We start from the raw sequence: 220689 nt of genomic DNA, 5'->3' as shown, positions 1-220689 counted from the left end.
ATCAAAGCTCTAGCGCAACAAGGAGCTCCAACTCTTGTCGGGGTGGTAAGAAGGAACTGAGAGGGAGGCAATGGCCACTTCCCTTTTATACTCAGTTCCGTGAACAAGGATAGCTGGGGCACATGTGCTGCCTACGGGTACTGCTGGGCAAGATTCTAATGCATTGGTACACATAAAATTACAGTGGAATGTAAATGGTGTACAATCACTCGAAGGAGAAGTAAGATTTCTATACGAATTTGTAATACTTCTTGCTATCTATTTTGTGTTGGTGATTCACACAGCTGTCTATTAGTGCTAACGATTCCACATCCACACATTTTGAGACCAATATGATGATATCACGGGCAACATTTTAAGTTACTGGAAAAATGTGAAAAACTGACATTTTCTTCCATTGTAACAACTGACCACTGATAATGCAAACACAGCACTGAAAACAAAACAAAAATTCTAAAATAGGCCCAGTAATGCTTTCTTCACAAATTATACCCACTCTGAAATGAAGTTCCGGGTAGAAAATGAGGAACACTGTATTCTGTTGAAACTAGAATTTTAGGGAAACAGAATGTCATTGTCCACTTTGCCAGCACACCAGGGATTACACGCCTACTTTTGTCATAAACGAAATCCAATTGTCCTATTCATCATTACCAGTGGTTAGCACTTCGCTTTTGTATCTTGTCTGAAAGACAGCATCCCAGTACTGTCGAACGTCATATTGGTAGATTGAATCAGTAATTTGTCTTATACCTTGCTCTGTGTGTTCCTTTGAAACTTACCATGTGAGTACTAACCAGACCTACCTCTGTTTAGCTTGTGAGTTTCTGATGGGGACACAGCACAGTAACGTGAATGGAGATGCATATATTCTCTCTTCAGATAGAAGGTGGCTGCAATGTATGTGAATTTCCAGATAGCACAGTAATTCTCCCTCCCCCCCACCTTATAGGACTTCAACACTTTTTAGTTGGTGGCACTGAAGCTGAAGAATAGTATAACATTTATTACCTTAATAACTAACTTGACATGTATATTAATTTGAGGGCCTAAGAAAGTATAGGCCCAAATTTTCAAACATAAATCCCCCGAAGTTAGACACATGTATCTGTATTTCTTTTCATTAATGGGCCTTGTGCTCCTTAATCCCTAAGGTACATTTCAAAGTCTCTTCCTCTATCCAGGTCTCCTGAGACCCAGTCTGGTATCTTAATCTTGAGACCATGTTAGTCACTTAAATGGAAAGCATTAGTGTTCAGCATCTTTGAAAACGAGGCCACTTATTTAGTTGTCTAAGTATGGACTGACTTCAGACATTCAAGGTTGAAAAGTTGGCCTGAGGCAGCCATTACCTTTAGACACATGTATCTGACTAGTTCATTTGTCACAGAAAAAGGAATAGGCTTCTGAATTATTTAAAAATGGCTTACATCTTACTTGTTGCCTATATTTTATATTCTTGTAGTATTGTTGGTTTGACTCATTGTCCACTTTGCCAGCCAGTAAGATAAATATCTTACTTAAGAATAAATAAAAATAATATTTTAAAAAGAAAATGTAGAGGCAGAGTTGTGGGTCCCTGCTACTTTTTGCGTGTACATCAATGAGAGTAATAAAATCTCTGATTAGCAATGTGACAGAGAGAACATGCTTCCTCTATCATTTTCTCTGTGTAGTGAAGTGAAATCCTAAAACTTTCATTTTGTTAGTGAAAAATCATTGTGTAATCTCTGCTACCTCTAAGCCCAGAACAATCAAGTTTCATGACGCACCAGGTTCATTTCAGGCCTCATTTTCATTTTGTCAAAATCACAGTGACAATATTTACTGAACACATCTATTGCATGTGAATATTCAAGGGTATTGTCCATTTTCCTTATTATTTTCACCATATCTTCAGTAGACCAGGTATTCAAGTTGTACAACTTCAGGTCTGAACAAGAATCCTCTATCCTGGAAGTGGAAAAGATCTGATATAATAATCAAACATCAAATTAATCAACTGCAAAGTCTGCACAAAAGACTTAAAAAAAAAATGTCCTGAATTACCTCTTGATTTCCACCCCTAAGCAGACACTAATCTTTGTTTGCTCTCTGTCCCACAACTAGTTTTGGGCTTGATTTTGCACTTCTTTTCACTCTGTGTAGACATTTACACCTGTGCATTGTGAATGCAAACTGGGTGAGACTGGGACCTAATTAGAATGGTATCACTTTATATCTATTTTGCATAAGTGAAAATTTTTACAAAAGGTGCAAAGAAGTAGAAAATCAGGCCTTTGGAGTCCAATTCATCTTCCAGTGAAGTAAATGAGAGAAAGAACTTTAACTGAGCATTTACAAATCCCAGGCTTCAAAGTAAGAATGAGGAACAGTAGCAATCTAGTATTTCAACAAGTCATGTAGCATAATGAAAGAACAAAGAGACAAGGGGTTAGAAATTGTATTAATTTCATAAGAAAGAGGGACCATTCCTGGAGCTGAAGTCCTGGAGCCACAGGTTTTTTACTGTAGCTGGATCCCTCACTGGTGAGGAGGACTCTGTATTCTGGTTATTGGTAGACTGCACCCAGTAGAAGGCAATCTGAACATTTGTACTTCCTGGCTTCTGCTCTTAAAGGGTAAAACCCAAGTTTTAAAATGCTCATTTTAAAAAAAAGTGTTTCCAACTGTACATGATTTTGAAAGAAGGGATATTACATGGGGATTTACAGTAAGGTGGTTGACACTTTTTAGTGCTCTTTGACGTGTATTTTAAAACTGAAATACAGGTTTAGAGACCACGATTTTCTTTCCCAAGATTTCCAGTTCTTTGATGATATAGGGAGATAATAGATTACTGCTTATTGATTAGTAACTTTTGAAATCTCTCTCTATTTTAATGTAAACTTTTTTGCTGCCTTTTGCTGTAAGTAGACAAAATATAACATTTTCTGATTTTTATTTAAGGTCTTTTAAAATCAGCTGTCCACATTAAACACAACATTTCAAAGACAAGTTTAAAATAAGTATTGACAGATTAATTAGGCTGATTAAATAGCTATTTGTCAACATCCATATCTGTTGGATTCAAATGCATTTGGACTCTGCTTACTTCTTGCATCCTATTGTTGGCACTACTCAACTGCCTGTTTCGTTAAAGATCTAGGCTTGCTGCCTTGGAGACTTAGTTTTCAAGGTACAGTGCTCCATTTTTTTCCAGGATAAAAAATTAGGTTATTTCTGAAAGTTCTTTCAGTTTAAAATTAATTTTCAATTACTACATTATCATTACTTTGTTTCAGATATGTTTTCATTTACTTACATTTTGTATCGACTTTTCATTGAAGTCAGTGGGATTATTCATTGTCGTAAACTACTGTGATCCGGGGACCTCTTGGTGGCAACTGACAGAGGGGACAGAGGTATTGCAGGGATCTCCTGCGCCTTGTATCTACATACATGTTTGCCAAAGATTGTCATGTAAGATCTCTGCTGAAAACTTGTGTCACACCTGTCCCCACTGTGAAATGTATGGATGGATATTATATAAGTCGTGATGTACCTACACTAAAAATTATGTTCTTAATGTCTGTGACTTGGGGATTGTCACCAAAAGAGGAGATACAAATTTCTTTCAGGCAAGAGATGTTTATCTGTCTGGCTACATGTAAATTCAGTATTGTATGGCTCACAGTGGACGCCCATTTACAATCGGAGACAAATGCTACTGAAGGGACTGTGAAATCTTCCAAAAAGGGAATTTACAGGAAGAAACAAACCAGGAGGAGAGAGTCCTGTCTACAAGTGAAGGCAATGGATTTTTGGACTGTAAATAGAGGTACAGAGAGTTACAGTCTGCATCCTTTACTGAGGGTAACAAGCTGAGAGTGTGGCTTATGAAATGGAAAAGAGATTGCAGCCTGCATGGCTGAAAAAATGCTGATGAGAAAAACTAAGTTCTAGCGTGTGTGCGAACTTTTTAGCTAACCATTTGGTCCCATTTATTCTACTTGCTTCTTCTAAAGTCTCTGTTCTTTGTTAAATACGTTTCTTGTTTTTACTATAAAACACATCTGGGAATTGAGCAGAGGGTTGGTCCTGACATGAAACGAGTAAATTGGTGTGTTCTATTCCTTTGGGAGTAAAGGATCTGTGAATGACAAGCGGAACAGGGGCTGGGCATTCCAAGGGCATGCCTGGAGGACTTGGGAGTTGGAGTGTTTCTATCATTAATCTGGATAGAGAAAGTGGGGCCTGCAGAGTCCTGGAAGGCAGTGGTTGTATTGCCACAGGCTGGTGGAGTTGGCATACTGACGCACAGAAGAAGCAACCTCATGCTAAGGGCAGGTGGTAGCCAAGGCACCTCACAACCTGGGTACTCCCAAGGAGGAGCACACCTAGAATATGGGAAAAAGAAGAGGCCTGGTAGAATTTCATTCCCATCTAGTCTCAGATGGTGCCACGTCCCAGAAACAAAAACTTTTGAATGCTTCCATATGGCTTGTGAGGCAAAGGACAAAAGAAACCTAGCACTCCTAGTGTCTACAGATATCCAGCTCAAGACCCTGTTTTCTAGAGCAACTAATAGACCTCTGCTCATCATGGTGTTGAAATTCCCTAGGTTTGTCATCCACAGCAGGATTTCACATAGAAAATGCCCAAGATACATTAGAAATCAATCAACTACCACCCCATAGGTTTCACATATGCCATCTCTATACTAACATAAAATGAGGACTAGATCCTTTGATTTTAAAAGTTGAGATTGAGATGCTTAAAAAATAAAATGACTTCAGGAGCTAGTGCTTTAAGAAAAACACCAAATAGCAAACAATTTGCTTTGAAATTGCAACAGCTGAAAAAACTGATCTTCAGGCATGATCAGTCAAGAAAGTCCTCTGAGACAATGCAGCTTACAAAGCGTGAGACAGAGTGAATGAGATGTGACCATAAACCATTTTTAATCCAGAAAATTCAGCCCCTGGAATGGGGCAGCAGCTGCTACATGCCCAAGGCATACTGAGACCACTTGGAGGCATTCTTCCCAGAGATCTCACTGTGCTAGTGTGATAGCCCAGTTAGCCTCTGGAGGCAATATGGTGGCATAAGTGGTCAGGTAAAGAACCTGGCTCCAAGTCCTGAACCGTTCTTTAGCCTGCATAGCACAGAGGTAGCCATAATGCCTCTAGATCTGATCTGAAGGAATGAGCTCACAGTTCCATTCTACACCTTTGGAAAAGATGTGCCTTGTGCTCTCCACTAAGACAGGGAAGATCCACAATTATCCCTTCATTCTGCTTAAATGTGGTCCCTCTCTAGCACTGCTTCTCAAGCTATCTGATGTGGGGGACCGGCAATTTTTTTTCCAATGTGTGCGCACACCGGAAGCTGTTGGCTCGCGGACCGCCACCGGTCCGCGGACCACCACTTTGAGCAGCACTGCTCTATAGCACTAAACAATGCCAGCACCGTGAGCACCCCTAGCGAAGTGCATGCAGTCATATGCCTGCTTCATGACTGAGTGTGCTAGGGCAGGGAAAGGATTCCATCTCCCTCCTCTAGCATACTTGCACTGGGAAGCAATAATTTGTCTCAGATGATGAGCAATCTGATGAATATCAATGTCACCCTTGTAGTTTATTGATTAGCAAATTAACTACTCACTATTTTGAATGAGAGAAGGTGGGGGGGAAAGGGAAAACTTGCCACCTATACTGCACTGTCTGTCTGTGAAGAAGTGGGGTTTTTTACACACGAAAGCTTATGCCCAAATAAATCTGTTAGTCTTTAAGATGCCACCGGACTTCTCGTTGTTTCTGTGACAGACTGAAATTTATGGATGACTGGCAGGTCCTGAATGCTCCTGTTGGCTCAGTTTGGACTATCAGTGATTCACATCGCAGTTAGAATGCATCTTAGTCAATGTGGTTCTAAACTCTGCTTATTTCTGTAGCGTGAACATCGACGCAAAAAAGATAGCCGTTATATTCTCCCACCCGCTGTCTGCTCTTGCCACTGTGGTTCATTGAGACTTCACCAGGCACACAGGAATTGCACTTGTGAACACAAACCTCTTCCTCTGGCTAAAATGGTAGTGAAACGTATGTGATGAATTAGTGACACGAATATTTGTTATCAAACACTTGCTGGAGAGGCTTAAATGAAGAGAGCCTTTGCTCACAGCAACTGCATCCTGATGGTCATTATGAGGATTGGGTAGGTTAAGCAGTCGCTTTTCTAAATGGGGATGTGCAGGAAAGGCAAACAGGATTTTGAGGAGTTTCTTCATGTTATAGATCTATTGGACAGCAGTGGAGTTAATAGTCACAGCCATCTGAGTTAGTCCATTCTTAGAATGGAGAGTTGCTGGTAGCGGCGGCCAGTATGTCCCTAGCCCCTCGCTAAGGGTTTCCCAAACAAGAATACAAGGGCACGCAGGAACAAACAGTATGCTGAGAAACCCTAGGCCATTGAGGCAATGCTGTCTAGCCACAGGACTGGACCTATTGGAGTCTTCAGTAGGCTTTTTGCGGGTGGAATTGTCTGGGTGTCTCTTTGCTTTCCATTTTTGCCATCTCTATGTAAGGTAAAAAGGACTTGTATTGGGAATAAAAATAGAATAGGAGAAAAAGAGATACACAGCTTTTTGCAACAGGAAATTGACGTACTGCAAAGTTGTAAAATCTGCTGCTGCTTGGCGAAGGAACAACACCCTCTTTAGACTTTTAAAATCAGTGTTACATACACAACTCTCTCTATCCCACACATGTCAGCCAAATAATATCTAATTTGGTAGCACTTCTCCTCAGGGATGTCAGATCCTGTGCAAAAATTACACTCTATGAGCCAGATTCTGGATCCAAGAATGTGTCTTTATGTTTCTCCCTGGCATAGGATCAGCACCTCCAACCGCCCCCGACCTTAGGGAAACTGTGTGCCCAGGGGAAGCAGGAATAGCATAATACTTCTTCCTTTGCTCCCCAGAGTACAAGTGCTGTAACTCTGTTTGGCTTTCACTTGGGCCATAGGTGTGGGGAAAGTCCCACATCCTCCACCACCCACTAGGTACCAATGTACAGATCAGAAAGAATCTTCCCTGTAAAAAGCTAAATAGCACTTTAAGGTAAAGCTAAACAAGATTCTTCTGAAATCCCAAGGGTTCTGAGCCGAATATACGTTAATCTGATTCTAATTTTACATTAACAGTTAACAAATCATGGCCACAAAATCCTGGAGAAGTGAAAAAAGACAAAGTTTACATGTAAAGCGTATACTTTGAATGCTACTGCCACATAAATAATTACAGCCCATAAATCAAGCAGGATAATTCTCACCACCAGTGCCATCCTGTTAGCTTTATGGCCTTTTACCTGCTTTAGACAGAGCACCACAAGTGTTTATAAACTGGAAGTTGAGCACAAGGAGAGCGTTGTCTTCTGTACTTATAATTATTGTGTCAAGGACAGCAATCCTACAGTTAAAGTGGAGGTGGAATTTATAAAGCCCTATTTTCATCTCCTCTTAACGGTTTCACTTATTTTGGGGACTGAAATATCTTATACTTACACATCCCCATGTGATTTCTTCCAACCTATCCCCCTCCCCCCAAATAAAAGGTTTTAGAAAGTTTGATTATTTTTGAGAGATGCAAACTTGAGAGTGGTCAAAAATTGGATGGGAGATGCACAGTGAGAAAAAGAAGTCTTTAGAAGCACAAGTATTTTTTTGTATATCATGTTATGAGCCAAGGTCTGCTCTTAGACCAGTCTAAATCTGGGTATTTCTGTTCACTTCAGTGGAATTGCTGCAGACTGATGCCCAGGAGAACAGAATCTGTTCTAGCCATAATTCTAACTTCTGTGGAAACTTCCATTGTAGTTCTAACTACAGTTCTTCCTTGTCTCTCAGTCTTTCAAATTTTATTTTAAGAGATTTTTGTTGTAGTAGTTTTTATGGGTCTGATCTTTTAGATGTTACTTAGGTAAATAGGCTCATGCTTATTTCCTTTAAAATGACCCCGAACCCTTTGTACAGCTTAAAGTATCCAAATACATGCCCAACATTGGAAAACTCAGCAAGCAAAAGCAAGGGCAAGGATCACACTAAACTAATAAGATCTGCATTTTAATGTAATTTTAATTGAAGCTTCTTAAACATATTAAAAACTTTATTTACTTTACATACAACAATAGTTTAGTTATCTATTATAGACTTATAGAAAGAGACCTTCTAAAAACATTAAAATGTATTACTGACGCGCTGCTGTGTAGTGACACTCATTATTTTCTCTATTTTTCTTAGCAGGTTTGAAAACACTAAAGCAAGACTGTCTACCACAGGGCATTGGTAGCCAATATAGGATTGCTATCAACCTCTTCAACCGTTCTTCTTTCTGTGTATCAACTAAAATTAATATCAGCAATAATAAGTGAAGGATTATAATTATTACCAGCAACTTCCCCGCTCAATCATCAGACTCAGCAAGGAAGATATATATCGACAAAGAATAACTGGAAAGTGCAGAACATTTTGTTTCTCTTGGCAGCAATCTCTCACAGAGAGCAGACATAAATGTAGCCTTTCAGCCCATTATTCGCCGCGCCAGGCTTGCCTTTGGCAGACTGTCTCATCAGGTGTTCAACAATCACATCAGTGCAGTGAGATCTGTATAAATGGGGTGTCCAAAGCAATAGGAGAAGAGCCTACTAAGGACCCAGACTGAAATAAATGTCCCCTTCTCTTATGTGTTGTCGTAGTCCCAATCATAAAGGGCTGAAGAAAATGAACGTGTCAGTCACTCTCAATGCCTTTTATTTCAGATTAATGGGAGCGGACAGATTTATTTTTAATAGAAAATGAGAACAAATCTACATCCTATACTAGCTCTTAAACAATTTTCCTGTGAGATAAATCCAATAAAATATTACCAGATAGACTGTGAATGCAACAGGAAAAGAAAAATCCAAGGGATGGTATATGAGCCTTTCCAGTGAACTTTTCAGACCTTACACCCTGAATTCCTCCCTATATTAATTTGAAACCATCCTATGGTTTCATCCATTGTAATAAAGAGGTAGAAGTAGAAATAAATCAGCAGGGATTCAACATGGGAAAATACCATATATCCCAATATGTCAGCACTAGCTGTTTAGAGATGATTAGTGTCAAGTCCAATGTGCAGAGGGCAGCAAATTGGTATGACATGTCCACAATTACAAGAAGTGCTAGGAGAAAAATCCGTGAGTCTCTGAGAGTGGACGAGACATGTTCTGGAATGCCCACTGCAGGATCCCATCAAAGGAGCTCTGAAAGACAAAAAGGAGGCAACAAAAGGGTAGGGTGTATTTAGGGTGTCTCAGGAAAACAAAGGAATGGCTTCTTGAGGGCAATCAGAAAGTTTTCTCCAAGTGAGAAATTAGGAGAACTGATTGATTTGGCTATATGAGGCACTTGCGAGGGTCTGCCTTTGCTCTCTGTCCCCCACTTTAAGGGGCAACAATTTCAAACAAAGTATACAAAAATAAACTTATGAAACTTGTAAATGAACCTGTTCAGACCTGCTTCAACCTGTACCCTAGCTCTCCAGGAGCCGTAATCTATATCTTTTGACAGCAGGAGTTTCTGATGGCGCAGCAAGGCTTACAGGGAATACCCATTGACAAAGGATTGCCCATTCAGTACAGCCACCCCCAGCACTCTTGAAAATGTTTCAGTATTTCTGCACTTGGACCCAGCTGCCTTTAGGCCTGTATTGGGTGGGGAGCCTTTGCAAAGAGATGTGAGCAGAGTACTTGTGAATTCCAGGACCTGTAGGAACTGCTCTGTTCAGATTGTAGACTATTTTCTTGCATAAAATAAAATCGGAGAGATGAGAAGGTGAAATGGTTTGTTACCTCACCCAGGAGAGAGTCCAGCTCCTCTTTATTCAGGATCGGATCATTCCCAGCAGATTCTTCCACTGCCTGGAAACCAGAAGAACATGGCCAAAATGCTCAGTTTCACAACATGAAGGTGAAATGTTAAACATAATGGGTCTAAGTCTCTATTCCGTGGCAGGAATGGCCAGACTGTGGCTTTAGCTCTTTTACAGGTGAAGTGTGGCTTGCAGAGCCTCTTCGCTCATTTTCTGCCTACCAGACTGAGCGGGGGTCGGGGGAGGGAAGGGGAGCTCAGGGCTTCTGCCCTGTGGCAGGGTAGTAAGACGAGGAGTTTCTGTTATGCAGAGAGGGAGGGCTAAGGGCTTTAGGCCGGATCAGGGCCAGGCTTTGTAGCTTGTGGCTCTCAAACGTCTGAAGATTATTGTATGTGTGTTGGATGATCAGTAAACATGGCCATTCCTGGATTATGCTTTCATTACTTGGATTAGCATGGTGGTCCCTTCTGGTCCTGAATGACTCAGGTTCTTGGAGTGAATATTGTCAAGGCGACTAGCTGTGTCTTTTCTGCAAGCAACTGAAGTGGTTAGTAAGTGTGGCAGTATCTTTGAAGTGATATACTGCAATATGTCTGGTAAACTTCTGAAAAGGACTTTTAAAACTTTGATCTCCATTCTATACCCGGCTGTAGAGGGGATTCCCTTAACCACAGGCAGTTGGAACTGTGTACTAAGTTCACCGGAATGCTGAATGTTCTTACTCTTATGTTGTACTGGTTTCAGAGTAACAGCCGTGTTAGTCTGTATTTGCAAAAAGAAAAGGAGTACTTGAGGCAGCTCAGAGACTAACCAATTTATTTGAGCATAAGCTTTCGTGAGCTACAGCTCACTTCATCGGACGCATATTGTGGAAAATGTAGAAGATCTTTTTATCTACACATAAAGCATGAAAAAATACCTCCTCCCACCCCACGCTCCTGCTGGTAATAGCTTATCTAAAGTGATCACTCTCCTTACAATGTGTATGATAATCAAGTTGGGCCATTTCCAGCACAAATTCAGGTTTTCTCACCCCCCGCCCCCAACACACACACAAACACACTCTCCTGCATGTGTACGGTGCTTTAGAGAAGACATGGCTCAGCTAGGAAGGCTGGACTTGTGGTTAAACCACATGACTGTAAGTCATGTGATCTGGATTCTGTTCCCCCACTGATCCAGCTAAAGCACAACGTCTCTCAGCCTTCATTTCGTCATCTGTAAAAAAAAATCTGGAGCTTTCCTCCCTCACATGACTACTATATACTTATAGTGCTTTGAGAGTCTTCAGTGGAAGATGATACAGAAAGGCAAAGCATCTGCTGGAAGAGGTTGCTCCCACTGAAACGCACTTTCCTAAATAGCCCAAAAAAGACATCTAGGACTTCCGCACACACTACAAAAAAGTCTCTGACTGTACTGACCTTCACTGCTCTTACTGCAGGGCTATTGGAGTTCACTGTTCCCTCCAGGCCACTGGTTCCAGAGCTGCTAGAGCAGGACTTGCATAGCAAGGTTTCACTGGAACAAAAGATAAAGATTATGGATCCTAGTCAAACCATCACCCTGCAGATTGGAAAAATCAAGGACCGTCTTTGTATGTGTTGCTATTGCGGATCAGAAAACGTAAGTGTGGGAGAGAACTATGAAGGATTTAAAACAATATAGAGAATTTCAGTGCAATCTTTGACAGCAAGCCAGTTGCCTTCAGCTTCTAAAGACTGGCCCAACCCCATAGTGGAACATTGTGAGTGTGCATGGGGGTTAGAACATAGAACATGTGTGCAAAGTACCAGAGTACTGGGGAGCTACCAGAGATGTGAGAGGATCAAATGTATTTTTGATCTTAAGAAACTGGAGAATAGCAGTGTCCAGCAAACATAACATAAATAATAGACCAAGAACCTGTATCTGGATTAAATCAGGTACAAGCTGGGTGGGAGATGGTAATGCCTTTGCACTCGTGAGCCTCACCTGAGCCGCTCTGCTTGGGTAGGGAAGTGGCAGTGGGAGTGGAAGGCCTTGAAGCACTGGGCACAGTAGCTCATGTTTCCTCCTCCCCTGCAGACTCCACATTTCTCACCAACTGTCAGTTTCTGTGTAAAGAGAAGGCGGAGAATTTGGATTTTATTTTCAGCCCCACTGTGACCTTCTAAACCTTGGGGAGCATCCTGTAACCCACATATTCTTAATTTTTATGTAATTGTGATCTTACATATAACGCATGCCTTGTCAGGTATCAAGCTATGATATTCTGAAAATGATTTCTCTAGCTATATATGTATATCATTAATGCATATGAAGTTATGCCAATTGTGTTGTATGGGTGTCACTAAAACATGCTGTAAATTAGGGAATTAGCTCCCCAGAGGTAACAGCAAGGAAAGTAACCAACATCCGGGTGGGGTTTAAAAAAAATCCAACAACCATTGTCCAGCAATAGAACTACAATTCAATGACTCAGCTGCATGAGGCCACTCCAGGGGAACTGCTGAACTTTGCCGGGAGATTCAGCAGTGCCCCCAGACATGCCTGGACTTGTGGTTTCCAAGCACATAGACTGAGAGTATAAAACAGACAGAGTGGACACATACTGCCTTCTGCCCCCACCCATTCTGCAAGCAACTAAGATACTTCTTACAAGACTCTAAAAGAGGGGATTGGCCCAGCTTTTAAATCTGACATCTGTATATTAGAGACTGCAATATCCAGTGGGGTGATAAAAACTGTTCAATATAGTTGTTTCCCAGTCTAATAGGGTTGAGAGTTTAGTCGGCGTGGTTATATTTTATTTCCTTTGGTAACTGAGTCTGATTTTTTGTCTATCACTTATAATCACGTAAAATATTTTTTGTAAGCAATAAACTTCTTTAAGAGTTTATCTTTACCAGTGAGTTTGTTTCAAGTGTGTGGCAAATCTGCTCAGGTTTGACAAAGGCTGGTGTATGGACAATTTCCATTGTTGAAGTAGTGAATTCCTGACATAAAGTGCTGAGAGCAACCAGAACTGGAAACAGCATTTAATGTGGCATAACATGAATTTCTATAGTGGCATTATGGTATTTTCTGTCTTATTTTCTATCCTTTCCTGGTATTTCCTAGCACTCTGTTCACCTTTTTGACTGCTGTGCATTGAACTGAACTTTTTGGAGAATTATGAACAATGAATCTAAGATCTTTCTTGAGTAATAACAGCTAATTTAGAGCCCATCATTTGGTGTAGTTAGGTTTATTTTTTTCCACTCTACATTACTTTGCATTTATCAGTGTTGAATTTAATCTGCCATTTTGTTGCCCAGTCACCAGTTTTGTGAGATACATTTGTAACTTTTTTCAGGCAACTTTGGATTTATTTTACATAATTTTAAATCACCTGCAAACTTTGCCAGCTCACTGCTCACACCTTTTTCCAGCTCATTAATGAATATGTTGAACAGCACAGGTCCCAGGACAGTTCATAGGGGACCCCAGTGTTTACCTATCTCCATTTGTGAAAACTGATGATTTATTCCTATCCTTTAATCAGTTACTGACCGAAAAGAGGACCTTCTCTCTTATCCCATGGTCACTTAGCTTCCTTGAGAGCTCTTGGTGAGGGACCTGGCAAAAGGCTTTCTGAAAAGTCCCAGGTACACTGTGTTGAGTGGATCACCCTCCTCCATGTGTTCTTGACACCCTCAAAGAATTTGTTCCTTCTGAGGGAAGCGAACCATCCCAACAGAGTGGGCAAAAACTCCGAGCAAAAGCTTGCCCACCGTTTGTTGTGTAGGTACAAGCAGCAGAGGAAGGAGGCCGTAGGGGGTTCATATGTCACATTACCGTAGGGGGTTCATATGTCCCAACAGCACCTGGAACTTAATCCTCTCATTTTGCCCAATTTCTACCTAGGGCACAGGAGAAGAGCGGCGTACGGATAACGATACGGAAGTGGTTGGACGTGGCTGTCTGGTGAAGCAAAGCTCCTAGCTATACCTGTGTCTCGCATGGTGGCTCTTCTGTGCGCTGGTCCTGCTTCACTTTCCCAGCTGAGCAAGAGATGCACCTCCATGTCCCGCTGCTCAAAGTCAGATGATAAAGAAATAATTATGCAAATGCTTAAGAGGAACAAGAGAAATGAGAAAGCAAAGCCAACTTGCATTTACCACAATGGTACTTTGACGTATACGTGATGTTTTTCTGGAGACTCAACTCATTGGTCACAGTTGAGTAAAGCAACAATACTGGCTAGTGGCCAGTTCTGTGATCAGCAATTAATTACAATGAAGCTATGCTGATTTACATCTGCTAAGGACCTGGCCCAGCGTGTAGGCCCCAAGTGTATTCAAGGTCCTTGCCTCTGTAGGAAGAGGAAAGCCTTCTTATATTTAGGACAAGTTTTTGGTTTTTATTTTAAATCTGGTTAAGAAAATCAGGCAAAATAATGCAAAATTATTTCAGCATTTTTTTAGCCCAACACTGAGCACTTTGAAAATGCTGCATCTCCCCCCCCCCGGACCCCCACCCCCCAGACCAGAGGGACTTGATGGGGTGATAGAGCAGTAAATACTCGCTGTGGGGAGTGTGCCTAGGAATGCTTTTTATTACCTTGGAATTTCTGTCATTGGGGGCACGAGGCAGGCCAGGTGGAAAGCTTTGGGGCAGCCGTCACAGCAGATCAGCTCCCCACCATCCCTGCACACTGCACATTCATCATCGTTCTTCTGACCCAGGGAGGCAAATAGCGCACGATGTAACAGAAAACAAAAGCACAGAGATTCAAAGCCAACTTCTCCCTCAGTACAACAATGGTTATCTGTTCACTCGCTCATTGCAATCCAGTATACTGCAGGATAAACTGGACTTGGTCTGTTATAAAGGGTCATGTTCTAGCACAGGTGACCAATTGGTGAATCCTTGCTATAAGATGTCACAACAAAACATTAGTTTTGGAGCAAAACATTACACCTGGCAGGTGCTTCCTTGCTGTGGATCTGGCAAGGAATTAAAATAGTGAATGCTTCATCCTTAATTCCAAACTCCAGAATCCCACAAATTCAACAGACACTTGTCTCCATGGGTTATATACAACATATCTGACAGCCTGCAGGGAAGCTCTGAACGTCTGAAAACCTTTCCCCATTGAACACTTTCAGCATGCAGGTATAGTGCCCATACACAAACTCTTAGTTAAGCAGGGAGCTCTTGGGCTGGGCAGTGGATGGAAATGGTGGCTGTTTCACTTTGGAATCGTCTGGGGAATTCCAGTTTGCCAGGGGCAGGGGGCTTTTGGAGAGTAAATGTTTGGCCTAACCAAGCCTTTGTGTCTCCCCCTCTCTGCTAGCAAGACTACCAGACTGAGGAAACCGGACACTTCCAGGAGTCATGCACTAATTCTATGCAGCATCCTCAGGCTCAAAAGGAGACTCTCACTCTCACTGAGACAAGGTGGTGCCGCAAAGAGGCACACTGCTATCCACCACAAGAGAATCAATAAAAACGGGGTGTGGGCCCTGCACAACATTTGGAAAATTGTCCCTGGAGGAGAAGGGAATGACACTGGACAGAAACGCTTTGCCTGCTCCTGGCAGAGGGGAAGAGAAGCTCAGCTCCTCAGTAGAGTTTTTACCTGGTGGAGGGTTTGATCCACGGTGTGAACAGGGGTGACATGGAGGCTGCTCTGTGAGTTTATTTTCAGCTCCCCATTCTGTAGAGTGAGATGGACAGGAGTGAGGCAGAAAATGCTACTGTGATCAGACTGGCTGTATAGATATAGATGCATGTCCTGTCTCAGAAGGATGCTAAGTCTAGACTCTAGAGCATCCTGCAGTGGAGTCTGACTTGTGCCGACTGGCTGGAGTCGCTGTGGTGCTGAGGGAAGGACACTGCTCTGAGAGCGCTTTAGGCCGAGCTGGTTCAGAGAGTAGGGAAAGGTTAGAAACCCTCTCACATCTTTCACATACAGCACGAAGTCTGCCCGACCTGCCCGGGCCAAGTCAAGCACAAACTTGCTCGATAGTTTATGAAGAAAAAGAACAAGGCTGAGCTGAGCTGTATGGGTGGAACCAGTGCAGAGTGTGAAACACCTTACTGCAAAGGGGACTCAAACAGGACAAAGAGGTAAAAACAACTCGTATTTGCTGAAAGCATACATATTGGGGCCCTTGAAATCCCTTGGCTCGCACACCAGGCTTCAGGCTTCGGCTTTTGTTCTTTCCCCCAGGTTCCTCAAACTTGCTTGGTGCATAAAACTCGCCTCCAACTTTGACACATTTCTTGGAGCCCCCTGGAAGAGAGGACACTCTGGCTTATGTAAGTTGTGTGCTAGGAGCAGACACACACGCTGCTCAAAAAATGCTCGGGTTCAGGGGAAGGTTTCATTGTTAAAGTGGTAATGATGCTGGAGTTCAAGCAGATCAGGTGTAAAACAGCGTTACGTTTTAGAAATGTTTGAAAACCATCTTCTCTGTTTCACTCCCAAGGGTCCAGTACATGAGTCAGCACTTCCTCTGAAGCAGCTGATGACACCATGGGCCCCAGAAAATGTGACAGGCAGGAGTTCAGGTCCCTGTTTAGTTGCTAGTGATGAGATGGACTCTTACCAGGGAACTTAATCCTGAGCCCAAGGCTTGGCAAGTAAATGAAGGATCTGACCTACATGGGCTTTGTCAAGAATCATCCAGATTGGATGCTGAAGTTTCAAGGGCCAAATCCTAGGTTAGGGCAGAGAGCCAATAGCAGGTAGCCACGGACCCTGCCAGGTGTAGCCTGTTCGTGAGACTCATGGGGCAAAACACCACCTGTCCAGCTGGCTCAGCAAGGTGGAGTGCTGGCTCCTGCTGCCACTTGCTACTTCATATTGCTGCAAAAATAACTCTTGTGCACCATGGCAGGATGCTACCTACATGTCCACATCACAACTACAAATTACAGCTCCACCCTCCTTATGCAGGCAGGGGGTAGCCAGAAGGCTGTGTTTGTTTATATTCTGCCAGTGACTTTTAAAAAATTAAAGACCATCTATACTAGGAGGACGGGGTCTCGCAGTCCAGACTTACAGTACCACTATACTTTCCACCTGAACTGGACTCCCTTGGGGGGTTCCCCATCCCCCAATATCCCAGCTCCTCCCCGATGCTGACCCTATCCATGTCTCTGTTCTTCTTCTCACAGTCATCCACAATTTCCACCAGTGTATGCTACTTCCAGCGCCCTCTGGCTGGTCTGAGCTGCTAACCCCTCCCCCACACTGGCCCCACCATTCACTCTACTAGCCCCTCTGCAAGCCTCTATTGAAATCTTGCCCTACCTATAATTGCCTGGGTGGCTTCTAGCTTCACGAAGGAGGGTCCTGTCACTCTGATTAACCTGAACTAAATCTGTTCACTGGAACCAGGCAGTCCTCAGGAAAGGGAAAATCCTCGAATGGAGTTGGCCCATATTGTTGTCATGAGCACTGTTCTTTAACTCCCTAGATATTCAGCTGTGTATCTTATTATAGGCATGACCAGCCCCAAGTTCATGATTTTCTGGCCCCAGAACATTGGCATATCTACCTGACTCAAACACCTGTTTGATGAGAATTCCTTCTACAGCCCCGCAGCTCACTGGTAGTTCACTGGATGACACAGTGACAGCCCTCTGGACTGAGGCAGCCATACTCTGAATGCCTATAGTTTTAAAAACAGTCATCATCAATGAAACACAAAGCCTTTGTGCATATATTCTTCCAAGGAACAGGGGAGGGCTATTGTTTGAAGTATGTTAAAAACTGGCAAGGCATTAAATACAACCTGATGACCCCCAATCAGGGGATCCCCCAACCCCGATTGCATCTCCCTGCAAGGCCTGGCCCAATCTCTGCTAGATCACAAGCCCCTGGCTGGCCATTTGATGTGGTCTCATGCCTGTCTGGGCAGTAGAATGCAGACCTCTCTTCCCACCTGCTGCGATCAGCATCTGGGGAGGTGGGTTTAAATAGGGATTTGATTTCAAATGAAAGGAGATTGGTGGGCTCAATCTAGTCCCAGTAAATCATTGGTCATATCACAAAACCAGCACACATTACAGGGCATGAGTGAAAGTCTCTACACACCGGCCAAGCCCTGCTTTGAAGCAAGATATGCTCAAGGTGTGTTGACAGAGCTGTGTAGGAAAGGTCATGCAGTTCATGGGTTTGCTGGGTTTTTTTAATCCATTGCTACTAGTCCTTTAGTTTCACAAACACTAAGAATCCTCCATTTACCCACTAATCCTCCCCATCTCCTTATACAAGCATGCTACCACCTAACCCTTTGAGGTGCCTGTGTGGTGCTGCTCTTGTCACCTGGTTCTGGGAGCTGCTGCTTCTCTGAGACATTTTACTTAACCTAATGTTGTGTATGGGAAACGCCAACCCACTAGCACTCTCAGGGCCCATGGCACTGCGGGGTGATGGATTCTCTTCCCATTCTGAAAGAGGCCCAATGACACCCAGCTCAGGAGCAGTTTTAGCTTGTTCGTTGCTGGATTGTGCTAACAAAAAAGATTTTTCCAAACTGGGCTGCAGAAATGAGTGGAAACCTGACTGATGGGGTAAGACACATCACTCACCATTTCCCAGAGGGAAACGCTGGATCTCCACACCTTCTGGTTTCTTTACAGCTTTTGTCTTTGGCAGAGTCCCTGTGTGGTTATAATATGGGTTAGAGACAAAGATACACATTGGATATTATTAGAAAGAGCCCTTGATTCCTCTCCTGGTGAGACAATGGAAACCTTACAAGAAATTGGAACAGTAGGCAGGGATGGTGAATGCTCCAACGTGAGCAGCCAGATCTAGCTATTTAGGTACTTAGATTGCACCTGCTGGGGTGTAAGAGAAACTATATCAGCAGTAAGAACTCCTTATTGAAAATGGTTACATTCCTTCTTGCACATGCAGCACACCTCTTGGCACAATGGGCAGCTTTCAAAACTCATCCAAATTCCAAAGACCATGAATAAATGATTGCATCTCCCTGCGATGTATATTATGGATTTATATTAACTTTCAAGAGATTCGTAGATTCCAAGGCCAGAAGGGACCATGGTGATCATCCAATCTGATCCCCTGTATAGCACAGGCCAGAGACCTGCTCCCAAATAAATCCAAGAACTGAGGTTTTAGAAAAAGTCCAATGTGACTTTTCTTACATTTTCTCCAACTCTATTCTTTTTCCTCTTCTTCTGTCTATCGCATTTCTCTCCTTTCAGCTCTTTTCCTCTCCTCTCAGCTCTTTTCCTCCCCTCTATCTCCATTCTTAAAATTCTCAATCTTCATTCTTTTCTCCTCTCTTCTTCCTCTCCTTCCATCTCTTCTTCCAGTCACCCTGGTTCTCCATTCTTTCCATTTCCTTCTTCATTTCTACATTCTCCAACTCATCCTTCCCTACTCCTCCTGCCCCCCCCGGACAACTGGCATCTCCCTACAAGGCTCAGCCAAATTTCTGCCTGATCACAAGCACCTGGGACTTTGATCTGCTCCCTTGCCTGGCTGAGCAGTACAATGCACACCTCTCTTCCCCACTCCATTTAGATAGCTGTGGAGGGGATGGGGAGCTACCTGAGGCCTACAAGAAGCCAGGATAGCAGCTGTTGGACCCAAGTGGGAAGAGCTGCTTCAAAGTCCAAAACAGGACAGCTGCTCTTCATTGCCTCTAGCGCCTGGGGGAATTGTGAGCGTAAGAAGGGCCTAGTGAGCTATCTGCTTGATGGGTTTGGGAGGCTGTGCACCAGCATGGCTCAGGATCCAGCATGAGCTAGGCAGTGAAAGAGGCTCTGTACCAGGGTTCGAGTTGCATTTCAGCAAGGGCTGAGCTGGCTGGGGAGAGTCGCTTTCCTCTGGTGCTTTCCTCTTTGGCTGCTGTTTCTGCTGCACCAAGGTCTTCGGACTGGGGGGTAGTTTCCTCCCCCGGCGCTGTCTGCTGAGATCCACATCTGGAAAGAATGAAAGCAGAGAGATTGGCATCAGGGGTGGGGACACTCCAAACTGCCCAGTGCTTTGCTGGGGCTCTAGATTTCTTTAGGTCCCCAGTGATTTGGTCTGTACCCCTTGGTGCTGATTGTTACTGAGACAACCACTGCTTGCTTCTCCCCTCCCCTCCCACTTCATTCCTGGTCTGATGGCTGCCATTTTGCACCTCTCCTGGGGCTGGAGTTGGAGTATGAGAGGCTAAGCTCTTGGTTCCTAAAGAGGAGCAGGATGTGCTCTCTGAGGAAACCCCATGGAGCAGAGGCCTGCTAGGTAGGGAGTCATTCTCTTCACAGTCCATCTGAGCACCCTCCTACCTTTGGGAAAGCTGCTCTGAATATGCTGGAGCTTGGCGTATCTCTCCAGGTTGTAATCCTTGAAGAGGACCCTCCAGAAGTCCTGTATGGTGGATGAATCCTGGCTCAGTAGCCAGGTTAGCATGGCATGGAAGGCTTTGTGAGAACCCTCCTGCTCCTTCAAACTCAGTGTTTCCTTCAAGAAAAAAAAAGAGCAGTGTAATCAAATGTGCAGTTCTTAAGGGCATCCCTCATGTTCCCATGCCTCCCCTCCCCCTCCACCCAAGCTGTGCTGCACCCATGCTGTGTAGTGCAGGCTATGAGCAAAGAGGGAGCCATGGTTACAACACCTAGCTCCCCCTCCCCTGGTGGTGCCTGGGTGTGCATGAATGGATGCTTCATTCATCCATTAAAGGAAAGCAAAAAGATCACATTCAACGGGAAGCTGAGGTAGGCTGTGTTGGGTTATGGGGGGAGTGAGACCCTAGGATGGAGCTGACTGAGTGAGGCTGAAACCATGTTTGACAAATAGCATGAGATTTGAAATTGTAGTGCCTAGAGCTGATGACACAGTCACATTATCATTGTAGCATGGAGGTGGGGGGGGGGTGAGTCATGAAAACAGCAGAGGAAGGGCAGAAAGAAGCCAGGAGGCCATTGTAAATATAAAAGCAAAGGGCTTTAATTGAAGATCCCTTAAAAAGTACATTAAGTTGATTTACAAAGTTCCATTAACAACCTTCATATAAAATAGCCACCGCTTCCTAAAAATTGCTGTTAAGGGCAAAAGTGCATCTGACCTGCAATCTGACCAGCACTAAATTCTAATAACCGAGACTGAGCCTCTAGGACTGGAGGTCAGCTTTATAATTACTTGGCTCCACTCCTTTTGGTTTCATTCAATCAGCTCCCACTTCCTCCTCATGCTGTTCCCCCTTTTATTTGTGTGTATGTGTTCCCACCATGAAAACACTTTTCACCTTATCTGTTCCAGCCAAGAGGACATTGGTGCCCCCACCAAGAAACACCAAAAATCAAACAAATCAGAATGACAACAAACACACTGAGTATTTAACGTTCTGCTCCTTGCGGGGAGCTGCCATGCTGGCTTCCTTGCAGTATTACACTCCAGACAGAAGGGGGTGCTGTGTAAGAATAAAAATAGCAGTATTTAAAAGCCCCACCTAATGACTCAGATGGAGTCCAGCAGCCACCTGCAGGAATTGAGGCCTCTGCTGATTCAAGAGAAAACTCCTGAAAACACTGCCCCCAGGTAAGACACAGCAGTTTCCACCCTCTGGGGAGGGCAGCTGAAAAAGGAAGAGGTCAGCTCTGCAGCATGTATCCTGCAGTTGTTTCTCCTTCCCTATTTATCCTTGAGCATTATATATAACTCACCAGGCAGTTTTACTACAACTATATTTCAAATGTCTCTATCCACACTATCTGCACTAGCTTGTGCCAGTACGATCATCCTTGCTGATGAGACTCCCAGCTAGCTGCAGTGGGGGAGGGAATCAGAGCGTCAGATACAGACCAAGGAAATACACCTGGTCCCTCAATGGAATATTTCCAGTTTTTCCAATTCCTTTTCAAGAGTATAAATCTGGAGCTCCAGTCAAGCTTTTCAGAAGTGCCCAGTGGTTTGGGGTGCTCAGCTTGTCACCTGAGTTTCAGATGGTGGGTACTCAGCACTTTCTGAAACTTCTGCCCCTTTGAGGTGACTCTCATTGGGCACCCATAATCACTAGTTACTTGAAAATCTTGGTCTATATGCATGCACATGTATACGTACATGTGCACATACAGAGCAGTGCACAATCATTGCCCAGTCCCGAAGGAATGTAGTCATAACCCCAGTAATTCCCAAAGTGAGCTTAAAATATGACACTTTCCTCCCCCCACTGAGACACTGACAATCCCTTTTACAGTTCCTCACACCTCTGAGACCCCTTCTTCCAGATTTACAGGTATCCGCATTCAAACTGCTTCTAGGGTTATAATCCTCACTAGAGCAGGTCACTTAGCATGGCGTGCCCGTGTTCTTCTCACCTTGAACATCTCCTCTGTGACAACGTCATGATCAGCAAGTCCATGAAGCAATGGGAAAACGTCATCCACTGCCATAGAGATCTCCGTGCGGTATAGCTTCAGCAGCTGCCGCAGGTCCCCTTCTCCCAAGGGCCTGTCAGCGCTGGACATCCTGCAATGAATCCGTATTTCTGGGGATTTCAGCTGGAGCGGGAGGATCTCCCCTACAGATCAACACCGCTGGGAGAGACTTGGACTGCAGTAACTGAGGCACCCGTGCTGCCTATGCTCTTACATCATTCCCTATGAAGCCTGGTTCTGGGAAAGGCAGGCACTGAAACAGGGAGAAGAATGTGCATCTTACTTAGGACAGGACTTGCTGCGTCAAGATAATTGCCAAAACTTCCCTTTTAATAGAAACCTAGGTGTCTTGTCACCAATAGCCAGCTCAGCTGTCAATCACTGGCTATTGAGCTGAACCCAGGAATCCCATTAAGTTCAGTTATTGCACTCACATTTGTATACTCATGTTAACGTCACTTTGCATGAATTTCTTCTCCTAGCGCTCCTCTCTGACTGTTCCTCACCTGTCCCTGGGCCGAGACACCACCAGACTGGATGTGCTATGCCTGAAGTGCTGACTCTTTGCCCACGCTGTTCAATAAGGCTGGGTGGTAGGTATTCTCCTCTGTGTGCGTGTGTACACGAAGATACAGAAAGGGTGGTTGGTTGGTTGGTTGTACATCCACCAGCCACACTGAAATATGTTAGTTAGTAGCTAAGCTTGGTGTCTGTGAAATCCAGTCTTTTCCCTTTAGCATGCAACACTTCCTTGGGCTCTTTATATAGGTTAATCTGTGGAGGGAGGGGGAAAAATATTATTATTGAGGAACCAATTGGGTCCCAAAGATGAGCTTCTGAAGCTTGATTGGAGCTGGGAAGGCATCTCTAATTAAGCTCATTTACTCAGTTGGACTTTGAGAGTTTGTCATTATTTTTCCCCGCTCACTTCACTTAAACCCTGCAGATTATTTTAAATTGGTGAAAACAAAATTGCTTAGTTAATTTTAGCCAGATGTAAAACTACAGTAGGTGCATAGTCAGATCCGTAATGTTTGTATGAAATGGTGAATACGCATTTTGCAAACACTCTCTGGCATTTAGTGGCCACAGAAGATTCTCCAGGCCTTGTGTGCAGCTTGCTGTATGATTTACTATTTATGCCAAGTTTGTTTTTTTAACCAGTATAAAGTATGTAGGAATATTTTTGCTTATTCAGCCCTGGTCACATCTGATTTCAGAAGTGTTTAACGTCTGGCTGCTGCTTATACCAGTTGTGTGGTTGTATTATAAAACAAAGACAGCTGGATGACACACATGTCAGCTTTTGAATAATTCTATTGATTTGATGGCAGTAAACTGTTTGGCAGGACCTGAAATTCTGACCTGCTCATATTGACAGAATGACGAGGGTAGTTTCCTGCTCCTCTTAGGAACAGAACCTGCAAAACCTTAAATACATCCCTAACTTTCCAACCAATTTGAAATCAATACTCATGGGGGTAAAGTTATGCACATGTGTGATTGCAGGATCAGGACCTTAATTTTGAAATTATTAGTTGATACACTTCTGTTGTTTCCACCCAACCTTCAGTTTTTGTTTTGTCAGTGAACCCTTCTAATAACGGATGCTCAAAACGTCAAATGCATTTGTGTTTCAGCCCATGAGCATGTGTTTTGAGGCTTGCCTCTTCCACAATTGCTTGCTACACAAGCTGCACTCTAACTCTTTAGGTGAATATTCTTTCAACTTCTGTAATTAAAGTCCGTATCTTTTCTATGAGTAAAATGCTGAAAACTGCTGTCTCCTGCAGAGGGGAGCCCCACACCAGCTTGTGGTCGGGAGCCAGGCCAGCTTGGTATGGAGTGCAAAGAGACTACTAAGAATGTTGGCTGGGCTCCTCACCCATGGAGCAGCAGGGCATGGTTTGGCATTTAAAATATGACAAGCACCAGTTTGCATAGGGGTTCTGTACAATAAGCAATATATTCACAGTGAAAAATGAAACTTTTATATGCAACTGCTTCCTCAGGGATGCTGTATACTGTGGGAAACAAACTTTATACTCCACCACCTAGCAGGAAGGGATCCTTTATTTCAGAATAAACGGGAGATCCCCTTCACCATGGTAAAGGTGGGCTTTCCAAGAGCTCTTGAGTAGATCTGTTCCATGTGTTTGGGTAACTATTAATGATGAATGCCTGGTGAAACTTGGAAGCCACAGAATCATTCAGATTTCCAAATGGAGTATCTCTGCTTTTACACCATTCAATGATCAGTACTACTTTCTCTATGAAGTATAATCTCTTCCCATAGTGTTCATTAGGGGGGAGGGATAGGTCAGTGGTTTGAGCATTGGCCTGCTGAACCCAGGCTTGTGAGTTCAATCCTTAAGGGGGCCATTTAGGGACCTGGGGCAAAAATTGGGGATTGGTCCTGCTTTGAGCAAGGGGTTGGATTAGATGACCTCCTGAGGTCCCTTCCAACTCTGATATTCTATGATTAGTGTCAGCTAATTGCTAGCTGTAGATAATTTTGTTTCAATATTAACCTTGATGAAAGAAATTCAGAGATTGCCGTTTATGCAAGGTAAAAGTAACCCAACCCTCAATATATTGGTGTTACTCACAATACGTTTCTTTGTTCTTGTAACGAACTAAGAGTCACCTCAGAATTTATGTACTTTCCAGGGCATCTGTTTTTTTTCATCCAGAAACTCTCCTATGTAATTGTATCACTAGTGATTTGTCTCTTAACACTTGCTCCTGTTCTCAGTGAAGTCATTGGAGTCTTGCCATTGACTTCAGTGATGGTTGGATCAGGCCTGTATTGTACACAGCGTGTAGTGCTAGAAGATGATGGCAGAGAAATTCAGCTCTGAGTTGAAAATCTAAGCAACCCATGTTGGCTGAAATAAACTGACATCACATGTAGAGACACAATCTAGGAAGAAAAAGAAAACTGTTGCTTACTTAGGGCTACAGATTATCACAGGGTTGTACTGTAATTCACTGTAAAGCACTGTAATTCAGGGTTGAATATAGTCACTTGTTTATGACCTCTCTTGCCCCTTTAACAGTTGAAATGTGTTTACTTACCAACATTTTTTGTTCTTCTCCCATCCCCAGCTCTTCCTCACACTGCCTTTATACTGTAAGGCTGCTCACTATGTGTGTGCTGAGTTGTTGGCCTCTTCTGAGGAGTAAAAAATATTGTAGGATGCAATTCAGTAACCTAAATTTATAAAGTAAATTGCCTTTTCACAAAGTTTGTAGACCTAAAACATGACCCTTTAGTCTCCCCACCTCACACCTGCTCCACAATCCCTCTGAGCCCTGTCCTTGGTTAAGGTCTCAGAAGACTCCCACAAAGCTTCTGGGAGAAAGCTAGGCCCAGCTCCAGTTCTTTGGTGAAGGGTTTCAGGAAAAGGTTGTAAATGTTTATGGCAGCTCTGCTGATGAGTGCAATATGACAGTGGTGCAACTGCACCACTAGAGTTAAGGCTGCATCCTGACTTCTGTTTAAAGATTGCCCATTCAAAGTCCTCTAACATCAATGTTCAGTCAGATTCCTTTGCAAATCTGTGTTGCTCAGGAGAGTGCAGGGCTTAGGCTTCAGGCCCCAGATTTGGGGTCACTTGAGTTTCTAGGTGGTTTTTATTTGTGTGGAGCTAGAGATCAAACTATTGATATGGTGTGGGTCACAGTGGGCTCACTCTGGGCACATTTCCTCAGGTAATGCATAGTACACACTAAACCTTTGGAGACCTATGTTGAGAATGGTTCTAAGACAATGTGCATACTCAAAAAAAAAAAAAAAAAAGGGCAGCTAGAGGGTTTCCATTCCTGTTTTATATGCTTTAAAGCTTGACTCTTGTCAGTGCTCTAACAGCCAAATGGTTAACCAGATTGCTTCCAAATTTGGTGTGCCTCATGCAGACAGGGGGCAGCATTAGTGATCCAAAATTTGGGGCTATTTGCCCAAAGTATTCCGAGTTATAGGCCCCTACCAAAAATTAGTTCCCTTCTGCTGCCTTGTACTGTTAAACTGAGAGGTACAAATGACTATATCAGTGGTTCTCAGCCTATTTACCATTATGGGCCACATATGCAGCTCTCAAGCATTATGTGGGCCATATCCACACTATATATATTATACCTTTATGGCCTTGAGGATGTCATATGGGCTGCAAGCAGTCCATGGGTTGAGAACCATTGGATTAGATGAATCCCAGAGCTCACTGAGAATGTTGGTTATGAACTCGCCCTTCAATTAACAGAACTAAGGATAAGTTTCTCACAAGCCCCCACCTAAGACAAAAGGAGTTTTGCATAAAGTGGCTAAAAGATACTAGCATTTGTGAGTCTTGGGGGGCAGTTTTATTTTGAGGGGAATGTAATCAAAGTATTTGGGGAAGAAAAATTAGACACATGAATGCTTCCCCATAGGGGAGGAATATTAGGGGGTAGAACCGTAGCAGAATAAGGGGAGAGAGGAAGGAGTTACGGGGAGGGGAATCAATGGGAATGGATTGTAGGGAAAAGAACATAAGAACGGCTATACTGAGTCAGACCAAAAGTCCATCTAGCCCAGTATCCTGTCTTCTGACAGTGGCCAATGCCAGGTGCCCCAGAGGGAATGAACAGAACAGGTAATCATCAAGTGATCCATTCTCTGTTGCTCATTCCCAGCTTCTGACAGAGGCTAGGGACACCATCCCTGCCCATCCTGGCTAATAACTATTGATGGACCTATCATCGATGAATTCATCTAGTTCTTTTTTGACCCGTTATAATCTTGACCTTCAAAACATCCCCGGGCAAAGAGTTCCACAGCTTGACTGTGCATTGTGTGAAGAAATAATTCCTTTTGTTTGTTTTAAACCTGCTGCCAATTAATTTCATTTGGTGACCCCTAGTTCTTGTGTTATGAGAAGGCATAAATAACACTTCCTTATTCACTTTCTTCACACCAGTCACGATTTTATAGGCCTCAATCATATCCCCACTTAGTCGTCTCTTTTCCAAGCTGAAAAATCCCAGTTTTATTAATCTCTCCTCATACGGAAACCATTTCATACCCCTAATCTTTTTTGTTGCCCTTCTCTCCACCTTTTCCAAGTCCAATAAATCTTTTTAGAGATGGGGTGACCACATCTGCACACAACGTTACCATGGATTTATATAGAGGGAATATGATCTTTTCTGTCTTATCTATCCCTTTCCTAATGATTCCCAGCATTCTGTTCGTTTTTTTGACTGCTGCTGCACATTGAGTGAATGTTTTCAGAAAACTATTCACAATGACACCAAGATCTCTTGCGTGGTAACAGTTAATTTAGACCCCATCATTTATATGTATAGTTGGGACTATGTTTTCCAATGTGCATTACTTCGCATTTATCAGCATTAAATTTCATCTGCCATTTTGTTGCCCAGTCACCTAGTTTTGAGAGATCCTTTAGTAGTTCTTTGCAGTCTGCCTGGGACTTAACTATCTTGAAAAGAAAAGGACCCACAAGTACTCCTTTTCTTTTTGCGAATACAGACTAACACGGCTGCTACTCTTAACTATCTTGAGTAATTTTGTATTGTCTGCAAATTTTGCCACCTCACTGTTTACCCCTTTTTCCAGATTGTTGAATAGGACTGGGCCCAGTACAGACCCCTGGGGGACACCACTATTTACCTCTCTCCATTCTGAAAACTGACCATGTATTCCTACCCTTTGTTTCATATCTTTTAACCAGTTACCAATCCATGAGGGGACCTTCCCTCTTATTGCATGACAGCTTACTTTGTTGAAGAGCTGTTGGTGAGAGGCCTTGTCAAAGGCTTTCTGAAAATCCAGTGGATCCCCCTTGTCCACGTGCTTGTTGACCCCCTCAAAGAATTCTAATAGATTGGTGAGGCATGATTTTCCTTTACAAAAACCATGTTGACTCTTCCCCAACAAATTATGTTCATCTATGTGTCTGACAATTTTGATCTTTACTATAGTTTCAACCAGTTTGCCCAGCACAAAAGTTAGGTCTACTGGCCTGTAATTGCTGGGATCACCTCCGGAGCCCTTTTTAAAACTTGGTGTCACATTAGCTATCCTCCAGTCATTTGGTACAGAAGCTGATTTAAATGATAGGTTACAGACTTACAATTAGTAATCCTGCAATTTCACATGTGAGTTCCTTCAAAACTCTTGGGTGAATACCATCTGGTCCTGGTGATTTATTACTGTTTAGTTTATCAATTTGTTCCAAAACCTCCTCTAATGACACCTCAATCTGGGACAGTTCCTCAGATTTGTCACCTAAAAAGAATGGCTCAGGTTTGGGAATCTCCCTCACATCCTCAGCCATGAAGACCGATGCAAAGAATTCATTTACAGTAGTTTCTCTGCAAAGGCCTTATTGTCTTTGAGTACTCCTTTAGCATCTCAATTGTCTAGTGGCCCCACTGGTTGTTTAGCAAGCTTCCTGCTTGTGATGTACTTATTTTTTTTTTATATTTGGCTAGCTGTTCTTCAAATTGTTTTTTGGCCTTCCTAATTATATTTTTACTCTTCATTTGCCAGAGTTTATGCTCCTTTTATTTTCCTCACTAGAATTTAACTTCCACTTTTTAAAAGATGCTTTTTTGCCTCTCACTGCTTGTTTTATTTTGTTGTTTAGCCATGGAGGCACTTTTTTGGTTCTCTTACTATGTTTTTTAATTTGGGGTATACATTTAAGTTGAGCCTCTATTATGGTATCTTTAAAAAGTTTCCATGCAACTTACAGGGATTTCACTTCCGGTGCTGTACTTTTTACTTTCTGTTTAACTTCCTCATTTTTGTGTAGTTCCTCTTTCTGAACTTAAATGCTACAGCGTTAGGCTGCTGTGGTGTTTTCCCCGCCACAAGGCAGACAAACTTTTCTTGGTGGCCAGTCAAGATTAGATCGTCCTGGGCTTCAGCACAGTATGATTGGCAGGATGTTGAGGTCTGGCAACTCTGATCTTGGGCTGTGTCCTGGACTTAGGTTTCCAAAGAACTTCCTTTTGGACCCCAGTTTATATATAGTTAAAACCTGGGTCCTACTAAGCTGTACCTTAACCAATCATTTTAAACTGAAGTACTACAAAACCGTATTTTTCACCAATCCTAGACCATTATGAAACAATTCTTTAACCAATTAGACCCCACTAGTTGAATTTAATTTGTTTTTGTCAAAATTTAAGAATAGACAGTGATAACTATAGGTAAACAAATGGAAGTATTACAAATTAAAGAACATACAAAAGCAATCAATGGTATCTTTTCAACCAAAACTTCTGGTAAGTGGTTTTGCCAAACAGACTGTTATCTCGCAAAGTTCTTCTTACACATTTTAAGATTTGTCTGTTTGGTCACTATTGGTGCTTTTAGGGCAGAAATGCTTCTTACCAACCTAACATATTATTTTGGTGCAGTTTAGATGGGACATCATATGACTCCCTGCCTCTTAGCCCTCATGGCTGCTGCTGCTTACTGCAGAAAGCCCTTTGCCTGCAACAATCACTCTATATCTGACCTCTCAGTTCTCATATCAAAGGAAACCTGCAAAACCCCTTGAATAGAGCCTGAGAGCTTAAATTCATAACTTAACTGGACACTAAAAATCATGGACACAATAAAAAAACTGGGTTTATGGCTCATTACAACAATTTGTAACCCACTAACCCTCCTCTGTCCTATGACTGCGGAGGTGTTAACTGCACACTTCACGTTGAATAGTCTCTTTGTAACGTGTTAACTCCTTATCTGCTCCACCTTGTCTTTAGCTGTGACACTGAAGGCAAGTATACAGTTAAAAGGCTGCATTGGTGCAGCTGCACCACTGTAGCGCTTTAATGAAGACACAGTGGTTTTCAAACTTTTTTTCTGGCAATCCAATTGAAGAAAATTGTTGATGCCCGCGACCCAACAGAGCTGGGGATAAGGGGTGGGAGGGGCTCAGGGCTGGGGCAGAGGGTTGGGGTGCGGCTAGGGATGAGGGGGGCTCAGGGATGGGGGTAGGGGTGTGAGAGGGGGTCAGGGCTCTGGGGTGGGGCTTGTGATGAGGGGTTTGGGGGAGCTCCAGGCTGGGGCAGGGGATTGGGGCGCGGGCTTAACTCGGGCAGCTCCCGGTCAGCGGGGGTGCTAAGGCAGGCTTCCTGCCTGTCCTGGCACTGCAGATGACGCTACACCCCGGAAGTGGCCAGCAGCAGGTCCGGCTGCTAGGCAGAGGTGCGCAAGAGGCTCTCGCTTGCAGGCACACACACACCCCAGCTCCCATTGGCTGGGAACCGGCCAATGGGAGTGCCAGAGCCGGTGCTCGGGGTGGGGACAGTGTGCAGAGCCCTGTGGCCCCCCTGCCTAGGAGTTGGACCTGCTGCCGGCCGCTTCCGGGGTGCAGCACGGTGTCAGAACAGGTAGGGACTAGCCTGCCTTAGCTGGGCAGTCCCGCCGACGGGACTTTTAACGGCCCAGTCAGCAGTGCTGACCAGAGCCACTGCAACCCAGTGCCTTACATTCTGCAACCCAGTACTGGGTCACGCCCCACACTTTGAAAACCACTGCTCTAAACTGACAGGAGAGAGCTCTCCGGTCGGTGTAGTTAATCCATCTCCGCACCAACATAGTGCTGTCTACATGCGGGGGTTAAGTTAATATAACTATGTCACTCAGGGGTATGAAAATGTGGATTTTCACACCCATGAGCAATATATTTATACTGATATAGGTCTGTAGTGTAGACCAGACCTGAGTACCTTTGCCTGACCTGAAGAAGAGCTCTGTATAAGAGCAAAAGCTTGTCTCTTTCACCAACAGAAGCTGGTCCAATAAACAATATTACCTCACCCACCTTGTCCCTCTAATATCCTGGGACCAACATGGCTATAGCAGGCAAATGGTAACTAACTGACATATATAATAATTATTGTGATGTAAGTGGGTAATAAACCAATTAGCAGTGGGAATCCTCAAGAGAAATGGGGTTAAAAATACAGATAAGGAAAAGATGTCAAAACCATTAGAAATATGCGTAAGATAAAGTGGGTGTTAGCATAACAAAATAGGCATTGAGTGCTCAGAGATGCCATGATAACGAACACATACTGACTCTTGGGTATCTCCTCAAAGGATCGTGTAAATAATGCAAGCGCTGGACATCTGGCAGTATCTTTCTATTCTCTGTTCTATTTTTTTGCCTGGCTACCTAATAAAATTATGTAATGAAAGAGTAGTATGATGTCCCTGCTGTGTATTTTGGGATCCTCATTTTGATGACAAGTTCTCTACAGTAGCTGATCTTGGGGCTGACCCCTCGCAGACCACTATATTTTAAATCTGGGGAGATTAACAAATTAAGCTACAAACTACCAAGGAAACTGGAGGACTCTCTCTTGAGGTCTCCAAATTAAGACTGGATGCCTTTCTGGAAGATACACTTTAGTCAAGTTATTGGGCTCTGTACAAGGGTAACTGGGTGAAATTTAATGGCCTGTGATTTACAAGGGGTTAGATTAGATGATCTAATGGTCCCATCTAGCCTTAACCTCTACAAACTAGGAACATTATCAAAGCACTATACAACAGTGTTAAAAATCATATTCAAACTACGCTGGGTTTCTGTTTAATACATTTCAGTTTACATCACTTGCTGTATGTGTAGTGTGAAGTAGGTCTTACAGCAGGGACTGAAAATCATACTGTTCCAAGATCTAAGACTGGCCACATTTGTTGTTCAAGCAGTGCTGCTGCTGTTAGTGCCCAGTGACTGGTTTAAGGTCTAATATATATCTCAGGTCTTGAAGGCAAGAAGTTTAAATGTGGCATGCAAATCATTAAATTTAATTTGCTTTTAAACTTTGTTAATGACAAAGTAAAAACTATGTTTACTGAACTGAGTTTGGTTAATATTTTGGAATAAATCCTTAAGAAACCTCAGCAGTTATTTATGTGAAAGTTAACCAAGTAACCAATAAGAAACTAAGTATATTATTCAGAGAGGCAGACAGTTACATCCTTTGAGGGAGAAAGATAATGTAGATACATATACTTGAGCCTGAGAGGCAAGGCCATTCACAATACCTCCTTCACAATACCAGCAGTAGTTCTTTATTCCATATGAATCTGAAATGCAACATTAAAACTAATTTAAGTAGGTATTCCCTGGGACTGGGATTTCAAAGCAGTCGAAGGACAAAGATAATTAGTCCCAATTCTAAAAGGTACTGAGCATCCTCAATTCCCACTGAAATTAATGGGAGTTGTGACTGCTCAGCATCTGTACTTTAAATTAGCTTTATCAACAATTTGGTATTACTTCCCAGTAGTCAACTGGAGTCCTGTCGACACTATTGTCCCACCATTGTTATCACTAGTAGAGCTGCAATGGTGGGAGTTTTCCCCCCCAAAAGTCTAGTATAGACAGGGCCTTAGATGAAGAAACTTGTTGTGCTCCATAACCTCCAGATCTCTACGCCTTCATATCATTAGTTAATGACTTCTTTTTCCTTTGGAGTTCATAATCTTTTACAGTTTCTGCCAATCTCATTACTTCAATGCTCTTCCCTCCAAGGTGGACGTTTCTGAATGTTAGCGTATCTACATCAGCGACTTCCAAATGATCATGGTATTTCAAGATCTCCTACACGTTTTGTTGCTAACTTCTACTACAGTAGCCTCGGCTTGAGACGGACATGTACTAGCAGTTTTTAAACTTGTCAACTGTCTCATAGAACCCAGGCCTAACTTTCCTGATGCTTATACGTATATGTTGACACTCAAGAGGCATACTATCACCAGGTGATGTTGGTGAGCTGGCAGTCCACGTGGAATACAGACGCTTTCTTTTCCCTTTAGATGAAAAATCTGGAACACCTTCATCATCATCCTCTTCTACAACGTATGATTCATTTACACTTATACCTTCATCTGACTTCTCATCAGTTTTGTAAGTCTCTTCTTTGACTTCATTTGCTTCTTTTTTTTCTGCAATTTTTCTCAAGTGCTCCAGGCACTGGAGTTTTCTTCTTTCCATCATCTTAATTTCTTTCTTGTCCATGAAATCTTTATGGTACATTTTTCTTTCACTTCTTTGATCTTCAAGAAATTTCCACTCAACATCTGTCATTTTTATACCACTGCATTGTTCCATCTAATTTCTTATCACTGTGTCTGTACAAAATATGTCAAAGAGCTGTTCTGAACTCCTGTTGAATGTGTCTGCCTTTTCTGTAAATGACTGATTTTGTCTCTGCTTTCTAGTTTGATAGAGTTTTGTGAATTCTTCATACATTTTGAGAATATTAGTCTTTATATTTTTTGTTGCTATGGTGTGTAAGTTGCAAAACAGCCAGTGTTCCTGCAGAAGTTCAGCAAGCAATTGGGCTGCATCTTCTTTTGACTGTTGTGCTTGCCCAACTCTTTTGGGTTGCAACAGATACAACATGTTCTGAATGACATCCTTATTTGTAGGCAGAATTCCTTGGGAAAATTCTGATGACTCTACATAGTCAATGTTTCCTAGAGTTTTCTTTGCTTTAGATCCTGTATCCAACGGCTCCATCACTATTCCTTATTGTCTTGTAATTTTGACAACCTGAAAGTAAAATGAAACTCAAAGTTAGATTTTTGCAGCAAGAACAATCATCAGAACAGGCTGAGAAAAGGACAAAGTTTACATGAAAAAAGACATTCTAAGATATTATGGTATACACAGATACTGTTGGATAGCTACTCTCTTAGATCAGTCCATCTAGATGTCTGCACAAGGAAACTGTCCTGCTGGTCTAACTTCTTTATATAATGTTAATATTTATTATTTGGTTAGTTTTGTCACTTTTTTGACTGAATTTCTTAAATATTAGCTTTTCAATATTACAAATGCTCAATCCATTGTGCTTCAACTTTTGAAACACAAAGAACTGAGTGTGTCCACACTAGCCACTCTGAAACAGTCTGAGCTTTACCCTGCATCCACACTAGGGCTGCCTTAAACTGATGCATCTGTAGAGTGGATGGGCTGTCATCTCAAAGAAGATCCAACCTCCTCACCCCACCCTTTAAAATGCATCCTGGCCACATCATCCAACAACTGCCCCTAAAGTATCCAATCCCCCTGTAAACCTCAAAATACCCACAGGATCTGGTGCTGAACACTCTACAGCAGGGGTGGGGAAACTTTTTGGCCCGAGAGCCACATCAGGGTTGCAAAACTGTATGGAGGGCCGGGTAGGAAAGGCTGTGCCTCCCCAAACAGCCTGGCCCTCGCCCCCTCCCCAGGCACTGACTGCCCCCTTCAAAACTTCCAACTCATCGAAGCCCCCCTGCTCCTTGTCCTCTGACTGCCCCCTGGAACCCCCTACCCCTTATCCAACCCCCCCCGCCATGCTGCTCAGAGCGGCAGGACTAGCAGCTGCGCCGCCCAGCCGGAGCCAGCTGTGCTACCCACACAACAGCATGGGAGGGGGGACAGCAGGGGAGGGCTGGGGGCTAGCCTCCCTGGCCGGGAGCTCACGGGCTGGGCAGGACGGTCCCGTGGGCCAGATGTGGCCCGCAGGCCGTGGTTTGCCCACCTCTGCTCAACAGTGACACTGTGAAATCCTTTGCAAAAAATTATTCATCGTCATCAAAAGATGATGTTGCTCTGTTGGACCTGAACAGCTCTGACAAAGCAGAGCCCTAATAAGGCAATTTCTTTTGGCCCCGGGGGGGGGGGTATAGAGGTGTGGGGGACTGTTGTCAATGGAATCCAAGCATCTGCATTATTTGGTTCATCAGCTGCAAGTCATGATTTGGCACCTGTACTTGCAGCTGGTGAGCCACAGTTGGCTCAGTTTGGGACATCTGGTGGCCAGGACAAGTGGGGGCAGGGCATTTCAGGGATGACGGTTAATGGAGTGGTTCATGGGCAGAGGGGAACATTTAACAGGAGACTCTATACTCTGGAGGCCATTGCTAGGAGGGGGACCCCAGAGGGAAATGTGTCAGAAGTTCACAGCTGGATTATTAGCTTAGAATGTGTCTACGCAGGAACCATTAGTTGAACATGGAGCTTTTGGAGGGAGTGGGGGACCATTTCTGGGGAAGAGTACTCTGAGGAAGTCATGGTTTGAAAGGGGACTCTTAGTTGGCAACTAAGGAGGCTCACTGGCTGAAGGGCCTGTCAGCTCTAAGCTGTGTCAGTCAGTAATGCAAGGTTCATGCTGGATTGATCCCCAATTGATTGAAGTATTACCCCTAAAAATTTCAGGCAGAGCAAGCCCTAATTGTTACATAACACTGGTTGAAGCACTTCTGTACATGGACACAAGGTGCTTTTCACTTTATTAAGGGGGAACAATCTACGTTAACCCTGGTACATTTTTCTAAAGGTGACAAAGCCCATGTGTGGGGTAGGGTTACCAACTTTCTACTCTCACAAAACCAAACACCATTTTCACTGGGCTGGCTCAGGGGGTTGGAAGGGGGTGAGGGCTCCATCTGGGGGTGCAGGCTCTGAGGTGGGGCCAGAAATGAGGAGTTCGGGGTATAGGAGGGGGCTCTGGGCTGAGGCAGTAGGTTGGGACGTGGGAGGGGGTGAGGGCTCCAGCTGGGGGTGTGGACTCTGGGCTGGGGCCAGGGATGAGTAGTTTGGAGTGCAATCCGGGTTGGGGAGGGAGGGAGCCAAGCAGTTCGGAGTATGGGAGGGGGCTCCAGGCTGAGGTGTGGAAGGGCGTATGGGCTCTGGGCTGGTAGTGCAGGTTCCAGGGTGGGGCCAAAAATGAGGGGCTCCGGGCTGGGGTGCAGTAGGGAGCTCCAGGCTGGGACTGAGCGGTTCAGAGAGCGGGAGGGGCAGGGGGTTGAGGAGCTGGTGCTTGGGGCAGGGGCAGCACATGGAGCCCCCTGGCTGCCCCTACACCTAGGAGCCGGGAGGGGGGACAGGGGACATGCGGCTACTTTTGGGAGCTGCACGGAGCCACGGCAGGCAGGGACCCTGCCTTAGCCCTGCTGCACCGCTGATTAGACTTTTAACAGCTGGGTCAGCAGGGTCCCTTTTCAACCAGGCATTCCGGTTGAAAATCAGACACCTGGCAACCCTGGAGGGGGACGGAGAGAAAGGATCAGCTGCCCTGGCTTTGGTGGAGCCAGGAGTGTAAGTAGGACCCCCTTGCTTCACAAACATTGTTAGCAACTACTGCAATTTTAGTGCAAGTTTTGTGCCTTTTGATGTCCATAAAGCCCCAACTGCTCCCGGACTCTAGTGATGCCACAAGAATCTGCATTCATTACGCGCCAAGAACGGTTCTAGAGTGCAATGTGCAGAGAAAATCTGCCAGCATAACATGAAAGCACAAAACCCCGACATTCGGGGGGAAACAAACCCATTTGTTACTAACATCCAGCTCCTGATCTGTAAAGCCTGGGAACTGGCCCTACGGTAGATTAGGGGGGGAAGCACAACCCAGGGCCCCTGGAGGCAGGAGAGCGCCTCAGGCCGGTCCTATGCCCCTGCCATCCATGCCCCCCCAGCGCGGCCCTGACACCTCCCCTCCGCCCCCGCATTGGCTGCTCAGCACGGACCCCGGAGGACGCTGTGGGCTCGACGTGTTAAAGCCCCGCAGGTCGAGGCCCGAGCCGTGTGTCCTGACCCACCCCGGCTCAGCCCCTCGGCAGATCTCGCCGCCATCTTAGAGAGGGCTCTATGGAGTTTGCGCAGCTCCGGGGAGAGAGGGCGGAGAGCAGGATTACCTGCGCCATCTTGGAGAGAGGCAGCGCGGGAGCAACACCCACTTCCGGGAGTTCCGTCCTAGCCTGGCCTCTCTATGGCCTAAACCGGAACTGCTGCTCTTGCTACGTCTTCTCCTATCACGTCTGCCTGTCTTGTCTTTCCGCCCGGTCCGACTCTATGACCGGTGTGGACAGAGCTTCTGGTCCAACGTACGGGAGCGAGTAACCACGGCTACCTGCGGCAGCTTCTGTCCGCCCCTGCGATCGGCTCAGGCTGCCTTCGGCGGGCGGCGCAGGTAAGGGGGAGAGGACTTTGCCAAAAGAGCAACCCCTGCCCCTAAACAAGACGATGATTGGTCGGTGCCTGGGTATTAACTGTTGGTAACCAATGACCACTCCCTGAGGGCCAGTGAGTTGATTGGTCAGTGCCTGGGTATTAGTGCTAGTAACCAATGGCTGAAGGACAGGGAGCGGATTGGTTGGTGCCTTGGTATTAATAGTTGGTAACCATTGATTGCTGCCTGAGGGGCAGTGTGCTGATTGGCCAGTGCCTGAGTATTAGTGCTGGTAACCAATGGCTGCTCTCTGAAGCATTGGGTGAGTGGGTTCCAGTATGACCCACTGATGAACCAGTACTGAGCTGGTGTCTGAAGGAGAAGTTGGCTGGGTAGAGTTGGACTGAATTAACTGTCCCTAAGCTGGGACCAAGGACTTGCTGCTCCAGGTCTTAACAGTGGGCTCAGCTGGACATATGCAGCTCTCTCTCACTACACTGTGCTCAGACCCCATCTGAGGGCAGGATTTAACTACTGGTAGCCATATGGCTCATTGCAGCAGTAATAGTGGTGTTTGGTATCAGGGCTCTTTTTTCTGTTGCTGGTATTTCAAGGGCCTTCCTCATACTCTCAAGCCAGGCATTTGCTGACCATTGCAGCCTGGTCCAGCTGGATGAAACAGTAGAGCAGAGGTGGGCAAACTACGGCCCACGGGCTACATCCGGCCTGCGGGCCCGTCCTGCCCAGCCCCTGAACTCCTGGCCTGGGAGGCTGTCCCCCACCCCTGTAACCATGCTGCCATGCTGCGCAATGCTCTGGGCAGTGCAACTGCAGAGCCTGGCCTGACCTGGTGCTCTGTGCCGCCCGGCTGCCTGTCCTGGTGCAGCCGCGCCGCCAGCCACTGGTGCTCTAGGCAGCATGGTCAGGGAGCAGCAGGGGAGGGGGTTGGACAGAGGGCAGGGGAGTGGATATGGGTTGGGGCAGTCAGAGGGTGGGGAATGGAGGGGTTGAGTGGGGGCAGGGGTCCCGGGGGGGCAGTCAGGAAGGAGAGGAGGGGTTGGATGGGGTGGTGGGGGCAGTTAGGGACAAGGGGTCGTTAGGGACAAGGGGTCAGGGAGAAGGGGTGGATGGATGGGACAGGGGCCCCAAGGGGGCAGTCAGGAAGGAGGGGGGGTTGGATGGGGTGGCAGGGAGGCAATTAGGGGCGGAGGGTCTGGGGGCGGTCAGGGACTGAGAGCAGGGGGGGTTGGATGGGACAGGAGTCCCGGGGGGGGCCATTGGGGGTGAGAAGCTGGGGGGGGTCGGGCCCTGGCTGGTTGGGGAGGCACAGCCTCCCCTAACCGTCCCTCTATACAATTTCAGAAACCCAATGCGGCCTTCAGGCCAAAAAATTTGCCTGCCCCTGTAGTAGAGCCTCAGAATTATGAACTGACCAGTCAACCATACATCCCATTTGGAACCAAAAGTACACAATCAGGCAACAGGGGGAGAGGCGGAAGCAAATACAGTATAGTACTGTGTTAAATGTAAACTACTAAAAAAATAAAGGGAAAGTTGTGAAGAATTTGATTTGGCAAGGTAAGGAAACTGTTTCTGTGCTTGTTTCATTTAAATTAAGATGGTTAAAAGCAGCATTTTTTTCTGCATAGTAAAGTTTCAAAGCTGTGTTAAGTCGATGTTCAGTTGTAAACTTTTGAAAGAACTGTAATGTTTTGTTCAGAGTTACAAATATTTCAGCTTTATGAACAACCTTCAGTCCTGAGGTGTTCGTAATTCTGAGGTTCTACTGTATATCTGATGCAATAACTAGGAATGTTTACAGAAGGATGGGATGAGTTTGGAATTAATAAAGACAATTAAAATGACCACTTCTGAAGGTATAAAGTACAAGACACAGAAGCACTAATTACATGAGTCTAGCAGGTAAAACATTAAACAAACACTATCACTATCACCACTTGTTTGGTGGCTGTAGTTTTTTCTTTTCCTTTGTGTGTCTGTAAATGTTCTAGGTGTTTAATTCAAAAGGCCTTGGTCTACATTTCACAGAGAAATAAGAATCTTTTAAAACTACTTTACTTTAATTTGCTAAATCTTAGCTGGCACACTGTCTGCAGTCTAATTACAGATAGAACCATAAATGTTGATAAAGGAAGGTGAAAATGAGATAAAATGCAAAATCTGAGAAATGCCATAGAAGATTCTCTGTCACTATTGGAGACAAGACCGCTGCTGTCTTCATGCTTAGATAAGGGAAGCTTTAGTCTCTCTACTGTGGATATGGTTTAATCAATTAATGATAAAAGCCAGTAAAAGAGAAGCAACTACTGATTTAGCAAATAATTAAAACAGCTGTTCATTTTCTCCAAAGGAAGAATAAGATGCCACTCAGGGGTTTAAAATTGCCACTTTCAAAGTATTTTCTCTTTTAATATATTTAGTACGGCTCACTGTTCCTATTTAACGTGATCAGTCAGAGAATTCTCTTCTCATCAGGGCTGTCAAATGACTAAAAAAAAAAAATCACAGTTAATCGCAAGATTAAAAAAATAGTTACAATTAATCGCACTTTTAATTGCACTGTTAATAATAGAATACCAATTTAAGTTTATTATAAATATTTTGGATGTTTTTCTACATTTTCAAATATATTGATTTTAATTACAACACAGGATACAAAGTGTACAGTGACCTTTATACTATTATTTTTTATTATAAATATTTGCACTGTAAAAAAGATAAAAGAAATAGTATTAAGGCTTAAGAATCTGAAGCGCCTTCCAAAATCTGAGAAAGATGAGGTGTGGAATGTAATGTCAGAGGTCTTAAAAGAGCAACAGTAGAACCCGAATCACCAAAAAGGAAAATCAACCTTCTGTTGGTGGCTCAGATGATGAAAATGAAGGTGCGTAAATCCACACTGCTTTGGTTTGTTATCGAGCAGAACCTGTCATCAGCATGGAATCATGTCCTCTGGAACGGTGGTTGAAGCATGAAGGGGCATGGGCGGAGAGTATAATAGGCCAGGGGAGGCTCAGCCTCCTGTGGTGCTGCCGGGGCCATCGGACCCCCCGTTGCAGGGTTTTGGAGGGAAGTTTTTGATTTATTATGCCCCATGCAGGTTCCGGGGCAGCTGAGGAGGCGGTATGTGCTATTCAGCTTCCCAGGTTCATCAGTAATCTCCCTGAACTCCAGGGCATACTAATGTTTAACACATCTGGCACGTAAATACCTTGTAACCCCAGCTACAAAAGTGCCATGCGAACTGTTCTCATTTTCAGATGACATTGTAAATCAGAAGCAGGCAGCATTATCTCCCGTAAATGGATATAAACTTGTTTGTCTTAGCGATTGGCTGAACAAGAAATAGACTGACTGGACTTGTAGGCGCTAAAGTTTTCCAATGTTTTGTTTTTGAGTGCAGTTATGTTAAAACAAACAAACAAACAAAACCTACATTTGTAAGTTGCATTTTTACAATAAAGAGATTTCAGTATGGTACTTGTATCAGGTAAATTGAAAAATACTGTTTCTTTTGTTTATCTTTTTTACAGTGCAAATATCTGTAATAAAAATAATATAACGTGAGCACTTTGTAATTGAAAGCAGTATATTTGAAAATGTAGAAACATCCACAAATATTTGTAATACATTTAAATTGGTGTTGTATTATTGTTTAACAGTGCAATTAAAACTGTGAGCAGCCACTGCTCTCCAGCTGCCCAGCTCTGAAGACAGCGCTGCCACCACCAGCAGCACAGAAGTAAGGGTAGCAGTACCACAATTCTCCTACAATAACCTTGCGACTCCCCCCTCCCCAACTTCTTTTTGGGTCAGGACTAGGGTGACCAGCTGTCCGGTTTTCGACCGGAACACCCGGTCAAAAAGGGACCCTGGCGGCTCTGATCAGCACCGCCGACTAGGCTGTTAAAAGTCCTGTCAGCGATACTGCGACGCTAAGGCAGGCTAGTCCCTACCTGTCCTGGGGCACTGCTCTGCGCCCCGGAAGTGGCCAGCAGGCCCAGCTTCTAGGCAGGGGGGTCATGGGGCTCCGCGCGCTGCTCCTGCCCCAAGCACCAGCTCTGCGCTCCCATTGGAAACCGGGGACCAGCCAATGGGAGCTGCTGGGGCGGTGCCTGCGAACAAGAGCAGTGCGTGCCGTGGAGCCTCCTGCCCTTCCCCGCCTTGGCGCTGGACCTGCTGGACACTTCCGGGGTGCAGCATGGAGCCAGGACAGACAGGGACTAGCCTGCCTTATCCCTCTGCTCCGCTGACAGGGAGCCGCCCAAGGTAAGCTCCAGCCCCAGCCCTAACCCCCGCCCCCCCAACCTGGAGCCCCCTCCTGCACTCCAAACCCATCATCCCTGACCCCACCCCAGAGCTCGCACCTTGACCTCAGAGCCCATACCTCCTCCTGCACCTCAGAACCTGCACCCCCAGCCCAGAACCCTCAGTGAAGATTTTATATATTGTCTTAGATGACAAGTGAAAGTATTTGGTACTCTTAACTGTATCCTTAGTGAATATTCATATCCTCACTCATTTTGCTTTAATCACTTCCTGTCTTAATACTGCCATTCCTCTTTTTTATATCCAAGTACACCTCAGTATCCACATGATATTATGGTAGCCAGACTATTCTCCTATTTAAAAAAAACCCAGGATCACTCATTCTCTGATATCTCATTCAGATTTGGCCCTTGAAGTGTTTAACTGGTCTTGGGACAGATTCAGATTTTACAGAAAGGAAGCTTTCATGTTTTAAAGAAAAACTTCTGGTTCTTATGGTTATGAATAGAATTTGCCAAACGTGAAGCAAGTGTAACGGTTCTCAAAGTGATCTTGGAATCTGCAGAAAGCCTGAAACAAGGCTTTGAGAGGTGTGAACTGTTCCAGTCAACTCAGTGGCATTTTAACTCTTAAGACTGATTATGACCCTTTAACAGCCAGATATTAAAACAGTGTAGGTGTGCAATTGCATGCTTAATTTGCACAATTACTGCAATTGCATGTGTCAAGGTTCCTTCCCCACTCTGAACTCTAGGGTACAGATGTGGGGACCTGCATGAAAACCTCCTAAGCTTACTTTTACCAGCTTAGGATAAAACTTCCCCAAGGTACAAACTATTTTACCCTTTGCCCTTGGACTTTCGCTGCCACCACCAAACGTTTAACCGGTTACTGGGAAAGAGTTGTTTGGAAACATCTTTCCCCCCAAAATCCTCCCAACCCTTGCACCCCACTTCCTGGGGAAGGTTTGGTAAAAATCCTCACCAATTTGCATAGGTGACCATAGACCCAAACTCTTGGATCTTAAGAACAATGAAAAAGCATTCAGTTTCTGAAAAGAAGAATTTTAATAGAAGTAAAAAGAATCACCTCTGTAAAATCAGGATGGTAAATACGGTACAGGGTAATTAGATTCAAAACATAGAGAATCCCTCTAGGCAAAACCTTACGTTACAAAAAGACACTAAGACGGGAATAACCATTCCTTTCAGCACAGCGTATTTTCTCAGCCATTTAAAGAAACCATAATCTAACGCATATCTAGCTAGATTACTTACTAAGTTCTAAGACTCTATTCCTGTTCTGTCCCCGGCAAAAGCATCACCCAGAGAGATCGAGACCCTTTGTTTCTCCCTCCCCCCAGCTTTTGAAAGTATCTTGTCTCCTCATTGGTCATTGTGGTCAGGTGCCAGCGAGGTTATCCTAGCTTCTTAACCCTTTACCGGTGAAAGGGTTTTTTCCTCTGGCCAGGAGGGATTTTAAAGGTGTTTACCCTTCCCTTTATATTTATGACAGCATGCATCAAGAAATTGTAGACAAGTAAGTAGCCTGATAAATGAAGGACAGGTATACCAGGTACTTTTAGGGTCACTGCTGTCGTGTTTTCCTACTGAGTGATGCTGAATGAAACAGTAACTTTACTAACTAAAATCTGAGGTACATAAGACCCATATTCTACTCTGATCTTGGTACAAGCTTTCAGTTGTTATTGGTGGGAACTCTGCTGTAGACTGAGAGCAGTGTATGGCCCTTGATGTGCAGACTTGGCTTACAGACAATCCTTAAAAATATAGTTTAGCCTTCTGTATAGAATGAATAGACATCTTTATTTTGGTTAAACTCTGGTGCGTAGGTATTGCGCTGCCCCACACCACAGACAAGGCTGCTACAGAGTGAAGGATCAGTGGATCGCAGAGTTCAATAGAAGGTCTCAAAGAATTGTGGAAAAGAATCAGAACCACTTTAGAAAGGTGAGGATATTTTCACAGATGGTATAGGAGAGATGTAGAATGAGAAGGAAGAGAGAGGGTTCCTGATAAAAACCTCCCCAGTCCTTTCTACTAGAGCATTCCTGAAAATACACATCATGTGCCAAGTATAAACAAACCTCTGAACCCTTTTATTAAAACTTCACTGGAAAGGAGAGGCATAAATAATATGCAGAAATGTTACTGTAGAGATATGTTTACTAGGTTACTAGAGAGAGCATTTCAGCATCTCATCAAGAATTCTGTGATTACTATAAGTTTGCATAGAAACTACAAAATGTTTAGGGAAGAATGAGACAAACTATAGACACTTGTGTTTTATGTAGAAATCATAATATGATCAGGAGACTCGTGTGTGTATGTGTGTATGTGTTTGTCAAGCTTAAACTTTTACTGTTCATACTGATCTTGTATGTAGATTTTTGCAGAATGGAGGGGAATCAAGTGGAAAAAATGGTGCCAACAAAAGATGGGAGAAAAACCGCTGTGGATAAGAAGTGTGATGGGGAAGAAAATAAGTCAGTGGAAAGGTGAGTGAGTGGCTTCTCTATTTTTCCTGGGTTGTGGAGGGGGAGGGGAGAGTGGAGAGTGAGAGCATTTTTATAAAAAAGTAGAAGGTTGAAATTTTTCTGAGTTACTGGGAAATCTATGCTTAAAATTCATAAGAACAGTAACAGGTTTTAGGCCTAGATATTCGTGCAGGTCATGATTAAGACTCAGCTCAAAATGTCTGACTTAAGATCCAGTTGTGATCTCTTCTGACATGGTGATGGTCAGGGCTGGGATCTCTGTTTTTTTTGGAGGGGGGGTGGTCATTCTGCTCTAGTGCTATGATCTTATATGAGAGAGGAGGAGGGTAATGCTTGCTTCAAATGAAACTTGGTTAAAGCACTATTTTAGTGTAAAAAAGACATGTTCTCTCTGATGGAGCCGTAACGTTCATTGTTTGATCCTGCTGACAGCTGACTTTCTCCTCCTCTCCTATTCTAACTTTCTCTCTCTTTCTCTTTGCTTCCTTACCTACAGCAAGGTTTACATGGATTACAATGCAACCACCCCAATGGCACCAGAAGTGATCCAAACTGTAACAAAGGCCATGCATGAGGCCTGGGGCAATCCCAGCAGTTCTTACACAGCAGGTAAGAGCAGCTTTTGAAGGAAGGGAAAGAGGTGATCTCAGGAAGGAGAGGGGGAGTTGGGTTCACAGGCAGTCCTGATCATTATGAATAGAAGATTCCACTAGCTGGAAACCTCTTTGAGACTACTCGTGTGCAAATGTTTGCAGGATTAAAGCCTATTGTTGTAGAAAATTCATAGTTACAAAGCTGAGCATATGCAGACATGAATTTTAATGCTTTATACATTGTATCGTATGTAAGATTTATGTCTACATATGGCTAGTGGCACATGCTACACTAAAGCTTACAGCTAGGGATGTCTGGAAGACAAGAATTCCATTTTGTGAAAAATTTGAAAGTTTCGATATTTGCTTCCATTCAAGTGCAGAATGAAACCAAGACTGTTCTAAGTTTTTGTTGGTTTTTTTTTTTTGGGGGGGGGAATAGAGAAAGAGAGAATAGCCAGAATACTGAAAAGCAGGGATTTGACATTGGGTCTGCCACAACCCTGATGAGTGCCCTAAACACCAGGGTATTGGCTGTCTGGGGTGGGTTGGTCTCTCTCTCTTGCTTTCATCAGAAATTCCATCCTGGACCTGAGAAACCTTCCTGTCACAATTGATATGCTTCCACGACAGGTTTCAGTTTTGATAAATCAGCATTTTCTGACAAAAAAGTCTTTTGTTGAAAAGTTTCTGACCAACTCTAATTGGAGCCATGCCAAATGTAAATGTTCTGACATTTTTTAGTTATTTGCCAACAAAAACTTAGAATGTAAGCTTTTCAGGGTGGGAACTGCCTAGCACAACGGAGACCCTAGATGCTAATGCAATGCAAATAAATAATCATACTAATAATTAGTAATAAAGGCTGGACACTTTTTAAAAAGCTGGTGCAGTGTAATTTAACCCACTCCTGTAACTCAAAAATGGCAGAGCTGATTGAATTCAATCACTCTAAAGAGAATTTCACCTTGAACTGAGACCAAGCATGATGAGTTTCATACAAAAATTAAAGTTTTTGACAGTGTTCATGAATAGTAGAAAAAAGGGTCATAAAAAAAAAGCTCACCTCAAGAGTCCAGGATTTGCAAAAATGGGTGCCTAAAGATAGGCTCCTAAATCTATATTTGGTTATCTAAATAAACGTCCTGACTCTCAAAAAACAAAGAAAGAACAGTGCTTCCAGCAAGTCTCATTGGTGCTCAGCACTATTAAAAGTCAGGCCACTTATTTAGGTGCCTTAATATGGACTTCAGAGTCTAAACTTTAGGCATCCACTTTTGAAAATCTTGGCCCCTAGCTACAGAGTTCATGACCCAGTGAAATTAATAAAAATAAACTTCTAAATAAAAGAAAACTTTCTTATTCTTTCAGATTGGAAAATCAGAGAGTTACAACCTCTGCTTGGGTGTTCAGTGTAGGTGCTGTTAGGACACCCCCTAGTGAGAAATATAAAGTTCAGGAGGGCATTTAAATGTCAATTTAAAAAAACCAAACCAACGTTCAAAAAGAGTTCCAGGGAAACAAGTTCACCTACTGTGCTAGCTCGCTCTGACTCTGAAACATTCTAGACACCTCCTTTGTCTTTTCTCTCCCTGCTCCTGTCTGCTAACTGATTCTGTTTGAACTGTGATTTATTTTTAGTTTGTTTATATTTTCAGCTACTGAGCAACTGCACTGAACTTGCATGGAGGGGAAGAGCTTCCTCATAAGTCCCATGATTGATATATGGACAGTGCACATATGAAAGGAATATGTCTTTAGAAAGAAGTTAGAAAGAAGTACATGAAATTTCAGGAGACAATCCTTTTTTGCTGAGTGCAGCTTCTAACTGCAAATGATGGGGATTTCCTGTGTTTGTGATGTCATCTGTATGAAAGTGATTTTTGTTTGCTATCACTGTCACCCAAGGACACTCTCTTCTAAACACTCTATTACCTCTCCTTGACCTTTTAATCTTACAGAGAGAAAATCAAATAAATGTGGATAAGAATCCACCTCATACATTCAATCAAACATCTGTGGAAATACATTAAATCCCTTTTAAATGAACTTCTAGTACAAGAATAAACATCCAGTGTTGTGTCCTTTCTAACAGTTTTCTACTGTAAATATGTAATAAAAACAACTTGATCAACTGTGTACATGGATCCCACAGGTAGAAAGGCCAAGGAGATCATAAATGAAGCTCGGGAGAGCCTAGCCCAGATGGTGGGAGGAAGGCCCCAGGACATCATTTTCACCTCAGGGGGCACGGAGGTGAGCTCATGAATCCTAGCCTCAGCCTTTCTGAACAGGATGAGTGCTTATATTGTGGCGTTTGAGAGAACAGACAGTAATGGCTCCTCTACATGCGGTGATGCACTCTGCAGGGCCGGGGGGAGAGTGGCATACTTAAGTGCACTAAAGTGGTGCTCATTAGTTGATCCATGTAGAAATTGCTGGTGCACAATAATGGTTCCATGGTACACTTTAACATCGTACTGTTTCAAACAGCACTGCGTGCTTTTACAAAGACCGATTAATGCCAACTATGCATGTAAATATGATGGGGGTCTAAATTAGCTGTTACCACTCAAAAAAGAGATCTTGGAGTCATTGTAGATAGTTCTCTGAAAACATCCACTCAATGTGCAGTCAAAAAAGCAAACAGAATGTTGGGAATCATTAAGAAAGGGATAGATAATAAGACAGAAAATATCATATTGTCTCTAAATCCATGGTACTCCCACATCTTGAATACTGCGTGCAGATGTGGTGACCCCATCTCAAAAAAGATATATTGGAATTGGAAAAGGTTCAGAAAAGGGCAACAAAAATTATTAGGGGTATGGAACAGCTTCCGTAGGAGGAATAAGACTGGGACTTTTCAGCTTGGAAAAGAGACGACTAAGGGGGGATATGATAGAGGTCTATAAAATCATGACTGGTGTGGAGCAAGTAAATAAGGAAGAGTTATTTATGCCTTCTCATAACACAAGAACTAGGAGCCACCAAATGAAATTAAGGGGCAGCAGGTTTAAAACAAACAAAAGGAAGTATTTTTTCACATAATGCACAGTCAACCTGTGGAACTCCTTGCCAGAGGATGTTGTGAAGGCCAAGACTATAACAGGGTTCAAAAAAGAACAAGATATACTCATGGAGGATAGGTCTATCAATGGCAATTAGCCAGGATGGGCAGAGCTGGTGTCCCTAGCCTCTGTTTGCCAGAAGCTGGGAATGGGCGACGGATGATGGATCACTTGATCCTCTGGGGCACGTGGCAGTCAGAAGACAGGATACTGGACTAGATGGACCTTTGGTCTGACCCAGTATGGCCATTCTTACGTAATGCACAACACATTAATGCACTTGAGAAATCCCGCCCCTCAATAGAGTGCATTACCCCACTGCATAGACAAGCCCCAAAACAATAACAAACATAGACTCATAGAAGATTAGGGTTGGAAGAGACCTCAGGAGGTCATCTAGTCCAACCCCCTGCTCAAAGCAGGACCAACACCAACTAAATCATCCCAGCCAGGGCTTTGTCAAGCTGGGCCTTAAAAACCTCTAAGGATGGAGATTCCACCACCTCCCTAGGTAACCTGTTCCAGTGCTTCACCACCTTCCTAGTAAAATAGTTTTTCCTAATATCCAGCTTAGACCTCCCCCACTGCAACTTGAGACCATTGCTCCTTATTCTGTCATCTGCCACCACTGAGAACAGCCGAGCTCCATCCTCTTTGAAACCCCCCTTCAGGTAGTTGAAGGCTGCTATCAAATCCCCCCTCACTCTTCTCTTCTGCAGACTAAATATGCCCAGTTCTCTCAGCCTCTCCTCATAAGTCATGTGCCCCAGCCCCCTAATCATTTTCATTGCCGTCCGCTAGACTCTCTCCAATTTGTCCACATCCTTTCTGTAGTGGGGGGCCCAAAACTGGATGCAGTACTCCCCCTTTAGTCTGTTTTTTATTTGAAAGACACAACAATGCAGTCTTTTTCCTCCTCTGCGTGGTAAATTCCAATTCTCTTTGAAGATATAACCAGGAACCTGTTAGACCGACAGAAACTGTATACTGGCTTTATAGCATGACCTTTTCCCTTCTTTATAACTTGTAAATGGATGTGTTTTGAAATGAGATCCTGGAGTGAAAACTGTTACCCAGAGATGATGAGCACAAATGACCCCTCCTCTCACAATCTGAAGATGGCCTAACGCCCTTGGTTAAAGGACCTGTTAGAGGAGTTCATTTCCCATTGACATTTTCAGTCTGCCCTAATGATTATGTTTTCACCAAAAGTATTTTAAGCTCTGATTTGCATACAGTTAAGTGAGAAATTGAAAGTAAGGGATTCTGCGCCCTACCCACTGCCCTTGGTTATACCCTCCTCTGGCGGTTTCCCTCTTACCTCTCTGCAGGCAAATAATTTAGTTATCCACACGGCACTGAGGCATTTTAGAGAGAGTCAGATGCTGGGACAGGATGGGCCTGGTGAGGATCACAAAAGAGCAGCCGGGGCCACTCCTCATTTCATTACATCTAATGTGGAACATGACTCAGTCCGTTTGCCATTGGAACACCTTGTGAAAGAGCACATGGTAGGTGAGTACATGGGGATTGCAAGGGAGTGTCATTGATATATACTCCCCACCTACAGGTCCTCTGTTGAGCTGCTTTTCACAGCAACTTTTGTTTCAAAATAATATAAGTCTCAGTTCTTTCTTTGCACACTGGACTTTTCCCAGTGCATGAAATGAAAGGTTCCGAATGGGGTGCGGGCAAAAGCAATCTCAAGCAGAGTAGTTACTGGAGTTACTTTGTCAGATGATTATGATCAAGGTCCTGCAGGGAGCACAGAGTTTGAGGTGCTGATGGTAGCACCAAGGGAATTTTCTCTTCTTTTAAACTACAATGGAAAAGTCCAATGTTTTATGCTGTTTTCTTCAGCCCTCAGTGAAGGGAACATTGCACTCCCCCTCTCCCTCTGACCTGGCCAAATGTTGCTTTCCCTGGGCAGTAAATGTCGTATTTTAGTGGCAGCTCTGAAGGCTTTAGCTCAATAATCTAGGCCTCTTGCCCCCCTTTTCTGTTTGTCCTCTCTATCCTGCATTCACTGTGTATGGTCAGGAAGGTAAGCAGCCACCACATCTGCAAGGACATCCCTCATGTGGCCACTAACTGGTGTTACAGCATGTGTATTTCACCCATTGCTTAAAAGCTGGGAGCATAATCCTCACATCTAGTCAAATGTCTCCTTCCCCAAGATATGACAAGACCCTGAGTAGTTTCTGACATTCCACCCACCCTCCCTGTGCAATATGCAACCACTGTTTTATCACGCCAACCTCTAGACTATACTCTTTAAGTTCTTGTTGTCTATGCGGTATTAGTCTGTATGATGAATCTAATTGCTCGTGTCTTGACATGCAGAAGCCACCTTTGTCCCAGTGTCCAAGATGACTGGACAAGTGGAAGTTGATGATACCATTGCAGCAATCCGTCCAACCACATGCCTGGTTTCCATCATGCTGGCCAATAACGAGACTGGGGTAATCATGGTTAGTTGGTCCCTGGGTTTTATTTACCACGGGTTGGAGAGAAGGGGGATTAAATCTGTGCTACATACTCTGTTTAACATTTGTTATTTTGGCATCTTCTGTGCACTGAGGTGCTTTTCCTACCTGGTCTTTTGACCTGGTCTCTCTTTCCCTATCTCTCTTTTCTTTTCTCCCTCTTTGTCATCCCTTTCTCATATCCTTATCTTCTTCTTTGCTCCTTTGCTCCCCTCTGTCTGTCAGCCTAAAACAGTGGTTCCCAGATTGTGGTATCTGGAGCATTTTTTGGTGGCCTTCAAAGATTTGGCTGGTCACTTGCTACTGGCTTCTCCTCCTAGTTATTAGCTGCTAAATGTCATTAAAAATGGCTACACTTCAGGTTAGACAAACACCTGTCAGGGATGGTTTAGGTATACGTAATCCTGCCTCAGCCAGGGGATGGACTAGATGACATCTTGAGGATCCTTCCAGTCCTACATTTCTATGATTCTTTTATTACAAAAGTATTCAATGTCACTTTTCCATGCAAGCTCTTTCTTTATGGGGATGTTGTGTGATAGTGAATGGAGGGAAGGTGGCCTGCAGGATAGTGAATAGGAAGGGAGGCAGTCACCAATAGGAGGGGAGGTGTTCATGAAACATTCTAACAAGATGTGTTACACAGTCTGAAGAGTTTGAGACCCCAGTCACCTGTCACCTGTGACAGTGTTCTCTCCCGACAGCCCATCTCAGAGCTCAGCCAGCGGATTCAGATCCTGAATCAGAACAGAATGGCATCAGGGCTGCCCAGGATTTTGATGCACACAGACGCGGCCCAGATGATAGGGAAGGGGCGAGTGGATGGACAGGAGCTGGGAGTGGATTACCTCACCATTGTGGGACACAAGGTATGCCTCTATTCCCCTTGGATTTCTCTCTTCATGTCACACTGGAGCTCTCCATATATTTAAATCACCTTTCAATATGAGAACCTCCTCTTCTGAATTGCTGCATCCTCTGAGTAGAGGCTTTGTATTCTCTGCCTTAGGTCTGGCCAAAGAATGGCTGATGATGAAAAGCGGTTTTCTAATTTTTTACAAAAGGGAAAGGAAAAGCCAACTTTCTTAGTAGAAGTCTGGAGGACAAAAACCATGCCTGCAATGGCTACATCAGGGCTAAAACATGTTACCCCAACCAGTATTGTGGCAGGGGATTTGGGAATCCAAATGCTGTCCGCATGCTCTCTGCTTTTCTGACTCCAAACGAGGCATGTGGATGAATGTTCTTCTCTTGTCAAGGTAGTAACTCAGGATTTGGGTTGATCTACTTGTGTATGGCTCACATAGACAGAGCATCCTCATCTCCCTGTGGCACAGAGAGAGAGAGGAAATAAGGCAGTCCAGCCAGTTACTCTTTCTACTGTGGAGGATTTAGTGCATTAGACTTTTGTTCAAATATTAAAGCTTCTCACTAGATGGCACTCTGGAGACAGTCTTTACTGTACCCAGCTGTCTTTTGTACGTATATATATACAGTGTGTGCATACAGGTGGATACAGTGATGTGAGGACATGGACAATGGACAGCCAGTTATACACTACTTTACTTTTGTTAAACACTCTGCAACCCTATGGCAGACTTGTGTCTACATAACTAGCCTTGGAGCAAGATGGTACAAAAGTTGAGAAGGTTCCATGGTTCCTAGGCCATCAGTAAGATGAAAATGGAGGATAAGGCTTTTATTCTTGTTCCAGAGGTATCCTGTTTGCAAAAGAACCACAATGAAGGAGGAACTGGAGTTTGCAACAGTAGGGAGTTGACTAGGATTGTGCAGGGTTGTTGTGAGGACTAACTGGAGAGAGATAGTAAATTGCTTGGAATGGGAAAAGAATACAGTATAGGGGAAGTGCTGAGTATTATTCGCGGAGGGCAAATTATTATTATAAATTGTTGGGAAAGTGAAAGTGGGAAGGATCAGGATCAGAACAGGTAGAATCCAGCAACCCTCTCCAAGAGGTGCAAAGTGAAGTGGGGAGGGGGAATTAAGAAGTTTCCTTGAGCTCCCTTTCTTAGAGGTGGTATTTGTCATTGCAGTTCTATGCCCCACGGATTGGAGCACTGTACGTGCGAGGGCCTGGGGTCACCACTCCTCTGTATCCCATGCTGTTTGGAGGGGGACAGGAGCGGAATTTCCGTCCTGGGTAAGATGGATGGCCTGATGGGCAAGCAGATGTTTCATGGGTCAGTACGTTTAGAGGACTGGCTAAGTAAGCAGATTTCTTTGCTATTTAGTGAATGCGCCCTGTGAGAAGCTTTGGAGTACTCACTTCCATTGGTCTTTCTGGGGTGACAAGTTGTAAAATGCTTAGAGAAAAAATGAGTTAGTGTGTTAATTGCACTGAAGATGTCAAGTGTCATATAATACTAAACACAAAATTGTAAGCATTGAAGGCCACCAGGATTCCATCACTATACTCCACGACGCAGTTAGAGCCTCGCAGGAGCAATGGGGATAGAACCCAGAACCTCCTGATCCTGCACTTGAGCTGAGAAACTCTGTTACTTGTTAGTTGTGTGGGGCCTGACGCTCAGCTGAGCAATTCTAATCTCTTCCAGTAGAGGGCGAAATGTCAGGTACATGTAGCTACATCCTGCATGAAAGACAGGCTGCATCCACACTCAGGGCGGTATGTACCTACACAGAGCCATGAAAGGGAAGCTGATGGAGCCTTTCCCCACTGCCTCTCCCCTCCCAGAACCTTTTCCTGCTGCTAGAGCCTTTCACTGTGGAGAGGAAAGGTGCTGGTGGAGGGCTGCCGATGGCTTTCTCTGCCTAAACAAAAGTCTCAGAACACTTCCCCATTGCCTTTCCCGTTGTTGGAGCCTTTCACCGCAACAGGGAGGTAATGGGACACTACATGGCTAAAAATAACAATGTAGACATGGGAGGCACTGCTTGGGCATGTAGATAGCCTTGTAGGTATACACCCTAGGATTCAGGAGTGTGGGGCACTCTACTTGCCTAAGCTGTGCCTCAGCATCTACATTACAGTTTATACCTGTGCTAGCTGGACACATAGTGTCTGTACTCTATATGCCACCGCATCAGTAGATGTATCCTAAAAGTCCATATGGTTGGAAGTCTTTCCACATTGGAAAGAACAGTCTCATCAGTCAGCCAGTTTTAGGGTATAATTAGATTGAAAATCAAACACATTTCATTTTATTCCCAGCCTGTGTCTCCTGTGAGAACTGTCCAAAGGACAGTAAGGTTTCTTGTGGGTGTGGGAGAACTCTGCTGCTGGTGGATACACATTGGTGTCTGTTATGCTCTTGACTAAATGCATTCTGAATACAGTATTGTTGCCGGCACCCAGTGCCGAGAGGCTAAACAACAGCTGGAGTTGGTTTGCTACCTGGTGTGCTACACCCAATAATCACAACGGGGTGGAGAAGCAGAAAAGTTTATTTGCAGCTGCAAAAAGGTACAGGGAGAATAAAATCTCAGATCCTGCACACAGAGCAGGAAATTACACAGGCTTTTATACATCCTTTTTCCCAGCATACTTATCCAATAGCAAGCTGCCCTAAGTATCCATATAGCCAGCCAATCCAATTCCCAGCTAGTTCCCTTGTTCTCTGTATCATTTCTTAAACCATACATAAAGCTGCTTTATTCAGCATTGTTCTTCCATATCTGCCCTGTTTGGCCTTGCTTAGTTTCAGGCAGTCTCTGCAACATATTGTTGCAGATTCTCAGCATAACTGCTGCGAGTGCCTCCAGGCTGGGGGGCCAAGGACACTTGGGCCTAGTACGCAGAGCTGCTGCGAGTGCCTCCAGGTGGGAGGGGGGGGCCAAGGACACTTGGGCCTAGTGCGAGGGGGCTTCATCGACACTCGTGGTCTTCCGTCCCCTCGAGTTACCTAGTGGCCGTGCCCCAGTGTCCCCAACAACTCCCTCCTTTGAGAACACTCAACAACCTTGGCTCTGAGTTTTCTCACTTGGGCTACTTATTTCTTTACAATAGGACTTTGCATAAGCACTTTGTGATAGCCCTGAAGAGAATGACTTATTAACTTTTGCAAAAGGGCCCTAACACATGATACGGCACAGCATAATACCAGTAATACAAGCAATACAGGAAAGAGAAGTTTCAATAGCAGGCTAAATAAACCACCAAGCCAAAACGACAAACCCCAGCCTGAAAACAAGGTTTGCAACCAATCGCTCTCTGGGGCAGTATAGGCAACCTGTGCTCCAGCTCGGGCATGGGCCTCAGCCTGTACCACCTTTTCATAGATTTCATAACTGCTATCATTTACATATACACAACATCGGGGCCTGACGAGGGCACAAACCCCTCCTTGGGATGCCAAGAGATAGTCCAAATCCAGCCTGTTTTGGAGGGAAAACGTCCTGAGCTGCTGTACCTCTTTATTTAATGTTTTTACTGCTGATCCTAAATCACTAACCGAGTCCTCTAACTCTAAGACAACTTTCTCAAGTACCATTTGCAGCCTTACAGTATAGCGGCCTATGCATGCCATGGCTGGCCCGGTAAACAGTGGCACTATTCCCAGTACAGAGCACCCTACAAGCTTCTCGGTTGTGAGGGGATTCTTCATATTGCCCTCCAATGCTGTAGTCAGTCGCCGCAGGGTCTTTTCTCATGACTCAACAGAGGTGTCTCAGGCATTTCTAATCTTTCCTTTGGGCAGTGTGGCAGTTATTGTCAGATGAGGAACTCCATGAGCTATATAACAGCTACCTGTCCAGTTGGCTGGCAGCACCTTGTAAGCCTTTCGGCCACATACAAAATAGTGACCCTGCAGGGCCCAGTAAGGACTGTTTCTAAAGGGGATTCCTGGGATCTTTAAGGCTGCTTTGGCTGTTTTTTCAAACAGTTCATATGCCCCTAAGGGGGCATCCCATCCTCCTGATTGGGTACAAGTGGGGGCGTTTCTAATTGTGCCGTTCAAATTACACTCGCCATAGGGACCACTACAAACCCACCATTGGCTTGCTACATTGGAGATATTAACTGAACGGCAAGTTATATTTCCAAACCCTTCTTTTGTGGTAAGAGTATTTGTAAGAGTTTTCCTAAAAGGGGAGGAACCATTACACCCACACTGTTGGCCTCCCCGTTGGTCTTTATCCAATACCCATCAGTCCACTGTGTAATAACACAGGAGCTTTTTCCCACAGGACGCCCATAGTGATCAGATTGGTTTCGGGTAAAACATAATACTCCCTCAGTGAGTACTGCAACTGAATACTCCTGGTCCTGATAGGTGGCTTGCTGTAAAGAGGTCTTATTCCAGAACGGCGAGTCTGTTCTTTCCTGCTCTTTGGTGGCGGCTAATTCTGCTAGGGTCAGGGGCAGCATGTCAAGGGGCATTCCCGTTTTGGGGGACAGTGGAGTTGGAGCACATACCCAGCAATCAGTTTGGTTTGTTAAAGTAGCAACATGGTGCGCAAGCGAAACAAAGGAGTTATGCTCCCGATATGCACAGTTTGGAAATACCAATACAGAGAATAACAATGTTACCCAATTAATTATCACCAGAGTCTTTTTAACCCAGGGTCTCCAGTACCTGGGTGGGCCCATTTTAGCGTTAAGGTGCCCACTATTTGTGTCTTTTAAACAGTAGCTTTAGCCCGAGATCGTCACTAGATGAGGAATCAGCAGGTTGGACGGTCCACTGTTCTGCTGACGAGGGGGCGGGTACTGCCTTCAGACGAGAGTGATGGATCCAGTTCTTGTGTCCCTCGATCTTTGCCACTGTATGGGAGATCAGCAGGACGGTATAGGGTCCTTTCCACTTTTCCTGGAGAGGCTCGTCTTTCCAGGTACGAACAAGCACGGAGTCACCAGGCTGTAAGGAGTGGACGGGAGAGTCCAAGGGGAGAGGCTGGGAATCCTTGGTATACCTGTGAAGAGACAAAAGAACAGCAGACAGGGAACACATATACTGTGACAAAAAACATTACCCAGCTCCCATTCCCCTGACAGAACCGGGGTGCCATTCATAGGCCATGCCCTTCCAAACATGATTTCAAAGGGACTAAGCCCTAATCTACCCTTAGGGAGAACGCGGATACGGAGTAGGATGAGGGGCAAAGCATCAGGCCATCGCAGTGAGGCTTCTTGGCACACTTTTGAGAGATGCCGTTTAAGGGTCTGATTGGTACGCTCCACTACCCCACTGGCTTGTGGTCTCCAGGGCGTATGGAGTTTCCAGGGGATCTGTAAGGCATGTGAGATGCTTTAAATGATTTTTGACGTGAAATGTGTCCCGTTGTCAGATTCCATTCACAGGGGGAGTCCAAAGCGAGGAACGATCTCCTTAACAAACTTGAGGGCCACTGTTCTGGCAGTGCAATTACGGCATGGGAAAGCTTCTGGCCATCCGCTGAACCGATCCACTATGACAAGGAGATATTTGAACCCTTGGGTCCGGGGAAACTCAGTAAAGTCTATTTGCCACACTTGTCCGGGGCCTGGAGTGGGTTCTAGGGCAGCTGGTGGCATAGGATGTCCGGTCGGGGGTTATTCTTTGGCAGACTAAGCAGTCCGCTTGTACCTGGGCAGCCAGGGGTTGGAGTCCGGAAGTGATAAAGTATTTTCCCATTCCCATTAGCTGGATAAGTGCTTCCCTGCCAGCATGAGTGGTTTGATGTAGTTTCTGCAGCACTGGCTGGATCAGGCCCTTTGGTAAGAGGACCTTCCCTTCCGGGGAATGGAGCCATCCCTCCTTTTCCCGGAGACCGAGTTTGTTAGTTAGCTGTTTCTCCTCCCCAGAGTACTGAGGGGTTGGAAGCTCCCCTACTGATGGGATAAGGGCATGCATATGGGCTTTCTCAGTCTGAGGGGATGGCAGGGTGGCAGCATGCTTAGCCTCTCTATCTGCCCGGGCGCTACTTCTGGCCACATCTTGATCCTCCCTTTGATGGGCTTTACAGTGTACCACCGCCACTTCCGAGGGAAGTTGTACGGCTTCTAGGAGCCGGAGGATTTGGGGCCCATACTTGACTGGGGAGCCTTGGGCTGTCAGCATTCCCCTTTGCTTCCATAGGCCAGCATGAGCATGTAGCACACCAAAAGCATACTTTGAATCAGTAAAAATATTGACCCGCTTTCCTTTTGACAGTTCAAGTGCACGGGTCAGGGCTATTAGTTCGGCAAGCTGGGCAGAGGTTCCAGCAGGCAAACCTTCAGCTTCCACAGTGTCATGGAGGGTCACAACAGCATAACCCGCCCTCCTTTGCCCATCTATTACAGTACTGCTACCATCAGTGTACCACTCATAATCTGCATTTGGGAGGGGTACATCCTTTAAATCCGGACGCCTGGAGTACTGGGCATCTATGATCTCTAAACAGTCATGTTTTTGTTCCTCTGTTTCTGGCAAGAGAGTGGCTGGGTTAAGGGAGGGGCAAGGCTGTAAGGTGACTTCAGAGTTCTCTGACAGCTTAGCCTGGTACCGAGCAATCTGAGCCTGGGTGAGCCAAAGCCCTCCCTTTGCATCCAATAAGGCTCAGACCATATGGGGAGTATAGATTTGCATAACCCCTCCCAATGTTAGCTTCTCGGCTTCCTCAAGCACTAGGGCAGTAGCTGCGACCGCCCGTAAACATGCCGGCCAACCCTTTGCAACCTGATCCAGTTGCTTAGAAAAATAAGCCACGGGACGTCTCCATGCTCCTAACAGCTGTGTAAGCACTCCTAGGGCCACCCCCCTTCGTTCATGTACATACAACTGAAACGGCTTAGAGAGATCCGGCAAGCCCAGAGCCGGGGCTTCCATCAGTTTTCTTTTCAGGATTTTAAATGCCCTGTCAGCTTCTGGGGTCCAATAGAAGGGGTCATGATCTGCTCCTTTTACACAGTCGTACAGGGGTTTAGCCCACAGTCCAAACTCTGGGATCCAGATCCTGCAAAAGCCTGCCATACCCAGAAATGCCCTGAGCCGCTTATGATTACTTGGAGTAGGAACTTGACAGATAGCTTCCTTTCTTTCGCTTGAAAGCTGACGCTCCCCTTGCCGTATGTGAAACCCGAGGTATCGTACCTCTGGGAGGGCGATTTGAGCCTTACTCTGTGCTACCCGATATCTCCGGAGTCCAATAAAATTCAGGAGGCTCACGGTGGCTTTAAGGCAGGGGGTTTGGCCCACAGTGGCAATTCACAAATCATCTACATACTGCAGAAGGAGGGCCTCCTCATTATCCCACTCCTCTAGGTCCCTGGCCAGAGCCTGGCCAAAGAGGGTGGGGGAGTTTTTAAATCCCTGGGCCAACACTGTCCAGCAAAGTTGCTTTTTAACCCTTTTTCGGTCCTCCCACTCGAAGGAGAAGATTACCTGTGACGGGGTGGCAACTGGGATGGTAAAGAAAACATCTTTCAGATCGAGGACTGAAAAATGGGTATACTGTCCCCCTATAGAAGCCAATAAGGTATACGGGTTAGGGACAAGAGGGTGCAGAGTCTTAACCTGTTCATTGACTGCCCTTAGGTCCTGTGCCAGCTGATACGTGCCATTAGGCTTCTGTATGGGTAGAATGGGAGTGTTCCAGGCTGACTGACATTCCCAGAGAATACCATACATTAGGAATCGATCTATAGTTTCCTGTAAACCTTCTCTGGCTTCCCTCTTGATTGAATACTGTTTTACTTGCACTGGGCCTTTCCCTGGTATGAGCTGAATAGTAATGGGGGTCTGGTGGGTGGCCTTTCCAGGAATCCCTGATGCCCACACGAGGGGGTACACCTGGTCTTCCCACGGGCTCCATTCTGGGGCTTGCATGGCTGAGGGCTCAACTGCAAGGGTCATGATCCATGCATTCTCAGGGGGTAAGATAAGGGTTATTTCATCCTCAGTAAAATGCAGGGTGGCACCGAGGCGACAAAGCAGATCCCGTCCCAGCAGAGGTGTTGGACACTCAGGGAGGTATACCAGCTTGTGGGATATAGTCCTGTTTCCCAAAGCGCATTCCGCTGGGGCATACACTGGGCACTTGGTGTCCCTGCCTGTGGCTCCCGCCACAGTAAGGGAATCTGCTACTGGCAACTGAAGGGGTTGATTTACAGCAGTTCGTGCCGCTCCAGAGTCCACTAAAACATTTATTTCTGAGCTTCCCACCTGCATCTTTACTCGGGGTTCCGGGGGTAGGGTGGTCCGTCTCCCCTGACACCCCTATTCCTGCTCCATCACAGAGGCACCCCCCCTTTCTTTCCTCTTTGGGCACTCATTTTTCCAGTGTCCCTCTTGTCGACACAAGGCACACTGGTTGCGACCCAGTCGTCTCTCCTGCGGGCCCGGATGTTCGTGTCCACGGCCCCTTCCTCCCCGGCCACTTCTCTTAGTGCCGGCCTGTACCGCTGTTACCATCAGTCTCACTTGCTTTCTCTCCTTCTCGGTCTCTCTCAAACTATAAGCTCGGTTTGCAGTCTCTAAGATTTGTGCTGTGGTCATGCCCATTAAATCCTCTTTTTTTTTGTAACTTTCTCTTAATATCAGGGGCTGCTCTGCTTGTAAAAATTCCCTTAATAATTGACTCAGTTGCCTGATCATCGGGGTCTGCATTAGTGTTCTGTCAAATTGTGTCCCGAATACGCTGTACAAAGGCCCCTGGGCTTTCTTTTAAATCCTGCATTACTTCATATGGCTTTGCCCAATTATTATGTCGGACAGCCGAGTGACGGAGTCCATGCAAAAGCAACTCCTCATAGGAGGTAAGGCGGGTCATATCCCCATGATCATTTGGATCCCACCTGGGGTCTGCTCGGGGGACTTGTGCATCCGGGTCAGGGACATTAATACAATCCCGGTCGTACCGTCTCTGTGCCTCCTCCCTTGCCTTGGACACAACCTGTTGTCTTTCAACCTCAGACAATAGGGTTCGCAGGAGGATGTTACAATCATCCCAGTCCGGCTTGTGATTGCTGAGGCACCCCTCAAACACTGAAATAAACCGGCTTGGGTTCATGGAGAATTCCCCAGCCTGTGTTTTAAAAGCTGCTAAGTCTATTGGATTGAATGGTACATGGGTGTAAACTTGCATAGTGGTAGCCTGACGTCCGTCTGCCCCTGGGCAAGCCACAACAGTCTCGGTAAGCAAAGGATAGAGTCCCACCGAGGGGGCAATCTCTGTAACCCGAGGCATCCTACCCTTGTAAGGTAGGGGTGTGGGGGCCGAAGGGGACACCGGCTCTGCCGTTACAGTGGTGGTGGTGGTAGCAACATTAGCTGCTACCGAACCAGTCGGAGTCAAATTACAACTCTGCAGAATTACAGCTCTATTCTATTTCTTAAAGCCATAAACGCTTGTGCATACAAATATTCATTCCATTTACCCATTCACTGACAAAACAAAACTAATTGGAGGATTGTGTTGTAATTAATTGACCCTCCTGGTGGCCACCACTCCTGGTCCTCTAGTTGATATTGAGGCCAGTCAACTGTACAGAATCATTTTAATTGGCTCTTAGTCATCGGATCCGCACCAAATACCTTCCAGTTTGCTAGAATGCATTCTAGGGGCGTACACCGTGTCCTAACCCCCCAAGCTCTGTCCCTGTCCCATGCCTACAGGGTAACTCTGGGCGTCCCCAGGTTCCAACAGAGCATACAATCCGGATTTCAAAAGGTTCCTACCTTATCCAAGGGACCGGTTCTTCACCGTCGTCCACAACTGCTCCTCCCCTATGTCCAAGGGACCGGTTCTTCACCGTCGTCCACAACAACTTCTCCACTATATGAGTGCGTTGCACTGTTGTGCCCTCCGGGGTCGATCAAATCGCGTCTCCTCCGAGGCCCCAGTGAACTTACCAGTGCGCACTGGGCGTCGGTTCTCGCCTCAATCCTCGACCTCCAGGAGGGGTCCGGGCAAGGCTAAATTGCAGCCTCGTCGCCCACCCAGGGACGCCAAAAGCTGTTGCCGGCACCCAGTGCCAAGAGGCTAAACAACAGCTGGAGTTGGTTCGCTACCCGGTGTGCTACACCCAATAATCACAACGGGGTGGAGAAGCAGAAAAGTTTATTTGCAGCTGCAAAAAGGTACAGGGAGAATAAAAATCTCAAATCCTGCACACAGAGCAGGAAGTTACACAGGCTTTTATACATCCTTTTTCCCAGCATACTTCTCCAATAGCAAGCTGCCCTAAGTATCCATATAGCCAGCCAATCCAGTTCCCAGCTAGTGCCCTTGTGCTCTGTATCATTTCTTAAACCATACATAAAGCTGCTTTATTCAGCATTGTTCTTCCATATCTGCCCTGTTTGGCCTTGCTTAGTTTCAGGCAGTCTGACTCTGCAACATATTGTTGCAGATTCTCAGCATAACTGCTGCGAGTGCCTCCAGGCTGGGGGGCCAAGGACACTTGGGCCTAGTACGCAGAGCTGCTGCGAGTGCCTCCAGGTGGGAGGGGGGGCCAAGGACACTTGGGCCTAGTGCGAGGGGGCTTCATCAACACTCGTGGTCTTCCGTCCCCTCGAGTTACCTAGTGGCCATGCCCCAGTGTCCCCAACAGTATCACTGACTTTGTGGAAGCCACATGTCAAATTTCTTTGGAGTCACAAAGAGAAGACCATTTTGAAGTTCTCTTGGATTCCTAAAAGCCATCTGCAGACATCTCAGTGAGAGCTTCAAGCTAGTGACTGATTTTTGCAGCCAGAGGTAGAGTTTTCCATGTAGGAAAAGGAAACATTGATTCTCTTGACTAACTGAAAAATATCAGTTTCCGTTACCACAGCTGTGAACAAATAGGGAGTTAAGCACCAAACTGGCCATTTGTGCACGCAGTTGTTTATTGTGGTAATTACCCCACATGTTGCCGTGCAGTTATGCTCACGTTACTTGTGTATGCAAGTGGGGCTACTGCCTTTTAAAAATGGGGCTCTTGGCGCCCATTGATTTCCCGGGGAAAGTGGAAATAGATAATTTCTGTACAAATGTTTCTCTTTCAGGACAGAGAATACGCCAATGATCGCTGGCCTTGGCAAGGTGAGTTCAGAAGGAATAAAGGGAGAAAAAGGAAGCGTGTGAGTCAAACATTAATGCTGCCTGATGGACAAGTATGTAACTTATCTGCTGTACTGCAAGCTCTTTTAAAAAAAAACCTAACTAAAAAAGAAAAGTCAATTTGTAGCGAAACAAAACTGCAGTGTAAACCCTTGTTTTCTGTTATTAGCCAAAGGAAATTTTTCAAAGTGGGTCTGGGAGATTTAGCTGAACAACTTCCCATGCCAGTAAAGGGAGTCACCAAGCTAAAGCTGCACAATGCTTTGAGAATGTTGGGATAAGTGTGTATTTCACAGGAAGAGGGGAAAGTTGTGTGTGGTGGATATGAGTCTTAGAAAGCACTAGTCTTGACCTTGAAAAATGGCCTCTGTAATTCATGAAAGATCTGTAATAAAGCACAGCATGATCTGCTCTTTCTTCTACTTCCCCCTCCTTTCCCCTTCTGAGACCTATACAGTCCTGTTCCCCAGCGCTCATGTCAAGGTTTGGGGGAAGACTGCTACAAAATGTTTGCATTCACTTGTGGAGTAATAGCACATTTGAAAACTATATCACCCAGAAGAGATTTTTTATAAAGAGGCCAAAACTACATAGTGGTTTTCGGTGTACGGAGCTCTGATTAGGAAAAGTTAGAGCTAGGGGACTTCCCCGCCCCTTGTGGAACTCTATACCAAGTTTGTGAGAGGGGCTGGGGGGAAAGCTGAGAGCCCATGCACAGTTTGATATCCAGGAAGCATTCTTCAGAGGAGGTGAACAAACTACATAGTGCCTAGCACTGGTTTGGCAAGTCACCAGGAGCCTGAACGCTGCACCAAATTGTCCTATAAATGTGCCAAACTAGGGCCAGGACTTTGTAAGGAGCTTAGCTCCTGTTTAGGCATCAAAATAACGGAACAGATTTTCAAAGTGCTCAGTATGCCGAATGCAGAGCTGTTGTGAAATCTGGCCCCACACCACACAAACAAATGTGCTGGTACTTGGGTTCTGAAAGTACCCCTTGGAGGAGAAACGCTGTGAGGGTCCAGAGTATGTGGAGTTTGGGATTCATTTCACCAGACTAGGATTTGTGCCCCACTGATGGTACCAGCATCCCCCTCAAGGTGGCTTCCTTCTCTGGATTGGGGGCTAGGCACCTTAAGAACATAAGAACAGCCATACTGGGTCAGTCCAAAGGTCCGTCTAGCGCAGTATCCTGTCTTCTGACTGTGACCAATGCAAATTCCACCTTGGTGGAATTAGTTCGTGTATAAGCCTTTCCACACCCAAGTGTGCCTCCTTTCAGGTCAGAAAAGTTGGCTTATATACAGGTACATGAGGCAGAGGAAATGATTCCATTCTGACTGGTTGTTAGTACTTGTACACCCATATCCATAGTTCCTGGTAAAGGCAAACATATTCCTACCTTGACTTAGACTCAGAAGCTGAGAGTGGACAACAGGGGATGGATCACTCTATGATTCCTGTTCTGTTCATTCCCTCTGAAGCATCTGGCATTGGCCACTGTCGGAAGACAGGATACTGGGCTAGATGGACCATTGGTCTGACTCAGTATGGCTGTTTTTATGGTACATTTCCAGGGGATTACTGTTCTTCTCACATGATTGTCACCAGGTCTTGTGTTACAGTTGCTGAGAAATATAACATCTGATTTGTTTTCTTCTCCCCACTCAGGCCGCTGAGCTGGTGAACAAGAACTGTGAAGATTATGAGGCTCACATGAGGGAGGTTCGGGATTACCTGGAGGAGAGGCTAGAAGTGAGCATACCTGGTTCCTGTTACATTTATGCCCCTGCTGGAGTCTCTGATCTCTGGGCAGCCTGTATAGCAAGCTTCTTGGAGGAGGAGAAAAGAGCGTGTTTTTCAAGAGGACCAGCAATTTGGAAGGACTGTGACAAAAGCATCTGGCAGGGAGACACACAGCCCACACCATCAGTGGGCTCTGAAATGGTGGGAGGAAGCAATTGAGATATAGCAAGCTGAGCAGGGGAGTGCATATGTGATCATAGAGAAAGGGGGGAGGAGGAAATGGACTGAGAAGGATAGAGGGAAGAAGGGAGGGTGCTCACACACTATATGAGCCAGGTAAGTACCTAGATAATAGATAAAAAAGGGCGTGAAATGGGACTCCCCCCTTTCAGATTGTTCGGCTCCTCAGCCAACACTGGCCCTCCCCAGCTTTCTTGTAGAAGGAAGTCACAACCCTTTTCACTGGTTTTCTGTTTGTGGCCATGACTCCCTTCTAATTCGGTGGCGTGCGTCCTCCCTATTCAGAGATGCTGGATGCTGTTTTGCCCCTGGTGCCCCTAACTTGTAGCCCTTCTGCACTGGCCCTTAGGGCCCTCTGAAGAGGTGCAGGAATCATGGGGAAGCAGCGTTGGCCAGGTTACTTCCACAACATGCTACTCACCCACCCGGGAACTCTCCCTGCAGCAGGGCCTCTTTCAGTGGCAGTGGGAGTGTGGAGTCAGCAGAGCAGGGTCTTTAGCTTCGTTAGGGTGACTCCTGTGCTGGTTTATTTCCTGTGGGGACCTTGGATCCCCCTTGCACTGGGTGTGTAGCCAGAGCAAAGTTGCCATGGCACAGTGGTGAATTCCCCAGAAACAGTCTAGAGCTTGTGTCCCAGCCTGCCAGCTCAGTGTTCCAATCACCAATCAGCCTGGGCTGTGTACATGTGAAGTCCCAGGAGGTCTCCCCAAAGCCCTAGTGGTGGGTGGGGATGAAGGCTTATAGGGGCTCTAGGGCATGTTCCTCATGCAGTCTTCCTGTCCAGCTGCATCCTACCCAGGGCAGAGCAGTTTACATTCATGGAGCTGTTAATGTTTATTTTATTTTCCAGCTTTCGTTTGGAAAGCAGAGACTCCACCTTAACAGTCAATTTCCAGGCGCCAAGCGGCTCTGCAACACTTGTAACTTTTCTGTTTTGGGGCCAGGGCTGCAAGGTATCTCTCTTCTATCCTAGCCACGGTCATCCTTTACGTTTCTGTCTGGGGCCCTAATTCCCCTTCCTCTAGCCCGCTGCTTCTCCTCTTGTACTATCAGACTCTGAAGAAGACGTATTGCATGGCCACCTCAGCCATGGAGCAGGATGCCAGAAGGCCTGCACAAGCCAGAGAGCAGCGGCTCATTGATCTTGCGGGAGGATGCCAGGCACAGGGCTGAATCACCAGAGTCCCCTCATCTGTGGAGAAGCCTGTCAGGCCTGCCAGGGCCGTTGGCCATTATCTTTGAAAACTCATGGTGATCGGGCGAGGTCCCAGATGACTGGAAAAAGGCTAATGTAGTGCCCATCTTTAAAAAAGGGAAGAAGGAGGATTCAGGGAACTACAGGCTGTCAGCCTCACCTCAGTCCCTGGAAAAATCATGGAGCAGGTCCTCAAGGAATCAATTCTGAAGCACTCGGAGGAGAGGAAAGTGATCAGCAACAGTCAGCATGGATTCACCAAGGGCAAGTCATGCCTGACTAATCTAATTGCCTTCTATGACGAGATAACTGGCTCTGTGGATGAGGGGAAAGCAGTGGACATGTTATTCCTTGACTTTAGCAAAGCTTTTAATATGGTCTCCCACAGTATTCTTGCCAGCAAGTTAAAGAAGTATGGACTGGATGAATGGACTGTAAGGTGGATAGAAAGCTGGCTAGATCATTGGGCTCAACGGGTAGTGATCAATGGCTCCATGTCTAGTTGGCAGCCGATATCAAGCGGAGTGCCCCAAGGGTCGGTCCCAGGGCTGGTTTTGTTCAATATCTTCATTAATGATCTGGAGGATGGCGTGGACTGCACCCGCAGCAAGTTTGCAGATGACACTAAACTGGGAGGAGTGGCAGATACGCAGAGCAGTGCTACTCAAAGTGGTGGTCTGAGGACTGGTGCTGGTCCGTGGGCCATCAGCTGCTGGTCTGCGCGCACATTGGAAAAAAAAATTGCCAGTCCCCCACATCAGATAGCTTGAGAAGCACTGTGCTAGAGGGTGGGGATAGGATACAGAGGGACCTAGACAAATTAGAGGATTGGGCCAAAAGGAATCTGATGAGGTTCAACAAGGACAAGTGCAGAGTCCTGCACTTAGGACGGAAGAATCCCATGCACTGCTACAGACTAGGGACTGAATCGGTAGGCAGCTGTTCTGCAGAAAAGGACCTAGGGGTTACAGTGGATGAGAAGCTGGATATGAGTCAACAGTGTGCACTTGTTGCCAAGAAGGCTAATGGCATTTTGGGCTGTATATGTAGGAGCATTGCCAGCAGATCAAGGGACATGATCATTCCCCTCTGTTCGGCATTGGGGAGGCCTCATCTGGAGTACTGTGTCCAGTTTTGGGCCCCACACTACAAGAAGGATGTGGAAAAATTGGAAAGAGTCCAGCGGAGGGCAACAAAAATGATTAGGGGGCTGGAGCACATGACTTATGAGGAGAGGCTGAGGGAACTGGGATTATTTAGTCTGCAGAAGAGAAGAATGAGTGGGGATTTGATAGCTATTTTCAACTATCTGAAAGGGGGTTCCAAAGAGGATGGATCTAGACTGTTCTCAGTGGTACCAGATGATAGAACAAGGAGTAATGGTTTCAAGTTGCAGTGGGGGAGGTTTTGATTGGATGTTAGGAAAAACTTTTTCACTAGGAGGGTGGTGAAGCACTGGAATGGGTTACCTAGGGAGGTGGTGGAATCTCCTTCCTTAGAGGTCTCATCCAACCCTGATATTCTATTATTCTTACCCTGAGAGCAGAGAGGAAAATGACCCTGCCAAAACATTGCTCAGAGGTTGTGCTGAAAGGGTTGTTTGAAGTTTAGGTTGGTCATTTGCATATGGGAGGTTTAAAGAAGGGTCCCTGTGCTGTCATTCTGCTTGGTAAGTATCCTGTGCTGAGCGGGGCCTGTGCTTTGTCTCTTCTGCAGGGCGGATGGTGCTGTCCCACTGCAAGACTCTACTCGCCAGTGTTGGTGCTGCATGCCACTCTGAGAAGGGTGACCAGTAAGCAATACATGTTGTGATACTGAGTTGTTCTCCTGGGACGAAAGAGGTCAGGTTGAAGGGGACTGAGTTTGCACCTTTATGAAATAGTTTCTCATAAAAAATTGCTCCTTCAAACTGCTCCTTTGGGATCACACAGGAAGAGTAGTGCTTTCCACATGGTCCTGAGTAACCCCCAGGAGTAGGTTGAGGATGTACAGTAAACATAATCGAGTCACTGAGTAACAGGGATTAGTGTGACATTGGGTAGTTTCTCACTGAATAGACAGGGCAGTGAGGTGCTCAGGTGGTGACTCGCTCTCCTGCTGTTATGTGCCATGTCACCGATGGTATGCTCAGAGCAAGTGGAAAACAGGGAAGCTGACCTGAGGAGCTCAGCATATGCAGGGTCAGAATGAGAGCAGTCAGACTGGAAAGATAGGACACCTCATGACAAGCTGAGCCATGAGGCTAGAAGATTCCAGATTGTTCAGAGTCCAAAATCTGAGTAAGAAACCTTGGTGTTTTCATAGAATTATAGAGCTCGAGTACCCTGAGCGTCTTTATTTTTAGTGCTATAGACTGCCATGCGGAAGATGGGTTTGATCCCAGTTTGTGGCATGGGTCACTGGCTTACTCCTGCCTGGCTGAAATACTGCAGGCCAAAAGTACTGTGGAATCAGCATGTTTAGCTCCAGTAGGCAGAGGCAAGAGCAAGTATCTCATATCATTGTCTTGACACCTCCAGCTGACTAGATTGAACAGCACTGACCAACTCCTAGAAGAATCCAGTGCCTTCCAGCCAGAATGACGGGGAGAGTGTATAATCTGCTTGGAGGAGGGGGCTGCCACTGCTCAGATAATTAGACTTGTTTTTACTATCCTAGTGAATTTTACAGGGGAGGAATGTGTTTCCGTGATGTTTAAAGGGTTAGACCCTGCTTTCATTGTGTTGTTTTCCAGGCCCTCCTCTGTACTACTCAGCTGTGGGATTCCCTATGAAGTGGCTCAGAATGCCCTGCGGCTCAGTGTGGGGCGGGACACCACCAAGGATGATGTGGACATGATAGTGGAAGACCTGAAGCAGTCTGTGGCTCAGCTGGAAAAGAACAGAGTCACTGAGAGACAAGGGATCAGGAGGGGGAACTGAGAGGAGAGATCTTCTTGAAAGAAACAGATTCCTTGGGCGTGATTCTCCCCTGCCCTGTACCTGGTGTGTCATTTATTGGGTGTGACAAGCTGTCCAGTCAGAACAGTAATGTTTTACACCTGCCTTGCCTTGGTGTAAATGACTGCAGAAGGTGCAGGGCAACGGAGTGTCCAGTTTTGGGCCCCACACTACAAGAAGGATGTGGAAAAATTGGAAAGAGTCCAGCGGAGGGCAACAAAAATTATTAGGGGACTGGAGCACATGACTTATGAGGAGAGGCTGAGGGAACTGGGATTGTTTAGTCTGCAGAAGAGAAGAATGAGGGGGGATTTGATAGCTGCTTTTATCTACCTGAAATGGGGTTCCAAAGAGGATGGCTCTAGACTGTTCTCAGTGGTACCAGATGACAGAACCAGGAGTAATGGTCTCAAGTTGCAGTGGGGGAGGTTTAGGTTAGATGTTAGGAAAAACTTTTTCACTAGGAGGGTGGTGAAGCACTGGACTGTGTTACCTAGGGAGGTGGTGGAATCTCCTTCCTTAGAGGTTTTCAAGGTCAGGCTTGACAAAGCCCTGGCTGGGATGATTTAGTGGGGGATTGGTCCTGCTTTGAGCAGGGGGTTGAACTAGATGACCTCCTGAGGTCCCTTCCAACCCTGATATTCTATGAATGAAGCATTTACCGAGTGACTACAGATTAGATCTGAGCATCCTGATAACATTTATCCTCCTGTGCCAATAACATTACTGGTGTCCTGTTTTAATTACTATGATTTTATAACCTTGTGACAGCAATCATAGAAACTTTGTGAAACTGCACTATGTTAAAAAAACCACCCCCATTCCTAAGGCCACTCCTTGTTACTGTGGAGTTCTGTGTCAAATACTACAGGGTCATCGTTGCATTCTGGGTGCCTGATTTTGCTGCTATTGAAATCAGTGGCCAAACTTCCATTGACTTCATTTGATCAGGATTGGGGTCAGGAAGGAGCTGGTGATCTTTCCTCTGGGGGAGCTGTAAGGAAAGGTAGATGTAAATGCTAGTAAGTGCTCAGTGCCCCTTGCCATTTGAAGGCCTGAGCCTATAACTACAGTTGCTGGATTTTTTTTTCAGGTCACCTTTAAGAGCAGAATGTAGCTATAAATATCTGCTTATGTTTTTGTAAAAATGGCCTCTTGTGGTACCACAGTCTTGATTTCTGTACCTTGAACCATAGGTTTTATGAAATTTGAATTAATTTCACACTAGTGACATGTAATTAATCCAAAACATGGCTACTAAAAGTGCCATACCGCCTTTCACTGCTAGATGCCTGGTCTGAATCCGACCCTGGTTGCTATATGGCATGTCCTGCATACAATGTGATTACACAGTGTTGTCAGTTTGGCTTCTGTGTACATGTGTTCTTTCAGTGTACTGTCCCAGCTCTGCTCAGACAGCTGGTTTACTAGACCTCAGAAATACTACCCCGTGTTGTTAAGTGTTGAAGGCTGGAACATCATTGCTTTGGTAATGCTGTTTGGGCTGCCCAGTGTTTCTATCCTTGAAGCTTTAGTGCTATTAGTAGATAGTGCAACATGTTAATTTGTCAGACCTTGATGTTACTGTGACAGGTTTGGTCACAGAGACTCCCCTCGAGACTGTCACTTGATGAGCTGGGATACCAATGAGAACAACCCTCCTGCCAGAACAGGTGCCCCTCCACTCCTGTCTTGCTGAGTTAGACACTCCAGTCAGCTCCAGGACAGACCCAGAGGTTGGGCCACGCCTCTCTGAAGTTCACGGAAATTGAGATTCACTCAGTCCAGGGGCTCCTCAGTTAACAGGGACTTTTCCTGGGCCCAGTGTTCAGCCTTTCTGGGAGCCTGAACCCCAAATAGATCCGCTTTACTCTGTATAAAGCTTATACAGGGTAAATTCATAAATTGTCCACCGTCTATAACACTGATAGAGAAATACATGATGATCACAGGACAGGAGCTGGCTGTAGACACCCTCTCCTGCAGGGACCTGCCTTGATGGTCTTGACCATCCCTGCCCCCAACGGCCCATTTTCCACTGCTACAGAAGAATTAAAGAGACACTCTCCTATTTCCCCAGCAGCCCATGTGACTTCACCCTCCCCTCTGGGGCTTTCAGCACAAGATTCCTTCTCGCTGCTAACAAACCCTGGGACAGACTCTGCCGCATCAAAAAAATCATTTCCCAGAAGAAACAGTGCAAAATTGTGTGCTACTGCTGTGACAGTCAGTTCAACCTGCAAATCACCAGCTTCCATGTGTACCTTAGCTAAAGGTGCAAGGACTTTAATCTCCCACCAGTTCTAATTCTGCCATTTTTCCTGGTAATAAATCCTTCTCATGGATCAGGTCCCTCTTGACAACAGAAATTTCTGTACCAGTATCCCTCCAACCTTGGCATACTTTGCCATTAAGCTTAACAGCACGCATATGCTCACTGCTTGGTTGCGTAGAAGCAACCTTTACAAATCCTGTGTGGTAAGAGGCAGCAGCCTGGGATACCCCTGTGCTCTGAGAAGCAGCAGGTTCATGTGTTACCTGCTCAGTTCCCCCTCAGCCCAGGACATTTATTCCTCAGGTGCTCAGTGGAATTACAATGATAGCAACTTCTGGGCTCCTCTGCTTGTACAGGAGACTTGGGACGAGTAACAGGGGAATGAGGAGGTGAACACCCAGCCTCCTTTTTCCCAGGGGTAAAACGGTGATTCTGCTTTCCACCAACCCTGTACCCCTCTGCCAGTGGTTTATGTTTAATTGCAGCTTGTGATTGCTCATAAGAGTCTGCAAACCCAGCTAATTCACCCACTGCATCCACCTTTTTGTCCCACAAATACTCTTTTACATCATCACTGCACATATTCAGGAACTGCTCCTGAGGAACCAAATTGCACATTTCTTCAAAGCCTGTAATGCCTTTTCCCCTCACCTACTTGACTAACAAATCCTTCATTTCATTTACATAAAGTACATTATTTAATCCAGTTCCCCTCTTAAGGCTCCTTAATTTAACCCTGTAGGTTTCAGGTGTAATCTGAAACTGTTTCAAAACCAATTCTTTAACTATACCATAGTTTGAAGCATCAGCAGTAGGCATCTTATTGAATAAATCCAGAGCTCTTCCAGTCAATTTTGCAACCAAAGTAGTCATCTTTTGATCCTCGGGAATCGCATGGAGAGTGCACAGTCTCTCAAAGGTGATGACATTTTGGGCAGTATCACTGGATTCATCCTATGGTGGGAATAACCGTTCCCATTTGTGGACTTTTGGGGAAGTGGAGCCAGCTGCTGAAGGTTTTTGATTCTTCCACTCCATTACAGCAAGTTCATGCTTCTGGGTCTCAATTTGGGCCTGTATTTCTTTGTCTTTTAACTCCAGGAATTGCTGCCTCTCTCTTTTCTTTTCCTCCTGGGCAGCTTTCTGTGCTTCAATCTCAGCCTGTTTCTGGGCCTCAATTTCTTTGTCTTTTAAGTCCAGGGCTTGCTGGTGGGCAGCCTTTTGTCAGCCTCCAGCTGCCTGAGTTCCAGGGCTTGCTGGTGGGCAGACTTCTTTTTCCAGGAGAGAGATTTATGTTTCAATTTGGACCTGTTTCTGGGCCTCAAGTTCTTTGCCTTTTAACTCCGTGACTCTTTCATGAGCAGCTTTCTCCCTGGCAATTTTCACATCAATTTCCATTTGTCTTAATTCCATCTGCCTTTTGTGTTCATTTTCCTTCTCAGCAATCTGCAACCTCTGAAGTTCTAGCTTCTTCTGAGCTTCACTCTCACTCATTTTGCTTACTTTTCTGTCCTTATTTCCCTAACCCAAAATAAGCAAACAGAAAGTAACAAACCAGTAACTCCTTTGTCTGTTCTCCAGCCACCACACTTAAAACTCACTCAAAATCACTACCAGTGTCTCAAAGCAATCAGCTGTGCACATATCCTGTTTGACTACACCACTGTGATGGGTTCTGTCTCAGAGACCCCCTTGAGATTGCCCCCTGATGTGCTGAGACTATCTCTGAGCCCGTTTTCCCTGCCTGCCTGGGGCTTCAACAACCCTGTCTTGTTGAACCAGACAAGCTAGCCTGCTGCAACACAGACCCAAAGTTTGGTTAATGCCCTCAAATCTGAAGACTAAACAAAAGAGCTCAGCAAGTACTCCTGTCTCCAGCACCCAGACACCCAGCTCCCAATGGGATCCAAACTTCAAATAAATCTATTTTACTCTGTATAAAGCTTATACAGGGTAAACCCATAAATTTTCCACCCTCTATAACACTGATATAGAGATATGCACAGCTGTTTGCTCCTCCAGTAGTTTATTTGAGGTTTGGAGTTAGTATTGTGCGCTACCCTGTGCATGGAGGTCCTGGTGGGTGCAGAGGTCTATCGGAGGGGGACCCAATACTGCAGTGCCTGCCACCGCCTCCTCAGATGAGGGGGAGGAGGAGGGTTGTCTGGGGCCTCTTGCAGAGCTGGGCCCAGTTGCCCTGTGCCAGTGACCTCAGTGCCTGGACCAGGAACCGGAGTTGGAGGGGGACCTGAAGCAGGGAGAGAAGCCATCATGGGGTGGGTCAGCTGGCGGTAGCCTCTGGCACTCGTGGCTCAGATGGGGCTGATCGAGAAGTCCCAGACAGAGCACCCTGGGCTATTGAGTGGACCCTTGAGTGGGACCTTGCTCCTGTGCCTGCCAGTGTCCAGCCCCTTAGTCCATGTGGCTGTGGTCCAAATGGCAGCATTCTGAGAAGCACAACCCTGCCTCCGATCCTTTAGAATGAGAGGCAGAACGTGATGGCCATGGTGGTGCTGAGTGGATCTGCGCCAAGTCACGTCGATGAGGCGATAGAGAGTGGTGTCACGATGCTGGGGAGCGGTGCTGGGACCTGGACGGTACCGAGATCTGGAATGGGATCTGGATCTGGACCTGGGCCAAGATGATGAGCGGCATCAGGTCTGGGATCAGCTCCTCGATGGTGACTGGCACATGGAGTGGTGCCGAGACCGGTGCCGCGAGTATGAGCAGTGTCGCGATGGAGAGGGGTGCCAGGACTGCAAGCAGCATCAGGAGTGGGAACAGGGCCGAGAACGGAATCAGTGCCACAGCTCGACTGATGGTGCCGGCAGGTGGATGAGTTCTGGCTTGCCTCGGGATGGTGCCATATGTACAGGTGCCGGCACCTTGGTCTGAGGCTGAGTGGATGCCGATACTGTCAAGACAATAAGATCCCTTGCAGCCGCAGAGGTATCTGGGGTAGGAGGCAACTGGACCTCAACTAAGCTGCAAGTCAGGGAGTCGAGGGGGACCTGACTCGACGGCACTGCCCTTGGGGCCTGAGTCAGTGGTGCCAAAGCTGCAGGTTATGCTCCTAGTTTATATGGATGTATTAAATTAGAGGAATTTCAGAGGACCAGGCCCCAATGTGGGAGAGGATAGTTACAAAATTTAGTAGGGTCTAATTTATGATGACTTTCTTGTTCAACATAAAACACTGCTATTTGTTAGGACTCTGCAAAAAACTGTAAATGAGGAATATATGCATCGGAAAAAAATAAAATGTGAAGGCCATTTTTGAAGCCAAATGGTCAAGGGAGAAGGAGTAAAAAAACTAAAGAGACTGAAAAGACTCAGAGACACCAGAGAACCATCAACATGCATCCATGGTTGAGGAGGGGCAGACTGACAACCCTGAGGTGAAGGCTGGCAACCTTAAAACACAAAATAAAAATTTAAATCAAAACCAGACAGAATGACCCTCAGGTGTTTTGGGTCACCAAAAAATAACACCAAATTAAGAAGTAACCGGTCACAAACTGACACAGCAAAATCCATAGACTTCAACAAAAAAAAAAGACTATAAGAACAGAGTGCTTTGTCATGGGACTTTGGGTTCATCTTGACACTACTCCAGGAGCATCGGATTGTGACCAACAGAGCCCGGCTCCACTCTGTGACCAATCTGGCTGGCCACTAGATTGATCCAGACTCTGGACTGGTAACTATAAACATCAACTGGCAGGACTGTGTGCATAGACTGTGTGCATGGGGGGCGGGGGGTGACTAAAAAGCATATGCTAACTGCTGTATTCTCAATAAATGCGTGTTGCCTTCTCCCCTATAAAAAGATCTTGTGTGCTTTGTTTAAGCATAACATTTTTGGTGGAGAATTGCGAAAGGGGGCAGAATAATGCATTGTAATTGTTGAGAATACTGCTAAAAGGTATACCATACACTCAAAAGCGATTGATCATTCAGGTGTGCACACCCCCGGTCATAGAGATAAACAGTAAAGAGGGAACTATTTATGGTTAATCTTGGTTAATTGTTGGTATTCTGTGAACTGAGAATTTTAATGATTCAAAGGTTTAGCATTCCTCTCTCCACCCTGGACTGCTAGGGGAGAAATAATTGAAGGTGGATATACTCCCGATCATAGCAGGGCCAGGCAATAGGGGAAAACTATACAAATAAAATATATACAAACTGTCTAGGTATAAAGAAAAGGAGTACTTGTGGCACCTTAGAGACCAGCAAATTTATTTGAGCATAAGCATTCGTGAGCTACAGCTCACTTCATCAGATGTAGCTCACGAAAGCTTATGCTCAAATAAATTTGTTAGTCTCTAAGGTGCCACAAGTCCTCCTTCTATTTTTGCGGATACACGGCTGCTGCTCTGAAACAAACTGTAAAACTGGTGCTTTAAGATCTGAAGGTAAAAAGTGCTAGGTAAACGTTAGGTGTTGTTCGCATCATCTCCATTTTACAGATGGGGAATGGGAGGACAGATTTCAAAGGCACTTGGTGTAAAGATGCAGCGAGGAACCTAGTGCCTAGCTGCATCTTTAGGTACCTAAACACCTTTAAAAAATTGGCCATAAGTGACTTGCCCAAGGTCACACAAACCTATGGTGGAGCAGGAAATTGAGCCAGGTTCACTTGAGCCTTGGGTCTACACTACAGTTAGGTCGACATAAGACAGTGGTCAGCAACCCATGGATCATGATCAACTGGTCGATCCTGAAGCCTCTGCTAGTCAGTCGTGATCTCTGGGCCACTAAAAGTCCGGTGGTGTAGCGGGGCTCAGGCAGACTGCCCTGGCCCCACACTGCTCCCAGAAGCAGCTGGCTGCTAGCCTGTCTTCACAGCCCCTGGGGGGAGGAGGAGAGGGGGAGGCAGCTCCTCATGCTGCCCCCCCCCAGCACCATCCCCGCAGCTCCCACTGGTCGGTTCATGGCAGAGACCCGCTGCACCCTCTCCCACAGGGGCCGCAGAGACTTGCCAGCAGCAAGCCACTTCCGGGAGTGGCATGGGGCCAGGCCAGGCAGGCAGGCTGCCTGAGCCCCACTGTGTCGCTGACCTGGAGCCGCCTGTGTTAAGTGCCTCCTGGCTGGAGCCTACATCTCGCATCCCCTCCCACGCCCCAACCCCCTGCCCCATCCCGGAGCCTCTCCTGCACCCAAACTCCCTTCCAGAGCTTGCACCCCCTCACTCCTGCACTCCAACCCCTTGCCCCAGGCTCAAGCAATGCACACCCCACAGTTGAGAATGTGACAATTCCTGAAGGTTTTTGGAGCTCAAAACTACAAATGACACTAATAAAAAGTAAAGCTCAGTGTAAAATTGTGCTCTACTCTGGGGAGATCGATCTAAGATACGCAACTTCAGCTACAAGACTAGCGTAGCTGAAGTCGATGTATCTTAGATCAACTTAGAATCATAGACTTCGCATCCTTGTGCCACGGGATCGATGGTGGCCACTCCCTCGTCAACTCTGCTTCCGCCTCTCGCTGTGGTGGAGTTCCAGAGTCAATGGCAGAGTGATCGGGGATCGATTTTTCGCTTCTACATTAGTGTAGACCAGTGTTCAGTGGATTCTATGACATTAGGTGCAGTGTGACTATATGACCCCTGCACCAAAACTCCCTTCCAGAGCTTGCACCTCTCACACTTGTCCCCAACCCGCTACCCCAGACTCAGGCCGGAGCTCCCTCCCACACTCCAAACCCCTGCCCCAGCCCCATGAAAGTGAATGAGGCTGGGGGAGAGCAAGTGAAGGAGGGAGGGGGGGAATGGAGGCGGGGGCCTTGGGGAACGGTCAGGGCCTTGGGGAAGAAGCAGGGTTGATCTATCTTGGGTTGATCGTAAATTTAAAAAGTGATCTTGTGCATAAAAACATTAGAGACCATGACAGAGGGCATCTTACGTCGACCTAGTTATGTCAGTGTACATACTACAGCCTTGCTCCTGCCGATGTAAATGCCCCAGTACAGCGACATACTTTCACCTCCTTGAGAGCCATAGGGCTTACGTCCTGTTGTGTAGTTAGGGCAAAACAATGTCTATGTAGACACTGCATTACTGACATTGTCAGGGTTCCTTCCCCACTCCGAACTCTAGGGTACAGATGTGGGGACCTGCATGAAAAAGCTCCTAAGCTTATTTTTACCAGCTTAGGTTAAAACTTCCCCAAAGTACAAACTATTCTACCTTTTGCCCTTGGACTTTCGCTGCCACCACCAAACGTCTAACCGGGTTTATTTGATTAGGAAAGAGCCCGTTTGGAAATGTCTTTCCCCCCAAAATCCTCACCAAAACCTTGCACCCCTGCTTCCTGGGGAAGGTTTGATAAAAATCCTCACCAATTTGCATAGGTGACCACATACCTAAACCCTTGGATCTTAAGAACAATGAAAAAGCATTCAGTTTCTGAAAAGAAGAATTTTAATAGAAGAAAAAATAAAAAGAATCACCTCTGTAAAATCAGGATGGTAAATACCATACAGGGTAAGTAGATTCCAAACATAGAGAATCCCTCTAGGCAAAACCTTAAGTTAAAAAAGATACAAAGACAGGAATATCCATTCCATTCAGCACAGCGTATTTTCTCACCCATTTAAGCAAACATAATCTAACACATATCTAGCTAGATTACTTACTAAGTTATAAGACTCCGTTTCTGGTCTGTCCCCAGCAAAACCATAACCCAGACAGACCCAGAACCTTTGTTTCTCCCTGCCTCCAGCTTTGAAAGTATCTTGTCTCCTCATTGGTCATTGTGGTCAGGTGCCAGCGAGGTTATCCTAGCTTCTTAACCCTTTACCGGTGAAAGGGTTTTTTCCTCTGGCCAGGAGGGATTTTAAAGGTGTTTACCCTTCCCTTTAAATTTATGACAGACATCACCTCTTGGGTGCTGCCGTGTCTCTGTTCCAAGCTGGGCTGCCACCCAGTCTCCCAGCTACGGCTGTCGCTGGGGTTCCCCACTCCCTACAGAGAGCTCTGCTGCGCCGCACTCCCCCCCCGCCCCGCGTGTCCTGGCTCCCTACTCCTGGCAGGAAGCCCGACGCTTGGAGCCCAGTTCTCCCGCCCCCAGCTCTCGGTTCTCCCCACTGGACGCGAGAGACGGCTTCCGTGCCACCCACTCCCGGCTGGGAGCAGGAAGGCAAGAACCCCGGCGAAACAGCTGGGCTCCCAGCTGGGAGCTATGTGGAGTTGAGAGTTAAGTCTGAGGCTACTGCTCTAACCCTGAGTCCTCCTTTCCCTCTCATGTGCCTCCTTGCCCTATCTGCTATGTATTATTATTGTTGTTACCGAGAGCTAGAACAATGCTAACTGGTCAGATTCTATATGCAGTTTATCTGCTGACATCCAGTTTTGGGGGAGCACGTCCAGAGGCTGAGGCTGAGGCACCATCACCATACAAACAAATAACAGTACCTACTTCTTATACAGCACTGCTCATCACTAGTTCTTACAAAGCATTTTTACAGTGAATTGTGCAGGTAGCGAAACTGAGGCATACAATGGCAATGTAACATGTCCCATGTCATGCAGTAGGCCAGGATCAGAACAGAGCCCAGATCTGAGAGTCCTACCTAGGTGATCTATCCCCTAGGCAATGCTGGTCTGTTAAATATATAATAATAGTAAGATGTATTGACACAAGAGGGGATACAAGAGGGAATTTGTTAGCAGCTTTCCTGAAGCGGGGAGGGGAGGTTTCAAAGAGGATGGCACTAAACTGTTCAAAATAGTGGTAGATAACCGAACAAAGAGCAATAGTCTCAAGTTGCAGTGCGGGAGAGCTAGGTTGCATGTGTTCCAGGACATAAACATTCAGGATCTGAGTTAGTTAACGTGTTCACTCTCTAGTTACAGCAGAACAGAAAAGGCTAGTCTAGACGTGGCCTCAGAAGAGAAAGTCTCCAGTCTTTTAATTTTTTTTCTTATGCATATTTCTCAAGTGTCTGAAAAAAAAACCTCCCAATATCCTACATTCCTAAGGGATTTAAAGGGGACAGCTGGGATTTTATGTAAGGGGGGACAGAAATTGGGCCTTTTCAAGTCTCGAGTCACTGAAATAAATCCGGTGAGAGGACAGTCGTGCTTCTATAATGAGTGGATGAGGAGAAGGGGGGAAATCTGTCAAGTGAAATTTGGATTAAGTAAAGTTTGCTGGGAATATAATGGAAGTTTAGTACATGTATTGGTGATGATGTAAAACAAGTGGCAGGCAAAGGAAGAGAAAAGCAGCACTGCTAGCCCCAGGCATTCATAAATCAAGTCAGGCTCCAAAAAATAAGTCCCGTATTAACTCACGCGATTAAAAGGATGTGTTTGCCTTCAAGTCTTTAAACCTTAGATCCACAAGGGCAAGAAATTAACTTTTTTAAAAAATGGAAGCTGAGAGTTTCACATAATCACATCATTCCAGGAGTTGGGGCTTTAAGAAGAAAAAGCCCAAATATCCCGTGACGTGATAAAATCCACAAGAGTTGACAATGCTGGGAAATGGGGGACGAGAGACCAAAAACACAAATACAATTGCTTAATGTGCTAGAAGCAGGAGGGGTCGCTGATCTCTGGGCAGCCTGTATAGCAAGCTTCTTGGAGGAGGAGAAAAGAGCGTGTTTTTCAAGAGGACCAGCAATTTGGAAGGACTGTGACAAAAGCATCTGGCAGGGAGACACACAGCCCACACCATCAGTGGGCTCTGAAATGGTGGGAGGAAGCAATTGAGATATAGCAAGCTGAGCAGGGGAGTGCATATGTGATCATAGAGAAAGGGGGGGAGGAGGAAATGGACTGAGAAGGATAGAGGGAAAAAGGGTAGGTGCTCACACACTATATGAGCCAGGTAAGTACCTAGATAATAGATAAAAAAGGGCGTGAAATGGGACTCCCCCCTTTCAGATTGTTCGGCTCCTCAGCCAACACTGGCCCGCCCCAGCTTTCTTGTAGAAGGAAGTCACAACCCTTTTCACTGGTTTTCTGTTTGTGGCCATGACTCCCTTCTAATTCGGTGGCGTGCGTCCCCCCTATTCAGAGATGCTGGATGCTGTTTTGCCCCTGGTGCCCCTAACTTGTAGCCCTTCTGCATTGGCCCTTAGGGCCCTCTGAAGGGGGTGCAGGAATCATGGGGAAGCAGCGTTGGCCAGGTTACTTCCACAACATGCTACTCACCCACCCGGGAACTCTCCCTGCAGCAGGGCCTCTTTCAGTGGCAGTGGGAGTGTGGAGTCAGCAGAGCAGGGTCTTCAGCTTCGTTAGGGTGACTCCTGTGCTGGTTTATTTCCTGTGGGGACCTTGGATCCCCCTTGCACTGGGTGTGTAGCCAGAGCAAAGTTGCCATGGCACAGTGGTGAATTCCCCAGAAACAGTCTAGAGCTTGTGTCCCAGCCTGCCAGCTCAGTGTTCCAATCACCAATCAGCCTGGGCTGTGTACATGTGAAGTCCCAGGAGGTCTCCCCAAAGCCCTAGTGGTGGGTGGGGATGAAGGCTTATAGGGGCTCTAGGGCATGTTCCTCATGCAGTCTTCCTGTCCAGCTGCATCCTACCCAGGGCAGAGCAGTTTACATTCATGGAGCTGTTAATGTTTATTTTATTTTCCAGCTTTCGTTTGGAAAGCAGAGACTCCACCTTAACAGTCAATTTCCAGGCGCCAAGCGGCTCTGCAACACTTGTAACTTTTCTGTTTTGGGGCCAGGGCTGCAAGGTATCTCTCTTCTATCCTAGCCACGGTCATCCTTTACGTTTCTGTCTGGGGCCCTAATTCCCCTTCCTCTAGCCCGCTGCTTCTCCTCTTGTACTATCAGACTCTGAAGAAGATGTATTGCATGGCCACCTCAGCCATGGAGCAGGATGCCAGAAAGCCTGCACAAGCCAGAGAGCAGCGGCTCATTGATCTTGCGGGAGAATGCCAGGCACAGGGCTGAATCACCAGAGTCCCCTCATCTGTGGAGAAGCATATCAGGCCTGCCAGGGCCATTGGCCATTATCTTTGAAAACTCATGGTGATCGGGCGAGGTCCCAGATGACTGGAAAAAGGCTAATATAGTGCCCATCTTTAAAAAAGGGAAGAAGGAGGATTCAGGGAACTACAGGCTGTCAGCCTCACCTCAGTCCCTGGAAAAATCATGGAGCAGGTCCTCAAGGAATCAATTCTGAAGCACTCGGAGGAGAGGAAAGTGATCAGCAACAGTCAGCATGGATTCACCAAGGGCAAGTCATGCCTGACTAATCTAATTGCCTTCTGTGACAAGGTAACTGGCTCTGTGGATGAGGGGAAAGTGGTAGACGTGTTGTTCCTTGACTTTAGCAAAGCTTTTGACACGGTCTCCCACAGTATTCTTGCCAGCAAGTTAAAGAAGTATGGACTGGATGAATGGACTGTAAGGTGGATAGAAAGCTGGCTAGATCATTGGGCTCAATGGGTAGTGATCAATGGCTCCATGTCTAGTTGGCAGTGCGGAGTGCCCCAAGGGTCGGTCCCAGGGCTGGTTTTGTTCAAAATCTTCATTAATTATCTGAAGGATGGCGTGGACTGCACCCTCAGCAAATTTGCAGGTGACACTAAACTTGGAGGACAGCTAGATACGCTGGAGGGTATGGATATACAGTGGGGGAGGTTTAAGTTGTATATTAGGAAAAGCTTTTTCAGTAGGAGGGTCTTGAACTACTGGAATGGGTTATCTAAGAAGGTGGTGGAATCTCCTTCCTTAGAGGTTTTGAAGGTCAGGTTTGACAAAACCCTAGCTGGGATGATTTAGTTGATGATTGAGCCTGCTTTGAGCAGGGTTAGACTAGATGACCTCCTGAAGTCCCTTGCAAGCCTAATATTCTATGCTCATAATGGTCCCATCTGACCTTAACACCTGAGAATCAGTCAAAAAGCAGCATACTGGATGGTCAGGTGTTGTGCTTCCCTGTCCTCTTTCACAGTTGTCTATGTCCCAGTAGTCCGCTCAGTGGAGGACTTCTAGTAGTCAGGAGTGTCAAAAGGACTCCAGTAATAAAGAATCAGCACACTGATGACTACTACCGACCAGAGAGGGGACAGGAACACCTCAGGACATCAAGTGAGGCCATCGCGAGGATGGAGAATGGCAAGGTACCCCACAGCCTGCAGGGCGGGGATTGGTGTAAGAGCTCATCTTTGCTTTCCTTCGAAGGTTCCTAGAGGGGATCAACTTTGGCACACTACTGGAGCAATTAATATTGGTAAGGTGTCTTAAAAGAAACTGCTTAACTAGAGCTGGGCAAATTCTTCAAATATTTATTTGAATGACAGCACTAGACCTGATTTTGTTCTTGCTTATGTCTGTTTTACACTGGCACGGCTCCCTAAACTTCCGGTGTAAATGACAGCAGAATCTAACCCCATGAATTTCCTTCCATAGTATTTATATTTGTCTTTCCTGAACATTTTTGGAGGGAAGTTTCTTCTCAAGAACGTTTGCGGAAGAAGAGAGTTTCGCAAATACTTGTGCCAACACGTATTGGTGCAACTGCTTGAGCTGAAACTGAAAAGAAGCAGCTAAAGGATTGGAAAATACCCAGTCAGGTCACAGGAACAATAGCAAGTAACTCAGGACATGTGAGCGAATTAGAAATGGCAAATACCAGAAGTCTCAGGAATCTTTAAATTGAAACACATAATTGAACACATAATTTCAGATAATGAAACACATTTGTAAAAATCTAAGTCTGTTCATTTATAATTTGGGAACAGAAGAAGGGCAAAAGCATTAAAGAAATATTGTTTGTTGTTTTTCTCTGAGTAGTCCACTCAAGTGCTGAATCTCCCAGTAAGGAGCAGTGAGGAATCTCACCTGACTGGAATCTGAGTGGACATTCACAGGGCAATGCTGTGTAGATATGTATTATCCCTAACGTCGGAAGGGCTATATCTGCTTGATACCAGCTGACGTGAAGCCAAGATCTGTGGGGAGATTCACAATGCTGCTGTGCTAACTGGCACTACCAGTAAGTGGCCATGAAGCTGCTTTAATTGGTTGAGCCAAAAGGAAAGCAGTAGAAAGACCCCATGTTATTTTGGAAGATGTAGACACTGAAACCTGTTTCACATTTTCAGAGATTGAAGAGCCCTTCTTTCTCTGTGTCTTTCTAGTCTCGGACACCAGTGAATCATCCTCTGCCGCTGGGAGTAAGCCACACGCCTAGCCATGGTGAAAGAAGGAATTATCCACACACACCAGAACATAGCCAGTGAGTCCAGGATCTCATATTTCTTCTGAAACGCTCACCAACAGATGTGAATGTTAGAGCTTCCTGGCTGTTCTAGTCTTAAATGGCCTGGGGCAATCCTGTAGTATTTCACTGGTATATACTAGTGACTATCAGTGTTGACAGGAACTGTAAAATAGCAAATATTTATGCACTGTATGGGTTAGATTCTCAGCTGGTATCAACTAGCCTCTAGCCATTGACTTCAGTAAAAGTGAAAATTGACTTCCATGGAACTCTATCCTCTATGCCAGCTGAAGACTGCTCCAAAATATTTGTATTAAATTTGCAAATATTTTACAGCGAAATTGGAAATGGCTGTAAATGTTGTAATCATTTAAAATGTGTTCTCTAGGGCTAATAGAGTATTGACTTCCCTTGCTGATTAATACCATTACTCAGTCTGTATTCTTAATAATGCAAATCACTGTACTGCTAAAGCGAAATACCCCCTTAAAATTGTTCTCATTTACCCTCTATCCCCAAGCATAGAACTTGTAAAGGACAGGGTCTCAATCTGTTGTCTAAGTGCCTGCCCTACTCTTCCCATTGCCCTGAACCTCTTTTACACAAGTCTGTATTTTCTCTCCCTCCAGCCAGAAGGTCCTTCAACAAGCTGAAAACTAGCGAGCCCAGCAAACTACTCATAGGAGAGTCGAAGTTGTGCAAATCCCTGCAGAAGGCCAGGATCACAGCCTTGTTCGCACACTCCGTATGTTGCTGACTCATCTCCGCAGCTCCCTTTGGACTTTCTATTTCCGCTTGACCTCTCCTCTGCTTGTCAGAGATGCCTCTTCAGCTGAACTTCCCAGGTTTTTGATCAGTGCTGAAGGCAACAATCTCCATTCAGCTACAATTTGTTGTCTCTGGTGTCATCGCCAATCTTTCCTGAGTCAGATACTCCCTTTCTCCCAGCCCCAACACCTCTGCTGGCTGCAGGCTGGGGAGTGGTGTAGAAGCCAGTATGGTGGCTCTACACCACCAGAGGATTCTGCCTAAAGGAGGGTAGCTCCTTCAGCGGATGCGTACACTGGCTGTGGAATAGCACACTAACATCCCATTATATTTACCACTGCTGCAATCAGTGTTAGCAGCCAATAGAACAAACCACAGGGGACAGCGCTGGCGAGGTATTTACTCAGGTTCCTTGCCTCTCCCTCCGCATCCCCAAGGCCATTTGGATAGCTTCTAGAAATCAGAAAAATGAGTAAAGTTGTGGCATGTAGACCTTTGTTCTTTTGACAGTCATGTTTCACAAACACTTTTGTCATAAATATAAAGGGAAGGGTAAACCCCTTTAAAATCCCTCCTGGCCAGAGGTAAATGCCTCTCACCTGTAAAGGGTTAAGAAGCTAAAGGTAACCTCGCTGGCACCTGACCAAAATGACCAATGAGGAGACAAGATACTTTCAAAAGCTGGGAGGAGGGAGAGAAACAAAGGGTTTGTGTGTCTGTCTATATTCTGTCTTTGCCGGGGATAGACCAGGAATGGAGTCTTAGAACTTTTAGTAAGTAATCTAGCTAGGTACGTGTTAGATTATGATTTCTTTAAATGGCTGAGAAAAGAATTGTGCTGAATAGAATAACTATTTCTGTCTGTGTATCTTTTTTGTAACTTAAGGTTTTGCCTAGAGGGGTTCTCTATGTTTTGAATCTAATTAAGGTAAGGTATCTACCATCCTGATTTTACAGGGGGGATTTCTTTATTTCTATTTACTTCTATTTCTATTAAAAGTCTTTTTGTAAGAAAACTGAATGCTTTTTTTCATTGTTCTCAGATCCAAGGGTTTGGGTCTGTGGTCACCTATGCAAATTGGTGAGGCTTTTTATCCAACATTTCCCTGGAAAGGGGGGGGTGCAAGTGTTGGGAGGATTGTTTATTGTTCCTAAGATCCAAGGGTCTGTGTCTGTAGTCACCTAGGCAAATTGGTGAGGCTTTTTACCAAACCTTGTCCAGAAAGTGGGGTGCAAGGTTTTGGGAAGTATTTTGGGGGGAAAGACGTGTCCAAATAGCTCTTCCCCAGTAACCAGTATTTGTTTGGTGGTGGTAGCGGCCAATCCAAGGACAAAGGGTGGAATATTTTGTACCTTAGGGAAGTTTTGACCTAAGCTGGTAAAGATAAGCTTAGGAGGTTTTTCATGCAGGTCCCCACATCTGTACCCTAGAGTTCAGAGTGGGGGAGGAACCTTGACAACTTTAGTACCAAATTCAATTTTTTTTTCCAAAATGAGTTAAGAAAATGATCAAAACCATTACTGGCCATTTCCGTCCCCCCAAACCCTGGCTGTCACAGAGGGCTGACGTGCTGACCAGGACGTAGCTGCTGCCGAGGCTTGGTGTGAGAGTTTGGCATCTAACTCCCGCCCACCGTCACGAATATCTGTGCTCAAGCAGAATGTTAGTGGCTGCTGTGCTGCCGAACGAGCTGCCCTGCTCTGAACACACCCAAACGTGTCTGGAGAGGGTGCTTTCCTCCTGAGGCTCCTGTACTTCACAACCTGAGCATGTGCCATCTGCCAGGGCCTCTGGATGGTGCTAGTGCATGTCACAGACTTGCCCTTTAGTTATCTGCACATACTCCAGCTCTCAGCAATTCAGCCTGGCAGTAAGAGGGCACTCCGTAACCTGGGCTCCCAGCCTGCAGTGCTGATGGGTGGCTGGATTGGGTGTGTAAACATACACTCATAGTGTGAAATTCAGAGTGCAACTTTCTCCAAGACAGACTCTTGGAATTCGATCTTTAGCTAGAGCCACAAATCAGGCTGGCTGTGCTTGGTGCAGAATCCAGTTGAGGAGGAGCGGACAAAGTGGTGGCTTAAAGCCCTCCATTTACCCTTCGGTCAGGACTGCACATAGAAGTCGGTTTGAACCCCAGTGTATCTTAAAGCAGCCTCGAGGCCAATCTATGCTGGGTGGCACAGCTCCTAGTGGCTGGAACAGCTCCTGGTGACCACTCGGCTGGTACAGGATTGCAATCCTCTCCAGACATAGTCACTTCCATCCCAGGCCACCCCCCCGACCTACGCCAGCACCTTCCTGTTTTGGAATACGTGACAGCCGCACCTATACAAAGATGCTTTACCTGTCTGAGCAGAGCAATGCAGACAGCATGGTCCATTGCAAGAAGTCCTCTTAAAAACTAGCTGTACTGGAAAAACACAAGCTGATTCCTATCACTGTGCAGGGTGAGAAGACTGCACCAGCAGATCCTGTGCAGAACAGCTGCATCTTCCCACTAGATGAGCCATACGGATCAGACCTCCACGCCCTGGTGCCCACCCATGATGAACATCACCACTCAATTCCTGAGTGGAAGCGGCAGCTGATGGTGAGGAAGCTGCAGGCTCGACTGGAAGCAGGAGAGGGCAAGGGCAGGATGGAATGGTACTGTGCTGACTGAAGGAGAACTGGCTGTTGTAGGCTGGGTTAGAAAGTCTTTATAGGCTTCTCCTTGCTTTGCTTGTTCCTCTTTGCTTCTTCCCAGCTCACGCCCTAAGTTTTTCTCTCAGCTACGTCAAGTCTTACCTCAGTCCTGAATGCTAATGTCATGATCATTGCACTCCTGGTTTTCTGTCACTGGTATAATCACCTCAGTGGAACGGCACGAGGGTTCAGCCCACAGTCCCAGGGCAGGGCAGGGTTCAGGCTTTTGTCTATTCTTGAAGCTCAGTGCAGACAAGGACCTCACAATGGATTTTTGGTTCGAGGTGGGGGGGTCCGAACCAATATTTCTGAGGAAAAGTCCAGTTCGATTCAAACCAAAATCTTTCTTTCTCCAAACTTTTTTCAAAATGAAAATTAAAGTAAGAGTTGTTTTAGTTGACTTGAGATGTTCAGGTTAATTTGAAATTTTTTTCTTTGTGTTTTGAATCAGACATTTTTGAAGTGTTTCACCCTTTTTTGGTGTGTTTGTTTTTTATCATCCAAATGTCAGTTCAAGTGGCCATTTCTAATTGAAGAGTTGAAATGAAACATTTTGAAAGAAAACGGTCACAAACAAACTTTTCAACTCGGAAAAAAAGTGCGACCAAAATCTTTCACTGAATTTGACCCGAACTTGAGAAACAGGTTTCAGGACCCGAAAAGGCTTATTTCAGTGAAAAAAACTATTGGTCAGAACCATGCTGTTCAGCTTCAGTGCAGACCCAATGAAAGCTACGTGGTGCCAGAGCAAGGACTGTGCACTCAGACAATGCCAATGACTTTCAAACCAACATGGCCCTTAGAACAATAGACACAGAGACCTTCTCAAAGCAAGGGGGAGTCCTGGACCCGTGTGTTAGGGAGGCGGACCCTTCTCCATTTTTTAGAAGTCACTACCTCTCTAATCACCAATCGCAGAAGCAGTGGGAGCCAAATCCTGTGCAAGTTCATCATATTGCTGGGATGTCAGTGCCTTTGTATCACACCAGTGTGTATGTGGGCTGTGTGTGGGTGGGTGATCTGAAAACCTGGCTCTAGAAGATTACATTAATGACCTTCTGCAATCTCTCAGTTTCTGTCTCCCGCATACAGAGCATGAAGGCAGTTCAGTTGAGATGCGGGACTGGAGGTATTCGCAGGCCCACAGTGGTATCCTGGGCCCCTTCGGGGAGCTGCTGACTGAGGGCGACCTACTTTACTTGGAGAAGTAGATTGAGAATCTGTAGCTGAGGAACAGGTGTCAAGAGTGTGAGAGAGAGCTGGGGTGCCTGGTGGAGGAGCTGCAGACCATCCTGCCTGCCCCCATTGTGCATATTACTGTCAACAGCCAGCTCTTGCACCAGGATGGCCAGGCGCTTCCTATCTGGTGCAGCTGAATCTCTGGCATGGTGAAAGCATGTCCGTGCTGCTCACTAATGTAAATGGCCTAAGGAAGGAGGCGGAGATGCCATTCCCTAAAGAATCATCCGGGCCTGGTGAGGATAAGTGTCCAGGTGGGGGAGAGCAGAGAGAGAGATTCTGGAGTGTGGCATCTCTGACAGGAAGCTGAGAGGTAATTTTGAGAAATATATTCTCCCAGAACAAAGAATGGCCTTGGGGCTAAGAATGGCCTTGGGAACACTCAGGAGGGTGCTGGTCAGGCGAGGATGTTGCTCTCAAAATCAGTGGAGCAGCAGTAAGAGCAAGAGAAAACTAGTCTGTGAAGAACATGCGTTTGGCGAGATGAAAAATGCCAGTGACCCTGGGATCAGCTGCAAAGAGGAAACCTTCAGATGTGAACAGGTTTCTTGTTCCAGTGGCAGAGTCCACTAGCCTCAGGAAAGAACGAATAGTGATGCTGTTTCTGTGCCACTGGAAGAAATCTGCTTCCTTGAAAATCACGGCAAGGAAAAAGCTTGAGTCCCAGAGAGTCAGGAAAATAGGAGAGGTGGAGGCAGCTCTAGCGGTCAGAAAGGAACAGATTCCCGAGGAGAAGCCGGTGGTGGAAATGAGCAAACTGAGCTATTTAATTCACCAAAGGAGCACCATCAAGAACCTGATTGGCAACAGGAAGGACATCACCTCTCAAGTGCCCTAACGACAGATCCGCAGCCTGAACTGCTAGAAGGCTATCTATTCCCTGGAGCAGTTCCTGCCCCACGTCAATGGAGTGCCCACCGATTACAACAGCCTGACTCTTGACCTCTTTATGCTTGGCGACTTCCACATCCTGGAACTAGACCTTCCTCAGGAGGAATGCAAGATGAGGCACCTCCTCTGCTTTGAGGTGAACGACCACTTGGGCAGACACCGCTGGGAGACCCTGAGAGCCTTTCACAAAGCAGTGACTGATGAAATCAGTGCTGGCAAGCGCGGCTGGAAAGACAGCTTTGAGGACATTAAGATCATGTTTTTTGGTAACGCCAAGGACCTAGCCAGGGAGCTGGAACCAAGTAGAGGATCAGCGGAAAGCTCTCTAAAGCCAGTGTCCAGAGTTTGGGTTCAGAGTGCTGCTCTTGAGCAAGGTGGACATGATCCAGGAAACTGTTCTGAGCTAGGCAGCTTCAGCAATGATGAGATCTGCAGATACGTTGACCGCAGCTTTGCCTTCTGGAAAGAGAAAGAAGCTGAGATCTTCAACTTCAACTTTGAGGAGTGAGCTCCTTTGGCCATGTTGGAACTGCCTTCCCTTGGCCTTGTGTGAATGGGAGCTTGGGGGCTGGATTGCACCTGGGATGCTGGTTCTTCCCCCTCCCCATCTCTCAAATACGGCAAGGAATAGACCTTGAAGAGCTCAGAAATTTTTCTGATGGAGAGATTTCCGAATAGATTTCGGAACTAGCAGGAAGATTTTCCAAGGCACAAAAAGGGAATTAGGCAGCCAGCTCCCATTGTGCCTTTGACAATCTACTCCAAGGCTGTTCCCCTCAGCCTTTTCAACTGTTAAGATGCCTCTTCTTTTCAAGCAAGCTGCCATTTCTTAAACAAGACAGCTTGCCACCTATCCCCTCCACCCCAGCCCACCCAGCTATTCTATCTCTGGCAGGAGAATCTCCTGTGATTCTTTGTCTGCATAGTATGACTTTGAATGCTATGGAAAGCCCCATATGGAGCTGAACCTGCCAATGGGCTGCCCTCTGCACAAACACTCACAGACCCTAGTACCATGGGATGGCTTTGAGGGTACAGGGAGTATCAAAGGACAAATTCAGCTGCAACTGGCAATGCCAGCTAAGGAAATGATTGGCTGCAGTAAAAGGCCAGCAGCCTCATGCTAGGCTCTGCATATGTCACCCCTGCCATCTCCTGACCAGTGCAGAGACTGACATGGACTGCACAGGCTGGATTCTGGGCTGAGGAAAAGTCTTGTGAGGAGCTCAGGAACTGTGGGACATTAAAACCGAGAAATTCTCTGGCTTGGGGTGGATCTGTGGTGGTCAGCAGGCAGGGGCAGGGAATTCCAGAGACGAAGGGGAGGGAGTGGCTCAGGTCATCTCTGGCTTGTACTTGCTGCATCATGGTTGGGCTCAAGAAGGAGCTTCCCCCACCTTTTAGTGACTGGATGGTGCATCATCTCAACAAGGCCCCCCCCCCAAAGGGGAAAAGTAAATGGCAGGTGTGCCACAAGTCAGACACCAGAGCTGGGCAAACCTTATAAATAAGGCACTGGAATGGTGATTGTGAGCCAATGCCTGAATGTCTGAGCCTGATTGTCCTCTCACTTACATATAACTGCAGTGACTTTGGTGGGGTGACTCCTGATTTACTCCAGAGTGAGAGAGGAGAAAGCTGGTACTTCATGACCATTTCACCTCGATAGCCTGCATGAGCTGGGGGGTTCCGTAAAGATCAAAAATCCCCAGTGATCACCTAAGCGATTTATAACGTTCAAAAGTAGGTAAATAGCTAACAGAAAACACTACCGATTTACTAGAATTCTCCAAAAGAAATAAGCTCTCTTCCTTGGTACTTCATCTCCTGTTACGATTACATACCGAATCATATATTTCATTTTATAAGTGTTTATTTTAAAAAGCGCATACTTTTTCTTTGTCTAAAGTTTTAAAGAGATCTTTTAAAGATTTTTGCGTGGGCTGAGGCTTAATAAACAAGTTTTCTGTCTCATTGAGATCATCTCTGTTTTTCTTGGCAATTCATTAAATTGGGTTGTTTACCTTGGGACTAATTCATCAAAGGGTTGGGCACATTCTGCACCACCTGGCATCTTTAGGGACTGGAAGTCTTCCGAAAGGATATAATCGAGTCCAAACCCAAGGTCTGGGTGAAGTTCTCCGGCCTGTGTTATGCAGGAGGTCAGACTAGATAATTACAATGGCCTTAAACTCTCTGGATCTATGAAATTCTGAGATTTCACTGTTACAGCCCAGGGATGAGAGAGGAAAAAGCTGCACATGTGTACTGGGAAATGAGTAGATATCCTTGAGCATCCAGAAGAGTCCCAAAGGTAAGCAGGCAGAGTCTCTACTCCCCAGACAGCTCTGTGTACTCTGAGGAAGCAGCACCTGATAGTGCTCTCAGTCTCATCAATCCACTCTACCCTGCTACGTTTGACCCTAGAATCAGGTTCCCGGCTGCTGGTGGGAAAGCTACAGATCTCGGTTCCAGTGTCACTGCTGTCTTTATTTATTTGTGGGCATTCCTGTGGGAGAAGTATGGAGGCACTTAAAGGCCTTCTATCTAAGGAGCGAGATAAGTAGCATATCATACTATATTTAGCCAAGAGTAATGCGAACTGTAGATAGGAGAGGAAAAATATATTCACTGGGTTATTAACTGTTTAGTTATTGACTGGTTAGAATCAGGGGAATAGATTGTGTTGAAAGAGATCATTCTCTTGCTCCCCTGCACACAGATTCAAATCTGATCTGCTGAGCTATTTTGAATTGAATGATGCTTTTTCTTCTATGTTCCTCTGCATATTCCCACTTGTGGGATGCGCCTATCGGTGCAGGTACCTTGGACTATGAAGAGTCCATCTTGAAGAACTCCAATTAGACGTAAGTAACCTCCATTTAACAGAGCTGACCCAGAGATTCAGGCCACCCCTTATCTGTATTTCAGTGCAGAGAAACAAATACAATTTGGGGACTGGAGGAACTAAAGCGCCAGACTCCAGGCTGTGTGGCAGCGGCAGCGTTGCTGTTGCTCTGAGTATCCTTGTTAGAAACAGGAGATAAGTGTCCTCCAGTTTCCGTGCCACTCATGACAAGCCTGGAGCTGCAGTGAGCTCATTCAGCAGTCTATTACTGGAGTCAGGAGCATAGAGCCATTTGCAACACCAATTAAGTCAAGATAAAAATCTCTTTGCTGTGTCACAGAGCACTCCAGGTTGGGGTGCCATCAAGTTTTAGAGACTCAGAACATTTAGATAGATCAACCAGCAAAGATCAACAAGCTCAACCCCCAAGTCCCAAACATAGGGCTGTGTCCAGGGACACAGCGTCCAGATGGAATAGTGGCTTGTGCGCTGGGTAGGTCCTTGGGAGCACATGAGAGGATGAAACCCCAGGCAAGAGGTGTTGCAGAGATTTCCACTGAGGCTTCCCACAGGGTCCTGCTCTACCCCCTATTCCGTTCTGGGGTGGAAAGGCTGGGAGGAGAACTAGGAAGAAGCAGGGAGATGGGGTATTTTCAGAGTGCTGATGTCACAGCTCTGTCTGTCCATTTTGTCCCACCCAGCTGAAGGGATTGAGTGATTGGTCCATGGATAAAAACACACAGGTAAAAGCTCAATCCAGAGGAGTATGCCGTGATGTTGGCAATTTGGAGGAGCTGCCACACCACATGGTAAAGATTCTGTTGGCCCTAATGTAGAGGAGCGTCTGCTGTTTGCCACCTGAGTTTGATATGTGATGGGCTTGTTAGACGTCCAGCTGCTGTTAGTGAATCATATTGCAGGAGTGACCAGGACAGCTTTTTCCAGGTTGTGACCCTACCACCTCCTGGTATGTGCATCTTGCTGTTCTTACTCTTGCACTCCAGGATTACGTCATTACAATGGGGACATGCCTTAAATTAGTGGTTCTCAACCAGGGGTCCAGGTCCCCCTGGGGGGGGGGGGCACGAGCAGGTTTCAGGGGGTCCACCAAGCAGGGCTGGCATTAGACTTACTGGGCCCAGGGCAGAAAGCCAAAGCCCCACTGCATGGAACTGAAGACCAGGGACCCGAGTCCCCCCACCCTGGGCTGAAGCCAAAGCTGAGCAATTTAGCTTTGCAGTGCCCCCTGTGGTGTGGGACCCCCGACAATTGCCCTGCTTGCCACCCCTTAATGCTGGCCCTGGCTTTTATATGTAGAAATACAGTTGATGTGGCACAGGTGGGCCATGGAGTTTTTAATAGCATGGGGGGGGGGAATGGGCGGGGGAGCCCCTGCCTTAAATCAATCAAAATGCTGAACCGGGGCAGCCTGGTGAGCTGCTCCCCATCAGCACTTGATATCAGGGCTCCTGCATCTGCCTGCCTGGGGAGTTCCAGGTGGAGTTTAAGGTTCTGACTCAGGGCCTGCCTTTCTGAGAGGCCTCTCTCCTGTCCTGTGACACTGCTGCAGGTTTGCTGATATGCTCTTGGTACAGAAGTGTAGCTGGTAGGAGATATTTGGGAAGGGCTGAGATCTGCGGGGGGGGTTTGGCTGGAGGTTTGGATTTGTAACAAGACCAGGGTTTGGTGGGAAATTTTGTTTTTGTGAACTGGATTCTCTTGTGCAGAGAGCTGTTGATTTGCTGCTGGGTGGCAGTGTCTTGGTTGCATTGCATTGGTAACTATTGGGTTCTAGGCCTTCTATTACTTTTTATTGGGTGAAGTAAAAAATAAATACATCTACTTTGTAATTATCAAAGCGGAGCAGTTCAAACCAACAGCGGGTCCCACACCATGGCTAAGGTGATTATTGGGATTCTCCCATGCAAGAACAACACCAGGGGTCAGAGTTATTGCATGTGGCACAGAGACAAACACACACTGATTCCAAAAAGAGCTATGCTTCAACCTTGTCAGTGTCAGTGAGGGTCGGTGTTTTAGTCTAGTGTTTAAGATGCTCTTTAGCTACAGCTGAGGAACTCAGTGGGGTAGTCACCAGCTTTTCCCTGGCAAATGTACAGGTGTGTACAAACGGGGGTAGGAGGGGGCCTGACCCTTCAAAGCATTACGCACAGGAGCAATCCTTGCTCACCACAGACAGTGGAGCAACCCCTGTGTTTTTGGGCCCCAGCCTCCCTTGCTCCCCAGCAGAATGAATGAAGCCTTGGCTCAGGCACTGTTGCCACAAAAACCCAGGCGCATCTTAGGGTCCTGCCCCAATGAGGTTGGGAGCTAAGCTCTGTGTCCCCAGAGAGCAGTGTTGTCTGCTCTCAAAGCCAGCCTAGCCACTTCAGTCATTCGGGGGACAGCAAGCCCAGGCGATCCTGGGGGGAGGTGCTCTGTCACCCTGAACTCATGGAGGAAACTTCCCCTGGGGCTGGAAGGGGCCTGCACCAAAGGTGGCCTGGGGACAAAGCAGTCATTTAGCTGGTGAGGTTGCCTTCCAAAGGCCAGCAAAGCCCTGCTTACGCAGCCCCACCTCTGCCTCCTTCCCAGCCCCCTGCCTTTCTCGCCTGGCAGGTCACTTTAAGAGCAGGTGGCCTGCAGAGAATCAGTGTCAAAGAACTTTCCACCTCCCCCGCCCCACGGACAGGCTGCCATCTAAAAATAACCCCTCTGGTCTCCAGCCAGGCAGTCCCTAAGCTGTGCCCCTCCTGAGTGCTGAGCTCCCACGGCTGGGAATCTGGCTGCCTCCCGTCCTCCCCAAGCCACCCAAGCGCCACTGATCAAACAGGCCAGTTGATCGATCAGCTGGACAGAGTCATTTCAGGGGCAGCTGAGAGGTAAGCTGGGGCTGCTAGTACTGGCCTGTGCCAGTGTGGAAAGGTGCTGGATGGAGGGCACAGCATGCAGTGAGGGCACAGCGCTGGCTGGCGCCTAGGCTCACAGTACTGCACATGGAGAGAAGCCCCAGTTAATAACAGCTCCTCTTCAGTGCAGGGAGCCTTCCAAAGTGGCCCCCAAACTGCTGCTCTCACCTTGAGGCACCAGGGGAGTCACTCTTCAGCCCTTCCCACCAACCCTTCTCTCCAGAGTGTGTCAGGAATGGTGGTGCAGGCTTCAGAGTCCCCCCATCTGTGGGGCCCCTGGTAAATTCGGGTAGCCTGAAGCTAGAGCATGCTCCCTCACTGTTGCCATGTGCTCTCTGCAGGGAAATGTCTCTGGAGGAACGTGCAAATGCTTAGTGGGATTTGAAGCTATAACAAGGCTAGAGGGAGAGAGGAGGTAAACAGGTGATTCTGGGAGAAGGAGATCATGTTAGGCCAGATCCTCTGATGGTGAAAATTGGGGTAGCAGCATTGTAGTCAATGGCCAGTGGCCTGGGGACTGGACTGAGTGTCAGGAAAGTCTTCCTGGCTTTGCTACAGACTGATTGTGGGACCCTGGGCTAGTCATTGCACCTTTTTGTGCCCCTATTTCCTCTGTCTGGTTAGACTGGCAGCGCTTCATGGTAGGACTGTCTCTTCCTATGTGTCCATATCACTTTCATGCCCATTGGTTGTTTTATTATCGTAGCACATGGGAGCCACAGTCATGGGCCAGGCATCCAGCATGCCAGGCGCTGCACAAACACAGAACAAACCGTCCCTGTGGTGTAAGGCTATGTTTACACCTAAAACTTAGGCTGACCTCGCTCCAGCTTAGGGCTGTGATGAATTCCACACCTGGTGTGACAAAGGTAGGGTGACTTCACCCCTCTTGTAGATTCAGCTAGGTGGATGGAATAATTCTTACTCTACCCAGCACATGGGGAACTGCCACACAGCTCCCCCCTCAGCTCCTCTCTCCAGAGCACGTTGGAAGGATTATTTCCTTGACTTAGCTACTGCCTCTCGGAGAGGTGGACTAACGCCAACAATGGAAAACCCTCTTCTGTTAATGTAGGAAGCATCTACACTATGGCGCTGCAACGTCAGGGCTGCGGTGCCATCGCTGTGTTGCTGTAGTTTAGAGTTTGGAAAGTTTAGACATACGCTTACTATAAGATGAGTGACAGCGGATGCAAACAGACAGACAAATGGGGTGGAGGGAATACAAGGAAACAATGAGGCTTGGCGGCGGTCTCAGCACACCAGCAGCCTAAACACTGTCAGGGTTCTCGTAAGCTTCATGGCAAAGGAGAGGTCTAAGGCGAGTTTTGGAGGAGGAAAATGGGCTAGTTTTGCAGCTGTTTATTGGGAGGGGCAGCCTGGGGGAAAAGCCACATAGGCTACTGAAAATATGTTTCATTCAATAAGATTCTCTCCTCATTCTAAGAGGAGCCAGAAATTGGTTCCCAACAGGAGAGTCAGTGATGTCACGGGCTGCAGGATAGAGGCACTTAGTCCAGCAAGGGGAAGTGCTCTAGGGTACACCTATGAGCCTGGAACCTCTGGAGACATGTGCTTTGTGGCGGATGTGAGGGAGATGAGGGCATTGACACACAAGTCATGGAAGCACTCGTCATCAATCCTGCTTGTGCCTATAAGTTTTTTGGGAGAATCAGCCTTTATGAACACCCATTGGTGCTGGGAGGAGAAAGTTGCTACTGACCTTCCCTTTCAGGGCAACCAGCCAATTATTCATTCCCCTCTTTCATTGCTTGCTAAGCAGGGTGGAGTTTCCATGTTAAAGCCCCCCAAAAAGGAGTGGGATTTACCAGAGGACAGCACCATGGTGAGGAACGTTGATGACTTCGATTTCTCCCTCCCATCCCACCCCCAGGCCATCTTGGAAGGCCTGCGGAGCCTGCGCTCCAATCCGAAGCTCTCCGACATCACACTGCTTGTGGGTGGGCATGAGTTTCCCTGCCACCGCGGCATCCTGGCCCTCTGCAGCCACTACTTCAATGCCATGTTCACTGGCGACTTTATTGAGAGCATCTCAGCCCGCGTGGAGATCAAAGAAGTGGATCCTGTTGTCATGGAGACTCTGATCGACTTTGCTTACACAGGAAAGATCACCATCAACCAGGGGAACGTGGAGGCGCTAATTCGGACCTCCAACCAGCTCCATTTCTCCACCATACGGAAAGTCTGCAGCCGCTACCTGAGACAGCAGATGGATGCAACCAACTGCCTGGGCATCTGTGCGTTTGGGGAGAACCATGGCTGCCCAGAGGTGTCCTCAAAGGCCTGGGCTTTCCTGCAGGAGAATTTTGAGGCTGTATCACACCAGGAGGAGTTTCTCCAGCTATCCAAGGAGAGGCTTGTAATCTACTTGTCCAATGACCTGCTGCAGGTACAGGAAGAACAGAGCCTAGCTGAAGCTGTGCTTAGGTGGGTGAGGTATGATGAAGCATCTAGAGCCAAGCACCTGCCGGAGCTTCTAGACCTGGTGCACTTGGTTTCACTCTCAGACCAGTACTTGCAGAACCTGCTCTCATTTGAGCCGCTGATCCAGGATTCGGAAGCTTGCAAGGCTGTCATCTCCAGATACCGAAGCACGGTCAGTGCTGTAAGGTATCAGAATGGCCCTGTATAGATGGAGCTTCTGTCCTGGAGGGAGGTTGCCAGTGGGAAATGATCTGCATCAGTGTGCAACCAGATTCCTAGGTGTGAGAGTCCAGGTCAGACTACCTCTCCACTCTGATGGTGAATGTGGTTCAGAAGGTGCTATAGAAATGCTGAGGGAGATGCCCTAAAGGCCAGTAGAGGGAAGTGGGGCTTTTCCCAGAGTCAGCTAGGCACAGGAATCCAGTGCAGGCTCAGAGCCACCCCAAATCATCTCTGTAGCCAAGCCTCTTCCAGCTCAGTGCAGAAATCCACTGTAGGCTCTGTAGGAGCTTTACCCCGATCCATTCCCACTCAGTGAGCACAGCCATTCCTAGCTTCCCTGCCTGGGAAGGGTCTACCAGTTATAGTCACACTACTATAGCCCACTTTGAGGACACTCCTAGTCTGGTAGATGAGTGGCCTTTTTTGGTTTAGTTTAACCTCCTGCCCAAGTTTAATGGGATAAAGGCTCCTCTTGTCCTAGAATGAGAGTGTCTGCCCAGGAATGGTGGGATAGGAGGAGGGTTGTACTAGGATAGCTATATCAGTTTAAGTTTACCCTTAGCTTATACCAGAAACACTTTCCTGTCTAGCCAAAGCCTTTAAGGGACTATATTTAAAATGTGTAAATGGTGAACAGACAAATTGAGGCGACAAGTCAGGTCAAATAACCAACTGAAAACCTTCTCCCAAAGTTTGAGCTCACCCCTCCAGCTCCTGGAAGGCTGTCATAGTTTGTTAATTGTTTCTTCATTTTCACATGCATTAGCACTGCATTTTGGTAGAGCCTGGAGGCATAAAAACCACAGGGAAGACTTCTAAGGTGGATAGTTCAAACCCAACTGAAACCAGGCCAGGCCCGAATGCTTCCATGGATACTGTGTGTTCACAAGATTCCCAGAAGACTGAATTAGTTAGGGTACCTTTGAACAAGCACAGAGATTCTTGGGTGCTAATCTGAACCAAACCAATGAGTCTGAGTTCTTGGAGAGAGGTGGAAAGTTGTTCCATAAATCCAAAAATCAATTTCCATAACACATTGATTCTTGGTTTATTCCAAACAAATGAACAGAGTGACCTTTATCTATTGCTTCACTTTTTGAAATACACTGCACTCACCACATCTCAGGATGCAGGTAGAAACAGCGAGAGCAATGCTGATTTACACATAAGAATGGCCCTAGTGTATCAGGCCAAAGGTCTATCTATCCCAGTATCCTGTTTTCTGACAGTGGCCAGTGCCAGGTGCCCCAGAGGGAAACGAACAGAACAGGTAATCATCAAGTGATCCATTGCCTGTCGCTCATTCCCAGCTTCTGGCAAACAGAGGCTAGGGACACCATCCTGGCTAATAGCTATTGATGGACCTATCCTCCATGAATTTATCTAGTTCTTTTTTGAACCCTGTTATGGTCTTGGCCTTCACAACATCCTCTGGCAAGAAGTTCCACAGGTTGACTGTGTGTTGTGTGAAGAAATACTTCCTTTTATTTGTTTTAAACCTGCTGCCTATTAATTTCATTTAGTGACCCCCTAGTTCTTGTGTTATGAGAAGTAGTAAACAACACTTCCTTATCTACTTTCTCTACACCAGTCATGATTTTATAGACCTCAAATCATATCTCCCCTTTTCCAAGCTGAAAAGTCCAAGTCTTATTAATCTCTCCTCATACGGAAGCCGTTCCATACCCCGAATCATTTTTGTTGCCATTTTCTGAACCTTTTCCAATATATCTTTTTTGAGATGGGGCGACCACATCTGCACACAGTATTCATGGATTTATGTAGAGGCAACATGATATTTCCTGTCCTATTATCTATCCCTTTCTTAATTATTCCTGCTGAGGAGTTGGCCCACAGTCTTTGGTTGTTTTATCAAAAGGTAGATCTAGAACCTTCCTCCAAAGCAAATAGCCACCTGGATCACCACAGGGAAATCTTGGATACTAGAGACAGACCTTGTCAGCAGACTCCAGCTCTATTGATGATGCAGGGGAGAAAATTCCAGCATTGAGGGCCCTCCACTGAGAGCCTGTGCATTCACTTAACCTGCACTGCCATAAACAGACAGGAAGGGAATGGCTCCTAGGACCCATGCCTTAGAGATCATGTTAGATCAAGGTGAACTGCTGCAATTGCACCTAACACAAATATTAGCTGCAAATAATATAATTCACCTTGGACAGCCACCACAAAACCTAGTTGGGTTTTTGTGCAGCCAAGGAAAGAAGTAGATCAGCTCTCTTGCTGAAAGCCAAGAATCTGGTACCTGGACCCCATGTGAAGTGACTGATGCCATATATTAGTACCTTGCAGCTCAGTTGCATCCTCGAAGGCTTTTCAGGCTTACCACAGCAGTATTACTCTTGCAGTAACTACCTCCCTCAGTGGGGAAGAGTTCACGGTGGATAAAAATCAATGGGAAAAAAAAACAAACTAAGATACATTATAGCTCGAAAATCTCTCAACATGGAATAGGGATTATAAATTCTATAGTATGTGACAAGATGGCTGATGTTCGTATGGTGGGTCCTGAACTTTTCTTGGGGGCATGTGCCCATCCTGGCCCATCCGGGGCTGCAGTTCTTCCTCCACCATTGTCCCTAGTGCTGAGGGCTGAGTCAGGTGGCGTGGTGCCAGTGGGATGGGATGCACTGTCCTAGGGATGGGGGTTCCATGACCACTGCTCCCAAGAGAAGGAGGCGGGTGGTGGTGGTCAGGGACTCTCCCCTCAGGGGGACTGAGTCATCTATCTGCTGCCCCGACTGGGAAAACCGAGAAGTCTGCTGCTTGCCAGGAGCTAGAATTCACGATGTGATGGAGAGACTCATCAAGCCCTCAGATCGCTACCCCTTCCTGCTTCTCCACGTGGGCACCAATGATACTGCCAAGAATGACCTTGAGTGGATCACTGCAGACTACGTGGCTCTGGGAAGAAGGATAAAGGAATCATGGAAGTCAACGAATGGCTACGCAGGTGGTGTTGGAGAGAAGGCTTTGGATTCTTTGACCATGGGATGGTGTTGCAAGAAGGAGGAGTGCTAGGGAGAGACGGGCTCCACCTAACGAAGAGAGGGAAGAGCATCTTCAGAAGCAGGCTGGCTAACCTAGTGAGGAGGGCTTTAAACTAGGTTCACTGGGGGAAGGAGACCAAAGCCCTGAGGTAAGTGGGGACGTGGGATACCGGTAGGAAGCACGAGCAGGAGAACACGAAAAGGGAGGGCCTCCTGCCTCATACTGAGAAAGCAGCAAGTTATCTCAAGTGCCTATACACAAATGCAAGCAGCCTGGGAAACGAGCAGGGAGAACTGGAAGTCCTGGCACGGTCAAGGAATTATGATGTGACTGGAATAACAGAGACTTGGTGGGATAGCTCCCATGACTGGAGTACTGTCATGGATATAAACTGTTCAGGAAGGACAGGCAGGGCAGAAAAGGTGGGGGAGTTGCATTGTATGTAAGAGAGCAGTATGACTGCTCAGAGCTCTGGTATGAAACTGCAGAAAAACCTGAGTGTCTCTGGATTAAGTTTAGAAGCGTGAGCAACAAGGGTGATGTTGTGGTGGGAGTCTGCAATAGACCACTGGATCAGGGGGGGGATGAGGCTTTCTTCCGGCAACTAACGGAAGTTACTAGTTCGCAGGTCCTAGTTCTCATGGGAGACTTCAATCACCCTGATATCTGCTGGGAGAGCAATACAGTGGTGCACAGACAATCCAGGAAGTTTTTGGAAAGTGTAGGGGACAATTTCCTGGTGCAAGTGCTGGAGGAACCAACTAGGGGCAGAGCTGTTCTTGACCTGATGCTCACAAACAGGGAAGAATTAGTAGGGGGAAGCAAGAAGTGGCTGGGAACCTGGGAGGCAGTGACCATGAGATGGTCGAGTTCAGGATCCTGACAAAAGGAAGAAAGGAGAGCAGCAGAATATGGACCCTGGACTCAGAAAAGCAGACTTTGACTCCCTCAGGGAACTGATGGGCAGGATTCCCTGGGAGAACAACATGAGGGGGAAAGGAGTCCAGGAGAGCTGGCTGTATTTTAATGCATCCTTATTGATGTTGCAGGAACAAACCATCCCGATGCGTAGAAAGAATAGTAAATATGGCAGGCGACCAGCTTGGCTTAACAGTGAAATCCTTGCTGACCTTAAACACAATGAAGAAGCTTACAAGAAGTGGAGGATTGGACAAATGACCAGGGAGGAGTATAAAAATATTGCTCAAGCATGCAGGAGTGAAATCAGGAAGGCCAAATCACATCTGGAGTTGCAGCTAGCAAGAGATGTTAAGAGTAACAAGAAGGGTTTCTTCAGGTATGTTAGCAACAAGAAGAAAGCCAAGGAATGTGTGGGCCCCTTACTGAATGAGGGAGGCAACCTAGTGACAGAGGATGTGGAAAAAGCTAACGTACTCAGGGCTTTTTTTGCCTCGGTCTTCACGAACAAGGTCAGCTCCCAGACTACAGCACTGGGCAGCACAGCATGGGGAGGTGACTAGCCCTCTGAAGAAAGTAGTAGTTCAGGACTATTTAGAAAAGCTGGACGAGCACAAGTCCATGGGGCCGGATGCGCAGCATCCGAGAGTGCTAAAGGAGTTGGCGGATGTGATTGCCATTGGCCATTATCTTTGAAAACTCATGGCGGTCGGGGGAGGTCCTGGATGACTGGACAAAGGCTAATGTAGTGCCCATCTTTTTAAAAAAAAAAAAAAGGGGAAGGAGGATCCTGGGAACCACAGGCCAGTCAGCCTCACCTCAGTCCCTGGAAAAATCATGGAGCAAGTCCTCAAGCAATCAATTCTGAAGCACTTAGAGGAGAGGAAAGTGATCAGGAAGAGTCAGCATGGATTCACCAAGGGCAAGTCATGCCTGACTAATCTAATTGCCTTCTGTGACAAGGTAACTGGCTCTGTGGATGAGGGGAAGTGGTAGACGTGTTCCTTGACTTTAGCAAAGCTTTTGACATGGTCTCCCACAGTATTCTTGCCAGCAAGTTAAAGAAGTATGGGCTGGATGAATGGACTATAAGGTGGATAGAAAGCTGGCTAGATTGTCAGGCTCAACGGGTAGTGATCAATGGCTCCATGTCTAGTTGGCAGCCGGTATCAAGTGGAGTGCCCCAAGGGTTTGTCCTCAGGCTGGTTTTGTTCAATATCTTCATAAATGATCTGGAGGATGGTGTGGATTACACCCTCAGCAAGTTTGCAGATGACACTGAACTGGGAGAGGTAGATACAGAGGGCCCTAGACAAATTAGACAATTGGGCCAAAAGTAATCCGATGAAGTTTAGCAAGGATAAGTGCAGAGTTCTGCACTTAGGACAGAAGAATCCCATGTACCGCTACAGACTAGGGACTGAATGGCTAGGCAGCAGTTCTGCAGAAAAGGACCTAGGGGTGACAGTGGACGAGAAGCTGGATATGAGTCAGTGTGCCCTTGTTGCCAAGAAGGCCAATGGCATTTTGGGATGTATAAGTAGGGGCACTGCCAGCAGATCGAGGGATGTGATTGTTCCCCTCTATTTGACATTGGTGAGGCCTCATCTGGAGTACTTTGTCCAGTTTTGGGCTCCACACTACAAGAAGGATGTGGAAATATTGGAAAGAGTCCAGCGGAGGGCAACAAAAATGATTAGGGGACTGGAACACATGACTTATGAGGAGAGGCTGAGGGTGTCACGGAGTGTGGGGGAGTCCAGGCCCTGCACCCCTCTTCCTGGGATTCACTGAGACTCTCAGCCAGCCAGTAAAACCGAAGGTTTATTGGACAACAGGAACACAGTCCAAAACAGAGCTTGTGGGTACACCCAGGACCCCTCAGTGAAGTCCTTCTGGGGGAGCAGGGAGCTTAGACCCCAGCCCTGGGGTTCCCTGTGTTCCTCCACCCAGCCCCAAACTGAAACCAAACCCACCGAGCAGGTTCCCTGCTGCAGCCTCCAACCACATTCCTGGGCAGAGGTGTTACCTCCCCCTCCCCCTCCTGGCTCAGGTGACAGGCTCTCAGGTCTCCCGTCCCCAGGGCACATTCCCAGGTCAACACTCCCCCCTCCCTGCTGCGTCACATCGTCACATCTCTCCCCCCTTCGAGACTGAACTGAGCGGGGTCACTGTGACCAGTGACCTGGGGAAGTTCGGGGCCCCCTCTCCGGGACAGCGCATCCGCTATCAGGTTGGCACTTCCCTTCACGTGGACCACGTCCATGTCGTAATCCTGCAGGAGCAGGCTCCACCTCAGGAGCTTGGCGTTGGCTCCTTTCATCTGGTGCAGCCAGGTCAGGGGAGAGTGGTCGGTGTAGACGGTGAAGTGTCGCCCGAAGAGATAGGGCTCTAGTTTCTTGAGGGCCCACACCATGGCCAGGCACTCCTTCTCGATGGCCGCGTAGTGTTGCTCCCGGGGTAGCAACTTCTTGCTCAGGTACACGATGGGGTGTCTCTCCCCCTTTTCATCCTCCTGCATTAGCACCGCCCCCAGTCCCGTGTCGGAGGCGTCGGTGAACACCACAAAGGGCTTGTCAAAGTCTGGGTTTGCTAGAACTGGGCCACTGACCAGAGCCTCCTTCAGCGCCCGGAAAGCCTCCTGGCACTGCTCGGTCCAGACCACCTTGTCTGGCTTCCCCTTCTTGCATAGCTCAGTGATGGGGGTGGCTATGGCGCTAAAGTGGGGCACAAATCTTCGGTAGTATCCTGCCATCCCAATAAAGGCTTGGACCTGCTTTTTGGTGTGGGGAGCGGGCCAGTCTCTGATCACCTCCACCTTGGCCGGTTCCGGCTTTAGGCGGCCGCTCCCCACCCGATGGCCCAGGTAAGATACTTCAGCCATCCCCACCTTGCACTTCTCCGCTTTGACAGTCAGCCCAGCCCCCTGGAGTCGGTCCAGCACTTGTCTAACCTGGGACACGTGGTCCTCCCAGGTCTGGCTAAAGACACAGATGTCGTCAATATACGCCACGGCAAAACTCTCCATCCCCCTCAGGAGCTGGTCCACCAGGCGCTGGAAGGTGGCCGGCGCTCCCTTGAGGCCGAAAGGCAGGGTCAGAAACTCATAGAGCCCCAGAGGGGTGATAAAGGCCGATTTCAGCCGGGCATCTGCATCCAGCGGCACTTGCCAGTAGCCCTTTGTAAGGTCCATGGTGGTAAGGTACCGAGCTCCTCCCAGCTTGTCTAGGAGCTCGTCCGGCCTGGGCATGGGGTAGGCATCCGATACAGTGATGGCATTGAGCTTCCGATAGTCCACACAGAACCGGACTGACCCATCCTTTTTGGGGACCAGCACCACCGGCGAGGCCCAAGGGCTGGCCGATGGCTGGATCACCCCCAAAGCCAGCATGTCCCGGACCTCTCTTTCCAGGTCCTGAGCAGTTTTCCCTGTGACTCGGAAGGGGGAGCATCTTATCGGCGGGTGCGACCCTGTCTGCACCCGGTGGACAGTCAGATTAGTGCGTCCAGGCTGGTTGGAAAACAGCTGTCGGTACGGATGCAGCACCCCCCTGACCTCAGCTTGCTGGGCAGGGGTGAGCTGATCCGAGAGGGGGATTGTTTCCAGGGGGGAACCAGCTCTGGTCCCAGGGAATAGATCTACTAAAGGGTCATCTCCCTGCTCCTCCCACTGACCACACACAGCTAACACCACATTCCCCCTGGCATAATATGGCTTCATCATATTCACATGGTACACCCGGCGGTGGTGGGCCCGGTTCGACAGCTCCACCACATAGTTTACCTCATTGAGCTGCTTGACGACCTTGAACGGGCCCTCCCAGGCGGCCTGTAGTTTGTTCTTTCTCACGGGGATGAGAACCATCACCTGATCCCCGGTGGCGTAGGCACGGGCCCGCGCCGTGCGGTCATACCAGACCTTCTGCTTCCTCTGGGCTCTGGCCAGATTCTCCCTGGCCAGGCCCATGAGTTCAGCCAGTCTCTCTCGGAAGGTCAGGACATACTCCACCACTGACTCTCCATCGGGAGTGGCCTTCCCCTCCCACTCGTCTCTCATCAGGTCCAGGGGGCCCCTCACCCTCCTTCCATATAACAGTTCGAAAGGCGAAAATCCGGTAGACTCCTGGGGCACCTCCCTGTACGCGAACAGCAGGTGAGGTAAGTACTTGTCCCAATCCTGCGGGTGCTGGTTCATAAAGGTTTTCAGCATCATCTTTAGCGTCCCGTTAAACCTCTCCACCAGCCCATTGGACTGGGGGTGATACGCTGAGGCCCAGTCATGCCGGACCCCACATTTCTCCCACAAGCACCGGAGCAGGGCCGACATGAAGTTGGAGCCTTGGTCTGTCAAGACTTCCCTGGGGAACCCCACTCGGCTGAAAATGGTCAGGAGCGCATCTGCCACGGTGTCTGCTTCAATGGAAGCTAAGGGCACTGCCTCGGGGTAGCGGGTGGCGAAATCTACCACCACCAGAATGTATTTCTTCCCCGACTGGGTCGTCTTGCTGAGAGGCCCCACGATGTCCATGGCCACCTTCTGGAAAGGCTCCTCTATGATGGGCAAAGGTCTCAACGCCGCTTTCCCCTTGTCCCGGGCCTTCCCCACCCTCTGACAGGGGTCACAGGATCGGCAATACTGCCGGACGGTGGTAAAGACCCCGGGCCAGTAAAAGTTCTGTAGCAACCTCTGCCGGGTGCGCCGGATTCCCTGGTGCCCTGCGAGGGGGATGTCATGGGCCAGGGACAGGAGCTTGCGGCGGTACTTCTGGGGGACCACCAGCTGCCTCCTGATCCCACAGGACTCCCCTTCCCCTGGGGGAGCCCATTCTCGGTACAGGAACCCCTTCTCCCACAGGAACCTCTCCTGGCAGCCTCTCCTCATGGTCCGTCCCTCACTGAGGTCGGCCAGGTCCCTGAGCTTCTGCAAGGAGGGATCTTTCCTCAACTCGGCCTGGAACTCAGCGACTGGGGAAGGGATGGGGCCCGGTTCCCCCTCCGTGGCCAGGTCTGAGGCCGCAGCCTCTCTGAGCCGTGCCCCTCGGCGCTCCCTCCCCACCCGAGTAGGGTCTCGCGCCTCCAGTGTGGTACCCTCCCCAGGGTCAGGTCGCAGTGCCCCTCGCCGGCTCTGGCTACGGGTCACAACCAGGGCGGTCTGGGGGTCGCTTGGCCAGTCCTCTAGGTCTCCCCCCATCAAAACTTCAGTGGGCAAATGGTGGTGTACCCCCACATCCTTGGGGCCCTCCTGGGTCCCCCATTTCAGGTGTACCCTTGCCACGGGCACCTTAAATGGGGTCCCGCCCACCCCCGTCAGGGTCAGGTAGGTGTTGGGCACCACCCGATCTGGGGCCACCACCTCGGGCCGGGCCAGCGTCACCTCCGCGCCCGTATCCCAGTATCCATTGACCTTCCTCCCATCCACCTCCAGGGGAACAAGGCACTCTCTCCGGAGGGACAGCCCCGCACCCACCCTGTAAACCGAGCACCCTGAGTCCAGAGCCTCCAGCCCTCTGGCGGGGCTGGCTGGGGGTACTCTTCCCTCCTGAGCAGGTGGCAAACTGGTAGCCCCCCTTTCCTGGGTCGCCTGCCCCTCGTCCAGCTGAGTCCCTACCCAGTTAACCCTGGGTAGGTTGGGTCTGCTCAGTTTGTCCCTGAGCCCGGGGCACTGGGCCCGTACGTGGCCTCTCTGGCCACAGTGATAGCAGCTCAGGTCACGTTGGTCCCCTCGAACGGGTCGGAGGGGCCCGACACCAGGCGTTCCCCTTTGGAGGGGGTTCTCCCTATTTCCCCGCTGGGAGGCCCCATGGTGACTCTCTCTCTGCATCGGGGGGGGCCTGTTCTTTTGGGACTCCTCCCGGCTACCCCCTGACCGACTGTTCACAAACTCGTCGGCCAGCTGCCCGGCATGCTGGGGGTTCGCGAGCTTTTTGTCCACCAGCCACAGCCTCAGGTCGGAAGGGCACTGTTCATACAGGTGCTCCAGTACAAACAGGTCAAGCAGGTCCTCTTTAGTTTGGGCCCCCGCTGTCCACTTGCGGGCATATCCCTGCATCCTGTTGACCAGTTGTAGGTAGGTGACCTCAGGCGTTTTACGCTGACTCCGGAACCTTCTCCGGTACATCTCAGGGGTCAGCCCAAACTCACGGAGCAGGGCCTGTTTGAACAGTTCATAGTCCCCTGCCTCTGCCCCTGTCATCCGGCTGTAGACCTCCACGGCTTTGGGGTCCAGTAAGGGGGTGAGGAACTGGAGCCTGTCTGCAGGGTCAACCCTGTGCAGCTCGCAGGCATTCTCAAAGGCCGTCAGGAAGCTATCCATGTCCTCCCCCTCCTTCCGCTGGGCCAGGAAGCACTTATCAAAGCTCCTTGCAGTCTTGGGTCCCCCCGCACTCACCGCAGCCGGGGCCCCACTGCTCCTCAGCCTGGCCAGCTCCAGTTCATGCTGTCTCTGTTTCTCCTTCTCCTGCTGCTCATGTTGACGTTCCCTCTCCTTCTCCTGACGCTCCCTCTCCTTCTCCTGACGTTCCCTCTCCTTCTCCTGACGCTCCCTCTCCTTCTCCTGACGCTCCCTCTCCTTCTCCTCCTGCTCATGTTGACGTTGTTTCTCCTTCTCCTCCTGCTCATGTTGACGTTGTTTCTCCTCATGTTGACGTTGTTTTTCATGATCCTCCAGCTCCCTCATTTTCCTCTCCCTCTCCCATTCCAGCCGCATCCGCTCCAGGGATGGGGAGCTCCGCTGGGAGGATCCCCTGCTGGCTGCTGGGGTCAGGGGGCCCTCGGTATTCGCTGGGCTTCCCACAACCCCTCCCCCAGGCATAGGTAGGAAGGGTCTCGGGGTGTCCTGGGCAGCAGTCTGACCCCTCCCAGCCTGGTCAGGCCCCAGGGCCCACGCTGCGTCCGCCGGGCGGCTTCCCTCAGGGACAGGGATCGGGTCATCCAAGCGATCCCTCTCCTCCAGCTGGGCAATCAGCTGTTCCTTGGTGGACCTCCCGACGCGCAGCCCCCTCTGCCTGCACAGCTCCACCAGGTCGCTCTTAAGGCGTTTAGCGTACATCTCCCGGCTGGCCACTCGCAGGCCGGGCAGCTGTCCACGGTTTCCAGGAAAAGCCCCTAGTGTGCCAGTCCTTCTTGAGGTCACCACCTCTTTGCCAGGGTCGAGTTGCAGACTCCTCCGCCCCTGGGACCGCTCGCTGCAATCCCCCGGGGGACCCTGTTACTGCAAAAGTCCTTCTCTCTGGTGACACACTCCCAGGGGTTAACCGCCCCCTGAAACCGTCTCTCTCTCTGAATCTTCAGCACGCCTGGTCCCCGTCAATCCCCCTTCGTTTTACTGTTCCCCAGTCACTTACTGCAGGAAGCGCCGTTCACGGGGTGCAGTAGATCCCACCGCTGCCACCAGTTGTCACGGAGTGTGGGGGAGTCCAGGCCCTGCACCCCTCTTCCTGGGATTCACTGAGACTCTCAGCCAGCCAGTAAAACCGAAGGTTTATTGGACAACAGGAACACAGTCCAAAACAGAGCTTGTGGGTACACCCAGGACCCCTCAGTGAAGTCCTTCTGGGGGAGCAGGGAGCTTAGACCCCAGCCCTGGGGTTCCCTGTGTTCCTCCACCCAGCCCCAAACTGAAACCAAACCCACCGAGCAGGTTCCCTGCTGCAGCCTCCAACCACATTCCTGGGCAGAGGTGTTACCTCCCCCTCCCCCTCCTGGCTCAGGTGACAGGCTCTCAGGTCTCCCGTCCCCAGGGCACATTCCCAGGTCAACACTCCCCCCTCCCTGCTGCGTCACATCGTCACAGAGGGAACTGGGATTGTTTAGTCTGCAGAAGAGAAGAATGAGGGGGGATTTGATAGCTGCTTTCAACTACCTGAAAGGGGGTTCCAAAGAGGATGGATCTAGACTGTTCCCAGTGGTAGCAGATGACAGAATGAGGAGTAATTGTCTCAAGTTGCAGTGGGGGAGGTTTAGGTTGGATATTAGGAAAAACTTTCACTAGGAGGGTGGTGAAACACTGGAATGCGTTACCTAGGGAGGTGGTGGAATCTGCTTCCTTAGAAGTTTAAGGTCAGGCTTGACAAAGGCCTGGCTGGGATGATTTAGTTGGGGATTGGTCCTGCTTTGAGCAGGGGGTTGGACTAGATGCACCTGCTGCACCTCCGGGTTCGGGTGGAAGGGCTCATGTTGCATCTTGTCAATGTCTATGCCCCGGCATCCAGCCCGGAGCTAGCACGTTTCTTTCAGTAGGCGTCCCCCTTCCTCAGTTCTTTGGATCCTCCGAGAGTGTAACTGCCCAAGGGGGCGGGGAGAAGGGGTGGCCGGAATGCCGCCCCTGGAATTGTGCTGCCCCAAACACGTGTTTGCTTTCCTGGTGCCTAGAGCCGGACCTGACAACCATGGATAAGTTTGTGATAAGAACCAGCAGATTACAAGAAGAGGTGTTTGTTTATGCAACAAGCTCTCGTTTCCATATGATTGAGAACCCACACTTCATTAACATGGTTCAGTCATTAAGACCAGGATACAGCCCACCGAACAGAGCAGATGTTGCAGCCAAATTGCTGGATAAAGTGGAGGAAAGAGAAATTGAGCAGTGTGCAAAAGGTCTAGAGGGTGAAATTGTTAACCTCAGTCTTGATGGGTGGAGCAATGTCCAAAATGATCCTCTTGTATGTGCTTCTGTGACAACAGAAGAAGGGAATGTCTTCCTTACAGAAACAATTGATACATTAGGAAATGCACACACAGCAGAATACTTACAAGAAGTAGCAGTAAAAGCGATAACAAACTGTGAAAAGCAATTCAAATGTCTAGTATGCAGCTTGGTCACAGAAAATGCTGCAAATGTATCCAAGATGAGAAGAAATTATTTAGAAGAGAATGAAGAAAGTCCCCAGCTAACATACGGTTGCAGTGCTCATTTGATGCACCTCCTAGCCAAAGACTTCAGTGTTCCAGAAATAAAGGCTAATGTTGTTGAAATTGCAAAATACTTCCGTAACACCATTTTGCAGCAGTTGCTCTAAAAAAGTGGGAGGAACAAAGCTAACTCTCCCACAAGACGTGCAATGGAACTGAGTAGTGGACTGTTTTGAGCACTGTATCAAGCACTGGCCTAATTTGATGATAGTTTGTGAACAAAATCATGAAAAAATAGATGGCACTGTCACAGCCGAAGTTCTCAACATTGGGCTTAAGAGAAATGTTGAACACATGCTGAGCGCCCTGAAGCCTATTTCTGTAGCCTTGAACAAAATGCAGGGAAATCGCTGTTTTATTGCTGGTGCTGTTGACATTTGGAAGGAACTAAATGAGATCTTAAAAGGGGAAATATGCAATGAGAGTTAAATTACAAGCATTAAAAAAAATGAAATGGGACAAGCACTATCTCCAGCTCATTTTTTCGCAAATATCCTCAATACTCAGTAGCAGGGTCAAACATTAACTGCTGATGAAGAGGAGTTGGCTACGACATGGACATCCAGCAATCATCTTCTATAATGCCAACTATAAAAACTTCAGAGCTAAGGGTGAATCATTCAAGAATTATATGTTTGCTGATGTTTTAAAGAAAGTCACACCAGTGAACTGGTGGAAGTCACTTAAGCACTTGGATTCAGAGACCATTGAAGTGATAATCTCACTTTTAACAGCAGTAGCTTCTTCTGCCAGTGTAGAAAGAATATTTTCTTCCTTTGGACTAATTCATTCCAAATTGAGAAATCGTTTGGGATCTGAAAAAGCAGGAAAGCTTGTTTTTCTTTTCCAGATTATGAACAAACAGGAAAATGAAGGTGAAGACAACTGAGTTAGTTGCAGAAGCCATTTTAAGTTTCTCATATTGAGCTAACTGATATAGTTGATTTAATTTGTTTTTTTAAAATATATTTCATTAACTATTTTAGTTAAAAACAAAAAGAAACCTGATTTTAAAAAACTTGAATATTTAACTAAATTCAAAAATTCACAGGCTTGTTTGTTACATTATATGTTTGCTGTTGAAGAAAAAAAATCCAGAATACATAACGTCGTTGTTTTAGTTAACTAAAACAATTTAAATATCTGTCTGGTGATGTTCTCCTCCTAACACAGCAGGGCAAGAAAATCCTCCAAATATTAATGATTAACCTGTTGAACTGGAGATAGTTCACCTCCCAATGACTTCATAAATATCTGCTTCAGTTACCTTTGGTAAATGAAATAACCAAACAATTGTTCATTTTCTGATATAGCTGTAAAACTAATTCGAAAAGTTTTCAAAATAAATCACTTAAGATGTATAGTGTGTACTTTCTAAAAATGAAACCTATATCTGAGTTGTGAAGAATATATATTAAGGTTGTAACACCCAACAAGAATGCACTTTTATGTAGAAATCCATGATTAAATCAAGTCTTCCTGACTAGTGATTTAAATCAAATCGACACTGGAAGAGTTTCCTTTGATGGCTAGTAGACAGTAATTTGACGTTGATGTTCTCTTTGTGAAGAGTGCAGTGGGGGTGAGGGTCAGGGAGACACAAGACTTTGTGGGCAGGAAAGGCACCTCCTTTCAATGGTGAACTAAGCACAGAAACCCCCTCCAAATGCTCCCAGTGAATGGGAAGGGACCTATGCCAGCCACCATGGTTAACCCAGCTTGGCACAGGGCTCCAGAGCTGTAGCTGCTGGGCAGGCAGGTACAGTGGTTAATAGGCAATAAGTAAGCTGTGCTGCTTGGGCAGCTAGTGCTAGTGGGAGGATGTCCAGCAGCAGTGCAACACACAGTCTACACTCTGAGCCCTGGGAGCAGCAGTAGCATGGTCAGTCCACACAGGGCTAAAGGAGGGAGACAGAGTGATTTTTCTACCCAGATAATGTGAATTGTAGCAGCCTCAGTGCTGAAGGAGCATGTCAGAGAGCAGGCAGCAGGGAATGCTGGCCCAAGCTGAGGCTACAGTGGATGGGGCCCCCCCAACTCCCTGCTCAACAGGCTTTGCTCTCTCTCTTCCCCCTCCCATCCCATTTTCCATAACGTAGATGATTTTGGGCTGGCAGCATGCACATTTCCAAAACTCCCATTGCACCAAGGCTGGATAAACTCATAGGCATGTGCCCTGGATTCCAGAGCCATTGATGACATTGGAATCTCAGCTTGCATTTAACACAGAAGGTTTGTAGCCCTTCTGGTGGCCAAGGAAAGCTTGAGAATATGCCCTTGAGTGTAAGTGATACAGCACTGTCTGCCTGAGTCTGCAGACAGCCTCCTGCAGAGGGAGAAGCAGCCACTAGAGCCAGAGAGGAAGCCACCTGGCTCTCCACCCACCACCAGAAAAGACTTATTGCCATTCTAGAACTCCTGTCCAGGAGAATGAGAAGCTTGGGCCTAGCCACTGAGCCTGGTGACATGTTTCTTTTATCTTCTATAAGGTGGAAAACAGGTCCTTTGTCCAGAAGAGCCTACTTGCCCTTCCACAGAAGCTGGAGGAAGTGCTGGTGGTGGTCGCGGGTCGAGCTCTGGAAGAGCATGAGGCAGAAGACGTGGAGTTGCCAGTCTCCCAGAACTTTGCCTTTTACAATCCCAAGACCAGTAAGCAAGCAAAACCAAGCCTGTTTCTAGCTGAGGTTCAGGCCAGGCCCAGCGTACGCATATGTGGCCCTTCCTTGCTGTCAATCTCTGAGGGAGGCCACACCCTGTAAGAACAATCTAAGATAATGGGAAAGTTAGCAGTCTTGGTGCTTGATCCCTTCAGCAAGGTAGAGCAGTGAGTGGTTCAGGGGCCCAAGCCCTCAGGCAGGGCAGGACACCAGACAATCTAAAGCCCAACCCTCAGGCAGGGTATAGTCAGGGAACTCAGGCCCTCAGACAGGGCAGGGTACCAAACACAGTCTTGGGTTCTAGACCTCAGGGAAGGGTGAGCACCAAACACAGACTAGGAGGCTCCAGCAAGGGGTCAGGTCAGGTCCAATTTGTCAATCTGGCTCTGGGGGGAGACAGGCAAGCACAGGCCTCTTGGCCTAAAGAGGCGGAGTACTGCCAAAGATAGGGGGATGCAGGCCCACCAGACTCCACTGCATCCCTGCCCAGGGCCCTAACAGTGGCAGACTGCTCTGCCACTGGGTCAGCAAGGAATCCCACTGCAACACACTGATCGTGTTTCAGATGCCCCTGCAGCCAGACTACAGCTGGCTATCCCTGGGCTCCTTCCTACCCTCCTCTCAAGGTGTACTTGTATGTCCTCTGTCTCTTCAGGGTATACTGCTAGTGGCAATCCCAGCAGCTCTTCAGCATTGGTTGGGTCTGGGCAGCTCGGGCAAGTCCTCAGGGTAACTGAAGTCTTCTGCGGGCTCCTGCCTCAGTAATGGGGAAAACATGTCCATCTCCTTTAGCAGCTGCTACCCAAATGAGTTACAGGGCCCGCCTTTTATACTTCCTGTTCCTGTCCCGCCCCTGTGCTTCTGGCATGGTGAGCGTGGCCTTCCTGGTTCCACCCACCGGGGGGCGTCTGGCCCTCCCTCACTGTCAATCTCTGAGGGAGGCCTGCCTCTTTGCTACACCCAGGGTTACATCCAGCTCAGGCAGGACTTCAGTGGTGCAGATGGCTGAATAACAGCAGTATTGGAGCGGAGTTTCTGTTGTCTACTGGAGGTCTTACACCGCTGCCCTGTTCGAACCACGCTCCATCCCCTGTGCACTGCTGGATTAGTGCTAAGAAGATGGAGCCCTGGATTTGGCCCTAAAAGTTTTGTGGGCAAAGTGTGTGATGCAATAGATATGCAGTCTTTCTCTCTTAAGCTTGAGAGAGAAACGTCTGCCAGTTCCTATGTGTTCTGGTCTCTTCTTAGCCTCTGTGTGTCACCTGTCCAAAGCTATTGAGTAGGATCGAGAGGATGAACTCACACAGCTAACCGTGCCTTGGTGTAGTTTGTGCGGGGGCGGGGGCGTTTGCTGATGGTGTGTGGTCCCCTAGAGAGGATGAAGGACCTGAAATCAGGAGACCTGCCTTCTCTTCCCAGCTCTGGCTCTGGCTCAGCCACATCACTTAGGCCCTATAGTTTTAAACAAAGGGGCACAAATTCAGGGGCTACCTTTGAAAATGTTGGCACCTCTTCAGTTTTCTGTCTGTTAGGAGGGGATGATGCCAACCCCCCTTTGAAATGCCAGCTAGTATTGTTTGTATAAAATACATGTGGCAGGACTGAGAACCAGCAGCTGAACTAGCAGTCTGCTCACTGGAAGGCCAATTAATTTCCCCGAGAAGGGCCTGACTGAGAAAAGCTGGGGCTAATTGCTAGGGAGCTAAAGAGCTAGTTAACCCATTAACTGGAAAAGCAGAAAGGCGCATAAGAAGGAACTGCAAAGTGGAAATGAGAGACAGAAAAGGAAAGTGGGAGGGGCTAGCATGATCAGGGCTAGCATGACCCCTCTCTGGCAAAGGGGGGTGATGTTGGTATGTCCCTGTAAATAGAGTTGCTTCCCAGGCCTGTAAAGGGTGGTGGTCAAGATTAAAATAAGTAAACTACATGTCAGTGTTTTCAAACTGGAGGTGTGAAAGCCGTTTGTGTGAGAAGACAGGGGTCTCATTCAGACCCTATGCACAAGAAGGAATGGAGTCTCTCAGTCATTGTCTCCCCATATACCAAAAAATAGACACTTCCTCCCCACATCCGTCCCAGGATGCTGGATCCTGGTTCCATGGAAGCCAGCAGCCAAACTCTCACTGACTTCAATGGAGCCAGATTGGACCCATTTATTCAGACTATTGCCCATTCTTATCCACAGGGCCACTAATGGAGGCCTGAACTGGCCCTGGGAGGGTGGGTGATGAGAGCGCCCCACACCTCACGCGGCTCTAGTGTCCAATTGGTTCTAAAACGCAGATTAAAAACAAACAAAAAAAGATGCCTGGGTGCCGAGAGTCTGGTCACAGTTTCCAAGTCCATAACCAGCCAAAAGCTCCTTAGTATCTCAAAGGCCTCGGCTCCTGAGAGCGGTCCTGGAACCATGCTGCGGAGCCCTGTGCTGGTGGCTCACAAACAATGTGGCCATGCCAGGGGCTAAACTACCAGAGAACCCTTTACATCAGAGATTTAGACACGCACAGTAACCAGCCGCGTTCATCCTAGAATGAAGCCATTACCAGGGTGATGTAATGCTCTGGGTGTCCTTGGCTTTTGTCATTCGCTGAACAGCTGCTTTCCCCACAGGCTGATGCTCCCGCAATCGCACAGCCTAATGCTAGCTCTATTCCCCAGGTGACAAGCCCATGAGTCAGACTTTCTGCAGCTTGGGTGTGGAGACAGGGCATAATCCTGGCAGACTGATGCAATTGCAGGAGACTTTGACAACATTATGTACGCAAGGACCAGAGCTAATTAACACACACAATTCCCCTGTAGCCAAATGAACGTAGCTGGGTCTCAGCCTCCCCGTGCTATGTTGTAAGAGGCTGAGCAAATGTCCATTGAAGTCAATGAAAAGATTCCCACTGACTTCAGTGAGCTGTAGGTCAGGCCATCAGACAGCAGAGCAGTTTTAACACAGGTATGCTCCAGTATCATACAGAAGAGATACACTCCAGTACCAGTGCAATAGTCAGTGGGTAGCCATTGTAGTCCTGCATGGTATGAGAAGTGTACGCAATCTCACGCTTCCAGGCACAAACTGATTTCCACAGGCGTGGGGCAGGTTTCCCCTCCCGCCATGTACAGTGTGGCACAGACAGGTATGGTGGAAGCTCAAAGCACTGGTGAGTGCCAGAGGCAGACACAGGGATTCTAGTACATGTCTACAGTATCAGGGCCGGATCCCCAGCAGGTGTAAATTATTGTAATGCCACTGAAGGTAATGGGCCAGATCCCCAGTTGGTTGTAAATTGGTGTAGCTCCATGAGGTCAGTGGAACTGTGTTGATTTACACCAGCTGGGATTGGGCCCACAGAATGAGGAGATTTCCATTTTAATGGCCGGTTTATTTTCGATTCTTTAAGAACTGTGGGTGGAGCCATTTGGATACCAAAAGAGGAAAGGATTCCATCAGAATTACACTTGTAAGCATTCCTCACCCATCTCCTACAGCGTTACAGCAGAGATGGCTGAGGAATATTGGGGTGTTGTCTAAGGGAGCCTGCGTAACACTGTTCAGAATAGAATAGGAGCTGTTCTTAGGCTTCCTACTTTCCTTTCCAAGAATACATCCAGAGTGAAATGAATGGCAGTTGTGCAGTTCAATGTATTGCAAAAACTTGGTGGAGTTTGGCCAGCTTTTGTTACTGGCGAGCTGTAAAGACTCCTGTTCAATATTCCTTCCATTGGCAGCAGTACATGAGGATCTGGCTCCAGTGAATTTCCTAAAGACCAGTTGTGCCAAATAGCTAGGGGAGTGTTGGAGGGGGTAGGGAAATCTGGGGAAGGGACCATTTTAACAGTTTTAATCCTACCTGTTATTTACAGCAGAGGAGGCATGTTGTCTTGCATTTTGGTCATATGTTGGGAAGACAGAAGCACTGGGAAGTATGTAGTGGCTTATGCCTTTGGATCTGGTCTAAGCCTTTAGGTTCTTTATGACTTTTCTGTGTTTCAGAAAGATGGATGGCTCTTCCTGACTTTCCGGACTACAATAAATGGGGCTTTTCTCTGGTGGCACTAAATAATTATGTTTATGTCACAGGTATGTAACTTGGGGCTCTCATCCAACCCCTCCGCTGAACCTAAGCTGGAACCTAACCTTTGGAATTCCTTGTGTTTCCCTTCATGTGTCTGATCTGGTGGCCCCACAGGGTATTTTTTTCTGTTTAATGAAACAGAGAAAATAAATGACAAGTTCATTTAATAAATGTTACTCTTTCCATGGCATCCAAAGGACATTTTGCTAATAAGCAGCAACTCTGAGGAAGTTCAGTGCTATCACATAGCTCCTGGGCAGTAGTTCAGCAATTTTCAGGTTGTATAAATTCAGCGCTCTTTGATTGATTTAATTAAATTAATGAATGGAAGAATGGCCCATGACACCACAGTGCCATGAATTAATTATGTCCCAGGCTGTACTTCATGCTTGGATGGTGTGGTTTTTCGAGAGAGACCCCCTTGTCTCTCTATCTACCGTGGTTGGTACCTGCTGAAGTTCAGCTCGCTAGGCCTGGCAGTAGCTGGGCTTTTCAGTAGAGGGTTCTCTCCTGTGGATTTTACTCCTTCTCACAATCTGCCTGTGTTTAAATTTGGTGACCTTTTGTTTGTTTGGACTTTAGATTAGTTTGTTTTTATTTTCTGGGGTTTGCTTCTATTGAGCTGCTGCCAGCAGCCTGTGGTGCTGTGTTCTTTGTAAAGTTGTCTTCAAATCACAATTTAATTTAATGCCTGTAAAGGGGCCTAGATGTCAAGGCAAAAGATGCAGTGTAGGACCACTACCCGGGGCAGGGCTGACTCTACCTTACAACATTTTCTCTCTGTGTGTGATGGATTATTCTCTTCCTAGGGGGCTCCAGGGGGACGCAGAATGACACCTGGTCCACAACCCAGTCCTGGTGCTTCCGTCTCAAGGAGGGTGCATGGAAACTCATTGCACCAATGCTGAAACCCAGAACAAACCATGCCAGTGCTGTCCTCAATGGAGAGATCTATGCCATTGGGGGTAGGCACCATCCGTCTCTCTGGCCACCTCCCCTCTCTCTTGTCTGTCAGTCTCTGATAAGGCCCTTCTGTATGGAGACACCCATAAGGCCAGCTCATTGTCCTCCTTCAGATCCCCTGCTGAGAAGCCTGCAGACCACTTGACTGCTCAGCATGCTGATCGCTCTGGTCAAATTGTTTCCTTGTGCTCCCCGTTTGTTGTATCCATCTGTTGTCTCCTGTCTTGTACTGAGATTGGAAGCACTTTGGGTCAGGGCCTGTCTCTTTGTCATGTGTTTGTACAGCATGTGGCACAGTGGGGCTCTGGACTCCCAATGCTACTGCAATGCAAATAATACTCCCTGTGCTTGCTAACCTCTCACCTGTCTCCTCTCTTGGTATGTAGGGACCACAGTGGACACGGTGGAGGTGGAGTGCTATGACCCTTATAATAATAGCTGGTGCCTCATCAGCCCTGCCCTGAAGTATGTTAGCAACTTCACTGCAACTGGATGTCTGGGGAAGCTCTACCTCATTGGCTCTTGTGCTGTCAAGTACAATGCACTAACACTGCAGTGTTACAACCCTGTCATAGGTAAGGAGAAGGAACAGCAACAGGAATTTTGGACGCAAAGGCCCAAGCCTCAGAAAGGTCCCTCCCAACAATACTGTGCCAGTCCTGGCGCACGTGCATCAACGTGTCCACCTACAACATGTGTGTTGTCCTGCATGAAATAGAACCAGAGCATACGTGAGTGTGTGATGCGTGAGTTATGTTTGTGTCAGCCTGTTCATCTCGAATCAGGGGCCAGGGAACCTGGTGGCACTTCTGTGCCCATTGTGCAGCAGGAAGGAAGGATTCCTGCTGGGAGATGCTGTAAATTTGGCACTCATTCTGTGTCAAGACCTAAATTCTTTGGCTTGGGGTGACTTGGCATAGCTCCATTGCCCTCCATGGAACGATACTGATTTCCACCAGCTTAGGGTTGGTGCCTTGTTCCCTTAGGTACGGTAAAACTCCAAACAGTTGCTGCCCGTTTCATGTAGCCGTTTCCAGTTATTTAAAACACACAAGACATTGAACTATCTCTGGTAATTTACTTACATGGAGTTTCATAAGACCCAGTATGAGAACATTAGTGAGCATGAACCGAATTTAAATGAGGTAAAAGTGCTACCTACACAGTGATTTAGAGTATTATGGATGAGCAAACTGGGTCAGCCTCAGCTTTCATCTCTTCCCCAAAGTGAACCCCAGACTTGTGTTCTCTTCTAGTTCAGGAAATGTTCACTGTGGGCCAGATTGTGAACCTCTTACTCTCCCTAGTGAGCATTAACTTACACAAGCTAGGTCTATTGAAGGGAAGCGGAGGCAGTGTGGCCTAGTGGACAGAGCACTGGACTGGGACTCAGAGCTGGCTTCTATCCCTGGTGCTGCAGTTGGCCCATGGGTGACTCTGAGCTAGCCCCATCACCTCTCTGTGCCTCAGTTTCTCCATTTGTAAAATTGAGATCATGATACTGAATCCTTTGTAAAGCACTGTGAAAGCAATTAATTAGAAGCATGACATAAGAACTGGGTATTATTATAAATATATTGCTCAAGTGAGTAACTGTTTCCCAGGGGGAGTAAGGGTCTCACATTCTGGCCCTGTGTCTCCCACTACCATGTGGACACTCTTTCCCCCATCTGATGTGGTTCTTCATTGGAAGGCCAGGTGTGCTGGCTCCTTTGTGACTCCCTTTCCAGTGCTGCCACTAAGTGTGTCTTAGAGGGACAAATGTGCATATGACATCAGCATGATATGGCAGTGGCACATGACAATATGATGATCTGTGAGCCTGGAAAGTTATTTTGGAGCTATTAGTGGCTCACATGTTTAGGAAACCCTTTACTGGCAGCCATCCTCTTACTCAGAAGGTCTTAGATACATTGCCCTGAAGTTATACAAAGTGACTGAGCATTAGAATACCTTGCGTAAAGGAGTCATGCCTATGTTAGCTGGTACCCAGAATCACCCTTTGCTCTGTCTCTACATGATACACCAGAATGGTTAAAGCGAGACTGGTGCTGTCTAGTTCCTGTGAAAGAAGAGATGTGTCTTCACTCCATTAGCTGATTTAAATACCGTAGCCCAGTTTAACCGCGTATGGACTCACCAGAAGCTTTAACCTTTGAAACTAGCACAAAGATAGATAAACTGAGACAATTCCAAAATATGCTCCCTCTTTTGCCTCTTCACATCCATGCCAGTGTCCAGCTGGTCTCAGGACCACAGTTTGCTCCCTACAAGTGAATTACATGCCAGGCTAATGTTAATCAGGTCAGACAATGCATGGCAAAAATCCCTCATGACTGCCTTGCCCAAGGCCCATATGGTAAGAGGTCAGTTATAGGGCCTAATTCTGAGAGTATTTACACCCATATAATGCCATGAATGTAAATGGGTTGACTCCTGATTTACACCAGTGTAAGTGATATGGGAATCAGCCCAGCAAGCTACTATGGTGGGCCAGCCTGCTCTCTCCCGTCCTTGTGACTCTGTCACCCTGTGACTCATTAACACCCTGTGATAACTTTATTACTAGTCAAGGCTCCTAAGCACTTTCACTAACTGATGATGGCTGTTTCTGGCAGATGTGTGGAGTGTAATCGCATCCCCATTCATCCCAAAATACCTCTCTGCCCCGCGCTGTGCCTCCCTGCATGGAGCAATTTACCTCATTGGGGACAACACAAAGAAGGTGTATGTGTATGATCCAGATGCTAACATCTGGCAGAAGGTAGGTGGAGTGGGTCACTGGGGTGCACCATGCTGGACATTGATTCCCCAGTGCCATGTTGGAAGGAGGGCTCTATTTGATATGTATGTGGATTTCATAGTGCCTAACCCAGAGTATCAGGACACCCCTTCTCTATAACCCTATGTTGGGAGAAAGCAAGGCTTGGTCACAATAGTTATTCAATGCTAGGCTTCTCCACATTGACCCACTAACATGGCCTTGGGTCAGACCACTTCTTCTGTGGCTTGTGGGCAATTTGGCCTGGAGGCTAGTTCCATTCTGCATTCCTTCTGTGTAGTGTCTACCACAACCATCTATTGAACTGACTGGGGTTGGAGTGAGGGGCCAGTGAGCTGAGACCCCCAAATTCATTTCCCCACAGCTCAAAGTAAAGCCCCAGCCATTGCTGCTTCTACCACCCGAGTCCCTGGGAATGGGACCCTGAAACAGGCTTATTCTCTTCTCTGAGTGATTCTCCAGCCAAAGGGAAGCTGGTAGCTGGTAGCTTTGTTCTAACCCCCTAAATGCCTATCCCAGAGCCCCAGAAAGACCTGACTTGGAGTGAGGGGGCCCCAGGAAGCAACATGGCATAACCCACTTCCCTGGGCCCCGCTGGCCTTCGAGGAGCTGTGTGTTTAATGTTGTTGCAGGATTGGGTTACACAAGATCATTCTGAAATCCTGCTGCAGCTGTTCACATGGCGTCAGTGCTCAGCTGACCAAGCTGCCAATACTCCAGACAGGTGCGGAGAAAGCCCTGCCAGTCTCTCCCTCCCTCAGCTTCCTTTTTTTCTGCTTATGAATAACTTTCAGTGCTCCATTGGTCACCCATTGGTTCCAGTTCTGGGACTGGTTCTGTTAACTCTTTCAGCATAGAATGCACAGTTCTCCTTCCTTCTCTGCCTGTAGAGCAGAGTGCTCCTCAGGTCTAGGATCACCCAGCACAGCTTTAGTAGCATCATCTCTGACAGTTGCATCCGATGAAGTGAGCTGTATGCTCAAATAAATGTGTTAGTCTCTAAGGTGCCACAAGTCCTCCTTTTCTTTTTGCAAATACAGACTAACATGGCTGCTACTCTGACACCGGTCATCTCTGACAGGGGTTCTCAACCTTTCTCTTTCTGAGGCCCCCCCCAACATGCTCCATGGCCCAGATGTGCCACAACATCTGGGTTTTTTTGCATATAAAAGCCAGGATCAGCGTTAGGAGGTAGAAAGCAGGGCAATTACTCAGGGCCCCATGCCACTGGGAGCACTGTGAAGCTAAATTGCTCAGGCTTTGACGTTAGCCCTGGGTGGTGGGCTTTGGGCCCCGGGTTGCAGTCCTGTGTGGCGAGGCTCTGGCTTTCTGCCCTGGGTCCTAGCGAGTATAATACCAGCTATGCATGGCGGACCCCCTGAACCCTCTCGTGGCCCCCAAGGGGGCCCCAGACACCTGGTTGAGAACCATTGGTCTAGGAGAAGCTGAAGGTATCCTGATCAAGTGTCCTTGTGCAAAGTGGGGCAAGCAGGCAGACAGGATGGGCTGGTAACTTGGCTGATTTCAGTTACAGCCCCAGCTTTACTTTGTCTATTTCTTTCATGTCATCCCACGCACCTGTCCTGGTGTCAGGATTCAGTGTAAGCACTGCAACTTCTGGGTATTGCTCTGGTCAGGACTCCCTTCCCCCCCGCCCCAGCTTTTTCTCACCACCTGTCATAGCCTGTAAGTTCCCAGTAACGGTCATTGCTTTCCAGGTGTGTACAACACCTAGCACAGTGGGGCCTTAAGCCCTGTCTCAGCTTAGACACTACTGTAATAAAAGTGATACTGATAGACTCAGAAAGAAGGGATAGGGCCTGTGACCCTAACTGGGTCTTATGCCACTTTTGTCCTGTACATATTTTGAGGTGGGGTTATGGAAGTGGAGCTCCGGTAATACCCAACCACCCTGACTAAATGAGCTACTGAAACCTACTTAGCCATGTCACTATGGGTCTAATTTAGCTGTTACTGGGGTCTAAATTAGCTGTTACCACTCAGGAAAGAGATCTTGAAGTCATTGTGGATAGTTCTCTGAGAACATCCACTCAATGTGCAGTGGCAGTCAAAAAAGCGAACAGAATGCTGGAAATAATTAAGAAAGGGATAGATTATAGGACAGGAAATATCATGTTGCCTCTATATAAATCCATTGTACGCCCTCATCTTGAATACTGTGCAGATGTGGTCATCCCATCTCAAAAAAGATATATTGGAATTGGAAAAGTTTCAGAAAATGGCAACAAAAATGATTAGGGGTATGGAACTGCTTCCGTATGAGGAGAGATTAATAAGATTGGGACTTTTCAGCTTGGAAAAGAGACGGCTAAAAGGAGATATGATTGAGGTCTATAAAATCATGACTGGTGTAGAGAAAGTAGATAAGGAAGTGTTGTTTACTACTTCTCATAACACAAGAACTAGGGGGGTCACCAAATGAAATTAATAGGCAGCAGGTTTAAAATAAATAAAAGGAAGTATTTTTTCACACAACGCACAGTCAACCTGTGGAACTCCTTGCCAGAGGATGTTGTGAAGGCCAAGACCATAACAGGGTTCAAAAAAGAACTAGATAAATTCATGGAGGATAGGTCCATCAATAGCTATTAGCCAGGATGGGCAGGGATGGTGTCCCTGGCCTCTGTTTGCCAGAAGCTGGGAATGAGCGACAGGCAATGGATCACTTGATGATTACCTGTTTTGTTCATTCCCTCTGGAGCACCTGGCACTGGCCACTGTCAGAAGACAGGATACTGGGCTAGATGGACCTTTGGTCTGACCCAGTAGGGCCATTCTTATGTTCTTATGATATGTAAGTGTCATAATTAGGCTTCAGATTTAACACCTCATTGACATGTAAATCCCAGTGTGATAGGCACCATAGAAATACCACAGACAGATTAAATTAGTTAAGATGTTTCTGGGACACCTGGGAGCTCTTTTAGTAATAATACTGCAGGGCTCTCACCAGCACTTTTCATCAGTAATGCACAAACTATCATTATCTCTATTGTTTACAGCTGGAGACTCAGACACAGAGAAGTGAAGTGACTTGCCCAAATTCCCCAATAAGCCAGTGGCAGAGACAGGACTAGAACCCAGGTTTCCTTAATCCTAGTCCAGTACTCAGGCTATTAGGCTGCTATTGTTATAAGCTACATGTATTTATTGGGTGGGATTTATAAAGTTTTCTTTACAGCTATCTGAGCTACAAACTTAGGCCAAAAATTTCACATCTAGGCACCTAAGTTCCCAGTTAAGTATCTGCATGAAAGCAGCTTGGTTTTCAGAGGTGCTCAGCACCTGAAGCCCTCCCTGTGGATTTTGGTGGCTCATTTGGAAAATGATTTATTTATTTTAATGAAAGCTTTAAATTCTTCAGTAAGTGCTGGGCCCCAGGGCATCGCTGGAACAACGTGCCAGCCCCACTTCAGCACTAGATATGATTGATGCACACAAGTCATGGCACTGTCAGCAGGGCCCCTCAGCTCAGTAACATGGATGTCTCATCACATCTTAACAATGCTGCTGGGTCCTCTAGGAGCTGGGTTGAGATCCCAGAACCTCATTCCACTTATGAGCTCTTTGAGATTTGAGCCCAGAAGTGACTCCTTATTGCATATGTGCCCTGTGCAATTCACTCAGGGTCTTCCTTGCGAGTTGTCCCTGACCCCCAAAAGAGCTCACCTGGGTTTAGTGGGACTTTCAGCCCAGGAAAGCCAGCCTGGCTGGGTTATATGTTAGATAGAGTACTTGGACTACTTTTATGTGGGCTGGTAACCCACCCACTCTGCAGTGAGGACAGTCACTGACAGTCCTCCAGTGCCTTCCCACAATTCCCCCTGCATGCCCAGAAGGACAGACAAGTTCTCCCACAATTCACTGGGAAAGAATCCTAGAGGGGCTTAGTTCACTGCAGTGCAAAGAACCATGGGATGTGCCCCTAGAAGTCCTAGTGAGTGTAGAGCCAATAAGGGCTCAGCAACTGGGATGTGGCTTTTCAGTGTGGCTGCTCACACCCAGACTGGACTAATCTGGATGTCAATCACCTGAGTTAACTGCACTGAAGACAAACGTGTTCTTCCACCCCCTTTCCTCTTGTAGGAAATGGAGATGGAAAGATGTTTACTTGCAGGATGTTACTCAGACCCTCCATGTTTCTGTATGCAGTACAGAGTTCCAACCAGGGTGTGGCGCCTGGTAAAGAACCAGAGACAAAGCTGGAACTCAAGCTGTGTGGAACTCTGTCTGTCTGTATATAATGACTGCCTCCTGTGTAAGGCAGCCTGGATTCCATATATCGTGATGTGGTGTGAGTGAGCTATAGCCCTATATCATGACTGATATCTCCTTCAGGTGCAGCTGCTTCACACTCTGCATGAAAACGGAGGCATGGTGCCACTGGGAGGCAAACTCTTTGTGACAGGTGGACGCTGGAAGGGCCTGGATGGTGACTACCGGGTGGAGATGGAAGTTTATGATTGTGCTAAAGATATTTGGACAAGGGAGGGAGCCCTGCCCTGCCTCTGGCTCTACCACAGCTCTTCCTCCATCTTCATGGATACATCAAAGTGGACAGAGCCCTTCCTGGGAAACCATGTTCAGTAGGAGAGGCTGGGACCCTCACTTAGAGCTTGAGTGGTCCTGCCCAGGATTTGGAAGGACAAAGTGATGGTTTATTTGTTTGAATTATCACCATTTTTGCATGTATTTTTGCCTTCATGTTTCATGTGGACCTTGGATTAGAGCAGTGGTCACCAACCGGTAGATCACGATCGACTGGTTGATCCTGGAACCTCTGACAGTCAATTGCGATCTCCAGCTGCTAAAAGTCCAGTGGCACAGTGGGGCTAAGGCAGGCTCTCTGCCTGCCGAGAACCCGGCCCCATGCCACTCCTGGAAGCAGCTAGCATGCCCCTAAAGTCCCTGGAGGAGGGGGCAGGGGTCTCCGCATGCTGCTCCTGCCTACAAGCACCACCTCTGCAGCTCCCATTGGCTGGGAACAGGGAACTGCAGACAATGGGAGCTGCGGGGGCAGTGCCTACAGAAAGTGGCAGCATGCAAAGTCATGTCCCCCCACCCCCCAGGGGCCACACGGGTATGTTGGCTGCTTCCAGGAGTGGTGTGGGGCCTGCCTTAGCCCCGCTGCGCTGCCGACTAAGGTAAGTGCTGCCCGGCGGGAATTTTCACCCCTCTCGCACCCTAGCCCCCTGCCCCAGCTCTGAGCCCCCTCCCAGAGCCATCACCCTGTGCCCCCTCCTGCACCCCAAACTCCCTCCCACACTCCAACCCCCTGCCCCAGCCCTGAGCCCCCTCCTGGAGCCAGCACTCCATACAGCCTCCTGTACCCCAACACTCAGCCCCAGCTTGGAGCCCTCCCGCACCCAAACTCCCTCCCAGAGACTGCATCGTGCACCCCCTCCTGCACCCCAACCCCAGCCCTGAGGCCCCTCCCAGAGCCAGCACCCCATACCCCCTTGTGCACCTCAGCACTCAGCCCCAGTCCGGAGCCCCCTCCTGCACCCAAACTCCCTCCCAGAGCTTGCACCCCTCACCCCCTCCTGCACCCCAACCCCCTGCCCCAGGCTCAGGCCAGAGCCCTCTCCAACACTCCAAACCCCTTGGCCCCAGCCCAGAGTCTGCACTCCCTCCCGCACCCCAACTCCCTGCCTCAGCATGGTGAAAGTGAGTGAGGGTGTGGGAGAGCGAATGATGGAGGATGGAGTGAGCAGGGCGGGGCCTCAGGGAAGGGGCGGGGTAGATCCTGGGTTGCACTTAAATTCAGAAAGTGATCTTGTGTCTAAAACGATTGGAGACCACTGGATTAGAGGTAATAAGCCCTCCTGCTGTACAGTGACACCTGCTGGGAGCAGTCAACATTACATACTGAAATCCCTAGGCCTAGCTCATGAAATGGGCTTGAAATACAGCTCTTCCGTGGCAATGGTGCGTCTGATTTTGTAATTTGTCTTTTTCCCGTTGCTTTAGAAGGCCCTGTGCTAAGTCCTGTGAGGCTCCTGCAGGCTCCGCCTGCGTATATACTGAGAGTAGGAAAAAAGATAACCCAAACTGACGTGGACTAGACGCTTGAGCCAAACTCTGCCATCAAGAGAATCCGAATCTGAAACTGGATTTCTGTAGCAACACAGGAAGCATGCTGAGTGGAACCCTGGTGAAGCCTGTCCTGTATGTGCACCTTGAGTGTTATCGGAAGTGATAGCCAGAATGTTCCATACAATGTGTGAGACTCATTTTATTTAGTGCTCTCTATGCCATGGCCCTAACTAGTCCAGACCATTCAGACAGCCTCAGCCCAATACTGAGTCAGCTGCTGCTTTAGTAGAAAGGAGTCGTGTTTCTGCTGCCACCATCTGCACTTAGCTCTTAGTGATACTAATGAGCAGAGAGCCTGGTAATTGGTCATTTCTTTTATTTTTTTGCTGTCTGCAAGTAAGTCGTTTCTTTCAAACTGTTTCTTTCACCTACAACCCGGGTTCAAAGCCTACAGCTGAGCGCTTGTCAGTCCTGTCTTCCACATTCACTGAGTGTTGTGCTATGGGGTCACATTTTGTTCTCAGTTACATCAGTAAAATACAGAGTACCTCCGCTGACTTCACTGGGTCACTTTGGATTTACACCAGTGAAACTGAAAGCAGCCATTGGCCCATCAAGAGTCTGAAGACAGCAAAGCAGTCTCTGTGGGGGCCCCTCTCACAGAGTCGGGGTATGATTTAGCCATGTCATCTCCACTGATGCTGCTAAATCCTCCCGTGCTGCTTTATCTATCACCCTGACTTAGCTCAACCTGGGATCACCAGCTCCCTCTCCAAACAAATCTCCTGGAGAAGGTTCAGAGAAGAGCCTCTCCACCAAAGCCTTTTTGGGGTGGGTCATCCCCAGTCAGTGAGACTCAGGGTTTGTCTGCACTGCAGCTGGCAGGTATGATTCTCATCTTGGGCCTGACAAGGTTCCTTCCCCACTCTGAACTCTAGGGTACAGATGTGGGGACCTGCATGAAAGACCCCTGAAGCTTATTCTTACTAGCTTAGGTTAAAAACTTCCCCAAGGTACAAACTTTGCCTTGTCCTTGAACCCTATGCTGCCACCACCAAGCATGTTAAACAAAGAACAGGGAACGAGCCCACTTGGAGACGTCTTCCCCCAAAATATCTCCCCAAGCCCTACACCCCCTTTCCTGGAGAAGGCTTGATAAAAATCCTCACCAGTTTGTACAGGTGAACACAGACCCAAACCCTTGGATCTTAAGAACAATGAAAAAGCAATCAGGTTCTTAAAAGAAGAATTTTAATTAAAGAAAAGGTAAAAGAATCACCTCTGTAAAAATCAGGATGGTAAAGACCTTACAGGGTAATCAGATTCAAAACATAGAGAATCCCTCTAGGCAAAACCTTAAGTTACAAAAAGACACAAAAACAGGAATATACATTCCATTCAGCACAGTGTATTTTACCAGCCATTAAACAAAAGGAAATCTAACGCATTTCTAGCTAGATTACTTACTAACTTACTTAACAGAATTTCTGAGACTGCATTCCTGATCTGTTCCCAGCAAAAAGCATCACACAGACAGACCGATCCTTTGTTTCCCCCCCCAGCTTTGAAAGTATCTTGTCTCCTCATTGGTCATTTTGATCAGGTGCCAGCGAGGTTATTTTTAGCTTCTTAACCCTTTACAGGTGAAAGCGTTTTGCCTCTGACCAGGAGGGATTTTATAGCACTGTATACCCTTTATTTTTATGACAGGGCCAATGAACACACAATAGCTCTGTTTGAGCTAGCACATAAAATAGCAGCGTGGCTAGCTGCCTGAGGACAGACCCAGGATCCCCAGCCTGAGTTGTGCTCGGGTGGTTGCCTGAGCCACCCTCAGGCTTTTGGGTCAGGCTGCTAATTTTGGGTGCTAGCATGAGCAGAGCTAAAGCGTGTATGTCAGCCTGAGCCAGGAATTACACCTCCAGCTGCTGCTGACATTAGCAACATTTGCCACAATATTTTTGCCAAATGTTCATCGAAGTGTCAAGTGAATCATGGTGGTGTTGTTAAATGTAACGTTTGGAAAATGACTTTGATAAAAATAACAGCAGACAATTTTGAGAAAAAATTTTGGAGCCTGCAAGACGGCAACAACTTTGAAATATTGCTGTTTTCTGCACCATTTTCCTGGGTTTTGAGCAGCCCATGGCCAGATCCCAGTCATCCTGCTCACAACAGGCTGCAAACCTACTCCGGGGTGGGAACCGACCAAGTGTGTGATCATGCTCCATGGTACCTCTCTAACCAAGGTAATGGTGAATGGCTACCATACTAGACAATATTTCTTTCGGCATGGCTGTTGGGAGCTGACAGCTCTCTGCAGCACAGTAACAGCCATGCAGCATTGGATGTGCTCAGCAGAATTGCTTCAGAATGTTCCTAGTGAAATAAAAATTTATCTTGTAAAAATAAAGGGTGCAGTGTTCAACTTTGCGAGGCTCATGTTCAGTGTATCTAGGAGAAAAGGCAAAGGTAGCACTAAACCACCTTTATGTCTCCCCGCCCATCCTGGGCTGGCCAGGGGCCAAACTGGTGGCTGGCACAACTTAGAGGAGTCACAGGACTGCTCTAAGTTGCAAGAGCTAGAATGGTCCCCTCGCAATGCTGTTGCTGGCCAGACAGCAATAAGGCACAGCTGACCTTGACATGCTTCCTGTGCTAGTCCAGGATTCTGCCAGCTCTGGGGAATCAGTAATGGGCTCTTTGTGGCAGCTTTAAAGGCATTACATGCTGCTCTGGCAACACATGGACCTCAGCAGCTCGAAGGATCTGGCTCCAAATGTTCAGTGTGTGCAGCAATGTTGCTAACCAGGTTATGATCATTTTAGGGGATCTGAGGTCCCAATTTGTATCCAGTTTAAGCAGGCATCTCCAGAGTCAGATAACTGGCACTAATGTGTCTCACCATTTACTCTTCTTACCATGTTTGCAAACTGAACTGAAGCACTGTTTCAGAGCACAGCAGAAAATAAACAGCTCTCCCCTGGCTCTATTGCTGTATTGTTTTCTTTCCAATGTCACTCCTCTGCCTGCAGCTCAGGGCCTTCTTCCTACAGTGCACTGTGGCCTGCAATGAGATGCTCGCCCTCTTTGCCGCCTGTCACCTTTCCTACCTACTGAAACTGGAAGTGTGCCCTGCGCTGGCTCTGGCTTAGTGCTGTGTCTGCACTGGCCCCTTGTTACCAGACTCAGGTACCTAGTCCATATTAGAACAGAGTCATGGCCCTTAGGCCTGCAGGGCTGGCACTGTGCTCCACACCCAAACCACTGAAAGCTGCATGGTGGCAATGGGGAGAGAACCCAGCTATGCCCACCTCAAAGGCACAGGCCTCTGCCACATTAGCTGAAGGTGAATCTGCCAGTCTGAAACACAGCACAGTGGAGCAGTTCTGATTCCATCCACTAAAGGGCAGTGGTCTTTCTCTCATTCCTGCACCACCATCAACCCACACGGAGTTCATGCATTGCAAAATGTGAAATAATCTGTAGTTTGTGTAACACGTATTTAATCCTACCTGGAGGAATCACAGGACTTTCACAGGCTGAGCACCCTGCAGCCCCTAGAATCATAGAATCATAGAATATCAGGGTTGGAAGGGACCCCAGAAGGTCATCTAGTCCAACCCCCTGCTCGAAGCAGGACCAATTCCCAGTTAAATCATCCCAGCCAGGGCTTTGTCAAGCCTGACCTTAAAAACCTCTAAGGAAGGAGATTCTACCACCTCCCTAGGTAACGCATTCCAGTGTTTCACCACCCTCTTAGTGAAAAAGTTTTTCCTAATATCCAATCTAAACCTCCCCCATTGCAACTTGAGACCATTACTCCTCGTTCTGTCATCTGCTACCATTGAGAACAGTCTAGAGCCATCCTCTTTGGAACCCCCTTTCAGGTAGTTGAAAGCAGCTATCAAATCCCCCCTCATTCTTCTCTTCTGCAGACTAAACAATCCCAGCTCCCTCAGCCTCTCTTCATAAGTCATGTGCTCTAGACCCCTAATCATTTTTGTTGCCCTTCGCTGGACTCTCTCCAATTTATCCACATCCTTCTTGTAGTGTGGGGCCCAAAACTGGACACAGTACTCCAGATGAGGCCTCACCAGTGTCGAATAGAGGGGAACGATCACATCCCTCGATCTGCTCGCTATGCCCCTACTTATACATCCCAAAATGCCATTGGCCTTCTTGGCAACAAGGGCACACTGTTGACTCATATCCAGCTTCTCGTCCACTGTCACCCCTAGGTCCTTTTCCGCAGAACTGCTGCCTAGCCATTCGGTCCCTAGTCTGTAGCGGTGCATTGGATTCTTCCATCCTAAGTGCAGGACCCTGCACTTATCCTTATTGAACCTCATCAGATTTCTTTTGGCCCAATCCTCCAATTTGTCTAGGTCCTTCTGTATCCTATCCCTCCCCTCCAGCGTATCTACCACTCCTCCCAGTTTAGTATCATCTGCAAATTTGCTGAGAGTGCAATCCACACCATCCTCCAGATCATTTATGAAGATATTGAACAAAACCGGCCCCAGGACCGACCCCTGGGGCACTCCACTTGACACCGGCTGCCAACTAGACATGGAGCCATTTATCACTACCCGTTGAGCCCGACAATCTAGCCAGCTTTCTACCCACCTTATAGTGCATTCATCTAGCCCATACTTCCTTAACTTGCTGACAAGAATACTGTGGGAGACCGTGTCAAAAGCTTTGCTAAAGTCAAGAAACAATACATCCACTGCTTTCCCTTCATCCACAGAACCATTAATCTCATCATAAAAGGCGATTAGATTAGTCAGGCATGACCTTCCCTTGGTGAATCCATGCTGACTGTTCCTGATCACTTTCCTCTCATGTAAGTGCTTCAGGATTGATTCTTTGAGGACCTGCTCCATGATTTTTCCAGGGACTGAGGTGAGGCTGACTGGCCTGTAGTTCCCAGGATCCTCCTTCTTCCCTTTTTTAAAGATTGGCACTACATTAGCCTTTTTCCAGTCATCCGGGACTTCCCCCGTTCGCCACGAGTTTTCAAAGATAATGGCCAAGGGCTCTGCAATCACAGCCGCCAATTCCTTCAGCACTCTCGGATATAACTCGTCCGGCCCCATGGACTTGTGCACGTCCAGCTTTTCTAAATAGTCCCTAACCACCTCTATCTCCACAGAGGGCTGGCCATCTCTTCCCCATTCTGTGATGCCCAGCGCAGCAGTCTGGGAGCTGACCTTGTTAGTGAAAACAGAGGCAAAATTCAGTACGGTCTAGATGGTGGCAATATTGCCCTTTCTCAGACAGAATATATTAAAGGATGTTTACTCACCACCTGGCTAAGACTTGAGATACTTAGGACGGAGGAATCCCATGCACCGCTACAGATTAGGGACCGACTGGCTAAGCAGCAGTTCTGCAGAAAAGGACCTGGGGATTTCAGTGGACGAGAAGCTGGATATGAGTCAGCAATATGCCGTTGTTGCCAAGAAGGCCAACGGCATATTGGGCTGCATTAGTAGGAACATTGCCAGCAGATAGAGGGAAGTGATTATTCCCCTGTATTTGGCATTCTCTCACCCTGTCTTGCTGATCCAGCCCTCAAGCCTCCTCTAGCACACCCTCTACCTCCTCTAGGTAAGGACATGCACAGCTGCAGAGAGACACAGACACTGAGATCAGCTCTGCGTGGGAAGAATCAGGTTGGGGACTGCCTAAGTACACACCCTCATCTGGAGCGTAAACCCAAAATTGTATTGTCTTGCACTGCACAGAGATCTGTACAGCATATGCTAATGAAAATCCCCCCCCCAACCCAATGTGGAGGAAAATATGCAGAGCTTTTTGCCCTCCACCCCCCCACCCCCATGAATTGCACAAACTGGGTTTCAGAAAACAAAACAAGTTTATTAACTACAAAGGATAGATTTTAAGTGATTATAAGGGATAGCAAACAGATCAAAGCAGATTACTGAGCAAATAAAGCAAACACGCAAACTAAGCTTAATACACTAAGGAAACTGGCTACAAGCAATAATTTCTCACCCCAAATGCTATTTTAAGCAGGTTACAGGGATTCTTGCAGACAAACTTCTTTTGTTTGTATCTTAGAACTCAAGATATTCCTTTCACAGGCCAGACACCTTGTAGCCTAGGTCCAGTTCTTCCCCAGTTCAGTCTTAGGGCATGGCTACACTTGCAGATGTAGAGCGCCAGGAGTTAAACCAGCCCTCGGAGACAGAAGCAGGGAAAGTGCTGCCGTGTGTTTACACTGTCAGCTGCAAGCACAGTGGCGTGGCCACATTAGCAGCTCTTGCAATGCCACAGAGAGCAGTGTATTGTGGTAGCTATCCCAGCATGCAAGTGGCTGCAGTGTGCTTTTCAAATGGGGGGGGTGGAGTGTGACAGGGAGTGTCTTGTGTGTATGTGGGGGGAGAGACAGTGTGTTTTGCGGGGCAGAGAGTGTGCCAGCATGCTCTCTTGTAAGTTCAGACATCAGCCTCCCCTTCCCTCCCCACACGCACACACGCCTGCCTCGGCAGCAGCAGCATTCCACAGTAATGGGTTGCTTTGTCCCGGAGCAGATAAGCATGCTGGCTGTCAGAAACGGAGCTTTGAAAGGGGATATCCCCATGCCTGCAGCCGAGTTCAAAACAATGACAACAGTGGCCACCTGACTTCAAGGGATTATGGGACATTTCTGGAGGCCAATCACAGTGCAGTAATGCAACACAGCGTCCACACTGACACCCGGGCATTTCAGCCAGGGCTTCTCATGGAGGTGGATTACCAGGGATGCTCCAGCTGCACAGTCCAGGAGCTCTAAGTGCCTTGCCAGTGTGGACACCTCAGGAGTTAGGGTGCCCGGGGCTGATTTAATGTGCTCTAACTTGCAAGTGTACCCAAGGCCTTAGGTGTTTTTAGCAGTCATCTTGGTTGGGGATTCAGTGAAGAACCGATGCTGATTAACTCACTTCCCAGCCTTAAATAGGATTTATATATGGTGGGAATCCTTTGTTTCCCAGTTTGATCCCCACCCCCTACTAGTGGAAAAATACCAGCAGTTTAAGATGGTGTCCAGTACCAAGTGACATGATCACATGACCCTGCAGTGTCAAAGCAGCATCCCAGAAAGCTTCTCAGGGTGGTGGGATCTTCAAAGGCCTATTGTTCTCCCTAATGGTTTATTGACTAACCAGCCAGACTGATTGCATTTTGTCTGGTGGGTGTTCCACAGATGCGAACACTTTTGCAACTGATCGTCAATATTCCTAACTTCAGATACAGAAATGATACATGCATGCAAATAGGATAATCACATTCAGTAAATCATAACCTTTCCAATAATATCGCACATGACTCATCTTGCATAAAACATACCTTATTTATGTCATATTCATATCATAACAATATCTCTATGAAAAATATGGGGCATAATGTCACACATGGATTAGGGTGTGTTCCAAAACCCCTGCTTGGAAAGGCTGCTGCAGGCCCCCCATCCCTGCCCCAGCAGTCACAGGTGAGTTATCACAGCCCTGCAGCTGCCAGTGATTGTACCTTTTTTTTGATGCATTTAATAGAGATATTTCAAGACTCCTTTGAATGCCCTGCATTCCATCCCCTCCCCACAAAGCCTGTCTGCTTTACAACCTGCAAACAACAGAGCCAAGTGTCCAGGCCATATGTGGGACATACTCACAGCTCATTTTACATGCGCTGCAAACCCTTTGGACCCCAGAGGAGGTAACCGAGGCAAAGGTATTTTGCTCCTCTTCACCCTGTCCCACTGACAGCTGGCAAGCAGCCTGCCATAGCATACAGGAAACCATCTCCCTATGCTCAGCTGTCCCTCCCTGGGCTGACCAGGCTTGTGTGTGGTGGGAAGACACTGCCAGCGTTTGGCTGGGTTAGTTTCACTTGGTTACTGACTGCTGGGCCTCAAGGGGGAGTCCCATAGACTAGGCAAGAGGCCACACGTTGACTTTCCATCCACACTGCTTTGCTTTCAGGGATGGCTGGAGGTTTCATTCCCATGACTTCATCTGCAAGGTTCTTCCCTCTGACGGGGAGCGAGAATGAACAGCTTGGCTACATCAGTCTGCTGGGAGCTGTGGGCCAAGACAGTGACACGAGAGCTCAAGAATGAGGATTAGATTTCACAGGAGCGTGAAGGAGAGGAAGGGGAAGACTCCAGCTTTCTTTACTCCCCTCCCCCGGTGCCCTTTACATTTCCACGCATCTGTCCCATCTGAGCCTCTTCAAAGATGCCCAACAACACAGCCCCTAATGTTTAAACTAACTGGTTGATTTATGGGGAAGGGAGACTTAAAAATTGAGTGTTGGTCTCTATCTATGCAGGGTCTGCTTTCAGAATGACTTTTGACCACTATGATACTGCAGAAGGCCACTCCAGTGGTCAGACTGGACTAGTCTCATACACCAAGCATGGGTAATAATACTGTCTCAGCACTGTGCTGCAATCAGAACAGGCAAGTAAGTACTCTGCAGCCCTTCCACACCGGGCTATGGCATAACTCAGAGATATCATTACATGTGGATTTGCTGGAGGACTAAACCAATTAGATCTGGCCCTCTGGCAGCCCTTATGACATCATTAATATTGCTCACTGTTTAGGAAAATAACTTGGTCCACATGGCAACAAGCCCAAGTCACCTCCATTAGCCTGCTGAACTGGACTCCAGCAATAGCGTCATCCTGTTGGAAGATTTTAATGATGTCACAGGTGCTATTACCAGACCGTGTCAGCTGGCTCATTCCATCTTGTTGCTCCAGGATGACCAAGTGCCTGACCCTAATGAAGAGGGGTTTGTAGGTCTAAAGATGGCTCCGCTGGTACCCTATGGCACATGGAATTACTCTGCTTGCCAAGCCCTCACTGTTTATTGAGCCACCGCTGTAAGGAGCTCTCACTAACATTCAGAATGTAGGAAACGTAGCTAGCCCTTGGATAATGGTCTCTTGGGAACACCCTGCTCTTAGTGTGCCAGGACCATGTCATGGAGAGTCACACTTGCAAGCTATATCTTGGCAGAGTGTAAATTCACACACTGAAGCTATGCCTAAAATAGTGGGAGCCATGTGCAGTGCTTAATACAGCTGCTAAGTGTGAGTGAGAGCTACCCATGGATGCCCCAGGATTCCACAGGCACTGAGTGCAGGGAGAGAGAGATGTGCACTCTGGATGGCCATAGTCTGTGTGTGCAGCCCAAGTTGTCCTAGAATGCAGAGGCTGAGGACAATAACTTCTGAGGTAGCCGAGAGTGAGAGAAACAGACCACTGATGTCAAGGAAAAGATTCCCATCAACATCCATGGGATTTGGCTCAGTCCCTTAGGGTGCAGCAGGCCAAGAGGATTGAGAAGAGCATAGGACATAAACAAGGGTGTGGGGAGGACAAAGAACTTGAACTTGGTGTGATAAGAGCCAAGGGGGCAGGGAAGGGAGTCAGAGTAACTGGGGAAAAGATGAGCGTAGCTGCAGTATTTTTGACAGTGTGGAGAGAGAAGAGGGTGGCTGCAAAAGAGGTTACAGTAATCATGGCAGGAGATGGCCAAAGGCTGGCCAAGGCTTATAGCAGCAGGGCCAATGAGGACAGGGCATACTTTGAGCTGACACAGAGCACAGCTGAACAAAGACATTGGTGGGTTTTGATTGCTATGCACTGTTGTCTATTTATCATTGGTCATTATTTATTCCAACATGTTTGGGCTCCAGGTTGTTCATGCACTATTTGACAAGGCACTGTTTGTATAGTATGATGAGTTACTGTCACAGGGTGGCTGGCCCCATTAAATGAAGCAGGTCCAGCGCCTCTGTGCCAGGACAGGTGCCCCAGTTTGGTGAATTAAAAAGGTGGGGTGGCACCTTCTTAATTTCTATAAAGAATCAGGGACAAACAGAGGGACAAGGTCCTTGAAGGAAGCTGTTGGTTTCTGGAGGCAAGGCTGAAGAGCAGCAGAGGGGATTGCCCGTTGAGCTCCCTGAGCCAGGGTAGTAGGGCTGAAGGCAGGAGGAGCAAGGACGGACTTACCTGGTGATGTGTCCATGCTGGAGAGCTAGGAAAGAATACTGGAACAGGGGGATTGATGGCAACTCTCCTGGTGAAGAGGCACTCCCAGTCGAGAGGCTGGGGAGGGCAGGTTTCTATGGGAAGAGTGGGCTGGCAGCAAGACAGGAGAAGGCCAGAGATGTGCCTGTGTGTGGTGACAGATGCCAGAGTGTGGTATATGCTACATTAGTAGCCTAGATCTTGTGAGATTTTAAGGACCACATGCACTGGGGTGAGCCTGGGGGTGAGCCTGGTTGGGGCCTTTCGTTGTGGATTGTTTATTTTTGTAACAATCTGGCCTCAAGGAGGTATTATTAAGGGAAAAGAGAGCCTGTTGTTCCGGCCTTAGGGCCCAAGAGGGGATGTGGGATTTAATCCTGGTGTTAGGCCCCAGGCTACAAGGCGGTGCTCAAGGATAAGGGGGAACTCATGCACGATCAAATCAGTCACATGCAGTAGTGGATTAGCCACTGGGCCAATGGGGCCCATGCCCAGGGGCCCTGGCCAACTGGGGGGCCTTGGAAAAAAGGACACCCCCCTGCACTCCAACCTGCTCTGTCTACCTGGCGCTCCTGCCGGGGAGCAGGGTCGGGGCGTGGGAGCTTGTGCTGCTCCGCCTGCCTGGTGCTCCTGCCAGGGAGTGGAGAAACCTCCTGTGCCCCAACCCCATTTCCCTGGTAGGAACACTGGAGAGGAGGGTGGGGGAGACTGCAGGTGGAAGGGGTGGGGAGGGGCCCCCACTTGCTGTGGCCCAGGGTCTCACAAAGTGGTAATCTGCCTCTGGTCACATGATATGGTTTCTGCTCCCTGATTGGAACAACAAAAAGCTTTGGGGTTCCCCAATATGACTCAGGAGAAATCCTGGTTCTATTGACTTCAGTGGGGCTGGGATCCCACTTTCTATCTCTTTGGAGCCTTTAGAGGCTCCACTCTCTTGCTTCAAGCTAAGCATGTGTTTAAGTGCTTTGCTGGATTGGAGCCAGGGTGCTCAGCACCTGGCAAGACTGAAGCCAAATGCGCTCACATGTGGGATGAGCTCCCTGCTCCACAGCCACTGGCAAGCCCTGGCATCAGTATTTTTGGTGTATATTTGATAAAATCTTTCTCTTCCCTGTGTGCTCCTGGGGGACCTGAGCCAGTTTTAACCCAAAGCCCATGTGGGTAAGGGAGACTACTGCTTCAGGGTTGGCACTGGACACTTCCATGCCCTAGGCAGGACTGACCCCACACTAGGATGGTTGGGCCAGAGCAATGTTGTCATGGTAGCTCCAAGCCCTGGCCACTGTTGCTGCCCGGTCAGGAGAGGGGACTCCCTTAAAGGGTAAAGCCCTAGTGTGTCCCAGCTGCTGCAGGAAACTGAGCAGGTTAGAACCCCTCTGATGAGTTCAGCACCCACCAATGTGGCATATCCCTTAGTGCTCATGGTAACTGGAGGCCAGACCTCCCTTCGCTAATGAGTGGAGCAGCCTATGCCCATCCTATCCATAGCCAGCGAGGCACTGGTAGCTGGATGCTCAGGATGGCCCATGGAAGGGCCTGGGGAGCTCAAGGGGGAAATGATGCAGCGCCTCCAGTTAGTAAGTGGTGAAGTCAGCTGTCCTGAGCAGGAATACCCTATGGTCCCGCTGAAGCTTTGCTGAAGAATCACTTGCATAAAGCATGCAGAGCCCTGGATGGGGTTAGTTCTTCGCTGGGCAAACAGGGACCATTGCCTCTCAGGATGAGCTTGTAGCTCCAGCCACTGCAGCCATAGCCAGACACACAGTGAGGGTCACTCAGATCACCGTGGGCTGAAAGGATTCTAGAGGGTGCTGGCTGGGGATTTGCTTCAATCCCCTCGCTTGTGGCCCTCTCCACAAAAACTGCCTTGTACTTAGTGTGACTGGAGCCTCAGTGCACCTGTCCCTGGGTTCCCAGCTGCCAGTCTCTAGCTCATGGAGCCAGAGGCTGGAAATGGTTGCACCTAACACTTGGAGCCAGGAGGGGGCTCTCTGGCTCCCTGGAGTGCGTGCGGGAAGCAGTGCCTATGAGGCGGGGAATTCAAGCTCATTAAAAGGAGTGGATGTAAGCAAGAATATCAGACTGAGACAGCCAAGGTCTGCTGCGCCAGGAGCAGTGCCCACAGAAACCCAGGGAGAGAGAGGGCAGTGCACCAGGCATGGGTGTCTCTCATGAGCCACAGATCCCAGCCAGGGCCAGGCTGGAGTGAGTGTCACCAGCAGAGAAACTGGGCATTCTCCTGGCCCCTCCAGCTGTGAAGGGAAGGAGCACACGAGAGCTGCTGGGCAGAGACCGTATTTACAGCTCCAAAGGCAGCCCAAGAAAGGAGGCAAGCAAGGGAGATAGCCCTCTCCCAGCTGGACTCAGCCCCAGCTGGTGGCTTTTTAAGCCCATGCCCAGACTCTTGGTCCAAGCTCTCACGCGCAGATTGGAGCAGGGAGTACTCTGAAGTACAGGGACATTTCTCTAAGGGATTCTTGAGCCTACACAATGTGTTTTCCCTTCACAAAGTAGGACGCATTGCCCTCTTCTGGGGTCAGGTGGCTCAGCTGTCGAGTACCAGCTGGCTGTTCTGCAAGGGCAACCCATCTCCTGAGCTGGTGCTGATGGGAGGACAGGCCTGACATTGGTGGAGTATCATCTCTTCTCCCAAACACGCCATTCCTGACGGGACACAGTCTGATTTCTTCTTGCTCTTACGGGCAATGCCTGGCTCTGGGTGGCCATAGAAACTCTGGCTCCCTGAAAGAAAGGACCACCTCTTTGGTGCCCTGTATTGAAGAATGGCTGGATACCTCCCTGCCAGCCGCTGGCTCCTATTACTGTGTGTGGGATTCCTGGCAGTGGCCTCATGCGTTGGCTCAGTGGGGTCGGAGAAACTTGGAAGCAGAAGAAGCCGGGAGAAGAAATCCCAATGGAATGAGTATCCCACAAGGCAGGGAAAAAGCAGCATGCCTCTGCCAGCCTCTAACGACCCGGTAAGCACTTAAACTACCAGCACCTAGTTGTAGGGAATTGAGCAAAGATCTAAACTCAGAGCAACCAAAGCAGGAAAGTGGGTGATGCGCAGACAATCTAATTTCTGAGCTGAGTGAATGTGATTGCAAGTAAAATCTACTCAGGGGAATTTGAGTTGTGTGATTACTTTTTTTTTTTTTTTTACACACACACACACACAGAGAGTGGGTAGGGATGGTTTTATGATCACTTTTTCACCTTTGGGTGACCACACTTGTTTATTGTCAATGAACAACTGACTTTTGCCACGAGAAAGCATCGAGAATCTAGCACAAACCAAGCACTCTGAAAGCAAGCCTGCTGGCTCATAAAATGTTAGCAAGTGCCCCAAATATTTCCAGATTTCTCATAAATATTTTGCACAGCAAACATTTTCTCAGCTCTGTTGAAAACATACAACCACTGAGTTTGTCTTGCAGCTTATAGGTTACAGCTGATCAACTGTGTCACATAAAAGAACTGCAGTGGGATTGACCTGTGATCCACCAGATCAGGAGTCTGTCTCCAAGTACAGATACGCCAGAGGCAGGGGCAAGAATCCTCATAATTATGGAGAGACAGTTTCTTCCTTTCCCCAAGCAGTTAGTGACAGCTTATATCCTGAAACATTAGGTTTCAGAGACTTTCTAAAATTTTGTATGTTATCTGATGTCACCATTGATGTTGTTCTGATTAACTGTACAACCATCTAATCATTTGTTCAATTCAGCTAAGCTCTTGGCCTCACTAATACCTTGTGGCAATGAGTTCCATAGATCAATTGTGCATTATACAAAAAAAATCCTTTGATTGCTTTTTAAATTGGCAGTCTTTCACTCGCAATGACTGTCCCTGTTCTTATGTTACAAGAAGGTAATCGTGAGTTCCTGGTTGACAAATATCTGTGCTACTTTAAAAACAAATCCAGTGGGCCAAATGCAGGGGTGATGTGCAAAGGTGACTGTGTAAGTAGGTTTGTAGGAGGTTAAGATAATATAATTTAACCTGAGGGGCCAGGAGAAGGTGTAAATTATCCCAACTTAGACTCTAGTCCACTACCAACACATTTGCCTCAATAATTTGCCAACCCACATTCCTACATGAGTGCAGACAAGCTCTGAAGGATAAAACTGAATTGCTCTAAGAAGAGCTGGAGTTTAGACTCCAGCCCTCACATATTCAATCTGTCCTATTGGAGCAGCTGATGGACCAGGAGGCTCAGTCCTTATCCACCCAGAAATCTCTTTCCACTTATCTGCTCAAGCAGTTATTAAAGGTGCTATTGGCAGGGTTAAACTCTCTCCTGGGCGAGAGGGCAAGAGCAGCCCTCTCAGGAGAATGAATTTCCCACCCTCATTCCTCCGCTCTCAGATCAGGGGAAAGACGGAAGCTGTGTCCAGTAGTTTATGAATGGGTGGAAAACACATGGCTAGAGATGCCAGCCGTTACTATTTGACCGGGGTATTCTTTTATATCCCATCCAACCCCCGGGGGCCTTCTTTGGCCTCATTCCAACAATGCCCACTGCACTGTGCTAGGGAGATACGTAAATGCCTTAAGTTGGGTGATCTGCATAGCTGGGGGAGCCCAGCTAAGGCAGCTTTGCGAATCAGTCAGCACAGAAACACATTAGCTGCTTAAAAAATGTGTGGACCCTGGGGGCTCTGCCAGCAGGTCCTGCTCAGAGAGTCCAAAGTGCTGCACCAGCAATCTGAAAAGTGCCCCAGCTCACTGTGTATGCAAAAAGTTGTGAGGCTAGCCATACCGATGACTTGGGATCTTCAGGCTATTCCAAATTAGCAGCAGCAGTGCACAGAGCATTTGTTTAAAACACAAGGAACACAACACACTGGAGTCAGTGCAGTGGAGTTTATAGTGCTGCTCCAGGAGTGCACATTAAAAATTCAGATTCCATGATCATTCAGGCCTGTTCTTACCCAAAATTAACTTGCAACAAATCTCAGTGCTGGCCTGTTGGGTATGTAGGCTTGGAAGGATTAGAATTTTATTGGTAAATGTCAATAAATGTTGATTTTTGCCATACACGCACAAACCAACAAAAAAGTATTTCCATTGATGATCACTGAAATTTACGGATAGGCAAAGTAAGAAAAATGCTGCTTGAGAAATTATTCGAGTTTTGATTTAAGGATATTCACATTGTATTGTTTGCCATGGGACGTTGACAATTTGTGTTTTAAGAGTTATAAAGCTTTAACATTTGGAATCGCAATGTCTGCTGGCAATAGCAGATACCCCTGCCATAATTTTCTGCAAATGTGGACATTTAAATTGATAAAACTCTAAACAAAAGGTTAAAAATAAACATTGATATTATAAACTGAGTTCTGGCCCGCCTAATTATACACTTGGGCAATCAGCCTGTGTTACACCTTTTTTCTCGAGCTCTTCTGCTTCTCACTCACCAATTTGTAAGCACCTAGAGGGTTATAAGAAATAGCCAGCATGGATTTGTCAAGAACAAATCATGCCAAACCAACCTAATTTCCATCTTTGACAGGGTTAGTGGATAGAGGGGAAGCTGTAGACATGCTATGTCTTGATTTGTAGTAAGGCTTTTGACACAGTGCCACATGACATGAGTAAACTACAGAAATGCAGTCTAGATTAAATTACCATAAAATGGGTGCACAACTGGTTGAAAGATCACAATCAAAGAGTAGTTATCAATGGTTCACCATCACACTGGGAGGGCGTATCTAGTGGGGTGCTGCAGGGCTCTGTCTTGAGTCTGGTACTAATCAATATTTTAATGGATGACTTGGATAATGGAGTGGAGAGTGTGCTTATAAAATGTATGGGGGACATTAAGATGACACTTTGGAGGACAGGATTAGAATTGAACATGACCTTGACAAATTGGAGAATTGGTCTGAAATCAACAAGATGAAATTCATTAAAGACAAGTGCACAGTACCACACTTAGGAAGAAAAAAAATCAAATGCACAACTACAAAATGGGTAATAACTGGCTAGGTGGTAGTACTGCAAAAAGGGTTATAGTGGATCACAAATTGAATATGAGTTGACTTGTTGGGAAAAATGCTAAAATCAGTCTGGGATTATATAAGCATGAGGGTCATGTAAGACATTGGAGGTAATTGTCTCATTCTACATGGCACTGGTGAGGTTTCAGATGGAGTAGAGTCCAGTTCTGGGCACTACACTTTAGGAAAAATTAGGACAAACTGGACAAGTTTAGACTAACCTGACCCATGAGGAAAAGTTTTAAAAAACTGGGCATGTTTAGTCATGAGAAAAGAAGACTGAGGGCAGATTTGATAACAATCTTCAAATATGTTAAGGACTGTTATAAAGAGGACAGGGATCAGTTGTTCTCCATCTCCACTGAAGGTTGGACAAGCAGTAATGAACTTAATTTGCAACAAGGGGTTTTAGGTTAGGTATTAGAAAAAGCTTTCCAACTGTAAGCGTATCTAAGCTCTGGAACAGGCTTCTAAGGGAGGATGTGGAATCCCCATCGTTGCACGTTTTTAAGAACAGGTTGGACAAACAACTGTCAGGATGGTCTAGGTATATGTGGTTCTGCCTCAGCGTTGCGGGCTGGACTTGATGACCTCTTGATGTCCCTTCCAGCCCGACATTTGTATGATTATGTTGATCTGTAGCTGGTGATATTTTGAAGATGACTTTTGTTCACTTGGAATAGACCGTAGACCATTATTATTTACAATACATATTAAAAAGCACCTCAGCTAGGCTATAGGTGCCTCTGCCACCAATGGAAAGTACATTTGGCTCTGGTTGAATTGATTGCCAAGTGCATGACATAAAACTACACAAAACTTATTTGTCGGGCCCATGGTTTTCCCATGAGGATGGGAGTTTTTAGGCAGTTATTTCATAGATTTCAAAGCCCAAAGGGACTCATTTATTATGATCTCCTGTATATCACGGGCCATTAAACCTCCCCTAGATACCCATGCATTGAACCCAATGACTTTAGTTAGACTAAAGTGGTTCAGTCCTCAGAAGACTAACCTGCTGTGTGCAGAGAACAGGAGAGCCCCAGCTGCCACCAGTGCCATAGGCCCCCACAGTTGCAGGGAATTGATTAGGTGAGATATGCCTTTTAAGTAACTGGACATGTCATTCCTTGGCTGGCAGTTTTCTAGCCATGCTGTATTGTCAACCCCTTTAGGGAGCAACCTTCCCTCTAAGACCATTGACATTGGCCAGCAGCTAACAGTGCCTTCTCCTCTTGGGCTTCCATCGGTCCCCTCCTTTGGGTGTATGGAGGGATTCTACACTACTAGCGGAAGTGACTGGCCTCCTTGGGATGGCTATGTGGAAGTCCTGCCTGCATCTCCCACTGGTGTACAGTTCCCTTGCTAATGAGCAGGTGGAGAGACATGGCAAGTACAGCAAATGGAAGATATCTAGCTGCACTGTCCCGGCACCTTCCCACATCACCCTCGTGTGGTAGAGATGGGGGAGTTGGGGCAAAAGAAAAGTTCAATGGCTGGCCCAAGGGCACACAAAAAGTGCCTGGTAGTGCTGAGATGGCACCTAGTTCTTTGGATATTTATTCTGTGGATTTTTGTACTCTCTGCTTGAAGCCTAATAAACTCCAACATGCCTGGGGAAATAACACACGTGCAATGTGAGAAGGGACTTGGAAGTGACAATGGGCAGCAAGTTAGATGGCACCAAAGTAGCCCATGCAGTTGTGTATGGAGCTGTCTCTGGTCCAGCTCCTCAGCTGGTATAAACTGAACTAATACTGACTGGAGACTCATGCTCTTGCTGTCCAGCCCTGTGAAGAGCAGCAGCATGCTGGGTGACCAGAGCACAGGACTGGGACTCAGGAGATCTTGGATCTAATCCACACAATGCTGGTGGCTCACTGTGTGATCCTGGACAAGTCACACAGCTTCCCTGTGCCTCAGTATTCCCATCTGATGGAAATGAAACCTCAGGCATGTTCTCTTCCCTTCAGCCATACAGCCCTCCAGACTCTGTGGACCAAGTGTGAGTCGCTCATCCAACCATCCCTCCTAGCCACAATAAGTATTCTGTGTCACTGGTGGAGCCAAGGCTTCCCCATGACACACATCACACCTGGGTGGACCACAGGAGGTGGACCACAGTAGCTGGTCTGCTGGAGCCTGCTCCTCTGGCAGCTGCCAACACCGCTCGGTAATCTTCTAGAGGGGCTGCTGCTGAGGGCCTGCTGTCCTCTCTTCCTTCCCCCAGCACTTATTGATTTCAGAGGCAGCTAGGCTAAATATCTGGGAAGAGCAGGCCTTAGACCACTGCCTCTGCCACAATCACAGCTGCTGTTGCAACAGCCAGGGAGAGACTAGGGCCAGAACTCAGACCTTGCCTGGCTGATCTTTGCTACAGTGAACAACATGCCACTGTTACACTAGTTTCAGAGTAACAGCCGTGTTAGTCTGTATTCGCAAAAAGAAAAGGAGTACTTGTGGCACCTTAGAGACTAACCAATTTATCTGAGCATAAGCTTTCGTGAGCTACAGCTCACTTCATCGGATGCATACTGTGGAAAGTATAGAAGATCTTTTTATACACACAAAGCATGAAAAAATGGGTGTTTACCACTACAAAAGGTTTTCTCTCCCCCCACCCCACTCTCCTGCTGGTAATAGCTTATCTAAAGTGATCACTCTCCTTACAATGTGTATGATAATCAAGGTGGGCCATTTCCAGCACAAATCCAGGGTTTAACAAGAACGTCTGAGGAGGGGGGGAGGAAGGAAAAAACAAGGGGAAATAGGTTACCTTGCATAATGACTTAGCCACTCCCAGTCTCTATTCAAGCCTAAGTTAATTGCATCCAATTTGCAAATGAATTCCAATTCAACAGTCTCTCGCTGGAGTCTGGTTTTGAAGTTTTTTTGCTGTAGTATCGCAACTTTCATGTCTGTTTCATGTTTACCTGCACATCCACCAATGTGATATATGCCATCATGTGCCAGCAATGCCCCTCTGCCATGTACATTGGTCAAACTGGACAGTCTCTACGTAAAAGAATAAATGGACACAAATCAGATGTCAAGAATTATAACATTCATAAACCAGTCGGAGAACACTTCAATCTCTCTGGTCACGCGATTACAGACATGAAAGTTGCGATATTACAACAAAAAAACTTCAAAACCAGACTCCAGCGAGAGACTGTTGAATTGGAATTCATTTGCAAATTGGATACAATTAACTTAGCGTTACACTAGGGGCTTTATAAACTTCATGGGCCAGACCCTGAGCTGGTGTGGGTTGACACTGACTTCAGTGGAGCTGTGCCACTTTACACCAGGGGAGGTTCTGGCCTTATTTGCCACATGGGTTATGGCTAGGGTGACCAGATAGCAAGTGTGAAAAATTGGGACAGGGAGTGGGGGTAATAGGAGCCTACATAAGACAAAGCCCCAAATATCGGGACATCTGGTCACCCTAGTTATGGCTACAGTGCAGTCAGAGGCGTGACTGCAGCATGTGCAGATAAACCTGAGCTAGCGCGGATCTAGTCAACGCCAGTAACACAGAAGCTGCAGTAGCACAGGCAGCAGCATGGGCTAGCCACATAAGGACATACCAGAGTCCCGTGCTTAGACAACATCACTGCTATTGTTATTCACACTGGCTAGGGTATGGCTACACGGCTTGCAGTCACACCTCTGACTACAGCGCAGATAGACCCATACAAGAATTACCTTACCTTCCACTAAAATGCAGCTACCGCTAGGTGAAACAGGTACAGCAACAGTCTAGGGCAACAGCTGACAAACTGAAATTGCGGGAAAGACTTAGCACTTCACCAAGACGCTGATTTGTGCTCTTGTGAAGTTTTAAGTGGACCTGTGTTAGTTGTAACTCACCAAACCTCTCCACTAATGCACCATACCTTCCCCCGTTGTAATGCACCAGCACACCAGCACCACCGGCTCATATGCCCACAACCCACCCCCACGCTGGGCTAATATTCATGGCTGCAAGAAGCACTGTGGGCTGTATAATGACCTCTATTTACATCCCCTCCAAAACATGTGCCCCAGAAACACTGCTGCTGCTGGTGCTGGGGCACTGGGTTAGTCCCACCCAGAGGGAAGAGTGCCCTCTACAGAGTTTCTTTGAGTCCAGAGCTTTTCAGAGGTACCCCAGGTAGCCCAGTTCCCCATATCCTGCATGCTGTGAGCAGGGCACAGCTCCCTGGCCAGCAGATAAGGCAGTCACAGTGGTCAGGAACTCATTAACACTCCAGCAAAGCACAGGCTGGTTTCCGGCTGGTGAGTTCCTGCCCCTGCTGTGTAATGGGAGTAGCGTTGAAGAATGGCACCCACCTGTGTCTGAACCACTCAGCAGCCCACAGAGCTGGTTACTGTCACTTTCTGTGTTCTTATTCTTTGATCTTCTGACAGGAACCCCTTCCTGAGCGGTCTCGCAGCATCAACCCCCGGGATGCCTGGATGCTCTTTATGAAACAATCAAACAAAGGGGTGAACAGCAAGAAACAGGGCAAAGGCAAATCAAAAAAATTCAAGGTATGTATTCACATCCCCGGTGTGTCTGCACAACCCACCCCAGGAAGCCCTGGCTCAGACTCACTGCGCCCCATCTCACACAGAGATCCCAGGGCTGCTGCACCCACCCCACACAGACATCCCTGGCACAGGCCCACTGCGCTCCACCCTCCACTGAGCTCCTCAGCCTGGGCCCACTGCGCCCCACGCCCAACAGAACTCCTCAGCCTGGGCCCATTGCGCTCCTCCCCGCACAGAGCTCCTCAGGTTGGGCCCACTGTGCCCCTCCCCTCACAGAGATGCTCAGCCTGGGCACACTGCGCCCCTCCCCTCACAGAGCTCCGCAGGCTGGGCCCACTGCGCCCCTCTCCTCACAGAACTACTCAGCCTGGGCCCACTGCACCCCTCCCCTCACAGAGATGCTCAGCTTGGGCCCACTGTGCCCCTCCCCTCACAGAACTACTCAGCCTGGGCCCACTGCGCACCTCCCCTCACAGAGATGCTCAGCTTGGGCCCACTGTGCCCCTCCCCTCACAGAACTACTCAGCCTGGGCCCACTGCGCCCCTCCCCTCACAGAGATGCTCAGCCTGGGCCCACTGCACCCCTACTCTCACGGAGCTCCTCAGCCTGTGCCCACTGCGTCCCTCCCCTCACAGAGATGCTCAGCTTGGGCACACTGCACCCCACCCCACATGGAGAGCCCTGGCCTGAGCCTACTGTGCCCCCACTCCAGAGAGCCTGGTCTGGGCCCATGGCATCCCTGGTGTAACAGCCCTACTCCTTCTGAGCCCAGAACAGACCCAGAGGGTGGGGCTAAAAACAGTGACCAACCCAGCAGAGATGGCTAATCCTGCTGAGATTCCAGCACAGAGTTCAGAAGAGGCAGGTGCCCTTTCGGACAGTGGGAAGGGGAAGGGTGCCAGGATGTGGGTGACTAGAGGCTGGCACTGTGGGATGGAGCCATTCTTACTGGATCTACACTGGCTAGCTGTGCCCTAATTTAAAGGCACATTGAACTGACCAGCTCTGTGCTCTGTCTGGGGTTCCAGTTTGGCCTGCCAGGCCCACCAGGTCCCCCAGGCCCTCAGGGGCCTCCCGGATCCCTGGTGACACCAGAAGAATTGCTAAAGGACTTCCGGCTGCTGTTGAAAGGTACAGTATGAAAGCCAGTGCTGAATGCATCTCCACAGGCACTTCAGCTGGCCTGGGGAGGTTGGTGCCCCATGCTCAGTGCCAGGTTTACAATGGTGCCAGTGGCTCCATGGAACCGGGCCCATGCTCAGAAGGGGCCCCGGCCTGCTCTGCTTGCACTGCGGCCCGAGACCCCATTTCTCCCCCTGCCCACCACTTGCTCCTCTCAGCCTGCCTGCCGGCTGGCCGAGAACTCCTCTACGACCCCTGGCCCCACCCCCCTGCTCCTCTCTGCCCCCTGGCAGGACCCCAGTGCACCTCTGTCTCCAAGCCTGTAGGGCCCCGCCTGTCTCCTTGGGGCTGAGCCACCTGGGACTGGTGTAGAAGCCTGGCCAGTCTCAGCCTGGGGAGGGGGTGGAGAGGTAGGGGGGCTTGGCTGGGCCCCTCCAGGCAAGTGCATCTTGAGGGAGGCCTTGGCCTGGCTGATCACACCACTCCTGAATGGACAGAGCAATTCCCGGCCCCAGGACCAACCCTGGCTGTGCTGCTGGCTCAGCTCACTGACGAGTGCAGTCACTGGGGAGTCTGGGGGTGCAGTCACTGGGGGGTGGGGGTGGGAAGATGTGCTGGGCTGTGAGGGGGCGGGGAAGATGTGTGTGTTGGGGCAATAGGGAGTGGGGGTTCTGTGGGGGGTGCTCGGCAGTTGTGGTGGGGCTGTGGGCAGGGGAGTGCTGGGCAGGGGTGGTGTTGTGCAGGGCGCTGTGAATTTCTGGGGGCGGTCTGGGGGGCACTGGTCATAGTGGGTCTGGGGGGGCTCTGGTCATAGGGAGTAGGGGTGGTGTTGGGCAGGGGGCTCTCTGGTGTGGCATGGGCCCGCTCCCCAAGGGGAAGGGGCATGCTGGCATCACAGGGCCACTTCACGTCTGGCAACTACCGGTTTGTAAATAGTGCCCTCACACTGGGCTGGGTGGAGCGGGGTCGCCCCTGCCATGCCATGCCCCTGGCTAGTCCCTTGGTCTGGGGACTGACCTCCCCACGCCATGCTCCACTGCCTCAATGGGGGCCCACAAATATGTTTGGCACCAGGCCCACAAAAGTTTAATCCGGCCCTGCTCATGCTGCAGGGAGCGTGACACTGAAGGGACAAGAGCTCATGTCCTCCCGGGGGTGCAAGGTCACCTTGTGAATCTGATCTCCCCTCCCTCGGGGTTGAGGTTAAGGAGAATAAGGGCTAGTCTACACTGGCAATGCTAAAGTGCTGCCGTGGCAGCACTTTTAACGTGGCTTGTGTAGTCACGGCAGAGCGCTGGGAGAGAGCTCTCCCAGCTCTCTAAAAAAACCCACCTCCATGAAAGGCGTAGCTACCAGCGCTGGGAGTGCAACTCCCAGTACTGGTGCACTGTCTACACTGGCAGCCTGGCTTTTCACACCCCTGAGCGAGAAAGTTGCAGTTCTGTAAAGTACCGGTGTAGACAAGCCCTTAGTGGTTAATGTCTAGTGCATGTGGGGAGTCGACACCTTGGTGGGTGCAGGGGCAGTAAGTTGGCATGCAGTGCTGCTTAGCTTGCCAGCCCAGATACAAGAACCAGGTAACTGGAGCAGGGGTGTATGTCTGGGGTGGTGTCTCACTCCCTCTTACACTGGTGCTCAGCCAGACTCAAACTCCAGCCCCAGGAGCAGCTTTACACTTTCAGTATATTGGTTATTTCTACATAAGTTTCCAGTACAGAGTTTTACTCACACATCAGGACATGACTAACTACACATTTCAAATGTGGACTTTGTCTAATGTCACAAATAATAGTTGCTAACACACGTCTTGGTGATGAGGTACGTATTTGTCTCTGTGTGTGTGTGGATGTTAGGGAAGTGACTTAAGCCCCAATCCAACCCCCGTTGCAGTCTTTGGAGAGTCTCCCACTGACTGCAGTGGTAGGTGTGTGCTTGTGTGGTGAGATTTGTGTATGTCACAAACTCATTCCCTGTTTATCTCCAACACCTCAAAGGACTTCCCATTAGTTTTTTGGCTCAACACTTAAGAATCAAACTCAGCAACAATAATTGGGAACCCCAGAGAACTAATATTCCTTTCCTGGCTTCATGACTGCAATGAAAACCAATGGGAGCATTCGCCAACAAACCTCACTGCTGCCTAAAATGACCAGGACAGAACATTTGCCTGGATCAAGCACATGAAGCAGGGATGACTGAGATTCAGTCTCACCGGATGGTGCCAGCTTGCTGGGCTTTGACTAGAATTCACACCAGCGTCCATCCTGCTTCCATTGACATCAAGGGGCATTTTACCATTGGTTCCAATGGGAGCAGTCATTTTTGAGAACCCTTTGTAAATCGGTGACTTCTAAAACTGATTCTCTGGGGGGGCGTTCTCTCAGAGGTGGTAAAGGAGCGGGAGAGGATGAGCCTGAAGGCCTGTGAAGGTTGCCAGGAAGGTGAGGAAGAGGAGGAGAGAGGAGAAGATGACATCTTGGCACTGGTTGCTGGTCCGTTCGCAAAGAGTAAGCCACAGCATCGAGTGGAGGCAGCCTTCCACTGCCGGATACGGAGAAACATTTCCATTGAACGGAGATCCCTGCAAGAGCTTCGGATCTATTACATAGTGAGTGAGGGAGGGAGTTTGTCATTCTGAACTGGCAAAAATGCAGATTCAGTAACACTGACATGTTTCCCGAATTTATGTTGGTTTCACCAAATTGTTTTGGTGAAAAAACAAAGTCCAAAAATTGACATTTTTCTAAATGAAACGTTTCAAATTTTTGGCTCAAAACACCTTTTTGTTTCAAAATTTTCTTTAATTTTATTTAAAAAACCCAATAAAATGTTTTAAAATAGTTGGAATCAAAATGAAACATTTCAATTTTGCCTAATGAAATATTTTGTTTGACCTGAAACAAATTTTTTTCTACTTTTTAATTTGCTGAAACATTTTATTTTTGGTTCAGCCTGAAATTGCGTCTTCTTTTTTTCCCCAATTTTTCAGAATTGCTAGTGAATTAAAAAAAATCCATTATTCTCACAGCTATATTCCCAGCATCTGATCTCTCTGAGGAAGATGAATATAACTTCAATCCAACCCCCATGGAAGTCTATGGGGAGATTCCCATTGACTTCAGTGAGCATTAGATCAGGCCCTAACCTCCCAAATGCTCCTTGCCATTTGTGCCATACTATAGGTGTGTGTGCCAGGGGTGGGGGAAGGGGGGTTACTTCCTTTTAGCCTCCTAGCCAATTGCAGGCCAATTAAAATCCCTAGACAAACTTTTATGTACCAATGGAGATAAGGCTGAGTACACATCAGTAATTTAGCATACAAAATTTTACAGGGATTTTATTTTTAGCCCCAAAATAAGCATTACAGACCAGGAAATTCAGAGTTAAGGTTAAACATACATGAAATCTAGATACAGTAGAACCTCGGAATTATGAACACCTCGGGAATGGAGGTTGTTCGTAACTCTGAACAAAACATTATGGTTCTTTCAAAAGTTTACAACTGAACATTGACTTGATACAGCTTTGAAACTTTACTATGCAGAAGAAAAATGCTGCTTTTAACCACCTTAATTTAAATGAAACAAGCACAGAAACAGTTTCCTTACCTTGTCAAATCATTTTTTTAATCTTGTCAGATCTTTCTCTTTTTTTTTCAGTAGTTTACATTTAACACAGCCCTGTACTGTATTTGCTTTTATTTTGGTCTTTCCTGCTGCCTGATTGTGTAAGTCCGGTCCAAATGAGCTGTGTGGTTGACCGGTCAATTCATAATTCTGGTGTTCGTAACTCTGATGTTCTACTGTATATTAAGACCTGTTAATGCAGTTAAGACACCCAGAACAACCTTAAAAACTCTGACCTATAATGATGCCATATACTACACACACAGATAAGAATTATGTGTTTTTTTTCCATGAGTTCTTCTCATAGTGTCACCACAACCCAGAATTCCCTGCCCTGAAGAATTCCCTGCCCTGTCTGTATAGGTTGTGCTTTACAACATATACAGACAAGACTAAAGGAGTACTATTATCCCCATCTTCCAGATGAGGAAAAGAGGCAAAGAGAGATTATGCAGCTTGCCCACAGCCACATAAGAAGTCTGCGGCAGAGCTAGGAATTGGACTCTGAGTAGGGTTGCCAACTTTCTAATTTCTGAAAACCGGACACTACAGCAGAAAAGCCGGAACCTCCACCCTCCACCTCTTCCCCCACCCCTGCTCCGCCTCTTCCCCTGAGGCCCCCACCATCACTCACTACTGTCCCCACTTCCCCTTCCTTGATCCCTTCCCCCCACGCCTCCCCCCGCAGCTGGGCGCTCTCTACTCTGGACAGGAGCCTGCCTGTCCGCCCATGAGATGCAGACGGGAGACGGCCCCAGTTGAGTAAGGACTGGTGTGGGTTGATGACCCAATGCCTCCTCCCTTGGCCCCCCCCCACCTGTGGTAACTGGACTTTTGGTGTCGTCAGTACCTGTGATCGGACACTGTACAGGTCCCCTTTCAACCAGACTTTCCGGTCAAAAACTGGACAGCTGGCAACCCTAACTCTGAGCCTTCTAAAGTCCTTCACCAGCCATCCTCCCTTTTTAACCTACTGATCAAAGTTTGCTTGCAGGTATTAGCTGATGAATAATTCTGAGTAACAAACACATTTGAAAACAATCATGGTCAGATGTCAGATAATCTGTGAACAACTAGAAAACAAGACAAATTTGTCAAATATGTTGTTAGCCCTGGTCTGTACTTAAAAATTTTATGGCATAACTGTGGCAGTAAGAGGCCTAATGTAGATACAGTTATATTCTGTGTGCTGCGATCACCCTCTGCTTGCACTACAGACACAGCCTATGTCTGTTTCCTGAGAGGACACTGCTAGTTTAGCGCCCATCTCCTAGTGCAATATGCAGAATTGGGATGGTGTCTTGCAGTGTGCACAGTCTTGCCTTTCTCTTTGTTACTAGCCTCAGAAAGAGGGGGTGTTCCATCGAGGCCTGGGGCTGAACCTGACCAGCGGCCAATACACAGCACCTGTTGCAGGGTACTACACCTTCACTGCAACCTTGCACATTGGTAAGCTTTCCTGCTGCCTGGCACACGGAGCTGGCCTCCACAGCATGGCGATGCTGTTGAATCATAGAATCATAGAAGATTAAGGTTGGAAGAGACCTCAGGAGGTCATCTAGTCCAACCCCCTGCTCAAAGCAGGACCAACCCCAACTAAATCATCCCAGCCAGGGTTTTGTCATGCCAGGCCTTAAAAACCTCATTGGAAGGAGATTCCACCACTTCCCTAGGTAATGCATTCTAGTGCTTCACCATCCTCCTAGTGAAATAGTTTTTCCTAATATCCACCTAGACCTCCCCCACTGCAACTTGAGACCATTGCTCCTTGTTCTGTCATTTGCCACCACTGAGAACAGCCTAGCTCCATCCTCTTTGGAACCCCCTTCAGGTAGTTGAAGGCTGCTATCAAATCCCACCTCACTCTTCTCTTCTGAAGACTAAATAAGCCCAGTGTCCTCAGACTCGCCTCATAAGGCATGTGTTCCAGTCCCCTAATCATTTTTGTTGCCCTCCGCTGGACTCTCTCCAATTTGTCCACATCCTTTCTGTAGTGGGGGCTACAAAACTGGACGCAATACTCCAGATGTGGCCTCACCAGTGCCCAATAGAGGGGAATAATCACTTCCCTCGATCTGCTGGCAATACTCCTACTAATGCAGCCCAATATGCCGTTAGCCTTCTTGGCAACAAGGGCACACTGTTGACTCATATCCAGTTTCTCGTCCACTGTAATCCTTAGGTCCTTTTCTGCAGCACTGCCGCTTAGCCAGTCAGTCCCCAACCTGTAGTAGTGCCTGGGATTCTTCCGTCCTAAGTGCAGGACTCTGCACTTGTCCTTGTTGAATCTCATTCTTTTGGCCTAATCCTCCAATTTGTCTAGGTCACTCTGGACCTGTCCCTACCCTCCAGCTTATCTACCTCTCCCAGCTTAGTGTCATCCGTGAACTTGCTGAGGGTGCAATCTGTCCCATCATCCAGATAATTAATGAAGATGTTGAACAAAACTGGCCCCAGGACCAACCCCTGGGGCACTCCACTTGGTATCGGCTGCCAACTACACATAGAGCTGTTGATCACTACCCGTCTATTCATCCAATCCATACTTTTTTAACTTGCTGGCAAGAATACTGTGGGAGACCGTATCAAAAGCTTTGCTAAAGTCAAGGTATATCTCGTCCACTGCTTTCCCCATGTCCACAGAGCCAGTTATCTCATCATAGAAGGCGATCAGGTTGGTCAGGCATGACTTGCCCTTGGTGAATCCATGTTGACTGTTCCTGATCACCTTCCTCTCCTCCAAGTGCTTCAAAATGGTTTCCTTGAGGACCTTCTCCATGATTTTTCCAGGGACTGAAGTGAGGCTGACCAGTCTATAGTTCTTTGGATTCTCCTTCTTCCCCCTTTTAAAGATGGGCACTATATTTGCCTTTTTCCAATCATCCGGGACCTACCACGATTGCCACAAGTTTTCAAAGATAATGGCCAATGGCTCTTCAGTCACAGCAGCCAACTCCCTCAGCACCCTCGGATGCATTGCATCCAGCCCCATGGACTTGCGTATGTCCAGCTTTTCTAAATAGTCCTTACCTTGTTCTTTCACCACTGAGGGCTGCTCACCTCCTCCCCATACTGTGTTGCCCAGTGCAGCAGTCTGGGGGCTGACCTTGTCTGTGAAGACCAAGGCAAAAAAAGCATTGAGTACTTCAGCTTTTTCCATATCATCTGTCAATGGGTTGCCTCCCCCATTCAGTAAGAATCCCATACTCTCCCTGACCTTCTTGTTGCTATCATACCTGTAGAAACCCTTCTTGTTACTCCACATACCTTGCTGCAACTCCAATTGTGCTTTGGCCTTCCTGATTACACCCCTGCATGCTTGAGCAATATTCTTATACTCCAACCTAGTCATCCTCCAGGACTCTCTGGGACAGAAACCTAGCTGGCATAAATAAGTGTAGCTCCATTGAAGTTACTGTGCCAGATCCTCTGCTGGTGTAAATCAGCATAGTTCCATTGGAGTCAACATAGAGCGGGTGTGACTTGGTGTACTTCCACTGACAACCATACAGCTACACTAAATTACACCAGCTGAGGCCCAAAACCAGCTATTTGACCAGAGCATTCTGGCTGGCCAGCTGTGTGGGCATGTCTGGCTTCCCTTGGGGGCTGAGGCCTAAGGCTGCCAGTTCTGTTCAGAAGGGGAGAACATCTCGTCCCTGTCTCATTAGCTCTTCTGTGTTTATAGTTCATGGAGAACAACAGAAGAAAGGGCAACAGCGTGCGAGAGATCGCCTGCGGGTACTGATCTGCGTCCAGTCTCTGTGTCAACACAACATGTGAGTGTGTCTGGTAGAGGCATGCCCTCCCTGCTAGCACAGCCAGACAGTTTTTACATTTAAAAGAAGTTTTTCTCTATCTTAGTCCAGAAAGTGAGTGCACAAAAAGGAGGGGCCTACAGTGCATAGGGCACACAGATCATGGCACCACTGTGGCTGTTGGGAGCTGGTGGAGGATTCCCTATGTAGGGGAAATCCCAGGTTGGCCTGGAGCCTCTGTAGCTGCTTCCACACTATCCCCTTTCCTATCCCTCAGAGTAGGGGATCTGGCTGGGAGAGAGAGAGATCCTGTCTGGGGTATCCCTGCACCCTGGTGATTCCTAGCAGCCTGAACAGCCTCTGGGGGCCATTGACAGCTGGGTTTAAACTAGAGCAGCCTTAAGGCTGATCTAACTTAAGACTAGCAATTGGCTTGGCCCCCAGATCAGGTGACATAATGTCACCTTTGTGTGTTCTTTATGCGCCCCAGTCCTGAACTGCACCGAGCACTGTTCTAGACTGGGGCTTGTAACTGGATCTAATAGTATCATCACAGCTACCACTTGTCAAAAAAATGTCAGTGGAACAGTTTCCCACCAAAAAAGTACAGTTTCATCAAAATCCAAATGTTTCACAGAAATGTCAATTTCAATGACATGCTTGAAGCAAAAAAGTTGAAATGACTCTTCAATTTTCTCGTTTCATTTTGAGAGTGTCAAAATGGGGTTTATTATGAGTTTGATTCATTTTGTTTTGATTTTTAACAGATATCATATGTTCATTTACATATATTTAATATTTTAATATATAAATGTCAAAGCAAAGTGAATTAACATTCTCAAAATGAAATGTTTCAATAGTTATGAATGGAAATTGTTTTTGAAATTTTCATTCCACAGGACATTTTGAAATTTCAGCATTTTGTTCTATTTTGGAATGAATGTTTTTTTTTAAAAAAAATCAGAATTGTCTGTGGAATGGAAATACCAGTTTCAGCCAGTTCTAACCACAACCATGCTCTATGGGCCAAATTAATAGTGGAGTCTGTGGGCTTGTCTACATGGGGACTGTTAGGAAGGTTAATCTGAATTAACTGTACTCCACCTCCCTGCGAGGCAGTAGCTATGTCAATAGGAGAATTCTCTCATTGACCTAGCACTGTATACACCAGGAGTTAGATTAGTTTAACTGGACTGCTCAGGGGATTTTTTTCACACTCCCAAGAGACTTAATGTATGTCTACACTGCCCATGTTACAGCACTTTATTGCTGGGGGAGCGCTCTCACGATGATAAAAACAAAACCACCCTGAACGAGCGGTGGTAGCTTTATTGCTGGGAGCACAACTCCCGGTGATAAAGCGCTGTCTATACTGGTGCTTTTCAGCGCTAAAACTTTTGTTGCTCAGAGGTGTTTTTTCACACCCCTGAACAACAAACGTTTTAGCGCTGAAAGTGGCTGTGTAGCCACAGCCTTAGTTATACTGACCTAAGTTCCTAGTGTAGACTGGGCCTTAGATTCACTCTGACTTACATGCATCTTACCAATGTGCAACTTCGACCACATCTGACTTTGGTTCCTGGATGCATAGTTTATAGTGGGCCCTATGTGTCTGGTAGTCAACATGGGAGTGATGAAGTATCATCACTATAGCTTTGTGACAAAGAGCAAAAATATTTCCACAGTGCACGCACTCTGTCTGGTACTGCTCACAGAACAGTGCCACAAACCAAGGAAAACCATAGTTCTGCAGAGTTGTGCCATTTAGTTATTTGGGAATGTTGTCAACCCCTCCTGGCTAATGTCAGCTGATCACAGAGCTGGTCCATGCATGGGACCAAATTAAATTCAATATGCTGGGCTCAGCTAGAACTCTGGGTTGTTTTCCAGAAAAAGTGCAAAGCCCCAAATCTCTCACCTCTGTATAAACAAATCTCACCTCCACAAGGTGCACTGTAAAGGAGGCCAATTTTAGCAAGGATTGTGCCAGAAGAGGCTTGTGCATCTGTCATTACCATCAGAGGCATATACATACAGAACCCATGCATCTAGCTGGGCTAGTAGTGTGCATGTGGGCTAAGATTTTCAAAGCTCGCAAGGGGATTTGAATGTCCAAATCCCATTAGGTTGGAAAAACCTCATGCATTCTATATATATATATAGCTCCCCATGTTATTACACATGTATCCCAAATGTCTTTGCCTGCATAACTCCTACTAAAATGGGATTTTAATTATATGTAACTTTGTTAGTTAGAAAATAGAATATTTACAGTGTTCTGGAGGGACACCCTCTCAGTCAGAAAGGTAGGTCAGGTTCCATGCCCCTTCCATCACTGGCCCCCTGCTGACACTGTCAGCATGAATGCTAACTTTAATGGCTGGCATGTGCGGGCCACTAAGAAATCATAGATTAGGGTTGGAAGGGCCCTCAGGAGGTCATCTAGTCCAACCCCCTGCTCAAAGCAGGGCCAACCTCAACTAAATCATCCCAACTCATATGACTCATTTCATATGAGTGATCCCATTGCCATCAGATTGTAATGGCTTCCAGCCACAACCAGGATAGGTTAGATGGCCATACATGGGGTCAGGAAGGAATTTTCCACCAGGTCAGATTAAAGCCCCAGTGAGTTGGGGCTTTTTCACCTTCCTCTGCAGCGTGTGGCAGGTCACTGTCCAGGATTATATGGAGCTATCTCACAATCATTTCCCTGCCATTGCAGGGGCCGCAGGCGCTGGTGCACCTTGGGCCTGCCTAGTCTATTCCTGTGGCATATCTCAAGTCTCCTGTGGGCTGTAATACTTTTTTCTAATGTCTGTTGTTGGTTTGAGTGTGTGGATGCTGGGGGGAGGGGGTGGTGGAGGGGACCAGTAATATAGAGGTCAGAGGGGGTGATCTGCTGGTCCCTTACGGCCTTACTCTATGACCTTCTGTGAGCCAATGTCCTAGTTGGGAAAAGCACTCTATCCCTATAGGTGTGCTAGCTAGCCCCTTAGTTCGCATAATAAATTGATGGATGGGATGAACCTTCCAGAACATAGCTGAGATAAATATATCAGCATGGGGGCATGAGAAGGCCTACTGAGACTCTGACCATGCTGCACCTACTCTATGGCAAGAGGCTGTCAAGCGCCCGAGTCTGTTCTTGAGGACTACACTTGGTTTGGTTTTTAAAACAAAATTTAGAATGAAATGTAAATAATGACACAGAGGGTGATGAGCAACTTTGCAGAGAGGAGACAAGTTTGCCAGGTCATTGTGCAGTCCTCCCCATCTCTTTAATGTCTGGAACTGAGGATGCGGGAGGCAATCACTCTCTATTACTCTAGATAACTGGCTAGTAGGTGAATTCTGGTGGTACATGGATCGTGCAGGTCACCTCAGTGCTGATATTGCTGTTTCTTGTCTTCAGTTCTCTGGAGACGGTGGCTGGTTTGGACAGCAGTGAACTTTTCACCATCTCAGTCAGTGGAGTCCTGTACTTACAGGTAAACATGGGCAAACTAATGAGGCAAAGGGGTGTTCCTATGGGCAGACCCACCTTGTGCAGTATGCTATTGACATGAGAATGCAGCATAACTGGGCAGCTAACTTTTCACAGTAACTCTACCCATGGAGGGCCAGGCAGCTTTGTACAGCCCATGCTGAAGTCCATGCTATTTTCAGCATGCTAGCTAGCTCAAAGCAAGCAGGAGTATACCTACCCCATCTGTAATCACACCTCCGACTGCGTTGCAGACATGCCCTAATTAAGCACATCCATTCCCAAGTGCAGAAGAAAGCCACTGTGGTTTACAAGCTCTTCAATGCAGGTGGCCGTGTCCTTTTCTACAGAAAGCGCCCTGTGTTGTGGGTGCTACTGGAACCAACCTGTGAAGATGACAGTCACATGCTTCTGCCAGCTGTGCTGGCTTTCCTCTGCGGCTGGGCAGGAAGCTCATTCCTCAGTCTGACTCTGCATCATTTTTCAAAACCAGCCTCAATAATATTGGCATGATCAGCCTTCCATCTCTCTGGGGGCTGAGACCCAGAACCTCAAAGGTATCTGATTTAAACAGGATAAAGCACCTAAATATCTTTGAGGATGTAGACCTGAGTCCCTCCAGTGACCTGCCACAGTACTGCAGAGTTTGGTTTTTAGGGTGTCCTTGCCTACAGTTAGTAGCTTATATCCATAGAACCAGCCAACTATTCTGGTACTATATACCATAGTCCTGATTCCCCGCTGCCTGGCAGCTTGTGTAGTCATTACCACCTGTATAAAGTGCATGTAAAATGCTACTATTTTGATTGGGTAAATGCCTACATGAGGTGCAGGACAATGGGGAAGCCAGCTGCCTAAGGCACCTAAAGGGATAATGCACCATAGCTCTGATAGACCAACTCCCACCATTGACAGACACCCATTACTAAAGGGTAGAGCTTTTGCACTGCACTGTTTTAGTGTTTCCTGATAGTGATACAGATCGGTCACATTCAGATGTTTGATCTCAGCCCAAAGGGTTTGGTTTTGAAAAGGAGGGGATAGTTTAGCAAAACAGCAAAAGTAAGTTTCAACATTTCAGTGGGGCTACTCATCTGTTTGACAGCAGGCTTCAGTGCATGCTCAAGTGGGGCTGGAGAGTGTACAAAATACACAGGAGATGCAAAACAGCAGAGTCCTCATTATAACCTTTACTTTGGCATTTCCCACTTGGTAACATTCTGGTGGATAATTCAGAACCATCCTATTTTGGAGATTGGTTGAGCCCTGAACCAAACCAGCATGTGCTATTGGCTTGTAGCAGCCTGTCCTGGCTGCAGCGCTGTGCAGGATGAGCTTAGCAGCCCTGCCCACTTAGCCATGACATTCTCTAGGGCAGGGCCTACTCTGTCTGTGGTGGGGGAATTCTTCCTCTTCCAGGCTTTTTACAATGCCCTTGATGCAGCTAGTATGCTATATAGGGTATAAACACTGCACACTAAGTCCACGCTCTGACTCAGGTTTGAGCCCAAGCCCACACACAATCTGACCCAGGTTCTATGACCTTGCTAGAGGGTGGGTCAGCCCAAGTCCCACTGTGTCTCAGCCCTGTAATTTTGTACTATAGATACAGGTCATGCCCCAGACCCAAGTCAGAAGGTCTGCATTTGCAGTATGGCTGTTAGCATAGCTATGAGTCCAGCACTTGTAAACCCAGGTTTATAATAGTATGTGAACACTCAAGCATGAACTTGGAAACACTGAGGCCACCTGTCTGGGTCACCCTGGAGTTAGTGGTGCAACGTGACCATACCCAGAGGAGCTGGAACAAGGGACATGTTCTGCTTTAAGTGTAAAACGTGACAACTTTAAGCAGTGTATCACAACCTACATAATTAGTTATTGCTCTATAGATCTGCTGTATTTACATGACACGCTCCTCTATGTGCTGGTTGTAGCAACCTGGGACTATTTTCACTGTCACTCTCATTTCTCCCTTTCAGGCTGGCCAGTATGCCTCAGTTTTTGTAGACAATGCCACTGGATCATCCCTCACTGTTCGAAGTGGCTCGGATTTCAGCGCTGTTCTTTTAGGGGTGTGAATGGTCTCAAACCACCCACCCCTACATGCTATAAGCTGAATTGGTCTCTTCGGCAAGAACCACCTTAATTCCCTCCCACCCAAGCACAGGGAGCAAAGCATAGTGAGGTCAGGAGCAGCAGTCTCTACAGATTCTGCTTGTGCTACAAAACCCAGCCACCAGACACCATACTTTGCACAAGATCTCAAGCATCCAAAGATGATGGAGAGCCAGGAAGAAAATTGGAAGCATGAAAAAGGGAGGACTCACTAAATCCATCCCCCTTTAATTTAATTTAATTTAATCTATGGCCAGATTTTGAAGCTTATTTTACATGGACAAATTATAACATGGCTGACTTCTAAAGCCAGATCAACTTTTATAAAGAAACCCCTCCCCACCCCATCAAGCATGAATGCTTAGGAAAAGGTGATTTGAAGAAGCCTTCACCCATAGACTAGCTCTTTGGCAGTTTTTTTCTGTTCAGTTTTTCAGCAGGCCAAAGCCAGATTATGTATATAGCTCTAGCTTTCTTATAGCTTATCAGTTAAGGTTTGCTAGCAGCAGGCACTGGTACTTGGAAGTTAATTTTCAATGCAGAGCAGTGTCCTGATAAGGCAGCAGACTAGTTAGAACGTGAATTGCTATCCAATGATTTTCCACTTCCTAAGAACAGTGTACTCACACCACCACCCCATTCTCTGCCCATGGCAGAGAGCCCAGTCAATGGTTGGTGGAGATACGCACCGTTACGCCTGGCTTTGGTCCCGATAGGCAGTCTAACTCTGATTAACACAGTGGGACTACATGCATAAATAAGGGCTGAAGGAATAGGCCCTAAATTAATAACAAAGGCAGGGAAAGAAAAAGATGCAGTCTCATTTCTTAGTACCATGTACTTAATTCCTGAGCTCCTGCCGAAACTTCAGTGAGATATCCTAGAAGTGCACTCAGCTCCACCTTCATGATAGCAGGACAAGGGGCTCAACTCTCTCTGAATTTTATTTTTGCTACCAAGAAAGCTTTTCCAGTCCTGCTGGAGGAACTGCTTTCACAGCAAACTCTTTCAGGAAACAAAGTTAACTCGGACTAGAGCATTTGCTGTGGGCAGCACTTTCACAAAATCTTTCAGGAAAAAGCTACATAAGCTGTCCTTTACATAAAATACTAGCACTCTCTACAAATCAGCTCTTATAATTCACTGGTTAGAAAACTATAAGTACCTCTCTACTGCAAAAGAAGACCAGCAGCATGGCTGCAGCTGGCCCAGGTCTAAGGCTGTGGTGCTAAAAATTGCAGTGAAGACACTAAGGTTCAGGCTGAGCCTCAACATCTATGCAGCAATTTTTAGCCCCAGACAGCCCAAGTCAAGTGACCAGGGCTCTGAGTCTCAGTGCTGCGGGTGTTTCATTGCAGTGTAGCCATACCCTAACAGTTGTCTTAGAAAAGCTTTACAAGTCTGTCATTTGGGGCCCTGGTAACATACAAAGTAGGACATAAGCCCCAAGTTCAAAAATTAGGTGCAGCCAGTTCAGCTTTTTATGGTATGTAGCAACTTACACACCAAATTCCTGCAGTCTTTACTGTAGCTGAACTCCCACTGAAGTCGCAAAGAATTCAAGCCTGAAAGGCCTTCTCTTTGCTAGGAAAAGAAGTTGTGTTCTTACTATGTGGTAAAATCCTAGTGAACACAGACCATGTTGTAGCTTTCACACAAATCAGCAGACCAAGGCAAACGTCAGGGTTTCTCATGGCAGGTCAAGGTAAGATCAGAGGGACACTCCCAAGGTTTACTATTTCACACAAGTTAACTGCCTTGTCTTCATTAGGATTTTACTACATTAGTTAACACAAGGGAAAAATACCGCTTTTCTTGTAATGAAGAGGCATCCAAAAAGGACAGCAGGTGTTTACTCTTAGGCATTGATCCTGCAAGGTGAGCAGTCCCCTGGGAAGTCTGTGGGAGTAGGGGACATGGTGCAACTTGCAGAGCCAATCTGCTAGCAAGCATGACAAACAGCTGAAGAACCAGAAGAGTCCCTTAATTGCTTAAATCTACTTGTGTCCTTAAAATAAACCCAGCCTATTGCTATTTAGTGAAGGAAGAGAAAACTCAGCATGCCCTCTGAGGGGTAACACTGCACAGCAGCAGAATGTTCAAAATGGACTTCTGTTCAGGATGTCATCATAATGGGTTGCTATTCTTCACAGCAAAACACTAAAGCAAGTGTTGAAACATTAAATAAAAAGTGTAGACGAAGACAGCTAAACTGTCTTGGGTGTTCTCTCAGTAAGTTGCTCACCTAGACCACCCTACTCTGGGAACGTCAGCAGGCCTCCCATCTTTGACTACAATAAAGCTAAGGTTAGCCTTGATCCTCCAAAAGCAGATTGCAATTTGTCTCCAAGCTACAGCTATTGCGAAACTCCTACTTTCCAGGTTAAAGAGCCCTGTATGGTTTTTTCTCTCCCTGCAGTATAGATAAATGTATGGTATAAAGCATTTTATGGAAATATTTATTGGATGGTATTGTAATATGGAATATACTTATGCAACTGGCTTGAGTTGTGCTAAGAGATGCCCCATCCACTCCTGTCTGATGGCAGTCACACTCCCAGCTGGCATTAATGTAATGGCATTAATGTAATGGCATTAATGTACAGGCATCTCCCACCTGCCACAACCCCACTTATTTTGATAAGCTGAGACAAATGGGGGCAGGGAAAGGAGGAGTAGGAGCAGGCTCAGTTTTTGTTCTGAGGACTGTTACCAGTGACGTTATTTTTCCTCTCATTTGTGACTTTCTTCCCCCTCCCCCCCGACATTAATTTCAAAGCCCCTAAATAATTTCATCCTCTGCCTGTTCATGTCACTACACAATTACCAGAAGCAAGCCTAAACCTGCTCTTTAGTTTCTGACAGTAGATTTGCTAGCACCCAGGATTTCTCTTCATTTCTTTAAAAGAGTAAATGGCTTTTGAGGAAGTGCCTCCACTGTTTTTGCTCTATTTCACACCAGACCTGGGCTTGACAAGCATTTTGTACAAAGGCTGAATTTCAGAATTGTAGACCAGATGCATCCGTCAACCTTCTTCTTTATATTACATAACCATGCTTAATAACACAGATACCATTCTCAGCTAGTCTAAATACAATGAAGTCACTGCTCCAGAGTGGTAGACTAGCCCTTTGTGAATGGTGGAAACTGATGCAATTTAATCCTTGCTTCTGCAGGTAGAGTAAAAGCTACTCAGAATCACCATTTTATAGGGGAATGGGTGAAAAGGGGAGCATGAGAATACGACTGTAGTTTTCAAACTGAGTTATTCAACATCAGCAGCTACTTCATGGTTTTTATCCAGTTTTGATCTTGCCTTTGGCTGCAATTACTGTTAAAAGCCTCAAGACAATTGTTCTTTTCCCTACAGATTTTGTCCATTTCTATTTGGCAGTCTCCTCCCACTCCTCCCCTCACAGCTGTGTTTAACTGGCTCAAAATTACAATAATAAAAAGGCATGTTCTTGCAAATACAGTTCCAATACCTATGGTAAAGAATTGTGATTTGCTTAGACTTTCATTAGGCAGTTGAAACTGAATGATGAATTTCCACATGAAGCCCCAACAGTGGTAGCAGGAAATGCAATCTGTCCTGTACAGAAATTCATTTATAAAATATGACAAACAAAAAAATGAACTAAAACAATTAGAAAAAGAAGTTTATTTACAATGAAGAGCATCCAGGGAGGAGACCCATGCCCCCTCCCCCCCAGATTAATTCTCTCTCTCTCTCTCTCTCTCTCTCTCTCTCTCTCACACACACACACACACAAACTTTGTTGTTGCATTTAAATCCATCACATGCAGCTTGGGACTGCATCCCTGCATGTTTTTCTTCAGTGCTCGATCCGGACCACCACTACAGTGACATTATCCGCAGAACCTCGCTGCACTGCTTTGTTGGCCAGCCTGTTACAGGCTGCTTCATATCGAGCATCAGCTGCTAATTTCCCTTCTCGTGTTTGGATATTCTTGTCCTGTTGAAACAGGAAGTTGACCATACTACTCACACAAACCTGTTCTGCTGAGCATAAACATTTCACACTGCTCTGCATTCATGCGGACTACAGTTTTATGCTGCATAATCCAATCACAAGTTCACGTGGGCAACACTAAACAGGCTCCTGTTCTTCAGGATTCTGTTTCTTCCAGCTCTAGGAAAAAGCCCAGATTGCTCATACATGGAATTTAATAATGTGCAAGGAAAGCTCTCTCATACTGGCTAAGGAGCAACTCTCCTTCATACTGGGGCTGGGAGACAATAAAATGGTGATGGTCCCATGAAGCACAGATGGGTTAAACAGGACAAATAATGGCAATAAGCAATCATTTGAGAATGGGGCAATCCTACAGTATTTTAGAATAGCTCTCATCAATAACCTGCCAGAACACACTGGCTCCACCTAAAAGTGTATTTTTCTTCTATGCTCTCCTCTTCCCAGCATGCTAGTATTTCACACCTTCTGCACTGATGAGACTGCACATGCAAGTCCACCCTAGAGCTGCCTTCTCCTCACCTCCAGGCAGGACATGATGAAGTTCACAGCTTCTTCTGGTGAGAAGACCTTGAAGAGGCCATCACAGGCCAGCATAATGAACCTGAAAGAGAATCAATGCTAGGCAATACGTAGGGTCCTATCAAATTCGTGGCCATGAAATACGCATCAGGGACCATGAAATCTGGTCCCCCCCCCCCGTGAAATCTGTTTTTTTGTGTGCTTTTACCCTACACTATACAGATTTCACAGGGGAGACCAGTTTTTCTCATATTAGGGGTCCTGACCCAAAAGGGAGTTGCCAGGGGGCCCCACAATATTGCCATCCTCACTTCTGCGTTGCCTTCAGAGCTGGGCGCCCCCCCCCAGCAGCAGTGCAGAAGTAAGGCTGGCAATACCATGCCATGACACCCTTAATTCTGCGTTACTGCCTTCAGAGCTGGGTGGCCGAAGAGTGGCGGAGGCTGACAGAGGGTCCAGCTTTGCAGGCAGCAGTGCAGAAGTAAGGGTGGAAATACCATACCGTGCCATCCTTACTTCTGCCCTGCTGGTGGTGGTGGTGCTGCCTTCAGAGCTGGGCTCCCAGCCAGCGGCCACCGCTCTCCAGCTACACAGCTCTGAAGACAGCGCTGCTGCCAGCAGCAGCGCAGAAGTAAGGGTAGCAGTACTGCAACCCCCCACTACAACTCCTTTTTGGGTCAGGACTCCTACAATTATAATACCATGAAATTTCAGATTTAAATATCTGAAATCATGAAATTTATGATTTTTGAAATCCTATGACCGTGAAATTGACAAAAATGGACTGTGAATTTAGTAGAGCCCTAGCAATATGGGTAGGCCCTTCCACCCTCCAACTACAAAATCCCCAATTTATTTTACTAGATGCCCTCTGTTAGAATCATTGAGGAAGACTTTCCAAAATGGGTGATTGGAAACTGATGCAATTTAATCCTTGCTTCTGCAGGTAGAGTAAAAGCGACTCAGAATCACCACTTTATAGAGGAATGGGTGAAAAGGGGAGCATGAGAATACGACTGTAGTTTTCAAACTACAGCACTGCTATCAGCACTGCCCCCAGAGGGTATCCTCCTTACATATTGCCTACACACAAACTAGAGAACTTGCTAAAAGTGTAATAAAGATGGAGTAGCAGAGTTCCTATGTCAGGACATATGATGGGGCTCTACAAACAATGAATACAATGACTTGTTATGCAAAGTCACTGTGTGCTGCCCATATACAGTTATTTCTGTTCCTGCAGGAACTCACTCTTCCCTTGAAAGTTCTGTTCTTCCATCTCTCTCCCCTGAGAAGTTGATAAAAGCAAGGGAATATAAGGGGTATCAGTTGGGCTGGTGCCCCAGTACAACCACCAGGGCATCCCACATTACAGCATCTAGTGTCTCAAAGGTCCCACAAGCACCCTTAATTCAGGCATTTCCTAACTTGACTCTGATGTCTTTCCCCAGCCAGAATTAGTCCCCTTTCCCACCCTGACTCATCAGGTATTTCCTCCGATTTCCCCTCCCGTCTCCATACCATAGTTTCCCAGTCAGTCCCCTCTCCTTGTTCCATTCTACTGCCCATCCTTTCCAGCTCAGGTCCCCTCTGCATTTAAATAAGGCACTTTCCTCCTCCATGCTGCCTGGAACTAGCAGGGGGGAGCACTGAGCACAAGAGTCCCCTGGTCTCCATTTTGGCTCCCAACTCTGACCCCAGCATGACCCCCAGCAGCAGAGTGAAAATTGCAAGGGAAGTCTGCTCTAGCCCCAGAATGGAGTATGCCTAGTGCAGACACAATCTTTGGAGATTTTAGCTGTGATGTTTTAGTAAATGTTTGCTGAGCATGTGTGATCGATGATTTTTCAAAGACTTATATCATCTTGGCTGAATTTGAGCACAATTTCATAGGGATGGCAAAAAGTACATCCCCTCTACCAAATATCAAGTCACTGCTCCAGAGTATGGGCGTGCTAGCAGTTCAAGAGAATATCTGCCCGAATTTTTAACAAGCAAAATATAATGTATTTTTCTCTAGCCTCATTCTGTTATGTCTGAAATGTTCAAGAAGGAGTGCTAGGAAGAGAGAGCCTCCACCTAACGAAGAGAGGGAAGAGCATCTTCACAAGCAGGCTGGCGAACGTAGTGAGGAGGGCTTTAAACTAGGTTCACCAGGGGAAGGAGACCAAAGCCCTGAGGTAAGTGGAATACCAGGAGGAAGCACGAGCAGGAGAGCGCAAGAGGGGAGGACTCCTGCCTCATACTGAGAAAGCAGGATGATCAGTGAGTTATCTTAAGTGCCTATACACAAATGCAAGAAGCCTGGGAAACGAGCAGGGAGAACTGGAAGTCCTGGCACGGTCAAGGAATTATGATTTGACTGGAATCACAGAGACTTGGTGGGATAACTCACATGACTGGAGTACTGTCATGGATGGATATAAACTGTTCAGGAAGGACAGGCAGGGCAGAAAAGGTGGGGGAGTTGCATTGTATGTAAGAGAGCAGTATGACTGCTCAGAGCTCCAGTCTGAAACTGCAGAAAAACCTGAGAGTCTCTGGATTAAGTTTAGAAGTGGGAGTCTGCTATAGACCACCAGACCAGGGGGATGAGGTGGACGAGGCTTTCTTCAGGCAACTAACAGAAGTTACTAGATCACAGGCCCTGGTTCTCATGGGGGACTTCAGTCACCCCGGTATCTGCTGGAAGAGCAATACAGCAGTGCACAGACAATCCAGGAAGTTTTTGGAAAGTGTATGGGACAATTTCCTGGTGCAAGTACTGGAGGAACCAACTAGGGGCAGAGCTCTTCTTGACCTGCTGCTCACAAACTGGGAGGAATTAGTAGGGGAAAGCAGAAGTGGATGGGAACCTGGGAGGCAGTGACCATGATTTGGTCACGTTCAGGATCCTGACAAAAGGAAGAAAGGAGAGCAGCAGAATACGGACCCTTGACTTCAGAAAAGCAGACTGACTCCCTCAGGGAACTGATGGGCAGGATCCTCTGGAAGAATGACATGAGGAGGAAAGGAGTCCAGGAGAGCTGGCTGTATTTTAAAGAATCCTTATTAAGGTTGCAGGAACAAACCATCCCGATGTGTAGAAAGAATAGTAAATATGGCAGGCGACCAGCCTGGCTTAACAGTGAAATCCTTGTTGATCTTAAAACACAAAAAAGAAGCTTACAAGAAGTGGAAGATTGGACAAATGATCAAGGAGAAGTATAAAAATATTGCTCAGGCATGCAGGAGTGAAATCAGGAAGGCCAAATCACACTTGGAGTTGCAGCTAGCAAGGGATTTAAGAGTAACAAGAAGGGTTTCTTCAGGTATGTTAGCAACAAGAAGGTGGTCAATGAAAGTGTGGGCCCCTTACTGAATGGGGGAAGCAACCTAGTGACAGAGGATGTGGAAAAAGCTAATGTACTCAATTTTTTTGCATTTGTCTTCAAGAACAAGGTCAGCTCCCAGACTACTGCACTGGGCAGCACAGTATGGGAAGGAGGTGACCAACCCTCTGTGGAGAAAGAAGTGGTTCAGGACTATTTAGAAAAGCTGGATGAGCACAAGCCCATGCAGCCGGATGCACTGCATCTGAGGATGCTAAAGGAGCTGGCGAATGTGACTGAAGAGCCATTGGCCATTTTCTTTGAAAACTCATGGTGATCGGGGGAGGTCCCGGACGACTGGAAAAAGGCTAATGTAGTGCCCATCTTTAAAAAAGGGGAGGAAGAGGATCCGGGGAACTACAAGCCAGTCAGCCTCACCTCAGTCCCTGGAAAAATCATGGAGCAGGTCCTCAAGGACTCAATTCTGAAGCACTTAGAGGAGAGGAAAGTGATCAGGAAGAGTCAGCATGGATTCACCAAGGGCAAGTCATGCCTGACTAAGCTAACTGCCTTTTATGAAAAGATAACTGGCTCTGTGGATGAGGGGAAAGCAGTGGACGTGTTATTCCTTGACTTTAGCAAAGCTTTTGATACAGTCTCCCACAGTATTCTTGCCAGTAAGTTAAAGAAGTATGGGCTGAATGAATGGACTATAAGGTGGATAGAAAGCTGGCTAGATTGTCGGGCTCAACGGGTAGTGATCAATGGCTCCATGTCTAGTTGGCAGCCGGTATCAAGCGGAGTGCCCCAAGGGTCGGTCCTGGGGCCGGTTTTGTTCAATATCTTAATTAATGATCTGGAGGATGGCGTGCATTGCACCCTCAGCAAGTTTGCAGGTGACACTAAACTGGGAGGAGTGGTAGATACACTGGAGGGTAGGGATAGGATAGAGAGGGACCTAGACAAATTAGAGGATTGGGCCAACAAAAATCTGATGAGGGTCAACAAGGACAAGTGCAGAGTCCTGCACTTAGGATGGAAGAATCCTATGCATTGCTACAGACTAGGGACCGAGTGGCTAGGCAGCAGTTCTGTAGAAAAGGACCTAGGGGTTACGGTGGAGAAGAAGCTGAGTCAACAGTGTGCCCTTGTTGCCAAGGCGCTAATGGCATTTTGGGCTGTATAAGTAGGAGCATTGCCAGCACATTGAGAGACGTGATCATTCCCCTCTATTCGGCATTAGTAAGGCCTCATCTGGAGTACTGTTTTGGGCCCCACACTACAAGAAGGATGTGGAAAAATTGGAAAGAGTCTATCAAAAATGATTAGGGGACTGGAGCACATGACTTATGGGAGGCTGAGCAAACTGGGATTATTTAGTCTGCAGAAGAGAAGAATGAGGGGGATTTGATAGCTGCTTTCAACTACCTGAAAGGGGGTTCCAAAAATGATGGATTTAGACTGTTCTGAGTGGTACCAGATAACAGAAGGAGGAGTAATGTTGCAGTGGGGGAGGTTTAGGTTGGATATTAGGAAAAACTTTTTCACTAGGAGGGTGAAGTACTGGAATGGGTTACCTAAGAAGGTGGTGGAATCTCCTTCTTAGAGGTTAAGGTAAGGCTTGACAAAGCCCTGGCTGGGATGATTTAGTTGGGGATTGGTCCTGCTTTGAGAAGGGGGCTGGACTAGATAACCTCCTGAGGGCCCTTCCAACCCTGATATTCTATGATTCCAAGATAGTTAAGCCTGAGGCATGCACCCAGCATTCAACATTTCAGTCCAAATGGTAAGAATTTGGCAAATTTACAAGCAAATGAAAACAGGGTCTTAAAAGCAGGAATTTTCAGGCAACCTTAATAATAGGAGGTATCAGCCCTGCCTATAATACCGCATTTGAATTACTGTAGATGGTAAGCTGTTTAGTGCAGTGGTTTAGTCCGTCTGTAGTTCTGTAATTGCTACATATGCTTACAGAGCTCCACACATGATGAACCCTTCCAATTAACTCTCCATCAAAAAACAAAACTTAAGAAAAGAGCCATCACAGTGATGAGAATAAGGAGACTCTGGTGACCTGACTTGAGAAGATTCTGCATTATGAACTGCTAAACAGAAATGGCAATGAACACATACCTTGCTTTACCCTCTACTTGGACATGCTTTACCTGTCATTGTGTGTGAGTTGGCAGCGTTTGATATCCGGCACAGAAATGACACCACTGCGCTTGTACTGTCCATCCCCAATGGAGCGGGAAACCTCCAGCACACCCAGCACTCGCCCGTCTCTGAATGATGGAAAGGAAGCCCAGTTGGGACAAAATAATTCAGCAGGACATCAGCTTTCCCAACACTGCACACATCCCTTCCTTTCTCGCTGGAAGACTGACTGCACATTCTCAAGCAGACGCTTAGGGGGGAAATGCAGAGGAGCTATTCTTGATGGTCTACTCTTTAGACACTGTGGGTAAAACCCTGCCCTCACTTAAGTCAGGAGGAGTTTTGCCGTTGCCTAAAAATAGGTTGGATTTCATCCCATGTCTCCTATATCTTAGGTCATAGAATTCAGGGTGAGCAAACTCTGCACAGAAACTTCAACAATGACAGAAGATAGGGAGAGACTGAAAGAAACCATCAGTAGGATTAACCATTTTATTTTCTTTGGAGTTGTCCTAAACTGAGAGGCATTCAACCTAATAGGGCAGGAAAATATAATTCAAAAGCATAAGAACTGAGCACAGCATGTGTAACCAGGGCTTGTTGAAGTCAGTGTTAACAAAACCCCCACCTTGAGTTCAAAAAGGAGAGGCTACACATAGGAGATATTTTTGACAAAAGATAGTGAGCATCATAGTGCATTTAAGTACAGCAAAGAATGATACTCTGTCAACAACCATGAGGATTAAGAATGGACCACAAGCAATTTGCTAATGAAAGTGAGTTTCCGTTACAAACTCAGTAGAGGATTATAATTTTTTTTATGGAAAAACCATTGTACTGGGGGAGGCAAGAGTACAGAGTGGGATCATCATATGTAGTATTATACTAAGACAGAAAAAATGAAGCACCTGGACCTGGCTATTTTTTCACCAATTAACCTGCTCTTGACCTTGATAATGTGTCAAATTATTGACTTGTCTCTAATCTTCTGTTTTAGTTAAGAGTGGGAAAGTTGTGACATATTCCCTGTAGCTGGATGCCTCTGACCTCCTTGACCCCTCACAGTCTGGGTTCTACTGTGGTTATTGCTCTGACCAATGATCTCCTCTTCTCAATCAGAGATAACTAGAGCTATCTGCTGCCTTTGATACCACTGATCATAAGATCTGGCTGACTCACCTGAAGATCAAAGGTGTAGATGGGGCTACTTTTTGGAGGCTTCATTCTTTTCCTCTCACAGAAAATACTGCTTTAAAAATATTAGTGCATCAGTAAAACAGTGGGGTGGACAAGCTTTCTAGTGCTGTTCTGTTGTTCCTCAGCCACTGGCCATCCTTGTTACTAAGCTGAGTCCTAAACAATGGATCCTAATCTAAATGGCTGTTTAGCTTTCAATTTTTGTTTACTGTTAATTGCTTCTGGTTATAAAAGAGGGCTCTACTTCCCCTGCTCTCATCCTCAACCCCGATCCCTTCGGCCTGTTAAGAGGACAAGGAAAGAAAGCTAGTTTATTGGGATGGTGAAAATGAGCGTCCAGAGAGGAAAAATGGTTACCTACCTTTTGTAGCCGTTGTTCGAGATGTGTTGCGCATGTTCATTCCACTCTAGGTGTGTGCGCGCCCACGTGCACAGTTGTCAGACATTTTTGCCTAAGTGGTATCCATAAGGCCAGCTGTGGTGCCCTCTGGAGTGCCACGCTCAAGTGCCAGTATATGAGGCTCTGCCGGCCCTACGCCCTCTCAGTTCCTTCTTGCTGGCAGCTCCAACAGAGGGACAGGAGAGCAGGTAGTGGAATGGACATAAGCAACACATGTTGAAGAACAACAATTGCAAAAAGTAGATAACCATTTTTTCCCTCTGAGTGCTTGCTCATTTCGATTCCATTCTAGGTGACTCACAAGCAGTATCCTTGGAGGTGGGCTCAGAGTTCACAGTTGCGCGGCTTATAGCACTGCTCTACTGAAGCCAACATCATCCCAGGCTTGCAGGGTAAGTGTGTAACGGGACATGAACAAGTGGATGGATGACCAGGCAGCAGCCCTGCAGATATCTTGGGATTGGCACCCGAGCCAGGGAGGCCTCCACCGAGGCTTATGCCCTGGTTGAGTGGGCAGTTATAATCGTCAGTGGGGGCACTTTCGCCTGTTCATAGCAAAAACGAATGCAGGTGGTGATCCATAATGAAATTCTCTGGGTGGACACAAGAAGGCCCTTCCATCCTGTCTGCCACCAAGACGAATATTTGCACTGACTTATGGAATGGATTAGTCCTTTCTGTGTAAACCAAGGGTTCTCAAACTGGGGGTTGGGACCCCTCAAGGGGTCACAAGGTTATTACATGGGGGGGTCGCGAGCTGTCAGTCTCCACCCCAAACACCAGTTTGCCTCCACCATTTATAATGGTGTTAAATGTATAAAATGATTGATAAGGGGTGTCGCACTCAGAGGCTTGCTTTGTGAAAGGGGTCACCAGTACAAAAGTTTGAGAATCTCTGGTGTAAACAGTTACAACCCCCCTGACATCCAGAGAGTATAATCTATGCTCATATGACATACACTTACCAGTCTTCTTTCCAAAACCTCATATGTCCTGGCTGGTGTGAAACTGTTAAACTACTTTGTGCAGGAAAGTTGGGTGTAGCTGCAGCGGAACCTTGTCCTTGTAGAACACCTTATAGGGCGGCTCCGAGGTAAGCACCCTAATCTCAGAGACCCTACAGGCTGATGTTATTGCCATGAGGAATGAGACCTTCCATGAAAGCAGAAGAAGGGAACAGGAAGGAAGCCAATGGCTCGAAAGGGGGGCCCTTGAGCCTTGACAGTATGAGATTCAGGTCCTGAGGAGGGACAGGATCATGGACCTGCGGATAGAGCCACTCCAGACCTTTTAGAAACTGGACCGTCATGTTGTGAGCAAAGACTGACCTGCCCCGGAATGGAGGGTGGAAGGCCAAAATAGAGGCTAAGTGGACCTTGATCGATGAAAGAGACAGGCCCTGTAGCTTGAGAGTAGAAGATAGTCCAGGATCGACTGCAGTGAGGCCTGTTTTGGCCGAAGACCTTGGTCCGAGGCCCAACACGTGAACTGTTTCCATTTGGCTAGGTAGGTAGCCCTGGTGGAGGGTTTCCTGCTCCCCAACAGTACCTGTTGGACTCGGTCCGAGCACTCCCGCTCCTCTGCATTCAACCATGCAGCAGCCAAGCCATAAGGTGCAGCGTGGCCAGGTTCAGGTGCAGAAGTCTGCTGTGGTTCTGGGACAGCAGGTCTAGCCAGAGTGGCAGCTGCAGCAGAGCAACCACCGAGATGTCCAGCACTGTGCTAAACCAGTACTGGCGAGGCCAAGCCCTCACCTTGTCCTGCTTGATCTTCATGAGGACTCTGTCGATTAAAGACACTGGTAGGAAGGTGTACATTAGGGCCCCCAATCACAGGAGCAAGAAGGCATCATACAGGGAGCCTCTGTCGATCCCCCAAATTAAGCAGAATACGTGGCACTTCCTGTTCTATCTGGACGTGAACAAGTCCACTCAGGGAGTTCCCCACCTCTGGAAGATCATGCTGACCACCTCCAGGTGGAGTGACCACTCGTGGAGAGATGAGAGGGTCCTGTTGAGGGGATCTGCCAACACGTTCCTGGCCCCGGGAGGTGCACTGTCGCAAGATGGATAGCATGCTGCACACAGAAGTCCCACAGCCAGAGAACTTTTTGGCAAAGGGCTGACGACCTGGCTCCGCCTTGCTTGTTGATATAAAACATTGTGGCGGTGTTGATCATCAGGATCTGGACTACCTTTCCCCTCAAATGAGGCAGGAAAGCCTGGCTGGCCAAGCGAATTGCTCTGAGCTTTCTGATGTTTATGTGGAGGGAGAGATCATCTTGTGACCAATGACCTTGCGTGCGGAGATCAGCCAGGTGGGCTCCCCACCCCAGGTCTAAGGCATCAGAAACCAGGGTCAGCGACGGGGACATAAATGGAACTCCCTCCAACACGAATCCAGGGCCCAATCACCATTCCAGGGATGACCATATGTGGTCTGCTACCCTGACCACGCAGTCTAGATTGTGCCTCTTGGGGATGCAGACTGATGCCAGCCATGCTTGCAGGGGTCTGAGATGGAGCTGGGCATGACGTACCACGTAGAGTACAGGCTGCCATGTGGCCTAATAACCTTAGGCAACTGTAAGCGGTGGTGAGCGGGTAGGCCCTCACATGCGAGATCAGGTCTGTCATGGCTCAGAAACGGGCCTCTGGGAGGAAGCCCCTTGCCCGCATGGAGTTGAGGACCGCCCTCACTATGAATTCTGTTTGTTGCGCCAGTATTAGGGTTGATTTCTTTTAGTTTATTAACAGGCCCAGATCGTGACATGTGGAATGTACCTGATCTCGGCCCAAAGTCCAGAGTTTGGTCAAGAGATCAGAGGCCTAGCAATAGCTAAGAGAAAGCAGAATAACCAAAGATAACCTTGCTTTTGCTAAGATATGCCTGGTCAGCAAAACGCCAGATGTTGGGGGCAATAATTGTGTCTTATTCAAAGTTGCAAATAGAACAAAGAAGCCCTGTTTCTGTTGTGTTAGTTTCTTCTGTAGGGAGATGTTCTTCCCACACATCCAACCTTGAGTTTATGAAAGGTTCAAGCATGTCAGTATAAGATATGGCCTCCTCCCACCTCCCTTTCCCAGGGACCAATGCCTACCTTAAAACACAGATGAACAACTTAAAAGACAATCTTTATTGCCATATACTTTCACTGTTTCTTTGCTTTTACCCCCAGATATGTATCTGTTGGACAATCAAAGGAGCTGCGTCATTCCTATGGACCCCAACTCAGAATTCATCATATATATTTTATACTAATACATTAAAGTACTAATTAAATGTTAATTTGTGAAATTGAGACCATAGGCAAAGACATTATGTAACCTTTGACCATTGGCTACTGTGCTATCACGTCTTGCAGCTAAACCTATCTGAGGGTGTGGGACTGCCTACCCCGTTACTTTCCCCCCGCCCATGGAAAATCCATATATTCCATTGTAATCAACTGATTGACAGTGTCTCTGAGCCTAACATATGAGGTGACACTCAGTCAGCGCTGTATGTAATAAACTCCTGTGCTTGACCTCTACACGGTGTGGATTTATGTCCTTCAGTTTGGGGGCTTGTCTGGGATACAGGCTTGTGAGCTGATTGAGGATCTGAGACCGAAATCCAAAAAAGGAGGTGAGTATGTTTACTTTACCACCTCATCAGGCCAGGGACAGAAGTCTCTCATCCCCTTTCAGACACATTTTGTTTCCACTTTTTTAAATTTAAGTGTGAAGGAACTGAGATATGTGTAGTCCAAGCAGAGGGGTTAAAGAAGGGTACCAGTTGGGAGGGGAGACGTGTGCAAGAAGGTCATGTACTGTTTATATTAAGCAGGTGTTACGGGGGACTTGGATAAAACACCAGCAAGCGATTGGCCATGAGTTAAGCCCAGGACTGGCTGGGTACGCAAGCGGTAGGCAGTGCAAACTGATGGTCCCATTTCCTCATTGCAAGTAACATTGCAAGTCCCAGGGGAGTGCCCCCCCACATGTGACGTACATGCTTTCGAATAGCACAAAATCTCCAACCAATAAGGCCGGCAACTGTGTGTAACTTAAGACCGCGTGGTATTCAAAAAGGGGGGAGACGTCCTCAAACTGTCAAGCTATGGAGATTGAGACTGCAGTTTTTCAGGAAAAAAGGGGGAAACGTAAATCCCCATCAAGGCTGACAGGCTGTAGAGATTGAGACTACGGCATTTGGAGGGGGGGAAATGTAAGTTCCAAACAAGGTCAGCAGCCGGGGTGACTAAAAACCCCTGGCATCAAAAGGAGAGGCGATAATCAGCCCTCGAGAGTATTTGCAATATAAACATGTCAAAACTTGGCAGACAGCAGCTAAAAAAACCAAACTACTTGGCAGCCGGACCAGAGGCGGATCTGGTTACTTGGTGAAATAACCAGAAAAGTGACAAAACAGACAAGGCAGTAATAGTGTTATTGGATATACTCAACCTACAAGAAAGAAAAAAATGCAATTTTAAAATCTGAGAACCAAGCTCTGAAAGATAAGAGCTTATGCTTTAAAAATATGTAATTGTCCGGAGATTGGAAAAGATCCCAGAGCAAACGAATTACATTCACCATGCCTGGGACATGCCTCCAGATTGGGAGGGGGAGAGCACACTCCCGGCATTTGTCAGCCAGCTGCACCACCGATTAACTATCTGTGGGAAAACTCAGCAGCACAAAGCAAAGGGGAGGAATCTGAACCCCCTCCATACATTTCTTCGTGTGAAAGGCCAAATTTAAGCACTCACAGAGATAATAAAGGAGCACCACAAGGATTAATTGCCAGAGGGGAGCAAGTACAGCGTATGGCTCTAATCAAAACACAATTAAGGAGGTTCAGAAATGTTAATGTGGAGGGTGAACCAGTAAGGGGACTCAGGACAGAAACAACTGAAATCTATTGTCCCTTCACCCTCCAGGAAAAACAGGCGTTACTGTCTGATGTACCTGAACTCAGACATGATAACAAGAATACTGAGTTCTGGGACAAGCTTGATGGCCTGGCTGAAATACATGGCCCCCATAGGAAGGACGTTCACATCCTGGTCAAGTGTAAATGCCCCAGGGATGTGTGGGACAACTTAGAAAATAAATGGAAGATGGGGCACTGGACTGAAGATCATAACCCCAACCCTGCGGGAGGGGATCAGGCTGGAGAACCAGCAGGAATTCCAAACCGACAGCGTAACAGTGCATTTCTGAATCCTATCTGCTGCTCTAGAAGCCCAGACCACTAACAGGGGGGCTCTGCAATCAGTGGTTCGGCAGACTCCCCCTTCTGCTATGTCTTATGCTGAAAAGAAATGGAATGCATTCCAAGCTTATTCAGGTCTGGAGAATATAACATCCCGAGACCATGATGTATTCCTCCAAATCCTAAAGGAAGGGCTGTCTGCAGACCTGGCATTAGGCATCTCAGTGGGAGAGACCTACTCAGCAGTAATGAAATGGGCCACAGAAGTAGAAAACAGAAAAAAGAGGAAGGTAGTAGCAACCACCCCCTCTGAGGAAATTACAGCAGTTCACGCAATCAGAACCACTACCTGCTTCACGTGCAATAAGCCTGGACATCTGGCATGTGACTGTAAAAATAAAAATAAAATCAAAACATGCAGCAATTGTAAAAGGAGCAGCCACATAAAGGAAGACTGCTTTCACCCTGCGAGGGGGGGTGTAAGGAGGGCCAGTGGCCAAACAAGCAGAATAAAACTGATACAACTAGTACCCAAGAACAAGAAAAAAGATAAACAAATCCAGGAGTTGCTCAAACTCCTGGCTAGCAAATAAGTATCAGCAGCCTCTGTGGCTGGAACCAAAGATGACCCCAGGATGTTTCTTAATGCACGAGTGGGGGGCTGACTGTGCAACATGTTAATATAGACACAGGAGCCTTGGTATCGATAACCAGCCAAGATCTCCCCCACACCCATCGAACCATATGGATTGAAGGGGTGGAAGGGGGAAAGATTAAAAGCAACCCTAAGCCAGCCAGTAGAAATAGAATTTGAAGATATGGTCACAGTCAGTCAAATCTGGGTTTGCCCCGAGCAGGGAGACACAATTTGTGGCATAGATCTCCTTAAGGAGCTTAGGGGAGTAATCAACCCCAGAGCTAGCTGCATTAAATGGGCCGGATGGTCCAAACAGGAGAGATCATCTCAAAATATAGCCATGATTGCCAGTAGTAAGGCAATAATACCGGGGGGGGGGGGGGGGGGAAGTCCAGTAGAAACACTGTGTTCCCTTTACCCTGAAGTGTGGGCAACAGATAAACAAGATTGTGGGCTAGTAAACATGAAGCCTATATCTGTAGAAGGACCAACTCATAAAGCCCACAGGCAGTACCCGATTAAACCAGAAGCCTTAGAGTCAGTTAAAATTATAGTCACTAATTTGGAATCTAAAGGGGTGATTAGAAAAACCACCTCCACAACTAACTCCCCAATTTGGCCCATCTGGAAGCCAGATGGGACCTGGAGGTTAACTATAGACTACACCCACCTTAACCAGGTGACTCCAAAGGCACATCCTATTGTGGCAAGCCCGGCCACTATTCTTAATTTGCTAAAACCAGGACACTCAGTATTCTCAGGTTTCACAGTAGCAGCCGTGTTAGTCTGTATTTGCAAAAAGAAAAGGAGTACTTGTGGCACCTTAGAGACTAACACATTTATTTGAGCATAAGCTTTCGTGAGCTACAGCTCACTTCATCGGTGCCACAAGTACTCCTTTTCTTTTTTCAGTCCTGGATATAGCTAATGGATTTTGAAGTATTCCCCTTGCAAAAGAGTCAGGAAAAATTTGCATTTACAGTGGGAGACCAGCAGTACACTTGGACCCGAGTACCCCAGGGGTTCTATAATTCTCCCTCTATCTTCCACAGGGCGATGGCAGAAGTAATAGCAGAAGTGCCTTTGGAAGGGGATACTGTAATATTGCAAAAAGAAAAGGAGTACTTGTGGCACCTTAGAGACTAACCAATTTATATGAGCATAAGCTTTCGTGAGCTACAGCTCACTTCATCGGATGCATACAGTATGCATCCGATGAAGTGAGCTGTAGCTCGCGAAAGCTCATGCTCAAATAAATGTGTTAGTCTCTAAGGTGCCACAAGTACTCCTTTTCTTTTTGCAAATACAGACTAACGGCTGCTACTCTGAAACCTGTAATATTGCAGTATGTAGATGACTTGCTAATTGCCAGTTCAAATGAAAAAAGGACAAATTTAAAACCCTAAACAGACTGTTAATTTAAATCCTGCCTCGCGAAGATATATAAAGTGTGAAAAAAGCTCAATTGCAAACAGCAGCAGGTTTTATACCTAGGGCATAACATATCACAGGGAGAGAAAGCACTCAGACAGAAAGCAGGCAATTAGAGAGTTAAAAAAACCACGGACAGTTAAGGAAGTACGGATGGTGCTGGGACTCCTCAATTTCTGTAGAATATATATTTCGGAGTACTCAGAGATGGTGGAACCAATTCAAAGCCTCACTAGAAGAGGAAAGCCTGCAAATGAGTTAGTAATATGGGGCGCAGAACTAGAGGAGGCATTTATAAAAATAAAACAGGCTTTAGCCTCCGCCCCCAGCCTGGGCTTACCAGATATGGGAAAGCCGTTCTACCTTTATTGCAGCCATAGTGAAACTCAATACTCAGCTGTATTAATCCCCTGTATCCCAGAGACTACCAGAGTGCATATGGGCAGGCGGTAAAAGCTTGTGAATCATACATTCTCAGGGGGAAAAGAGTGTTATATACACCCCATACACTTTTTGATCTCCTTAATACCGGACGGCTAAGATCTGTAACAGATGCCCACAGGACTCAGTGGGAATCAATATTGTGCTTGCAAAACCCCAATTTCTCTATAGTAAGGGACAAAGGAATAAATGTAGCTGAATATCTGAACACAGAGGGAGAGGTACACGAATGTCTTATAGATAGGGAAGAGGAAGTGTTGGGGAGAGTTAAAGAAGAGCCATTAGAGAATTCAGATTAATTCTGTATGAAGATGGATCAAGAAAATACGAAAATGGAGTGCCACACACCGGATGGGCAGTGGTACTCAGTCATGGGACAGTAATAGCATCAGGTCAGACGGAAGGATCAAAGTCAGCACAAGAAGCGGAGCTAACAGCCCCCACTGAAGCTTTGAGAGTAGGGGAAGGCAAGAAGCTCACTGTATACACAGCAGATATGCATTCGTAGTAGTACATGACTACATGGACATGTGGTCATGTAGAGGGTTTAACACAACAACTGGCAAGCCAATTAAGAATATGGAGGCAGTTTGAAGACTAACAGAAGCTACCAAACTACCATCAAAACTGGCAGTAGTAAAGATAAAAGCACATAATAAAATCTCAAGCGAGAAACAAAAAGGAAATTACTGGGCAGATAAACGGGCCAAAGAAATTGCACAAGCAAGTCCTATTAAGATTTGTGCAGCTGTAGTGCCAGAAGAGGAAGTGAATTTAAAAAAAGCTATATGCAACCATAAGCCCAGAAGAAAAAAAAATAAATTGGAAGAGCCAGGCTGTGTGTATAAAAATCATCTCTGGTATGGGCCGGGGGGAGGAGCTGGTAGCCCCGGAGTGCATACAAGCTCTGCTGCTCCATGCCATCCATTCTCCAGCTCATCTGGGGTGGAGACAAATGAGAGCTGCCCTGGAACACTGGTGGTGGTCCTCCATGAAAAAGATGCTTTATTATTTCTCAAATGGATGTATGACATGTGCACAAGTGAATGTGGGTAGAAGGAAAAAGGTGCCCCTGAATCACCAACCATGGCCAGAGGGACCGTGGCAGAATCTGCAAATTGATTTTACTGAACCCTTGCCACAAAGCAGGGGGTACGCTTACATTTTGGTAATTATTGACACTTTTACCCGATGGGTAGAGGCATTCCCAAACAAGAACTGCACTGCCACAACAGTAGTTCGAATCCTAGCAAAAGAAATAATACCCAAATGGGGTCTGCCACTGTCAATAGAATCTGACCAAGGAACTCACTTTACAGGGCGAGTTATGAAAGAGGCATGTAAGGCACTAGGAATAAAGCAAAGATTCCATATACCATACCACCCTGAAAGCTCGGGAATGGTGGAAAGAATGAACAGAACAATGAAAGCAGCCTTAACAAAAGCAGTACTGGATACAGGAGGATGGGCTAGTATGCTCCCTGTTGTATTGTATCGAATCAGAGGCAGCCCAAACAGGCTGATTCAGCTGACGCCCTTTGAGTGAATGATAGGAAGAGCAATGAGAATGCCTAGCACTGTGATCCTCCCTCTGGGAAGGGGGAGGGGGAGTGTCGTGGCTTTTTGCAGACAGGCTGCAGAACTACATCAAGGCGTTGGACAGAGAGTTAAAGGATTTATACAACGAAGTGAAAGAAAATCAAACCCAACTTGATGATAACAGCACTTTGGACAAACCTGCATTTAAAGTTGGGGATTTGGTAATGTGTCGCATTTACCCAGAGGTTAAAGGAATTTTAAAGCAAAGAGATGGCAAGGCCCTGTGAGGGTCCTTCTGACTACTAATACATGTGCAAAGATTGAGGGGAAATTGGGAACATTTTGGAAGCACCAAAATCAGTTGAAATTGTTTGAATCAGCATCTGTCAATACTAACAATGTTTCCACAGGTGAACAAAAGGAAGTGAAGGAGGAAGGACTGAAGGGTGACCAGGACAACCGGAGTGACCATGGGGAGGCTCCTGCTGTCCCTGTGGTGCATGAGGAAGGATGCAAGTAGTGTGCCATGTGAAAAGGAGGGCTGGGGATGGGTCACTAACCCCCCTCCTCCGGGTTTGCTTCACTTTAATTGCTGCACTAAAGAAACACTTAGCTTTTGCAGAACATGTGCAGTGGCCAATAAACAAGTCTGGCCAGAGGTAATGGTGGCACTATGGTTAGGACGTGAGCACACGTGGAACGTAAAAAGGTCCAAATAAAATCATACACTGATGCTCATAACAACAGGGAGACTAGTAACATTACAATTTTGATAACAACTGACTGCCCTGTTATTCGCGGGTGTCAGGTGCCAGAGATTATGGAGTTTAATGGAGGCATTTGGAAGGACTCATGGAAGTACATGAGTTACCCCTTTGAGCAGGGTGACACCCTTAGACGATGCTGTGGCCCTCTTGAGGGACAGTGTCTATACTTAATGCAACCAGTGTCCGGATTACCTTTAAAGGGGGACAGCTGCGTACTACTAGTGAAAGGGAATACAAGGTCCTGGGTTATCCCTCATTTGAACACAATTACATGGCATACTGCCACAATGGCTTGGGAGGAAACACAGACCTCGATACTGGAATTTGTGTGGGAGTTTTTGGGAAAGAAACCAAACACTCATGAAAGATCATGTGCCAATTATACTGACATGGTACCAAAATAAAGGCACTGGAGGAGAGTTGCTGGAGAGCAGAACAAGCTTTGGCCATTACCACACAGGGAATTGTAACTGATCTCTGATCTCCTTGATGGCTGGGTCCACCCAGCCCTTATGGAAGTGGTGGGACCCTATGTCCCTAGTACCCCTCCGTGGGCATGGGGAAACAGAGAATCAATGAGTCCAAAGACCAGTTTAGACAGGTCACAGTATACTCTAACCTTTTGGTACCTCTGGGCATCCCCCATTTACAGCAAGCCAGGATGGTGACCTCCCTGCCAGTATGGAGGAGGGGTCATGTTATTAAGATAGAAAGCGTTGCATACTCCAAGGTTGCTGGGAGAGCATTGCATCCTAGTGCATGTTGCAACCACTTGGATAAGGAAATTCTGTGTACATGCCCATATAATATTCTAATGAATCAGTCTACGTTCAAAGTGGCCATCACGGAGAAACTGGCACACACGGAGCTGGTCCAGATGAACTGTACCTACTGGTGTGTGACTGCCCAGTACCACTCCATCAAGTTAAATGGAAAGCCCTTCCCCTCGAGGCATCCAGCCGTGTGCATAACGGTTTCCCGAAGGGCAACCCTGACTGTTGACGGGACGCAGCTCCACCATACTCCGCCAATGATGGGTAACCTAACATGGGATTCGGAATGGCACTACGGCAGTAAGTATCTAGAGGAGGGTCTACAGGCCCTGCAGGCAAAGATCGAGGAGTTGGTGACCAAGGCCCAGAGATATATTGGGGAAGGCCGTCTGAGGTACACCCTGATAGGGGAAACCGTGGACCAGGCCGCTGTGAAGTACTCGAAGGCGCGGAACCAGGCAGGGGAGGTTAAAACGATGATCATAGGCGATGCCATCTCAGGTGATAAGGTCCCCTGGGGATGGATCTGGATGCTATTTTGTCAAGTTATGTGGGGAGTCTATCCTGACATTCCTGATGGTATTGGTGCTTTACCGGTGACTCCGAAATAGACTGGGTACATTGAAATTGGTATATTTGACCTGGCGGGTCAAGAAATCCTAGGGTCAAGAGGAGGGACTGAAGGGTTAAAATCCATTGCTGGTATAACAACGTGGTATATGGATTTGTGTTTTTTATACTAATACATTAAAGTATTAACTAAATGTTAATTTGTGAACTTGAGACCATGGGCGGAGACATTATGTAACCTTTGACCATTGGCTACTGTGCTATCATGTCTTGCAGCTAAACCTATCCGGGGGTGGGGGTAGGTGTAGGACTGCCTACCCAGTCACTTTCCCCTGCCCATGAGAAATCCATATATTCCATTGTAATCAATTGATTGACAGTATCTCTGAGCCTAACAAGCAAGGTGACACTCCGCCAGCGCTGTACGTAATAAACTCCTGTGCTTGACCTCTACACGGTGTGAATTTATGTCCTTCAGCACCCAACGGTCTGGGGTTACTTTTGACCATGCTGACTAGAAGGGACGCAGGCAGTTGAGGAAGGTGGATTCTGAGAACTGACTGTGGTGCTGTCCTTGAGTGCATTCTCAAAATGAGTGCTTCTGGCCCCTTTGGTGTCTTGCCAGGCCAGGCTGATTGGGTGACTGGGAGGTGGAGGAGCAATGATGACTGAACCCCGTCTCTCTCTTTTCTCCTAAAGGAGATTTGCCAGGGAGGCCAAGGCCTAGGAGGCAGGGGTGGCTGGAATTGCTTTTCTTCTCCCTAGGCGCCAGGAGGGTAACAGACATCAAAGACGCTCCCAGGTGCTAAGGTCCCCTACCGCTCCCAGGAGTGGGATGGGGGGGGGGGGGGAGGAAGAGAGGTTGGGGGATCTAACAGGAGAGGCACCCCCTCAAGGCTCTGGAGTGGGCAGATGGCCCAAACTGGGTCGTTTGCTCAATACCCCATCCCTCCTTGCTTGGTGCCGGGGAGCCTCACCTTTTTTAGGTGCTTCTTGGACACTGGCGGAGGGGAGCGGTGCCGGGCAGAGCTTGGTGCCGGGCAAAACGCTCTTCACTGACGCGGCGGTGCTAGGCGTAGAGTCGGAGCAGGAAGACTCCGATGCCGGCCGAAGTGCAGCCTCTAAAAGAAAGGCCCTTAGACGAATGTCCCGCTTCTTTTGCGTTCTGGGTTGAAAGTTCTTGCAAATTCAATACTTGTCCTTTATGTGCTACTCTCCCAAGCGGCAGTGGCTTTGAGGGTCGCTAACAGGCACAGGCCTATTGCAGGCTGAACAAGGCTTGAAACCTGGGGACCAGGGAGTCCCTGCTGAGACTCTAACTTACTAAAGGAACCCTTAACACCTAATTACTAACTACTGTAAACAACTATATACAAAGAGAACAGACAATAGGTGCTGGGAAAAATCATTATCCACTTGCTGAGGCAAAGTCACTCTGACCAACTGTAGGGGCAGTAAGAAGGAACAGAGTATGTAAGGCCTGCGACTCCTCATATACCAGCGCATGACTGCGGCACTCCTGGGGGAGCCACAGCTGGCCCTCCGGATACCGCTAAGGCAAAAAATGCTGACGACTGTGCACATGGGCGTGCACACACCTAAAATGGAATCTTTGAGTGCTTGCTCATGCCGAAGTAGTGTTAAGAAATTGCACAAATTTAAACATGCCTCTTCTTGTACCCTCTCTTCCTGCAAACTGACGAGAGAGAGCAACCCACTGTATCATTACAATGTTTGTACCAAGCAACTTCTTCAAACTGCACATGCTGATCTGCTTTCTGGCAGGCCAGGGATATGCAGGAAACAAGCCTTGGAGGCAGATTTTGTTTTTAAAGGAGCTGTGACATGCAGAAAACATGAGTGATGTGCACAAAAAGGAGGGAGATACCATGTGCCCCTCCCATTTCAAGACTATCAAGAGCCTGGGGACATTTGGTAATGGGCCTTTCATTTCCAGGTCACTGATTCAATTCCAGGAAGGTCAATAACCGCACACTCTAGGGATACTTAACAAAGCTTAAATACATCAAGTTATGCCCAGAGCATGGGATTTTTCAAAAGCACTCAATGCTGGTCTAATTTCTCCCCATGAAATCAACAAGCACCTTTAAAAATCCTACCTTAATCGTGCACCTGGCATAATTCAATGTAAGGCACCATCAATAGTAGCAGAAAGCACTGAAAAACCATCTGACAGAGGCCTGCCTTGGCAGTGTCACTGTAGCTCCTAGTGGACAGGTATCCAAATAGAAACCACAGACAAGCATTAATCTTCACCCTCATTGGTAGCCTTAGCAAAACACAAGGGTTGGTCCCTGCATGTTAGGGTAGAGGTACAGGATAATGGGGAAGTCTTACACAGCTGATGTATGTGCTATCTTATTTATTAGTTGTATTATAGTAGTGCCTAGAGACCATTGTGCTAAGTATTGTACAAACATAAGACAATCCCTGCCCTAAAGTGTAAGACAAGAGCCAAGACACTGAAACATCATACAGGAGTAGAGAGTAACAAGAGGATTCTGATCACCATAATAAGCAGCTGTCACAGCAAACCAGCAGCCTAACCACTGACTTTTTTTTGTAAACACTATGGCAGAGGTGAGTTTTACGGAAGGATCTGAAGGACAAAATGGAGGCTTTGCCCATACATAGGGGGTGGCATGGGAGAAAGCACGAAGATGCAGCCAAGAGCAATGAAGGCTGACATCAACGGTAGAGCAAGTTTGGTAAGAGCTGACATCTCAATACCATTTATGAAATGACAGGCTGGGAAACATAGAATATCAGGGTTGGAAGGGACCTCAGGAGGTCATCTAGTCTAACCCCCTGCTCAAAGCAGGACCAATCCCCAATTTTTTCCCCCAGATCCCTAAATGGCCCCCTCAAGGATTGAACTCACAAGCCTGGGTTTAGCAGGCCAATGCTCAGACCACAAAGCTATCCCTCCCCCCCCCCCAATAATAAATAAATAAAATAAATAAATAAATAAATAAATAAATAAAGAAGAAGAAGAAGCAGCAGCCATGAAGGGCCTTAAAAGTGAGAAAACCATATCATGCCTTCTTTCCATAACCCTCACTGACTTTCTAGCCATCTTAGAACTAGGGCTGTCAAGAGATTAACAAAATTAATCGCTATTACGCCCGCTATTAAGCAACAACAGAATACTATTTAAATATTTTTGGATGTTTTCTACATTTTCAAATATATTGATTTCAATTGCAACATAGAATACAAAGTGTACAGTGCTCACTTTATATTTTTGATTACAAATATTTGCACTGTAAAAAGAAGTATTTTTCAATTCACATTAATACAAGTACCGTAGTGCAAACTCTTTATCATAAAAGTTGAACTTACAAATGTAGAATTATGTACAAAATACCTGCTTTCAAAAACAAAACAATGTAAAACTTTAGAGCCTACAAGTCCATTCAGTCCTACTTCTTGTTCAGCCAATCGTTCAAACAAATTTGTTTACATTTGCAGAAGATAATGCTGCCGGCTTCTTGTTTATAATGTCACCTGAAAGTGAGAACAGATGTTTGTATGGCACTGCTGTAGCCGGCATCGCAAGATATTTACATACCAGATGCACTAAAGTTTCATATGTCCCTTGATGCTTCAATCACCATTCCAGAGGACATACGTCCAGCTGACTACAGGTTCTGCTCCATAATGATCTAAAGCAGTGCATGTTCATTTTCATCATCTGAGTCAGATGCCACCAGCAGATGGCCGATTTTCTTTTTTGGTGGTTCGGGTTCTATAGTTTCTGCATCAGAGTATTGCTCTTTTAAGACTTCTGAAAGCATACTCCACACCTCATCCCTCTCAGATTTTGGAAGGCACTTCAGATTCTTAAACCTTGGGTTGAGTGCTGTAGCTATCTTTAGAAATTTCACATTGGTATCTTCTTTGCACTTTGTCAAATTTGCAGTGAAAGTGTTCTTAAAAACAACCAACATGTGCTGGGTCATCATCCGAGACAGCTATAACATTAAATATATGGCAGAATGTGGGTAAAACAGAGCAGGAGACATACAATTCTCTCCCCAGGAGTTCAGTCACAAATTTAATTAACACATTATTTTAACAAGTATTATCAGCATGGAATCATGTCCTCTGGAACGATGGCCAAAGCATGAAGAGGCATATGAATCTTTAGCGCATCTGGTACAGATATCTTGTGATGCCAGCTAAACAGTGCCATGTGAACGGGGGGGGGGGGGGGGGGGAAGGGAGGGATCCTCAGTGGTTTGAGCATTGGCCTGCTAAACCCAGGGTTGTGAGTTCAATCCTTGAGGGGGCCCATTTAGGGATCTGGGGAAAAAACTGGGGATTGGTCCTGCTTTGAGCAGGGGGTTTGACTAGATGACCTCCCTTCCAACCCTGATATTCTATGAACATCTGTTCTGACTTTCACGTGAAATTGTAATTAAGAAGTGGGCAGCATTACCTCCCATAAATGCAAACAAACTTGTTTCTCTTAGTGATTGGCTGAACAAGAAGTAGGACTGAGTGGACTTGTAGGCTCTTAGGTTTTACACTGTTTTGTTTTTGAGTGCAGTTATGTAACAAAAAATATACGTTTGTAAGTTGCACTTTCAGGATAAAGAGATTGCACTACAGTACTTGTATGAGGTGAATTGACAAATACTATTTCTTTTACCATCATTTTTACAGTGCAAATATTTGTAATCAAAAATATAAAGTGAGAACTGTACACTATATTCCATGTTGTAATTGAAATAGATATATTTGAAAATGTAGAAAATCAAAAATACTTAAACAATAGAATACAAATTGAAATTTATTAACAGTGCGATTAATTTTTTTTTTGAGTTAATCATGTGAGTTAACTGCAATTAACTGACAGCCCTACTTTGAACTAATTCAAAATTCCCAACTGGCTTCTCAAAAGACTTTCCATGCAGAGACCTGCTCCATCCAAATATCTGTATCCCTTTGCCAATCCACTTACACTTCTCCTCCAATCACGGCCTCGTCTCTGCCTAGGGCCCCGATTCTTCAGTTGGTAGTTGCTTGTTTCTTCAAGCTGCCCCATCCCTCATCAGCTCACCCCCTATCTTTTCAGAGACACTGCCTATTTAGTTCTCTTTAGTTAAGCTTTACCGGTGTATCTTTATATAGTATCAATACGAGGGAGGGATAGCTCAGTGGTTTGAGCATTGGCCTGCTAAACCCACGGTTGGGAGTTCAATCCTGGAGGGGGCCATTTAGGGATCTGGGGAAAAAATTGGGGATTGGTCCTGCTTTGAGCAGGGGGTTGGACTAGATGACCTCCTGAGGTCCCTTCCAACCCTGATATTCTATGAATACACAGCACTACTTGTATTATGTGATGACTAATACATAGAGGCAACTGCACAGAGACCTAAAGTATGTGTTACTTGAATGTAAACCTTTGAATCCAAAACAGTAGGCAGAACCTATTCCACCACCAAAAACTCAGATGAATGCCATTCAGGTGCTTCTCTTATTTGTTAACCTGCAATAATTCAGTGTGCTGACAGTTCCCTTCCTCCCTCTTTCTCTGGCGCAAAACATTTAACCACTGAAACATGGGTAGACTCCTAGCAATGGAGATGTTGCCTAAAGTCTGCAAAGAACTAAGAGACTTGTTCATCTCCTTCCTACTTGCAGAGATGGATTGGTGATAAACACAAATAATGGCATGTGCCCTCTGAAGATAAGGGACATGCCATTTCTAGCGAAAGCTAGCATTACAAGCCTTAGCCCATCCATTCCCACACCCTGCAAGATACGATTCCAGGGGAGTTTGAAGCACGTGCATTCCGAACATTTAGGAATTAAAAAACAAACAAACACACACACACACACACCAAACCACACATCTTTTCACTCTGATTTTGACTTCCCTGTAAAAGAGTCAAGATGTAACTAGTTGAAACATTGACTGTGTCAAAAGGAAACTTTCAAGAAAGTGATCAAGTATTAAAATGCAGCAGATATTTAAGTATTAATATACACCAGACCGAAAGTGTCTATGTGTTCACATGCACACAGAGTGCACTTTAAAAGAAGTCCATTCCAGCTCTAGAAAGAGTACCCATTTTAAACATAGGGAACATCTCAAACCTTAACCATCACTAAAGGCTTGTCTATACATTAAAAAGAAAAAGGAGTACTTGTGGCACCTTAGAGACTAACCAATTTATCTGAGCATAAGCTTTCGTGAGCTACAGCTCACTTCATTGGATGCATACTGTGGAAAGTGTAGAAGATCTTTTTATACACACAAAGCATGAAAAAAATACCTCCCCCCACCCCACTCTCCTGTTGGTAATAGCTGTTGGATTTGTGCTGGAAATGGCCCACCTTGATTATCATACACATTGTAAAGAGAGTGATCACTTTAGATAAGCTATTACCAGCAGGAGAGTGGGGTGGGGGGAGGTATTTTTTCATGCTTTGTGTGTATAAAAAGATCTTCTACACTTTCCACAGTATGCATCCAATGAAGTGAGCTGTAGCTCACGAAAGCTTATGCTCAAATAAATTGGTTAGTCTCTAAGGTGCCACAAGTACTCCTTTTCTTTTTGCAAATACAGACTAACATGGCTGTTACTCTGAAACCTGTCTATACAGTGTATGGCAAGCTGGGATGTAAATCTACCTGGCACTAGCCTGCTGCTCACTAACTGTTTGGGTGGACCCTGCTGACATACACTCAAATTCTACTCTGCTTTGAAATGGGAGTATATAAAAGATGCACACTGAAAGTTCTGTAGTGCGCATCAACAGGATCCATGTGGACTGTTAGCGTACAGCACACTAGCATGGAGTGGATTTACATCTCACCTTGCCATGCATTGACTGTCTATACAGACAAACCCCTGGTTGATGAACTAAGGGTGCCACTGTATGCATCATATTTCAAGGAAATGAGGAAGCAGCTTTAGATACACTGAAGGAGCAATTTTTTGCTGTTTTAGTTTATATGTGCTTGTTTAGTGCCATCTGGCTTTCACTCAAAGACACATAACACTGCTCCACCCTCCTCCCATTGCAACACAGTACCATGCCTGTAGGACAAATCCACCCTCAGTTTCTTTCTAAGGCCAGGAAAATTAATTTCAGCCTACCATTCCAGTTACAGGATTCTTGGAGGGCACCCCATAAACAACTGCTTCTCTAGCAAGATTCCTATGTGCCCTGATTTTCAAACATGCTTAGCACAATCAACTTCTATGGGAGCTGGGTGTGCTGAGCACACCCAAACCACATGAGAGTTCAGGCTCATTCCCATCTCTTCTCTTGTTTACCTGACATTTCCTCCAGCCTTCTGTATCCTCATTCGCTCCTCATATTGGGTAGGGTTGTGTTCTTTACTGAGACTTAAGGCTGTATGTTTCTGACTCTCCTCGTTGTAACGACACAAAATCGCCTGTGCTGACAAAAACCCCTTGTGAGTAAGTGGTATTAAGCCTGTAGTATAAAGTTTCTACCAAACAAATGCAGAACAAAGGATCTCTTCCCTGAACAAAGGTTTTCAGGTTCAATTCCCCAGGAAATAAAAACTCATGCCAAGACCAAAAGTTATTGTACTAATTTCATCCCTTTGGCAAAGAAGAAGATTGATCTTAAAACTATTTACAAAATGCAAGTAATTTATGGGATTTTTAAAATAAATTGAGAACACCACTAACTAAAAGATATTATCAGGTACCTAGCACAACCTGGAGGCCACCAGGAGACAGCTAAAGTACACAACAGGTTTGCAGAAGGGCATATCATCACACAGCTAAATATCGACAAGTTTAAGTGCTTATATACAAATGCTAGAAGTCTAAATATTAAAAAGGGCAAATATGAGTGCCAGATATTAAATGAGGATATTGATATAATAGGCACCACGGAAAATTGGTGGAATGATGATAATCAATGGGACACCGTAATACCAGGGTACAAAATATATAGCAGTGGTTCTCAAACTTTTGTACTGGTGACCCCTTTTACATAGTAAGCCACTGAGTGCGACCCTCCCCCCCGTATAAATTTAAAACACCATTATAAATGCTGGAGGCAAAGCAGGGTTTGGGGTGGAGGCTGACAGCCTGTGACTCCCCATGTAATAACCTTGTGACCCACTGAGGGGTCCCAACCCCCAGTTTGAGAACCCGCAATATACAGGAATGACACATGCTGGTGGGGAAGTGGTACTATATGTGAAAGAAAGCATAGAGAGTTGAATATAGCACAAATCTTAAAATGAACTAAACTGTACCAAAGAAGATCTCCATAAATAGAAGTTCCATGCTTGAATAATAAGAATATAGCAGTAGAGATATACTACTGGCCACCTGACCAAGATGATGATTGTGACTGTGAAATGCTCAGGGAGATTAGAGGCTATAAAAAAAAACAAACACAAACAAAAACAAAAACAAAAACACAGAAATCTCAGTAATAATGGGGGATTTCAACTATCCCTACAGTGACTGGGTACATGTCATCTCAGGATGCAGAGATAAAGTACTTTGACACCATAAATGACTACTTCTTGGAGCAGTTAGTCCCAGAAACGACAAGTGGAAGACGAAATCAAGAATTGCGTCTAAGTGGAGTACAGTGTGACGTTGCACTCCATAATGTTTTATGGAAATATGCTTATGAATGAATATATGACATAACTGAAATACATTTTATGCTACATATGCCGTGTAACATCTCTCTGCAAAGGTTATGATCTACTGAATATATTCATCCTATTTTATGCATGTATCATTTCTGTGTTCTAAGTTATGAATACTGGCTGTGTACTTAATTTTAAATAGCCTAACTAAAGCATTTGGTCAGCTTCTTTAGAAAGGAATTTGCAAGTTAAAGTTCCCAATCAAGAAACACTTAAGCTAACAATGAACTTGGAGACACCAATCCACATCAGAGCTTTCCCAGGAATGTGGCCTGGCTGGCAAGGAACTCAGTCGTGCATGGACATGTGACTTGCCCATGTGATTCCAAAACTCTATCTTGGAGCTGGATTTTGCTTAGGAGAGAGGAGGGGGTCTCCAACCACAGTTCTATTTAAGCCCCTGGGAGGCCCCTCTATTTTGTCTTCAGCTGGCTCAAGAGATATCCTTTGTGGGTGGGGAGGCTACCTGAAAGAAACTGGAACAAAGGTCAGTAACCACAGGGGTGGGAGTGATAAAATCACTTTTTACTTAATTAACCCAGAGCATGTATTAATACCCGGGGGGGGGCGGGGGACGGCGGCAAACAGCTGTGCATATTTCTCTATCAGTGTTATAGAGTGCAAACAATTTATGAGTTTATCTTGTGTAAGCTTTATACTGGGTAAAGCTGATTTATTTGGGGGTTTGGACCCCATTGGGAGCTGGGCATCTAGGAACACTTCTTAAGCAGTTTCCAGTTAAGCCTGCAGCTGTTGGGGGACATGGTTCAGACCTGGGTCTGGGTTTGCAGCAGGATAGTGTGTCTGGCTCAAACCAGGCAGGGCACTGAAGTCCCAAGCTGCCAGGGGAAACAGGCTCAGGCATAGTCTCAGTACCTCAGGTGGCAGTTCAAGGGGTTTTCTGTGATCCAAGCTGTCACAGTGGTGCAGCGAGCACAGCTGATTGCTTTGAGATACTGGTAGTGATTTTAAGTGAGTTTTCGCAGGAAGAAAAGGAGTACTAGTGGCACCTTAGAGATTAACCAATTTATTTGAGCAGAAGCTTTCGTGAGCTACAGCTCACTTTATCGGATGCTGTAGCTCATGGAAGCTTATGCTCAAATAAATTGGTTAATCTCTAAGGTGCCACTAGTACTCCTTTTCTTCCTGCGAATACAGACTAACATGGCTGCTACTCTGAAACCGGTCATTAAAGTGAGTTTTGGATGTGGTGGCTGGAGAACAGACAAAGTGGTGCCTGGCTCTGTGGATGAGGGGAAAGCAGTGGACGTGTTATTCCTTGACTTTAGCAAAGCTTTTGACATGGTCTGCCACAGTATTCTTGCCAGCAAGTTAAAGAAGTATGGGCTGGATGAATGGACGACAAGGTGGATAGAAAGCTGGCTAGATTGTCAGGCTCAACGGGTAGTGATCAATGGCTCCATGTCTAGTTGGCAGCTGGTATCAAGCGGAGTGCCCCAAGGGTCGGTCCTGGGGCCGGTTTTGTTCAATATCTTCATTAATGATCTGGAGGATGGCGTGCATTGCACCCTCAGCAAGTTTGCAGGTGACACTAAACTGGGAGGAGAGGTAGATATGCTGAGGGTAGGGATAGGATAGAGAGGGACCTAGACAAATTAGAAGATTGGTCCAAAAGAAATCTGATGAGGTTCAACAATGACGAGTCCTGCACTTAGGACGGAAGAATCCCATGCACCGTTACAGACTAGGGACTGAATGGCTAGGCAGCAGTTCTGCAGAAAAGGACCTAGGGGTTACAGTGGACAAGAAGCTGGATATGAGTGAACAGTGTGCCGTTGTTGCCAAGAAGGCCAATGGCATTTTGGGATGTATAAGTAGGGGCATTGCCAGCAGATCGAGGGACGTGATCGTTCCCCTTTATTCGACATTGGTGAGGCTTCAACTGGAGTACTGTGTCCAGTTTTGGGCCCCAAACCAGAAGAAGGATGTGAAAAAAATTGGAAAGTGTCTAGCGGAGGGCAAGAAAAATTATTAGGGGACTGGAACACATGACTTATGAGAGGCTGAGGGAACTGGGATTGTTTCATCTGCAGAAGAGAAGAATGAGGGGGGATTTGATAGCTGCTTTCAACTACCTGAAAGGGGGTTCCAAAGAGGATGGATCTAGACTGTTCAGTGGTAGCAGATGACAGAACAAGGAGTAATGGTCTCAAGTTGCAATGGGGGAGGTTTAGGTTGGATATTAGGAAAAACCTTCACTAGGAGGGTGGTGAAGCACTGGAATGCGTTACCTATGGAGGTGGTGGAATCTCCTTCCTTTGAGGTTTTTAAGGTCAGGCTTGACAAAGCCCTGGCTGGGATGATTTAGTTGGGGATTGGTCCGGCTTTGAGCAGGGGGTTGGACTAGATCACCTCCTGAAGTCCCTTCCAACCCTGATATTCTTTGATTTGTTATTTTCTGTTTGCTTATTTTGGGGAAGGGAATAGAGGCAGGAAAAAAATCAGCAACGTGAGTGAGACTCAGAAAAAGATAGAACTGCACAGGTTGCAAATGGCTGAGAAAGAAAATGAACTTAGAGGACTGCATTAATTTCCATTTGTTTTAATTCCATCAGAGACAGCCAGGGAGGAAGCTGCCCACAAAAGGGCAATGGAAGCAGAAGCAGCCAGGGACAAGAGAGCCCTGGAGTTAAGAGACAGAGAAATACGGGCCCAGAAGCATAAACTGACTGTTATGGAGTAGAAGAGACAAAACCCTCTAGCTGCTGGTTCCACTTCCCCAAAAATCGACAAATGGGAGCGACTATGTCCACAGTATGATGAATCCAGCGATACTGCCGAATATTTAAATCACCTTTGAGAGACTGACCATACTATCCCTGAAGATCAAAAAATGACCACATTGATTGCAAAATTGGCAGAGCTCTGGACATATTCAGTAAGATGCCTAATGATGATGCTTCAAACTATGGTAAATTTAGGGAACTGGTTTTGAAACAGTTTCAGATTACACCTGAAACCTACAGGGTTAAATTCAGGAGTCTTAAGAGGGGATCTGGTTTGAGTAATGTGGCTTATATAAATGAAGTGAGAGATTTGGTAGATAAGTGGGTGACGGGGAAAGGCATTACAAGCTTGGAAGGAATGTGTGATTTGGTTACTCAGGAACAATTCCTGAATATGTGCAGTGATGATGTAAAACTGTATTTGTGGGACAAAAAGGTGAATGCAGTGGGTGAATTAGCTGGGTTTGTAAACTCTTACGAGCAATCACAAGCTGCAATTAAACATAAACCACTGGCAGAGGGGTACAGGGTTGGGGGAAAGCAGAATCACCGTTATACCCCTGGGAAAAAGGAGGCTGGGCGTTCACCTCCCCACTCCTGTTACTCGTCCCAAATCTCCTGTACAAGCAGAGGAGCCCAAGAGGTGCTACCACTGTAAGTCAATTGAACACCTGAGCAATAATTGCCCTTGGCTAAGAGGGAACAGACAGCAGGTAATACATGAAGCTGCTGCTTCTCAGAGCCAGGCTGCTGCTTCTTTCCACATAGGATTTGTAAATGTTGCTTCTACACAACCAAGCAGTGAGCATATGCATGCTGTTAAATTTAATGGGAAAGTACTCGTTGGTTTAAGGATAGAGACTTCTGTGGTCAGGAGGGACCTGATCCAGGAGGATTTGTTGCCAGGGAAAATGGCAGAATTAGAACTGGTAGGAGGTTACTAAGTCCTTGCCCCTTTAGCTAAAGTACACATGCAAACTAGTGATTTGCAGGCTGAACTGACTGTTGCAACAGTGGCACACAATTTTGCACTGTTTCTACTGGGGAATGATTTCTTTAATGTGGCAGAATCTGTCCCAGGGTTGGTTAGCAGTGAGAAAGAATCTTTTGCTAAAAGCCCTGGGGGGGGACATGTGAAGTCACATGGACTGCTGGGGGAACAGGAGAGTGTCTCTTAAATTCCTGTGGGGGGGGGAAAAATGCAGCTTTAGGGGCAGGAATGGGCTTAACTTCCTGTTCATTCCCAGGAAGTCATCGAGTGATTCATCCCATCATCCACTCCCAGCTTCTGGCAAAGAGAGACTGTGGACACAGACTTCCTGTTCATTCCCTCTGAAGCACCTGGCATTGGCCACTGTTAGAAGACAGGATACGGAGATAGATGGCCCATTGGTCCAACCCAGTATGGCCGTTTTTATGTTCTTGTAAGTTAGAACCTAGAGGGACACACAGCTACTCTAAGTCTCAGCCTCTTCAAGGAGGAATCTTTGTAGGAACAGTTGGGAGCTCCCAGCTACTTCTGTCCAGGCTCTTCCAGTGAAGCTCAGTAAAGAATGGTTGTCAATCAATTACTTTAGCATCAATTAATGTAATCAATTACTTTAGCATCTCCCAACCGGAATCCCTATAGAGGGTGGAAATCCATTCCTCCTGCAGGTAATGGGGATGTTATACAATTAAAATCTACATAGTAGGTTTCTTAGTGCTACTTACCCGGCTGTCTCCAAGGTTGGCAATGTAAAGGATGTTATCCACAGCCAGGACACAGGTTGCTGTGGACCCATCCTTCCACGCAGGCTTCCTGGAGGCACCAGAAATAAGGTTACAATGGAAAAAGCTAGTTTTTGTTAGAGGTTAACCCTGTGTTCTATTTCTAAAGGTTCAGAGAACCCTGCAAAGGATGCCTCCATTGCAAGACATTCAGAAGTCAACTAGCACAAAAACACCAAGATTCTGTTTGGGAGTTCTCCCCGTTCTGCTCACAGGTTTTTGTTAGGTTTATATAGACAAGATACATACTAAGATGAAAACAGATTAGCAACATAGAGTAGCAATTTCTAACTGTGGGTGGCACCCCCGAGGTGGGGTTCCAAGGGATGGCTGCAGGTAACAGCTACCTCTCTGCATTTTTCTCCTCCTCCCATCCCATGCTACACTCAACTCCAGGGAACTCATTTAAGGGTATGACAGAACAAGTTTCACAGTAACTGCCTAGCTCTCAGTGCCTAAAAAATAATGGAAGTTCTCCCTAAGTGGCAACTTCCACAGAGTGCAGGGCAGGTGGATGGTGAGGAACTAAACAGTAGCAGAGGAGAATATGCAATCTACTCACTGCTCCCCTCTACCCGCACACCTGGTATTCCTCACTCATACTATTTCAAATCATCACACACAGTACCCACCATCCTCCAGCTTCAGCAATCCCCACTCCCTGTTTAAGTTGTTTTCCGGACATTTGGCTTTCTGTAGTTCAAAAAGTGTCTAGACAGCATGATGTAAAATCAGACATGCTGCTTAGATTATAGCTGCAGCACTGTTTTCCTTACTGTGGACCAGACATAACAGTATAACAATTTTGAGTGTCATTTCTTAAATTTATCTGCTCCTAAATCCTCTTTCATTTGCATTTTCCTGATGCTGAAGAGCCTAATTAAATTTCTCCATAATTTCAAATGCTGATGTAACTAACAAGTTTGCAAATGCAGCCGTGTAGATTACAGAATATAATATATACAGGTTAGATGGAGTTTTGTTTTTTTTAAAACACACAGGTTTGGGAAAGATACCAAATAATTGTTTTAACGAATTCTGTTAGTACTTTTTTGTGCCTACACTGGTCACGTTTGTTTTGTTTAACTGGTTAGGGTTAGAGGGCTGAGCTGGAGTTTGGTTTGTGATGTTGTACATATGAAGTGAAATTTCTAAGCTCATTGCTAGATGTATTGATATTCTCTCCAGATGTGTTATAGATGAAAAGTTATGAAATGGAAAGGATATGCAAGGCTGGTAACCAAGTTGGATTAACCCAGCATGTACCTTGTGTAACAAAGTTCCTCCTCTGCCTAGGTGGGTCCTGTGCTTATTGGCGGATTTGCTTGCCTCAGAGATTCATGGCAGCCCACAGTTTGGCCACTTTGCTAGTGGCTCAAACCTGCCATCCACTCAGCTAACCTTATGACTGGCCAACATGGGGGAAAAACAGAACAATCCCCGCAGTCTCTGTGTCCCACCTAGTGGGTCGGGGACAGGCCAGATCCCTTTCCAATTTAGACCTTCCCTTCTAGTGTTTCTCACAGACCAGGTCAACTCCTCCTGTGTCCGATCATGAGTTGGGGGGAACCTGGGCCCACCCTCTACACCGGGTTCCAGCCCAGGGCCCTGTGGATAGCAGCTGTCTACAACGTTCCCTGTATCAGCTACGTGACAGCTACAACTCCCTGGGCTACTTCCCCATGGCCTTCCCCCAGCACCTTCTTTATCCTCACTGCAGGATCTTCCTCCTAAAGCCTGATCACGCTTGAACTCTTCAGTCCTCCAGCAGCACGCCTTCTCACTCCCTGCTCCTTGCGCACTCCCCTACTAACTGATGGGAGGTCCTTTTTAAACCAGGTGTCCAGATTAGCCTGCCTGCCTGATTCTACAAAGTTCTTAGTTGGCTCCAGGTGTCTTGATTATCTTGCCTGTCTTAACTGGTTCTAGCAGGTTCCGGATTGCTCTAGGGCATCCCCTGCTCTGGTCACTCAGAGAGCAGAAAACTGTTTATCCAGTGGCCAGTATATTTGCCTTCTAACAGACTCCTGTACCCCACTGGTCTGGGTCTGTCACACTTGCTTAAGTATAAAGTGATACATGGTGGCACCTCAAAGTGTTAGTGGGTCCCGTCCCCCCCCCCCCCATGTGGGGATAGGCTGCGTTTTTCCTCAAGGAAAATAAGTCTCCATTAGAACAAAGCTAAGAAAAAGTATAGTCAATTAGAAGGATGATTCAAATATTAGTCATTAACCATCAGACCATCCATCCTTTAGAGCAGGGGTTCTCAAATCTTTTCTTTGAGGCCTGCCCAACATGCTATAAAAACTCCCCGGCCCACCTGTGCCACAATAACTGTTTTTCTGCATACAAAAGCCTGGGTCAGTGTTAGGGGTAACAAGTAGGGCAATTGCTCATGGCCCCACACCACAGGAGACCCCGTGAAACTAAGTTGCTCAGTCTTCAGCTTCAGCCCCGGGTGGCAAGGCCCTGGGCTTCAATCCAATGCAGTGGGGCTTCGGCTTTCTGCCCTGGGCCCCATTAAGTCTAATGCCAGCCCTGCTAGGCGGACCCCCTGAAACCTGATCACAACCCCCCAGGGGGTCCCAGACTCCTGGTTGAGAACCACTGCTTTAGAGAGCAGTCTTGAAAATAATGCAAGATTTAACTAGTAACATGGGACAGGCAGATAAAAGTTTAACTACGTATAACTTAAGGCATAAAAAAAAAAATCTCAGTGATTCACTAGAATCCTTGGTCATGACCATTGCTCTATGTGGAAGCATATCTGCTGGTAGCCACCTGAATTCTGGATAGAGGGCGATGCAGAACTTCCTGAATATCTGGAATTCCTTCTGCTAGGAACATGCCACTCTGTCATGCTATGAGCTTGCAGATTTAAGTTAAAAACTATTGCTATCACTTGATATCTTAAGTTATTTGATCGTTAACTGTTATTTTAGTAATATGCAAGATCTCCTTGGATACAGGTCACAAAAAGTGCTATAGAAGAGAGGGACAGAAGCCAGTTTTGGCTCACATTCTGGCCCCATAGTGCCTCACTCCCCATGACAATCCTGGTCTTACCCTTACAGGGTAGGGTAGCCCTATGCTGCTGTCCTGTACAGCCTGTAGTGTAGGGGGGCAGGGTTGGAGCGCACTACACTCCAGCTATTATGGCCACTCTGCCAGCCTATCAGCAGGCATTGAAGGCTGCGGCTCCAACTTGCATATGTGACAATTGGAATCTTGGCAAGAAGCAATGACAACTTAAGGTCACCTTTGTCCCATTGTAGGAGTTGCACCTTCTGGCTGTACCACTCAGGAGATACAACTCAGAATCGGGATCTGGGAGAGGTAGACATTTTTAATAGTTACAAGTAGCTCTGGGGGACATTTATACTTACTGGCTGGAGGCCTGCTTCAGGAACTCCTCATCTGTGTGTTTGAAAGAGTCCAAAAGGCATCTTTTCACTGTTTTCTCCACACTGACTACCTCTCCTATAACACAAGAGAAAGTGGTGTATGCTCCTTTTGAAACACCATGCTTATCTAATCCCTGTCTCCTTCCTCACCTGTCTGACATGCATAAACAGGTCACACTGCACACATGTTAGTTACGTAGGGCAGTCATGACTCATGTGCCCAACTGCCAAAGATTCAGATATAAATGTGCATGGCCAGCTTGTATAATACAGCCTCGTTACTCACCCTTGAAGACAAGGGACACCTATTGTAATGCTATTATTTTCCTCAGCCATATTCATACATCTGCTATGGCTATTCCATAGAGTTTGCCTAACCTAGCTAACACTGTTATGGCTTTTGGCTTGATAGCCTGACAAATCTGCTCAACAACTTATCACACCTCTCCTGTCTCCAGCCTAGAGGCATGGTCACCCAATACTCCACACACAGCTATGTCCCTGACTCGGGCTGTCCAAAGTAATTTCTTAATGGACACCACAGCAGCAAGTCATGAGGAATGACAGATGATGCACATGTCCCCATATGGCCCTCTCTTACCTTTAGGAAATTTCCTAATCAGGTTTTGGTGCAGATTCTGTGCTGCAAATTTTGAAGCTCGAACTCCCCCATGGCCATCAAAAACAGCAAAGTACGAGACACGGGTTCTGCAAAGGAAGAAACATGAATGTAAACTAGCTGTGAAAGGGCTGGTATCAACCAGAAGTTAAGATTTAGTAAAGAGGCTTGTGTCCCTAGCAGCTCTCCCAACCTGTATTGGAACAGAAAATGCAGTGTTTCCTCTAAAAAGTGTAGAACTAGCATGTATGAGTACTAAAAGTTTCCCCATCTCCCCCAGGAAATGAAGGAAAGGAAGAGAGGCTATGGCCCCCAGCTACATTTAACAACAGCTAGACATTGCATCTCATGGGCACTCCAACTCTGGAGCCTCTATCCAACAATTTCAGAATTTGCTATTCACAGATGCCAATCCAACACATCCCAGAATTCTCTTCATGCAGAATGGTTGCTACAGCTGTGCAATACACAAGAGACGTGGGGACATACTAATTATTGTCAAATTGCCTTTTGTTCTACAAGCTTTAGATCACATATTTAGCTTTAAAAGAATGTTTTTAAAGTGATCTTTTATGGCCTGTCAGTGTTGCTTTTAAAAATGATACATTCCACCACTTCCCCTCAAATTAATTATACCTTTCAGATTATTAAAGTTAAGAGTTTGATACCTGATGGCTTCTCTTCTCCAAGTATCCAAGCTCCTCATCACTGTCACACCTGGGATTTTAACTAACTAATGTGAAATCCCAAAGGCAAGGCTTAAACAGCTATACTCAAGTTGAGAGCCTTCAGGTATCTTGTGCCTGATATCCAGAGGTACTAGGAGGAGCTGACTGAAGTCAACAGGAGTGGTGGGTACTCAGCACTTCATGGGGAAAAATATATAAATAAAAATAAGAAAGTCAGGTCTTAGGCACCTGATATGGACCACCTAACAAATGAGGCACCTTTTGCATCATCAAACCTTACATGATTTTCTCAAAGTCAGTGGCAGATCTAGGAATACAATGCAGATCACCCACACCACCACACAAAGCAATATTTAGTCACAAGCAGTAGTTGCTCAGAGTGAGGGATCATTGTCAAGAGCTCAGGCAAAGTTAATGGGAGCTCTTTCATCTTTTTGTCATGACTCTTGTGTACTTCAATGTTATTCCGTGGCTCCGGAGGACTGGCCTACTTACATTTGAGGGGGCAGGGGTCTGCACTCCTCAGTGATGTCATTTAAGATGACATGTGCATCCTGCATCTCTTCTCGTTCACCTTTTCTCTCTGCCATATAACCTTTCAGTCCAAAGATGCCTCCAGATGCTAGTGAGAAACAAAGCAAAAATTAAACACATGAAACGTCTCCGTCTCCTGAGCCTGATTTACAAACTTGTGATCATTTTGCTCTATGCAAGATTCTGAAAATCCCATGGCATCATGACAAGAAGCATGTCTTGCCCTGCATGGGCTATACTTGAAATTAAAGTGTTTTAAAAAAAAAAAAAAAAAAAAAAAAAAAAGGGTCAGCTTTTGGAACCTTTTGCTGAAAATGACATGCTTTGTGACACTAGTATTAAGTGTCCCCACATCAGAAACTGTAAGGCAGTCTGCATCCTACTGAAGCAGGGCAACCATGCTTGAGTGCTAAAGCTACATCAGACTGGGATATCACGCATGACCAGGAGAGGGATGCACTCCATGGAAACTCTCTTGATGAAACGGTAAATCTAATGAGGCTGCTAACAATAGATAAAATAAAGCTAAACCAAATGCTGTTTCAATCAAATTTATCTTTCTTGGTTTGAACCTAACGAATCCAGTTCTCAAAGCCTAGTGCAATGTTAGGAAATCTGTATCACTACTGTGTTTTACACATCTGCACCAAAAAGCAAGCAAGCCAGATGTGAAAGTTTAAGCCAGTTTTCTCAGGATTTCTCTTTTCATTGCAACCATTTGATGGAGTGACAAGATGCTAGCGGGGCAAGGTGGTCTGAACCTCTGCCAGGAGTCAAACAGTCACTTCCACACCTTTGCTACTCCAGGACTTGTGCTCTGACTGCAGGTCTCTGAATGGTTGTGAAAGTACCCACTATTATACTTCTGGGCTGGTTCAGCACAACTGCTAATAGCCTCCCAAATGAATACCTAGGGGATGCATCCAAACCCTGGGATCTAAGTATGAACTCTGCCAGTAGGCAGCACACTTCATTTCTTAAAAATAACCATAGAAAGTGTACTAAGGAACCAAAGATCAGCTTTGATCTGGACTTACTCAACCCAACTTAAAGAGTACAAAAAACAGAGTACATTTGTTTTCAAACTGTCTGAAAACCTTTACAAACTTTCTTTTCCACAAGTTCTTCATGGCCATTCTTCTCTTCCTCTGAGACTTTCCTCTTCTCTCCTTTCCCATGATTTCCTACTGCTGAGACCTGCTCAGTGATGCGTGAAGCTAGAAGACAGCAAAAATTCAGATATCTGAAGACTTTGCAGAAGTGTTTTCTGCCCTTTTTTGTTTTTATTGATGGGAATCACTCACCTCTTACACTGAAGGGATTATGGACCTACAGTACTACTACTAGTCTGGTAAATTTTGGTTGGCAGACTCCCCTCTCCCCCACTTTGGTCCTGTCGTTAGTTTCCTAGCTACCAGACTGATCTCGGTTAACTGCTTGGATATGTTAAAACCAAAAGTTTAAAGCTGAGGAATTTCTAGTTTTTGCAACATGACTATCATGCATGAAAAGGATGGTTACTACTTTCTAGGACAGACAATACTATTCTTACATAGAAGATATACAAGAGACAGGATGGACTACAAAATAAAGTTGGGGGTGATGAAGCAGAAACATAATTATCATGGCATCTGAAGTGACAGTGGATTCAATGCTCATGGAATGAATCTCCTCCTAGTCCCTAAGGACTATCTGTCTACACGATGAAAATTTGGCAAATCTGGCAGTCTTGCTTTAAGAGGAATCCACAACTGTAACAGCAGTAGGCAGTTTTGGCCAAGATCAAGTCACAGTGGCAAGGCTGTACGAAGCTTGTGCAGTGCTTAACTGCGGCATGTATAACTATAGCCAGTGCTCTCTAAAGTGAGCAGTGTAAAGTATAAAGTACAACAGTGGCTCTCAACCTTTCCAGACTACTGTACCCCCTTCAGGAGTCTGATTTGTCTTCTGTACCCCCAAGTTTCACCTCACTTAAAAAGTGCTTGCTTACAAAATCAGACACAAAAATACCAAAAAAAAAAGTGTCACAGCACACTAGTACTGAAACATTGCTCATTTTCCCTCACATTTTTACTATATAATTATCAACTAAATCAACTGGAATATAAATATTGTACTTACATTTCAGTGTATGAACAAGTCATTGTCTGTATGAAATTTTAGTTTGCGCCGACTTTGCTAGCGCTTTTTATGTAGCCTGTTGTAAAACTAGGCAAATATCTAGAGGAGTTGATGTACCTCCTGGAAGACCTCTGCACACCCCTGGTTGAGAACTACTGTATTATAAAACCCATTATCTGCAGTCTTTCGAGGACATCAGAGATGTTATGGAGTCAGCTAGAAAGGAACTTGTGCACTTGTTTCTGCAGATAGATCCACATTTGATTAACTTAGATTTTTAGTTACATGAATATGACACCACTACCAGTACAAGTGCCCAAATACTCACCAAGATACAGGCAAGATTGTTGGAACAAACAAAATGAATCACAATCCCAGTATAAGCTATGCTGACAAATTCCATGAGGAAAGACATGTATGGAGCCTCATGAAGGCTGTTACAGTCCCTTACCTGAGTCCCCACTGCTGGCTGGTGGGAGATCATCAAAGAGCAAAGGTCCTCCTGTCCCTGAAACACAAGAAAGCAGTCAACAACATGTAAATTGAGTGCCTCCACCCCATGAGCAGAATTCTGATTATGTCCCACAGATGTGTGAAGGCTACAAAATGCCAGCTTACTCAGACCAGATCAGTTTAAATGCATACCTCTCCAGGATAGAAACAATTAGCAGCACACAATGGGAGGACCTAGGCCTTATGCTGATGTTTTTAATATGCCCCATGTTAACATTTCAAAAAATATGAAAGATCCATATTAAGATAGCAATTTATATTAGTTGAAGAAATGAGTGAGGAGGAAGAAGATGGACACTCAAACATGTAGATATTCTGAAAGATTTTATCCTATACTTATGTATAATTAAAAAAGGTTTAGATAAAATTTCAGCGTGAGAAGAGATGCTGATGCAAACAGAAGCTAGGCAGATGCCGACAACACGATTAGAGTCCTCTTACCTGAGTCTGCACTGCTGACCGGTGGAAGATCATCAAAAAGCAAAGGCCCTGTCTGTGCTTCTTTCCCTAAAACACAGAGCAGAGTCAGAACACACTTGAAAAGTTATTCACAGGAAGAAAAGGAATGCCCCATTATTCTAGAACAATCCTTGCCCCAAATGACCCTCTCCACCCAAACTATAGACCACTACTGCACAAGACAGAAACTGCCACTTTCCTGGAAATAGTCAGAACTCATTTCTAGCTAAAGCACTTCTGATTTACAAGAGTTAAAATGACTCCTTTAGAAACCTTGGCTATTGTAGGAAATAAAGGGGCAGAAATTCTTTTAGGTTATTTCAGATAACACTGCTAAGTATTTACATGAAGACCAAAGGCCTTTAGCAGAGGACACACACAAGCGGCAAATGGAAGAAATCTGGATCATTAACACTGATGTTCTAAGCACTTTGAATTCCCCACAGGAACTGCAGTACACCTCAGTTCTTCTACCATTCTGCTCTCTTCCTTTTCTACTAACCAGGGCTTTTTCTTCTGAACCACATCCATCTACCCTGCTGAGCCCTTGGCTTTCAGTTCACAGCAAATACCTAGTAGATGTTCATGTCCTTACAACCATCTGATGTCACGTACGATTAAGAGCTGGGACATCATGATTATTCACAGTATTTGTTGCATCCGATGAAGTGAGCTGTAGCTCACGAAAGCTTATGCTCAAATAAATTGGTTAGTCTCTAAGGTGCCACAAATACTCCTTTTCTATTCACAGTATGTTACTTGGAGAAAGGAATGCTATCAAACAAATACTGCAACGCTGACTGTGATGGTGCACTCCATATGACGTTATGAAAATATACTAATGAGAGTGAATATAATATAACTGGAATATGCTTCATGCAAAAGGTCTCTTGTAAGGTACCATTACAAAGCTTATAAACTACTGTGTGTGTGTTCATCCTATTTGTATAAACGTATTATTCTTGTATCTGAAACTAGAAATATGAAATATAACTCTGAGGTCCTATTGTAATTATGCAAAGTGTGGGCCATTAATGGTGGCTTTGAATCTTGATGGCTCCCATTAACCAGGGCAATTGGTTGTAAATGGCTCTGTTTACTTGTAAGTCTCCCTGTATGCTGGCAAGTGGGTAATGAAGTCTTACAGTGATGTGATCATGTCACCTGAACTGAAATCCATCTTTAACCCGGTGCTTTTCCATTTAAAAGGAGGGGTGGGAACCCAGAAAGGGACAAAGGATTCCCGTCTTGTGCAAAAGATATATAAGGAGGTGGAACAGAACAACGGGGGCTGCAGTCATGAGAAATCCCCTAGCTACCACCTGAGCTGGAACAAGGACTGTACTGGGGAAAGGACTGGGCCCAGCCTAGGAAGGTGTCCAGTCTGTGAAAAAAGCTTATTGAAATATCTGAGGGTGAGATTTTAATCTATATTCAGTTTTCTTACTGTATTAGGCTTAGACTTGCATGTTTTATTTTATTTTGCTTGGTAATTTACTTTGTTCTGTCTGTTATTACTTGGAACCACTTAAATCCTTTTTGTATTTAATAAAATCACTTTTTACTTATTAACCCAGAGTAAGTATTAATAACTGGGGGAGCAAACAGCTGTGCATCTCTCTCTCTCTATCAGTATTATAGAGGGCGAACACTTTATGAGTTTACCCTGTATAGACTTTATACAGGGTAAAACAGATTTATTTGGGGTTTGGACCCTATTGGGAGCTGGGTATCTGAGTGCTGGAGACAGAAGCACTTCATAAGCTGTTTTCAGTTAAGCCTGCAGCTTGTAAGGGTACATGGCTCAGACTTGGATCTGTGTTTGCAACAGGCAAGCGTGTCTGGCTCAAACAAGGCAAGGTACTGAAGTCCCAAGCTGGCAGGGAAAATGGGCTCAGAGGTAGTCTAGGCACAACAGGTGGCAGTCCCAAAGGGGTTTCTGTGATCCAACCCGTCACACTGACTATTTTAAAAAACTCCAGCGAGTACCTTTTAAATAACAGGTTCTGGTTATTTTTTTTAAAAGTTCAAAAGTTTTTCTGCTCCTCTTTTGGTGTTTGAAGATATTTTCAGCTACATAAATAGAGCTATATGGGGGGGACAGCAAAGCTGACTACACAAAGTGCTGTCAAAAGCACAAAACAAAACTAAAAATAGAGAAAAAAATCTTTTAACTTCACCCAGTTACAATAATCCTAGTTTTTACCTACTGTAGTTACAAGTAACAAACAACTCTTTAGGCAGAAACGGGATTTTTCAAGTTGGAGATATTTCCTTTAACATGTTCAGCCTGAATGGATTATTGGTTAACTTCAAAACAAACAGAAAGGGGGTTTCTTGTAGAGATATTTCTTTTTATCTATGCAAGTATGGTATGGAGTTGAAAGAATTATTATAGTGTCTAAGGCCCACTCCTGCAAAGCTTACACATGCTTAACTTTAAGGAATGTGACTAGTCTGATTGACTTTATGGGACTACTCATGAGGTGTAATGTTAGTGAGGTTTAAGTCTTCGCAGAATTGGGGCCTAATTAAGTTGGAGGGTGGAAAAACATTAAAACAATATATATTTGAACTGGAAATGAACTTCAGCGAATTGTTTGAAGTAGGTCAGACCTCAGGCTATATTTCTGTGCAGATTTCCCACAAACAGTCATTTTAACAGGGAAGAAAAAAATATATAGCTAAAAAGGGGAGTCTTTTCTTCTTACTGTTGAACTAACAAAACCATGACCAATACAGCTTATCTGGGCTCCCTCTTATTCCTGAGGGAATTCTGCACCAAAAAGTAACAATTCTGCAAAATTCTCCATATTTTGTCAAAACAATATAATCATGCCAGTTACAATTATTTTCGTAATTTCAAAATATCTGTCAGCAAGTATGGGGGATGGATAGCTCAGTGGTTTGAACATTGGCCTGCTAAACCGAGGGTTGTGAGTTCAATCCTTGAGGGGGCCATTTAGGGATCTGGGGCAAAAATTGGGGATTGGTCCTGCTTTGAGTAGGGCGTTGGACTAGATGTCCTCCTGAGGTCCCTTCCAACCCTGATATTCTATGATTCTATGAATACAGACAAAAAGATTCTGGTAATTTTTTTGTCATATTCCTTACAAGGTATATTAATAGAGAATTTTGTGTAATTCATTTAAAATTACAATACAGAACTGTATTTCCTGCACCTGTCAGAAGCAGCGCACAGGCATGGAGGAGGCAGGGGTAATGGAAGAGCCGAGGGAGAGGGAAGGAGCCTAGGAGTGAATCTGGAGGGTGTTGGGTGTGAGGTTTCTCTTTTTTTGGGGGGGGGGGGGGGGGGGAAGAGAGGAGGGATTGTTAGGGTGTTGGAAATCCTCCCCCATGCAGACCCTGGCTGACCCTCCCATTCAGTCAGGCACATCTGCCCCTGCACCCCTCATCCCCCTGGGTTTCTGCAGCCCCCCTCCCGCATCCCCAGGCTCAATGCTGTCACCCTACTAGCCCATGCTCCAGTCTGTTATCCCCCTCTCCACTAGCCATACTGAACCCCAGTCTGTGACCCTGCCAGCACCCTTGTGTGTCCCACTCTGTCCTAACCTGGCTCCGCAGGCAGGGTGCTGTGATAAACTCTACTCCTGGGGGAATTCTGCAGCATTGGACATAGAATTTTGTATTTTCCCGCATAAAATACATTTTGCCTAAGAAATGCTGCACTTGTGCGCCTTTTGCCCACCAGAGGCCGCTGTGGCACTAGAACAGCTAGCACGAACACAGCTGGCTGTTCTGGCACCACAGCAGACTCTGGTGGGCAAAAGGCAGAATGGCAGGACTCCTTAGGCAAAATGTGTTTTGTGTATTCCCACATAAAAACAATGCGAGACAGATGAATTCTGCATGTCCGCACATGCACAGAATTCCCCCAGGAGTATCCCTCTGGCGACTTATCAGAACACCTGAAATGCATATGCACTTAATGAAGCAGTTGGCCTTGAGCTCAAATCCTGTCTGGGATATGTTTACATCAGAAAGACCTAATTTAAACATTTATTTTTCTTGACAAAATACACACCCAGTAAAGTGGATTTAATGACTTCTAGTAAATCACCAATATATTTCACAAGGGTGCACAATACAAAACCATACTGATAATTATATGAATAAGTTATTAAAATAGTTCTGAACTCCTATAAAAAGTGGTATCAAAACTAATATTTGCAATAAAGATGGAAAAAAGGACTAAGGGTTGAACTCTGCTACCCTTTATGCACATAAAATCAGTAGGACTGTATGTATAATCAAGTATGCTCAACATGAGTAAGATGGGCAGAATCTGGCCCTACAGAGCACCAAGTTAATAAAAAGAAAAGGAGGACTTGGGGCACCTTAGAGACTAACAAATTTATTTGAGCATAAGCTTTCATGAGCTACAGCTCACTTCATCGGATGCATTTAGTGGAAAATACAGTGGGGAGATTTATACACATAGAGAACATGAAACAATGGGTGTTACCATACACACAGTAACCAGAGTGATCACTTAAGGTGAGCTATTACCAGCAGGAGGGAGGGCGGGGGGAGGAGGTGGGCCATTTCCAGCAGTTGGCAAGAACATCTGAGGAACAGTGGGGGGTGGGTGGGTGGAATAAACAAGGGGAAATAGTTTTACTTTGTGTAATCACTACAAAAGGGGAATGCACAAAATCCAAAAGGACTAGAAAGAAACAAAGAATAGAAAAGAATTGAACAGCTTAAGTAATGGAAGTAGAGGGAGACAAAAAGATTATCTTGGAAACAAGTATCTGGGAAAAAACCTGACAAAAATCATTCCTCCTCCTCCCCACAAAAGTGTCTTTATTCTCTATCCTCTCTTGCAGAAGATGAAATAGTGTGCTCATTTAAAACATTTCCCAGCCTCTTAGCTAAAAATGCAAATCCCTAGCCATGAAGACTGATTTAGTGACCAGTCTAACTGAAAAACAGGTTTTAGACAAACCATTGTAGAAAAAGTGGGGAAGCATTTGTAAGCAGGAAAAGGTCAGGCATGTGGGAGAAGGTTATATTCCCTTACCTGAGCTGCTGGATGGTGGGAGATCATCAAAAAGCAAAGATCCTCCTTTTAGTGCTTCGGTCCCTGAAACCCATCAGAAAACAGTAACAATATGATTAGAGTACCCAGGCTGGTCACGAATGGGTGATTCACACACAGAATGGAATTGTGAACCCCTCTGTCTATGACAACCGTAGTTTATAAATGCACTGCTCCAGGATATAACAGCTGTTACTGCAAAGAGATCTCAGGTATTTCAGTCTGAAAGCTTAATCTATTTAGTTTATCAAAGAGAAGGTTCAGAGGCAACTTATCACAGCCTACAAGTACATGCACAAGGGATTTCTGATAGGAGTCAGCTCCCTAATTTAGCAGAAAAAGGCAAAAGAAGATCCAGTGATTGAAAGATGATGCTAGACAAGTCAAACTAGAAATAAGGCACATTTTAAAGTGAGGATAATTAGCCATTGGCACAATCTACCTAGGAATGTGGTGGATTGCTGTCTTTAAGCTAAGACTAGATATCTTTCTAAAAGATAAAAGAAAAAAGAAAAGGAGTATGCTATGCATCCGATGAAGTGAGCTGTAGCTCACGAAAGCTCATGCTCAAATAAACTGGTTAGTCTCTAAGGTGCCACACGTACTCCTTTTCTTTTTACGAATACAGACTAACACGGCTGTTACTCTGAAACCTTTCTAAAAGATGTTATAGCTGAAGCAGGAGTTATGGGCATCATGTAGAAATTAGGTGAGGTGGTGATCTGGCCTGTGTTATGCAGGTCAGGCTAGATACCTTAGATTTAAAGGCCAAGTAGGACCATTCTAGGTTATCCAACACTATGGTATATTAGTGCCCGATAAAAAAAAAGCCTAGGACTTACATGCATATTTTCCATACATTTAAACATTTAGCATCCCTTTTACCAACCCAAACATCCACAATTTGAAGAGAATCAAAACAGATGACATTCTGAGGACATTATTATGCCCAAAATTCCAAACGGACATTAATTCTAATAGAATAATGCTAACATGGGGTGGGCAAACCACGGCCCGCAGGCTGCATCCAGCCCATTGGACCTTTTAATCTGGCCCTTGAGCTCCTACTGCAGGGCGGGGTTGGGAGCTTTCCCTGCTCCGGTGCTCCAGCCAGGGAGCTTGCCTTGCTCAGCTCTGCGCAGCTCCCGGAAACAAGGGCAGCCAGGGGGCTTTGCACAGCGCCCCTGCCCCAAGTGCAGGCTCTGTAGCTCCCATTGGCCGAGAACCACAGCCACTGCACAGTGCCTGCGGACAGGGCAGCATGCAGAGCAGTGTGGCCTCACCTCCATGTGAGAGGTGGAGGGGAGACGGGCCGCTGTTTCCAGGAGCTGCTTCAGGTAAGCGCCACCTGGATCCTGAGCGCACCCATGCACCCCAACCTCCTGCCCCAGCCCTGATTGCCCTCCAAACCCTTTGATCCCAGCCTGGAGCACCCTCCTCCACCCCAAACCCCTCATCCCCAGCCAGGGTGGATTTGATTTAAATCACTAGTCAGGAAAACTCTATTTAATCATGGATTTCTACATAAAAAGTGCATTTTTGTTGGTTGTTATAAAGTTAATACATATTCTTCACAACTCAGATACATGTAGGATTCATTTTTAGAAGGTACACTATACATTTTTAAAGTGATTTAATTTGAAAAGTTTTTCAAATTAGTTTTACAGCTATATCAGAAAATGAATGATTGTTTGATTATTTCATTTACCAAAAGGTAACTGAAGCAGATATTTATGAAGTCATTGGGAGGTAAATCATCATTAATATTTGGAGGAGTTTCTTGCCATGCTGTATTAGGAGGAGAACATCACCAGACAGACATTTAAATTGTTTTATTTAACTAAAACAACATTATGTATTCTGGATTTTTTTCCCCTTCAACAGCAAACATAATATTTTAACAAAACAAGCATATGCATTTTTGAATTTAAACATGCACTTTTTAAAAATCATGTTGGGTTTTTGTTAAACTTGTTTTTAAACTAAAATAGTTAATGAAATATATTTAAAAAAATTAAATCGACTATGTCAGCCAGCTCAACATGAGAAACTTAAAATATTGGCTTCTGCAGCTAACTCAGTCATCTTCACCTTCATTTTCTTGTTTGTTCACAATCTGGAAGAGAACAAAACAAAACAAAAAAAAAAAAAAAAAAAAAAAAAAGCTTTCCTGCTTTTTCAGGTCCCAAATGACTTCTCAATTTGGAATGAATTAGTCCAAAGGAAGAAAATATTCTTTCTACACTGGTAGAAGAAGCTACTGCTGTTAAAAGTGAGACCACCACTTCAACAGTCTCTGAATCCAAGTGCTTCAGTGACTTCCACGAGTTCTCTGGTATGACTTCTTTAAAACATCATCAGTAAATATATATTTCTTGAATGGTTCACCCTTAGCTCTGAAGTTTATTATAGTTGGCATTATGGAGGGATGATTGCTGGATGTCCATGTCATAGCTAACTCCTCTTCTTCAGCAGTTAAATGTTTGACCCTGGTACCGAGTATTGAGAATATTTGCAAGAAAATGAGCTGGAGACAGAGAGTTAAATTACAAGCTTTAAAAAAAGAATGAATGGGACAAGAACGGTCATTGCATATTTCCCTTTTTAAGATCTCATTCACTTCCTTCCAAATGTCAACAGCGTCAGCAATAAAACAGCGATTTCCCTGTATTTTGTTCAAGGCTACAGAAATCAGCTTCAGGGTACTCAGCAGGTGTTCAACATTTCTCTTAAGCCCAATGTTGAGAACTTTGGCTGTGACAGTGCCATCTATTTTTTCACGATTTTATTCACAAACTGTCATCAGATTAGGCCAGTGCTTGATACAGCGCTCAAAACAGTCCACTACTGAGGTCCATAGCACGTCTTGTGGGAGAGTTAGCTTGGTTCCTCCCACTTTTTTTAGAGCAACTGCTGCAAAGTGGTGTTACAGAAGTATTTTGCAATTTCAACAACATTAGCCTTTATTTCTGGAACATTGAAGTCTTTGGCTAGTCATTTGGCTAGTGCATCAAATGAGCACTGCAACCGTATGTTGTTAGCTGGGGACTCTTCAAAATAATTTCTTCTCATCTTGGATACATTTGCAGCATTTTCTGTGACCAAGCTGCATACTAGACATTTGAATTGTTTTTTCCACAGTTTGTTATAGCTTTTACTGCTACTTCTTGTAAGTATTCTGCTGTATCAACTGTTTCTGTAAGGAAGACATTTCCCTTCTTCTGTTGTCACACAAGCACATAGAACAGGATCATTGTGGACAATGCTCCACCCATCAAGACTCAGGTTAACAATTTCACCCTCTAGACCTTTTGCACACTGCTTAATTTCTCTTTCATACACTTTATCCAGCAATTTTCCTGCAACATCTGCTCTGTTGGGTGGACTGTTAATGACTGAACCATGTTAATGAAGTGTAGGTTCTCAATCATATGGAAAGGAGAGTTTGTTGCATAAACAAACCGGGCAATTTTTTCATCAATTACCTCTTTTTGTAATCTGCTGGTTCTTATCACAAACTTATCTATGGTTTCAAGTATCAGAGGGGTAGCCGTGTTAGTCCGGATCTGTAAAAGCGGCAAAGAGTCCTGTGGCACCTTATAGGCTAACAGAATTATTGGAGCATAAGCGTTCGTGGGTGAATACCCACTTCGTCAGAGGCATGTAGTAGAAATGTCCAGAGGCAGGTATAAATATGCAAGCAAGAATCAGGCTACAGATAACGAGGTTAGTTCAATCAGGGAGGATGAGGCCCTCTTCTAGCAGTTGAGATGTGAACACCAAGGAAGGAGAAACTGCTTTTTTAGTTGGCTAGTCATTCATGGTCTTTGTTTAATCCTGAGCTGATGGTGTCAAATTTGCAAATGAACTGAAGCTCAGCAGTTTCTCTTTGAAGTCTGGTCCTGAAGTTCTTTTGCTGCAGGACGGCTACCTTTAAATCTGCTATTGTGTGTCCAGGGAGGTTGAAGTGTTCTTCTACAAGTTTTTGCATATTGCCATTCCTAATATCTGATTTGTATCCATTTATCCTTTTACGTAGGGACTGTCCAGTTTGGCTGATGTACATAGCAGAGGGGCATTGTTGGCACGTGATGGCGTATATTACATTGGTGGACGTGCAGTGAATGAACCGATGATGGTGTGGCTGATCTGGTTAGGTCCTGTGATGGTGTCGCTGGTGTAAATATGTGGACAGAGTTGGTATTGAGGTTTGTTGCATGGATTGGTTCCTGAGTTAGAGTTACTATGGTGCGGTGTGTAGTTGCTGGTGAGAATATGCTTCAGGTTGGCGGGTTGTCTGTGGGCGAGGACTGGCCTGCCTCCCAAGGCCTGTGAAAGTGCGGGATCGTTGTCCAGGATGGGTTGTTATCTATGGTTGTTTCTGGCTGATAGAGATTTTTTTTTTCCCCTTTCTGCTACAGGTGATACATGGCTACGTGACATACATGATGTACCTGAAACGTTATTATTGGCAGATAACTCTGAAACTATAGAAAATGATGGTGATCTTGAAGGTGGATAGTCTTCAGAATCCTGTATGTTGAGGATGGATTCTTCTAAACAAAATAAGTCAATGCAGTTATTTAATTATTATTACCACCATACTACTCATTTAGTATTACTCATTGCATTCACTGACACTCAGTACTACTTTAAAGGTGAAACTGTAAAAGGAAGATCTGCCTATTTCAGCTTTTATTTTTTTATCACAACTGCATCTAAAATGTTAGTACCATAGAGTAACAACTACATTTTTTGCTCAAACATGAAAATTCAAGAATAGTCCAGAAGGAAGAGAGGCAGTCCTTAAGAAAGAAGTATGAAATAAAAAAAGTTGACCAACCTGAAGATCCTGCATGTTCAGACATGTTCCTTTCATCATCTTCAATGCAGCTTCCTCCTGAGAAGGAACACTTCTCATGATGTTGTTTCATCTGGGCAACCAGGCCTTTGCATTTCATTCTGCAAACATGCCTGTCTTACCCACAGGTAGAAGAACTTCATTAAAATATTCCCAAACTGGGTCTCTTTTACGGCTTGTTGCCATTACAGGTTTTCCCTTCTGTGAGAGAATGGTTTGGTAGTTCTCAAATAGATGAAGGCTACGCTCAGAAAGACCTCAAGACTTCTGGAATATGCTGCTCAAACAGTTTCATGTTTGTTTCTACTGCCTGTCCCTCCCTTCTCACATTTATCTCTAGACGACTTCTCCTTGTCCAGATCTATTCCACCCTCAATGATCTTCTATTCACTGAACTTTTTGAAACTTTGCACTTTTAGAGGGAGATAAGGGATTGACTCTGGGTACACAAATTTGCAGAGGGACAATAGGGTTGAAGTCTGTTATTTCTCACCCCTATATATTATTTATTTATTTAAAAAACATTTTTGCTGTTAACAAGCATGTTATCTCTGGAGACACAAATCCAGAGTTTGAGAACTGCAAAACTAAGCATCTCTGATGGTATCTTCTAGACTGAGCACTCAGTCCCATTGGGTAGCTAGAAAGATTAACCTAAATAATCTATACAGAAGCCCCTGGAACCCCATAAGATTGGGTCCCTAATCCATGAACTATTGGAACTCATTTACAAAAATGTGTCTTAAACGTTACATGAATATATTGTCTCATACTATAGAATGAGAATATATAATCCCTATTCCATGATATGATATCTTTGACCTACAATGTATCTTAATTAAAACTATCTTTAGATAGGTTTTTTCCCTCAAAAAGCATTTTATCAGAAAAATCTGATTTAAATAAAAAAATCCAATTGATTTTTATCCATCCTGAACCCAGCCCCACCTGAGTCTGCACCCCAAGCTAGAGCCTCACCCCCCCATGCACCCCAATCCCCTGCCCCAACCAAGAGCCCCCTCCTGCCCTCAAAACCCCTCCATCCCAGTCAGGAGCACCCTCCTGCACCCCAAACCCATCATCTCTAGCCCCACCTCAGAGTCTGCACCCCCAGCCAGAACCCTCACCTCCCCGTGCACCCAATCCCCTGCCCCACCCGGCCCACCATACAATTTCCATACCGAGAGGTGGCCCTCAGGCCAAAAAGTTTGCCCACCCTTGTGCTAACAGCACTATCAAATATTCGTGGAGAAACCCAAGAGTTGGTCTATATTCACAGCTCTGTAGTTATGAACACTTTGGATCTTTTGGGGAAAGATTCTGGGAAGCTAACTGAGGGCATGAAAAATGTACCCGATACCTACTAGCCCAAAGACTAAGGCGATGTCTACACTACAAAGTTGTCAACCTATGGTACATCGACATACAGCCACTGCTGTATTTAAACTGCTGTTGCATGTCCACACTATGCAACTTGTGTCCACAGTAGCAGCTCTTGCATCGATACAGAGATCAGTGCACCATGACTTACTATCCCATGTCTGTTAGTGTCAAGGTTCCTCCCCCACTCTGAACTCTAGGGTACAGATGTGGGGACCTGCATGAAAACCTCCTAAGCTTACTTTCACCAGCTTAGGTTAAAACTTCCCCAAGGTACAAATTAATTTTATCCTTTGTCCCTGGATCTCCACTGCCACCACCAAACTCTAACTGGGTTTACTGGGAAACATAGTTTGGACACGTCTTTCCCCCCGCAAATCCTCCCAGCCCTTGCACCCCACTTCCTGCGAAAGGTTTGGTAAAAAGCCTCACCAATTTGCATAGGTGACCACAGACCCAAACCCTTGGATCTGAGAACAATGAAAAAGCATTCAGTTTTCTTACAAGAAGACTTTTAATAGAAGTAAAGAAATCCCCTTTGTAAAATCAGGATGGTAGATACCTTACAGGGTAATTAGATTCAAAACATAGAGAATCCCTCTAGGCAAAACCTTAACTTACAAAAAAGACACACAGACAGGAATAGTCATTCTATTCAGCACAGTTCCTTTCTCAGCCATTTAAAGAAATCATAATCTAACACATACCTAGCTAGATTACTTACTAAAAGTTCTAAGACTCCATTCCTGTTCTATCCCCGGCAAAAGCAGCATACAGACAGACATAGACCCTTTGTTTCTCTCCCTCCTCCCAGCTTTTGAAAGTATCTTGTCTCCTCATTGGTCATTTTGGTCAGGTGCCAGCGAGGTTACCTTTAGCTTCTTAACCCTTTACAGGTGAGAGGATTTTTCCCTGGCCAGGAGGGATTTTAAAGGGGTTTACCCTTCCCTTTATATTTATGACAGTTAGTATATAAGGTGCTACAGGAATCTCTGCCACTTTTACAGATCCAGACTAACACGGCTACCCCTCTGATGCTATCCCACTGGGCAACTGACCAAAGGGTGTTTGGGGTTTGTAATGCCTCACGGGAGCAGGTTTAGCATCACATACTACAGGTTTCTCAATCTCATCATTCCATGGGCATCCTATTAGGTTTCCAGCTGCTTTTCAACCGCTCTGGTAACCTGCAAGCCAGCCATCTGTGTCAGAAAGCATGGATCCTGCACTGTTCTTCAGTATTTTAGCTGTGCATTATGAAGACATAAGAGGAGCTCAACAGGGATGCTATTCACCACCATCCTAACCCTAGCCTCCTCCTTGTAGGAGCAGCATATCTGTGGCTCCACACCTCTCCCTTACCTTCTACTATGCCAGCCGCAGCTCTTCAGATTTTTACACACACAGCTGCATGTCCCTGTCATAGCCCTTCTACTCCCTGCCCTGAGCAAGTTCTTGCAGCTGGAGTGCAGTTGTGCCTACACAGCTTCCTCTCCCCACAGACCCAGGAAATCAACCACCTCCCATGGACTCCACACAGGAACATGTTTGCTGCATGGAGCCAGCATGCTATATGAGGTCTCCATACTGAACAAATTCAAAACTTTCCAGGGCTTTAATAGGGGAGGGATGTTCACCTGTGTACTTGGCTGCATAGCAGTGGAGTTAAAAATGGTATCCAGAGTGCATAGGATGGGCAATGTAGGATACCTCCTGGAGCACACTTAGTGTAAACACTGCATTGCTTAGGTTGCACCCGACACTGAGCAGCTCTAAGTTGCCCTACACTGTATGCCTTTCATCAAGGTGGTTTTATTATATTGGAGTAACACAAAAGTTAAAATGGCAGGAGGAGCACTGCAGTGTGTACACCTTCATAACTAGGTCAATGTAAGCTGCCTTATGTCGACAAAACTATGTAGTATAGACATGGCCTAAGTCTACTAACCGGAGTGAAAAATACCTGCATTGCCTCACCCTCCAAAGCCCCATACCCTTCAATTTAAAGGGAGTGAATAACAGCTGCAATATATTGTCAAGCAACTTTCTCTTTATTTTTTTAATGCAACTACACCTCTCTTTTTTGTTCTACCTTCTTTCATGGGAAAGAAAGAGGAGAAATTACATTCAATCATGCTGTGTCTCTTCCCTGAGTTTTCTTCAATGACCCTATCCACCTCTCTCTAGCCTGCATTCCACTCACTCCCTGCCTTATATTTCTGCCTCTTCTCTCCTTTCTCCCCCTCAAATCTAGATGGACGCTATACAGTATGACAGGTTTCAGAGTAACAGCCATGTTAGTCTGTATTCGCAAAAAGAAAAGGAGTACTTGTGGCACCTTAGAGACTAACCAATTTATTTGAGCATAAGCTTTCGTGAGCACAGCTCACTCACCAAAGCTTATGCTCAAATAAATTGGTTAGTCTCTAAGGTGCCACAAGTACTCCTTTTCTTTTTGCTATACAGTATGTCTCTTCTCTCACTTTGCCCCTCCTCAGCCCCCTCTCCTTGCGCACACAGCGCAGTGGAGTTTTACCCGACACCAAACAGCCCTGGGCTGATCCCCCAGGCGAAGCCAAGCCCTGGACCACTCTCCCAGAGATGGAGGACGAGACTCAACCCTGGGAGCGCTATCAGTCGCACCTGGCGGAGCTGGGCTCTGCACCCGCCCTTGGGTGGCGTGCGCGGGGGCCAGGCTGCAGCTGTCCCCTGGCTGGAGCCCACAGGTACGCTTCGCCCGCCTTTCACAGCGAGCAGGGGCTGCAGAGGCCGCGGGTCTCAGGCCGCCCACCCCTCGCCCATGGCTGCCCGCCGCAAGAGCAAAAACAACCAGTCCCTTGGTCCGACCCGAGGAGCCCGCCGCGGCCTCCCGCAGCACCAAGACTGAGCGTGGCGCAGGAGGACCCGGGCACATAAGGCCAGCAGTACGAGCCAGGAAGCGTCACCCCGTGCGGCCGAGCCGGGGCAGGCCCGCATGCTTCACCTCACGCCGCAACCGGGCGCGGGAGGGCGGTGGTTGCTAAGGCTGGCCCCGCCCAGAGGGGCGCAGGGCCCGCTGGGAGATCTCGGCCCCGGCCACGACCCCCTGCGGCGGGAAGAGGTGCGGTCACGCTCACCTGCTGCCGAGGGATCCGGATCCGGCTCCGGTTCCGGTAAGTCCCCGAACAAATCCATCCAGCCCGGCCCGAGACTCCAGAGCCGCTTCCTAGTTCCTGCTCCTGCTAAGGCCCGTTCCACCCTCCCTCAATCAGCCCGCGGGGCGGGACCAGAACCCCTCGCCTACCAATCACCCCGAGGGGCGGGACCAGAGCCCTCTCGCCTACCAATCACCCCGAGGGGTGGGACCAGAGCCGCCTCCTGTCAATCACCTGGCGGGGGCAGGGGCCTGGGGCCGTTGCTAGCGGCTAGTTTTTTTGAAGCAGGTCCTAAGGCCTCTCTCAGCTGCCAATCACCTGATGGGAAATGCGGGTCCCCAGGCCAGGCCACTGTGCTGTGGCTATCGCGGGGCGAGCAGGGCCTGCAGGTCTGGTCTTCGCCTGAGGTCAGGCTCTGGCAGGCTGGCGCCCCATGGCTGGCAGGGGGTTCTGGGGCAGGGCAGGTGTGTTACCCAGGTGCAATGGCCCTGGTGTGCTTGCGCCCCCCAGTGCCAAGCCCACCATCGCTCCAGGCAGCGCTGCCCTAAGGAGCAGTCTTTTACCTACATGCTGTGGGGCTCGGCCTGTGCCGCCTGCATGCTTGCATTGTGAGCATCAAAAGCACGATTTGGCCTAGCCACTTGGCGCTAGGTGGGAAGAACCCAGCTCAAAGCCCAAGTCGGGGGGCAGTTAGAAATCTATGGAGCCATGTTAGGGCTGTCCAGGTTTTCCTAGAGTTTTTTAAGAGGTAACTGTCCTGGGGCATATGTAAGGCTGCTCGGTACACACAGTTTTTCTGGCTTAGGATAATCCTGGATGGCCCAGGTTTTTGTACCTCAGAGGTGGCAACCCTAAGCCACTGGAGCACATCACTTCAGTGCTTCTTCTAGGACTGTTTGGAGATTCTTCCATTACCT

At 46.5% G+C, this 220689-nt stretch overlaps 6 protein-coding genes, 1 long non-coding RNA gene and 1 pseudogene across 12 annotated transcripts; 5 read left to right on the top strand and 3 right to left on the bottom strand.

Annotated features, from left to right (window-relative positions):
* Positions 1-9206: 9206 nt before the first annotated feature.
* On the bottom strand, positions 9207-25993 carry LOC141993720 (autoimmune regulator-like). The gene is given in 14 exon segments (XM_074963264.1): positions 9207-9287; positions 9876-9940; positions 11316-11416; positions 11870-11991; positions 13868-13949; positions 14480-14595; positions 15501-15578; positions 16024-16157; positions 17428-17541; positions 18464-18535; positions 19676-19828; positions 20180-20354; positions 25349-25506; positions 25966-25993. Coding segments are annotated over 14 exon segments (1479 nt in total).
* Positions 25994-32808: 6815 nt separating this feature from the next.
* On the bottom strand, positions 32809-36926 carry LOC141994149 (uncharacterized; annotated as a pseudogene).
* Positions 36922-74782, top strand: SCLY (selenocysteine lyase). Its single transcript, XM_074964269.1, is given in 15 exon segments — positions 36922-37171; positions 37174-37231; positions 37233-37258; positions 43934-44045; positions 44542-44654; positions 46794-46894; positions 49041-49224; positions 50053-50180; positions 50900-51064; positions 52250-52356; positions 62129-62165; positions 63855-63938; positions 65020-65122; positions 67081-67156; positions 68099-74782. Coding segments are annotated over 15 exon segments (1716 nt in total). The 5' UTR covers positions 36922-36936; the 3' UTR covers positions 68286-74782.
* A 2617-nt stretch (positions 74783-77399) lies between these two features.
* Positions 77400-83446, top strand: LOC141994150 (uncharacterized). Of its 3 annotated transcripts, none has more exons than XR_012641033.1 (4): positions 77400-81781; positions 82345-82546; positions 82692-82789; positions 83404-83446. It is a non-coding gene; the product is annotated as an uncharacterized LOC141994150 (long non-coding RNA). The 3 variants fall into 3 exon arrangements; XR_012641032.1 differs by having other exon boundaries at positions 77401-81671; XR_012641031.1 differs by lacking the exon at positions 77400-81781 and having other exon boundaries at positions 81800-82546.
* Positions 83447-85203: 1757 nt separating this feature from the next.
* ESPNL (espin like) lies at positions 85204-89051 on the top strand. The gene is given in 6 exon segments (XM_074963263.1): positions 85204-85272; positions 85993-86179; positions 87324-87620; positions 87623-87724; positions 87727-87906; positions 87983-89051. Coding segments are annotated over 6 exon segments (1722 nt in total). The 3' UTR covers positions 88870-89051.
* A 6895-nt stretch (positions 89052-95946) lies between these two features.
* Positions 95947-125055, top strand: KLHL30 (kelch like family member 30). Its single transcript, XM_074963040.1, has 7 exons — positions 95947-96735; positions 112115-112274; positions 116268-116354; positions 117159-117314; positions 117699-117887; positions 119931-120076; positions 124454-125055. The coding sequence occupies exons 1-7, from the start codon at positions 95962-95964 to the stop codon at positions 124703-124705; spliced, it is 1764 nt and encodes a 587-aa protein (XP_074819141.1). The 5' UTR covers positions 95947-95961; the 3' UTR covers positions 124706-125055.
* A 13845-nt stretch (positions 125056-138900) lies between these two features.
* ERFE (erythroferrone) lies at positions 138901-160992 on the top strand. Its single transcript, XM_074964250.1, has 8 exons — positions 138901-139181; positions 146622-146744; positions 147774-147876; positions 150252-150475; positions 152834-152942; positions 155182-155272; positions 158667-158742; positions 160721-160992. The coding sequence occupies exons 1-8, from the start codon at positions 138987-138989 to the stop codon at positions 160817-160819; spliced, it is 1020 nt and encodes a 339-aa protein (XP_074820351.1). The 5' UTR covers positions 138901-138986; the 3' UTR covers positions 160820-160992.
* Positions 160993-164583: 3591 nt separating this feature from the next.
* ILKAP (ILK associated serine/threonine phosphatase) lies at positions 164584-219913 on the bottom strand. 4 transcript variants are annotated; one of them, XM_074964248.1, is made up of 13 exons: positions 219755-219913; positions 210380-210442; positions 205318-205383; positions 204815-204871; positions 203340-203459; positions 202204-202330; positions 201002-201108; positions 200383-200476; positions 196940-197027; positions 191110-191231; positions 170851-170970; positions 165375-165456; positions 164584-164834 (listed from the first exon to the last, which is right to left on the bottom strand). In XM_074964248.1, the coding sequence occupies exons 1-13, from the start codon at positions 219810-219812 to the stop codon at positions 164694-164696; spliced, it is 1245 nt and encodes a 414-aa protein (XP_074820349.1). In that variant the 5' UTR covers positions 219813-219913; the 3' UTR covers positions 164584-164693. The 4 variants fall into 4 exon arrangements, with proteins under 4 accessions (XP_074820349.1, XP_074820347.1, XP_074820348.1 ...); XM_074964246.1 differs by lacking the exon at positions 219755-219913 and adding an exon at positions 219282-219567; XM_074964247.1 differs by lacking the exon at positions 219755-219913 and adding an exon at positions 219282-219567 and having other exon boundaries at positions 203346-203459.
* Between the last annotated feature and the right edge of the window lie 776 nt (positions 219914-220689).

Source organism: Natator depressus, chromosome 9 (genome assembly GCF_965152275.1).
Source record: "Natator depressus isolate rNatDep1 chromosome 9, rNatDep2.hap1, whole genome shotgun sequence".
NCBI classification, from domain to species: domain Eukaryota; kingdom Metazoa; phylum Chordata; order Testudines; family Cheloniidae; genus Natator; species Natator depressus.
Note: the sequence above shows the minus strand (reverse complement) of the source record. Positions and strands in the feature narration are given on the sequence as shown.

What these genes read in the sequence shown, in the direction of transcription:
- KLHL30 (XM_074963040.1), top strand. Translation starts at nt 95,962, where the DNA reads ATGGTGAGGAACGTTGATGACTTCGATTTCTCCCTCCCATCCCACCCC. An exon ending in TAATTATGTTTATGTCACAG is followed by an intron (nt 116,355 to 117,158) that starts GTATGTAACTTG and finishes TTCTCTTCCTAG; the next exon opens with GGGGCTCCAGGGGGACGCAG. An exon ending in GTGTTACAACCCTGTCATAG is followed by an intron (nt 117,888 to 119,930) that starts GTAAGGAGAAGG and finishes TGTTTCTGGCAG; the next exon opens with ATGTGTGGAGTGTAATCGCA.
- ILKAP (XM_074964246.1), bottom strand. Translation starts at nt 219,552, where the DNA reads ATGTGCCCGGGTCCTCCTGCGCCACGCTCAGTCTTGGTGCTGCGGGAG. An exon ending in AAGGCTGGAGGAAATGTCAG is followed by an intron (nt 170,971 to 191,109) that starts GTAAACAAGAGA and finishes TCCATCATTCAG; the next exon opens with AGACGGGCGAGTGCTGGGTG. An exon ending in TCATCATGTCCTGCCTGGAG is followed by an intron (nt 164,835 to 165,374) that starts GTGAGGAGAAGG and finishes CTGTTTCAACAG; the next exon opens with GACAAGAATATCCAAACACG.
- ERFE (XM_074964250.1), top strand. Translation starts at nt 138,987, where the DNA reads ATGGCTGGATACCTCCCTGCCAGCCGCTGGCTCCTATTACTGTGTGTG. An exon ending in TGCCAGCCTCTAACGACCCG is followed by an intron (nt 139,182 to 146,621) that starts GTAAGCACTTAA and finishes ATCTTCTGACAG; the next exon opens with GAACCCCTTCCTGAGCGGTC. An exon ending in AGCTTCGGATCTATTACATA is followed by an intron (nt 150,476 to 152,833) that starts GTGAGTGAGGGA and finishes CTTTGTTACTAG; the next exon opens with CCTCAGAAAGAGGGGGTGTT.